General features: G+C 41.3%; 4 protein-coding genes, 1 long non-coding RNA gene and 2 other non-coding genes across 19 annotated transcripts; 1 reads left to right on the top strand and 6 right to left on the bottom strand.

Annotated features, from left to right (window-relative positions):
- Positions 1–7558: 7558 nt before the first annotated feature.
- Positions 7559–35524, bottom strand: NAP1L4 (nucleosome assembly protein 1 like 4). Of its 7 annotated transcripts, none has more exons than XM_053981163.1 (16): positions 35362–35524; positions 33602–33641; positions 31478–31509; positions 30411–30472; positions 28833–28932; positions 27772–27913; positions 27543–27629; positions 25912–26031; positions 25260–25331; positions 21456–21595; positions 19383–19528; positions 17554–17576; positions 16817–16936; positions 16516–16545; positions 15221–15277; positions 7559–8834 (listed from the first exon to the last, which is right to left on the bottom strand). In XM_053981163.1, exons 3-16 carry the CDS (start codon positions 31489–31491, stop codon positions 8796–8798), a joined length of 1152 nt encoding a protein of 383 aa, XP_053837138.1. In that variant the 5' UTR covers positions 31492–31509; positions 33602–33641; positions 35362–35524; the 3' UTR covers positions 7559–8795. The 7 variants fall into 7 exon arrangements, 6 of the variants coding, with proteins under 6 accessions (XP_053837138.1, XP_053837142.1, XP_053837140.1 ...); XM_053981167.1 differs by lacking the exon at positions 33602–33641 and adding an exon at positions 14049–14086; XM_053981165.1 differs by lacking the exons at positions 33602–33641; positions 35362–35524 and adding exons at positions 34380–34513; positions 34611–34867.
- LOC128809613 (small nucleolar RNA SNORA54) lies at positions 23923–24043 on the bottom strand. Its single transcript, XR_008437793.1, has one exon. It is a non-coding gene; the product is annotated as a small nucleolar RNA SNORA54 (small nucleolar RNA).
- On the bottom strand, positions 27221–27348 carry LOC128809614 (small nucleolar RNA SNORA54). Its single transcript, XR_008437794.1, has one exon. It is a non-coding gene; the product is annotated as a small nucleolar RNA SNORA54 (small nucleolar RNA).
- Positions 35525–39713: 4189 nt separating the features above from the next.
- Positions 39714–73693, bottom strand: CARS1 (cysteinyl-tRNA synthetase 1). Of its 2 annotated transcripts, XM_053981160.1 has the most exons (23): positions 72944–73693; positions 67912–68157; positions 64973–65064; positions 64059–64147; positions 63664–63760; positions 63111–63209; positions 62017–62166; positions 60661–60801; positions 59855–59943; positions 59145–59266; positions 57873–57985; positions 57233–57361; positions 56897–57026; positions 56497–56600; positions 55422–55519; positions 53760–53949; positions 53154–53222; positions 49463–49544; positions 45525–45605; positions 44991–45058; positions 43620–43679; positions 42300–42383; positions 39714–41191 (listed from the first exon to the last, which is right to left on the bottom strand). In XM_053981160.1, the coding sequence occupies exons 1-23, from the start codon at positions 72969–72971 to the stop codon at positions 41057–41059; spliced, it is 2496 nt and encodes an 831-aa protein (XP_053837135.1). In that variant the 5' UTR covers positions 72972–73693; the 3' UTR covers positions 39714–41056. The 2 variants fall into 2 exon arrangements, with proteins under 2 accessions (XP_053837135.1, XP_053837136.1); XM_053981161.1 differs by lacking the exon at positions 67912–68157.
- Positions 73694–73964: 271 nt separating this feature from the next.
- Positions 73965–82826, bottom strand: LOC128809303 (tumor necrosis factor receptor superfamily member 26-like). The gene is made up of 10 exons (XM_053981169.1): positions 82792–82826; positions 81465–81555; positions 80605–80736; positions 80348–80459; positions 79684–79751; positions 78962–79063; positions 77961–77995; positions 77716–77865; positions 74768–74813; positions 73965–73993 (listed from the first exon to the last, which is right to left on the bottom strand). The coding sequence occupies exons 1-8, from the start codon at positions 82822–82824 to the stop codon at positions 77833–77835; spliced, it is 606 nt and encodes a 201-aa protein (XP_053837144.1). The 5' UTR covers positions 82825–82826; the 3' UTR covers positions 73965–73993; positions 74768–74813; positions 77716–77832.
- Positions 82827–84472: 1646 nt separating this feature from the next.
- OSBPL5 (oxysterol binding protein like 5) lies at positions 84473–218242 on the bottom strand. Of its 6 annotated transcripts, none has more exons than XM_053980821.1 (23): positions 218174–218242; positions 145435–145591; positions 140091–140164; positions 138973–139035; positions 130021–130101; positions 129265–129366; positions 127458–127661; positions 121626–121710; positions 112864–113035; positions 107421–107640; positions 103641–103825; positions 102157–102238; positions 101429–101527; positions 100452–100548; positions 98865–98963; positions 97582–97679; positions 95480–95569; positions 93181–93317; positions 89454–89639; positions 88786–88924; positions 87506–87623; positions 86808–86910; positions 84473–85805 (listed from the first exon to the last, which is right to left on the bottom strand). In XM_053980821.1, exons 2-23 carry the CDS (start codon positions 145568–145570, stop codon positions 85670–85672), a joined length of 2706 nt encoding a protein of 901 aa, XP_053836796.1. In that variant the 5' UTR covers positions 145571–145591; positions 218174–218242; the 3' UTR covers positions 84473–85669. The 6 variants fall into 6 exon arrangements, with proteins under 6 accessions (XP_053836796.1, XP_053836799.1, XP_053836797.1 ...); XM_053980824.1 differs by lacking the exon at positions 218174–218242 and adding an exon at positions 217543–217679; XM_053980822.1 differs by lacking the exon at positions 218174–218242 and adding an exon at positions 214925–214941.
- Positions 218243–225463: 7221 nt separating this feature from the next.
- LOC128808891 (uncharacterized) lies at positions 225464–231277 on the top strand. The gene is made up of 6 exons (XR_008437558.1): positions 225464–225576; positions 227418–227453; positions 228281–228325; positions 228774–229091; positions 229275–229356; positions 230474–231277. It is a non-coding gene; the product is annotated as an uncharacterized LOC128808891 (long non-coding RNA).
- The last annotated feature ends 14868 nt before the right edge of the window (positions 231278–246145 follow it).

The following is a 246145-nucleotide window of genomic DNA, read 5'->3' as shown; positions in this document are numbered from 1 at the left end:
CCATGGCTGATAACAAGCTTGACCTTTATCTTTGGTGACTCATGGCTGCTCCTGTTTCACTTGCATGTCAAGGGCTGGATGTCTCCTCCATGGGAAAACTCTTTGAGTGTTGACCAGGGGCAGGAGAAGCACAACCACACCTGCAGCCAGAAACCCCCTTTAGCCACAGCCATTCCACCACTTATTGTCCTTTGGTGCTTCTGGTGTCAAGCCAGGTTCTAACAGTGATGGCTGCTCACAGATGGATGAGGATAAGGATGAGGATGAGGATGAGGATGAGGATGAGGATGAGGATGAGGATGAGGATGAGGATGAGGATGAGGCTGCTCCAAGGGAAGGACACCCTCTTCCCCAGCCTGAACTGCAGGAAGGTGGTTTTCATTCTCTTCAAGCAGTTGCTTGCATGTCATCTTGGGTCAAGTGATTTCTCATCCAGCAATAATGAGAGAAGAAAGGGGGGAAAGGCTTTCATCTCATGAGAAAGCTGGGTACTGGGATGGAGAAGCAGCTGTCTCTGTGGGAGCAGACTGCACTTCTCTGAGAGATAGCAGGCTGTGGGTCACTGTAAAGCAGTCCCCTCCAAAAGCATGCTGTCATTGATGATTGCTGTGGGTAGCGAGGGCAGATGAGCTTTTGTTGAGCATCTGGGACCCCAGGGCAAAGGAAGTGGGAAGGAAGGGAGGAGGTTTGTGCTTGCAGGGGGCTGGCATGTAGCCTGCAGTGGAATCTCAACCCCGACCTTCAAAGGGAGGAGGCTGCTGGCTCAGTGCTGACTGTCCCAGCTCCCACCCGGGTGTTTAAAAAGGCAGGTTTCACTTCTCCCTGGTTAAAGACGACCTTGTTCTCCCATCTGGCGCGGGGTTGGGGCGGCTGGCCGGAAGCAGTGGTGACTCAGCCTGCCCACGCAGCAGCCGCAAGCCAGCTCCAGCTATATTTGACAAGCAGATGAACTGATCGTTGCTCACAAGGACCTTGCACCTTGCCTTCTTTCCCTTTTCTTCTCTTTTCTTTCACCCTTGCCCTCCCTGGGGCTGTGCTCTGCAAAGTGGCACTGGCCACAGTGCAGGCCTGGCCACCTTCCTGCCTGTGGCTGCTGTTCTGTGGGCACTGGTGGTCTTGGGCATCCTAGCCATGCCTGGCCAGCAGCTCGGTGGTCCCAGGGCCACCTGGCCCTGCAAGCCAAGGGCAAGCCCGGCAGCGGCGGCTGGGGCGGAGGGAACGCCAAGGGCGCAGTGCAGCCGTAGAACCGCCTGCTTTTCTTCTTAATGATTTTTTATCTCTGTTGAGAGGAAGTCGTAAAGCGATTACGTTTTATTGAAACACGATGAGGAAGGACATCCCAGCACAGGGAACCAAGTCAAGGCCAAAGCTCCGGCTTCCTGGCTGCCAGAGAGAGCAATAAAACAGAGAGACTCAGCCAGCAGCTCGGACCCTGCAATTATCACTGCTTCCCAAGGGACATTTCTACCACATGCCTCCATTTTTCCCTCTCCAGTCATGCTTTAGCACAGACAGACAAGGTGGTGTCTACAGGAAAAATGAACACGTGAGCTGGGTGGGTCAGTTCCACCTTGGTGCTTACTGTGTGGGGTAATAGGGAAGGTGTTTCTATCACAGGGCAGCTGCCTGCTGCTTGGCATAAGATAAGATAAGATAAGATATAAAATCAGCTCCCAGCTGTGGCTCTTCTTTAGCTTTCAGACACACATCCCTCCCCAGCAGCTCCTCCTGCCAACATGCACCCAATACTTTATCCAGGAGGCATTTCTGGCTGGTGCAGTGTGTGGGGAGGGATTGGTTTGGCTTCGGAGGGCTTTTTGGGGTTGGGTTTTTGTGGGTTTTTTTGTGGGTTTTTTTTGTTTGTTTGGTTTGTTTTGTTTTGTTTTAAGTTATTTGCTGCCCCTTTGATCTGCTGGCTCTGAAAAAAAAAAAAAAAAAAAAGCTGATTGCTTGGGGGTGCTGGGGCAAGATCTACAATTGCCAGCGGCGTGGCTGGGAGGCATCTGGCTTCCATCTGCTCCTGCCAGTCAGCCCAGAGTCCCCATTAAGCCCTCCCAACCCAGGGGAATGAGGGATGAGCCCCCCGAATGTGCCACTGACAAGCTCGAAGGGGGTCGGTCCCCCCTCCCCTGCACCAACACCGCCTTTAATTAAATATTGAAATCATGTAATTGCCTGTTCATTAAAGCAAATTAAAGCCCGGCTGACAAGGGAGGAGGCGGCACATTTTGCAACTTGCTGCGGAGATGAGAAAGCGCACACCGCAATTACGGTGTCTGTTTGCTCTGCCTTCCCCCAACGTCTTCATCAGGGCTGCCTTTGAAATCGGACCCTCAGTGAGATGGTGCTGCCGGGCTCCTCGCACCCGGCAAACCCCGCGTATTGGTCGGGCTGGGTGCTGGGAGAGGCTGCCGCACACCGCGGTGGGGAAGGAAGGCCGGGCTGCCTCCTCTCCTTCCTCTGCCTCCTCCTGCCCTGCACCCGCAGATGAGGCCAGGTGTGGAGGAAGGATGCCCAGGGGGATGAGGGGCAGAGAACAAGACTGGGGGGCAGCATTCCCTGTGCCAGGGGCTTGCTGGAGCTGGATGACTACTGCAGCTCTGCATTTTGGTCTCCATCTCCTAAGGATGCTGCAAAGTCATGGATGGCTCTTTTCCAGGGCCAGGAGCACCCACAGGGGTGATCCCCACCCCTGCTTGGATTGGGGAACAGTGCTGACCTCACGCTGTGAGGTGGGGTGAATGTTCAGAGCGCTGCTCGTTTGCTGTCCCCAGCCATAACAGCAATCAATTCCCAGGGGTTCAGTCCCAGGGTGTTTATTTGCAGCCTCTTTGGCCTCATGGAGGGAAAGGGACTGAAACACCTGCTCCCAGAAGGCAGAAGATGAAGCTGGGGGTGGAGGGAAAGAGGGATCCATCCCCTCTTTTCCTTGGCCAGGAGATCCCAAAAACAGCCAGGCCATCTCTGTGACCTCAGGAGTTTCCAGCTGAAGCAGCTGCAGCGAATCTGAGTCTGCACTCTGAGTGCAGAGCGGCGCACACGTGGGATGCTGCACCGCTGCTGCTCCATATGCCGGCTCTGTGATTTTCCCTTGTGCTGCCCGGCTTTGAAACGCCTGAGCAAGCAGCCCTTGCAGACACGTTATTGCACACACGCACTTGCCTACGTTTCGCGTTTTGACCTGAACTGTGCTTATTAACCTTTTTTTTTTTTTTTTTTTTTTTTTGTGTAATAACACTCCAGTGTTCTTTGTAGGCAATCTGTCTTCAAAGATCTCCTTTTTAATCTTTTCATATGCTAAGCAACAATTCAGGCTATATAAATTTCACATTGAAAGTACATAATTTGTTTTTCACTGATTTTTTGAAGCGGTAGGAGATGAAACGGCTCAGGGGAATGTCAGCAGCAGTTATATCTTAATTGTTTTTTCTGTGCATCAAAACGCCTTGAACTATTTACTCCTGTGCAGGAGCTTTGCATGACCTCTGCAGCAAGTGTTGTAACTCCCCTAACAAGTTTATCCCATCGCCGACTTCAGCAGTTGGCTTTAGTAGGAGCTCCAATACTCATCTCTCACCCAGCTTTCTCATGCTCTTTCTGTTTAGGTAAACCAAAGAGTTTGGAATGTGCCTTAAGTCAGGAGCATGAAAAGGAAGAAGGAAGACCAGATAATTAGGTTAAGTAAAAGAACAATTAAAAAAAAAAAATAAAAAAATTCCCAACCTCCTTCTAAGTGTGATGTTAACAGAGTTTATCAAATAGACATTACATAACTAAGCAAGTTCTCATTTATCCCTAAAAGGTGGACTCAACCAGAGTGAATTTGCTTTGTAAAAAAAAAAGAAACAAATTTAACAGCTCACAAGGAATATTTGCACAGTGCAAAAACATGCATTAGTGATAGATCAGACCATCCTATGCTGTTTGGTTTCTGCCCCAAACAGGGGCAAATTATTATTTTTTGTTCCACCCTTTAGGTTGTGATGAATGATGAGTAAATTCCTTTCCCTAGTGTTTCCCTTCTCTTCAGCCCTTTTTTTTAAGCTGGGATGAATCTAGTATGGGTTATGTCCACCTTGCAGGTGCTGGGGGCAAGCAGGGAGGCGGGGGCGAGCCAGGAAGAGGCCACAGCATCACTGGTGATGCTTTCTGCAGAAAGGAAACTTTGCTGGGAGGGATCTTTTTTGCAGTGGAGGACTGTTTCCAGGGAGACTCACAGAAGCCATGAGGCTTCTCTGTGGAGCAGAGCTGGCAGCTGCAGCACAGGCTCACTGGGTTGTATTAACCTGCTCTGGCATCCCCACAACAGTGTCCAAATTCCCACGGTAAAATCTGGAGGGTAAGGCAGCTTGTGCAAGAGGTGAGCACTGCTGGGTGGAGCGAGTGTTTTCACTTGTGTAATGGCAAGGTGAACCAGCAGAGAGGAAAGCCAGTCTGGAAACAAAAGCTGGCACTTGACAAACTGCTCAGTCTTCATTCACATGATGCCTCATTAACAGCACACAGGCTTGGATTAAAAAAAAAAAAAAAAATTCCCATTTCTTTTTCTTGGATGCTTGTCAAACCAGAGTGACTTAGGGCATCTATTGTTTAGGATTCATGGCCCGGGCCTGTGAGAGGCTGGTGATATTTAGGACATCAATATGAGCAAATGGAAAAAAAAAAAAATTCTGCTATTACTGTGATAACTATAAACCATTTGGGAAAGGGAGGGTGTAAGTTTTTCCATGCACAGGTCACAACTACTGCAACAAAGTTGTTTGCACAACAATTTTTAGTGAAAAATGTGGACAGCAAAGGTAAAAACTGTGAGGACTTCAGCCTCAGGGGAGGAGTCCTGAATGGATATTGACATAAAATCAATTCCCTGTGGATTTTAGTTGGGGAATGATACAGGTACTTATCCTTGGGGAAAAGCAAGAGGATAAAGAAGCATAAATGCAGAACTCTTTATTTTTTACATATTTATTTATACATTGCCATTTGTCATAGACTCAGAATTGTTTGGGTGGGAAGGAACCTTAAAGAGTATCTTGTTCCAACACCCCTGCTATGAGGAGGGGCACCTTTCACTAGACCAGATTATTCAGAGCCCCATCCAACCTGGTCCTGAACACTGCCAGGGATGGGACATCCACAATTTCTCTGGGCAACCTATGCCAGTGCCACACCACCCTCATAATAAAAGAATTTCTTCCAAATATCTAATCTAAACCTGCTGTTACTCAGTTTGAAGCCTCCTTGTCCTGTGAGTATATTTCCTCTAAATAGTCCCTCTGCATCTTTCCTGTCAACTCAACTGGGAAGGATGCTTCCTGAGCTAGAGTTGTTTCCAACAGGGCTGGAGCAAAGATGCTTCAGAACAAGGTGCACATTTCAAGCACAAGTTCATAAGGTGGTGCTACCTCAATGCAACATCAGGCAGCGGGGCCATGTCTCACATCTTGAACTCACCTGTGCATTGCTGAGCTCGTAGGGATTATCTCGTGCTGAACTAGTCTGACCTCTTCTTACATGTCCCTCTGCAGTGTGGGGCTCCTCCGGCCTGGGCTGTGCTGAGCTAGCTTCCCAGCCAGACCTCATTTGCTTGAGGAACTGCCAGCAAGGCAGCATTTAACTGAGCGTGAATCTATTACGAGTCTCCTTTATTCCAAAACAGGAAAAGCTCATTTAATGATACTAGTGGAAACACACAGACCATCTTAATTTTTCAAGGTACCACAGATCCTAACCAAATAGCAAACCCCAAATAACTGAACATACTGGAACTGAACCGAAAGGTCTGTTTATCCCAAATACCAAATTTCCTGGAAGGTACCCTGATACTGTGCTGGAGTCCTGAGAAACCACAGGCTGTCCCCAAGTTTCAGCTGGCAGCAGAGCATTTGCCATTTGTTCCTGTATCAGATAGGGCAGCACGGCAGTGCCTCCAAGGCTCTCTTCCTAGACAATCCAGGCACTGAGAGGCTGTTAATCACGCTGTGTCCTGAGCAGGTGACATGCCAGATGAATTCCTCTTGGAGTGCTTTCAGCTGCTTCAACTTTCAGGCCCAGAACTGGAATTTTTTCCTCCCTCAAATGAGAAGCCACCAACATGAAGGCTGCATCACCAAAGCGTGTTCCCACAGACTAAACTTGAGGGTTTTAACAGGGTGCTGAGACGGTAATCAGGCATGGATGCACATAAACTTTTTGCCTTTCACCTCACCATTTTTAAAAATTACCACTAGCTTTACATAGGGCATTCATTTATTTCTCTCAAGGCCCAGTCCTCAAAACACACCAATATTTAAAAAAAAAAAATTAATTCAAACAATAACTTGTGGGTTTTTGCATACCCACACTCCATCAAGCCTGGATTTGCCATTCAGCCTGGATTTATCAAGCTGTGACATTCTGCCTACCACCTCATCAGTTCTTCATACTCTGTTAAGAGAAATGAGCTGTACAGGTACCAGTTCACTTCCTGTAGACAAAGTCTGTAAGTGAAAACAGAGAAGTCTAAGTACTGCTCATCTCTGCCATTATTGGTGAGATCTGCAATGGGAAGATCACGCCTGGGTTTAGACAAGTTTTGTTTTCTATTAGGCTGTGTCAACCAGCATTAACTCTGCTTGAGCGAATCCCAGCTCAGCTTTCCCATCGCTTTCCCTAGGATGAACATCTTGCTAGGCAGCTTCATTACCCACCCATCTCATTTGGTTCCCTAGATGCTGGCACATTTGCTCCGCATGTTCTGGAATTTCCCGTTTTCTGAAAATTAAAGTCAGCCTTTCAGGATTCATGCACATAAATTACTTTGGTGTGCTAATTTGCAGATGTTTATCTCCAGGTAGCAGCACTCTCGTTTAACCATGTAGTGGAAGGTACTGCTTGAGGATGGGGAACTATTATTAAGTTTCTTCCAATATAAAGAGAAACAAACCAGGTCAAATCTCTCAATTTGATGTACCTTGCACTGTGCTGAGCCAGTGTGCACATGGGCAAGCTCCATTTGTTATTCCTGTCCTTGTCAGAAACACCTTTACACTGCTCTCCATGCCTGCCGGAGTGCACTGCAGTCAGACTAGGTTACAAAATCAAATTTTTTAAAATAAAGCCCAGAACCTATCCTTTTTCCTGCCTTCTTTCCTCATTCCTGCCTTAACACTATGGCACCTGAGCATTAGTGTTATATTTTCTGACTGCAAGGTCAGATGTGAGAGTACCTTAACATTCATAAACCAGTTTGGCCCCCAGCACCTCATTCAGTTCGTGACCAAAGTGCACAGATCACGTGGAATCTTATAATGATGCTGCCTCCCTAAAATCCCCCAACTCCTACAAAAGATTCCGGACTGTTTGCTTGCAAATTGAGCAAGTTTGTTCTGATTTACATCAAAGAACTGTACACAGCTGTATTTACAAGGGCTCCTGTTTTGGCTTTTGGCAAAGGTAGATGTTGAGCCAGGAGCTATATGGCCAAACATCTGGAAGGTGCTGTGTTTAACACTCCACCATTCGCAATGGGATGCTCGTTTCTCCTAGGAAGCATCACGGACCAGACAGGCACCACCAATCATGTTTCACAACTTTAATAGAATATTCTATCTATTCTGTACAAATTGAAAACACCGTATTAAGTTACAAATGTGTAAGGTAAGGCTGGAGCACTCTACATGCCTGGTCACAGTGTTGATACAGCTGCTATTCAACTGCTGCCAGAGGTTGGTAATGGATGCTGAAACTAGAAACGTGTACTTTAAGTGCCACACAACAACAAAAGGTAGTTTTGCAGACTTCAGAACTTTAAATAAAACAAATTGTGGAATGGAATAATTTCAGTGTTGCAAGTAAGACACCCAAACTTCAGATTTATTGAAGTGACTCATTTTGATAGATTTCTGTATTCATAGTGAAACACTAAGACACTAAGCAATAAGACTACTGGAAACTGTCTGGCTCTTTGGCTGCAACCCACTTCCACCAACAGCAACAGTTTGGCCTTTGCATTTTGATCTTCATCTAGAAGAGCTGTCATTTTGATGCGAGTTTGTTTCTTCTGTCTAGACTACTACATTGAGACTACTTTGAATTACCTGTTTTACAAGTACCCATATTGTATGCAAAAGAGGAAGAAAAATTTTCAAGTATATTAAAAACTATTAAAAAGCACAAATTCTGTCAAAGTAGTTACAAACATGAATAAATAAATAGTAAGATGAACAACTAAATCTCAAATATGACACCCTCTTCAATGAAGTAAAATTACTTCAACTCAACTGGGTTGTACTGAGATAATAAATATGACATTGAAAGCTGCTCAAGCACTAGTTCAATTTGTAGGTTGCAAGAAACATTAAAAAAGGGGGGAGAGAACTAGCAAAAATGTCATATTGCTCTATCTGTTTCAGCTACCATACATGTAAATCCATTTACTTTAGCTTCTCAACACATTGCTATTCCACAATTTTCAATGTTGAGCAAGAAAATGGATAATCCTCACATGGTAGTCTGGACTATTTCCCTATGCATAGGGCAAAAGGCTCTAAAGGCCTACTGACATACTTAGCTACAGTGTACCAACGGCTGTAGAGTGTGCTTTATTTAAACCTCATATTTCCCAAATGCATTGAAGTTGCCACTGTACATGTTAAGCAATAAAGTTAGTGAAAATCATGCAATTTAAAACAAATTAATTTTAAGCATTGTTAATAAGATTGTGCTGCAGCGATAGAATATCCTGAACTGCAGGCCAGGTATCCAACTATTTATTACAAGTTGTTCAAATATCACTTCCAAGTGGTATTTCCTTATTATTGTTGTTTGCATTCAGCAGGTTGGCTGGACTCTTTCTGCATAAAGGGAAAAAGAGAAAATAAACAGTTAAAAATCAAATAGGCATAAAAGAAAACACTTCAACAAATACAGAGAAATTGGCTATGCAGTTCTGAATTAACTAGGTATCACTAGCATGTACAGAAATGCTACATGAAAACTACATCATAAAGGTCCAACAGAGTCACCATATTTATTGGGTTTCCCCTTCCCCCCAGCTGCTTGGTACCCCGCAATTTTTTATCTGTTTTTGTGCTGTTAACACTGCATCCTGTAGGCCAATGTTCACACAAACAAGAAAGCAAACCACCACCTACTCCCCTCAACAACAGGCTCTATTTGACTTCCAGCCCTATTAAGCTATTTTAACAATAAACTGCCACCTCCTCCAGCTCTGAGGAGGGAGCCAGGCAGGCTGCTTATTCTGCAGCATGTCCAAGTTTTTCCTTAGGAGCCTTGGTCTTTCTGCTAAGGTGATAAAAATGTAATTAATGTGTTGATTTCTTCTAGGTTCTGCATCACCAGCAGGTAACTATTCAACAATTTAACACTGGGCAAGAAGTCCATATGTTAATCTGAATATGTAAAAGAAGAAACACCTTCATTAGGTAGTTAAACAACTTCCCCTTTGGCAAAAGGAAGTGTATTTGGGAATGAGAACAAGTACTCAAACAGCTAAGAACATTAGATTTACACTGCACTTCTTGCTTTTTTTCCATTGTAAAACAGCATTCTTAGAAAGCAGGATAATTTATTCAGTGAATTTCCACTTTGCTTCTCCCCTTACCATTCTTAATATAGTTTATTATACACAAACAGCAGTCGCAGAAACCTGCTGCAGTCTAGTAAAGAAAAATACCGGTATGAAACACGACACCCTGAACCTCACTGATGCAAAGTAAAATGTTTTTTAGTTACTATCCTAAAGAAGAGGTCTCTGTGTTATAAAATATGTACCCATGCCAAGTTCAGTATACATCAGAAAAACCAAGAGTTAAGACAACTGAAGCATTTTGCCTCTAGTAAGGAAGAATAGGTGCAATTTGAACTTCCTTATCAAGAAGTTTTACCCCTGATAACCTGCACTAAACCCAGGCTGTTTCTCTGTTCCTCACCAAAACTGCTTTACAGTCAGAGTGATCACTATCATTCCCACTACAATTCAGCATTAGAGCCAAACGCACTGATGTGTCAGAGACCTTTCAGACTTCTTCCTTGTGGTATTCCTCACTCAGCACATCTGGCTAACTTTAACTTTGTTCTCTCTCATCTGCCTCAATTCCAAGTAACACCAATGTGAAATTACATTGCACTGACTGGGGAATAAATACAGGAAAAGGGGTATGTTTACACAAGCCACAAAACTAGTATTCTTGCTCTTAAATTAAAATTTAACTGCCACTGGAACTACATTGCATGCTACTCCTTTTTACTAAGGGTCAGGCAAAACCCAGCAGCATTTTTATCTAAAGTTTTCTGAAGGTTTCTTCTTTTGACTCCTTGAAATTTGAACCTGGCCAGAGTAATGTGCAGGCAGCATCACTTCCTCTCCTCTCTGCATTCTGGATAAGGGCCATGATAAAATAACAAACCTGCTATTTAAAATGTACTTTAAAAAAATCTTTCCATCTCCTTCCTTCCTAGTCACCTGTTATATTTAGATCAAGACACACCTGGGTTGACCACTGCAACCATTTCTGCCAAATTTTAATGATCAACCACACTTGTTATATTTTCTAATAAACTCCACTATCTTTTCCTTATTTCTGTAAACACTTAAATCATATTTACTGCATATAACTGTTTATCCTGTGAAAACTGAGTCACAGAGATCACAAAGTTATTTTTAAGGACCTTTCAGTGTTGATTACTGCTCTCAAAAAACAGTTTGAGGGGTTCCTGGATCTGAGTCAGTTGCTGGAGGATTTTGAGACAAATACTGCTATTTTTAGGTTACACTTGAGAATGTATCTGTGTTGGCCCTATATACAGAATGTTTAAGCAGGCCCTAAGGATCAAAGCAGTATTTCAGATCCAGACTCTAACACAATCCATGTTCTCCCACCACTTTAACACTCAGCACCGTGTACTGAGGAAGCCAGCATGTGAGCTCGATACTGCCTTCAGCTACCCTCAGCCTCATGCAAAGCATCTCACAGCCTAATCCCAGAGGACACTAGCACAAAGAGACCACAATTCCCTTCCAGTTACAGCTGCTCCAGCAGGCACATGCACACTGAAACTCATCTCTGGGCTTTGCTGGCTCCTGTAAGATCCAGGCCCAGACTCCAAGCTGTGTGACGGAGAGCGGACACCCACACTCCCTCAGGCTAGGCTTTAAAGCCTGAGCCTGGTCTTCCTGCAGAGCCCAGACTTGGTGACACTGGGTCAGCCAACCACTACCACTGATCTGCCTTAGCCCCTGTACTGTTTATCACCCCATCCATGATATCTTAGAAAGGAAGTGAAGTGCATTGGCCAGGCAATAACGACCAGAGACACTTGAACTTGCAAAGATAAGGAGGAATTGCATCTCTTTTAAAAATAAATTTAGCAGTAAACACACATACTCAAGATTGCTACCAGGGCTATAGAAACAAGAATTCTTCTGGTTGTAAACAGATTCTTTACAGTAACCATAGGCAGACTTAAGTTCATCTTAAAATTGGTCAGATTTAAAAATTTTTAATTTATATTTATTTTTTATTTAAAGTATTTCATATTCACTTATTCTGTTGAAGGAGTTAAAACTGCTCCGAGCCTTTAATTTCATTTTGAGATACTGTTGCAATGGATACCAACAAGCTGAGTGATAGTCACACCTATTTTTTCTCTTTTGCTAACAAAGATCAATATATATAGCTTTTTGTTACTGTCATTCACTTATTGCATCATTTTCTCAGAATTAAAAATTGCACCTAAAATTTGCAGGAACATAGAGCTAAAACAAAGAAGAAAGCAGGTCTGAGGTAATACTGCTTTCATGACTTTCCTACAAACCCCACTGTGTCTGCCCATCCAGTCAAACTGGTGTCCTAGAGGATGGGGACATAAGCCCGAAGTTTCCATGCCATTTATTTCAGAAATTTTGTTTTTCAAAAAGACATCCTAAAGGAAACACTGAATTTCTGTCAGTGTTCAGTGTTTAAACACTGATTCAAAGAGCAATCAAGTCTTTATCTCCTCACTTTTCCAATTCACTTTTTGGGAAGCTTTCCATTTGCTAAAGTGGCCATGCAGGAACAGGCCTATCAACAAGATCTCATCTGACTCCCCATGATCTCTGCTGCCAACAACAGTATCAAGGCAGGCAGCAGGCACTAAATCCGATGTCCTTTCCAGTGGAGAAGGTAGAAAGTCTTTCTGAAACATCTTCAATGGAATAGTCCAATTATGGGACCTAAAGCAGAATCTTATCTTTATTTCCTATTCTACGTTACTGAAGATGTAAAAGCAAGAATAACAGAATGTAAACCCAGAGCTAGCTGGAGTTAAGCAAGCAACCCTAACCCAAACTGCCTGCCTCCACAACAGGTTCTGGAAATTAATCTGCTGCTGACAGAAAAATGAATCTGCTGCCACTGTAACCCAGAAGACAAAGGATCTTGAAGCCCATGCAGTCTCTTACCTACAGAGCAGCTCTTTTGCTCATGATTCAAACCAGTACTCTGCATTACCCTGTCAGCTACTTCTCAATTCAAGCACAGCCTCAGCAAGGTGAAATAAAGGCAACTAAAGGAATGGGACATGCAAGCACACAGAAAAATGGACTAGACAAAACCAGCTACATTATCCAGTTTTGTAACATCTTCTGAAGACACTTTCAATCATCTGACTGCTCAGTCTTCCAAAGCCACAACTTATACATGGTACAAGTGCTTTGTGTAAGAGATGATAATGATCTGGTTGTATCTGAACAACTCAAATGTACTTAAAACTCACAGGAAGGAAGGAGGAAAAGTTTACAAAGCAGAAAGTGTTGACATGCAGCAAATATACTACAACAATAAAGGAGGAGGTAATATGGAAACAAATGAAAAGAAGAAACTGGATTTGAAAGGAAAACAGACCAATTATTTTTGTGTACATGGAAAACTATTCTAGATAAGAAAAGCAGAGGGTGGGAACTGGAAGGCAAAGAAAGGCAAGGAACAGGGGAAAAAGAGGACCAGAAAATGGTACAAGCAGGAGAAAGAATGGAAAACAGGACAGGACCGGGATATCAGTGTCAAAAAACGAAATAAAATAATTACAAGTTGACTTGAAAAACTGGAGCTAGTAGCTAACAATTTTAACTGTAGGGAGGGAACACAGCTGTGCCACAGACTGCAGCAGGACAACAGAGAAGCTACTGTGACAAACAGATGTTCTACTACTGCAGGTGAACCACCAGTGCACATATGCTGAGGCACCAAAAACCCACACAGAAGCACAGCTTCATTTTGAGTTTAACAAAGGCAAGGAAGGGCATTATCTATGCACAGGGAGCAAGCTGGAAGGATTATAGCTTCTTCTAAATAATTAAAATAAAAAGAAACAAGCCTAAAATACAGGGGGGGAAGAAGTATGGAGGCTGTCGCAGGCATTGTTCTCTTCGAGGAATGGGATGAAAAGTGAAAGATGACAGGATGCAACAGAAGGAACTTTCTTTCTTCTTTTAAATAAAGAGACCAATGAGCAGAAGAACAATGCCTGTGCAGAATCATGAGAGATCAAGAAAAGGCTTCTAAGAGTGACTGCCTGCCTTTGTCAGGCAGCATAAATAAGATGCTGGAAAAGGCATACTAAGTAAGCTGATGACTTAGAAAAGTTTAGGAAGACCAGAGAAGATATTTAAGAAATAATTTGCAAGTGCATTAGAAACAGTAAAGAGATGCAAAATCAAACCAGAAACAAGGAAAAATAGTCGGACAAGTCTCAGTATCTTTTATCATGTATATATGAAATACAGTTTGATTGCTACAAAGGCAAAGCAGGAAGTGTGCCAGGAAGGCAGAGTCATTCTGAAAAATCCACTTTAATTACATGATTTAAAGGCACTCATCCCTATACCCATTTAGTTCTATTTTTTACTAATAAAGCCTAAACTCTGAAGTCACCATTCCCCCATTTCTTTTCCCCATACAAGGGAAAAAAAACAAAACAAAACAGAAAACCCTAGAAAACAAACCACATTGCATGACTACAAATGGGACTCTTGGAAGTTAGGTATGAATGGAATTCCACCTTACCTAGAAATGTATGAATGAATAACAGACTTATATTACACCTAAATGGGAAAAAATTGAAAGGAACTGTCAGCATGGATGAAAAGTGAAATGTACAAAATAATACAGAAGGCAACAACCATAACCTTCCAAGATAACGTCAGCTTTTTTTCCCTACAGAATACCAAATCCTCTAGAAGGATACTTCACACAAACATACGTTGATGTAGAACTAATATTGTTTCTCAGCTATCCAACTTTTTCCCATTACAGGTACATCACTGCATCCGAATCCTACAGAACAGAGTCAGAATACTGATTTTTGCCAATCTAACCCTGTTTGATTGATCTTTGTACAAGACAGACTTTCTTTAGTATACAGAATTTCTCATTAAAGAAAAACAAACTTGACTTTTGATAGTGACAAAAACCATTTACTAATGATATGATGATGTATAAAACTATACCAGAAGAGTGACATGTCAAGCTGCTGTTAAGACTTTTATCCAAACATCAAGCAGTTTTGCATGCCTTTCACTTTTTAATCTGTCTTTATAAAATTTTTAAAGCTGATGTTTTTTAAGAACTACATGAACACAAGTCTATCATCACTGTCCCAGCCTCACAAAATAGAAGCATTTACCATGACTGAAGAACTGAAAAATACCTATCAGAAGGAACACTAACCCTCAAGGCTGAATTTTAAGCCAGATATCATAAAGTTTAAAATTCAAAGTTGAGGACTGACATTTTTTGATTTCTAACCAAGTACAGGTAGAGTCTAACCTGCAGCCATCAGGAAAATGATAAAGAACAATTCTAAGGAAAATAACATAAACAAACAAGCTAGTTGAGATTTGTCAGACTACTTCTAGCTTGAAGGCCAGCCAAAGAACATCTGAAATGACCTTTCTGAAAGAAAACTGTATCAGCATTACACAGGGACGCCATTAAGAAGCAAAGGCACAGACTGGAAATTATCTTAGTGCATGTTGGAAGCAAAAACCTGCATTTTCTCAACTGATGGAAACATTAACTTCTCTTTGAATAGCAATTTGAGTGCTGAAGATAGTAAAAACATTGCAGTCAGAAGCTAGGGTGGTTTTTTGATTGATCTTTTCACAAACTATCATACCCTTAACTACACTGCTCATGATTATAGCCTGTGTTATGACTAAGCACACAAAAGTCCTTACCTTTGGATCAGTCTCTGCATCTTCCTCCTCTTCTCCCTCCTCTTCCCCCTCCAACTCCTATGACAAAATAGAGATAAACTAACAGAAATTAAAATAGGTTAAAATTGCAACATTTTGTAATGGACAAAAAGCAAACTAGCAAATTAAATTATCACTGTATTGCAGAGTGTTTCAGATGTCAGCATTTGGCTGATTTAAAAGAATTCAGCATCTTACAAGTTTTAAATACAAAATCTTTAAAACATGATATAAAGGTCTCAGTATGGCTTAAGGCAACCTCCCTATGAATGCTGCTGCTGCAGTCTCACAGCAATTTTTAAACTTCTAACTAACAAATTATTTGGAATTTTAGTTCTTGTATTAGGTATATATGTCTGATTTTGTTTTTTAGTTCAGTCTCCCTCCAAAGAGTCTGTTTATTTAGATTACTGTAGACAGGCTATGCATTCCTGTGCAGAATTTTTGCACTGTTTTACACACAGCTACATCCAAGTGGTAACATCTGGCACTGGAAACCAATTTAAAATGCACATACACACTTCTATCAATACCCAGCTTAAAAAATAAAAATATTAAAATGTTTAGTCACTCAACAGCCTAAGCACAGAGGAAAAAAAAAGACTGCATGCTGAAGACTGCCAGCTCACATCAGATCAGCTTGATAACCTCTGATGTACTCTGCTATGCTGAAGCTCATAACAATCAGGGATGTACCTTTGACAAATTAGCAAGAACAGCAGAGTAAAAGCAGTAAAGCAAAAAATGTAAAGGATATTAGTTCATTTAAGTGTGGTAACATTTAGTGGTTTTCTGCAAAGCCTTTCATAGTGTGTTTGTGTTCACACAACATTACTGCACATAGACCAGAGCCAGCCTAAATTATTTATGCTGAGCAGTTGCACACTTCCCCTTTTTCGCACTGCATTTGGTAAGACCCAGTCTTTAAGCTTATGACAACTAAAAGCTGACAGCTGAATTCCACTACCACCTAAGGAACAGATATTTACCATGCAGCACCCTAGAAAAAAAAAGCTTGCCTTTAATTTTTGACTCATGTCAGAAAATAGCTTTCAAAATACTAGATAAAAAAATGGATATATACTCCTGCAGAAAGTACTTTTATGAAAAGGAAAAATCAGGCACAGTTTTGCAAGTCATGAATGCTGAACTCTTGGAAAGAAGTACCATGAACAAGAGCATTTATGAACAACTGTTTTCTGCTCTGTATAGAATTATTCTTGGCACTGGAATTGAATAGGTAATCAGTAATCTATTAAAAATAGTGTGCATCTCACCTCCTCTTCACCTTCTTCATCTTCTTCAAACTGAAAAACAAACCCAAGGTTTAATTAGCTCTGCTAGTATTTGCATAAAAACTTCTGCAGTAATAGATGTAGCATATTCAAACACTGTAACTGAAACTAAGCCCCTTCCAGAAGCTGATTAACAACTCAGAACAAGTTGAATGACCCTTTCCTATTCCCAAGTAGTTTTTGTTATTCTCATGTAATTAATATTTCACTCTAGTCTAATCAGAAAAGGAGAAGAATGTTTCTATGTGCTGGCTAATAAACAAAATGCTAATTGCATACATACATTATCATCATCCTCTATAGCTTCCCCAGTGAAGTACAGCACAGCACGAGGGACTATCCTTTCACGGAAGAAGTGTCCAATTTCAAAATCTGCTGCTAAAGTGAACTCTGAGTCTTCATCCTGTAAGACAAGTCAGTTTGAGTTTTTTACTGCAAATGTGATGTGATACACAGAAGCAGATGAAAATATTTCAAAGTAACAGGTTTGGGAAAACATAACACTGTCATCACCCACCTTCAGGCCACAGGTACTTTCAGTATACTTAACTTTTTAACAATAAAATCTAAATCTAGATCTGCAGAATTGAGATTTTCTGTACAAGCTTCCTACACACAGGTTAGTGTCCTGCCGAGGCACCTTTTATTAAAAAGCTCATAGAGACTTGGCTGGCTCTGGCATCTGATGTTGCAGAACTATTCAGAATGCTCCATGACTGATTTTTCAAGTCAGGTACCAGCCACACAGTACTGCTCAGTGGGCAGGGAAAATAATGACCTTCCCAACAGTGACCACTGGAGATGTCTTGGATCAGCGAGTCGTGTAACAGTGAACTGTCAATGGATTACTTGAAGAAGTTGATAGTATCTTTCACTTTATCAAGGTGAAGCCCAGCTTTGTCAAAAGCAAAAATAACAATAAAAATACACAGTACTTAACAAAAGAACCCTATAGTCACTATACAGTGACTTGGCAAAAAGGATGTGGCAAAGAGCAATACTGCTGTTTTAAAAACTTACCAGCGACTCTCCATCACCAGATACTGCAAAAAGAAAAGACAACAAATTTAAGAAATGCCTGTATATTCTCACCAACCTCAATATTCAAGATGCCAAAACACAGTATAAAGACCTTCTCATAGCAGAAAACATTGAGGTTATAAAGGCTTCACAAGGTAGCTATTAAAACTATGGCAATTCAGATTAGTATTAAAAGTTAAACCTACAGAAATCATAAGAATTTCATGTGTTGTAGTTAAAGCTGCCATAAGGATGTCAAAGATTTTTGCACAGGAAATACTCTTTCTACAAGGATGGGTTCAGAGGACATGCGGATCAACATATTTGGTTTCTCTATTAATGCTGTAATTATAGTAACTTCATTTGGCTGGAGCACTACAAATCACCTCCCTCCCTCAAAACAACTGGAACTAAAAAGATTAACATTTTGACATGAATTTGCAAAGCATTGTTGAGAAGAGGCCCAGTACTGCAACCAGCATGGAACAGGGTGGGTGTTTGTTTAAAGAAAAAAACAACTGACAAAAAAAACCAAAATAACAAATCAATGCAAAAAACCCCAACACAAATCAAAATGTATTTCCCTTCTCTACACTACCATGTAATCTACTGAAAGTGTAATTTGGCTCAGTTCTCAAGTTGAAAATGCAAGTATCCACTGCCAGCAGATGTCAGTGTCTTCTCTTATACAGCTAATCCCAAAGTGTACCCTTTGAGTATTTAAAAGAACAACATAAAACCAACAGGAGACAAATCTCCATCCTTTCCTCAAAGCAGCAACAAAAATTAAAGGACATTTCTGTACCAACCACTCCCAACTTTAGAAATACATACCCCATGTTTCTTATCCCACATACATGGGCATTTGCAGTAGTAATTAGGAGGGACAGGTAGTTCATAATAGCCCACAACAGAATTAAGAACCATTTTGTTCAGTACACCTCTGGAATCACAGAACAGTTTGGGCAGGGAGGGACCTTAAAGATCATTAAGTTTCAACCCCTCCACCCTGGGCAGGGCCACCTTTCACAAGACCAGGTTGTTGAAAATCCCATCCAGTCTGGCCTTGAACACTTCCAAGAATGCCCAGAGAAGTTATGGATGCCTCAAACTGTTCCAGTGTCTCACCACTTTCACAGTCAAGAAATATCTTCCTAATATCTAACCTAAACCCGCCCTTTTTTGGCCTAAAGCCATTCCCCTTGGCCTGTCACTACATGCCCTTCCAAAAAGTCCCTCTCTGCCTTTCTTGTAGGACCCCTTTACTCCACAAAATAAACTACTTCCCTCATCTATGTTCACAGAAGAGGACAATGAAAGATGGACCAAGAAAAAAAATAATGGTTTTGGAATCCATCTAAATTGTTTAAAATGTGAGTACACATCTAACATTAGACTAGGAAAATGAGAAAATTATGTAGAGTATCAGGGATCACTAATTAATCCCAGAAGAAATGACAAAGTTCTGTCACTTGACACAGAGGTTTCAATGAAACCGCTATGAAGTAACTTGACCAACAATGAAACACCGTTCTTTTGCATGTTAGAAACAAACTGATGCATGGAGCCATCCTGTGGTAAAACATGAGAGTCTACAAGAGACTCTTTCCATACTACAAATCCTGTTTACACTGCACACCTATTGGTCAAATTCTACAGAATAACAACAGAACAAAAACATCTGTTTGGATGGGCAAGAGTTTGCAATCTTCCTCTAGTAAGCACTTTACAATGCAACAGCATAAACAGTTTGAATGTTTAAGTCACATAAACGCAAATATATATAAACATATTTTAAGGATCCTAAGTTCTTAAACTTCCAAACTTACCCTTTATTGGGCTGAAGAAGTTAAAAAATGAATCATTAGGTACTTGTTTAGTAATTGTCCGAACTGTGCCTCGGCCCTTGTGTTTCTGTTTCTTCTTGATTGTTTTAACTGTAACATTTTTTCCTTTCTTCCAGTCAATGGTACACCTAGAGACAGCACGTGAGAAATGGCATTTTAACGCAAGGCACCAGGGAAAAGAAGGAACTGGGCAGCAGAGCAGCAACATCAAGGCCAAGATAGCTTATCACTCTCTAGATAAAGCTGCTTGACAAGATATGAAGTGGATCATAGTTCTAGACATGATGTGTATGTTGGTTAGGTCAAATACTTCCCTAAATGAAAATGCTATACACGTTTGTTTTGGCAGGGTAATCACTGCCCTCACTCTACCTGTAATTCAATACCTCTGGCCCAAGAATTGGACTGCTGCAACCAAGGACAGGATTAAGCTATTCCAGAAAAAAATCTCACCAGTCAGACCGTTAGAAAACAATACATTACATCCTTTAACTACAGGTCAAGGCAGTGTCCATTTACCCTAAAAATGCATGTCCAAAGAGTGACCAGGGAGAGGGGTGTTTGAGCTGTCCAAAGAGCAGTGCTCAGATCAACCTGGCAGCCAAGCACATCAAGCTGAAAAGAGACTAATTTTCAGTTCCATTCTGCTGCTGTACAAACTGACACTCAATGAAAAGTCTCCTTCCATTCAAACAAGTTTTACCCAAAGCTGCACATAGCAAAGAGTGAAGGGCAAACACAGCTAATTCTCATATAATGGAAGTAATAGTGTCACAGTAACCCTTAAATGCCTCAAAAATACCTTGTCCTATAGACAGATGGCCAAAGTCACCAGTTTTATACTTAACTTGTATAACAAGCCACAGACATATTTTCCTGCTCTACTTGTACCATATCTAACACCTCCCTCAGGAAACATCAACTGAAATCAAAGTTTTGATAAATCAGTAATCCAAGAAAGCATTCCTTTATAATACTTAAACAGAAAATATTTTGCTGTAATGAACTCAAGTTTTCTTCAAAACTGAGTAGTCTGTTACTTAGGTACAACTTTCACTAAACATCCAAGAAGACATTTTGTCTCACTGCAGGGCTGGATTCAAAAGCCAACATGTAGCACTAAAAGTCAAGAGGTTTTGAGGTTGTCAGCATGCCTTCACAAAACCAAATATTTGGCATGTCTTAAATGTGAGTTAGAAAACCCCAAAAACCAAACTACTAAAACTCATCCTCGAAAGGGTAGGAAAAAACCTAAAAACCAAATAATCACCAACAGAAAAGAATACTTAGATGCTAAGAAAAATAGGGTACACAAGCCATTTTTCATTTGCATCAGATCTGCTCTGGTACTGGAATTTGGTTATAGAGCAGAGATCACGGATAGGAACAGAAAGGGTTAGCTTAGCTAGAACGATTCTTTTACCCCCATGAAACTCTAACGTGGTTCAACTCAACAGACTTTCAGAACAGACATGAGAATTCAACATCCACAGCTGTTTTCTGAACAAGTATTGCAAACACAATAAAAATAAAATTTTAAATTTTGCTGCATTAGCCACAGCTGCCAGGATCAAACTGTACAGCCTTTATGTTCCAGCCTCACAACAGGCTGAAAGAACACATGATAAACATGACCTATTCCTGCCTGATAATAATAATCCAATTCCTGCTGGAATAAAAATTGCTGAGAAGATGACAAGAATCCAAGAGAGTCCAAGGCTACTTATCAGACTGAGGAGGAGGGTAGTCTGTGAGAGGTAATGATAAAAACAATTCACCCAGTTATCTGGAAACAAAAGGTTTGTCACCTCAATTAGAGAACTATTATATTTGAAAGGTGTTCAATTTAAAATGTACACAATGTTAAAATATATCTCCATCTATGTATCTGTTATTTCTGAATGCTGAAACTAACATAATCATCATCCCTACAAACATTCCCATTTTTGAAGTCAGTAATAATTTTATCTTTACTAATCATTATCATGGTAAGCAAAAAAAAAAAAAAAAGGCATTTTTACTTCAGAAGCTTTTTTGAATTTCAGTTTTCCTTACCCCTCACAATCAACTATTTCAGGTCCTTCAAATGAAAAGGGATCTGTCTTGTCTGGCTCCGACTTCATCTTGTATGTTTTTGTCAGGACTGAATTAGAAAAGTAGTCATTGGGCCCAAAGTGGAACTCTAATGAGAAAGACTGGAAGAAATTTTATGTTACCACTAACTTTCATCTATGAAACAGTGTGTCAACATAATTATCATTAAACTCTGAAAATACATGAAAAAAATTACAATTTGATGGCAAACATATTTCAAACTACAGCAGAAGCAGAAAATGATGAATGTCAAAGAATTTCAAATGTGCAAGAAGCTACAACAACCTTGACTTAGATTCAAATTATGAACAGCTAATTAGTACATTTCATTCACCTTCACATATAGAACTGCTGTCTTGAAAGCAACCTTAGAAGTATTTTGAGAAAAGTCTTGATTGCATTTCCTATGGAAGCCTCTCATCATCCTTACAGTAGGGATGAAGTTATTATTCTGAAGTCATTTTAACATTGTAACAACACCATGTGGTTCTATTGCTCCCCCAAGTCTGATCAATATAATGATCTTAAGAGAGTGAAATCACAGTTAAAGCATAATTTAGATTGCAGAAGTCTATTTAAATAGCACGGTCTCCCAGGAATCAGAGGGGCTTTTTCCATTTGATAATAGAAAATCCTGCAAAGGAACACTGATTTCATAAACTGAGTCCTACAACCAACATGTCTCAACAGCTTACAGCCTGAAGCAGGTGTTTTTGGTTATGTTTGAACCTCCTCTGGCACCCAAAAATTGTTTGCAGAGATTCAGTTTCTTACATGGAGAACAAAAGGCTCCAGTTACAGAAAACCACAGCATCCATGATGCATCAAATTTCAGGTCTGTAAAGGTTTCAAAACTGCCTGCACAATACTCACTTTGTACTCAGGATCAACTATGAACGTTTTAAACTACACTAAAACTCAAGCTGATTTGGAAAGTGGAAACAATAAATAATAAAGGTTTTTGGCAGCATAGATTTAGTGACTTGAAGGGGAAAAAAGTCAGCAGGTCAGTTCACACAACAAAAGGACTGAAAGCCAAAGCCTCCAATACCACTGCCAGCCACAGCATGTGTAACAGTTACCTTAAATATCTGATTTACTCTGCCAGTAATATGTATTACAAATTAGCCCTAATCTGCGTACAAAACAATTATGTAACTGCCAAAAGACTGGCCCTGAATATACTTCCCCAGGCATTCTTCAGACTCAGGCCAGAAAACTGTTACCACCAAGTTTGCCTTGTCATCCTTTTTCACAAGGCTATTCACACATGGACAAGATAAATAACTCAGGACAACAGCCTGCTCATCACAGATATTTATCCCTCACTCATCTTCCACAGGCCCCTAATCTTCCTAAGACTTTCACATGACTCATACCTGCTAAGAGAGTGGTCGAGTATTGAAGACCAATGGCAACAGCAGCCTTCCCAACCCCCGTGCTCCCTGTTTAAGGACAGGAAGCCACTGGGACCCAACAGTACACTCGAATATCTGTGTTGATTTCACATTGGCTATTTCAGCTTTACTTCCCTTTAAAGCAATTCAATGGTTTGGAGGCTCTCTTTAGCTAAGGCTAATCTCTCTCTGGCAAACATGCTCAGGGGAAGAGTTACAAACTTAGCTTATCCACCAGCAATGACGAACACTCATACCCAAATAATCCAATAAACCATCACTGGGGCTATAAATAACCAACCAGTGGCACTACTTAGCATGGAGAATCACAAGGCAAGACAAAAATATCTGGACATGCTGCATTTCAGCATCTCAGTGTATACCTGCTAATTAGGAGACAAGAAGCTCCAAGCTCCACATAATATTTGAAGTGTTGTAATAACCTTTCCAATACTCTTTATTTGAACATCTCTGGGTTTTTTTTTTATCAAATAAGTGCTCATGAAATTAAAAAAAAAGAAAATTGTCTTTTTTTAAGCTCTTAAGTTATACCTAGATGCATCATCGAGGTCTGAATATGCTAAGGATCCTGATGTGCAAATAAACATGTAAATAGAAATTATAAAATATAAGTTTATCCATATGGTTATAAATAAGTAAAAGTAAATAGCAATGGAGTCACTTTCGCTTCATGCAGATAGAAGTTTCTATGTGCGGGCCATAACAAACAGGACTTTGAAGCACTTTAATTGCAATCAGGTAAATCCACTTTTGGAGTGCCATAACTACATTTAATTGTTTTGGGTCAACAGTAAATCAGAAAAATCACGTATTTCTTTAGCAGCAAAACCTAATCCCCAGCAGAATTAGTGTATCTATGACACACTGGTTATGTGAAGTTCATACAGTACAAAGCTACCACTGCTGCACCAATCTTCAATAAAGAATTGCAGATTTTGTTGAAAGGCACAAAATTTTGTTGTCACACACAGCTGCAGAACAGGTTTCACTCAAGCAGTTAGGAACACATCCTTTGTCTCCAAATACAGAAGGGACATGGAGTTTGTCAACCTTCCATTACTGGATTTAATGTAGCACTGGAATGGAACCTATTTGCAGAAAAATGCTGTCAAAAGGTTATGAACAGTGCAAGACCAGATATGTCCAGTGTTTAAAAGAGTTCTTCAGCTTAAGGTACTATAAAACAAAGCTGAATGAGAACACAAAAATTATGTACGCAAGAAAAAACCTATTCCCATCTCATCCAAATGCCACTGAATAGATATGCTTCAAGACAAAACAGCCAACTTCTTAGAATATCTTTTTGTGCTCATACAATTATTTTCTTCATAAAAGTCATATCCTCTCCCTAAGCCTTGCAATCTTTAGAAACTTAATTCTCAGTTTTTCTCTGCTATACCACTTTCTTGCCAATTATCAGCCTGAGGTTTTTAGTACTAGTAGAATAAAGACAATAAGGAATAAAAAACAGAACCCAAAAGAACCCCAAAACAACTTGCTATTAACCATTAAATGCTATTCTGAGAAAGTCCTCCCATCTTTCTTATGTGAATCTTCAATGATGGTTGTCTTGCATTTATCAGGATATCAGGCATTATCAAAAGACCATTGCTCCATAAGGCAAAACAAAAAATACCAAATATAAGAAAAAAGCCAGAATGACAAAATTTAAAGAAAGTATGTGTAGACTCAAATTCCATCCTTCTCCCTGCCTCCCCTTCAAAAGGAGTTCAAGGAATAAGTATAGTCTGCATAAATTGAATAAGCAGCAGAGCAACTTCTTTTCAACAAACACAGTATCCATTTCTGTACATCAAAGTTAAACAAGAAAAAATTTCCAAAATTAAAAAAAACATGAAGTAGTACTTTAAAAAATACTCATGAGGTACACTTTAAAAACACTAATATATTTTCTGTTTTTTTCAACAGGCACAGTATCTATAATCATTGTCTTTGATTAGTATTACTAAGTCACATCTCTTTTGATGTAATATTTGATACACAGAATTTTTCCCACAATTAATTTTCAAATTAAAAGCAGCCATGCAATTGTATCACTAAGAGCAGCTACACTTGAATTTGAGAAAGAAAGCATCAACTAGACAGATCTCAGACAGAATTTTAATCTAGAAACTACAGTAATGTCAGAGCTGTGCAGGCTAAGAATGAAAGAGCAAAGAGTCAGGAAAGCTGAAGATAAATCTTTCATAGGCAAAGCATGAAAATAATAGCTTAAAAAGAAACCTCTCCCACAAACAACAATAGCCAAAGAGTGCTGAATTATTTTTTGGAATGCTGCTCACTTCATTACTACAATCTTTGTGAGAAACAAGCAGAGAAAACTCACCATAGGCTGTCCTGGTTCAGAAAACTTAACTTTAATATCCTGCAGATGTTTCAAGATAGGTTCATCATATTCCTAAGCAGAAAAAAGTAAAATTCGATTCAGCAGGCAATATTTAGAAAAACAGTCTCTCGTTAAGAAAGAACCAAACCTTTTAACTAATTCAACAATTTCAGCTAAAGTAAAGATCTGGATCTAAATTTTTTAATCATAGTTGCAAATTTTGTGTGCCAAACTCTCAGTCATTTTAGGCCTCATCTTCAGTAAACAAAGCTGCTAGGATGTATTACTGAAGATACAGTAACTTCATTCAGGGTATTTATTACCAGTGAGATTCAGAAGACTACACACTCCAGGGAATTCTTCTTTAACAGCATTAAAAGCCACTAATACAAGTCCAGGCATAACTACCTAAGCTATTTAACATGAAATCAAACAATCCACAGGTGTTCTTATAACCTTGCAAAAATAATCCTTTATGGATTAAACTAAAAATGCTTGTCCATAATTTCAAGCATCTTCAGGGATTCCAAAGACTCAAAAGGAGTCTCACTCCAAAGGATTGACTCACATTCCACAAGGATTGACTATTAATAGGAAAAGCAGCAACTCATTTAACACAACAGAAGGTGTTCATTTCAGAGTAAAGACTTACTTGTACTAATTCACTTAGCATATCTACATTCCTAAAGATAGTAAACCAGAAATCTGGAATTCCTTTGACATTTGTCTCTTCTGCTTTTTCATCTATTACCACTGCATTTTTCAGGTCTCCCTGGGAAAGAAATACAGAAACAGCTGAGAAATTAAATTGTGACTTCTTAGTATATTTAATAAACAGAGACAGAAGTACAAAACAATTGCAATCTCTGAAGATGTGTTTAAGGAACATTTAAAATTTACTTTTTCTATTCCTCTGCAAATGAAGAGATACAAGGTTTATTTACCCAACTGAACATATACACAATTCAGATTTACCTTCAACTCATTTGAAATTCTTCTATATGAATACTAAATAGACCAAGTGTCTGCTTCAGTGAATTGACAAACAGAAATAGTTAAAACACTTTCTATCTTTGTAGAAAAAGAAAAAATATACATGCATTTCTATTTTTCTATTAATCTCATTTCTGTAGCTCCATAAGCCACCTACAGCGTTTCATGTAAAAATTTAAAATTTAACTTTGCACTCTGAAATGCTGTTTTAGCTTCCCCATTTTGCAGAATACTTGCAAAGCTGTTTTTTACTGGTATTTTTAATGGTTATGCTGTGTCTCATTATTACTATTTTGGGAAACAAGATGCCTTCCACATAACTGATGTCAAATGTTATAAAAAAGAAGGAAGTAATTTCTCAATCCTAAACAACCCTGAAGTTCAGTCTGAATTAGCTGCACCGTTCCTTTTACACCACTAGATAGCAGCAGATATTTAAAATGTTTCCGGCAATTGCTTGGGTTATGACAAAAGCTGCAATTTATTTCCCATCTAGACACGTTTCTGATTTTATTGTGTGGAATATGGCCTATTAATCCTGCATGTACACAGAGCCTAAGGAACGTTTTTTGCTCATGCACATGAAGCACTGTGTCATGCTAAGTCTCAGGAGATCAGTATAAACAAAGAGAACAATTCACTTTGAATACAGAACAGCATCCAAAAAAAAAAAAAAAACTAGAAGAAATCAGGCTAAGGAAAAAATGCAAAGAAAACCTGACAGAATAGCAAACAGAGTTTTCTAAGTAGGTCGCTTTTCTGAGACAAAGCCTGAGCACACATCTCCAAAAATGATGCTGGGAAAGTAATAGGCAACCCACAGACTATATTATGTCTCCTAAATCTAGACAGCTCCTACTCAATAGACAAGTAGGAATCCACCAGCCAAGCAGACATTTTATTAGCTCGATTCTGTTTTATGACTGTGTGACAAGTGTCTCACCTGTATTTATGAAAATGAAAGCTAATCATGTCCCCCAGAATAATGGAGACAGGCAGAGAATCAACCAGTCCTTTATTATCTTAGGGTTTCATGTAGCACTGGAATGGAACCCATTAGCAGGAAGGTACTGTTAACAGGTTACGAACAGTGCCAACAAAGGCAACTCAATTCCCCCAAGTCACAAATTTGAAAAAAAGGCTAAACTAATGGTGTAGAACCTTTCACTGGCCATAACAGTGTATTCATCACATGAACACATGACTGTCACTGTCCTTTCAATGGCAAGAACGAGAATTTATCTCTGACAATCCAATACATCCATAGTAGATGACCCAGCTTATACTCACAGCCAGTTTTTCTTCATCCTCATTTTCACTGTGCCATTCTGACTCTGCATCTGTGGGTTCAGCTTCCCCATTAATAAACTCTCTTCTCTGTGTTAAAAACAACAAAAATGTAACTGAAGATGTAAGATTATATATATGCAACCAGAAATAACATAAGAAATAAAGAAATTAAAATATAAATAAGAATATAAATAAAAGAAATAAAAAATTATATACATAATTTTCCTACCTTATCAAAAAGAGGTTGATAGAGTGTTGCGTATTTTCTCTCCAAGTCATGTACTTCTTCATAGAATTTAGCTTCTATATGGGCACATTTCACCTGGAGCTTTTTCAAGGCATCAATTCTTCTTATCACTGCTTTTGGAAAACTAAAAATCAAAATTATTTAAAGTTAAAAGTTAGTTGCCTCAGCCTTATTTACTGAGAAATAGGTTGCTTATAACTACATGCAATTTTTAAATAAAACGCTTATGTCTAACATACATGTTTCTCCAAAACCTATTTCAAAAAGTTGAAAGAATCCTCTCCTACCCAAGTTGTTCTCAAAGGTGTTATCTTCTGTTCCATTCCCTGGGGCCACTACCCTCCCCGTGTAGTTCAGAGATCTGAAATTAATACCTTTGTTTACACCTAAAATTTGAGACTAGATTTGTGTTGATCCATCTGTGAAAATTAAGAACTGTGCATTCTACAGGAGAAAGCTTTGATTCATGGGTCATACTCGTAAAGCACACACTGCCTGTCTGCACTTTAAATTATTAAACATTTAGAGAGTCATGTAAAAAGATTTCTTTATAGAACTTATGTTTTTTCTAAAAAGAGGTCTACAACCAGCTATTCTCAGTCAATAAATAAAAGCGTAAGTATTCACTAAAGGCAGCATTTAAATCTACTTTACAGTCAATATAAAACTAAGCTTCAAACTAGGGATATACAGGTCCTGAACTTTCCATTACATGCAGGACAGCAATCTTATAGAAATCATCAGTCAATATAGCACACACCCTGTCAGAATAAGGGTCACAGAGGAAATAAAGGAGGGGAGGGGAGTTATTTTTATCCAAAACAAGAAATGGCCACAGTAAATATTGAACGGGACAAAATGTTGTGTGCAAATTTGCATGAGATAACACTTCACTCTTCTTCCTGAAGACATTATGAATCACAGGTTAAGTAAACCATTTTTCTTAGTGAATCATTTATTCTCATTTTCTACCTTAATTGCACAGTAATAATATTCTATTATGCCTTCAGTTTTTCGAGAATTTTATCATGTCCGGTACTTACGTTTCAATGTAACTTGAAGGAGTAAGTGATGTGTTGTCAAGATGTTCCTGAAGAGCTGCCAGGACCTGTGGATTTTGCATCACTTGGTCTGCAAGCTTTTCTATGAAGACAGAAAACTCCTTTTAAAAAAATTTGCATAGATTTATAGGGCTTTTGTCATACTGTGTCTTACAGCAGTCACAGTAAGAATACTGAATATTTTCACACCTCAAATAACAGTGCTGTTATTTGAGGTGTGAAAATAGTGAGTATTTTCATACTAACACAAACAATTACTTCAGGACCAAATTTCAGGAATATAAAGATGGATAATGATAGAGAAAACACTCTTCTCTTTGCAAATCTATCAGTTGCTTTTATAAGCAAGTAGTACATTGACAACATAGGCAAATTTCCTGTTTTCCCTTTATGTAAGAAAGTACAAAACAGAAGTTTCTCTATTCTTCCATATTAACTGTACCTTAAAAGCCGCATACAAATTTTCAGGAGAACCATTCAATTATACTTCCAAGACATCTGTTTTCCTGTGTGACTCCTGAAAAAACCCTTCCAACTCTGTGTACTGTACAATAAACAGTATAGCACTGTGACCTTGACAACTACTAATTTTTTACCTCAAGATGATTTTACAATATGTAAAGATTCCTCAGCCATGACAACACTTCCCAGAAGACTACTTTTACAGGAGATCAGATCTAAAATGCTTCTGGTTAGGTGTTAAAAACCCTTACTAATAACCATGCACAGTGTCACGGTGTGACGACTTTAGCTTTTCACATCTTTCCATTCTTTCTCAGTGCTCTTTTCCCCAGACATTAAAACCCCAATAAATTGCACAGCACACACTAACATGGTGAAGCTATTATATGCTTGTGTTTGTGTGTTGCTTTGTTTTCCTTATTTATTTGGGATTTTGTTGTTGTTTTTTTCTCAAAGCAGCTTGACTTTAAGAACTATTAAATGGTGTCTACCAGTTCTCACGTGATTTCCAATTGCCAGTCAAAAAGGATTACTTAAAAAAAGAAAAATAGTAATGAGGGAGACCTAAAGAACATTCAGTGACCCCATAAATGAAACATATTTTGCTGTAACTTACAAATATGAGTGTTTGGAGAAATAATGGAACTGTAGCTTTTCTGCACACCGAAGCATTAATTTGAAAAACACTACTCAGCAGTTAACTGTAGGCCTTCCTAATGGAGAATAAAAACTTCCAAGACACATTCTGAAGATGCACTTTCTGAGAAACAAGACAGTAAAAAACTAGCATACAAACAGAACTGCTCATTTTTATAATTATGCTGACAAAGAACACGTGTTGTTACAAGCCAGTCTTTACAGGCCTTATTGCAAGGGTCTAGAGGGTCATTTCAGGCAATGGTAAAGCATCACAGTCACAGCACACAAAAATACAGCCTTCACTCTGCTTTTGGCTGCAATAAACATGGAAAACATCAGAAAGTGAACAGTTAGTCTAAAAAAATATTGTTCTGCTTTCAGCTGTGAACACATCTTCAGTTTTGACTGAAAAGGCTTGTTACACTTCTGTAACATCACCTACTACTATGTATTTCATACCTTTTTTATTGCTTGCATTATTAGCAGCCTCCAGAGAATCTGAAGCAGTATCTTCTGTTTTACTAAAAGAATTCCAAGGGTAACATTAAAATAGCATCACATTACACAAATGTCAGCATTTAAGAACTTTGGTTTACTACAGACATGTTTTATAGACAAGTATGCCAATAAAAGACATATTTATGTCTTCAAGCTTGTGAAAACTAAAAAGAAACAGACCAACCTCAAAACAAAACATAACAAACCAAAAACCTTTGATGGATAAATTCATCTCATTAGGTGAATGGCTGTCCATTCACGTGTGTGATTCAGTCTGTGAATCACGTGGCCATTCACTCTGCACAGGAAAATGTTATTACTCACAGATGAAAATATGAAACACTTTTAGTGTAAGTGATGAAGAAAAACATGAGAAAGGATGCAGGTATGAAATGAAGATGAACAAGAGATAAAAGCTCTGTTTTCAACTTCTCTAACAAGCTGTTTTGATAATCAAGAAACATTCACTGCTATTCTAAAAGAGATGTCCCTGGCCTCCTGCTGCAACATCTTCCATCTCACTTCCTGTGCTGGAGGAGAGGGCCCAGCATGAGTCAACTGCCAGCCAGTATTCCCTGTACTCCCTGCCAGTTTAGAGGTCACAAAACGCACACTGGATATTGCTGAAATTAACCCTAACTCACACACAAAACCAGAAGAGATATCACATATGCAAAAGGGTATTATCAGGTACAGGACAGACCACCTTATCCAGCACTGCAAGACTCAGAGGAGCAGCAGCACATGAGGATCTGCAGCAGTTCCGTAGAACTACTGTACGTTCAGAAAATACTACATAAACTAAAGGTGCCTTTTGCATACTTAAATTACACAGATTAGAGGAACACTGAGGCTCTTCAGTTTTTTAGAGCATTTAGAAAAATACTACCATTTTATTCTTATCCAAGTCTGGTAATCCATGCTTCACAGGTTAAAAAAAAACCAATAAAAACCTCTCCAGCAGAAAACCAGATATACACTTGGCTCTAACTACCTTGATTTAATTTCAGGAAAACAGCCCAACATACCTGTTATCTGCCATCTGTGCGCCTGTATCCACCTGCAAGTTGAAAAGTAGTATTTAAAAATACTTGAACAGTAATTTGTTTACCTCAACCCAAGATGAAAATAGAACAGGTCATTGTTTAAAACCTCAATAAAAATTAACAGCTACTGTTTTTTTCTATGAAATTCATCATGCATAATCCTTCCTAGTAAACTAAATAGCTACCACAATACCCAACTCAAAATGAAACTTGCTCAGTTTCTGAAGTCTGTCAGGTGGTTTAACCCTCCTAGAACTTAGTTTTTCTGTTAAATACTACAGATACTAGTGAATTTCTACCCAATCATGGGTCTTCAGTCTGAAGGTAAGTGCCACAGTTTCCTAGATTAGCTCAACATTCTATCAAAAAAAAAAAAAATCCAAAGAGGAAGACATAAATGTATTATTTATTATTTTCTAATTCCTTGACAGCATCATAGTAAATAATGATTTTTTAATCTTTGCATATATAGCATACTTGAGCAAAAAACAATGAAAGTTCAAATGAATTAATTACAATAACTTCCATATCACTTTTTTCTTTTATCACCCAAGCAGAAAAACATATTTCACATGTCTGTCTAATCAGGGTTATTTTTGTGAGTAGCTGCTTCTGCTGCTCTACAATATCCATAAAACTGCTGCTAGATAAAAAGAACACAGAAGAGAAGAAAATTATTTATCAAGAGAAGGGGTTTTGACAGTAGCTAGGAAGACAGAATCCCCTGTATAAAGATTTGCTCCTTATTTATCAGGAGTCAGAAAATGAAGAGGAAAGAGAGAAGTTGAAATCTTGTCATTGACAATGATTGGAACCAAGTTTAGCACAGCTACTCCAGCTACCAGTATCTAAATAAGCTCTCCTAAGAAACCAGAGGGAGCCAAATTGTCTTACTTATTCTGCTGTTCTTTCTTTTCTGGGTTGAAATAGCCAAGCCTGCACATGTATTTCAGTTACAGAGACTGGGAGTTTTTACCCCCATTTTAAAAAGCTTATTACAAATTCCAGTAATCACTACCTGCCATAGAGAAGCACAGGTGGTTTTCCACTACCAAGCTTTCACTAAAACAGACGTTGGTCTGTTAGTCAAATTCAGAACAAAAAGTAGCTTCAATCATCCAGAGCGGACAGGTCTGATTTGTCCAGCTCTGTGAAGGCCAAACAGGCTGATCTCAGGCCCAGCTTCCAACAGAGGGCTACCAAAGAAGAACGTAAGTGCTAATGCCAACTTGAGCGGCAGCCCAGAGATTGTACGCACTCTTCCATCTGGAAAATGCTCAATCCTGCTCTCAGCTGCAAAAGCAACACTTGCACAACCATTTCAAATAGAGTTGAAAAGCTTTGTTAGTTTTCAACAGTACTAACAGTGTACTTCAGATTATTTCACAGGAAGTTGTTCACATCTCCCATATAAGCCTAGAAGCCCACCCTACAGGTTAAGCCCAGGAACAAAATAAAGGAGCTTCTGGCAGAGTAGGTGCTCCTCCAGGTCAGGCAGATTTACTTCCAAATTCTTCCTCTTGCCTTAAACATAACAACAGAAAGTGGCAATGCCAGCAACCACCTGCTAGAGCAAAGCATATTTTTACAATCTCACTGCTGAAGAACTAAAGGAGCATAAACGAATATTTCCTTCCACAGCAACAGAAGTCAGGGGAAAAAAAGATACAATTCAAAAGGTAAAACAGAGCAAATTTACCTAATATCAGAGTTCAGCCAACAAGTTATATGATGCCAGTCACTATTAGAGGAGGCAACAGTAGGCCACTAAAAATGCAGACTGGCAGTACTTAAAAATTACCCTCCAAGAATTGTGGCTTCCAGTCTCGGCCCAGCAGCCAAGCTAATGGAACAGACTCTACTCCACATGAAAATTCTTCTGCTCTGCTGTTTGTGCTGTATTTCCTGCAGGGAACTACTTCTCAAAGGAAGATCCTCATGTGTGTTTGGAAAACATGGAATAATGTTTGAATAGCAGATGAATTCATCTTCACTGGAACAGACATGAACTGGGCATGTTCTGACAAAAGCCACTCACCAAGCAACAAGCAAGAATGAAAAAAGAAAAAAAGGAAAAAGACACCATTCCCTGGTGCAAATACGTACTTCAGGTCTTGTTTCACCCCTAGAGTTGTGCCTTTGGCAACTGGAAAGTAAAAATAAGTATATGAATAAATAATTAGATACAGCTTTCTTAGAAGAGAGCTTGTGATTCCCAGTTTCATTCCCAGCTGCCTTGCACTGACTTCACTGCCATAGAGCCACCAACAAAACTGCTTGGCACAAGCTGGTGAGGGCAATGGAGGGGAGGGAAAGGTAATTTTAGAGATTGAGCTCAGCACACACCAGTTGAAAGAAAGCAGTAGCAAAGTACTGAGCCCTCATGGCCATTGTCTTCACTACTTTCCAAACAACTTTACAGGCAATGAAGACATGAAAAAACAACCAGAACCCAAGGAAATAACACGAGAAGGAGTCATTATTGCTGCCATCACCATTAAGAGGCCAAATTAGCGCCTCATTTCTCCTGGGCAGTTCCCAGTTTCCGAATGACTCAGGCAGATGAAGCTTTGTGGATGGGGGACATCAGATCAAGCCCCTGTCCTACAAGGCAGGCTACAGCTGCAACTTGTCTGGCACAAATGTCACACGCCATCAATCCCTTGAAGCTGCAGGAAACTGTAAACTCAATGCACACCACGACAGGAAGAGTTCCTTCCAAGGACAATATGCTGAAGGACACAAATTCAAGGGAAAAATCTATACACTGGCAAGATGTACTCGTAAATAAAAGTGTACACGGAATAAATCTTATCTGCCTTGCACAAACTTTCCAAGCATAACTGAAGGACAAAACAGGAAACTGAAGGGCTCCTGAACTCACAGGAAGACTCCTGCCCACAGCTGTTAAGTGTTTTCCGTAGCTACAGCAAATCAAAAGAGAAAGTTACAACTTCAGTTTCAGAGGCACTGAGATGTAACCCCGCGGGAAGCCACAAACAAACAGTTGGATACTTTCTGTAAGGATAATAAGAAGGGATCATAAAAAATTATTTGAGGAAGAAACTCATTAACCTGTTCCACAAGCCCCGGATATCAGCAATACTTAGCTCACCTCCGAAGTTTTGTAAAAGGAACACTATTTTCTTTAGAGATGACCTCATAAAAATGTTCCTAGTAATTCCGGTTTCATCTGTTAATTCCCACACTCGTGTCCCTACGTTTATATTTGAAAGCCTCGTGAGCAGATACAACAGGAAGAGAATCTGACAAATCCTACGGGTACCGGTATTGCGTGTAGTAAACAATCGCAGCATTAAAGAAAATTTCAAACAGGCCCTCAGCTGGGAGGCAAGGAACCCGAAATGCAAAACCGAGCCCCCCGAACCGACCGCCGTGCTGCGAGAACACAACACCGTGACTGAGATCAGGCGAAAGCATGGCACCCCAGCCAAGCAGCAAAGGCCACGACTCAACCCAAGTACGGCGGCGCGAGAGCGCCGGGGGCGGCGCTCACCACGAGCAGCTCCCCCCTCTCCCGCTCCCCCGGGAGGGCGGAGACAGGGCGGGCACGCTGCCAGACAGCGCGGCCATACACGCGGCCGGAACCCCTGCGTTCCCAGCCGCCAGGCACGGACCACCGCGCGACCCGTTCCGTGGGCCCGAACTTCTAGAACCGCCCTTGCAATGGAACCGCGGCAGGCCGGGCGCAAAACCCTCCGCGCGCGGCGGGCTGCCGTGCTCCGCCCCTGAGCGGGCGCAGAGAAAATCCCCGGTCCCGCGCCGCGGTGGCGGCGCCCGGCTCGGCCCGTCCGCTGTCTCCGCCGGGTGGCCGGGGCGCAGGGCCCGGGGCCGCCTGCCCTCACCTGCCCGCGCCCCTCACGCCGCAGAGGCCGCAGCGCCGCCGGGCTCCTCGCAGCCTATTCTCGCTCGGGCAGCGCCGCCGCTAACAAACATGCGTCTCATTGGCCGCGGCGCGGGCCCCTCCCTCAGCAAGGGCGCCGCCGATTGGCCCCGGCGGCGCCGCGGCCGCCACGCCGCACGCGGGCCATGTTGACTGTTCGGCGGTGCGGCGCTCAGCCAATCAGAGCGCGCTGGCGGGATGCGCGCGGGGCCGCGGGCGCGCGCGAGGCGAGCGCGTGATGCGGAGTGGGGCGGGGCCGAAGGGGACGGCGCGTACCCGCGCCCTTAAAGTGACAACAGCACCCGTGCCTCCTTGGCTCCTCCAGCAAAGTTCTCGTCAGGAATCTGCAGGAACCTCCTGGGCTGCGTGTGCTGGGCCGTGCTGTCCCTGCAACAAACATCGGGGTGCTTGGAGCCCCGCAGGAGAACCGGGGCCTGCGACCCTGAGGCTGTGGGCCTGTCCCAAACACCCACAACGGCGTCACCGTATCGGCTCTTAATTCTCATCAGAAACCCTCGGCTCATTCTTCTGTCCCTGGGTACAATTAGAGCAACTCCACCACCTCGCCTCTCTGACCTGTCCTTAGAAGTGCACAGCCATGACAACATTCCAGTTGGGTGGCCTGTCCCACCATGTCAGCAATGACCTGAGATCCCTGCACGTCTCATTCCCTGCCATTTGTCATTAAGATCATCCATGCTGGGAGAGGATCCATGCAGTTGCTGAGGCACTGTGCCTGGCCTGAGAAACATGGTGCTGTTGTTCTGGTTATTTAGTAACATGGTGCTGCTGCTTTACAGCTCCTCCGCAGCAAAGGAAGTCGTGGCAGTGCCCATCTGTGGCTCTGACACAATTCCCTGTTCCAGCAAGCCAGGAAAACCCCAGTATCAGCCCACATTCTGTGTACATGGCAGTCTGAATTTTGGTGTGAGGAACCAGGCAATTTCAGCACCTGAAGCCACTTCCAGAGTTTTAGTCATCTTTCACTTAGATGTTTTTGAGAAAAAACCTCTAACCCTTATCTCCTGTCAGGGAGTTCCCTTGTTCTAAGAATTTTTCTCAAGGTCTGCAGCTTGGATTTCTGTAACAACTAGTGTTTGAAAGCAATGAAACCAATATTTTATAAACTAACAACTAGTCAATATATTAATGTTGGGTTAAATAATTTACAGTAGGAATTTAAGTTACAGGAATAGCCAAGGAATCTTTAATTCAATACCAATACTGTAATTAAAAATAAGATAATTTTGAAAGAACTGCAGGAATGTTATAGCCACTTGCACAAGCAAGCAGATTTGGTGGGCCAGAGGACATGTTCAGTGGAATGTTCCCCTTCTTTACTTTGCTTCCAGCTCCCTTTCCCTGTTTCTCCAAACCAATCCTTTTTTTAACATCAGCAGGTTAACAGGCTCCTCATATTTCCATTAATCCTTAATTTTGGGACAACCTTATTCATGGTAGTGGCTTTTTAAGCATGCACCTGTATGCATTCATGGTAGTAACTATGCTTGATTCTCAGTGTTCCAAAGAAGAGCATCATGAACCTAGAGAAGGGCTTATCTGAAGGTATTCCTACTCCACACTTCTGTGCTTGCTGCTGGCTCACAGCCGTCAAGTATTCTTTTAAGATTTTTCTGTCAATCCCCATTTTGTTAAAAGCCACTCAGATGCTGAGTACAAACTTCAAGCTTTGTCTCCTACGAAGATGCAAAGGTGTGAGATCTAGCTGCACCTTTCTGTGCTTGTATATCAAGGTAAACACACATTTCAACTAACTTACACCTCTGGATTTTTAGTGCCCATCTCCAAAGGCATTAAATCTCCCATGGTCAATGAGGGATTTTTGCTGAATGCTGTCTAACCTCTTGTAGCACAGTGCTAGACTCCATGCCTGTGGATAAAGCACCATCTGTGGAGTCATCTTGCTGTCAGGTGCTGCTACCCTGCAGAGAGCTGCAAACAGATATCTGCTGAATCACCCTGGCTTGATTTAAGCACCCAGCCTCACATGCAAGAGCTTGGAGAACCAAGGAGGGAGGGGATTGTGCCAGATATGCCAGACAGATGCACTTGATGCTGGAGAGCAAGCTTAGGCTGAGATGTGTAACTGGCATTAAAACTGTCTGTGACTTCTGCCCTTGGGTGGGTATTAATGGAAACTGCTCTCACTGGGTGAGATGCTAGACATTCACAGCCTCATCTGAGATAGAAGATTTCCTCTGTCAATGACTTTTCCTGCAGGGGAGGAAGAAGTTTGATCATTGCTAAGCAGAGTCTTGGCACTAAATAGCTGGTGTGCTTCTTAATTAATGTGTTCTGTCTCAAGGCATGTTAAGTACTATGCATGTAGTACATATAGAAATTGCCTTGTGAAATCAGAGTGGAGTAAAATTCCTTCCCATATTTGTGTGGTAGAAGTTCTTTGATTAAAGAGGTAGCTAAATTTGGTCCAACAACTACCACCAGCAAGAATGCTTAAACTTATCTTCGACTTCTTTCTATGCACTGTATGTGGCACTGAATTGCTTATTTGCACACTTAAAATGTACTGGTGCCTTTGTGCAAGAGGAGACAGCAAATAAAAATGTTAGGACAAACAGGTCAAAGAGAGTGTCATAAATGTAATCAGCACTCATCAGTTGAAAGTCTTTGAAAAGATTGGTGGCATCAAGTTCACACTGAACAATTCACAGATTTTTCTACCAGTATCTGAGCAAACTGAGTGATGGGAGGAATTTGTTCTCTTGAGTGAAGCAGTATTCACATTTGACACTAATGGAAATTTTCACATCAGAAAGGCTGAAAGGCACACTCTGAGCAAGAGACGAACAAAATTTGCTGCTGCCAAGTTTGGGCTTCAGCCAAGGGTGCAATTTAAAACAGAAACACCACTCTTTTATCTTCCCTTGCCAGCTCTGAATAAATTCTTTGATAGGTGGGAAAAGAAAAGCTCCATATTGTCTGAGCAAGATGAGGTCTCTTCCAGAAAATTAAAATATTTTAAAATTCTAAGATTTTGCTAGGAGGATCTTCATAATTTTTCATAATTTTAATAATGCTTAGAAAATTATGTTTCAGACTGGCTTCCCTGAGATTGTGTATGCATATATGACCATAAAAAAAAAAAAAAAAAAGGACACACAACCCCCCCCCCCCCAAAAAAAAAAAAAAATTAAAATACTGTGTAGTCTATCCTCTTCCTTTTTCTGGCTGAGTGAGACAGATGGCTAAAACACTGCAGACCATTGCTGTTGCATTCCCTTCTCCTGCTTGCCAGGTCTCTCTCACAAAGCAGATGCAGTGGAATTAATTTAAGTGCCACCTTGAGGGATTGCCAGGGAATAGGTGTTGTCTATACAATTCAGTAATCCCACAGATTCAGGTGGCACACCCACACTGAAAAAGTCATCTTAAGCAGTGTGCATCCAAAGCTGGCTGCAGCATTCTTTGTTTGCTACCAAGTTTTCCTTCAGCAGGATTTTATGCATACTGAATTTAAAAAAATATACTGAGGGAGGGAGGAAGCAGTGTGTGCATGTGGGAAGCATACAGAAAGACCAGAAAATAACCTTTGGAAAATGTGAGTCTGAAATGCTCCCAAGATCCCTGCAAGAAGAGTTGTCCCAGAAACAAAATTAAGCATTTAGGAAAGAAAATGACATTTAAAAAAACCCCATTCTTTTACACTGATATAATAATGGAATTGGATTAGGTTCTACTAAAAACATAGCAGGAAGAGGAAAACAAAATGTAGGGCCAAAGCCAGGATTTTATCTTGGATATGTCATAAACTAGAGCCCAGGACAGCCATGGATCAACAGCATTTTCTCCACAGTTAAATACTAACTCACTTTAAGTGCTAACTCAGATGACCAAAAACAATTTCTGTATTCAAATTCCTGGCATTATTTGACATTAATTTGCAACTTCAGAAGCAGCATAGGCATGTCCCATCCTTTCAAAGATGTCCTGAGTACACATGCATTTTCAGGGAGCATGCTGGGAAGAAAATGATGAGCTGATAAAGCCAAAGGGAGTTGGGATCTAAAATGAACCTTTCCTCTTCCCATAGCAAAGGATGGAGAAGTTGCCTGAATGGCCATGGCTGTCTGCTTAAAGTATCATTGTGCATTTTAAACATGCATTTATAGAATTAATTAGAAATTAGCAGAATAAGCAAATATTGAATGCAAAATTAATTAAATCAGTAATAGCAAGCTAAAGGAAAAGCTCTGTAAACCACATTTCAAAAAGATGGTTGTGGAATAAAGATAAGCTCAATATTCTCCCCACTACACAAGGTTCATATACAAGTATTTTACAACAGATTTTATTTTCTGCACACAAGATGCATCTGCTTTACTGACTTTAACATGATATATGTTTTCAAATAAGGCAAATACAGACAAATTAGGAAAAAAACCCTACTAGACCTTTCTGTTACTCCAAATAATGTATTCATTCCTCAGAAGGAGGAATAGAAATATAAAAATATCAAGGAAAAGCAAAGATGTTTTAAGTCTTAATTAAGGAAAGGAACACAGCCTGATCATTGTAGCACAAACCTAGAAGTTGAGAAAACAGAGGTGTCACAGGATGACTTTCTGCAAGTCACCTTGAGAATACTGAATGAATATAGTTCTGCAAATCAGATACTTGGCTGTTCTGTGCAGCTGCGAAGCAGGTGAGATATTGTTTAGGATTTCATGAACTTTAGCTCATTTAGTAGCTTCTGCCAGTGAAATGCATTGTTAGGCCACAAAGAACTCTCCCTGCAGAGAGTTAAATCATCATGTTAAAAACATCAGTCTTGAATACAGGGCAATGTCTAGCTGTATTCCCTAACTGCAAATCAATCCACAAACTGTGTATCAGTAGCAAACCCTCTTAATTCCCCATGGCTCTGAACTGGTAATTAGGTACTGAGTACTTTGGGTAATCAGGTACTTTGGCAGGGCTCCTGTTTCCTTGAAAGGAGAGCTCCAAGAACACACCACCTCTGCCATCAGCCCTTCATGTCTTTTCCACCTGTTTGTTCAATGCAGGTCATTTGCCTTGTACTTACCCACTTGACTGCAATTGCAGGTTGATGATCTCTTCCCTTTTTCAACAAAGGGACTGTTAACTTCTACTATGCAAAGTGTTCTGGGTATACTTATGAGAGTTTTTAATAACAGCAGCTAGAACAAGTATCATAATGGAACTACCCACTTTTTCTACTTATGTAAAGATACTAAAGTCATCTGGAAAATGTTGTTCTTACTGTGGGGCAAATTACTCAGCTCCCATTTAGCAATAAATTTTTCTGACTGTAACATTGGGTGTTAGATAGAGATCAGTATGCAGAACAAATTAACCAAAGCCTGAACAGCTAGAATGAACAAGAATCCTTATGTGGATTTGCTGACTGAGCAGCACCTCCACAAACAGAACTGGCAACCACATTTGCTATAATTGAGAAGAAACTTCTTACATGTTGACTTTTTTTTTAATGATGGATTTTTATTACATTTCCAGATGACATTACTAACCCACATAAACAGGAATTTTACTTTGCACATAATAGAAACTGTAAACAGAAATTTGAACATCAGTATATGCTCACTTCTTCAATGGGAACCCAGCACTAGCCTTCTAAATAAAAAGTCCTGTTGTTTTCAATTTGCACTTCCATTCTGAACCATTTGTAGATACTCTTTGTGTAACTTTTCTTGGGTTTCATGAAGTTTCTTTAGCTTCTTAATTTGTCCTTTGCTAAGTTCTTTGCCTTCTGCGTCATGGGTGGGAAATCCCTGAAACATATTTTTAAAAAAAGAGTATTTAAGATAAGTTCTTGGACTACTTTTGTTCTTCATGGAATCATGTTTTAGTAAGATAGGGAGATAATGTCATAATGACAGGCTGTCAGGAAGGGGTGTATCTTGACTAATTTTAGTCACCTAGAAGTTTGACAGCTAACTTTGACTATTTCTGAATGTTCCCTTCCTAGCAAAACAAGAGGCATAAGAGTGTATTTATCTTCTGTCCTGAACCACATAAGGAAAGCTTAGACCACTAACTTCTAGATGGTTTTAGTTAAGAGAATAACGACTAATTCCTGAACAGATGGTTAAAATAATCTTTTAATCACACTAGGAGATTGAATTCAAGGCTTAAAGCAAAAGCAGTAAGATACTTATATTCTTGATGGAGAAAGTAGGATCAGCATTTTTATGGACATTCTCCTTGGCTTGCAGGGATATTTTCCAGTATTTATCCTCTCCATTCTGACTTGTCCCCAGGACTTGAATTTGTGTAAGTGAAGGGGAGAAGCAGAAGCAGGATCAATGACCCAAACCAAGTAGAAGTGAAGAAACAGTACTTTATGTTTTCCAAGTAACCCTTTTATCCCCAAGGGGAGCAATCAAGAGCAAAGTTATGCATACAGCCCCTTCAGAGAGCCTTTGCCAGGAGAGAGCAAAACAGTGGGCACAAGGGAACAGGAATCACAGGACCTCTCAAAAAACATCAGTTCTGGAAGAGTTGGGGGGTTTGTACTTGCAAATGAATGCCCTGCCTTGCACCAGAGTAATAACTCTGTGCATGAACATCATACACACTCCTACCCACAATATATATTTTGTGTTGCAGTAAGGGGAGCCAAAGGAAATGTACAATGAATGTACAAAGGAACGTAGAAGGAAAATACCCTTGAAATGATGGCTAACAGAGACCTTGCTCCCCAGTGCACAATAAAATTCATATATCACCTTTTTCTTTTCTCCTTCCCTCCTTCCCTCCTCTTGCTACATTAATAGCACTGCCCTGGAGGCTTGGAACAAGATTGCTATAAACATATACAAATAAGTATGTACAACTGGGGGAGGAAAACCCCTCCCTATATGAAGAGAAGTCTCTTACATTTTCATCAAACATGGAATATTTGTCGAGTTCCAATTTAAACATTTCATGTGGTGGAATCTTCATTTTTTCCAGTTTTGCTGCCTGTAATATAAAACATACATTAACATCCCAGTTAATTGCTGACAACCTGTCACATATGTAAAAGGATAAGTAGATTATAATTTCAAAATCAAGGAGTATTCAATTCATAATTGTTAATTTTGTGAAAAGAAACTTGAAATGAGGAACAACTCAGTAGGTCTTAGCTGTGCTTGTCTGGAGGAAAAACTGTTTTAAACCTGTAGAGAACCACTTTATAAAACAGATGCATTGCAGAAACTCAAAATAATTTGCTTATATACTCCAAAAACTACATCTGATTCTTGCTAACTTGGTTCTTTAGGCAACACAAAGTGAATAGCTGCTATCATAAAGACTATTCAGCAATTAACTCACTGGAAAGGGAACCACCTTTTTCAAGATTCTTGCTGGCAAGCAAAGGTTTCTATGCAGGTTACAGAAGAATCAGATGCAGTAATTGCACTGAGAACAAACTGAACTCTCCCTTATCTGTAAACAAGCACATCTCAGAATCTTTTCCATGTAATTTTTGCTCTATGCAAGGGAATCACCTTTTCGAAAAAATGAAGAAAGATACTTGGAGTTTGTGGATAATAAACGCTATTTATCTTGTTTTATCTCTGTATGTGGTGCTCTCTAAAAGTTTTTTTCCTCTTCTAACACAGGAATGTATTTCCTGTACTGTTAAAGTCATCAGCATAGCAAACAATATTTTTTCTTATGAACTCATCTCTTCTGTCTACTCCCCGTCCGAAACCCAAAACCTTTGAGCTATCTGAATTCCAATCACAGAGGTAAAACATTTCTCTGCTCAATCATAAGGAACAGGGGATTTCTTACAGAGAAAAAGAAAAAAAAAAAGGAGAAAAAGAAACTCTCTCACATATACCTATGATATTAGAAAGGGAATCAAATAATAAATTACACAAGCAAAACATTCTCTAACAGTAAGAAGCATGTAAGATACTACTTTGTCAGTTAGGTAATACTGTTTATAGACTGAAAGTAAGTGCTACATGTTCTTCTGTAATAAGTTTTTGGAGGCTTTAGGTGTGTTTTCAAAAATAGCTTCTCTATGAGAATTGCAAGTCCAAGCCTGAACTGCAAGCCAAAGGTGTTCTGAGCAGGAAATTTTAAACAAAAAAAAAAAAAAAAAAAAAAAAAAGGAGACCTGGTTGAGACTGGGCAGAGAGCCTGTGTTCTTTCCTGCACGTGACTACTGCTGCCTACACTTTCCTTCAAAATGAAGTTACTTACTTCCTGCTGTTGTTTTTTCCTGGCTGCTTCTTCTTTCTTCCTTTTTTTCTCTTCTTCTATCTGTGAGAGGCAGTGTTAGTGAGTAAAAACAACTATTCCATTTGGTTGTTTTCTACAAACCTGAGCCAGCTCCCCTGGATATCTAATTACACACAGAACGGGCAGCATGACCTGCAGCAAACCCACCATGCCTTATAATTAGGATTGTCTGATACTTCCCACTGTATGACTTTGATTTAATTTGCTTTTAATCACAGTTATACCAGTTTTAACTGTTCAGAATGCATTTTGCATGCAAAATGGATACCTATAAAAGAATACCTAAAATAAATTATCCTATCATTTTAGTGGGAAAACTGTTTTGCAAATGACTTTTAAAAAAGACTGTATTTCAATGATATTTTAAGCTCTTGCTTCAAACTGTGAAGATATCACAGTTCCTTAAGAAGCAGTTTTATCACTTGATGTTCCTAGGGAAACAACTATCCAAATTTAGCCAACTTGCTAAAAATCCCATGTTGCACTTGCCCAGAAGAGACCTGTCAGTTCTGCAAGGGTTCTGCCAGTACTGAACATGATGCTGTTTCCAGGGAAAAGGGACTCTGGCTGCAGATCCTACCCAGCAGCTATAAACAAACTGCCTCCAAATGTCACTCTGATGAAATCTGGAATTGACTAAAATGACTTCTTACTTCTCCCTTTTCTAAAAAACATCAACATGGAAGGAGAAATGTTGGAAAGCCTCTAAATGATTTCTAGTCATGAAAGAATTTTATTATTTGGTAAAATTGAAGATGGACATAGGAAGTGCCAAAAGCAGGGTATCTATACAGGCCTTGTGCATGTGAAGCATGCCAAATTCATGCATGTCAAATTCACAAGCTTTATACAGTAACATGAATTCTTGCCCGCACATCCTGAATATCTCACCAATCCATACTATATTAATTAAGATTTAGCCAATACATTTTTTCCCACATATCAGATGAATATAGACTAGTTCTATGGAAAATGTTGACTTCATTTGTACAAACAAAAGAAGTCTGAATTAGCTTCTCATTGGAATTGTTCTTCTGCAGAGATAAGACTGAATGCAATACTGATCAACCCCTTAGTTATATGAAGACCTTAAAAGGCAATAAAATAAAAAATCTTTGAGGTATTCACTAGGTCCCTTACAAAGTTTTCAAGAAGCTGTTTTGAAGAATTATTTTTTTTCCAACACACTTAAACTTTTTCTATCAATTCTCTTATATCATCTTCCTTGTTGCTAGTCTGCTATGATTTTTCTTATGAATTATGAAAGAAATGTAAAAATATCCATAGCTTACACATTAAATTTTAAAAATACAGGACGCTTAAAATAATTACCTTTTTCTTTTCTTCTCTTTCTTTCAATAATGTTTCCTTATCCACTAATTTAACCACAGTTGGAAGTCCTAAAGAAGCAAAAAGAGATGGATTAATTTCTTGATTCGTCAAAGATAAATGTATTCACCCTGTGAAAATTGTTTTCTTTTTGCATGCTGAATGCAAATACAACTCAGTGGCTACTCAAAAGTGAATAAGAAATTAGGTGCTATACAAAAAGGTGAAAAATATTGCCATGTATGGTTTTTTATTCTGTACATGTATTCCAATATACAGTTCTATAATATATAGTCATATATATATATACACACACCATTATATATGATACATATGATGTGCCATTATATAGTACATATGAAATACATACACATATATATATTTATATATGGTGCACATATGATATGCTATTGCTCTGCAATACTTGAGTTTACTAAATGATTCTAATTAGTTTTGACAGTTTGTTTTCCTACTTCTTAGGAAAGCAGCAGGATGATAAAAACAGCTCCTACAAAGTTTCAAGAGATAACTGGGTACCTTCATGATCTTCAAATCGAACTCCAAGTTCAGGCAGGATGTCATCCCGAAGAGCATCACTCAACTGCAGCACTTCAGTTACTACAGAGCATGAAAAATACTTTTAGTGAAGTAAAATTTGGCCAAAGTATAGTTTTATCCAGCTACATAGTTACTTATGTGCAATTAAGAGATTGCCACTCTCACACAGAGAGAGAAAGGTCTTTTCTTTTGAAGTGATAACTAAGTCCTGCCTTATTTCAGCCACACAGAGAAGCAGCATGTTTCTTTGCAGGGACTTGAAAATCATTATTTTCTTCCAAGATACCCTCACTGTTCCTGAAGGGGAACAGAAAGAAAATCCAAGGCAATTCAGAAATGATGCAACAATTCTGCCAGTGTATGGTGGAAGAGTATATGACTCAGGAAGATCCTAATGGTTGCTATAGGATGTGCAATAAGAAAGGTTAAAAACCTAAATTTAGAAAATCACAAATTAACATATCCTATGCTAAATCTAACAGTGCTCTTTGAAGGACTATGATTTTGTTAATTTCATAACTACACATACATTTGTCAGAGGAACTGTAATCCAAACATCCTCTTTTTATTTCAAGCAATCTATTTACAGCAGAACAGAGAATTTTGGTTTGGCTTTCTGCATGGTGATCACCATTAGACATCATGGCTAATATTTTTTTTCCCTTGCAAACTTACTAAAGAGCCTTTGATGACAGCAAATAGTTAAGATTTAGCTGAAGTATATGCGATCAGCTTTTAAGGGGAAACAAATCTTCATACAGGATGATTTTTGGATGAGAAATTGTATCAGTAGAGAAGCAGCAGAAGAGTTAAGAGGGACTAAATTAATCAAAGAGAGCCGGTATGTTGCAGTTGTGAATTCCGTGGCATTTTTTATAGGTAGTCTGATATTTGGGAGGAACACTTATCAAGTATAACAAGACAGATACTTGGCTTAGATGTGCTTATAATGAACAAGTGTTCTCCCTTTCAGCAATTCTTGGTTAAACCTAAGGAGTACTTAGGGTCTCAAAGTTATTATTTCAGTGGAAGCTTCCATCCAGATAGTTTGCTAAACACTGCACACTCTGGTGGATACAAGTGCCATCCCTGAGCCTTCATCTCTTCCACAATCCTCAGAGAGCTGCAAGTGAACAGCACTGACTATCCTAAAACCATAAGAAGGAACACCCTGTTTCAGTGCAGGGCTGTGTTCTGTGGCTCTCTTTGCACAGGAAACCACTGCAGTGCACAGAACCTCTTCTGTCTGCCGTAAACAGAGTCATTGTTTCTCCTGATCCACAGCAATTACACACAGTGAACCACAGTCGTGTTTGATGCAACTCTAAATCAGCCATTAAAATAAACCAGGGATAAGATTCCCTCACTGGCTGTTGATACTAAAAGGTGCTGGCTCCATCAAGACTGTATCAGAAACACCTACTGCTTATTCACCAAAACAGCATCTGCACAGTTATAGATGTTCACTTATCTAAAATCATGAATAACTGAAAGCTGAAGAAGAAGAAATCCAGCAAGGAGAAACATAATGACACATACTATTTATGAGAGGACACATCCTCTGATCAATCCTGTCATGCAGAGGAGTCAGCACCACTCTTCTTAAGGCTGAGATGTGCCTGTTCTTTGCATGTGGCACCTCCAGAGCAAATATGTTCAGGATTGGATAGGGGATTGTTTGTGGGCTGTCTCAGGACATAAGGAGGCTCTCACTGAGGACAGTGACCAGGAGATCAGTGAGACAATGCCTTAACACCAGTGCCCATCAACACCCCAACAGATGAACACTCCTTGGGCTTGTGACTATTCCCCAGACCTCTTCACATTTTCTGTGAATTTCAAGCCAAAGAGTATCAGATGTGAAACAGATGTTGAGATGCTGTGAATCAGCACACTGTGATGGGAAGGAAAAAGAGGACCTTGAAAAGCATCTAGAGAATGCTGGATTGTAAATACTGGCATCAAAAGACAAGAGCAGGCAATGCTACAATGAGAGTTTGTCCCAGTTCTGGTCCACTCCTAACATATTTGGAAGAGGGCAGAAGGTGCAGAAGGCACTGTGAGAATTATTAAGTCCACATTTGAATGCTACCCATTCTGGATGATGGTAACATTTTTGTAGAGTACATGTATTCTGATTATTACTAAAAACCATAGCTTTAAAAATGGCTATTCTGTGAAATATTTTGTAGATACATTTTGAAAGGGGATGTGTGTGGATGGAGACATTTGTAATACTCTGCAGGTTTTGCAGAGCCACGTGCTTTTTATTTAACATCTGAGAATACTTAAAGCAATGCTGATTGTTTTAAATAGTATTTAACACAACCCTGCCAGCAAGAGGCTATGACGGGGAAACTCCCTTTGCCTAAAGCCATGCAGAGGCAATATTCCCAGCCACTAATCAGAACAACTTTTTACAGTAATTTAATGCTTCCTGCAAGCAAGAATTTAATGGGTAAAGGGAAAGAAATCTGTAGTATGTCAGTGCAGGTCCTGCCAACCACCACTCAGCTTCCATATATCAAATACTTTAAAAGAAAGGTGCCTCCCTGGTCAAATTGCAGAGTGCTCCATACCCCAACCAAGCAGCCACTAGATCCAGTTTGATTCTCACTGTCCAGTGTATTTCAGGCAAAAAATCACTGCATTCCAAGTAGGAAATTCAAGTGCCAGTAAGCACTTGAGCCAAGTGTGTTCTAAAAATGATCCCTGTGATATTTAAACCTTACCATTGCTAAAAGCAATTATCAATTTAGCTCAACCATCATAAAGCAAGGGGGAAAAAAAGCTTCATATAAACAAGTATGTTAAATACCAAAAGACTAAAGCTCACGTTTTTGGCTGAGGATATACATACAAACCTCTTGAATTAATTCAAGTTACAGAAAATATTTACTATTGGAACTTATTACTAAGCCTATTTCTCAGCATCAATTAGGCCTATAAGATTTTGACAATACTAGCAGAGTAGTCACAGTAGCAAATACAGTTTTGTGCTTTTAATGTAAACTTATCAGCTTTAGAAGAAGTCCAAACAGTAGCAGAATAGGAGTCCAGAGTCTTTTCCAGCTGAATAGGTTACCAGACACCACAAGTAATTTTATGTTTCTGTGTAATATATGGGTTACTTGTATGTTTTATGCATTAAAAAAATGCCCTGTTTTACCTTCAAGTACAAATCCCAAAGTTTTAAGAAAACAAGAATCAAACACATGTTGAAGACATGCAAAATTCCACAGGGAACAGCAGAAAATAGCAAGAGCTCCTACATTAGGAAATATCAGTAAAATCAAAGAAAGCTTAATGGAACAGCTTTTTTAACACTCTGTAGTTCTGCTGCCAACACACACAGCATGATCAAAGCTTTTAAAAGGATTAAAAAATACACCTGAAACTTCTAGCTAACTCCCAGACGAATTCTCCAAAGAGAGCACTCAATTACCATCAGGGGAGCTACAATTCCAACTATGCTAACAAATAATAGTGAACATCTTGGGCTATTTAAATGCAGACACTATTATTGTGTAGCAATCTGCACTTTTAAGAAAATGCAAGCGCCCCAGGGAAGAGATCACGGGTACTTTCATACCTAGAAAGCAGGGAGCACCCTAACGTAGAAAAACAGCAGCTACACCTCATCATTCCAGAACTTTTAGATTCTTTAGGAAATGAAAATTAGTTTAGCAGCTTAAAAAGATTCCCAAAGAGACAGGCAGCAGAGATGGAAAAATTCAAAGCAGCTCTGATTTAAAGATGCCTTACTTTTATTATCTAAACAAGGAGAGACTATCAGCTGCTTCGCACCCACACCTCCATCCTCTCCCCCAGTTTGGTTCCTATGACCCCCAAGACTCATGTGCAGGAAGAAGTACAGGAAAGGACAGAAAAGTCTCATGTACTGAGTGAACTCTCACCTTTCTTCTCTCTGGCGATTTGTCGCACTCCTTCTCTGAACTCAGAAAGAACTTGGAGGTATGGCATCACTGTAGATTCAATCTGCAGGATCATTATTTCCACAGTTAGCTAATCATCATTTAGATATAAAACGTCCCTACCCACTTCATATTTATGTACTGTTGGATGGAATTTGACCCTCAGGGCAGATCTGTATCAATAAAAATTGTCATTGCCCTACTGAAGTCAAAGGATAGATGAAAATTTGCATTAGCTGTCAATTTTCCTTTTGTGCAGATAAAATCAGCTTGTCAAGTTCAGCCTCTCCCCATTCCTTTTTCACCTCCTTTCAGTTAGATCCATCACTTCCACATGGTTATGCCACAATCCATCTAATTATAATGCAGTGCAGGTATAAAAACAGCACTCAGATGAATTTGCTCCTTCATATACTGTGTTGTCTTAGGCCCAGCTGTTTATCAGATAATAAATAATACCACCTCAAACAGATATTAGGACTAATTTTCATTAGAACCCAGATCTGTTCCTGAGATTTTAACTTATGCTAGTTGTACAGACAGTGCAATTCTCTATATTCCTCATAGAATTCCCTCTCCCACAAAAAGTGGGGGAAGATTACTGCTGAATTATTTCAGGTGTAAGTAAATGCTAGGTATGAAATCTCAGAGAAAAGGTCCTGTGAGTCTGGTCTCAATGGCAGTGAATAGCAGCAGCAAGCAGTTAGTGAACAGCAACAAAAACAACTACAGCTCAGCTACAAAAACAACTACAGATCAGTGTCTGCCAACACTTCTCTGGAATCCCAAGAGAAAAAGCCAGGCCCTTGGGGGAAAGCCTAAATTAAAAGTTTAATTACTTTGGAGGGTGGGGGGAGATAAAAAAATGGCAAACTTTTGTCTCCTCTATAATTTCCACACGTCTTTCCTGTCTGTTTAATCTCCATGACAAATTTCTGTGCAATTAAGGGACAAGATAGTCTGCTGTGCTGTAAAAGTGCCCCCAGGAAAAGAACCCAGGAGTTCTGTTAAAACTTTTCATAAATGTGAACACTGCAACCAGCTTCATAATCAGATCCAGCGCTGACAAGTTTGGCCCAAGGAACAGACTGGAAAGTGAGGAACAGTCACATCTCCACTCCCCCACTGCACTGGAAATACCTCTTCATGGAAATAAAATTGTATGGGGAAAGCAGGCACTGTCACTAATTTATCAGACAATTCAAGATGAAAGATTTTTATTTCCACAACAACTAACTTGAGAGAAATGCTGAATTCACCTGGAAAATGATATTATGGAACTGAGGTTTTTTGACTTCAAATCTCTTATATCCACTTTTCAAGTAAATTACTGACCCGTGGTAATTAAGCTAGTTTTTCTTTCAGCGCTTTTGAACTGGATTATGCCCTTTTTGGAGATATTCACTCTATTGGTTCTTTCATCTCTAATTTTAAAAAGGAAACAACTGGCCTGACCCACAGCCTTCTGTAATTAATGAGAAGTTTTTGAACCTTGGAAGTTCACCTCTTTAATTTGTCCTAAGAAAAATAAGTATTTGGATGCAGGATTGAAAGACAGTATAATATTTAATGAACCAGCCAAAACATTTTTGATATTTCACATTTTTATATTATAATGCTTAACACCAGTAATAACCTGGGTGATAAAAACAAAAGCTTCTTGAGTGTAAGAGATGTTAGCACAAGATTCTTCAGACAACGGTGCTAACAGTGTTGCAAAATGTGGAATGTGTAAAACTTTCTTCAGAAAGGATGTTCTTTAATATTTGTTTTTTGTATCCTTTCAAGCCTGATCAACAAGAAAGGACATGTAATCCCTGAAACAGACAGCAGCTAACAAGCAAGCTCTAAGTGATGCCCAGGTGTTAGAAAAACAAACTACTTCTTGGTAGAATTGCCTTGTTAAGGTTTAGGGCTGGACACACTACAATATTCTCAGACCTTAGGGGAGGTTAACAAAACTTGGGCAGAAGGATGGACCACTGATAGTGGACACAAAGAATGCCACAAAGAATTTACAGGCCACAAGGACACTTGGCAGAACTCCCAAGATAAGGAAGAAACTCATAAAGCCAACTCAGCAACTGTGCTGAATCAGCTCCCACTGGGTAAAAGGTAATTTCAAACACCAACTCAGGGACAAACAACCCCAGGAACCCGCTGACTCAAAAGAACAGAAGGACTGAGCATGCAGACTAATTAGCATGGGAAGCAAGAAAATTATTAACCAAGAGAACAAAGAATACAAATTAATATGAGAATTACATAACTTGCAGCCAATGAACACTAGCTGCTTTATTTGCTAAAATGCAAAAATAGTAAAAAGTTTTGATAGTTGGTGTGCTTGATTTGTGGAATATCACCGAGCACCTAGGCTTGCACAATTTTGAAACAAACAATCAACGTTGCTCTTGAGAGTGTAATTACTGGCTTGTTGCACTTGGGTAACAAATCCAATTTTTGTGGACATGTGTTAGCACAGGATTTTTTTTTTCCTGCACAAGATTCTTCTCACTCTACTACCCTTGGCAGTGCTATTTTAAAGGAGTGAAATGACTTAGCTTCAAGCTATCACCAATCCTTCCATAAAGCATATCTATTGGAAACAGTGCCTGAAGTTGTAAATACAAATTTAATTTTCATTTTCCCTAAAAAGGTAAGTGTTAAAGTTCTACCTTTCTTCTGAAATTCAAAAAAATTCTGAGCTAAATTTAAAAATCACTATTGATGGGCTTTGTAGGCAATACAGAATATCTTCCTTATTATATCATTAATAAAAATTTCCACAGCATATGAATGTAAGTATTTACATTGGCAATTATGGGATGAGTGTTCATTCCCATTCTTCCAACCACGAGCAAGCTTGCCAATTCCTTTGATGAATAAGAAGTTAAGCTTTTTTTTTTTTTACACTAGAAATGTTTCATTTACTCCTCCTATGGAGGAACAGAAAGGTGCATGGTCACACCTTTAATGCAGAAAAATATATGAGAAACAGCACTGATATGTCTACAAGAGATTTTTGGCACAAACAAAGTGTTGATAGCTTTCACATAGAGTTATTTCTCCTGCCTGCACCAGAAAATGTTCCAGGTATTCCAGAGCTCATCAGCACTTTCATCAGGTACCTCTCAGGTATTTCCAGAAAAATTCTGCATCACAGCAGAACTGCTGGATGACTAAAGCAAAACAGCCTTTGAAAGCCACATAAAAACTGTGGCTGCAAATGAGATCAGAAGAAAAGATTGAAATGTGGATAAAACTCCAGCTGCCTTCAGGCTGGTTTCTGGTGTACCACAAAGAAGTTTAATCAGTATAATTACATTTTTGAAACTACTTAGCATACAAATACTTGTAATGAGTCTTTAGACTGTAGCATGTGGTGCCTGTAGTTCACATGTGGTTTAGGAAACAGACTCATCATTCAGAAGACAAGATAATTCTTTTTCTGGTTGCTATACAATTTGTCTGTCATTAAATCAAACAAACCTATAAAACCCCCTACTCCTGTCAAAGAAAAATCTTGCTTCCTAAGCCAATTAATTACATCAGATTCAAAAGCTAAAAGCAAAAAGAATGCAGTTCAGCTATATATCAGTCATGTCATCACTTTAACCTAAGCTCTCAAAGGATACAGAGTAATTTTGTTTAGTGTATTTTGTCCTTCACTTACATTTTTGTTTTGACTAGTCCCTCCAACAGGAAAACCAATTGCATCATCACTTTCTATGGCACCAAAAATCTGGTCAAGGAAAAAGAAAGGATTGTATACGTCAATTCACAGGTATGTGAAAACTAAACTAAACTAAATTACATATACTAGGCTTTCAAATAGCTCTCATTTAACCCAGGATTCACAACTCTATTAAGATGATGTTCTGATTTGTAACTGATACATGCAAATTGACATACATACATACAAACACATGCAAACATACATGCACCATACAAAGCACTGGCTTTCAGATTTCACTTTAAAGATGTCAGATTTGTCATTCTGAATTCATATGTTTTCTACTATCGAATTTCTCTTGAACGTATGAGGGGCTCTCCACTATCCAACAAAACATTAGCTGAAAACATAATGCAATATGGAGGACTCAAAATTGTTCCTGCTGCAGCACATTCTGGAATTTGGGTTGTTTTGGATGGGGAATGTGTGGAAGACCTCTAGTTTCCTGTAAGAGTTAAACAAAGACTGTACAGATCCCTCCATACTTGGAAGTACAAGTTATAACTGCACAGTGCAATAGCAGCATTACTCCTTGCTGTTACATACCTTTAGCATTTGAGTGAGATAGGAGCTGATGTTTTCTAAAAGAAGTCTGTTTGGCATCTGTCTGGAAGATTTCTTTGCAGCAATATAGGAGTTACTCTGGCTGACTAACGAGCGCATTTCTTCTAAGACAGAGCGGGTGTCAATATTGTCACACAGTGCTTCATGAATTGCTGCTTTCTTCTCGTAAAAACTGAGAAGAAAAAGATTCTTTTTAACTACTCATGCCAAAACCCCTGCATTGTACTCTGAAGAGTCTCTGTTAGAAGAGTAAGGGGACTAAAAAAGGGGAGTAAAAGTAAGATAACTTTTTGCTGGTCATAGTTTCTATTTGAAGGAAAAACAGATGAGCAGGAAAAAAAGGCAGTATCATGATGCTGCTGTTTTACTGCTATGGACAAAGACAGGCAGGATAATCTAATTGGCAACAACTACCCAAACAAATTACAAACAATTTTTCAGCAACCAGCCTTTTCATGCAAGTTTTTGGTTTTTTTTTTAAGCAGTATAAATTGCTTATTTAGTATCTTCTTGGGCTTACTTTTTATTTTTTTACAGTATTGCTCTTCTATCCCTGTGTACCAGTCAGGTTCTCTGTTTAGTATCTTTCCAGGAAGGAGCACCAATTTGCAAGTTAACTTAACACAAAGTGATGAAGATACTATAAGTAGATAAAAAGAATAAATTCAAGCAAAGCTTTGTCATGTTAATGACACGTTAGTAGGTATAATAAATAATACAACATATTAAGTACCATTTCATCACACAAAAGTTTTATGGTTTCAAACAATGTACTTTTTCCAAGAAAAAAAAGAGTGGTAGAAGAAAGGAGACAAAACCAAATATCCATTAAGCATTATCTTCTATTCCTCCCACTTCTTTTCCTTCCCCTTACTTTTGACCTCTCTATTACTTATTATCTCCCACATTTTTAAAAAAAATGGGTTATCTCCACCAATCTCAAGTTGAAGATAAACTTTTCAGAGCATATCACTACACAGAAACATCTGCACTTAATCCTTCAATAGTAACATTAGTGAACACAACAGTGAACTGAACTAGGAAATAATTTTAGCACTGCCATGTAAGATGCTCCTATTTTAAATTTCAGACAAAACAGAAGTAATTTAGGAAGCTGTTTGCATTACAAATAATAATGGTAGTTTTGTTATAAAAGTCAAAAGACTGCAAAATTGGTATCACTGCCTCAACAACATATTTTCAAACACTGGCACTGATCTTTCGTGGTTTTAGTCAGGTCATTTAACTTCTGTTTGTCTCAGATAGCTTACTATACTTTGAAATATGTAAAATACTGTTCTTCCAGTTGTAGCCACTGTGAATTATTGGTCACTTCTCAGAGAGAAGAAAGATTTCACGTAGTGAAGAAAATGACACCTATCTAACAAGTAAGTTCTTTCCCTTCACAAACATGGCAATGAGGCATGCCAGTGTACTTAACATAAACAAAAGAGAAATTAATAATTTCATTTATACTTCATAAAGCTGTCCCAAGATTAAAATGATTGCTTGTGAAGAATTGGGATGTTAAGTGGGAATGCTACAGACATAAATATCACTGTACACATTGTAAGTGATATTGTAAGGAAAAAAGAATTAAAGATGAAGCGACAATTCAGAGAGAAGTAGGAATGCTCCACTCACTTTTTGTTCAGCTCTACTTCTTGATTTTCCCATTTCTGAAACTGGCCTGTCACATCAGTGGGAGCTCGAAGAATATCCTTCACATTCAAAAAGAACTCCTGTAAAAGAAGAATATAGCTAGAAGTTGGTTTCAATTACACATAACCAATACTTACTATGAAAGTCATTATTTCTTAATGAGACTCCTAAACTTTATGGGTTCAACACTGTCTCACCCAGGATCTAATGATGTTGCTCAAGACAATAAAACCCACAAAAAATAATTTTGCATAACTCTGTCAATCACAGCTGGACTGCAATTCATTTTTATCTCTTGGCCTGTTACTACATGATACCCTACAATATTCTAACACCAAGCTGCTCAGGCAACAGTTCTTATGGCAGATTTTAAAGTGTGTTGCTAGCAATGGAAGCTGAAGAATAAAATGGCTTTGTTGCAAGGATCTGTTTTAAATGGGCATCCAGCTCAGTAAAAAGTCGTTTTAACCCAAACCAAACATTTTACGTAAAAAGCAGAACAGCTTCAGCTGGAGAGACCAAGATAAACAATCTCAAACTGCTGTATGTACAGTGTCCTTGTGGGAAATCTGAGTTTAAAATATAGCTCCAAACTAACCAGGGACAGGAACTGTGCCTAACCTCTCACACACCTGCAAGGCACAGACGCAAAGGCTCAATGTTCGTGGTGAGGAGACAAAGTCGGAACAATATTCCTTCTTCCCCTTTGGCTACATTTGTGTAGAGCCTGACCTGGTAGAAATGTTAGAGAATGTCTGTTGGCCTGAGTTCTATAATCAACTGAGAAATTGATCTTGTATGGAAGTGCTAAGCTGCTCAGACACGTCAGAACTTGGAGAGAGCACCCAGCTGCAGAGAAATGTAGCAGGATGTGGGATTTACAGGACTTGAAAGTTTGATGGTAGGTAAATAAGCACTGTGCCATCCCACCTGATGAATTCAGAAAGCAAATCCATTCTGGGCATATGGCCTACATATCCTTGGAGTTCTGTTCCTTGAAACATACATGGCAACACAAAGATTAGAGAGCTGGAGAAGAAATGGAAAACTTACTTACATTCATAAACTTCTCATATTGAATAGCTGACTCCATGGTATTATTTGAATAATCCAGTGTATCCTTCCAAGAGTGCATGAGGAAAGCCAGCCGTAACTGTCGTGCTAGTAGAAGGTTTAAAATAAACAAAGAAAGTTTTTATAAGCTAAAACATTTTCATGGACTCCCATACTGCAGTGGCTGAGAACATAATCTTTAAATTTCTTATTATCACTACATCTACCAAAAAGCAAAACCACTATTATCCATACTGAAAAAAACCAACAAAAATCAGAAGAACAAGGAAGCTGTTCTAAAGTTAGCAAAGAAGAAAGACACCTGAAGTTACCCTGAATAAAAAAGTTATTGCAGTCACACTCAAAGTACATCAAAAACATTCCCATTCCAAAATAATTTTTACCTGTGTGTTTCTTCAGTGCATCTTTTATGGTAATGAAATTCTTCAAAGATTTGGACATTTTACAGCCAGCAATTGTTAAGTGACCAGTATGCAGAAAATACCGAACCCAGTGATCATTTTCGAAATATGCCTACAGGAGAAGAAAAAAAGCCAAAGACCCAACACTTTTTACATACATATCATGAAGTAGGAAAACTTAAGAGAATAAAATCCTAAGAATCAAAACTCGTGTTTACACAAAACACACATAAAGTTTAAAAAACTGAATTATGGATTTGTGTAAGTTGCAAAGCAAAGCATGTTGTTCTATCACTGCAGGAAGGTCAGTGAGATCACCTCAGACTGGGCCAGTTCATTGTCATGGTGAGGAAATCGGAGATCAAAGCCTCCTCCATGAATGTCCATCGACTCTCCTAGAATGGATCCACCCATGGCAGAACATTCAATGTGCCAACCTGGACGACCCTGTTAACAAAAAGGCATTCCTTGGTTACTAGTAACCGTCTTCCTTTCCTGCCCCTGTCTCACTCCCTCATGCTGTTACTAAGAGTAAAAAAGATTCTCAATCTCAGCTTCACAAAAGGAAACTGATTTAAAGATCCAACCTGGCAATACATCTGTAATGTTCTGATTATTTTGCTTATTATTCTTTTAAAAGCTATACTAATATCTTTGATCACCAGGGAAAAAAAAAGGAAACGGAATTTACTGCAGATAAAGCTTGTCAATTAACAGAGGACAAAAGACAAGTAACAGCCATGCTGAGCCTGCATGGAAACTTCTGCTTAAAATGTATCAAACAGACTGATACACATTCTAGATTATTAAATGAACATTAACCACAGAATCTTATGACTGAATAATCTCCACAATTTATACAGTGTTAAAATGAGGTGAGGCAAAAAAAACCTCGTGTAACTGTGCTATTTAAATAGGTGAAGAAAATCCAAATCCTGATTATTACGTCCTTCCTTACCTTTCCCCATGGAGAGTCCCATGAGGGCTCTCCTGGCTTGGAGGACTTCCATAAAGCAAAATCATTTGGAGAATGCTTCTCGCTTAAGCGATCAGCTGAGATGCTCAGGTCACCTTTCAAAAGAGAAAATGTAAATGTATACATTTTACATTAGCATTACTCATATATTATCTCATATAAAGATAACCTTTAAAAAAAAAAACAAAAAACAAACCCCAAAGCACAAACCCTCAAATCACTGAACCCCCAAAAATCCTCATTATTAACCTTGATAATCCTTTGGGGTTTTGGTTAATGTTTGGCTGACAAGTATCTGACAAATATCAGCTGCACTGGTTTCTAAGTTTTGACATGAAATTAATCTACATTCTCTTACTAGGCACAACTCCAATACTGGAGTTATAGAAAATGAAATACAGAAAGAAAAAACCCATACTCAGAGACAAGTAAGACTGCAGATTTAATTCATTCCAAAATTAGATGGATCTAAATTGAGACTATGATTGTCTTAATCTGCACATACAATGTGATCATAGACTATTTCTTCCCCTAATCTCAGCTGCTGCACAGAACTGTTGGTATTTGTTCAATAGCTACATTTACTCCTCTGTTACCTACTGCTCTATGAGTGTCCTGATTTCAACTGGTATGAGTGTTAAATTAAAACCTTTTAATATTCTTTTTATAGACTTTCTGCATGATTTGCTAAAACTGTACAACTTTAGGAGGAGATAACTAATGAGTCCCATTTAGTGAGCATTTTAGGTTAATCCTCTGCTATAGTTCTATTAAAAAAAATCTGTATTTGGATTTGGTTCAACATACAAAGTTAAAGTAAGAGCTCTCAGTATGAAAGAGGAAGCCAAATATTTGTTATGAAATAACCCCAGCCTGATAAGGCAATCTCGTGCCTGGCATGTGGAAGATCCAAGTTCAAGTCTTTGCTCCTACTCTGAGCCAGATGAATAGGCAAATAACTGGGCTATGGCCAAATGACTGAGTTATTCACAATTCTGACCAAAAAAACCCCGCAAACAAACAAAAAGCAACCCCAAACAAATCATAGGATTAATAACATTTCTTGGTATTTTCCAATTAAAAACTTTCAGGAAAGTATTGTCTCAAGCTACAAAACTTTGGCAAAGAAATTGGTAAAGGGAGTGCAGCAGGTAAATCATTAAGCTCTGACTGTGACTGATCCAAATGTCAGTAAAACCAGTTGAAGAGACCAACATATCATCAGTTCCTTCAGCAACTTGAGCAAATCTTTACCTTCACCCTCTTGAAGAGCTTTCTGATCACCTACAGCTTCAGGCACCAACTTAGCATAGGAGTGTTCTTCACTGGCATCAAACTTCATAGTATCAAAGTATACAGATCCATTGGACACATACCTGAAAAGTTAAAGATCATTATTTAGCTAACTTTCTACCATAACTTAATTGAATTTTAAAATCACTGTCGTAAGTTTTCTAGTAACTCCAATCACTTTATGGTACTTCTCAGTATTGTAAATATAACTTAGGTGAGCCTAAGTTTTAAGGCCTTACCATATGAATATTTTGGACAAATCATTAGAAGTTATAATAAAATTAATTGAAGAGAAAAGCTATTGTTAAACTTTTCAGAGGTATCAGGAAACAGCCACAAGAACTACCATTTTTTTAAATTTATGTTATTTGCAACTGGTTTCTAACTGTCACATGTCAACTTTTGATGATTTTTGAGGAAGACCAGGAATCAAACACAGTTCAAATGAATGGGACTTTGACTTTATTTTAATGAACAAGGATTTCACCCTATAGTACATCATAAGAAGCACATTAGGTAAAAATAACAGTTCTTTTGCAAAGAAACCTGAAATTTCTTTATTTGATGAAAAACTGCTTCTGGCAAAGACTACTGTTGCAGATGAAAACAGAGAAAACAGCTCACAGCTAAATGCTGAAAGGAATCATTTGGGCATCCAGTAGCAAACTTACCCATAACCATTATCCACAATCTTCTTTACAAAATCCACAATTTCTGGCACATATTCACTAACCCGTGTTAAAACATCTGGAGGTAAAACCTAGAGATAAAAAGTAGAATCATATATATATGGAAATATGCACTAAACATGTATGTTATGTATTCGTTACAATTTTGCTCAAAAGCAAGTGATAATAAAATCCAACACTTCCATTTCAAGCTTTCTACTCTGAAACAATGTGAAAGGCCACTTCTCCTCAGCCTTTAAAGGGATTCCAGTTCTTCTAACAGAAGAGGCAGCAAGTCCCTCTGATTTGCAGGTAAATAAATCAACCTAGACTGACCTGAACCACTGTCTGTGACACAGCATTTCATCTGTAACAGACAAATCTCTTCTTGATTTGATCATCTTCTTGATGGTTACCATCACATCATTTCTTAATGGCTGAAGACTCTTAAGTAGTCAGTTTAAATGCTGAGGTTGGCAGGAATATCTTGTGCAGCCAACAGATTCCAGCTCAAACGTTTTTGGACCAGTTTATGATTATTTGCCCATGTTACACCAAGGGGCTGGCAAGGAGAGCACGCATCAAACCTGATCACCAATTAAGTGATGTCCAACAACCACAACAGATTTAAGACTGTTGGCATGGATAAAGAGCAGGTGCTAATTTAACACCTATCTATTAATATTAAAGTAATTATCAATAAAGTTGAAATTAGATTCTTGAAAGCTAATGAGGAGCTAAATTGCCTTCTGGGTACTATAAGGCATGGCACATCCATTTTTAGAAGAGAAAACAGTTCATTTACTTACGTTGAGTGCTTCCATATCTTTATGAAATTCCCCTTCCCAGAATTTGGGGAGCTTTGAGAATATGGAATTGTCAGTCACCTGACTGCCAAATTTTGTGTCCAGCCAGTCAGACAGCAAATCTTTGGCTTCTTCCAACAGCGTCTAGAAAACAATAATCACAAGAGCAACTGATGCAAGACTTGCCCTGTTTAAGTTATGCAGGAAGATCTTATTCTGAACAGAGACAGAGAAATAAGGAATAAGACATTTGCAATGAGACAATTAATTGTGAATATAGAGTAATCCAGGTTTCTACCATATTTTTATCATATTGTTCTTCATTGATATAGATGAAACAACCAGAGCAAGGAAGATAAGCTGTTAACTGGTATCTGTTTTGATACTGATCACTTCAATAAGCATCTGGAGCTCATGCTGTAAACACCGGATGGGACCTGCATTTGTATTATATTTTCTGTTCCTCCACTGCTACTGGATAATCTAACAGAAGCCTTACTGTTCACATTGCTTAAAAGTGTCTGAAAGACTAATTTGGACATCAGCAAGGATGCCTTTTAGTCTTATATTAAAGGATTTCTATTTCTGACACTAGGATATAATTCAGAACATATGATTGCTTAGATTTTAGGGTTTTTAAAAATTCCATTAGGTCAGTATACACTTTTATAAAAGCACTTGATATTAGAATAGCTGGGCTTTTTTTAAAAAACATAATTTAGAGATAGGGTCTTCTCAAGAACAGAGCACATAACCCCACAGTGTACCCCACAGTACTTATCACAAATAATCTGAAAGCAAGAGAAGATGAAAATGGAAATAATTTACAAAAAGACAGTAACTACTAAAAATAGTTATGCTGACTGACTTGATTACTGGACAGAACCAATAAAGTCAACATGAATATCTGTCACTAAATGTAATTGTTTTTAATTAAAATAATCCTGAGCACAACTTTGGGGGAGGTATTTTCCTCTCTGATCAGAGACAGAAACACTTGTGCAGAAAACTGCCACCAGTATTGGAACATCAGAAATGTGTGTTCAGTAACTTATAATGAAATTAATTCATCAAGACAAAAAAGTAAAAGAAAAAATCTAAATACATACAAGAGCAAAATCCTCATTGAAAAGGTTAAAAAATGTTATTGATAAAAACAGCATCCAAAAATTCTGTAGTTGAACTGAAGAATCAAATTTCCTGTATTGAATACAAAGTACTAAAAAGTTCTGTCCCACAATTTCTCTTTTCATGAATTAAAAGGTTCCATACTGTCTCATAGAAATACTATGAGCTACACATTATTTTTAAACCTCCTAACACTTATAAACCAAAACATAAAAAGGAGCTCAAACTTACTTCATGACATCTGTTGATCTCTTCAGCAGGGAGCTTTACTTGGAGAGCTTCTTGAAGAGGGTCAAAGGCAGACATCGCTGCATTTTGAATTCTTTCCAACATTTGCTTCTTATCTGGGTCTGTTGTTTCATTTAGTTTAGCTGAAAACAGCTGCAATTAAAAAATAAAAAAATTAGAAAGTCAGCAGCAGTACAGTAGCACTAAGCTCCATGCACAGAATATTATCTTAGCCGCATAGTACCTTGCTAGTGATTAATAACTCATTATGCCACAGAAAAAGCTTTCACATGAACTACTGAAACATGAAATATGCTCCTCATCAGAAATAAAGGTGCAATCACAAGACTTTAGTTCACATCCAAATTCAGTTTTTCAGAAAGACTTCATAAATCACTACATCATCATCATAATTACTGCTGTTTTCATTTTCTATGCAGTTGATCACCTTAATTGCGCAGTTGATTACCATGAATTTGAAAAGGACAAGCTTTAATGTGAAACAGGGAGAGATTAAATGCAATGTTTAGGCTGTATGTCAGGCAAAGATAGTTGGGCAAAATTTCCAGACCTCCTATTTCCAGGCCTGTATTCAATTCATTAGAATAATAATCTCTTTGTGATCTGTAGTTCTAAAAATTACCAGAGAATCACCTTCAGTCCTGAATACACAATTTATTAAATCCTTAAAGCTTTCCAGCCTTTTCCTTCCAAGGTCATCAATGGTACAAAGAAGTAACCTCCCAAGCTTTAAAAGATTATGGACAGACTACTGTTCAAAAACTCTTTTAAAGGATTATTTTAAATGTTTGAATTCTAACACACAAACATCCAAATGCTGTTTGAGCAATAAATGCACTCACAAATAAGTGCTAAGATCACAGAAATCAAGAATGCCTTTTAAAGAAATTGTCAATTCTAAAACAATGTAAAAATCAAAGTGATGTGCATTTCAAGTAACATTTCTAACATGTTAAGTACCAGAACTAAAAGAAGCAGAAATTTTAAGGAGGCAGCAAAGTCTGAAGCATTTTTTAGATGCTTTCCTACATTACTGAGTGAGAACCTAAAACATAAGCAGAGATTACCACACCCACCTCTGAGGCAGTTCTAATATCTTCAAGTAGCTGATCTGGTGTTGATTTGCTCTCTCTATATCGTTCAAAAAGGTGATTTTGTCTTGCTCTCTTAATGATCTACAAATCAGAAACATGAAAATATTTCTGTGGAGTAACACATACTTATACAAAGTGCAAATAAAATCTATTATGTACAAAAGACACTTCCCTATAAATTTAACAAGCTACAAGAAAAATGTGCAATAATACAAATCAAACACACCATACACAGTTAATGGACTACCTCAATAGAATCAACTAATTACCTCATCAGGCAAATAAAATAAATTACCTCTTTAAAATACATAGTCTTCATAATTTGTGACAGCATTCATTATTATAGAACACTAAAGGGTTTGCTACCACAGGAGTGCTACAAAACTGAGAAAATCAATGCCTTTGTGCACAAAATGTATGTCTCAGTTAATAAGTGTAAAATTTATCTTGGCTTATCAAGTGGCAATTACATGTGACTGACTTCCATTCTAAAAGTTGAGCATTTTAGATTGCAGTTTAAAAAAAAAACCCTTACCTTGTCATCAATATCTGTAATATTCATACAATAGAAAACGTCATATTTAAAATAATCCCTCAAGATTCTTCTCAGGATATCAAATGAGATGTAGGACCTAAAACCAAAAAGATACAGGGGTGTTTTTAGAAAACACCTGTATCTATTCTGTGCACAAACCATTTTAACCTCAATCAATAACTGTGCAGCAGTTTTACTTTGCCCCCATCTATTAGAAAGTTTTTAATCCCACAATGATAAAATATTATAACATGCTTTTAATTTTAAATTGCAAGCATTGAGTCAAAAGAGACCATTTTCTAGTAATACACTCATCTGAATAATACCTTCTTCTAATAATATTTTGCATCCACTAGGCACTGTTATCAGCTATATCAAAGTAAGGAATGCAGTACCTGGCATGTCCCATGTGAGAAGCATCATAAACTGTTGGACCACAGCAATACCACAAGACCTTTTTTCCATTCTGAGGCTGAAATACTTCCTTAATTGAAAGGGAAGGTACAATGGTCAGAAGAAATTTAAGATGTGACCTCAGGCCAGCAACACCCCATTTGGAGATTTGAACATGAAAACATGGATTATAATTACAAAAAACAAATAGTTATTCCATTCCCAACTCTACCATAAGTAAAGATCACCACTAGCTTTATCATGTGAGAGAGATAATGGGGTGTGGCTGCTTATGTTCTATGCATTCTAATAAATCACAGTATCAGGTTACAATAATTTGGGCTAAGCAGGGCATTATTCAAACTGTTTGTAAAAGTTTTCTTTTGCATTGAAAAAGGTTACATCCTATAATCAGTTCACAGATACTTGAATACTACATCCAATGTAAAATTAATATTCTTAGTATTTCCTCTTTCCCAAATGACTTTCAAACAAGACCACAAGAAGTTTTACACTTTTTATATTGCAACTATATAATTGGTGAGACTTTTTTTACACAGACAACATATGAATAAAGAAACTGTGTTTTTATTCTGCTCACACTGCCTACACTTACGTGTATTACAGTTGAATGCCTGGCTACTTTGCATGACAACTTGAAACTGGAAACTGAATATTATGCAATATGCATAGAGACACACACTTGTAGTGTATATATATTAATGTATATAGCATTACACTTGCTCAGCAAATGCAATTGATTGGCACAGATTTCCTGGCCCGTGCTTGTTAACATTCCACAAAATACAACCCAGAGTCCTGACTATTGACAGGGCAAACATTTCAGAAACAAGGATTTGATGACTGTTCTATTTGTGTTTCTAGGGAAATCCCCACTTCCCTTTCATTTACTCACCTTAGTTCGAGTCAGGCTGTTGTAGAGGCAGAGCCTGGAATGTTTTGTCCCCTCAGGGGGAGACCAGGGGGGCTGCACACGTTTGCCTTTACCTAGGAGAAGAGGTAGTTTAAAGAAAGCTGAAAAGACACTTTACACAAACAGATTTGCAAGATAACATTTTCTCCTTATCACATCATTATTTCAGAAGAAAACCCCGCATCTAAATGGAGAAAAGAGCTTCAGTCCTAGTAGTACAGCTACTTCTGTTAGAGCTTCCTACAAAGCCAGCAAAATCAGAGTAAATTATTGCAATCTAGTTTGTTTTCTACTCTCTACATTGCCATTCCGATTAGTTTTTGATCCAAGTAGCAGTAAGGAAGAGGATACAAAAGCAAGAGCATGCAATTCAGGTAAAGTATTACCATGAGTTTTGAAATTCAATTAATCATTAATGAAGTGTTATGGCAGTCCTGGGCTATTTGCAACACCAGTGATTTTACTGGGATGGCACATCACAGATCTCACACAGAATTTGCAAAATATATCCAGAGTCCAGAGGTGGTCTCTAAAGCCAATATTGACAGAGTATGTGCACTCAGGGTGAAAGGGAGAGCTGACACAAAGGCTTAGAAAGAACCCCAGCTTTTTATCATGCATTGTTGCTAAGTACACAAGGCATTTATGAACACGCTCATTTACCACAAATATGCTCCAGTTCAGCAAGAGGCTACATTTTGCCATTAAAGAGAGTAGATAAAACCCAGGGTAATATTAGTGACAGTATTCTTGCATTTTTTCCCTCCTAAATTTGTAAGAAGCAAGACAGCTGTTAAACTCATGGGGTTTTTTCAAAGAGAAGTATAGGCATGTGATTTGTCAAAGAGTTGCAGTTTGCTGTGTACTGGGCCGCCTTCAGCTGTAATGATGTTAAACCAATTATCACATTAACTAGGAATGAAAGCAAACCAAGAAATTCGAAAATACAGCATGTTTGCCAGCTTAATACATACAGCACAGTGTTTAGGAATTCTCATGGTACGCATTTTAACTGCAAGTAAATATTATACAAACTAATTGTTTTGACAACAAAATTGGCTTTCTTATCCTGTGTGTCAGGGTGCTCTTTATTAACTCTGTTTCTCTCAGTATCTTCATATGCATATTTTGGCTGAAAACCTTCAAGTAACGTAAATATTCATGGTATAAAAAATGTAATCTCTTCATCTTGCTTTTTTGAGTAACTGCCCAAATAAGAAAAAAATATGTTAAGTGTAGTACTCTGCCTCACAAAGGGACTTAATTTAATTTCCATGCTATGAATCCATGGAAATATGTGTCCATTCTCAACATTTCATTGCATGAGGCACTCCTGAACAGAACACCTCAAGTACAAGAGCATTGTCTCCAAAATATAGGTCATACACCAAGGATTTGTTTACTCTTTGATTTACAAAGATTACTCTGGCATGCTTAATTGTGGCCAACACTTCCCTCGGGGAAAGAAGCCTGTGGGTTAGCCTAATAAAAGATAAATCTGCAAAGCTTTCTTCAGTTACAACCACATGAACATAAGGAAAAACCCAGATACTGCACCCCATATTCTCAGCTTGTGAGTTAGGTGTCACATTTTACCCACTACACAGATGCCAAGGGCAAAGTAAAAGGCTGGTAAAATATTGGTTAGTCTGGTCAAACACACCTCTGCCAGCCTACAGCCTTTCCCCTGGTGGAACTGAAGTTCATTTGCTCTAATCCACCATGGAGTTTTCTGCTACACCAAAAAAACAACAATGAAGTATTCAAGGTCTAAGAAGCATGGTAGATTTGTGTGTTATTTTCATGGTGAACACTGCAGAACACCATTCCAGGATTTCTGAAACACATAATGAAGATACAACCAGTCAGAAAGAGAGATTTAACAGTAAAGATTTCATGGTCAGGAAAATGGAAACCTTTTCTGTTTCTGCAACACCCTGATCCATGGAAGTCTACAGGCAATCTGCAGTTAGTGGACAGATCTGCTATCAGAACCAGGGGTGCAACTGAGATCCCTTCTCTGCTGGAAGGAAATAATAACCAGCACAAACACTTGCAGGCACACACAACACACAGAGAATTTACTCACAGCAGTCTGATTTTAACTGCTGGTCTGTTAGGAATTGAGAACACAAATGGTGAGTGGTTGTGAGAAGATGGCATTGGAGTAATACTAGTTAACAACCATCAGCAAGAATGACAGACATGCATTCATTTGTAGGCATTGCAAGCACTGTACAACAGCTCTGCATTGTTATTTTTCATTATTTCATGACTCCCTGAGCAAGGATCTCACCATAAAGCAATTAATTAGACTAGGTCATTGGGAAACAACTCAGGAGAGTGATGCAGCTCCCAAAAATGCCTGCCCATGCTTACACAATGACCTAGATTAACCAGTTAATACTTCCTCAAATCGTCAGCATGCCTAAATTACCAGGGTTAGAAAAGAACCCCAGACATTCTTTGTGAAGCTCAGTGTTAATAACAATCAGAAGAGGAAGTATTCAGTTCATTTTATTGTGGATTTGTATATTATACAACTATTTGGTTAACCTTGCAAGGAAAAAAGTAGATTGGGCAAATCTTGGTATTTCCAGCAAAAAGCCCAAACCCACACATTCTTTTACAAACCAGAAGATAGCCAGCTTTTTAAAGAAAATACACATAATCAAATTCCGTACAATGAGGAATTTTAACTTAAAAATCCAAAAATCCTTTTACATCCAAATAGGTCAGGATCTATCAATCACACAGTAACTGTATGCAAGAATACTGTTATGACTTTGAATACAAATTGATACTGTAAATCTTAAGGTGTGCAAGAGAGTATGAAAGGGAACTTCTCAGAATTCTCAGCAATAACAACCAATACAATGTCAGCTAATCTACAACCTGCCCACCAGTTTCATATTACTCACTTGTTTGAAGTTTATAAGGCCCATTTTTTTCACTGCTGCCATCATAGATTGCTTCTATGTGTCTGTACCACCGGACAACATGGATATAATGGTCCACAGGTGGCCCCGAAAACTTTCTGAACACCTCCACATCTGCATGTGAAAATGTGAACCCCTGGATATAACTACGAGTGCTCAGGTACTCGTTCAGAGCCTTCACCCTGGCTTCCTCTTCACTAATGCTCAGAATAAAACTGTAGCTGGAAGCTGTAAAGAGAGGTACAGGACATTTGGTCAGCATTAAAAGAAGGAGATCCCATGACCAAAATATATCCTTATAATACACATCTCCTCCTGTAAATTAGCTCTGGCAACTGGTAAGAAATTTGAGAAAAATTAGATTTAATATAAGCTACCAAATAACTATGTATTTCCTGTTAACAGGATTATGTTCATGCTGCCATAAGTTTTTGAAGACATCTTTTAAAGAGTAATAAGGACAAGAACACAGGACTTTTCCATGAAGAATATAATCTACCAAAATTGGAGAAAATCCTTCACACAGAGCAAACCCAATCAGTCACTCTTTTCCATGCTGCTAAAACACTCATCCTGCCAATATTTAAATATGATTCATTTTATGCACTGTGGAAAGGCTGTGAAATTAAGCTGTCTACTGAACTTAAGCATATAGTTACATCTTTGCAAGGGTGTTGCCTGCACACAGGCTCCCAGCATGATGCTCAGTTCTTCCTACTTGCTCTAGAAACTCAGAATTTCAGCTGCTGCTGTATATTTCCATACTTCTTCCCCCATGCCCCCTCCTCTCTTCCGGCACATGAATAATATTTAAAATTAGTAAAACCTACACAAACAAACATAAAGGATATCAGATCGTGCCCCTCTCTCACAATTCTTTAATTCCATGATTTCTTTGGTATATAGGCAAAGCAGGTTCAGTTATGTCTCCTCTGGACAAATGCAGGGACACAGAGGAAAGCTCTGTGTGTTGGTGGGGATGCTCACTGGAAGAACAAACCCTGTGCAAGCCAGGGGGCACAAAGCACTCTGAAGTTATGCTAGCACTGCCATTAGGCAAACCCAGCATTCACATTTTCCTACAATGATTCAATGTTTGTAGCTCTGTTCGTGTTCAAAGTACTGTACAAATATGAAGGCAGTATCCTGTCTAGGTAGTCAGTCAGCAAGTTAATTTAAGCCAAAGTCATGTGCAGTAAAGTGAGAGAGGCAGCAGGAGAGCACCTGTCCCTGCTCCCAAGCCCCAACAGAGACCACAGCCAGAAGTGTCACTTCTCACACTGGCAGGAATATCTCCTGCATCAGGAGTTCCCAAAGCATGGAGTTGCTCACAGAACACAACTCTTGGAAAGGCAGGAATGAAAGGAGATAGGAAAGTGATGGCTAGGAGAGGATGGGAGGGATGGCACAAAGTTTTTCCAAATATCATCAGTTAAAACTTTATGAACTATTTTCTATATGGAAATCAATTATTAAAACATCCAGCAACTCAGGATGACAGGAATGTGGCACCTAGATATCAAGCATGTTTGTATTCAACTTTTTGGGGTATAAATGAGATATAGTGACACACTGGGAAAACTAATAAAAAAGGTCAATGACTTTAAAAATGTAAAACAATTAAAATTCACAAAAGATATTTAGTATCTATGAACAAAAGAAGACAGATCTTTGTGAAGTATAAATCCTTCTCAAGGCCTATCCATGTGATTGCTCAGCACAAATAAGGAATACCAAGGAAATAATGGTTCATAACTCGACCTTATAGACTTGCCTTACCCAGCTGAATGGGATTCGGCTTTGGCTCACACAGTTCATTTTACTGTAATCTTTTCATGCTCCTAAATATTTACTGATGTATATCAGCACAGAACTTCACATTTATACACATGAAATAGTTTGAAACAGTTCCATTCATTAACAGTGCAAACCTAAGACATAAGTCTTCCTTGAACATGAATTTTGTATACATGAATGATACGAGGGAGAAACCAAAAAAAGGTATTACAAGAATGATCTGGATAGAAATGAAACTATATCTCAAAGGAAAGATCTTTTGCAAGGAAAAGCAACACTCAATTTGCAAAGTATTATTATGGTTATTATGACCATTATTCACACATCAGGCTGCTAATGGGAAGCAAATCAGTGTATCTGAAACAATCTAAGTGCTCTCCAACCACATCTATAAACTAATCTAAAAGGGAACTTGCCCAAACTTGCACACAAATACAACAAATATACAAGCTAATTTTGGCAAGGAGAGGTGGCAAACACTGCCTGTGAATGTCGGTACCAGCTCAGCACTGATAAGCATAACAACCGAAATTTTTTTGATCGACCTTGGCACAGACATTAATACTTCAAATTAAAATGTTTGGCAGGCTCACTGTCCCATTCCCAGTGTCCCACATCAGTTTCACAGGCTGTGCTGAGCAGATGACTATGATAACACTGTCTTGGAATGCAGTGTAGCAGTGGAACACTTTTTTCAAGCAAAATGAATCAGTGACAGCTGTCTACATAAAAGGCTATTCTGGTTTAACTGATACCACGGATAAAAGAAGAATAGTAAATCTACAGAACCTGGTTTTCTGTGATTTCCATTCTCCATCCTCAGCTTCCCCCATCTGGCGATTTCTTCAATTCATTAAACGCTCCCACTGAAATATTTCCAGGTACCTCCTAAGTGTTGCATCCTATTTTCCCATACACTTCAGTATCCCCATCCTCCTGCACAGCTCCAGCCCATCATTGCTAAGTCTGCCAATGGTGTGCAAGAGGCAGCTGTCCACTGACAAATTGATTGATTAATTAATACCCACCAATGGATTCAAAAAGTATTGAAGGAGGAGGGCCAATGGATATATGTACATCTGACCTCTTTTCCTTGCTGCTTTAGGAAAACAGGCTAAGGAATTGCCCTTCTCTCTAACTGCAATTTTTTTCCACCCCCCAAACAGAACAGATGCAGATGTTGATACTCAATTGCATTAGGAAATATCTCCTTGACAGCAGAAACACAAGAGTACTAGAGAGCTGTTGCACAACACTGAATTTTAACTCATGTGAACAGAATGATCCAAAGATATCATATCACACAAGAGGAAACAAGCACTGAGTACAAGTATTGGAGAGGTAGCAAAATAACCTTGAAAAATCAGAAGAATTAATGTTAACAATGTAACAGTAAAAAGTTGTTTCAAAAAAAATCCACTGCAGACATCAATTAATACAGTTCTCACACAATAACCACTGCTGCACAATCTCTTTGGGTGATATAATTGTCACACATTCTTCTTTACATGCATGGAGTGCTTCAGAGACTATTAAAGGACACTGGGAATTTGTCTGAGAGACTGCAGCAACACACAGACTCAAAGGCACAGGACAGCTTCTACATTTTATCTGCACATAGAATAACTTTTGAGGTTTAATCAAGACACATAATCCCTGCAATATCAAATTTCATTGAAAATTTTCACTTTTATTAACTTGAAAATAAAAACCTCTGCTCCTTGAAGGTGTGGATGGCAAAGTAAATCCAGGAAAGCCACAAAGCTACCTGACACAAAAACAGGGAGTTACTTCACTTCAGGGAAAAATTATGTTCCTGGGCTTCCCTGACCCTGCTAACCTTGTCAGTCATAATTAGATGACAATATAAATGTTCTGGGAATTCTGCAGAGGCATTCTCCAAAAAGAAACCTTACCCATTTCTGAACATTTTGAAATGCAACTTCTCATCCAACTTGACTTTCACAAATTTAAGACAACCCACAAAAGACAAACGTAACATCATTCATACAGCTCCAGACTGGCCATTTATCATCCTGGCCAATCACTCTGATACCTTTGAAAAGAATTCCAACCATCTGCTCAGACAAGATGAATTCTCATTTTTCATTAACATTTCACAAGAACCAAACCAATGCAGTGAATCCAGCTAATGCCAGACACAGCATGCACAGAGACAGAAAAACAAAGGACTTATCAAGTCTCATACATAAGGAGCAAGAGGCTTTTAGATGAGCAGGGAATTTTAAGACTGGAGTATCCCACACCAAGGAAGAGTTTGTCAATCCTAGTCCTTTGAGCCCTGAAAGTTTCACTTCCACTTTTCCTGAACTGAAATGAAATATAACAGTTGCAGATTCAGTTTAAAAAAACCCACCCTAACAAATAGTAACTAAAGAGTTTCTCAAAGTGCGCCTGAACTGAGGCTTTCTTGGGTTTTTTCCCCCCAAGATACTGAAAAAGACTTCTGAAAAAGCCAATCCCTTGACGACAAGAAATGCTTGATTTTAGTGAGAATATTACATGCGATGAATAAAGATCAGAGTAACTTTCGGTTACTTTGTTACTTTGTTAAAGAAAAGGGGGCAAAAATATTTGTATTTACAGATCCTCAACAGGAATGACAGAAATTTCCAACCCTTTACATACCATAATGGTATTTCATACTTGCATGACTGGTATTCCAAGTTTCCATTTGCTACAGTAGTGCCAAATATTATAGTACTACCCTAGCCCTCCTTCCATATGGAAGGGAAGAGTACAACCCATCATTAAAACACGACCACAAAAAATGTCCGTAAAAGTCCAAATGTTCAGGCGTGAGTTCAGGGGAGAACATCGATGGCTCGGGAAAGCCAGTACGGGAGGCAGACAGACAGGTGAAAAGCACGGACGACGCGCTGAATAGCGCACGGACCGAGCGCACCCAGCGCCTCCTGGCACGCAGCGAGCCGGGTGACAGCTGCTCTCAGACGAGGGTGACGAGGAGCTCCGAATCTTCTCCATAAACCGCTGAACGCCAGCATTAACCTTACACCCGCGGCAGGGCACAACGCGAGCCGCATCCCGTGGGACGCGCACCCAGCGCAGGGCTCCGCGGCAGCGCGGACCCCCGGGCGCGCCCCTCGACAGCGGAGCCCAGGGGACGTGACCCCGCCACCACCGCCGTGACAGCAGCGGGGCCGCGACCCCAGCCCCTGCCGAGCCGCCCACCTACCGTGCTCGGCGCTGGCGGCTGCTGCCATCCCGGTGCTGCAGCTGCTGCCTCCGCCTGCCCTCGCTCCCAAGCTGATGCAACAGCGCGTCCGGAAGCCTCGCCCCGCCCGCCCTACGCTACTTCCGACGTGCCGCGTCACCCGGGCAACAGGCAGCGCCTCACGGCCCGGCCCGGCCCCCCACGGCAGGGCCTGGCCGGGAAATGACCGCCCAGGGCACCGCGGCCACCCCGTCACCCAACAGCACTCTGCCAATCGAACCCCCAGCTCCGAGTGCCGCCGCCCGCCTTTCCGTAAATAGCTCCAAGGATGGAGGCACCGCCGCCAGAACAAAATCCCAGAGACAGGGACGTCTCTGCCAGGCTTTTATTGCTGTGCTTCAAACATAGCAGTGCTGAGCATTCTGGTACAAAACAAAATCGTTTCGGAAACTAAAGCATCACAGTACTCAAAGACAGCAGCGGACTCTTGGTCCCCGCCCCCAGGCTGGGACAGCACTGCCACAAACTAAGGGATGCCCGAGCTCCTGACTCCGAAGCGGGCATCCAGCACCTGAGTTTAATATTTTACGACTCAGAGGGAGGAAGGTCATGTAAACATGAAAATAACAAAGGTATTACACCCCTTCCGACTCTCTGCATGAGATGAGGAGGCTAACAACTCCATTTCTACTAGCAGTTTCTGACACCCTCGTTTAAAGGAAGTCTGAAGACACTCATATGTATGCAGGAACATTTTTGCAGTTCCTCATAAACATCAATCTTCAGCTTCTACTTTACTTATAATGTTGTTATTTTTTAAAGTGTTTGATACACTGTAATAAGCCTTGGTATCTATGTGCCTCAATGCATCCAGTAAATGAATAATACATTGTTTCTTTCCCAGTCTGTTTTTCCAGATAAAAAGCATCTGATTGGATTGTTCTTCTCTGTTATCAGGAAATTTAGAAATAATTTTATCAATATCATTTTCCTGTAGAAGAGTTCTCATAAGCTGCTTCCACTGTTGAGGCGGTACTTCCTTTGTAAAGACATCAAAGGTCTCTCTCAGTTCTGCAAGAAGAAACACAACACACATCAGCTTGTTTTAAAACACAGGGGCTTTTTTCCTATAGCTCACATACATACTTTCCCCTTAATTTTCAGCCAATACCTGCACAGACCAAACAGCAGCATCAAGGCAGGATTTGGCACCTATGAAGCAGCAGGACAGACAGGTTTTCTACTAAGTGGTCTTGAAAGTAGCTATAGGTATGGGTGTACTTCTCAGAAGTGGTCTTCTGAGGCAGGACACCATCCAGTAAAGGTGGTTTTGAGGAAGGCATCTTTGGCTGGCATGTTCCCTTGCAGGGCTATTGAAGTGGAAGTTTTAACCACTTCACTATGCTGTTGGCATAGGTTTGCCTCACCAAGACCAGCACAACAATTTGCTGGGTACAAGTGGATGTATAGAGGTTTGATGTGCTCTTCCACATGAGGGGACATTTGACAGAGAGATCTCGCTCTGACCTACATCGCACTCAGTAAAGTAGAGTACACTGCTGCAATGCAGACTTGTTTTAAAACATTTTTCAAAAATTTGTACCATTCTTAAATGCATGACTGTGCTATACTCCCATGCAAAAAAGTCATGCTCTGAAGTAGAACAGTTCACCACAGGGATTACAAATGCAGCAATAATCCTGTTTCAGCATATTTTACAATAAACTGGAAGCCTTACAGCCCTAAGCAATATTCATTAGCCTCTTTATACTACTCTGTCAGTAGACTAAAGTCAACAGGAAATAAAACCAAATTCCAAGTCCTGCCAATTTATGGAATACTTACCACTTTGAGCGAGATCTTTGACAATTATCTGACTCTGTTCTCGTACCTGTAATACAAAGTTGGACCATTACTCCAACAAATCAAGGTGCTTCATTCACTATTATTTTCTACCTACTTGACAGCTTGCTTTTACATCACACACAGCAAAAAGGGGAAGGGAGGCAGATTTCAGAGCAGACCTGAAAGTACTGGAGTAAAGAAAATTGCATGGTGAAACAAACATGATACTGGCTTCAAGGCAATGTTTGCTGCTATCGCAAAACTGTAGTGCCTATCAGGGAGATGAAAGAGGCAGAGTAAATTAAATGAGGGATTGAAGGCTTTTTCCCCCCAAGGCTATCACTTCCCATACTTCCTATAACATCTTGAAGGGAAAGTTTCCTCTATTGTTTTGCCTGAAAGCTCTAGGAATAGCTACGAGCTCAACTGAAGGGATACCTGTATTATAGAAAATACAATGATCATTTCACACACACACACTTATCTTACAATTTGCTGGAGTTCCACTTGGAACATTAAATAGGGCAGTCTGCAGAAGAGCAGAATTCTGAACAGGTTTTGCTGTCAATGAAGACTTAGCAATCCTCCTCTACCACACTGTCATATGACACTTCCAGCTCCTGCACGGGACAGTGTCCTGCTCAGAAACCACACTACTTTCCACTAGTTTCTTCTAGGGGAAGAAAAAGAAATACTCGAAGTCACCAGATATCAGAGACATAAAAGGAGAGCTAATAATTTGGCAAAGTAACAGCCTTACAGAATTAGTCTTCAAATGGTTTCAGAGCCTGACTCTCCACCGCCCTGGGTGTTCTGCACCCACCGGACTGCAGGGTAAGGCTTACAAGTTGCCTCCACAACAACCACAGGAACTTTCCTAATGTTCTTACCGATGTGGGTTGCTGCTTGCTCCTCTCTAGGTACAGAAGGTAGATACCCCTCCTAAGACAGGAGGGAATTAAATTGCCTTGCTGCACCTAAGCTGACTTAACAGCAAGCCTATTGCTGCATCAAGGCTGATGCTCAGAACTGTTGCCAAGTAGCCTGTCAGCTCCGTGGCACTGCACTACCTTGGGCTATCTGTGGCTGGAGTAGCTTTCCTGGTGGGCTCACAAACACTATAATCAGTTTAAAGAAGCCAGTGGGCACCTGTATACATTGCATAGTTTTTGTGATGGGACAAAGAGGGAAGGCAGCAAGAAAGGTTCCCTTCATTTTTGGCATTATCAATTCATTAAACAAGCATAGCCAGGGAGTACAGCACCAGCTCAGCATGAACAGTACAAGCATAAAGCAGAGCAGCATATCTAGCATGACAGGTAGTGCTAAAGCTGGCAAACTTTAGGAATATTTTTTTATATGTGGAAAATGAGGATGAAGAATTACTGTTCTACCCCTGAGACTTGTGTTTCTTAAGGTACAAGCCCTTTGTAAGCATAAGCCAGCATGCTTTCTGCTTGCACAGTGACCCACAGGTGACACCATCCCATGACCAATGTGTGTAAGTGGAGACAGGAGGGGGAACCCCCCTACATATGACACAGGTAGGTGTACGTTCTCACTGAAAACACTTTCTGTTTAAGGGTATAAACACATTAAAGAAGTTGGTCTTATTTATACAGGGTAATTCTTAAACAGGAAAAAAGTAACAAAGAGCACAGCATGGCTGACACTTTTGTTTCAAAACCCAGCATCAGCATTTGTTGGGAGCATTAGAGCAGTATGAATTCACTGGTTCTTTGGAAGGAAAGGTGCTGCAGTACTCAGGACTGCAGCAGCATAACTCTCCTTAGTAAATAAGCTCTTACAGCAGCATGAGCACTCCAAGTGCAGACTTTGCATCTGCCTGTGACAGCTCTTACATGAGAGACAAGTGGCACCATGTACCAATTTGTAACTGCATCATTTTGCAACCATTTTATTGAAATGAAAGACATGCTATATTTGCCTATTCCTATGTTACAGCATTTTGACCAGGTTTTTTGTCATGTTTCTTCATCAGCTTCTACAAATAGATGAAGTGCTGCAAATCTGGCCAGGGCGTGTGGGGAGACACAGCCCAACAAAAAACCTGGGGTGTTTCACATATTTGAGCCACTTATGGAGCTTAAAAAAGAAAAAGATCAGAGTTTAGGGTGAGCCTTTGATCATCTCTTTCAATTCTGTTTCTTCAGTCTTCAAGTATTTTTTACATAATTAAAATGCCTAATTAGCAACATTAGACAAGAGCACATACACATTGGTGAGAAACAAGAGAAGCTCCAGGGGAAAAAAAATGCTGTACACACACTAAGAACAGTCTGGATATTTTTCCTAGTTGCTCATCAAGATCAACATTTGTTATGTAAAACTAAGACTGAGCTCATTTTTGCCTTGTGGTGCAGGTTGGGATGTAGTTTCTAACTAGAGAAGCAAAAGCCAGCTTGTATTTACTTCATCCAGCTTTATATTTATCTTGCAAAATGCTGGACTAGTAATAGGTTTTTTAGACTCAAACAGTAAGGTTCTGAAATAGCGTTTGACTACAGGATGCCAGGGTATACCCAGCTTCAAGTCGGAACATATGCCAGCCTCAGCTAGATAAACCCTTTTTAGGGATGTACTTTGAGACTGGCATGCTCTGAGCCCTGAATCCCTCGTCTTTTGGGACCGCTTAGGACCAAGAATTCAGACTGTCAGGTCCGGGTCTGTAGCTTGTGACATGGGCCCAAAGCCAGGAAGACTCAATCACTTTACTGGATCAGAAGTGGTTAAGTCTTATGAACAAATAATTTGTAGTCACAATGCAATAAGAGCTGGAACACCACCATGCTGCAACACCAAACAATAGCTGCCATCAGTTGGGCAATACACATGTGAAGCAGAAAAAAAGAAATTAATTGGATCCAGGTATCACTTGGAGACAGTCTGAAGTGAAAACTTGCAGCTAGTCCAAGTTTTTTCCTCACTTCCAAAGCATCCTGGTCACAGGCTCTGAAGTGTTTTCAAGTATTGACAAGGCCAACTGCAGCAGATACACACAGCTATTGAATCCACCAGGCACTTGCTATTTAATTTCTGATCTTCTATGAATCACAGGAACACATCCTACCAGAGATCTACAGTGAGACAAATATTGAGGGCTGTGTATCAGGTACTATTAGGCTGTGAGCAATTACACTGAGATCAAACACTTGGTCCATCACATACTTACCAGATATCCCTCTACATCTTTATCAGCTGAGGCAGCTGAAAAACAAAGTAAGTGTCTGAGAAACTTATAGGAATTGTAACAACTTAAACATGGCTGAAATCACACAAGACTTATATACAATAGAAACTTTTGTAACACAGCCAAACTTTTAAAAGCCTTTTAGTTTCTCTGACCTGTCATACATTTCACCACAGTATTACCCTTAGCTTCCGCCAACAGCACAAACACTGTGCCTTAATCCTGCTTAGTAAAATGCAGACCACAATATGCTGTTTGACTTTTAAGCCACTCTTGCAACCTCCTCTGCTCCAGCTTTTGTTTCTCAGCATTTTGTAGGCTATTGCCATACAGAAGGCAGAAGTTGTCTTTACTGCAATACAATCAGTAAGACATGATTTCAACAAACTTAGCACTTAAAATTCATAATAGCTTTCGGTATTATTTTAACCACACTAGTGGCAAATATACTTGAAAACACAATAGTAGAAGTTTCCAAGGAAAACAGCTCAGTTTCCACTAAAAAATAAATAAATTCATACAGGACTTATCAACCTAATATTCACATTAAGAGGTTCAAATGACAAAATGGAACCAATTTGTACAACAAAAATTCTCCACAGCCAAACACAGTGAAAGTAATTAGTGATCTAATTAGTTGCTACTTTTTGCCCCATGCATCTGAACCCCCAACACAGGTTTTTCCTCTTTGCCAATACAAGGCAAGTTGATTGGAGAGGTCTTTAAGGACCTTATGATAATCTTGCTTTCAAACAGAGGCATCTGTCAGCAAGATAAGAAAGCTCATAGTTAAGGGTTGTGCATTTTATTTACCAAACAAAACTACTCTTCATTTTAGTAATTTGCTAATTTCAATCACATGCAAAATTAACTAGAGCTTAAAAAGGTCCCCTGTCAGGCAACACAAGAACTAGAGACAGCCCTAGTGCATGATTTGCCTAACTCTGGAAAGCAAAGTTCATGGATAATAATCAAGCAGTTACCTTTATCACACTTCAGCTTTTTAACAACGACAGCAACAACTACTAGCAAACCCAGACCAGACAACAGAAGCACCGGAATAAACCAAACAAGAGCTTCCCTCCCTGCAAAGTAAGAAAAAAAAAATTAGTACTGAAACAGTCCCCCAAAAAGATATTCCTTGCGGTCCTAGAGAAAAACCTAAGCCCAGAATTAATATAACAACCCAGATAGTTTGTCCTGGGACTCTCAGCTGCCCTGAACATGTGAGCGCTTGTTTGGACTGCACATCATGCTCCCAAATGCATCAGGGGATTCTGCAGAGAGCTGCAATACAACTTCTACAAGGTTTTATGGAGAGACATTTAAGGGGAAACAAGTATGCAAAAGATGATAGCAAGCTTCAGGTGCTGTAGCATGGACAGTGTGCATTCCTGGCAGAAGAGGAAGCAATATATTCCAGGCATAGTAAACATCTTTGCACTATCCATAACTTTCAACTGTGTCACCCTTGGAACTTCAAGAACCCTGGCAACACATGCCCTAGCTTTTCACCAAGTGAAACTCAAGGTGGTTTGTCCCATCAACCCCTTTGAGAACTTGTCTTACCAAATAACTCCCAGACTAAAATGCAGCTGCTCTTAAATATGTTACAGTAGTTGACACCACTGTTTTACAGACTACTCTGGTGTTGCTAGCCTGAAGCCACAGACCCAACAAACCAAGCTGAGTGGGATTTGTGTACCTTGATTGGTTAAGCTTGGGTCTGCAGTATCAGTGGAATTCAGCAGGATTTCTTTCCCGTCGGGATGCCTGAAGTGGATGGTAACACAACATTGTATCAACATTTCCAGATCAGTACATAGCTCTGTCCAGGCCTGATTCTTTTTCAGACAGAGCTCAGAACCATGAATGGAACATGCATAAACTTTGATAGAGGTGTACCTTTAAACAATCCAAGATAATACTACAAGATAAAAAAAAACAAAGCAGATAAAATTCATGTATATTAGCTTCTAAGTGGAGGGGGAAAAGAAAAAAAAAATCAAGCCAGAGTATAAGCATTATTCATGCACAGTTAGTTTCCTTCAAGAGGTAGTTATACATCCTAAAATTTTAAGTTGGGTGCTAGAAAGTTCATTCAAGTGTTTCTGTGGAAATACCAACCTGAAGACATGAAAAATGCAAGTTCATAGCTATAAGCAACAAGCACAATCATACCCAAGTCCATGTCTTTCTAGGTCTCAATATCACAGGTTTTTACACCTAAAATTTAAATGCATGAATAATGCCATTTGGCTTTAGGGCAATTATTTACAGCCTGATGATATGTGTTAACTATTGGCACAGACTGGGCCACAGCACTAACATTCCCTAGAAGGAAAATAGCAAGTTATTCTCAAACTTACTTTTGACCAATTCTCTGACACACTTCACAGCTCTCATCATCACAGAAATACCCTTGTTTGCACTGGCACTCAGCATTCTGTGTCAGAGTACAGGGTCTCAGAGTTATCTGATCTAAAAATAAAATATAAGTTAGCAAGTGCAAAGATTATACTCAGGCCATAAAGGCAATTTACTTTTAAATTCAATATGCTCAATGAAGACCAGCTTTTCCACATTAAAAAGGGGGAAATCGTTAAGGTTTCATAAGGTTTGGTACCCTCTCTGCACTGTCTGCAAGGCAAGCATCCCTCCAAGCCGTTTGCATGGGCAGTAAAGTCTTTTCCTTCCTTGCAAGGGTCACATTTTCCTTTCAAATGTGAAGCACTGCAGTGATCAGCAACAAAGGTACCTGTGGGAAGAAAAGAACTGGCAGCAGCAGCAATCTCAGGGGATCTTTTGACAGAAAAAAGGCTAAACCTAGATATTACAACACAAATTTCTGGGAAAAGTTCAACTCTTCCTTACAAATCAATCAAATGTCACACAAACCAAGAGGCACATTTGCAATTTGCCACTCAGGGAGAGGTGCAAAACAAAGTCTCTAGCAAAGCATCTGCTGGAAGGATGGGTCACTGCAGCAGGCAGGGAGCCATGTGGATAGTACCGTTGCTGAAGGAATGGAGCAAGCCCAGGGAGAATTGCTTTCAATAAACTTTTTTTTCCTTTGTCTGAATCCCACCTAAATGCACCAGTAAGCTTCTGATATTAACGAGAGGTTGCTTCTTGGTGCAAAACTTGTTAGCTCTGCATACATTAAGCAAGGAGAGGAGAGCAAAACCATCCTGAAGCTTTGCCTACAGACACAGAAATATCAGAATTCCCCTAGGCCTGTTCTTTGTGTTAACTAAATCGCTTAAACTTCAAAAGCTTTACCCTCAACCACAAGCAAAGACTTCCTGGCTCGATGCCAAAGCACCTCTCCTAGTCATCACCTGTTGCATTAAGGGGCTCTCACTTCAAAATGGAGCCCAGCCTTTACAACACCAAGAAGTCCTCACAGTTCCAACCAGGCTTACACTTCCACGGCATGTCGTGTAAGAAGCAATTGCTATCAGCTGTAACTGCTCAAAGTCTTACCTGCTTCACAAAATACACAGCAGAGACCTTGATGGAAGTACTCTCTCTCCCCACAGTTTGCTCGGGCTCTAGGCATCGTCAGTAGCACAACCTACAGCAGAGACAAACATGCCTCCTGAGTGATTCATCCTCCCTGGACACGATCACTATCTTGGGGAAATTACCTTGTAAAGTCTTGGAAACACATTCAGAAGCTTATGGGAAGCCACAGAGGAAACCCTAACTAATTTCTGCTAAGTGCTGTTCACAGCAGTAACTGCCATCACAAAGCTGGGGTTAAGGCAGCACCATGCAGCAGCTGATGGACTTTAGGCAACTATTACCACACATTCCTGCCTCCACATAAACTTCTGTTTTCTTTCCAGTATCTCACAGCAGTTGAGCTGCAGACACCAAAGTTTTTGCGGTGTGCAAGGGATTAGTTTCTCCCTTCTCCCATCCTTTTAATTCATCGGAATCCATGCTAGTCTCACTCCCGCAAAATTGAGGAAACGCCCCACAACTCATCCAACACGTCCCGCTGGCTCGAATCTTAGGCAGAAGGCAAGTCGAGTCATTAGCAATACTACAGGAGCATTGGGAATGATTTTTTTTTAAGAGGAAGAAACGTGCAGGCCACGCACTCCTCGGCAGGCCTCCCGCGGAGCCTCCCAGCGCCGGTAGGTCAAGAGCTTCCAGGGGAGGCAGGTGCAGGCTCGGTCCCGGGGCAGCTGAGTCACATCCCTCACAAGCCTTACACGAGAGAAATCTCTAGAGCAAAAGCAGGAGGGGAAGGGGCGACCGCCGAGCTCTAATTAGTGCCGCCGGGCACCAGCGGGCAACTTCTAAGCTAAAACCAAGAAGGTCCCGCTCTTTAAACTCCCTCCCCAGCAGACTAAAAATCTTCCTCATAATTGTGGGGAGGTGAGAAAACTTCCAGTTTCACACTTAAATAAGTGAACTTAAGGACTATTAAAGAACTATACGAGGACTATTAAAGAACTCACTCCTGACTTGTAACTTTTTTTTCTCCGAGGAGAGAAGGGAGGGCGGAAGCGAGTGCGCTTAGGAAGGGATGCGGAGGCGCGCGGTATTCCCTGAGGGCGCTGGGCTCACGGCAGCGGTGCTGCCGCAGGTTTCCCGAGACTTCAAACACGAACAAAAAGTTCGGGAAAGTTACCAAAGCCTGTTGAAGAAGAGAAGGACAAAAAAACCCCACAAGGCCCCTTCACGCTAGAGCCGGAGGAAGACTTTTTCCGCCTCAAAAGCCAGGATTTGGCTGCGGACGGCGGGCAGGTGGAGGGCGAGCCCGTATCCTGCCGGCCAAAGAGCCCCACCCGGCACTTACCAACAGCAGCCCCACCGCTCGCCCGGCCCCCATGACAGCACCTATCGCTCTGGGCCCCTTAGCGCTGCCGCCGCTTTTATTCCCGCGGTGGGGGGTGGGAGGCGGGGCACCGCGGCGCTCTCCGGCCCTCCTGCCTCACCTCGGCGGGCACTGAAACCGCAGTGAATCACCACAGGTGCCCAAGGGCTGTCCACCCTGATCACAAAAAGCAGCGGGAAAGGCTGTAAGGAGAAATTTCCCAATATTGCGCAAACGAAGTGCATGTAACTGGGTCTTCTAAAGCCCTAAAAGAGTTATCACGTTTGTCCTCAGCAGTTATTCCTCACAGAGAAATAACGTTTCTGGCTATGATTTTCCTCAAGAATGCTTTTCATTTCCCATGTGCATGTAACTGGCATGTAGAAACATTCACCTCCAGATGTTGAAATTGGATTAAAATTAATGGCACAAGGATTCATAGGCTGTTCCTTTTTGGATTATTTTTGAAACATCTGTGGCAGCAGCCCTAAATGTTGTAAACTCTTCCTCTGCTAATGCTGAATTAACATGTTGATAATTCCTTTCACTGAACTGCTGCTCTTGTGGTAACAGTGTTTGTTTTACTCAACTGAAGTTACAAGTCCTAGTGCAATCCCTGTGGGTGCATAGTTTGGTAAAATGGCAATAATCCAAACAATTTCCAGCACTCACATTTATACCTACTGAAGGCTTCCTGCTCAGCACTGCTTCTCTTTCATTCAGGGGGGCTTGGGTTGTTTGGATTTTTTTTTTCTGTTGATGTTTGGTAACCATTTCCCAAAGCCGAGATACAGTTGTACCCAAGGGATGTAAAGAGCTCTAGGGAGGTGGAGAGGCTCCTATCCATACTCAAAACACATGATCCAAAACCAGCATGAGTGTGATGAGGAAGGCTGTGCTGACAGGCCAGAGATGTGCTGACTTGCTGATGCATTCAAAGGAGATTAGTAGATGTGTTTGCACAGCTTTACATCCAAACTTGGATACATCCAAACAGGAGCAAACACTTTGAAGCTGCATAGGGAACTTTGCATAGCCTGGAAAGCAGAGGCAGCGCTCTCTCACTGAGTTTTACACTACATGTGGCACAGGTCAGACTTCCTCAGAAAGAGTGACTAGAATGACATCCTTCAAAAAGGCACCCAGTCTGGATTAATATTGTTGATATTCTTCAAGGATGTTTCCTCAAGGATGAAGAACGCTTTGGTTTTCTGGAGACTTTTCCTAATGACAAAGCCACTCTCACCCTTTAGCATTTGTGATCAGTTTCCTGAACGTCAGTGTGCAGATGCTGGCTCTTACCCTGCCTGTTCATATCAGAGAGCTGCAGTTCTCTCTGTCGAACAATCTATTCACTATCCTCAAGTCCTTGATATAAATGTTTCCTAAGTCCAAGACAAGTTGGTACATTTGCATGTACAAAAGTGAAAATTAAGGGAACCACTTCTCTTTCTGTGGAAGTTGCTACAATAAGAAGACAATTTCAGACAATTTCTGACAATTTCAGCCAGAGGGGCATCAAACTGCTATTGCTGTTCTAACTTATGGCCCAGGCCTGACATTCTTGGAGACAATTTCCCATAGATTTTCCTCTAGAAAGTGATTTACTTTTAAAATACTATCAAACACAAACCCAAAAATAATTTGTCAGATAGACTGCCACTGAAAGTTGTGTGTAGTTTTATTTCAACATATCAAGCACAAACAGGTTTCCCCTAACTGGGGAATATGACGAGGAATGTACTTAAAAATTTGGAAACATTTACAATGAAAGATAGCCCAGACTGGCACCACCACTAAGTATTTTAAGGCTGTATATATAGCAGTACTTACCACTTGGAACTACTTCAGGCCAGAAAAGAAAGGATTAGTATTGTCTGCAGTCTACAGAAAATATTGCAAATCTTTAAAAACTGGTGTAAAATAGGAAGACTATTAACAGGGTTGAACAATGCAGTGGCAAAACCCTCCCTCTTTCCTGACCTTTGACAATAAATGTGCCTAAGACCGAACATCTACATCGCTCCCATCCTTCTCACCTGTGCTGGGGCAGTGTATTTCTCTCTACAATGCTAGAGTGTGATATAAAACAGCCATATAGCAAATAATAACAATAATAGTAAGTGACCAGGTTTTACAAACAGGCGTGCGTGTCTGACATCACACTCGAAGGGCCAGACACAGGACACCAGTCAGCTCCATAACCAGACGAGGAGCTTTCACTGAATACTTCCCATTTCCTAAAGAAGAATGGCTCTAGGAAACTGTGTATATTTACAGTTTCTGTGGAATGGAAAATAAAACACATCTAGAGGTCCCGTTCTGCATGGGCTGATTAAACAGATCATGACTTAATATCCTGGGGCTGGATTTTTTGGACCAAGTGTTCTCCCTCCTGTAATTAAAGGCAGCTGGACAGGCACCGTGGACATCAGTTCTTTACAGCTCCCCAACTGCTCTTCCTCACTCCTGGAGCTATGACCCAGGCCACCATGACTTTTCCAAAATGTTGAGGTGATTACCATTTTGGGGTTACCAATACTGCTGGGTAATTATTAATTGCATCAGAAAATGACAAAACATAGAAAACAAATTGCACAATTAAAGCTACATTTGGCTTCAGCATTAAGGCCCATACAGGTTAAGAGGTCCTTGAAGATGTACATGTAAAAGGCAAAAATTACATAATCTGCAGGAACAAAGTTTTGCAGGTTCCTAGGTCCCTTTTTAACCTCGTTTTTCCACTTCCTTCCACCTCTGCCATGTTGGTTCTAAAGTGCTTTGGTGCCTCACTGGGCTCCTTGCGCGAGTGGCCCCCCCCTGCAGCCAGTGATCAGTATTGCTGCCAAACGTAGTGATTTTATTTGAAGACATAATTAATGAAGAGTTGACACGTAAGAAAGATGCAGAGGAGAAACCAACAGCGAGAGTCCAGGAGGAAGCTTTCAGAAGAGGCCTTCCTGTGGAAGGACTTTTTGTTCAGAGCGCTGAGGTTTCTGCAAAAAAAGGCATTATGATTATTTGTGTGCATTATTATTATTTGGAGAGACGTGTGCCTTCACACGTGTGCATACCCAGAACTTCCACACCAGGAGGGAACCCTGTACTTTGGTTGCACCTTCAGGGGTAGAACAGTGTGCTCCCCCAAACTTTGTCTCCCTCTTTTTAACAAGAAGATTAGTGCTTCAGCTGGCTGCAGCTGATTGGCATAGGAAGGGCATCAACCCCAAGAAATCTCTTCATCCAGCACTCACTCATAGCCCTGTGAGTTTAACCTGTGCCCTAACCTTCCCAAACCTGCCCTGGACACTCCCAGGAGCTGCAGTGAAGCTAAAACCATATCACCAATGACTCTGGCATCCAGAAAGGGTAGGCCTCATGTGTGATCCCACCTCACTGAGCCTTGGCAGGGCTGGATAATACTCCTCACACAGAGGGGAATCAGCAGGGCTCCCTGGAGCGAAATAGCAGTTAATACCTCCCACAGGAGTCTGCAGGGCAAAGCCCTCTGTCAGCAGCAGATGTGGTTACTGCTTCCCTCAGATGGCAACCAGCAATTTGTACAAAAACTGGAGTTTAGTGCTTTTCTCCATGAAGCCCAGTTTTTCAGAGCATGCCCTTGCATCTCTATAGCAAACTGAGGAAATTCCTAACATGCTGGACTGGAAGGGAGACCTCACACTCTCTGCCTGGCTGAGATTTATTTTTAGCTAGGGCCTGGCCCAGTCCTTCTCAGTCAGGAGTACCTCGAGTTGAGTAATCTTTTTGCCCAGAAAGAGAGTGTTAAGAGGAAGAGATTTCCTCCTCATTGTTTCAAGCAGAGTTTGTCTTTCTGGTGTGTTAAGTGGTTGCTTTACCTGCAACAACTTAAACTGCACTCCTGTAGCTCACTCCAAAGACTCACTGCAGAGACACTCCAAAGACCACAGTAAGGAGTTAAATGCCACAAGTTATATCTAGCCCAATAAAATCATTGATTCATGACAGAAAATGGTTACCTGTGTATGTCCTGTTGGGCTTTCTGTAGGGATAAGACAGCGGAGTGAATTTCCTTCAGGTGATTAATTTCTTTCCCACAATGTGTGCACAGGCTTTCAAACCCTGTGGCAAAGTAGAAGGACAATTAAGTTTTGCATCACCATTCTGGTGGTAGTGAAACACAACACAGGAAGTGGGTGGCTGTGATCTAATTGTCACTGCTAGGGGGGAGACTTTCAGGAGGAAACATGGGGAGAAGGAGACAGGGAACAGAATCTTCCACCCAGAAGATCCAGGCCACTGTAACAGGTTCTGTGACTCTGGCTCAGGGTGCTTCTCAGTCAGCTCTAAGGAAACAATGCTCCTCAGCTGAGGGGAGGAGAAAGGAATGCTCACATCTGCCCACTCTCTCAAACATTCAAGGTCACCTCTATCAAAGGCAGAGAAAAGAGAGAGAAACACAACCTTTCCCTATGTGTTGTTTGGAATGTCACTGTATTTTTCTAATTTTGCTAGGAGTTGGGAAGTCCTCGTTGTAAGGCAGAAAGAGAAACAGCACATACAGAGAAAAGAAAAGCAGAACATTCTCTGTGCTGCCTGTGGCCTGTTGGCCCACGGTATCAACTGGGCCGGGAAATGTCCCAGGGCTGTCTCAAGAATTAAAGTACCAAGGCAAGAACATTAAAGCCTATAAACCCAGCGACACCCAAATACTCACCATCATCATCTGAGAGCTCCTGCACTGACTCTGGCGTTGAACAGCTGCTCTCTGTGTTCTGGCTGTGGTTGGATGGCTGATCACTGGTTTTGCGGCGCCTGCAGTCTTTGGCAGACTTCTGGATAAAACAGGGATTAGAAGTGACTCAGTCTCTATCACACTGAAGATGTGTGTGATTGCTTTAAACAAAACAATTTGGGGTGCTGGCAAATATATGTGAGATTGTGAAGTTTGACTGCTTTCTCAGCAACTCCTAGTAATGGAATCTGGCAGCTACTTAAAGATATTATACACATGACTCATACAGAAGCATTTCCCCAAATGACAACATTCTTAAGACACCTATCCAAATTATTCTTCTTGTAGCTTTAACTGACACATACTATGGATGAACCTTGTAGTTCCTTTGCTGAGTTGTGTACCTAACTCAGCCAGGTACATAAGAGAAAGCTGGAAAAGAAGAAAAAATTATAATCAAATTCCCCAGCAAAGATTTTTCAGAAGGTGCACTAAACATGCATCTAAACATGACGGAATTTTTATGCCTAGTTTCTTGATGCACTTTGGAAAGCTTCTCCCTCTCTCTCAGATGAGTAAACCAAACACATTGATTCAAACTTCTCACTACAGGGTCTGAAAAGCAGTTATGAACCTCAACTTCCCCACCGAATCAGAGACATTCAGATGTAGGGTATTACAAAAGAAAAGTCTATGTACATAATAAGATACAAGTTTTTCAGTGTAATATGGATTATAATTAGCTAGTTTAGCAGCTCTACATTTGTAAAGTGTGTTATGAATAACATGTATTGTTCCAAAGATGGAAGCACTGAAATAGGGGAGTATTATCTCTGTTTAAGGGAAAGGATGGAAAGACATGTCTTGTCTGAGAGAGAGTGAGTGATAAAGGCTCATGGCAAAGACTGAAACTGAAATCACAGGGTCTCAGCTGTGTACTCCAAAACCTACAGGAAGTTTTCTACTTTGGAAACACTGAACAGTGAAGTTCAGCTCAGCTGTGTGCAAAATTCAGTGTAAGAGTCACTGTCACTAGCATTGGGTGGAAGAAAAATGCCAAAACTGATAGAATGAGTCAATCAGTAATTACAATTCTTTGGAGCTAATGATGGTATAATACTGCAGGTCTATAGTCACAAGCTATATTTACCCAAAACAAAACTTTCAGCTTATGCTGTGCTTACTTGAAAATGCTGTAGAAAAAGGGCTGTGTATCTAAACAATCATGAAGAATATTATAATCTCCAAAACAGGCCTTTTACCTTGTGCTGTGTAATTTGATTGTTTATGCATGTTGCTTTGTGGTTTGACATCCTTGTGGATAAGTGTCTTTCCATTGTCTGAAGTATTCCATCCTTCTCAAATTGGGCAATGTCGTTCAAAGGATCCCAAGGTCTTAGACTTTTGAGACCAAATGAAAAAAAATCATCAGAAAAGCAAGAATCCCACATTAGCCCAATACACTAATTCCACATGCATCAGGGCAGGCAATCATCCCTGACAGTAGCCAGACTTTCCAGATGCAGTGACAGGACTAACAGAAAGTTCCTTGCACATTCACAGCTCCTTGCAATAAGTGAGGAGGTTCAGTCTCTAGAGGCTTTGCCCTTCTTGCCTAGGGGAGGAGAGCACAGTTGTTAACTCTGCTCTGAACAGCGCAGAAAGTGCTAAATGACTCTGCACCTGATCGCAGGTATAGGAATTTGCATCAATGACACAGTGGATTTTCTATTGCCATGCCCTCATTTCCAGCTATTCCCAATTAGTATCATGAATATGTATTCTAGTGATGACATGGAGCTCAGAAAGGGCAAGCTCTGAACATAGTTTTGGGGAATGGCTGGGCTGCAATGACAGGTCTGTAGCCCTGCTTGAACCCCTGGGAACTCAGGCAGCAAGATGTGTTGGGAATCCCGAGCTCAGCACTCACTCCTCGTATTTGTAGCGCCACTCTTTGGTCCTGGCATCGTGCCAGAACAGCAGTGGTTTCCATTCCATGCCACTTTCCCTCCGCTCCCGGGCAGCGTTCCTCTGCTCCTCTTCCAGCACAAACTTTTCCTGTGTCGCCTTGTGCTGATCACCTTTGTTTATTGCACTGGTAACATGCTGCCAAAGCCTAGGAATAATCAGGAAGGAAGTTAAACCACCTTAGAACCAGCAATGTATTTTGCCAGATGGAACTTTAGAGCAGGAACTTGTCAGGCCTATTGATACACCAGAGGAACTGTACCAGGATTGCTCAGCCTCTGTTTTAACTTGTAAGTTAAAGAAACTGAGAAAGGCAACATTGAATGCTATATGAATGACCTGCTGAAGGAAGTTTCTCTTAGATAACATCACCTACAATTATTGAATTCTTCAGTGCTGTCTGTGAGTCATAAGGAAGTTGTGTTCAATTCACTGGGATCCGTGGCCTCTTTAGAGGTGATTGACGGATAATCTGTTCTGTTCCTCATCCTTTCAGGCATTTCTATTTAGAAGCCTTTGTGTCAATGTCTATACCCAAAACAAGTCTTTAAAGTTTAGAAGCACTGGAAAATGAATTTATGTGCACATCTTGTAGCTGCACATGCACCTCCTATACAGGATTTACAACCAGATCTGTAGGAAGCTGATTCAATCCACAAGCAGCAAGCATGTCCTTGTGCTCACAAGCTGCAAGCATGAACACAGGTTTTCACTCACACTTGTTTGCAGCTGCCAAAGGATAAGTGATCTGTCATATGAGCTGTTCTCATTGAGCATCTGCCCTGGCGAGAGGATTTGCCTTCTACCAGAGAAAAATCAATACCTTTTATTTTACTACAGTCAAGCTGTGATCAGCCTCTCCACAGTTCCTCTAATCAGATCACTTTAATCTTCATTTCAGATTGGAAATACTTCTGAGACTAGCAGTTAGCCCTCCAAAAATATTACTGTATGCTTTAGTGTTTAGAATGTGCACAGGAGATCCAAGCTGTTCCATTATGCCAGCTCCACAAAACACCCATCCACCATTTAGAAGATGAATGCATTACTGCATTTAATTTGGAGCTTGCTGTGAAGCTCTTAATTTAACAGTGATCCTGAAGCTTTCATCATATTTCTATCACTCCACATTAACACAGCACTTCCAAAAACGCAGCCTCTTAGATAAGTAACTGGATGCAGAGCAATGCCTTCCTTTCATTTTTAACAAGTCACTGCCCTATTTCTGTGTATGAATAATTTCTCCCAGAAACAAACGAAGGAAACTCAGTGATGGGGATGGGGCAGGAAGGAGTGAAATAACAGCCTGAGAATATACTGTGGTGGTGTAAAGCCTGTCCTAAGGAATGAAGTGGTGTAAAGAGTGAGTCCCCTAATTCTACAAACCTTAGAGGGACAGCACAAAATTGTTTGACAAGGGCAAATTACTCCATGAAGAGCTGCATGTGTCAGACAATGAGACCCCCCACGGTGAGCTGCATGACAGTATGAGCTTCAGAGATTCCCCAACAATTGTGAAAATAAGTGATTTTCAGCACTGCAGGGAAGACTAAGCAATTTAGGCAAAATATAACCTGGATTAGATAGCAATTTATTCATGCAACTGTCAGCATAATAAGGAGTTTGGTGGAATGTCTATTAGGGATCTCTGTAACTTTTTCCTCCTTCCCTTGGATGCATGTAACATTATTAATCTCTCATGTAGCAAAGGGAGCCAGCTCTGGCCATAAACTCTGGTAAACAGAGAACTGGAGATTCTTTGTCCACAAGACCAAGATTCTCCTTTAAAAGAATCTTCTGAAGATTAAGAGAAAAATATGCTGCAGTCTGCCCTGCTCTGCAGAGTTAACAAATCTGCTCTGTAAGTTACAAATACACTTTATTGCTCATAATGACCACTGCTGTCCAAACAAAATCTTCACGTGTTTTTATTTTCATGCAATTCCTTTCTTTACCTATAAAAAGGGGAATCTTTTTAGGGTGATGTGATGCAACACCAAAATCAGATGTTCACAGAAAAGTGGACAATGTAATGCAGAGCCAGGCAGCAACTGCATGTGCTGGCTTGGGATTTTGGCTGGTGCTGGCTGACTGTAGCAGAGAGGAAGCACAACCAATTTGCTTAAAGCCAGCTCCACTGGCTGGCTTTGCTCAACTTTGCTCAACTCTTGCTCAACAACTGTACAGTGTGCATTATTCACTTCTTCCATTTCCTAAGTGTATTGAGTTTGCATGGCCTGGTTTTTGGCAACAGGGGTGCTAGAGTGGTGGCTTCTGTGAAAAGCTCAAGAAGCTTCTTCAACATCTGGCAGAGTCCCGATGGCTTCAAATATGGACGTGCTGCTGGCCAACACTGTGATGGTGGTAATGCCTCTGTGATGACATACTGAGGAAGAAATCAAAAGGAAGTTTGTGGCACAGTTTTAATTGTGACTAGAGAAGAGTGGGGTGAGAGCATGTGAGAGGAACAGCCCAGCAGACACCAAGGTCAGTGGAGAAGGAGGGGGAGGAGGTGCTCCAGGTGCCAGAGCCCAGATTCCTCTGCAGCCTGTGGAGCAGACTGTCCATGAAGGACCCTGTGGAAGAGTAATCTACTCTGCAGCAGTTTGGGCAGGACTGTAACCCATGGGATAGACTCACACTGCAGCAGTTTGTAGGGGGCTGCTGCTCCTGAGATGGAGCCATGTTGGAGAAGTTCATGGAGAACTGTATTCTGTGGAGGGACTCCACAGTGCAGCAGTGAAAGACTCCTCTCCCTGAGCAGCAGGAGAAGCCATGGGTGATGAACTGACTGAAACCCCCATCCTCCTGTCTCCTTGTGCCACTGGGGGAGGAGGTAGAGCTATGAAGGAGAGAGGCGTGTGGGGAAGGTGGTTTTAGGGGCTTATTTTACATCTCATTATCCTGGTCTGATTTTTTTAGCAATAAATTTATTTTATTGTTGAGCCTGTTTTGCCCTCAGTGGTAACTGACAAGTATTTTCTCACAGTCCTTAACTCATGAATTCTTCATTAAATTTTCTCTCAGTCCAGCTGCAGAGAAGAGTGAGTGAGTGACTTTCTTGGGCACCTGGCATCCAGCCATGGTCAAACTTGACACTAAGTTATGTGCCAGAACTACATTTTTAGGTAACCCAGATCACTCTACAAAGCCTGGTGCAGACTGCATTGGAGATCTCAGCTGAGATTACGAGGCAGGGTTAAACATCTATTTAATTACATTCATTCATAAAATCCTGTTATGTGGTTCAAAGTACTGCTCTGTGGATGCCAGGACTTCCCACAATTCCTACATCTACTTTAAGAGCTTGTGGTTGAAATAACCCTTCTTAACAAGGTATCCAACCTCAGAATGACATCCTGCCCTTCTATAAAATGCTCCAGCATTTTAGTTAGAGCATACAGCATTTAGTTAGAGAGATATCTGTAGTCCAGGTGGAATTGTTATTTTAAGCAGATAAAATGTAGCCTCCACTATTTCTCAGCCCAGGTCGATTTCAGAGCTGTACTTCATGGAAACACTCCAGAGTTAATAGTCTAGAAAGCAACAGGTAAATGGCTGGGTAATATGTTCTGGCAAAGCTGGTCACTGCCTTTCCAGGACTGTGCTGAGGAATTGGAGGAGCCCTGCGGATCAGAAGCCAGCTCCCAGGAGAGAAGCAGCAGTGAGATGTTCCCCGAGCTCCCTACCTCTCTGACTCAAAGTCCGTCTGCTCCTCAAACAGGACAATGTGGCGCTTCAGCCTCTGCCTTCGCACTTCGCTAGTTGGGTTCCAGAACATTTCTGTGTTCCCATTTTTCACCTCATTTATATGCACTTCTCCATCCTGAGAAGGAAAATTAAATTAATTCATGACAATCAGAAAACTGAGGCAGAAATTAATCCTGACAAATCGAAGCTGCTCTTGGATGATGATAAGGGATACCTGTTGGTTAGGAGGGTTCTTTCCTCCTCTATCCCATAAAATCTCACTGAACACTTCCTGAAAGTTTCTGAAATGAATGAGGCAAGGCATTGCCAGAAACAGTGGCTGCATTTATCATTAATCAGAGTAGAAAGGGACCTGGTTCCCACTCTTATGTCTTGTCCCTAGACCTGAGTGCCCACAAAAACCCTAAGATATTATTCTTTCACCACTGCTCTTCCCACGTCCCACCCAGCACATATAAAAAGATCCCCAGCTCCTTTTTCCAAAGTCTCCCTCAGGACTTCCTCTCCCATGTTCCAATATGCTAGTTCCAGGACTGATCCCAGGTCCCCAAGAGACCCCCAGTGTGGAAAGGATAAGGTAGGCAGGCATTACCAAGCACCACTACGTGCATCTCTAACAAGCATATACACAAGCCCTCAGCTGCTGCTGTGACCCTAGGATTGAGAAGCATTGGGATTTACTTCCCTTCTTTATTCAGGTTGGTTTTCAGGTCCCGAGGCACAGAATGTACCATTCAGATGCAAGGATTTCCATCAGGAAACTGGGTGGTGTCAGAGAAAAGCTAGGAGAGTAGGCCAGTACTCCCAGTGGGGAAGGAGGAAAACCAGCACGGTCCCTACCCCACTGCATGCAACTCTTCTGTTCACAGCACACAGCTGCAAGCAGCAGCTTACAAAGCCACCATTCCAAAGCCATTTAACTTCCTTTATACACCACTGCAATTTGTTCACCACAAACAACCAGGACAAAGATCAAGGAAGGAGGGTGTAAGCAGAAGGCTGACAGTTGAGCAGCATTCAGCCTTGTGGCTCAGGAGAACCCCAGGATGATGGGCTCTCGTGGGTGGAGTTGAAAGGACCCACCACAGACAAGGTAATCCACAGCCCAGCCCAACTCACCACTGACAGGGCTCATCCTGCACAACAGGGAACTCAGAATGGAGCAAATCCCTTGAACATTCTTAGAAAGGGAAAATCTCCCAATTTCAAAATGGTCATTAGCTTTTTATGTAAAAAGACAGATTGCCTGACAGGACAAGTCCAGTACCAAAAGCTACACTGTGGTTAGGACCTCATTGTAGTAAGGGCTTTATGCAGTCACATTTCATCTGGCCTACTTTAAATACCTCCTTCACATGAGACAAATCTTGTCTCAGAAGTGGCAATTTCTATAGGCTGGCAAGGGAGCACAGACCAACTGTAATGATCATGTAGATGCCCAATGTTGCTCAGAGAAATACCCAGATGTCCAGCCCAAAGCCAAGGGTCACTGCTTTTGTTTCAGGTACCAGGATTTCCAATCCAAATTAGACAATATCTTTATTCTTGCTGGATTTTGGCTTGAGGCTGGCTCTGAGTGAATCACTTGTGCATACTGAGTGTACTATATCATTTACTATGCAACTTTATTGTTGTTGGCTTGAGGCTGGCTTTGAGTGAATCACTTGTATATACTGGGTGCACAAAGGTGCCAGGTGCTCTGCTGACTGTTATGAGCTGGCCATAGAGATAACACCCTCACCAAATCGATGTCTCTGTCCCTCAGCTGATGAACAGGCTAGTAACTGTCTTCTACCATAAAAGTTTGCTATGAAAATAATGAATTCAAAACCCTCTTAGTTCTTCCTTGATGCTAGTCTAACTGGGGAAGTACACACCAGACAAAAGACAGCCTCAAGATCTTCAAAATCACACCTAATACATACTATCTCCTGCCATCAATGCTTGCCCTAAGCCTCAGACCCTAAAGACAGACCCATTGCCTTCGATGGAGAACCCCCCTACTGTTCCCAGCTTCCTCTGGTTCTGGGAGTGCAGCGTTCCTCACACTGCAGATGGATGGGACTACTGAAGTGTAAATGACCTCCAGAGGTACCTTGAGAGGTGTGGCCCAGGCTGTGATTGCCTGCATGCCCTGGGGCTGGTGGGAAGAGGAAGGACAGGGCCCTCCCAGCGCCCACTCCAGTGCAGGGAGCCTGCCAAGGGTTGGCAGCCCTCCCTCGAACCCTGCAGCCATGGGCTCATGACCTGGCAGCAACTTCGATTATCAAATGTTACCCAGTGTCCAGTGAGACTCGCTAGCACTTCTTCTCCATATTTAATCTTCCCCGAGATTTGATTAATGCTCCTGCTGCCACCGAAGAAGGGCTGCCAGGGGAGAAGAGAAACAGCAATCGTGGTCAGTCTAGTGAGGTCTGGAAGGGAGCCAAACACAGCGATGCAACAGGAGGGAAGGAAAGTGGAACTGCTTGACTTCCAGTATTTCTGGGGAAAGGCAGAATAAATTCTAACATGGATTCTGACTGCCTCACATTGAGCCCCCTTCCTTTTTTTTGTAATACCACAAACACTGTAGCTGCAGGTAGGGAGATAAGCCTTGAGCTGCATTAACACTCAGGAGTGCAAGGTCTCATCTTTATTGGAAATACACTTATTTATTGTCAGCCAGACACCAGGATAAGTGTACGTGGACAACTCCTTCCCACTGTCCAGAATCACAGCCTTTGCACCCTTGTCCAAAGAAAAGGAGCAGCACTAGTGCTCTTCCTGCTTATGAAACAGCAACCGAGTGTGGCACTGCTGGTGACATCATGTGTGTCAAGTCTCCAGTGTGAAGAAGCTCTGGTCAGCAGCAAAAAAAACCCCACAAACCAAAGAAAAAGGGTATTTCCACAGTCAAGAAAAAAACCCTAGAACAATGGAAATTTCCACCCATCTCCTGGCTGCCAAACACAGGAAATGCCAGTGAGAGTGAGCAGCTAATCTATTCACAGAACACACCTCTTCAGACATTTTAGCAGGTACTTTCTGAAAATATTAGTGCAGACAAACTTTAGTGTGTGTCTGTGTGTGTGTGTCAAATAACAATATAAACCCTAATTTCACACAACACCCATGGATAAAATAATCACATGTATCTTAAACATCAGTCCCTGCAATCCAGCAGAGAACTGGTACATATCCAAATTAAAAACAAAGTTAAGGTGTTTACCTGCAACTTCCCACAGTTCTACTAAAATAGACAGCTAGGAAATGCTCCAAGCAGAGCATATAATTACATCATGGGGACCTTTCTGAAACATGTTTAGATCACTCATACTGTTTTCAAGCCAGAAAAGAAGCACTTTAGGCTCTAAAGTGTTTGTAGGTTTGAGATGACACCCAAGTCAGGGAAATATCCCACTGGCCTCAACACAGTATACCAGGCCTATGGGAAAAATAGGCTTTAAAGACAAGTATGTGCAAATGTCAGGGAAGTACAGGAGGAAAGAGTTCCCTTTGTAGGGGAAATAAAGACAGGAAAATATTATTGCCCTCAAGCAACTCACAGTTAACAAAAGATTCCCCCTAACTCCAGTGATCTCTCACATTTATATTGGCTAAGGCTGCAACTCTGAAGTCCTGCAGTCTCTCAGTTCTCCTTTCATTTTATGCTCAGGCAAGAAATTGTTTGTTGGAGCAGAGGAGAAATGGATGCTCCTTAAAAATCAAGTTAACTGCCCAAAGAAAGTTTCAGGTTATCACTTTCCCTCCTAAATTTTAACCCATGTAATAACAGCAATGCTCAAAGATGTCTCCATTTTGTCTGCATACCATGAATTTGCATCACCAGGCTTTCCAGGGGAGGGACTAGATACATAAAAATGTCAGTGCAGGACTTGCCAGTGTGCCAGCCACTCAGAATTACCTGCCTGACAACGGGCTCTCACCTTGCCATCAGGGCAAAGTCCTGTAGCCCTGAGAAAAACAAGGTGCAGCTCACCACACACCTGCAAGGTATGAGCACAGATGTGATGGCTGGTGGAGAGCTACCCCAAAGATCCACATCCTAACTTGCCTCCGAGTTCTTTGTACACTCACTATGTTTTACAAACAAAACTAATTATCCCTGCTTAAATAGAAGCCACACTGTCATTGCCAATCTTTCAGAACAAAATTTGGTCAGTAGCCAGCTGCAGTGAAAAGTCATGTAAAACTAAGGCTTCCTGGGGTCAGTTTGAGTTGCACAAGGCAAAACTGATGGCAGGGTGACACCTTCTTTCCAGGTAGGCCCCACTCTGGTGCTCACATATATTGCTGGTACAGAAATGATCAAACCCTGCCTGGGGCACAGAGGCAAGCATAAGACACATTCAAAATGGGGCCACAGTGTATCTTACCTTTAGCTTGAATTCCAGTTCTGCCCTGTGGTTAGTTTTCTCACAGTCAATGGTAACTTTCCCTCCAAGCTCCATTGTCATGGTACCATATAAAAGTCCTGAAAGGAAAAAAACAGAGGCTTAAGAGAGGCTCCAGGGAAAGCAACCTGCTTTCTCAAGTCAACCTGGCTCTTACTGACACAGTGTGAAATTCATCACTTGGCTTAAAGTTTTGAAAAGACAGAACTGGAGTTTCTAGGAAAAGGCTGTTTACTGTAAGCATGAAGAATCTCCCCCTGAATCTGTATTCCCCATTTCTAACACCAGCCAGGAAATAGCTTGACTCACAGGTGCACCTGTGGCAAGCTGAAAGTGGGACAGGAAAAATAAAGAAAGTTGTGCCCAGCAACCTCACTCATACTTGTGCTTAAACAGAAACAGTCAGTTCTCTTAGGGTGATTGAAGAAGAGAGAAGCTGTAACAGGATTCACCAGAATCTGGGAGACTAGAGGTCATGTAGGGAATTTTTTACACATGTTTGCCATATGCTGAATGTCTTTTGCAGAAAAAGAAAAATTGGTAAGAAGAAGATTTATGCACAGGAATACTTCACAGAGAGCATAATATTATGAGGTTACTGTTTTCAGGTACCAGGCCCTCCTAAATATAAACTTAGAAGTCAGTGAGCCAAATTAAAAAAATACTCAACCCCCAAAATTGGATTTGACTGCTGATTTTAACTCTACAGTGAAAATGATGCAGACAGAGCTTCCTGAGGAGCAGTGAATCAGCAGCCATGCCCCAGTCTCAGCACACACTGGCTCCACAGAGCAAAGCCTCACCAGCAGCAGATGCCAGCCTCACTGAGGCAGCTCATCCTCTGAGAAGTACAATGATTAGAATAACAAAGAAATAGCAAGAGAAGCCAGGAATTTCCTTTATCCTCAAAAAACCAGAAAATATATCAAGCAATTTCAGTGTTAACATAAAAACTTTTTATCCTAAGGAGCTCAGAAATGTAGTCTTGTTCTTTTCATCTTATCTGCAGTGCATATATGCAGTATTTTTCTGTTTCTGCATAGTGTGAAAACTAACATTGATGGGCCTAATTCTCTCCTGGGCTACACAGGTAAATCAGAAAGACTTCAGTGAGGATTAGTGAAGGTCTCCTGCTGAGTGCTGTGATTCCAGAGTTACCAGGCCTTGTGGTGTCCACTACTTGAGAGAGGAGAGCCAGTGCAAAGTTAGTCAGTGAGACACCATCTTGTTACTGTTTGCTTCATATTTCAAGAGTCATACCTTACCTTTACAGTGGGCATATGGCATAGTGATTATATAGTCTTCCCGTCTGCTTAGAAACATAAGTTTTGCTTTCCCATCCAACAATGCAGAAAGTGAGTTGCCTAGAATTTAAAAAAAACCATACACGTTACAAAACTCATGTAATACTTTGACCCTCCTCCTACTTTAGAAAAAGTACTTCCATTTAAATGTAGGTCACTAATGAAACAAGAGATGAAATGCTCAAAATTTAGGACCCTGCAAATCATGCACAGCTGCAAGCAGGCAGCTCTAACAAACTCAGCTGCTCTAATCTGCTCTGGCATTTAGCCCCTCTTGCAGAAAGAGTAGTAGATTTAACAGGTCATTAGTGGGAGCTTAGAAGTTTCTCAGGTCCTCCAGTTCTCACAACTTTTCTGATTGTGGATTGTAGCTGCAGAAGAAGGGATTACAAGTAACCTTGACCCTGATAAATTATACTAATGTTGTACAAATTACCAAAGAAAAACAAATGTTGTACTAATTACCAAAGAACAGCCTTGCCCTCAATGGGTCGCAGCTGTGACTAATAAGATAAGCGTGATAAAAGGATTGAGTTGGCCTATCAGGGGGATCCGTGAGGAAAAAGGCCTAGAGGAAGAAGACCTTGAGGAGATAGAGGAGCCCTGAGGAAAAAGAACAAAACAAGGAAAAGAGTTGCTGCTGCAAGGTCGGTCTGGGTCTGATAAGAGTTGGAGCCTGCAGTCACAGTCGAACTAGGTAAAAGCCTGCAGTCAGAGGCAGCAAGGAAATACTTGCAGTCATATTCCAGCAGGAATAGCCATCAGAGTCTGTCAGAGAAGCCAACAGTAGGAACTTGCTATGGTCAGAGTCGGGATGGCTAAGTTATAAAGAAGAATAAACCAGGACCCTTTTCACTTTGTTAAATTAGAGTCTGTGTCTTGGCTCATTTCTTCCCCTAATGAGAGGCCTGCTGCAACAGGGGATGATCCCAAGTAACAAATGAAATTGCCAGAAGGACAGCAAGGACTATACTGAAGTGTTTTGGCAAACACACTCGGCAGAGGACAGTAATTAAGAAATGTTTGTCTAAACAAAAAACTGATTTCAAAGAGCAACAGTGTTTCAGAGTCTGGAGTTGTGCTGTTTCCATTGATATTAAATGACTGGTGGACACTTTGAAAGTCTGGGGTTCAACCCCACAGGAGTCTGGGAACCAGATAAAGGTTCAAATCTATTCAGAGACTTTTGTCTTTGTTGTTTGAGTCAGAGAGCTGAAATGTAAGTCATCCATGAGCACATACCAAGTGCACACAAGCAATCCCATACATTATCGTGAGCCTTTGCCTTCTGAAAAACAGATTTTTAAAGCTCTCAATCTTTCTCTCTGATTTTTTTAAATTTCTTTTAACATCAGAGGGGTGTCACACTGAAATGGTGGAAATGGGGAAGACCCAGGACAGCCAAGGCAAGAACTTAGACTATCCTGGTGATAGAATTGTCAACCATTTCTTTGTTCTTAACTCTCAACACGCCCAGGAATGATTGAAAAACAAACCAAAACTGATGCCACAACATTACCTGTGAGAGGCCTAGACTTAATGCCTTACCATAAAACTTGGACCTAGCTAGAATGCTGCCAGAAATGCAGAATCCATCCTTCCTATTGCTGACGTGAAAAGCTGACACTGGTGGGTGATGGGACACCTAGGATAAAAACAGGCAGGGGTCATTTAGAGCAGTTTGCACAGGCCAAGCAGAGGGGGGTTGCAGAATAAAGGGGGAACACAATACATGACACCATTATGTATGAGAGCATTATACATCTAATCTTACCCTCCCCACCCTGTATTTTCTTGAGCTTGTGCACATGAGATCAGTTTCAGGCCAACAGGTAGAGTGTAAAGTTTCCAAGACAATAAATTAACAGTGCAGAACTTTAGTGCAGCATTTGAATAACCTCCATGAAATGCATGCAGTGGTTGAAATAAAAAATTTAACAAACCTAAAATTATCTAATCAAAGAGGGGGAAAATGTTTATGAAACTGGGAGTCCCTTTACCAAAGACCACACAGTTCTCAGATCCCTCATTATCACTATAAATCTCAAACTACACTTTGTCAGGCCAGTTAACTTATGAACTCTGTCCTTCATTTAATCACGAAGACATAGAGATAAACCCTTGATTTACTCTTATTAAAATCATCATAGAAAGTTCAGAAATAAAAAGATGGAAGGATTTGGTTGTGCGTTTTATGACCCTTTTAACAGAGGGTTTAACTCCCATTTTATTAACAATAAGAAAGCAGTAGGGCAGAATCCCATGGAAAAGGTCTTTATTGAGGAAACTGATGTCATGTATGGGAGGTTTGCTCTTATAGTCTTGAGTGCCCACCAAGCCCCACATAATTTCTGTAAATCTACAAAGAAAAAATATCAGCAGCCAGTTTACCCCAGGTTCTGCTCTGCCTGTTTACACAGAGCTCCAGGTTCCTCTCCTAGGGTGAGACGAGTAGTGTGTCTCTGTGCATGGAAGTGCAAGCAGGGTGGTGTTTGCAACAGCTGAGCATCCAAACAGCAACTTACCTGTTCTGCTATGTAAAATGTGTGACTGTTCGTCTGGGGGTGAAACCAACAGCAGCGAAATGTCTCTCCCAGAATAGGGTTGTATGGCTTTTTTATTCCCTGAAAAACCAAGTAATCAAAACCTGCTATAAATGAAGATTTGCAATCCAATGCTACAGATGGCCACAAAACAATATGGTAATTTTTTTTCTTGGATGTTTTACACAAAGTCAATCACAAGAATAAAAACTCAAGAACTAGTTACGTATCCATCTAATCTAATCTTTCCATCCAAGCCATGGATTAATCTGCTATTCTCACCATTTTAATATTTAATACTGCCCAATCAAAGCCTTACAAGATGATCAAACTTTATTCTTGCTGCTAATATACACAGCAGGGGCACGCTGATGTGGGGACATAGCACAGTGGTACTAACTGGCCTGAAAAGAGAAAGGAGTCCTGCTTTCAGCAAAGGAAAATACTTTGCATCCCAGGGCATGTTACTTGTTGATGACCTGCTTTACTTTCTAACTGTCAAGTGCAAAGGCTCTGAGGTTGATTGCCACTATTTTGCATTCACTGTCTACTCTGAAACCAAATGTAACCCCAGTTTTAACAGTAATGGTCAAAGTCTTCTGAGAATAAAAGAGGTAAAGTCTCAAAGGAGAAGCAATAGAGAAATTAAACAAAACCACAGCAGAAGATTTCAATGCCCATTACAACACCAATTTCATGCCTCATTTTACCTTTGGCTTCTTATAGAAGCCGGACAGATACCACCTCAACACTTGCTTCATTCGGGTGTATGGATCATCTTCAAGGATGGCTCTGCAGAACAGAACAGAAAACGTTCTTTATACTGGTCACACATCACATTAGCTTCTTAGCAGTATAATAACATCAATTTCAATCTATTTCCCCACAACTAAAGGGAAGTAACTTCTGTGCTGCTGCCAGTGAAAAAGGTGTCTCCCAGCAGAAATATATATATTTTTAGTAACGTATGTCACACAACACGAATTGTTAAAAAGTGGCACTCCTTGCCCTGCATTTCTGCAAAAAGACCAATAAAATTCCTGGAGTGTATCAGGTTTGATTGGACATTGGAGTAGGTTAATGTGGAACTGCCTCTCACACTAACATTGAGTCACAGCTAGTAGAACAGTGTGAATCATAAAAATAAACCTACACCATCAAGATCAAAGACTTTTTTTGTCTCTTTCTCTTTGTTTTCCTCTTTCATAAAAGATCTTTAAAGCTGATGTGCTCCATGAATTCTATCAGTGCTTTGAGATTTCATGCAATACTTCAGGTTGGAAGGGACTTCAAGAAGTCATCTCAGCCAGCACCTCCAAACAATGCTCAAAGATGAAGCAGAAAGTAAACCAAACCAAGGGAATTCCTGGTATTTCCAACCATTCAGTCAGATTTAAAAATCAATTTGGGTAGATTATTGCAAAATTCATTTAGAAGGATCACCTGAACCACAAATCAAACATTTTTTTATAGAAACCTCCAAACCTCTTGAAGTCTTCTTACATATCAGCACTGAGCAGAACTATTTCTTTAACTTCAGATGATACAAATACCACAACCAAGGCTTGAAAATACCATGATTCTGTAATTACCCAGAGAAAGTCGAATAAAAATGAGTAACCAGTGCTGCTATTAGAATATTGTACATCCTGGTTTTACAATCCACTAGGCATATCTCATTCAGAAGGCAGGTCCTATCTGGAAGCAGAACATTTCCTATTTTCTACTCTGTTGCTCCCAACAGGCCTCTCTCATCGAAGTTTTTAAAAGATGTTTCTTATTTGTTTATCAACCATCATAATTATATTGCTTTGAGGAACGGAAGTGCTTGACAGTTTTGGTTGCTCTCTTGTCCTATTCCCCTATTTGTGTATGTACACGAGCACACCAGGAGGTGGCACAGCTCTGTTGTGCAAAACTCCAAGGCATCGGCTGAATTCCCATCAGCTCCAGCCAACAGTGGCAAACACGTCCATATGTAAAGGTGGGTTTGTCTGGAGTTTAACTTTTCCTTCCTTGCCCCTCATTGGCAGCAGTCTATCTGTAAAAAGTCACTGCAGCTGGTGCTTGGTTGGATCTATGTTGAAACCAGTGACATCAGTATTATTTGGGAGCCTTTCTGGCACACACACAGAGATATTTTCACTAATAAAGGAAAAGTGCCCAGGTCAGGCCCACCCTGTGTGCTGCTTACTGGGAGAGCAGGTCGGCATGGTAGTAGTAGTCGGAGAGTTTGTTAAGGAATGAGCGTGGCTCCAGGATGAAGGTGGGCAGCACCACCCGTGACAGGTCCATGCCAGGCCGCAGCTGCTTCAGCAGGATCCACATCAGGCTCTTGTTCTCCTCAGAGACGGTTTCTGTCTGAGATGACTCCCCTGTCTACAGAGGCAAAGGGAACTTCAGGGCAGGAACAGGAAAAACCATTCCTTGTGGGTGCATTTCTCTGAGGTCCAAGCTCACCCATGAACGCCAGGCCCTGGCACAAGGGTGAATGCTCACCCTACACCACTGCAGAGAGACATCAGCCATGTCTCAGTAGAAATGAATCCCCAAAGCAATCAAGTGAGTGGTGCAGAAAGCCCTGGGAGTCTGGGAAGGCTGGCACGAGGCAGGGAGCACAGCTCTGTTGTGCTCCTTCCTGAGGCACTGCCTCCACACACAGGGCTGTCAGGGGCCAGCATGGACCAACATTAGCCAAGGGGACTGTGCACTGCAGGCACTCAGGAGGGGTGGACATGCCCAGAGCTGTTATAGCATCCTTGTGGCCTGGGGGATGCACAGAAGCAGCTCCTCTCAGTTCCCATTCTCCATTAACAACAGACTGTAAGATTCACTGGGATAGATGTAGAAAAATGTAGGAGGTAAACAAGTAACCAACAGAGAAAATAAGCAGTCCTGGAACTTCTAGACAAGACAAACTGGTGTGTCAATATGGCAAGGGCCCCACTGCCAGGTGAGAGACACAAAAATTCCAGCACCTGCCAGTGCTGCTCAGAGCCCTTTGCAGCAGAAATGTAGGTAAAAAAAGCCAGGAGTTCTGCTGTGCTTTCAGCCCTGTGTAGGCTCTATGCATTCAATGGGTCTACGAGATGTGCAACATGCCTTTCACACCACTAAAGAAGGTAAATTAAATTTTCAAGCAAAATTAAATTTTAATGGATCCTAGGCATCAAAATTTAACAGTGAAAGAGAAATTTTAGGTTTCCTACTGATTTTAGGCAAGAGATTTCTATGAGAAAAAGGGCACAGATTCACTTTTGGAAAGGACTTTGGTTTGGGAGAGGGCATAGCACAGCACAACAGGATTTTCAGGTGGTATAAATCACTAAACATTCTTTTTCACCACCTGAGCATTGCCTCGATGTTGCCTCCCAATCGTTACTACGATGCCTCCCTACATTCACAGCAAGTTTACCAGTCCTGCAGTGCTTGCAGGCTGAGGGAATTTCAAATTGAGGAACAACAAAGCTCTGTTACTCTGTTGCTTTTCAATTTTTGTACCATTCTTCTTTTGACAGTCTGATGCAATAAACACCTTGAAACCTCCAAGGAGAAATGGAATACCACAGCATCACCTAGGGCTCACAATGCAGAGGTCTGTCAGAACTCTCATTATTTATCCAGGTTCTCAAGAATGCTGGTACTGTCAATATAAATTAATGCCATGTTGAAATTGCTGGATAAAGTGTTACTCAGAATGAATCACTGTACACAGGATGGACATAAATACAAAGAGAAAAAGATGCAGGAAGATATGAACAACCTCAAATAATAACTCTTTTTATAACTTCTTTAGACTACAAGCTTGGGAAAAAATGTGTTTTTTTTCTGTTATCAATCTACCTACTGAAGTGTCTATTTTGTGTTCTAGACTGAGTTTTGCAGTCTCAAAGTTCTTCTGACACCTGTCTCTGCCTTCACATTTCAACTGCAAACAAAGCAAAACTGGAATGCCAAATGCACAAAGGCCTTCCAAGAGCACATCATCACACCTACCCATGTGCACACGTTTAAAATGAGCCCTCAAAGCCAAGCTGAAGATGTAACTGCCAGTCTGTGACCTTTGTCCTGCCACACCTGAATTGCACACACAGGCTGTGCACAGTTTCAGTTTAAGATGACAACTGACATTACTTCTGGCATGTGTTTACCTTGAAACATCTCCACCCAGGGGAGTTACATCATTGCACAAAACTTATTTTTCTCTATGTTCCTTTCGTCAGTGAGTTCAGACTCAACAACCAATCCTACCTGTGTGGCCCAGGTGATGACAGCCCCACCTGCTGAAGGAATCTTACAAAACACCCACTGGCCAAGGCCACATGGCAATTCTTTTTGGAAGCCCACTGGATGCTACCTATTCCTGAGCAGACACACTATGGAGAGACTTATTTAATGCCACACAAAGTGTCACTCTCCAACAGAAATGCAGTCTTTTTCACTTGGTTTGTAGTGCATTTTTTTCTTATTTTAATGTAAAACTGCAGAGATCTCTCTCTCACACACACCCACGTACACACATCAGCGTAGCCCGTAAGGTTTGTTCGAACACCAAAATATCAGCCTGCCCTACCACCACTTCTAGGACAAGTTTGTCATGTGAAGAAAGGTCATTTTAGAATAAGCAGCTGACAGAAATTAAGCTTGCTTTCATTTTGCTGCTGCGTAGTTACTCATCTGTTTGAACCCAGTTACCATTTGCCTGTCTGCAAGGGGATTTGAGGGAAAAAATGCATTAAAGAGAAGCTAGGTGTAATTAGGATATATTTGACTATATTTTTTTTGTCAATATTAGTAGTACACTTTCAGGAAAACATTGAAAGAAAAGGATAAGAGTCCGGTGAAGAGTCTGGAGCACGAGTCCTGTCAGGAGTAGCTAAGGGAACTTGGGTTTAGCCTGAAGAAAACAAGGACGAGGGAAGACCTTATCACACTCTAGAACTACCTGAAAGGAGGTCTTCTCCAGGTAACAAGTGATAGGAGAGGAGGAAGTGGCCTCAAGCAATGTCAGGGGAAGTTTAGATTGGATATTAGCATAATTTTTTCACTAAAAGGATTGTCTGGCATTGGAACCGGCCTGGAACAGATGGTGATTGGAGTCACCATCTCTGGAGGTACTTAAAAGCCATGTAGATGTGGTGCTGAGGGACATGGTTTAGTAGTAGACTTGGCAGTGCTGAGTTAATAACTGGACTTGATCTTGAGGGTCTTTTCCAATGTAAATCGTTCTACAATTCTGTGACTCTAAGAAAAAAAAAATAGCTCTCCAGCAGTGTGTTTCTTTGAAGCACCAACAAGAAAGACATCAGCTTCCTTGTTCAAAGCAGCAGGCAAGCAAGTGCTCAGAGCAGAGCTCTTCTGCTGCCGGCTCAGACTGATTCTCACACAGCACACTTGGCTGCCCCAGCTCTCTAGCACTGCCTTCCTCAGAGGTGTCACAGTGACATCAGCTAGCAAGGCTCTTATGTGGAACAGAAATGCAGCCTCCTGCTGTTAAATGTCATGAGAAATGGCTTTCAGATCAGCAACTGGCATTTAGCAATCAAATGGCTCAAATGCTCCATTCAGACACAAAAAAAAAAGCATAATAAAAAAAAGGAAGTGTCATATTTTGTATCACACAAGGACTGAGTGCCTTAATTGGCCAGGACACATGCCCAGGATAATAATCCCCCCTCCTGCTGGCTCCATGAATGTGCCAATGCTGTGCAGATCTTTAATGCAATAACTGGTTAAAGCAATCACTCATGCTAGAAATGCACGAAAGCACAGTTGCAGAGCTACTGTTCATAATGCAGAATTATTAAAGCATATGATAACACCACATAATTCAGCAGCAAACTGTGCTTTGCTTTGTCTGTAAAACACTGGAACTCATAAAGTTGGCTGTTACCTGCCATACAGCTAAAAGGCTGAATGACAAATACTACATTTTAACAGGAACAGGCAGCAATCAAGATTTTTGCTTTCTTACCTCTCCAAATTCTTCATAGACTTGTTCAATATAAGCGGTCCCCTTCCTTCCTGGAGAGACCTCTCCCTGTATTTCTGACTGATCACTCTCACTTTCATTTGTCTTCCTGCTGTTCTCATGTGCTTCATTCTCTGACTCCTCTATGTTGTCTCTCTCTGACTTGTCTGAAAAAGCATCATTTTCCAAGTGGTGGTTGTTCTCAAGGGTTGATTCATTCAACCTGCAACACACAGTTCATTACTTGCTTCATTTTGATTTACAAAGGCACATTGCTTAAGGCTTTTAAAACACAGTAAAAATACCCCCAGGACTCAGAATAGGGTGTGCAGACCATGACAATCTCAACACTGATTTCCTGAATAACAAGGGTTTTATCACAGAAAGAGTGAATTATTTTCCATCAAAATTTTCCCCTCCAAACTGCACTTTTCAAAATGTGCCAACTCCATTTACCCACCATTACATAGCCCTGCTGCTGGCTCTGGATGGGAGCCTACAGACCAGAGGGATACAAAGCAAGAGTGCTCCAACAACTCTACACTGCTGATAAGAGAACTGAAGTATCCATCAGGAGAGATTTTTCCCTTTACAGAAATCAGTGGATTGCAGCACGTATTAAAAATATGACATTAGAGGATACATTTTCTTTTCAGTGCTATTGCTATTTTATTTCAACAGAGGGTGGTCCTAAGTCAGTCCTACACTAGAAAAGAAAAATTTAAAAACTAATAGAAGCAAGTATTTTCTCACACACATACCCCTCCCTCATCCATTCCTTCCTCTGGGGGAACGTGCTTCCCCCAGATGATGCTGTGTGGAAGAACAGAGTTGAAAGCATGGAGTGGACAACTGCATGTGGTAAGAATTCCTAAATTATAACAGTATCTAAGGGAAAGCATGGAAGGTGTAACAAGCTTCACGCTCAGTGATCCAGACTTTAGAGAATGCAAAAAATTCTCTCTCAAGTAACCTATAGCATCTCCACTTGAAAAAGCAGATGTAGTTCATATGACAGATGGCAAACATGATTGCACAGGCCAGAGATCAGGTGCTGAAAAGTACTCACTAAATGCACTTTTTTCAAGTGGTATCTACCACAGGAAACAGTTTTCTTTATTCATACATGTCTGCACACACATTACCTCTTCCATAGCCTGGCCTAGCTCCCATTTGCTGAACTTCTCAGCTTGTCCTTCCTCTGAAAATTTTGTAACTGAGACCTCATGAAAAATTGCTCTTGCATAGAGCAATAAAAAAAGATTCCTAGCTATACAAAGCGTTTCAGAGGATCTAAACAGGCCGTGGATCTTGAAGAGTTTTGTAACTTCCTGTAGTCTATCTTCCTTTCCCAAGATTTCTCAGTACATGGGAATGTTCTGTCAAGTTTCTCTATGATGGGCATTTTCTTAGGCCATTCTGGCCATATTCCAATTTTTACTAAGGATGAATGCTGAAAGTTCCCATCCTTGGTCTTTTCCCCGCTCTTGTTATTTTCTATTTTGAAAAGATAATTAAGCATTGCTAGGTAGAGCCAGATTACACTAAACTAAAAAAAAAAACAAAAAAACAAACCAAAACAAAAAAAAAAAAAACCAAAAAAACCCCAAAAAACAAAACAAAACAAAACAAAACAAAACAAAAAAAAAACAGAAAAAAAAAAAAAAACAGAAGAATCAAAATGCAGAACTGGCATCAGCTTTTCAGAAGATCTCAACTTCCAACTATGCACTGAAATAAGCTCATGATTTTTAACTTGCCAAGCAAGCTACATTGTGACAGCCACAGCTCAGTTTCTGGCAGAGCCCAGTTTCTAGAGCTCTTTTGGAAGTGTCATTTTACAGCTTTCTGTGCCTTTAGAAAATCTTTCTTTTAACTGCATTTGTAAATATATGCATGTCTGCATATATATACACATATATATATATACACACACATATATATATATGTTTATATATACAAACCACAAGGTTTTTTAATTGACAGTTGTACTGTACAGTAAAATTAAATAAGAGTCATAAATCAAGAGTAAATGACCAGCACTAATAATTTGCTATCAGACGTTATGTGTCTTCATTGTTCTAGTGCCAGTATGTTAGTTCTCTTTTTTAGTCAGCAAGCAGCAAATGTAGTGACTGATAACCAAATACACTGGAGGCACAGACTACACACACGTGAAATTAAAATCATAAAGCAGAAAAAAGATGAGGAGAGAGCTGTCTGGAGACATTATCCCACAGTTCCTTACCATAGTTGTTCCCTGGATCGTATGTCCAGGAAAATATTAGGTTTGGATCATTTAAATACCTAATTTATTCCTTAACTTTTCAATGGTCAGGTAAACATGTGAGTGTTGTCTGTGGTTGCTTTGCTCCCTAGACCTACTGAAAGTCTTCTCCATCGGGAAAAAAATACTTGAAAGAACAGTTCATTATAAGGCTTTTAGTTCATGGCTGAGAAGTAGGACTTGTTTCTATTTCACATTTGTAAAAAGAGCAAGTTTTCCAGTGTCACCTGCCTCACATTTGGGAAATATATGAATTTTAATTGAATAAATTACCCTTTTCTTAGTTTTCTCTCACCACTACCCCTCCCCTTAGTATTTTTTTAGGATTTCAGATTTAGTCCAAGAGGGAAATCAGATTCATATGAAATTCCACTCAACTGTGCACTGATTACCCACCACCACAAGACTTAATACATCCCGAGCCACAGAGCCACTCTGGAGAACCAAAGAGAAAACAGATGCTTCTCATTCTGAGGATCAAATACGGGATGCTGAAGTGCACCCAGATTCTTCCTCCAAAGAGAATCATCATTGAATATGTGTGATATACTAAAAACAAACGTCATGCAATGAGCTTGGCCAACCAATCAATGTAAAGACTTCACAGGGGCTTCCAATGAGATTTGGACCAGACTCCAAAAGCTGAGGGGGGAAATGTCTATGCTAAAAGTCAGCACTGGATTTCCACCATGAACATGGGCAACCTGGTACTTTTCATGGATAATTTACTGTTTCAGCATATTAGAGTTCTCTTACAGCAGTGCTTTATTCTCTAAGTGGCATTCCTCGAAACATCAGTTGTTGACCAGGACTTCTTTGTGTTTGATACTGCTATTCTACACGAAGCAAATAAAAAACTTTGGCTTTTGCAAATGAGTAACCAGCCAGATTCCTGGGGCTGCTGGAGATAAGACATGGAATCCACAAGAAATACAACTTCATATTAAAAAGAAGAGTGCCTGGTGCCCTAAAAGTTTCTTGTCTAAAGTCAGTGATGTGCACAGTACTTAAGCCTTTGATTCACTCACACAGTTCTCTCTCTCATTTTTATATGCTTCAAAAGACATGGATTTTGAAATCACTGTATAATCTTGATTTGTTTCCCAGCAGGAAAGGAGCAAAGCAGCCAGCAGACAAATGCAACTTTGGCTCAACAGAAAATCTGCTTTTGCCAGCTCCCAAGGGGTTTTTGTTCTCCCTATAATATCCATCATCTTCCCTTTCTTTTTCTGTTCTTAACAGAGTAGTTTGGCTAATTTGAAGATAGAGTTAAATGTAATTAACTGGCCCCCTAACAACTTCATGCCAATTTAATTGGTAAGATTCCCTGTAGGGAAAGCATTTAATTAGAATGATTGAATCCCTGTGAAGAAGCCACTGTTCACTGGCAAACCAAAACCACTTTGCTCAGCACTTGTACAGTTTGGGTTTTGCATTCTCCCTTATTTAAATGTTCTTCATTCCTTCAGGGATGACAGCAAGTCATCCTCCTGTCCTGTAACCCTCAAACTCCCCTGGGCTTTATGCACTGGGGAGTTTGGGTACACATTCCCAACAGAGGTAGGACTCAGAAAGGAGAGTGTACTGTCCAGACGACCACATGCTGACCGCCCAGCTTGAACCAGACTCGGCTAAAATTTGAGCCTGTAAGAAATATCTGATTGCAATTGTGGGTACTCTGTCCTGCTGAAAACTCTGCCATGTGTGTTGCTACTACTGAGTCCCATATTTCAAGAGGGCTTTTAATGTTGGACAACTAAGAGGTGAAATAGAGGTATCACTTAAGCATCATTCACACATCATATTCTGAAGAAATACTTTACTACAGTTTTAACCCTATCTTCTGCATCAGCTTACAGGAGCCATGGGTTTGCCTGAATGTTCTCAGTGCCACAGGCTCCATTTTAATATTATGTATATTTCTGTACACACATCCATCAGCCAAAAAAACAAGTCCACTGCATTCCTGAATTCATTACCCCAGTGAGCACTGAGACTCCCAGACGTAAGGAAAGTATTACGAAAGAAGGCCACAAGCAGAAGTACTAGGGTACATTATGAGGTAAGAGATTAGATTTCCTTTTCTTCTCCCACTGCTTCCCAATAAAGCTCTCTTCAAACTCTAGATAAAAACCTGAAGAGCAGGACTGGAGAACACATGCTGGGATTACCAGAATGTATCAGGGCAAAGGACAGACTGAAATGCTGCCATCCCTTTGGTCCCATGGGGCCAGAGATACCTTCACACTCTGAAGAGGACTCAGACCCCTGCTGTTGTTATAACAGAGACCAAGAAAACCTCTTAAGGGTGAGGTCCTGCTCCGCAAGGCGTCATCATTGCAGACTGCAAGAATTGCTACCCTAGAAACTGCATAACTGATGGTGCTCTGAGCTCGAAAAGTCAAATTCCAATCAGCAGAACTAGAAATAGACACTACCTCTCCCAGTTCTCACTCCAAAGGCCAAATGTCTATACCAGGAGGATTTTTGAAGTTGCTTATTCAGTTATAAGCAACAGAAAGGCCTGGGGCTTTTTAATGTGTACAGAGCTTTGATGCTCCAAAATGCTACAGTAATACCAGAAATATGAATAGAAAGGAGGCTGTGGGGACTTTTTCCCCTTATGTAAAAATTTATCTGATTCATCAAGGAAGAAGTTGGACACCCCTCAAAACCCCTGCAGAGAAAGAAAGTAATTATAAAACTAAGGATGCGGTGTGTGCACTCTGCTGACTATAACACAGTACTACTAGGGAAGAGTACACATTATTAAAAAATAGATCAGTCTCAGAGCCATATGTGCTAGCAACACACAGACATTGTTAGTGACTGTGTCTGTGTAACTACAGCAGCTAGATTCTGCAATCTTTACTCAGGCAAGCCATTTTTCATGCTGGCATCCCCAGACACCATTTTGGCCCAAGCAGGGGACAGAAGAAAGTTGTTTATGTACAAACAAACACAGCTGAGATTTCCCACAGCCCATGCGTTCAAGCATTAGATGGCAACACCCAGCCCATGTATTGATGAGGGATGCAGCAGCAGAACACACAGGCTGGTTTTTAAACAGAATTCCTCAGTTGACTCTGGCTTAATTATGCTCAAGTTTGAGCCATATGCCACCTCTCTGTACGTTAAGGAGTAACAGCCCCATCTTACTGGAAGAACTCCTGGTCTGACATAGCACTGGTGTGCAAGAGGTGGTTGAGCCCCGCATGTGCAGAATCACCCGAGCTGTTCATGTCTCCACCCTTTCCCTGCTTGGAGGCACTGAGCCTGAAGAGGCTGGAGCAACGCAGAGCAAGCTCCAGAGCATCCAGCCAGCATCGGCCTGTGAAAACAAAAGGAATTATTGAAGCACAGCAGAGTAAATAACACAATTCATGCACTGCTTCTAGAAAAGCTTCTTGCCTGGAAGTAAAGCTCATTATCATTATAATTTAGGAAGTCACTGGGTAGAATATATTTTTCATACGTATAATCCCTAGGTTATCTTGCCAGGAATGGTGAGATTTAGTGGCTGCATGAGTAATATATCTGCATGGGTGATACAGTGGGAAGCTCACCCCAACTTCCTCTTCCCTAAGAACATTCTGATCTCCCACAACTTGTTCACATCTCATTGCCCTTTCTGATTTAGTCTGAGATGCAGGGAATCTGTGCAGGCACGGTGCTTCCACACCACCCAGCATCTCACATCTGCAAGTAATACACTCCCTAAAACACATTCACCACTTGGCATCCCCACCTTAGGCACTTCCCAATGGCAGGGAGATGCCAGGGCACTGAGCTGTGTGGGAGAGATCCCTGCTTACTCTGGGATCACTGAACCACAGCCTGCTCAGGGGTCCCATGCTGGCTGCAGTAACCACCATTCCAACCAAAATCCAAGATAGTCAATATGTGACAGAGTGATTGAGACTGGAGAAAGTTGCCAGGTTGTTCTTTTTCCCTCCTTCTCTGCATTTTACTTTTTTTTTTTTTCTATTTCTTCTCTCTGCCTGGTCCATCAGATAATCTCTGTGGGTTATCACTTTTTCTTATCTTGACGCAAAAAAATCTTTACCTGAAGGGTCCATTTTGGAGAAATTATAAGCATGGCACAGAGCCAAGACAATCTGCAGCTCCTATGCACAGCCACACTGGATTTCCTTATGGCCTGCAGAGGTGCCACAGACAGACAGCAAATTAAAAGCACAGGAAACCAAGCTGACCCTTGGCTCCTTTTGCAATGATCCATACAAGGCCAGAAAGCTGTGTGCTAAAGCCCAACCACCACAGTGCTGGAGCTGCTGTACTCCTGGAAGCATCTGAAAACAGCCTGCTTCTGTAGTGCAGTCATTAATAAGGCCAGGGCACCTGCAAATTAGCTGAACATTTGAGAATTGAAGTATCAAGGGAGTTATCCTCTAATTTCAAGCTTGTAAAACAGAGCTCTTCATTACACTTCTCAGAATACATTTCATAATAATTAGAAGTGTGATTGAGAGGCAGTGAAGGAAACAAAGGATTTTGCTCTAGCAATGGCAAGTGCTGCAAACAGGGTTTCCCTGGACTGCATTAATTCCTGGTCCCATTTGGCAAAAATTTCATTAAATTCTTTTCTATCACACAGTATCAAGCACTTGCATAAATCTCACTGGGATCCTGCTGCTCTCCTGGGCAGAATTCCCATCAACTTCAACATTACCAAAATTTGGCCCTACAAGACCAATGACAGCTTAAAAAAAATCTAGAACATGCATATAAAGAAATATTTACAAATTTGAGTTGCTTTTAGTGCTTGCTTTGATACAAAGCTGCAACCAGTAAAATAAAAACATCTCAAATCTTTGAAGACCTGCACTTGAACATTTTGCCACAAACACTGCAGAGCCCCAGTCATTTATTCTAATTTTATCCAATAAATTCCTTCAACTTATGATTTAATAATAATATTACAAATAATAGTTAATAAAAGACTAGACAGGTTGAATACTGTTGGAATTGATTTCACACTATTTTGTATTTAACAAATATTCTTGCATTAAGGCTCTACAGGCAGAGATTTATGCCATTCTCACTATGTGGAGGATTTGCATGGATAACCCATTAGAGTTAATGGCTGCACTGAGCACAAATCCACCTCCTCCCACATATTCCTTGTCCCCCAAACCCACCATTATGCGCATCTGTTTCAGGCTGTGCCTCACAAGGGAGCACACTCCTGCTCAGGCTCCCCGCCTTGACTCTCCTCTGCTTTTAAAACTGCTTTTATTTTCCAGTTCCGCAGAGTGAGAACTCTGTGATATGATATTTGGAAATGCTGCATATGTCAAGATATTTTTGTATTAAATAGGCTGTTAAAATCAGGTGCTTTGACAGGTAGGTTTATTTGTAGCAGCACGAGCCCTTTGAGGGCAGCACCGAGGTAATCTCCTCAGTGCTCTGCATCTCTCAGGTACATTCATTTTCCTATGATGGCTGAGGCAAGGGTGGCCCAAAGTCTCCCTCAGACATCCCCCTCCCTGGGGATGTAGACAGAGCAGCCCATGCTGGCCATGACCCATGGGCAGCTCTTTTACTCCCACCCCACTGCCACAGGGGTTCACTGGTGCTGACATGACCTTACAGGCTTGGTCAAAAATTTGGGGTTCACTGCGTCACCAGAGGAAATTTCTACACAATATACTTAGGTTTACAACTCTTCAGATAACTTCCTGGGAGGCGTTATGAGAAACCTGAATCTTTTCTGAAGCCTCATTCAAGGAGCTTAAATTTAAAAAAAAACCCAAAACATTAAATATTCATTTTAATAGTCCCAGGCAGATACACAAAGCTTTAGAGGAACTTGTTGTGCATAAGCAGTCAGCATTCCTCGTGCCCTGCAGCAAACAGAAATGGCATCAGTGTACACCCTTGTTTTCATTTCTAACAGAAACTGAACCCAAGGGATGCAGAGCATCCCCAAGCCCAGAAATGGGCCTTCAGCCATCAGGTGGTGCTGTGAATCTAAACAAACATGTCATTAACCCAAATGGAAAATACAGGCTTACTTCTGCAAATAAAAAGGTTACATTCTCTGCAAGTCAATGGTGTGTTAATTGCAGCATAAAACCATAAAATTACACTCTCTCAATTACAGGGATTGCACACAAGATAAACCTGTTTCCTTGCTAAAGGCCTATATGAAATGTTTTTACATCTGAGTAACCTTTCTGTTGAGCTGTATTCTTCTGGATTGTGAAGATGATACAAAAATGCTAGCATTTGGATTACTTAATTGCTTACCTGACAAGTCTACTCACTCCCTCAGGAACTGCAGTAGGGGAGAAATGAATGTGGTCACATAATTAAAGGCTGTCACCTACAGTCATGGTACTGCATGAAGGCTTCATGGCTACCTCAATTCTCACATCTTCTAATTTTGAGTGGGTGACTCAAATAGGTTTTTTTCTATACAGGGTAATTAGATCAGAAAATAATGTAAGATGTGGGTTCCTTCAGAGAGGAATGGCAGCCCAAAAGGGTGCATATGAAGGAAGCAAAAAAAAAGTTACAATAATATTCTTTTGGGAGGTTTGAAGCTACAATGTAAAAAGTGCAATAAATTATCAGTTATAATTTTTCACAAACTGTGGCTTAAACTCAGCATATGTTTAAATTCTGAAGAAGAACCCAGAAGTATATTGTCACCTTGTGGCAGAATCTCCCCACAAGCTTTTAAGCTGTTCTCAAATCAAATTATGTAGAAACAGAAAGTACATTGGAAAATACCTCTAAGATTATCAAGTCCAACTGTTAACCCAGGACTGCCAAGTCCACCATTAAACCATGTCCCAAAGTGCCCCATCTGCATGTCTTCTGCAGGGATGGTGACTCAGCCACTTTCCTGGGCAGCCTGTTCCAGGGCTCATCCACTAAGCAGGTCACCTTGCCATAGAAGGAGATCATTTTGGTCAAGCAGGACCTGCCTTTCCCAAACCCAGGCTGGCTGGTCCTAATCCCTTGGTTGTCCTGTACATGCTTTGAGGTGCAAACAGGAATCACTATGGCTCCTTGCAGGACACCTCCTGGGTCAGCAGGGCACTGCTGGTATCATGAAGAAACCTGGAGGCTGCAAGGCTGAATAGCAGCAAGCAGGCATGTGCTTGCACCAGCTCTTTTTTTCACAGACAAAAGGAACTACTAAATGCAAGAGACAAAAATAATTTCTTCTCCCTCTTGGGGAAACAAAATCAGAACAACAGAAGGTGCTTATGCTGCTAACCTAGGTTCAGTTCAAAGAAAAATGTGACTCTGTCCTAGTCTTTGAAGAGATCTAAAATTACAAAAATATCTCACAGGACAAAAACAGGCAGCATTTAAAACACAAAGCTATTCAGTTTTGAAATTCTTTGCACTCACCTAGAACAACTCATAATCTGATGTGCCAAGTCTATGTGCCACATTTTGCAGCAGCTGGTCATGGAGGATGCAGCCAATGTTCTCTCACCACTCACGAGAAAGAAAAATCTGCTCTAGATGGAATCACACCCTAACACACAGAAATATCAGTCTGGGACTATACTTCTTTTCCACTGCATTCCTGTAGCTACAGAACACCTGGGATTAATCTCTTGCCAATTAAGACTTCAAAAGGCTCACACTGAGCAACCACACATTCCTCCAGAGAGGCCTCACTAAGGGAATATTATTCTTCTTGAATTATTAAAGTCCTCCAGCTTTGGCCTCATGTCTCACACTTACAAGATAGATGCTTTTAAAATTCAATCTGAAGTAGACTGTCACCTGGAAATGATGAATTCTTGTTCAAGTGCACACAAATCATGAATGGTGAGAAAGAGGCTGATTTGGTTCAGCCAGTGAACATTAAGATCATCGTGTTCAGCTGACTGCTTATTTTGCTGTACCACTTGGGTGCCTGTGTGCATGATTTCTCCCACTTTGCCTGTCAAGATGCAAGAATGTGAGCTCTCAATTAGCTGCAGGTGCAATTTATACAGTGAACTTAATGAAATCTTGTTGCAAAAGCCAGGATTTTAAACCACTGTGAAAGGTCTAAGGAATATGAAAAACAGACATAAAGCGAAAAAGATACTCTATTTTCTCCAGAGCTGCAAAGACCCAGAGATGTATTTCATTGTTAAATTGGTTTCAAATTGCAATCTTCCCTGTGGTTTTTTGCTTTTGTGCATGACCCTTATTTCAATAACCTAATTTCTTTCCCAGATGAGAGCATCAGTCTGGGGGAAGGGCCAGATGCCTAGAAAAGAAACAACAACACTGTAAGCCAGACCATCAGGATTTCCACACACTGTATCCACATTGGGCAATGGAGGCTACCCAAAGCATACAAGGAGAGGGCAGACAGAAGGAATAAAATATAAATGTGGTTTACAATTTCACGTTAAGATTTCAACCCTTGGTAATCTGCCACTTTGAATTCCATTAGTAGGAATATGCCCTGTGGCAGCAGTGCCCATGGCAGAGTGGAGATCCTCACTCTGAGACCTAAGCAGGTGACTTAAAATGCTTAGGACACACCAGTTAGATCTCAGGAGCAGCTCCAGAATGGTCTGGACAGGAAGCTTGGGACAGATTTAAACTACTAATTCTAAGTCACTCCTCAGCACAAATCTGAAATGTAGACACAATCACTGGTTCAGAAAAAGCAGTCTTCTTTTTTGAAACTGCTAAGAAAGAAAGACCTTGCACTTGTACAGGTTGAGCCTGTAGGCTGACATGACCTTTCCAGAGGCTGATGTTTAAAACACATCAAAAGGCAGACTGCTGCTCTGGTCTGTGAATGTGAAACCTCCTGTAGCCAGGCAGTGGTTCTGCAGATCGTCCAGAAGTCATGGTCTTAAGTGCTACCAACAGTCTGTCACAGATGGTACAGCAGAGGGGAAAATGGGGATTCTGAAATGCTGAGAGAAAAAGTAGGCCATTTAGCTGCTGATCATGATAAAGTTGCCTGGATGGCTGAACTGTACATCTAACATATGCAACAACTCAGTATTTCCCAGCAAGTCAGAGGCCTCCACAAGTTACTTATATTTGCCAAATGCTTTGTTCATTTTCCACTACTAACATGGGAGACTGTGGTTAAGAAGAACACGACAAGGACACCTCTTCAGAGATGCTGTAGATTCATTCAGGGTTGCACTATGGGGGAGATGTGAACACACTTCAAATATACACAAGGGCCCAGATCCTGCCTGCCCCATTTGTCTCAGCTGGCTTAGCTCATTTTACCTCAATCTCCTGTCTCTCTTGCATCCTCTTGGTTTGTCCAGAGTGTTAAAGAAATTAAACTCATGGACACCCTTTTGGAGATGCCTCTTTACAACAGGTGAAGCAATGTACCAGTCTAAAACCATTTCAGTCTTGTCTTCCGAGCTTAAAATCAAACTGTACAAACTGCAAAATACAAGCCTTACTTTCCTGCAGTTTATACAGAATTCTTTACATGTAGCAGTTTCTGCTCCTTATGTCTTTGTCTGCATATGTTTTACATGACCTACTGACATTAATACTGTCTCCAAGTCACTCGTCTCCATGTATGACACTCATGTTTGGCCCTTTGTCAGGACATGTGTTTGGGAGGAAGCTGTTCTTCCCTCTTATCTGGAGATTCACATCCTGCCCTTCCTACACAAAATATGCCCACTTTCCACAGCTCACTGACCTCAGCTGTGAAATCAAATACTCTCATTCAGCTGAAAATAACACCACTTTTCATGCTAATATTTCTGGTGCAATTCAGAATCAATTTTTTTGTGAAGTCCACTGCTAAATGGACAGATTCCAAAGCTTTCGCTTTCATGATCATCTCATCAGACTCAGAATCTACCAGGCATAATGTGGGTGCTCCTGGAGCAGGTGGCTCTTAGGGCACTGCTGGTGCTGTCCAAGAGCTTGTATTTTGTCTTGAACCAAAGGCCCTAGTTACTTTATACATACACATTTAGGATATTTGATTGAGAAGCACCTAAGTTCCTCCTCCTCCTTCCCTTGATCACTTAGCTTTCCATCTAACATTAGGATCCTACTTGAGAGAAGCAGCAAAGTAAAGTCACACTAAGCTGAAAGTAACTCTATTTTCAAAATGTGTTCCAGCAACTCACTATTTTAAGCTCTTTTAACACTGGAGACACATAATAATTCACTGGGCAGAAAACTTCCCACAAGCATTTCAACACTGAAAATTCTCATGTGCCAGGTATGGTCCCTTTTGTGCTTTTCCACCCCTTGTTGTACAACCCAGACAGAGAGATCACAGCTAGAAAAGTCTCACCTCTGATGATCTCTTGGGAGCTATTGCTACCTTAGGAGCAATTACTAACTTAAGGTTAGTTAAAACAAATTTAAAACTCTTCTACTCCATGTAACTGGCCTGTGGCAGACATCATAAAAAGAGAGAGTAGAAGCTCAGCCACAGGTCTCTTTGCCAGGCTGCCTCTGTGGTTTAATCATTAATAATTAAAATCGTGGAAAGACAAGCACATGGGTCTCTAAGGAAATAATATTTTATAAAATCTGGATTGACAGACAGTTGTTGAAGCTATTTGGTTGCCTAAGAAATCTGTGTGACTCTTCTGTATATATGTTCTGTGGGCTGTTTGTATAACCAGGATTTGAAATGCCTCTAATTTAGCAGCTCTTCCCTACAGCACTATTTTCCCCCACAAGAGATTATTGCATCAATCTATCTCTTTCTACGCACATGATATTTGGAACCAGAATCCTGAATACAGAATTCTGTATTCCTTTACACAAATAAGTTCCAAAAGCATACTATTTTAGGAAACAGATGTGTTTCTATGTGTCTATATACGTTCTGTTTATTTTCATATAATTTCACTACACTGACATCTGCGAGCAGTTTTCAGTGTCAAGATGGTGTCACTCACTATGAACTGTCCTCCTTTCACTGCAGGAGGAAAATAGCACAAAAGTCTGTAATGAAGGAAGATTTCCTATTCTAAAGTGTCACGTCAAAGGTGCATTTGCATTGTCTGATTTACATCCCTTAGGAAAATGTAAAACCTAATCACTGGACCAGAAGGACACTACTTTGAAAGCCCATTTCACTCCATAAGAAGTCCTGTTGTCCCTAAAGTTACTCTAGATGAAACCCAAAGGAGCATACGGGATAGATGAACCCCCTTGGTGGGGTAGGTGAAAAATATCTGTAAAACAAACAGCCTGGGTTAATTTGCTATGAAAAAAAAAATATATAGAGTAGTCTGAAGGTCAAATGGAATGAAAACATGGTTTTAATCTTCTTATCTACTTATAAATCACTGATATTTTATGTCCTCTGAAGTAATTTATAGAGATTTTCACATAGCAAGCTGGCATGTCTGTTATATACTGACCTAAATTTACCTTCCATAATTTTGCAAATTCCCAGAATGGTATTTTACATGTGGAGTCACCAGCATCTGCGCCTACTACACTGCAAACCACAGCACAAATAGTTTACAGCAAAATTCAGGTGGCTGAAAGGCATCTACTGACAGCTCTTCAATATTACCATGCCATTTTCCTCCAACAGATCCTTCCCCAGAATAATACATAGGCAGATAAGTCAATGAAGTCTCTGCTGAACTGAGGACACAGAGTCCTTTTCATATCAGTTTTGGGACTGACTCCTTCCACCCTTTAGTTTACACTGACTTAGTGGATTTTCCCAATTAGAAGCCTAAGTCCTTCTTCCATACACAAGGCCAGAGAGGTGGCTGCTCAGTGAGGGCAATGAAATGTGCCAGAAGTCTGCTTGACTTATTCTCACCATTGCTAAGAGCAGATTTCAAGCTGAGTGAACCACCGTTTTTTCCTTTATACACTTTTTTTTGTTTGTTTTTAATCAATCTATTTTCTTAACTAGCAAGAAGTATTCTATCTGGAGAAAGCAAAGAAACACCCAGACTTACCATCTGATTCAGAGGCTGCTCTGAAAATCAAGTAGCTGCTGGGAAGAGGCTGAGTGATCGAACCGACATTTTCTCCCTTTGGTCCCTGGAAATGCACACAGACAGAAAGATGTAAGGCACAGAAGCTGCAATGAACTGTTCAATGTCTTTCCACCCTTCCCAGGCAGAGTGTGCATGTTGGTGATACAAAAGAAGGCAGGAGCAGGTGGAATAATTTGGAGAGACTCATTAGTAATCATGATATTGCTGCTGCAGCTCCAAGGCAGTAATGAGCTCCTATGAAAATGGGGCTTGGTCTAACCTATGCTCATATTCTCATATTCATATGCTCATATTCTGATATGCAGGAGTGGAAAGATCTTACTGTTGCCACTTGGGACAAAATCAGTCAAACCATTGTGCAACACCAGAAGGAACTGCTCCATGAGGTGCACATGGAGTCTGCTTGCAGCCAGACACTCACCATGAAACACCCTGCACTCGCCACCACAAAAGCAGCAGAGGCACACCTTGTGCTGTGAGTGCCTCCAGCAGAGAGGCAACAGCAGCTCTGCTGGAAGCAAACAATGGGGAAACTCCATCCTGAGTCTGTGGGAAAGGTGAAGATGGGAAAACCACAGAATGAGGACCAAAGGCTCCCCAGCATGGGCACATTCTACTGGGTTGCAATCCTTCACCTTTAAATCTAGAGAACCCTTACCCTGTGGTGCCTGCGGTGACAGCCACTTCAGGCTTTGCTTATTTTATGCTGCCTTTAGTTTAGAAGCTGTGGCAAAAAATACAGAAAGTGTCTTGTAAACATCCTGCCATTGTGCTTTCAGCATGACCCCCTGGAAATGATGCCCAGGGGAGCAAAGTTCATCCTGGATGAGACACTTCTTTGAGCAGAACCACAGGCTCCCTCCTTGATCTCCTTCCTGCTTCCTTCTCTTCTGAACTCCAGAGGATGCTAAGAAAAAGCAGTTCCTGTATGAAGGGAACACAGCGTCATACTCTTCATGGTATGGACTTCGTGCCATAACCAGACAGAAATAAATAGAAATCTCTCCTCCTCCATTGCACTTTCAAAGTGACCCAGCCTCCTCCAGCTCATTCTGTTCCTCACTTTGTAACAAATAACACAAAAGCAGATCTTTTTTTCAAATATGCAGACATTATGTCAGAAATAAAAGCAGGGCAGAAAACATCACCAATATTGGTGACCACAATGTCACCTGCAGAGGAGAGCAAGAGGATGCTCCAGGATGCTCCAATACAGATTTCCTTGACTTTCTAAAGAATACCACACAATGCTGAAAAACTGTAGGCAGATTTTTGCAGTTTGAGTATTACTTTCCTCCCTTAGATAGGCCTTGATAGTATCCAACCATATTCCTTTAAAGAAGGATTCCTTCCTCCTAGTTGATAAGCATGGAACTGTGACTGCTACTGAAAACTGCTCCTGTATACAGGTGCTTCACAGTTAAATAGTAATTTTATCTGGATTTTTGTTTTTAAATTATACTCAGAAAACCAAAATTTGGACAGAATTTAAAGTAGGAAAAACATCAAAATCTATCTGAGTGTATGAACTTGAAGTGTTAAGAAGACAACAGTCTCCAGTCAAGCTTCTTGCCTTCACACCTGCAGGGTTCCTCTGCTGCAAAGAGAAACTGGATTCCTCGTTACTTTCTTTTTCCCCTCCCCTCTCCCACAGGAGGTTCACAAAATTAAGACTGTTTAAAGGCTTAATAGTCAGGACTGGCAAAGTTGAGATTTGATTTGTAAACCAGAGCAGAGCAGCTTAAGACATTACTAGTGACATTAATGCAATCAGGCATCATTCCCCATGGCATTTTTCCCTTCAGCTGCTTGCAGCTGAGCAGGGCATTGGAGAACTATTGATAATACCATTACTTGTGTTTTTAGTGCAGAGGTGGATATTTGCTCTGTTTGAGGAAAAACCCCACAACCTAACAGTACAGATACAGGGAAACAATATTAAAAAAAAAAAGAGGAAATGGGAAGGAAGTGATAACACAAGATTCTAACAGGCATTTAGGCACTATTTATGCATTTATGGATTAACTCAAAAAGCAGCCAGGTCACTCTGTCAAGGAATCATATTCAACAGTAAGGCATGTTCATGCATGGAGGGGGCCATTTCCAACAGAAAAAGAAAAGAGAGGAGGCCACGAAAATAAAACCAACATCTGCACAGATTAAATGATGTTCTGTATCTGCACAGCAGAGATAATGATGCTTTCTACCTCCCAGCCTTCGAGCACCATGCCAATGACCATCCCTCACTCAAAGTATTATCCCAGCTGCACCAGCACCCAGAGCCTGGCTGCAGCCCCTCAGCAGTACAACTTAGAAAGGATCAGTTTCAGATCATTCCTATCTTTACATCTGATTTGAGACTCAAAAGGCATTATGAAACAGGAGGTGATTGGGCTTTGAAAAATGAAGAGGACTGACAGTTTTGGATAGTATGACAAGACATCTCAGACAGTCATAAAACAAAGCTTAAAAAAGGGGGAAAAAAAATCTCCTTATTGCGGATAACCACAAGGATGAAGATGAAACCGTTGTATTATGGAGTAGAATAACAACTAGAAAAGTGGCAGTGCAAGACCATTACTAGAACTTTTTATTTAAAGGAATGACTCAAATTCTTACAAATGAACAAAATTCAAATTACACATTTTCCCAGATTCAGTAGGTCTGATCCCAGCTTACTTATTGTTCTAAATAAATGTCAGAACAGGCTGCAGATAATGAAAGCCTTCCCACACCACACTGCTCAGCAAGCTTGAAGGGAAATACAACCTATTCCAGGACATCTTGCAGGCAAACCCTGCCAGCTGATAGATCTACACTCCCTCTGTGCAGCAGGAGGACAGACACCCACAACCTCACACAAATTACTAGGTTGGCATTCCCCAGTCTCCTGCAGCAACCTCGGCAAAATGTCTCTTCCCATGGGTAGTGTGGGATCACACTGCCCTCACACACTGGACAAAGTGCCCCTGCAGCAGCATCTGGAGCGTGTGGGGGAAGCTTTTCTTACTGCTGCTTTCACTGCTGGCTGATTTTGGGACCTTGATGGTTTTGGCCTTACATTTACTAAGGCCTGGATGGAACAAATAGATAAGAGGTATAACCCATGTGCACTGCAAAGGAGTTTCAGGCTGAAACTCTCAAAAAGCCAGGGAAGCAGTATAGAATAAAGAACTCTTTCCCTCAGCAATATGCTTCTAAGAGAGCTCTAGACCCCAGAGAGCTTTATTAGAAAAACAGTACCCTGGTGGATGTATTTAGCTTTCAACTGTAAGCCATGGCCTTTACATCTTATCTTGAAAGGTGCCCCAAAATCTTGTCCTGCTCTAACTAAAGTTAAATGCCTGTACATCAAGTTTATTTGGCCAGTACTACCATAAAGGCCTATGGCAGTGCCTGAACCAAACATTTGTTCCAGGGCTGAACCCCAGAGTTAGCTCCAAACATCTGCTGGGCAGCCAGGCCAATATGTACAAAGATATTCAGTAATAAACTGAGTAAACTGCAAATCCACTGATGAGAGTGAAAGCTGGACCATCAGCTCTAATCTGGATAACCTCTGAAAATTTCACAAGCCATTTTGGCCAAGAATGAAAGGTGTTCATCCACCTCTTATTTCTATTGTGATGGACAGTAACTTGGGCTTTTTGCTTAAGCTCAAGTGAATCTGTATTTAATGAGAAACAGACTTTCTTTGCATAGTTATACACAAATAATGTAGATCAGTCAATTCTGCTCCAGTTGCTTTAAAAAGAGGCTGTGAAACAACATAAAATAAAATAGTATTTTTAGCAGTTTCAGCCTTAAACTGTTGACAAAGTGCAGACAGCCTCTTTGACATCAAGCAGCTCACTGGTGGATTTCTTCCTGATGTGTATTTTGGAGTTTACCTCGTGGCTGAAAGCATCTATCACACGCAACAGTCCAGGCTGAACTCAGGTTTCAGGGAGTATCCTACTATGCAGCTCAAATGTGGCTTTCTAAATATGTCTCAAGAGACACAGAATATTACTTTGACTTTAAAATTTAAACCTCTTTGGACTTCCTCTAGTCCACAAACATTTTTGGATATACACTTCCTTCACATTTAATATACTAATTCTTATTTCTAACTTATTTTTTTCTCAAGAGACACAAGAATTAGATATACATACTGAAATGCACACACACATTGATAAAACCTCCTTTTTCTTTGGGATGCTTCATATCAAAGGAAGGGCATCCTAGTGCAACACTTCAGATCTGTCAGCAACTCCGCCTTTCAGCATCTGACTGCACTTTTGATTCTATTTTTCACTACCTCCTCTGACTGTGCTTCTCAGAAGAATTCAGTTGACCTGTCAAGTCGCAAGGAAGGTTTTTGTTGACAGACAGTAAATAATCAACAACCTTCTTGGGTGCATGTTCTGAATTTAAAAAGCATCAAAACTCTAGAAACTGAATAAGAAGCAAGGTAGCAACGAAACGTTTGGAACTTTAAGGAAAAGCAATGCATTTAGGCACAAAGCAGAGCTGAGCTGCTGGCAGAAATCAGCAGCTCTCACCCCTGGTTGCTGAGGTTAATTTTAATTCTCTCCTCCTACCATATTAAAAATGGAAAGGCTTTTTATAGATTGTATAGCTGTATTTAAAACTGTTCAATTAACTGCACAGATGAGCAGGAGTGTGTCTGCTTGATCTGTTCCCACAGGGGTTCTCCCATTTGTTAGAACTCCTGATGCCATGACAAGTGCTTTCACTGCACTCTTGTGAGTCTCTCCATTTCCATTCCCTCTGCTGACTACCTTGCAGCAAGGCATCAGCTCATAATGCCTTATTTACACTTGTGGTGTCTCCTAGAGAATTTATATCTGCAGTAACTCTGGTTTTGTCACTGTTTTTGACAGGAAACAAATACAAGAACATTTAAGTTTTGTCTTCAGGGTATCCAAAACATGTGGCTCTCAATGCCTTTCAGGAGGTGCTAGGATCTTCCTCTTTGCTCATACCCATTTCATAATTTTTTTTTTCTTTTTTTTTGCCTATTCTTAAAAGAAAGAAGAAAAAGGAATACAGCTCTTTAAGATGTGCAGGGAGTTATTTCAAGAAGTGTAAAAAAAAATAATAATTTTTGTTACAGGGAGATCCAGAGATCACTACAGGAGCCCTGTGTGTAGAGGAAGGGATTGTCTCAGCCTGAAGAATAACTCAAAATGAAGAAAATCCTGCTATTTCCATTTCAAAGAAGAGACAGTAAGGGCTATCTGAAGTCACACTTTTGTGCAACAGTCAAGGCTTGAGCTGAACACCAAGTTCCAAGTTCACTGCAAACAAATCCAAACCTCAGGGGCATTAGAAAAAAAGAAGTCAAATTATAAATCTGGGTTTTTTTTAATCACTTTGCCAACCATCTCCCTGTATTGTATGAAGCACTTGGTGCTTTCTGTGTCCTTGTTTTAGGGACTTTAGTTAACTGTGTCTATGCCCAACTCCTTTTTAAGAGGTATGTCATGGCTTGATATAGCTTCTATGTATTGAACTTCTTTTCCTGCAGAAAACACACTTCCTTTTTCCTCAGTGTATGCAGGCATCTGTACACTGAGAATGATACATCTGTGGAACTAATCACAAGGACTATGTCTCTTTGATGTCATTCAATGATCGAGCTTTTGTATCCTTAATCTTTTTATGTGGTCAATTCACCACTGCTAACAGCAACTGAATAACTAAATAATATCAGTGCTAGGCAACATCAGTGCTCAGAAACTTTGGTGACCAAGAAGAGGTTGTTTGACTCAGCAGGATTGTTACCTTTACAGCCCAGATGGATTGATCCAAAGGATGGAAGAGTTTAAAGCAGAAGCCATCCTTTTTGGAGGGTCTCTCGATCAACTCACAAGAATGGAGCAGAATTGTCCCAACCCACTGTCCGATCTTTGGCGTCTTATAAATGAGTAGCACTCCTGGTTTCAGGACACACCATAGTTTGGTCCAGCTCTTCAGAGTCCCACGAATCTGGAGGAAAAAGAAAGTTGCATCTACATTGTTCCTTAGAAGAAACCCAGCATTTATTCAGTATTCATACAGTATTTCCAGTATGTTTATTCCAAGACTGCACCATGATACACTTCCTAAGGAAAATACATGGTGTTCCCTGAACAGTCCTAGGGACCTCACAGCAAAATCCCAGAACTTGGAAATCTGGCTATCAGAATCTTGTCTTCATATTTTTATTACTGACTGAGTATTCTTCCTATTTTTATTACTAGCTCAGTGTTAGCAGCTTGATTAATTTTTTAGGCAATCAGCACTGCTGGCCCATGTAGAGTGATCTGTTAATAATCACAGAGGAATGCCAATTAGAACATTGCATATGAAAATGCTATAGCTAGTCTAACTTGATTTATAAGTCATTTTAATAGTGTTCTGTAGAACACTGCTATTAATGCGTTTTATCAAATACCCAATTTTTAAAAGCACTCTCTCCAGCTGGTTTACTTCTCTGTTGAGCTCAATGCAGCTCTCTCTTGCATAGAAAACATTAAATCTGATAAGAATATATTAAAGATAACAGCTTTAAGAATGGAGAAGTTTCTCAGTAAGGTTAGATTTTGCCTAAGATCTTCCTGCCTTCAGTATGCATAGCCAAACCTCAAGTCTTTTCTGTGGTCTGTTTTTGTGGCCCAGCATTATTTGCAGCTCACCAGAAATTTCCAGCCACAGCAAACATGTAACAGGTATTCAGTGGTTTAAAAAGTCTAACTATTTATTTTTCATTAACAGTAAAGACTACAGGAAGACTGTGCTGCCAATCTTAACTTCTCAAATAAACCATAAGCATATCACTTTTCTGACCTCTAATAATAATTGCAGAACAATGTTGGAGGTTTTTACCACTAACCAAATGCAACTGTATTGTTTTATGAGATCCTTAAGTTAGTTTGTTTTTCTTAAGAGCTATGTGTTTGGCAATGCTTGGAAGTTAGGTTTTGGTAATACAAAAGGTTCAACCAATTCACTATTATTTGAGAAAACTAAATGGCCCCAAAGGAGGAGAAAACCAGTGTTCATCTCTCAATGTCAATCCAGATTTACTTTGCCACACAGAAGTTTCAGGACTTCAATGAGAAACTGTCACTATCCAAGTCTGTGTACAAAGAGAAATTGCAGTTGTCATCAGGTACAATGTTTCACACTGTGCTGTGACAGCAGAAAATCCAGTTGTCGATAGAACAAGCTGTATCTGCCCATTTTCAGGCTGTTACTCAGTCTATTCCCTCTTCAGTACAAAACCACATTTATGGGAAGAGGCCAATAGAGTCTTTCAGAGAGGAACAAAGAGAGAAACCTCACTTCCCTTTGAACTATGCCCTTTTTGAGTCCTTGTTGCTCCTTGAGGACATAGAATAGACCAATTGAGTTAAGGTGGAAAGTAAATACCCACAGTTCCACTTTTATAGCAGTTATTTAAATAAAGCTTGAGATGAAGCTTTGTTGAAACTATTTGGTCTTCTTTAATTTAAAAAAGTCCTTGTGCATACATCTCAGACACATCAACTACTTCACATCTCACTTATTTTTTCCCACAGCCTCAGAAGAAATGGTCTGTATCAAATACCTTCAGCCAGTCTGCTGTGATCACCACACTGGGATCCTTCAGAGCACTGAAGAGTTGTTTGGTAGCTCTTTTCTTCTCCTGTCTGTAATTCTTTTTTTGTACCTGGTTGAGAACAGAGAAAATATAGTAGCTGTAATCATGGCCTTTTTTGGGGACGAAAGAGCATAATGCATTAAGGACAGTTATGTATAGCACAACAAGAACTTGACCTAGCACAGGTTCCCCAGAAATGAGCACAAGGAGGAATAAAAACATAATGAGAGAACATGCATTTTCTTTGCTCCTGAAGTTTCATTAAACACAACCTAGTTTGTCTTTTCTTTGGGGGAAACGGAAAGAGGCTGGATGCCCAGCCTTCCTCACCCCTCAAATTCAAGAAACTGTATCTAATTTCATTAATTTATACTTTTGGTTTGGTAGACAAGCAAGTGTTCGAGCTACAATTTGCTCAGATTGCCTAGGCAAGTCTGTCCTAACAAGAGCAGTGAAGGATTACAATCTTCTTGAGGTGCCTAATGGCTCCAGAACATACAAACACAGTGAAATAATTACGCTGATCTGTTCTGCTTGCAGTATATAATCTAATCCTGTATATAAAACCTGTAAATGTCCTTGGCCTCTAATGACTTGAAGATTCAGAGGCTCCTCTGGGTCTTGGGAAATGACTCTGACTTGCTTCCAATGGTTTGATTGGAAGGTACCATTTGTTTTTTACAAGAAAGTCAGCTGATCATGACCTGGCTGCTTTGAACATACCTTCAGTGTTTCCTTCTTCACGAATTTGGCTGTGGGAGACACACACTCTTTGTCAGACCCATTGCAAAGCTTATATTCGATCTAAAAAAAATAAGGAGTGAAGAAAAAATAATGTGTTAACATGAAGATGTTCAATTATGCTCTGATTAAGTGTTGCTTATAACTGTCAGGAATCCATGAAAGAGCTGATTTCAGACTTCAGCAGTGGAACACTAAGCAGGCGCACAAAATGCATATCTACAGTGCAGTTCAAACTTCCTTTTTATACCCATGGCTGGTTGAAAAATTGCCCACCAAATTTTCTTTTTGTTTCCCCCATGCAGATATTAATCTTGGTTAAAAAAACAAACCAAAAAACCCAACAAAAAGTAAAACCAAACAGAAAGCCAAAAAATTATTTCTAATTTTGAAGACTGTCCAACTCTGACCAGATCTGAAAGCATTTCAATTACTAGAACTTATGGGGAATTCGTTATAGATTTTTCAGAAGGAGACCTGATACTGGCAATGGCTGTTGCACTGACTGAGAGGTCCAAAAACATGGGTGGGCAAGAAATGACCTAATCATGTTACAGGTAATACAGGAAATCACCTTCATCTTGGCCTTGCAAAGTGAAGCACAAAATATAAACAGTCACTTCAAATAGTGTTTGATAGTGTCAGTGCTATTTAAATTCACTTCCAGAAACTACAGACTGATCTCATGATTGTGCTGATGGGCTGCAGAAATGCTTTACTTTCATTAGGCATGGTGACAGCATTACTGTTACCAAAATAAAGTACACTGAGGAAGTGCAGCTCTCCAGAGCCCAGCTCACAACAAGGACCCCCCGTGTGGAAAGGTTCTGTCAGCAAATTGTACCAAACCTGGGCAGGGTTAGTGGTGAAAGAATTATGGTACAGTCTGGACTCTGCTGCTTTTAATGTGACCTTGGGGAAGTTACTTTCTCTCTCTGTACCTCTCTTCCTTCCAACCTTTCATGTGTCTGATGCATTCAGACTGTGATCTTTTGGGGTCAGGCACTGTCTCTCCTACTCACACATGACAGTTTTCCATGAAAAGCTCAGCCCTCAGCCACCTTGATTTAATGAGTGTGACACAAAAATGAGGTGTACTAAGGAAAAAATGTATCAAATATATTTCCCATTTATAAATTCACTGCTATGATGAGAAACAAACCCATGGGGCTCTCAGAATTTCTCTCCTTTATGTCACAGATTGATGTAATAATTTTACAGCACCTTCCTTTTTCCCTCCCAGTGACACAGAAAGCTCTTGGGCTACTACAGCTGTACATTAGTGTGAGCAGGAAAATTTTTAATGACAGCCAGATCAGTCCTTTTCACAGGACTCAGAGAAAAACACAGAAGTGCATGACCAGATCACACCAAACAAGCCATCAGCTATGCCTTGGAGACTGAGGCAGGAGCAAAAATGGAAGATAAAGGTGCCTGCTCAACCAAGCAAAACTCCTTGTAGATGATGCAGAATTAGAAATCAGGGGCTGAAGGTGCAATTAGCAACAGAACCGCAGTCACTGTAGAGCCTATTACTTGTTCTCACATCCTCTTGTAGTACTCTTTCACTAAAACCAAAACTACACATGATACTTTAAAAACAGAGAAATGAAAACTCTGTGATGACACACAAAGGCTAGTGAGAGTCCTGATCTGACTGTTTAGCTCACAAGTTAACTTGGATCCACTCAAAGGAAAGGTCATCTCCTGGACTCCTGAAAACTATTCAGTGTTTGCTGGTTTTGTCTTCACAGAAAGCTAAGCTTGCCTCCTCTGCCTGCAATGCAGCCTCTGATTCATATTTTGTGCTTTGGACTTTACTGTAAAACCACAAGATTTAGGATGGGGACCACTGCACAGATGTGATGAAGCAGAGAGCTGTGCCCACAGGGTCTTTGTCACATTTCAAAGAGATCAACTATAAGCCTTTCTCATAAAGAAACCTTTCCAAGTGCCTAAATATCTCTGAGCAAGAATCCTTCAGAATTATTAGGAGATTATGCTTTCATGATTTGAGACATGTGTCCTCTGAAATCGGTCAAAAGAATTCTCCCCCTTTCTCCCAATTAGTAGGAAGAATGTCCTGTTCTTGAGACATAACTATGAGCCAATTGTTTATTAGTAATTTCACTCCCTCTGGCCTGAGAGATCAGGCCACAGAGAGAAACACTGTGTACTAGTCCTCATTAGCCAGTGTGAGAGGCAGCAAAAGCACAGATGTCCCCAAGATTCTAGGAAATACTGCTCAGGTGCCTGCAAAGCATCAGGATACGAAGAATGCTTTTTGATTAGCTAATTAAAACAAGTCACAGTTGCTTGTTATATAGAAAATTACACCTTAGCACTTAAATAAAGAATGAAATTTTGGCCCCTAAGCTCATTTGGCTTGGGGAGATTTGCTTGCGGCTGAATTCAGAAAGGCTTCCAACAACCACAGCAAACCTGAGCCTAAACCTGCTGCCTGTGGTGAACCAGCCCTGACAGAGACAGAGGCACTTCCACTGCTCCACCAGCCCTACCCTGCCTCCACCTTGGAGTCTCTCTGGGTCACGCTAAAAATAGAGTTGAACAAGCACAAGACTTTAAACCTGGGATGTTCACACAGACAGACACTGATCCTGACTCTTTGGGAGAGCTGACTCCATGACCAAGGACACTGGTGCCCAATTCCAGCCAATACTGCTGTGTACACCATCAAACCACAGCACACACTAAGCGATGAAGGGATAATCTCCCCTGACACCACAGCCTCCAGGAGCTGAAGAAATACAGCAGAACTTGTCTGGAACCATTTCATACTGGTGCTTCACTTAGTTAAAGCAACTGGATGAAGAGCTTTGGAGGATGCTCTGGTGGCTCCTGAACCATTGTGCTGCTTCCTTCAGGCACTCCCTCCCCCAGGTTTGGGCTACACCTGGACATGACGAATCTGTGAACCTGGCCTGTAAGGGGAAACAGGGATACAGGGGATGGTGGTCACCAAGACAGGCTTGAGAGTGGATGAGAAAGAAGCAGTAACATAGGTGCTCACTGCCCATATAAAAATTTCTAGGCATGGGAAAATAAGTTCCTGTGCTTCTATGTCCCAAAAACTGTGATGTACCTATCAGCTGTGTGACCAATACCAGAGCTCCCTGAGATGGTTGCAAAACGCTTTATGAAGAGAGAAAAAATGTTACTACAACTAAGCCATGGTTTTAACTAGGAGCCATGGACAAGCTTTCAGATGTGCCTGACCTGGGACTTTTGACAGTTCTCCAGTTTTTGTCGAGGCAGACTGATTGCTTCTCCCTCTGACTTTGCCCCTTGTTATGCATATGAGGAAGCATCATCACTAATCCTAAACAGCAGCTTGCTGGCAAGGACACTGGTGATCTCCAGCTCTACAGAGTGAAAAGCATTGTGTTTCTGGGTTTAAAGCTCCTGCTTTCTCACAGGACAGGCGAGATCTAAGTCCCCAGGACAGCATACCATAGGTTTCCATGCTGCTGATAGTAATTATAGTTCCCCTAGGATTAAATAATATGATTTCATATTTTTACATTAATCTGTCCTAATGGTTTTGATTGTGCCTTGTGGCATACATAAGATTCAGTAAATTTGGGCCATCAGCTCTAAAGATTCCCAAGACACAGCAGCATCTCACATTGCTAAGACACATCAAGAGTATTTAATGATGTCTTTCTACTGCCCTGCCTTTCTCAGCCTGGCAGAAAACTAAGAGAAGCCATTTGTCATCACAGCAAGTCTTCCAAGGACACTGGGATAACGCTTGTGCAGGGTATCAGAATCTGGCCCCCGCTCTTTGCAGCAACATGTGAATAATATTGGCCACAGATGAGACTTTGTACAATGGGAGAGCAAGGAATTTGTATCCTTTTTAAAGAAAAAAAAATCCACATTGGAGTATTCTAATAAGAAAGCAGTAAGTAGGCTTTCCACATACTGGTTCCTATAAAGAGAGAAGGTTTTAATCTGCCAAAAACTTTCACCAGAGCATGCTGCAGCACTCACAGGGAGAAAAACTTGTTGTCCCTTTTCAGTTCTCTAATAAAACCTGTCCTTTTCAGGACTGAGTGATGACAATGGGCTGTACTGTACTCAAAAATATACTTTTTATCCCAGTTAAGTTTCTGTTCCCTTTCATCTCAGTCTTGGAGCTCTGGAGATTCACTGCTGATTATCAGCAGTCATCACAATACCCTAACACTTCTGACAGGCTTTGTGAGAGAGCATGCAGAGTCCTCACAATAATGCTATTCTGATCCATGTCTTTTTGGTGACTTCATTTCCAAGAGGAATCGATTCATTTCACAGAAAAGCAGCCTGTGATCAACTCCAGTGTGGGGGATGCTAGCCCATCAGTATGCCAGCTGTGCCTAGGACAACAGCAAGAGAAACATCCTGTTACTTAGCTCAAGCAATCCTTGCTGCACAACAGCCAGAATTATTCTGAATCAGAAACATTTAATAAAGTAATTCTCAAGCTGTGCTCTGCATGGTAAGAGCAGTGACAGCTTACAAGCTGCCCTTTCGTCTTCTTTGCATCCAAGAGAAAGAAAGACAAGATCAGATGGGAATTTGAAGGCAGAAAAAAAGGAGCTGGGGTCATAAGTTATGCTTCACAAATCAGTGACATGTCCTTGGTCAGACGTAATTTCTCCAGTATCTTTGTCACGTATAATTGCTACAAATCACGATCACACAGAAATAAAAGAAATAAAATAAACGAAAGAAAAGTTGTTTAGTAGTATAAAAACTATGGAAAAGCTGGGTTTGACATTACAACTGAGAAACTCCTTGTTACTTGTGAATATTCACAGATATTTCAACCAAATGTAAGCAATTTTGGTTTCCTTATATTATAAGCAGTTCTTTTCGAAAAATTTTACTTTTGTTGTGAATTAACAGCTCATCCAGAGCACAGCAGAGTCAGTGAAACGATTCTTACTGACAAACAACCTTTGCAGTAGGAAAGATTACCCTTCAACTGATATGCTGCTTTACAGTGAGCTGAATAATCTTCAACTGAAAATTTCCAGTTGGGAAAAAACCCAACATAATGATCCCTCTTATTCCAACAATGTTACAAAGATACAGCAACTGTGTTTACTACTCTGAAATAGCACAATGATTAGCACAAACTGAAAAGCCTCTACAAATTAACAGTTGACATGACAGCAGCATCTGGGGAAAATAACTGGTGAAATTCAGCCATTCAAGCAACTTCAATTATCTAGTTATACCAGTGTTTAGTGGAATCCTTGGCTCCATTGCATCATATTATGGTAAATAGAGAAAAACTCACAGACCTCACAGGATTTCTATTTGATCATTTAAGCATGTCTTGCATGGGAAGTTTGTTCTGCAAGGTCAGAATATCTAAAGAACATTTGAGGCCAGAAGGGAAGTTGGACACTGAGAAGATGCTGTTTCACATGACTGTCCTAGACTTAGTGACAGCAGAAAGCTGAAGCAGTTTTGATTTCCCCTCCAGCTATAGGCACAGCTTTTGTCCTTAGGCTGGGTTTAAACAAACAAAGTGAGCAATGAAAAAGAATTGGACCTGCAGTTTTGCTAAATTTTTAAATAAATAATTTCAATTCCAGCACCTTAATTTGCCCTTACCTTCCTTGTCAGAAACACTAGACTAAGGAATTACAATCACTAGTGACTTATGCTGACATGATTGCACTGCTGTGGCTTCCCTAAAGTTACTACTGTCCACATTCAGCTCTGTGAGCCACTTGGGTATTTTCAGCGCTTGTCTGTACCTACAGAAGTTAGGGCTGCTCCATGTTTTCCACTTCACATGCAAAATCCTACCCCTCTTCAACCTCATTTCCCCAGGATACTCCAGGCTATGTCTTTGCTCAGTTGAAATCAGCTGCAAAGCCCTCTGTAGACAACTGTGACTATCCTAAAGTGCTGCACTTGGAATTGAGGAAACAAAGTGTGCTGAGCCAGGGCACAGGAACTGAGTGTAAGTGTTCATAGAGACAACTGGCTCCAAAATAATGCCATCCACAACATGGAGGGCATGAAGTATGGTAAAAAAAAGACAGGAAAGGTTCACTTGAGCATAGCCACCACCTGGAAGGGCTAGAATCTCCCATTAAGTTGAGCTTAACACACACAGGGGATGTTTCCTGAGTCTCTCCAAGGTGATTCTTGCAATATCTGGGTCTGTCTGCCAAACAATTCCTTGGTTTGCTGGCTAAAGGAGAACAGAGGAAAAGGTACTCTTGTAAACTTCCACATTTGAGAATGATCTTCTATGTTAGTCCTGAGTGTAACCATGACTAGAATTACCTCAGAGGTCAGAAGCATGATTCATAGATCAAGCAGCGTGAGCGGGAGAGTATGGGAACTGAAGCTTAAATCTCAAGTGATGAGTATGTGCAGTTTCAAACCACTGTGCAGCTAAAATAAATTCCTAGCAGTCAGTTATATTTGTAATTCAGATTACAAATCACACAACAAAGACCTGAACAATTTGAGCATGTGGAAAAACTCATTTACAATGCTTTGCCTTCCAATACATCACATAACTGTGCATGCAACAGCCCCACTCCTACAATTTCATAGACTTCATTGCAGCATTAGCAAGGGACTGGAAACAGTGAAGTACCACTGAGCTCCAGCTTCAGGATTTTCCTGACTATCCCTTAAAATATACCTCAATTCTTTGTGGCCCTGCCTGCATAGAGACTCCATCTGCCCTTTAGCCAGTAGAATTAGTAGGTAAGCACAGGAAAGAAAGAAAGAGAACATGCAGCACTGCATACTGCAATAAAAGGTGCCTCAGAGGACTCTAACAGCATCTAATGAGGCACAAAGCAAAATAAAGGCACCTACTGTCACTATCAGGTGTGTGCTAACTGTACTACCTCGTTGCAGAGACAAGCTTAAGGCTTTGAGACAGTTTGGTGACACTTTCACACCTGACCTATGAGCTCTCATCCCAGAAAACAAGGATAAAGGACTCTAAAATAGAGAGAAACTAATAAGAGAAACAATCTGAAATAAGTATGCTAATATTCTTTTTCCTTTTGAAATAGGAGATGAAAGAGACTCCACTTAAAAAATTAAATAGGAGAAAATGTGCTGCAGAAAGTTACCAATGTAACATGTAGCTCAACTGTGCCTTAAATATGTTCCAATAAAATGTGGGTCAAGAAGCCACAGCTGAAATTACAAATATATATATATAGTGCCAAGAACCACACAAACACATTGAAAGCAAATGTTCCAGTATCAAATATTTGACTGTCTGTACAGACAGGACAACTGGGATGTGTTCACACCTCAGAGAGAGCAGCCCACCCATGAGCACAGGGCAGTGTGGCTGCAGATAACTCTTCACAGCTCACAAGTTCACAGACATTTATAGGGTTTTTATGCCACATTCTCTCTGCTAACTTGGGCAACCTGCAGCCTTTTCCATCATGCAGTGTGGTTATGGCCTGGGTGAACGAAATGCAGAACTATTTCCTCCTCACTAATGAAGATGTGAAACAGAAACACAATGTGCCTTGGCAATGAAGGGAATCCAAGGCAGAGTTGAGGTTCCCCAAGCCCCAGTCCAGGGACAGAATCACTTGACTGGCTTTCCTTTCCTTCTTATTACTGAGTGAAAGTAGTTAATGTGCTGTGGTACCTCAAAATAGTGCTGCTGAAAGGACAATGATTTCCAACAAGGTTTTTCATATCTGCTATACCAAAAGAAGGGCAAATATCCATGGCATGGATCTGTAACCTATAACATTTGCTTTTTAATCCATTAATTAAACTAGCACACCCTACAGTCCAGTCTCTAGCAATTACCCACCCACCCCCTGCTATCAGGAATCTAAACATGACCCAATTAGTGCACATTCTCCCTTTGGTTCAAGTAGGTGGAATCACTATTTATTTTTAAACTGAAATAGTATGACAGATCCCTACTTACAGTTGTGAAAGCTGACAGTAAGGCTTAATTTTATGGCATTAAAAGCTGAGTGGATGTGAAAAATTACATATTAAACAAACTGACCAACCGTTTGCCTGAATTTTTAATTTAACAAGACACTTCACAATAAGGACTCCCTACTCTCATTGCAAAGCATGACAGAAGGCAAGTTACATGGCTGGAGGAGAGCAAGGTACTGCACAACACAGCAGGGTGAAGAAGAGTGAAGTGAGAATGACAGGTGCTACAGCACAGGTCCAGTGAGGTGGAAAGTCACAGAATCAAGCATCATGTGTCTAAGCAGAATATTCAGGTAGGAAAGAAACACCCAGCTCTGGCCCATTCAGCAGCCAAAGCAATTGCCTGCAACACTGCAAAGGAGTAGGCAAGTTGAGGTTTGGTGGTTTGGAATCATGTCTCTTTTTAGTCCACTGGTGTTTTAGAGCAATTTTGACTATTGTAAAACCAAAAGCTTGGGTTAGTGAAAGCAAAGCTCGTGTCCAGGTTCAGAGTCCCATTTCTTTCAATTCACAGATCTGATGCAGCTGTTTTGTGCTGTGCATGTCCTCTTAACTCTTCTTAACGATTGTTCTTGGCACTCTCTAGGGGAGACCCACCAAAGGCTCCAAGGTGCACACAAAGCATGGTAGAAATCAAGGTGGGCACCCAAATCTTCCATGAGTGCTTCTCCTTTCAAAAACATACCTGTAGGAGACTGAATGGCAAGGAAGGCCCAGAGGGTGGGAAAACACAGGTGAGCCATGCTCTCACCCAGCAATCTCTCATAAATACAGTCCTATTCCTATGTTCATTCTGCATCTCAGAAATCAAACTCCCTTTTGAGTAGCATTTCAGTGCTCTAAGCTGTCCTGTCCAGACAAAGTCCTTCTTCTTTACATTCCTAAGTCATTGGAAATTCAACAGCACTCCATGTAAGGCGTGCAAAACATCTAGCTTTAAAACACAGCCCTGGATGCAGTTACCTGGTCCTTGGGTTTCTCCACTGCCAGGATAAGCGGGAGGCTGATTTTCCTTGAGGAACCTGCCTGAAAAAGCAAAACTAAGATTGGTTTGCAGCTTGCCAGGTTCCAGCAATAGCAGAGGACATGTACACAAGTCCTTGTTGCATACTCCCAAGTCTCCTCTCATCATCATCCCCCTGTGCTGACCTCTGCCAGGGCATCCCAGCAGAACAATCTGCATGCTCCAGGCAAGCACAGAGAAATGTACTGGAAGATGCAGAGATTATTTTCATGTCTCACAAGAAATCACTTGTCTGCAGCTGTTTCTTTCGTGCTATATTTTCATTTCAGCTGGTGCCACTTGCATTTTATAGCTTCATAGTTTAAAATAAATTTAGTTAAAAATTTATTAACTGGTCTCGCTTCTATGTCTAGTTACCCTCCAAAAACATGTTAGGGAGCTGCAGCCAAAAAAGCTGTATAAAAATCTGTATGAATCTCAAAGCCAGATCTCATTTATAAGGTTGATTCCATCTCTAGAGGAAATCAAATCCTGGCACTCTGTAACTCCTGATCTAGAGGCAGGTTTTGAGCAGTGAGATCCAGGGACTTTAGATTCAGTTTTACCTCTCCCTAACAGGCTGGATGGAAAAATTATGTTGAGGAAATGTTGATTAGTTTGTCTTCCTCTTCTGTTTCATCAATTCCCAGAGCCCTCTCCCAGGCTCTCCACTCACTGTTTCAGATGCTGTGCACAACACTAAATATTACAGTTTTCTTTTGTAAAACGATTAAGATTTATGATTGCCTTGCTGATCAGGAACAGCAGGAGACACCTCTGCTGACAAAATCAACCTTCCAACCATAATTATCTAATTACAGTGCCAAATGAGGCACAAATAAGCCAGGTTCTTCTGTGGGAGGTGAAATCAAGCCAGAGGAAAGTGCAGGCCTCCTTGTCATCCCAACCATGCAAAAACACTCATTTTTTTTCCCTCAAAATATGCACACACAGTTCCTGCAGAAACAGAGGAAGAGGCTTTCTCAATGATTTTTAAAAAAGAAAGGTAAGAGTGATTAATAACATCCTGAGAAAAAAATGAAAGCAAGACTGGGAATGGTTCCCTATCCCGAAGTACCTTGCTAATGGAGTTTGGAGTCTGTGGTGTCTCATCCTTCAGTGACGATGGGCTGCTTCCTTCCACATCTTTCCCTGCAACAAAAAAATGTGATTCAAAACCAGAGAAATTCTGTGCAAAACCATGGCTCATCATGGCCTGAGAAGGGCTACTGCTATTGGCACACAAGGGAAGTTATCATGAGCAAAAGCAGGCACACCATGCTCCCAGAGAGGGATCGTGTAGAATTTGAAATAGCCTTGATCCTCATGCTTGGGTAACAAGACTGCTCAAAAGTAAGGTCTCAAAACACCATGGACAACCAGCATGAGGGTTGCAAAGTCCAGCATTTGAAAGCTGGAAAAAGCCAGAAATAAGGTTGCTTATGCATCCTTAATCAGCTCCCTTCTGTGTCCGCATTATGATGCAGTCTTTAATTACATTACCACAGTCTGTTCTTTCCTTACATATTTGTTCAGCGCAAATAATAAATGCAATTCAGTTAATAAGCAGCTATTCAATCCTCCTTGGTCAGTATCTGGCAACTACACACTGATGCACTTGATAGCATGCTTTGTTGGACAAATAATAACCATGATCACAAAATGTTACAGAAGACAGAAGAGTATCTAGGCATAATTAAGAAAACAAAATTAAAAAAAACCAACACACTTGCAGAAGATCAGTGTCTTCTGAACAAGTTATTTGTTAAAATAAGAAATATTTTAAATTTATGAGCAGTAAATGAGTACTACAACATTTTCCAATCATTGTAGAAATACATAGTCACTACTCAAATATCCTAAAGTTGCATACATTATATACTGGCATGAGTGTGTGCAGTCCTAGTCCAAGCAATAAAATGTAATGATTCTTTTCGCCACATGTAATCATGGCTTGGAGTAAAAGAAAGCATAGGGCTTCTATTAAAAAAAAAAAAATCTGATGAGACTAGATTTTTAGTGCCAAGACAGTCATTGTTCACCAATTACAATGTCATTTTCTTCTCAGAATCACTGGCAATTGAAACTTCAGAAAACAGGATGCAGTAAAGAACCACCAAGACAGTGAAACACAGTCCATTTGTAGCACACTGCAAACATGAGAACTGTTGAAAATGTTTCTAACACTGTGTGGGCCAGCCTTGGAAACACCACCAGATCTAAAACTGGCAAGGGAAAACCCAGATTCTCCCGAAGTCAGCAGAAACTGTCATAGATATGTCAGAACCATAATTTCTCCTGGAATTATCAGAGCAGCCTTTGAAGAAGCCAAGCACTGTTAGGGAAGTCAGCCACAGAAGCCCATGCTGACACAGGAGGCCTGGGAGAAGTGGGACAGCAGCCTTGTAGCTGCTGTACTTTTTTCCCCATGAGGAGTTTTTTCTGCACATGTATGGGAAAGTAACATATGGTCTAAAAGTTCAAGTAAAGTTAATGGGAATCAGCTGCTGCCTGCTCCAAGGGAATGGTGTCTATTAGCACAACAGAATTTACACCCATTCCTTATTATGTCTCATTTCTTAAAAGAATGCTTAACTCCAAGCTTGTAGCTGTACAAAAAGCCTGGACGTGAGACATTTCTGTCTTCTCTCAGTAATGCATTTAAAAGGATTGGCACCTGAACAATGAGATTTTCTCTGTTCTTGAGGTTCTGGACAATCCTGCTGAGAGAGCATCATGGGGAAAAAAAGGAACATGCAACTGTCCGTTCTTACTGTATCATTTACAAGGCATCATTAGGTATGTTCATGAAGTAACACCTACTAGTTTCTTATGCCAAATGCATTAAGTCTACTGGAAATTGTGAGGAAAAGGTTGTTTCTCAGAGGAGAGAATCCCTCTGAATCCCTCATCTTTCCTGTCTGTCTCAAGGAACCCTGCTGCAGCCATGCAGAAGGAGAGGGCGAGCCCTTGTTTGGAAAGCAAACTTCATAGGAACAATGTGGAAGTTTCTCAAAAACCCAGGCACACAGTTGAGTGCACAGAAAGCTCAAAAGTGAGAGTCTCACCCAGAGCACAACAGACACAGCCACCTCGAGAAAATAAATAGGAAACCACAGGAAAACATACGAGGGTTAAACAAGAACTGACTATAGAAGGTGAAACATTTATGTCCCTGATTAAGAAAACAGAATGCTCACAATAGAAAGAGAGATGAACCTTGCAATTTAAAGTGCTGGCTGCCACCAGGGCACACAAAGAAGGATCCTCCACAAAGGAGCCCAAAAATTCTGCACCAAATAACAAAAAGCATTTTGGGAAGAGAATCAGTTTTCTTCCCATTGTGAAGAAAACTGCCAACACTCCAGTCTTGTAGCTAGAGAGTAGAATTACTGATACTTTCTTTTTATCCATTATTGTCATGCAATAACATGGGGAACTAAATATTTAGTTCCTTTTCAGAACAGTAAGCATTCCTTTTCTTTGGTTTTCTGCTGGGCATCAATCCTACAGGTGCATTTGCCTTTCCCCTGTATAAAGAATGATACAGCAAGCATAACTGATAAATTCCAAAAAGAAATACAAGCTCTGATGTGAGACAAAGCTACTGCAAATAAAATCAATTTCTGCTGTAAGTATCAGCCATGTGACCCAGTGTGAACACCAGAAATGTAGTTCTGTGTATCTTTCACAGGAAAATTCCCATATTCATGAAAGTACATCTCTTAGGATGCAGATAAACCAATCTAAATTTTTATTTAAAGATTTTGTGTGATCTTGCAGCCTAATCAAAAAGAGAGATCCTGTAAAAATTCTTATAACAATAAATTTCCTATCCTCTGAAATAGAAAACAGAGAAAGGTTCTCTCTCCTCATGGCTAAGTGAAAGACAGCCATGAACAAGGAACAAGAATTCATGTCCCTCTAATGTGTGAGCTCCCTATAAAAAGAAAGTATCTTACTCAATTTTCTCTCAGTTACAAGAATCATTAGCACTTTTGTATGCAAGCAAAAAGCAAGAAGTCCAAAGTGTTATTTCAGATAGTGCCCTCTGCATTTCTCATATGTTTCCTTTAATAAAAATTAATTCTCTTGCTGAACTGCATCTCCACAGTGTAGCTCTCCTGAGGTGTAAAGTCTGTCACTCCCTTCTCTCTGAAATATTTATTTGCACATCTTCATTGTTGGAGGGTGAATCCTAGGTGATGGTGCAATGAGAGCTGCAGCTCCAGCACATCACAACCCACTGAATTCCAGACAGGAAATCACTGGGCTTTGTTGACCACTGCACCCACTTAACACAACCAGCCCAGTGCTCACGTAAGGGAAACTTGCTGGGCTCAGGCAGCAAAACACAGACCACTGGAAAAGCCTCAAGAACTGAAAGCTCATGTAAAACAACAGAGAAAAATAGAGAACAGAGAAATATGGGATGCAGCTTATGGACACAGAGCTGTGGCTTATTGATGGTGATAGCAGCATTGTTCAGAGGAACAGGAGAAGGTAGGGAAAAGCACACAAGGCTCAGAGGAAAACAAGGCAGAAGCAGCAGCAAAGGAGTGAAAGCAGAGCCTGCAATAGGAAATGGCAACTGAACATGAAGAATAACAGGCCCTTCTTGCAGGAAATATGAGAAAAACAAAGAGACAAGGCAGCTCCATGGGGACTGGAAAAGAAATTAAAGAGAAGTAGGGAGGAAGAAATAAAAGAGAAGTAAGGATAGACAAAACCCCAGACTCCCTGCAAGAAATCCCCCAACTGAAGCAGTAAATGATGTTGTTTAAAAGGGATATTCTCTCCTTTACAGATCCTTTAGTCTATGCTCTTCCTTTGCAATACTGAGGGCTACAGCCCTCACTGGCACCAGTGCTGGAGGTTTCCTGGGAGAACTGTGCTGCAGAACAGAAGATCCATCGTGGCTCAAGGCACTTGTTCTGCTGAGCCCAGCAAAGGCTGCCAGCAGGGATCAAGGAGCAACAAGGTGATGGGGGAAGCTGAGGAAGAGAAAAATTCTTCCAGCCACCTCCTCCACACTGAAACCCTCAACTTTCCCTGGTTTCTAAAATATTATAGAACTGAAATACAACTGTGAGTGAGTCAGTAACTTTTTTAGCATTGAAAATGCTGGCAAAGACTGAAGAAAGAACTGGGCAAATTCTAAGATATGGCTATCCATCACCTCAAACAAGGAGAAGCAAATACAAGCTAGAAAATAAGCCCTTCAGCTCCCAAGGATAGCAGAAGTGAGCTATTTATTTGCCACATGTTTGTACAGACTGTACTTATGGGCAGTCAGCTGTTCAGAAGTTCTACCAGGTTTGAAATGTATGAGATTTTAGGTGTCCCATTTTAAATTGTTTTCAATTTGATTACTGAAAGGCTGTAGAAGCTTCCAGCTGCCTCAGCGACAGCCAGGATTAGTCAGCACTGCTGAAAATAGGCTCCCCCACTGCCTTACAGCAGGCACTCACAAACAAAATACCTGCAAAATCAGAGGCCCTTGAAACCTTTGCACTTAAAGACAATTAGCTCAGGAAGCACAGACCTGGTTCTGGGCTACATCTGCAAAACCCAGAGAGTCTGTTGGGTGCTACATCTATATGAGCACTGAAACCTTTTGACGGATGCTGTGTTCTTTCTCCAGATATCAGTGTTTTGAGACCTCACAGGTGCTGTGAGATCTGACTATTTACAACTGACATGGCAGTTGCAGATGACAGCTCTACAAACTTGTGACTGCCCCCTGAAGCACTTGCTTACAGACTGGAACAGAAGAATTGTCTGCAGACTGCAGTCAAGGGAAGACTTCAATGTTTACTGTGAGCAACAAATTCTGAAACAATAAAATGAGCTCTTTTTCCTTCAAGAAAGGTGCTAGGAAATTCAAAGCTAAAAAAAAAAAAAGTAAAGAGAATGCTTAACACTAGTCTGCCATTCATTGCAACCTGTCAAGATTCCTAGTACTTGTAGTGCTTGTAGATATTTACAGAACATTAACCACAGAAGTTTTGCTCTTGTGATATTTATTCTGCGCTCTAAATCTGAACAGGAAAACCTGCCATTAAACATCTGCAAATGGGGACAGTAAATTTTAAGCAAGTCCAACACTTAGGGTGAAACACATCAAGTGACTTGAAATGGATGTGCCTGAAAACATTATAGTAATTTTTTAAATGTAAGGCCATGCAGCATTCAAACAGTTACAAACACCAATTCTCATGTCCTCCATTCCCACTTAATGCCATAGCAATGGAAAATAGCAGCATCATGAAAGCAGCACTGTCTGGGATCCAGTACTGCTGCGTTGCAGCAGCTTCTCTCACTTTCTCTTTCACATTCTTGTTTCTCTGTTTCCTGGCAGCATGCTTGCAGTCAAGCACCTGAGGCACGCTTCTTTCTGCACTGTCACAGCAGAAACCAACCTGGGCTGAGCGGGTAGATGTCGTTGTCAGCCCCGAAGAACAGATTGCGCGTCAGCTTGCGAGGATCGACCTTCTGAGGGGTGGATGAGGCTGGACAGAGGGAGAACCTGCGACGAATTAAGTTCTCCTCCTTCATGGCATGAGCTGTGGGGGTTTTCTGAAAAAGAAAGATTGATTACAGTTAATTTCAAGACACAGGAAATCAAAGTTTTCACACCTAGATGGCTCTGCTGCTTCAAAGCCACCTAATCCTATGCAATGTGCCAGATCTTTTTATAGAGTGACAGAAGGCAATGCAGGGAAAAAAAAAAAAAATATTAGTTTGAAGCTACAATTACTGATTTGCTGACTCTCAGTATTTGTAAACTGTAGGGAAGCAGGACACTGCTCCTTAGTGAATCCAGGCAATATAACATCTTCCTGCCTACAAGGACCCATCAGGATAATAGCTACTCACTAGGTCCATTCAGTGCCTAACATTCAGTACATAGAGCCTGAAACTCTTCTTTTTTTTTTTTTTTTTTTTTTTTTTTAAGGCTTTTGATTCTCATAAATGCAACTCCATTGGTGTCCGCAGAGTTACACCATCTCCGCACAAATCAACATTAATCTGAGCTGAGGAAGACCAGCTGCATTAGCTGCAGGGAACAGCAAGAGATCACACCAGTCACTCCCACCCTTATTTCCTATTACAGCACATATAAATGACTTTGGTTTTTAAAAATGGCATTAAGATGAGCCTTGCAGTTTGATCAGTAAGATAACCACTGATGCTCTGTGGGGGTAAAGACCAGCATTTGTGTCCCCAGAGAGGCAGAGAAGAGGCAGAGAAGCCTCTCTGCATCCCTGTACTGGTGGTACTTTGCTCTTTACCACTGCTTGGCTAACGCATTAGACCACCCTGGCTGGAATTAAAGGGTTTTTTTATACCCATCCAACAAGCAGTTCTTTCTTACCCTTTACAAACAGATACTATGACTGTCTCCTACCCAAGTTACAGGCTTTATTCTCTCCCCACGTGCAGCCAGAGGCAGGGCTCTGGATAGCAGTAAGAAGTGTTAACCCAGCCTTTGGGTGGGCATCCCCCACCACAAGGTCTGCTGCTTCTCTGGTGGACAGTTACTGAGGTAAGGAAAATCCTTTAAGGATAGTACACATTTCCTGAAAAGCACCTCCACATTTTCCTATCTCTTTCAGGTTACTGGGAAAACAAAGAAGAAAAGGTTGCCCAGAGTCACAGTGCAGGTTGGAAGGGCAGGACCTACATGCTCCTAAGGTGACCCTAATGGCACAGGTGGGAAATGGGCTGATAACAGGCTAGAAGACCCTGCCCTATCCTTCCTGCTCCCAGGACAACCCCTATGCTTGCGCTGCCCAAATGCCCCAATTTCATGGAGAACCTTCAACAGCCTTTTGGAGCTCAGCCTTCACAGCCAAGACACCACATGAGAGAGGATGCCATGAATGTGTCCCAGTGTAAGGAACTCCCCCTCCTATGTTTTATCTGGGCTCTCTACCTCCACGTCTCCTGCCAATCCTGGTAGATGACAGGCCCAATGTTTCAGGCTTTGCAATTTTTAAAAATTCATTTGCCAAGCAGGCTGCATCAGCTTTATAAACTAGCTGCTGTGTAGAAGGCAAGAGAGAATCTGCTCCTTCTTTCCTGCAAGAGAAGGCCTCAGCACCCGAGAGCTTAATTTGATCTACACCAGGCTGGACTCCAGCAATGCACATGGGTTACCAAAACCACTTTGAGCAGCAGGTCTTTCTGAACCCAGCTCACCATGGGATGTGTGAAACATCAGGGTCTGTAACATCCAACAACAGGCTGATGGGGCTAGCCCAAAAATGGGACTCCCCGGACTACACAGCTGCCATTTGAAGGGGATGTGTGTCCCCTGTTGGGCCTGCATCACCCACGGAGGATGGGACAAGGTCTTTCCAGTGATTGCCGAGAACTCTGAAAGCCCTGTGTGTCAGCATGGCCCTCACCATGAAGTGGTGTAAGACAGCTCACACTCAGCAGCAGAACTTCACCACAACCCCTTCACACAACTCTTGATGAAAGGCTTTCAGCTTGAGCTCCAGGACAGACACTGCACGGGGCTGCCACAGGCCAAGCCTTGCCTGGCACCCCATGCAGGGCCGTGCTTCAGGCCAGTGATATGTGATGGCAGCCATGTGAAATGAGGTGGCTGCAGCTTTCCATTTGCTGCTGCCCTGCCTCCTGCCAATTCAATGGGCCAGGAAACTGCCCTGCAAACATATTCAGGCTCAAAACGTCCTCAGGTTGCCACTGTGGCCAACAGCATCTCTGAGGCAGCAGGTAACATAGCTAACTTAGCAATGTAAATAAACCTCTGTTTGCTTAGAAAATCTTGGTTGCATACAGCTGGGTGAGGAAAAGGTGCAAAACCTGACTGCTAACTTTAAAAAAAGAAAGGAGAGGGGGGAGGAAAACACAGCCAGCTATGTGTCTGAAAGCAAAGTATTTAAAAATAATCCAGGTCTAAATAGCTGGCTTTGGAATGCTAACAGTGAGCTATTTTTTGTCCTTGTTCCCAGAAAGGCAGTCTCAACTCTCTACCTCTAAAACTGCTTGTAAGTGGCTCAAAACAAAAGCGGATGAGCGGGATATTTTCCCCAAAAAGCAGGGACCTGGTGAGGCTGTGCCAATCATGCAGGAAGGTGTTCAGAAATCCCAGACCCACCCAGTGGAAGCAGGCTGGAGAATAGGTTACAAACATAAAACATCCATCCATCAGCTCTTACACCATGACAGGGCAACAGAAAGGCTGTGTCCATCATCATTTTGCCTCAGCAACACCACAAGCTTTGTCAGTGAAGAACTGCCAGCCAGCTCACACTGATGTCAGCAGCAAAACCCCAAAACACATTTTTTTTCCAACTGTTGCTCTATTTACTATGCAGAGAGACCAATACACTGATGTTTTGCTCACTTACTATTTCACACTATTTAACCACAGGATAATTGTCAGAATTACTGTGCTGATGCTCTCTCATTCCCACAGTTATTTAAGCCACCAGCCTGATGGCAGAAAAAAATCTTGATGCCTTGTTCAACTGGGAACAGCCAGTAACAAAGGAAAAAGACTTTTCTCAGTTCTGGCTCTTCTTTTACATATCTTCCTACAAACTTATGGCAGCAGCTCATCTCTTTTTGACCACACAAATAAATTTGAGTAAGTTTCTCTTAACTGGTGCTTTTTGGCAGAAGACCCCAGTGACTGAAGCTTCCTGAGAAGCAGCAGCAGAGACATGTCTGTCTGTCAGTCACACACACAACCATGCAACTCACCATGCTACCAGTATGGTGTTTTCTGGCTTGTTCTTCAAAGATATCTACATAAGAGATATATGACCCTCATCCAGACAGTACGTAGCATAAAATCACAAAACCAGACTTTTTTTCTGTTGTATTTTGGGTTTTCTCAATACATCAGACACTTTTTTCCTTGTCTGAAGAAAATGTAGTTTGCATTATTAGGATTTTACAATAAACCTAAAATATTTGGTTTGGTTTCCAAAAGACATCACTATGTGTGTCTGCATCTGTATCTACCCTGTTTCATTCTCCCTCCCAACCCCTTTAGTACCATCTGAAAATGACACGGAACTCCAGCAGACATTAGAAAACTTGAAAGTATTAGTTTCTAAAAAGTTGTATCTTCTTAAAAGATCAATGGCTAAAGAAAGGAGGGAAACTGTAAAGCTGTCCTCTCAACCCAGCTATTACCAAATATCAGTGAACCCAACATAAGCCACAAATCCATAAGAAATTGAGGCCTCATTGGCTCACTTAGAGAACTACTTCTTATATCTGTCCATAAAAGTCTGACTGCTTAAGCTGGCTTCAAATAACATAAAGCTCATGAGAGCTGTAGGGGAAGATGAACAATAGATGCAGGGACAATTTTCCAAAGGGATGTAACAGGAAAGTGGGAACTCTGTTCATTGTTTTTCACAAGAGGGCTCTTTAGACACCTAAATAATGCAGAAAACATACAAAAATTTAGTGCTGATGAAGTATCTGGTAAGAAACAAGCAACAATAAAAGATGGGCTTCTAGACATGAGTGATTTAGAGCCTCAGATCTTTCATGGTTGATTTGAAGAAAACACTGCTGATCTGAAACCCAAATCTTCTTCTAAATCAGTATTTTGGAAACTGCTTCAGGATATGGCAGATGCTTCAGGGAAACCAGTTGTGTGGGGGCTCATGAAATAGAAAAGGTAAAGATCAAAATTAGGCCAGAATTGCTGAAGGCCAAAAATTGCCATTCTGTCACCAAACCACTTATGTAACACAAGGCAAGAAATGTCACCCACTGCTACAGCATTCTCTCCCAATCCATCAGATGAGATGAAGAATTGTCCTAGAAAGACAACATGTCTTAATCTGAAGATGCCAACTAGTGCAGAATCCATACACTCACTTAGGAAAATAACCACATTATGAAAAGCCTTCATTCTAGCTCCTGCATGAATTTACCTGGTTGTTAGTCTTGGTAGATTAAAGTACCCTGAACTTTGCAGCTCAGGTAATTTCTGTCCTTCCATTCTGTGCTCTTGATCATAAAAATGAAGGAAAGGTAGTACAGAGAGTATTGAGAGAGCCACTAAACACAGCCCTTTTCAGGACTGCTCCTTTTATGTTGACAGCTCTCTAAGCAGTAATGGGCTATTAAATATGAGCTGTTCACCAGAGCTTAAAAAGGAATAAATAATTCAGCAGGAAGAAATAAATTTCTTACTAACGCTGTCTTTGAGACCTCTTTATCTTTTAAAAATGGAAAATACAGCAGAAGTCTGTGGCAAACTCCCATGAAGCACAGGACAAATGAAAGTAGTGAACTCAATGGGCTGTAACAGCACAATGGGACTTTCCTTCCCAGGTGGCTTCAGGAACAGCCTATGAAGAGCAATGGGGCAAGACTAAAAGTTACTTTATCAGCAGTCCTTGTGGCTGCTATTAAAGCAAATGGGAACTGCCAGAGCTCTCCTCTTCTGGGACTGGACCCATTTTGGATGAAGGCAGTGACTACAATACCTAAAGATGATCACTGGTGCAGAGATGCCTTTCACACACACCTGTTCTGCATCCTGGCCCTTTTGTGCTTACTGGGAAGATAGTAGAAGCTTTCAGCATCAGGCTTGACGCTTCTGGGAAAGGAATTTTTCTGACTCCTTCTTTAAATTTTCAAAGTTTCTGATATATAATTACCACACAGCTAAACGCTGTGCAGATATTACATTGTCCGTACCCTCTGCAAACTTGTGGGTAAGCTGGTTTGCTTACTCTCATTTCCAGCATTTTAAAACAGATTGGAAATATGTACTTCTCTATAAATAGTTAATTAGGGGTTTTATATAGTCAGGAAGGCTCTGCTAGTTAGAGGGGGCTCTTAATTATGCAAAGCTTGTTTCCAACAACCTTCTCTTTTTCTGGTCACTAAGTATTTCCCAGAAATGAAATTAAATTGTATTTTGTATTCCAAGCAGTCATTCACTCCAAAACCTGCATCAATAGGGAAACTTAGATCTAAAGATACTGACATTTCCTGATCCAATTAACCCTGAGGAGGTAAAAATTTAGTGAATTAAATGAGAAGGAAAATTGTTTGCAGATACATATCTAGTGATTACAGTTCTAAGTATTAATAAGGAAAAACAGCAACACAGATCCTTAATAAGGGTAAATTAGTTCAGTGGTGTGCTGGTGATTTACAACAGCTGAAGAACCACAATCAATTCAGGAAGTCTGTGAAATCTGTTTTTGAAAGCTATTCCCAAAAATGCCTATTAATAAGATAGATAATTGGACAACCAACCCCCTAGGTAACAGTTAAATAAAACCTGATACAGTGAAAAGTGACTGTGTAGGCAACGTTTGTTGATTAGAGAAATGGCAAAACACACATTGTGCAGCTGACACTGAACGTTTTGGGCTCTTGTGCTGTTAGTTGGAACCTGAAGCAATGGAGCTTCAGAGCATGTGTCAGCTATTCTCTATTCCCTTAATTATTTAGGGTCAGCTATTTCTCTATGGTGCAGGCAAGAGCACCTTTTCTCGCCAGTGGTACTGCAGGGGTGCTCTGATTTTATTCATTGCCATATCCTCTGCTGCATGCCACACTACTCAGCTTGACAATCAGCCCAGGCTGGAAAATCAAGTAACGTGGGTTGCTGAAGACACCCATCTGCAACCAAGGGATGTGCTTTGTTAAGATTATATGCAACAGATTTCTCTCAGCTGCTTTGGCAAGCTCAGGAGCATGGCTGGTTTGTCCCTACAATCTAACTCAAAGCCCACATGTCCTGCAGAGTCCTTAGAGCTGCCTCCTTCATGCTGTTTTTGTGGAAGTTGCCTGCCACAGCCACCCCAGCAATCTGCCCCTGCTTTCTCTGAGAACAGAAGAACAACCTCTTTCTATCACTCCCTGCCTTTTCCTGCACTGGGCAGTGAAATTCACATAGTAATCAGACGACAGAACTATTTCCTCCCTTAATTCTCTGTAAGACGTCTTGATTAATGTTTTCTTTGTATACACCAGAACATTTCCAGCTTCAGGCACACCAGCAGCACTCAGATGCATAATCTTCTTACAATTAATCTCTCTCTACAGTTAGCATTATGTATAAAGACTACAAACAGGACAATTGCAGGCAAAACCAGGCCCTGAATGCCTACACTGAGAAAAAAGCATTCCAGGTCATTCCTCTGGGGATCCTTATCTAACACAGGACTTAGAAATTTCAAGGTAGGGTCACACAGGGCAGAACATTTTTATTTGACATGTAGGAAAACTTCATCTTCAGAATCATCTCTGGTTTGGATAAACATCTGTGAGCAAACACTAGCCCATCACTAAAGCCATGTTGTGTTGGGGAAAGGGATCACTGCAACATTATGGCTCAGAAAAGGGCACTGCAATAAGCACTACCTACACAATCCTTGTGTGGTTTGCTTTTTTCCTTAAAACAGCAGCAACTGACTCAGTAAATATTGCACTGGCGAGTTTTTCTAGGAATATCGAGTGGGTTGCTGAAATGAATGCTTAATGATTTTACATCCACCTCCTCTGCCCTTTAAACTGTAAATTGATTGTTATGCAAAGGCTATTAATTTAACAAAGCATATTAAATTTCCCACTAGCACTGAGGAGCTTCTCCTGACTTAGCATTTCACTGGTCTTTCCCCTTGTTAACTGCATAGATCATACCTAACTTGCTGTAATTACAACTAGTACATCAACGTTAATTATTTCCTTGGTAATGGCAGGTGCATGCAGAATTGAAGGTCTAACCCACACTACCAGAAGGATGAGAAAGTCTCCAGCACTCAGTGAAAAACAGGAGTGAGAACCTTTCCTGCAGATCTTTTTATCTTAGTCCCTCACTTTATTTTCAGTAAATCATATTTTGAATAATCTCCTTTAGCCCCCAGTTCCTGAATGCATCTCAATTCAATATAGCTCATGCAAAGGCATTTTCTTGAAGCACTAATCTATGAAGGAAGGTGAGGTGCTTGCTTGGAATCCTCTTCAGCCCTTTCATCCCATGTTCTAATATTTTCCACTCAAGAGATAAATCACACATGTTAAGTATATACCGAGCATCTTATCCATCTTACTGACCTTTTATTTAAAGCTTGCCATTATTTGTTACTGATATATCTCATCAGCATTCTTCTAAGCAGGAAAAGAAAGTCAAAACTCAGATTAGCAAAGACTCCTCACCAAAATATAATGTACAGCCAAGCATGTGTGGAGCATGTGTGCAGCATGTGTGCAATCCCAGATCACAATTCATCTCCTGATGCAGTTTTCACAACAAACTAGCAAAGAAATTGCAGTAAGGATCCACTTTGAGATAAACTCAGGAAACCAAATCTCTGTCTCTAAATTTCAGTTCATCTAGAAATACTTCCATACATCTTTAATTGAAAGTTTCACAGAGGTGTCACAAGCATTCCCAGCTACTTCTCAGCAGTGAACTCAGGAGGCTCTTTGAGACACAGTTAACACAAAATCAAGGTATAAGCACAACTTGGGCACATACACACAAACTACCCTTGAGCTAGATAGCTGGAGTAGGGCTAACAGCATGGACTACAAGGAAGGCATGCAAGGCAGGCTAGAAATGGTATTTGAGAAATCAAACAACCACCACATGGCCAATTCATTCTGAAATCTATGCTGGTGCCTGCTACTTGTTCAAGTTTGTTCAGGTAAGCAGATATAAGGCACTACCACACCTCACTTGCAGTACAGATGACTCTTGAATCCCTGCTGCTTGTGCTGGAAGTATGGGCACAACTCCTGGGCAGCACTGGTTTGGCAGTGCATGTCCAGGTCAAAAGGCAAGATTCCCTTTGACTTCCATGGGCATGAGGCTCAGGCATGGAGACGTGGCATAAGGTTAGGGACTAAAAAACAGTGTTGAAAGCTTTGTATTAGTTAAGGAAACAAGCACTCACCAATTTAAATATAAATAATATTAGGCCTAAAGATGAAAATACTGGACATATAACTAAAAACTCCCTACCTCAAAAGCAGATTTGAAGTGCTCTGCATCCTTTTTGTTGTTTATTGATATTGACAGCTCATCTACCAGTGACAGTTTTCATTTGAGGCCTGCTGTGAACACATCTCCAAGCTAGGGCATTTCAAGGAGCAAGTCTCTGAGTCCCATGAACAGTATTAATGAATACATAATGGTCAACTACATCCACCTGTGACACATTGAGCTTTCAAGTAATTATCCATAACTCACACAGTACATGTTGCTTGATGTATGGCTATCCCACATCCTCACATACCCTGAAGTTTTCATGTGTGCTGTTAGCAATACCCTCCAATGACCCCCACACACAATCTTTTTAAACTGTAGCTGTTCTAAGAGAACAGCTTTCTAATAACCCATTTTTCTAGAGCTACCTCAGGGGTGAGAGACCTCAGGCTGTGGTAAGGGCCACCCTGATGGATTCACCACAACAGCCTTTGGGTAGAGGGAGCTCAGTCCCACACAGGACCTGCCATCCCCACTCGTGCAGGGGCTGACAGGATTTTGGATAAACTCAGGGCAGTGAGATACAGTATCAGGTACACAGAAACACAAATAAGACAGTAACTTAGCTATTGGAAATTTAAAGCCATGACAAAACCACTTTGGTTTGGACAGGAGCACAGTTACATCATTTGCAAGCAGGCCACATCTTCAAGGTCAGTTCTCGCCTTGATACTTTTCTTTGAAAATAACATATTAAAGAGCATCATTACTGCCTCATCCTGCTAAATCCCATAATGAGAACATATTCCCTTTTAATGGAAGGATCCTCCTTTTAATGGCATTTTTAAAAACCCAGATGACTGCAAGTCTCACTGATGGCTTTCTGTGATATCCACCTCAGCCTTTATACAATTAAGTCTAGAAAAGATTGTGCCTTGGGGCTACATTCCCACCACACAACTGCTAGGAAATGCCAAGTTAATTTGAAGACCTGCTTTCATGCTTGAGAGGGTCCTTCTGACATTATTCCCTTGTTTGTGACATATTGCCCCCATTTAACAAAGTAAACCAGAATCAATATCTACCTCAAGCCTTTTGAGCCATTCCCAGACCTGGGCTCCAAGGGGAACTTTGTCACAGCATTAAGGCAAAGGTATTGGCAGGAAAGGATGTTTATAGACCATCTTACAAGACAGAAAACAAATGCTGTTCAATACCACAAAGATTCAGTTCCAGATTATGCCATGAGTATCCATGAGTATCTTGCTGGACATAAGCAAGACTGAAACTGAGTTATCAGCCATAAGCTAAAGCCCTGGAGAATCAGGACTCCCAGGTTTGTGGGCAGCAAACCTAATAATACAACTCTTGACACAAGACAACAAATTTGAAAGCTGTGGAATTCAGGAATAGGACTCTTCTCATCACTTTAAAGCTAACCTATACTGACACCAGCTTTTTTTTTTGTCATTGAATGGAAAGATTCAGGCAAAAAAATCCAAACTGAAGCAATATGATAGCTCAGCTACAAACCCTCCTGGCTATGAGCACTGGCATGCAGCAGTCAGAGGCCCTGAAAGGCCTCCATGGTGGTCACTAGCCTAAGATAAGAAATGTAGAGTCATGATGAGTGGACCAGAGCTGCCCCTCTTCCGCACTCAGATCTCTGTTATCTCTCTGTAAGGCTATAGGTCGTATTCCCCTCAACCCCAGCCATTGGACAATTTCCAATCTCCCAATACCCTACTTAAACCCACACCTTTGCCCTGTTCAGCAGAAGAGCTGTCACTGGAGCCCTTTGCAGAAGCTGCCAATAAAGACATCTCCGCAGAACTCCACACAGCCTTCACCTCTCTCCATCCCTGCGTCTGCCGAGGCACTTTGCGAGCACAGAGCTGAAATCACTAAGAGCTGAAATCACTAGAGCTGAAATCACTCCACAAGTGCTCGCTAAAGTAGCCTGTGGCTCGGAGCTAGCCGGGGGGCCCAGACAGGCTGTGCCTCATCAGCACAGCACTATCCAGGACACCTACGGCGGCTGCTGCCCCGGGGGCCAGACGGACCCCCGGGACTCCAAGTCGTGATACTGGCAATTGGAAATACAAGGGAGGTAAAAATCAGCCCTGCCTGGAGAGCTGGGAGCTCCCAGCTGGGGAGGGTAAGGGAAGACCTCACCATGTAGCACAACACCAACACAAGGATGTGCATGCCACCTTGGGGAGGGAGGAGAGCTCAAAGGAGGATATGGAGAACAAGGGGCACCTGCACACCCCACTTCTACAGATTTATAGATCACATGACCATCAACAGCTCCATGCCAAAAGCAAAAATGTGGCTTTAAGCAAACATAAATCCCTGCCACCCACACAAATGTGAGCTGAGGTCTGACCCAAAAGGAAGATCAGATCCTCAGTGTCCAGACTGGCCTTGTCTGAAAGGAAGCCAAACACAATGCAGCCAGTTCACAGCATTTACTTTATCGCAGCGCTAAGAGCAGCTATAAAATGCTTTCCAATAAAGGACACAGCAATTTATCACAGAGACAGGAGTTAGCAGGAAACACTTCCATTATCTCTGCTATGGAAAGGAAGTGACAAAGAGAATGGCTAAAAGGTGACAGACAGTTTTTATGAGGCCAGACTTCAGTCCCTCTCAGGGTTGACCAGCTCTTCTTTTCCACACCAGGAAAAAAGGGATAGGCTTCAGCTATGTGGGTCTCATACAACAGGAGGGAGCTGCCACACTGACTTCTCAAGATAAATCAAAACAAATGAAAATATCTGTGCTCTGTCAGATCCTCGGGCTATGCAAATCAGGGAAGTTTTGTAGCTTCCTTAGCATGGAGATGCTGACTGACAGCGGGTAGTGCATGGCTGAGCATCCAACTGGTAGAACAGAGGCAATGTCAGAGACCTGCAGTGCTGTAAAGAGAGGACAGAGGAGAGCAAGAGCCCATGATGCTTCCTGGCAACTATTTGGTTTGTATTAGAAAAGCAGGCTTCGAAGTGGTTGCTGCCTACAAGCTCCAAACACAGAAGAATTTATAAACAAAAGAGTCCTGATGGGAAAGATTTGAAAAATTTGGGAGGGCAACAGGGGAAAGAAAACAAATATCTCTTAAATGAAGTAAGGAAGCACTTAAAATGGCAGAAGGCAAATGGTCTGTGCAGACTTTGTGGTGCCTCTAAAAGGTACAAAATCTTTAACATCCCATGGCTGTGCACATGTACCAAATTCCCCTACAGAGCACAAACACAGGCTGCTATTACTGCCAGTAACAAACACTATTGCTCAGCCATTAGCAATCAGGAGGCACAGCAACCCACAGTTTTAGGAGCTGTACAAACACATAACAAATAATTGCCTCTGCCTCTAAAAGCATATTGGGTTTCTATCATCTCAAGCAGCACTTGGACCCAAATGTATTTGCTAAATAGCAACAGACCACAGTATCTAATGTCTGAGTGAAGCAGAGAAAACTAAAGAGTGTAACACTTTAATGTCTTCCCCTTGATCAGGTCAGCTCATTCAGTGCCTTTCACAGCAAAACTAATCTTCCACTGCATTCATCTCTTCATCTTTAGAGAAATGTATAAACACAGATATTAACAGCTTCACTCCTCAGACACCAGTAATGAGACTGCTGTAAGGACAACTGGGCCTTTTATAATGAACAATTTCCTATCTGGTTAAAAGTGGATGTGAGCAGACTAATAAAAGAAGTTTTCCAAAACTGCTCAGGAGTGTATTCTGCAGAATTTTGTCGGAGTGGGGCCAAGCTGAGACTGCCTCTGTCTGTCAATCTCACATAAACTGTCCTGACTGCAAACCATGCTGCCAAGAGATGCAGGCAAGGACCTGTCTGATGTCTCTGCCTCTCCTTGCGGGACTGCCAATGTTGCTGGACTCTTTAAGGTGAAAGTTCAGCTGTTGACAGCTTGCAGTTCCCACCCGATGCAAACAGAACAGACAAAACCTATGAGTCAGCTCAGGGAAAGAAGTAATGTAACCCAGCAAAAGGACTCCCACAGATCACTTTCCTCCTAGAAAGAGGCAGCAAAGACCAGGGCAAGTTGGACACTTGGCTGGGTTACAACCCAGCTGCAGATTTGCTCAAGGTCAGCTGCTTGCTCTTGATGACCATACAGCAGTTTTACCACCTACTGCCTGCCTGTGCCACCCCAGCAGCCTCAGCCTGCTCATGGCAGTCCCCTCTGCCACCATCAATGCAGTTGTGGGGAGTAAGTGAGCTCAGGGAAGAAACAGCAAAGAAGATTTGTACCTTGCTCTGCAAAACAAGCCCCTTGCAGTTTGGAAAGCTGCTCCCGAAGCAGTGCTCAGTCTGGAGGTAATGAAGTTGAGAAATGCATCATGGAAATGGCACTCACAACAAGCAAAGGTGGGAATTAAATTAGACAGAGGTGACACTAACTCATAGGAAGAAACTATTAGGTTCTGTGAAAATTTACTTCCCTCAACAACCTTGCAAGGTAACTGTGCCAACAAGCAGTACAACAAAGGACATTCCTTCTAACAAAGTTTTGCAGTCCCTTAATGGCACCAGCTTCTCCCACCTCCATCAATTCCTTCACATCACTATCACCTTTAAATAACTTAGAATACCTCAAAATAACCTCTTACCTTGTAGAAGAAAAGGAGCCTATCCCACTTATTTTCTCTGGTAGAAGAGAACCTAAAAGCTTTAGTTAGGCGCCATGTTTCCAGACACCTGTCATCAGCCATGTACAATTAAGACAGTTCTTTCCCCAAAAAAACCACTTCTGCTGGTGGCACTGCCTTCCCAAAAAGCTCTGAATATAAATTGATTTCTATACCAAATGTTTTTCTCCTTTGCCTGCAAACATCAAGAGTCTTCCCTACACATTCCTTGTTACAAAACACATACTGATCATCTAGATTAACCCTACTGATAAACCATGATGTTTAGGATTATAGTGTCTGATTGGAATTTTTCAGTTTCGCTGTGTACTGCTGGTCTCTGGACTGCCCTGCCCTACTGATGACTGAGGTAGATGACCACAGGAAAGTGTTTCACACCCACCAGGCACTCACATTTCCCTGGTACAAGTGGATTTTCAGGAACCATTTTTGTGACATGGCTAAAATATCTCTTTATTTCCCTGAAAGCTCAAAGGCACTTCCAAGTAAGCATTACTGGAATTTGCATCTCTGCCACTACATTGCCATTTGGCTGTACATAAAAGCAATGGTCAGTAATCAGTCTGAAAGTGAATAAAATCTTAGGTACTTTATTTATAAATAAACAACAACCACGACTCACATGACTCACAGTCGTGACTTTATAGCCAACACATTGGCCAGTTCTTGGTTTCTTAACTGTGAATACATAATAGCAGTAACAACACCAAGTCTTTCCACTGTACTTCTGGTCACAAAGACAAGATTATAAATACACAGCATATTCAACACTTGCTTGTCAAAGAGTTATTGAGGCAGTCTGCAGACCAAGACTTGTTCTATACATGATTTTGTACCAGTTCACCCTTGGTGCTTTATACCAGAAGAGCTGGTTCTTCTTTCCCACAGCGAAACAAGCCACACTGGTATAAGTATGTTCATACTGGCATAGCTGAATTCGCACTAGGGGAAGGTTGTATCAATATTACAGAACAGCAGTTAAAAAGTAGTGCAAGTTGTTTACATAGGCAAGACCTAATTTTTAGAGGATTTGCTCCTGATCCTGAAAACACTGCTAAAACTCCTAATTCTACAAGCAATCTAGACATAGAGAAGGATTGGGCTGATCGTGGATTTAGCTGAATAAAATATACCACAAATCAATACAGACCACTGGTATTATTACAGTAATAATAACAAAAACATATGGAGGGGGCACACTTTCATGTGGGCTCTCACTAATAAAGCCAATTATATCTACCCTTTATGCAGGTGAGAAGGTACCTGAGTTGTTTAGCAGCAGAGGGCAGTAAGATGGCCAGCCCTGTTATATCAGTCCAAATTCCTTGAAATGTCAACTGATGAAGCAAATCACAGGATGCCACTGCCACACCTGCTGCTATCAGAATTCAAGCCTCAAGGGAGCTGACTGTGGTTTTGAGCAGACAGGCAAAAATGCAAATAGGGTGTTCAGATTCTTTTAAATCCATCAGCTACAATTCCTGCTAGTCAAAGGTTCCCAAAGCATAAGACTATAAATGTTCAAAGAACCCACTGCAATTGCTTAAGACTGTCCAGCCTCTGAGGCATGGGATGGAAACAAAGAAGAAGAGACTGAAAGGAGGGGAAGAGATGAGGGGAGAAGAGAAGGTCAGGTAAAAGAAAAGGAGAGACTGAAAGGCATAAAGAAAGAGCCTCCAGAAAGGGAAGATTTTAGAGAGTGTTAAGAAAGTAGGAAGGTTGGGATCAGTCTTGGGAAAGGAGAAAAGGACACTCACCGCAGTGCCTGCAGCCTCAGACGGCAATCACTCTTCTCTCCCACACAACACCTGCATTCAGAGCCACCATCCCTTCCTCAGTTCCTCACTGCCTGCTACATGCACAGAGAGCTTTCTGATCCCCTCCTGGGGATGCTACACATCTCCAGGCTGCAGATCAGCACAGGACCCAGAGAAGACACCTGCATGCACAGCCTGTGCTCCAGGGGCACGTGGCTCTCAAACACACCTCCCACACGCTGCCAGCACCCTGCCTGCGAACCCAGCTCTCGCTCAGAAAACCAGGGCGACTCTCTAACCACAGTGACTGTGGAAGAAAATCATGAGAAGAAGCACAACATGATTCAGCCTAGCGATATTTCCAAAGAAAGCCTTAAACAATAGCCCTGACTGGGTGTGATCTGCCACTGTTTGGCAGTGGAAGTTCAAGCTGCAATGCCCGTCGACAATAATTCATTGTCAGCACTGTTAACAGTTTCACTGCTGATCAAAGCAGCTGGGCAGCACCGGGAGAATTACAGCCAGTTGCTGTCACTTATCAAAGCACGGCGGCAATAAACAATCTGCAACTTTGCGACAAACTCTATTCCTGTCCTGCATAATCTCTCACTCTCATTCTGTTCCTTTTTAGTGGCTTCTTAGCCCATAGAATCCCTGCGCAATCAAAAGCAAAAAAACCCAAACCGAAACTAAAAACCCTCCCCAATTCACTCTTTTCTATAATGAAACTGAAAGGAATAAAGTAAATCCTTGCAACTGTGGAATCACTCAGTGCACTCTGCACAGGACTCAGACACAAATGAGTTTGACAAAGATTTCTCAGTTGATGCAGCTGAGCAGTAAAAGCATCATTTCTTAAGCTGTACAGAACCTAAACCTGCCATGCAGAGGCAGGTTTGCCAAGCACTAGTGCAGACTTCAGGTACACTAGCACAATGTTACTGCTTTAGATTTAAAAACAATCCAATGGATGTTGCTAGTTACAGTATCCCATGGCAATTGTACAAATATTTCAGTAGGCGAGCATTTGTAATTATAGCCCTGAATCACTCTGTATCTGGAAAATATCCACATTTTTTCCTTTGTGGGTTTTCCCGATACTGCTAAATTAAGAGACAAACACAGAACACACACCTCAGCCAAAGCTCACTCCCAAGGCTATTTGTGTTGCTGTTGTTCTCTCCAAGACGTGCTCTTCCCTGGCCCTCATCATGAAGAAAGAATTTTGCAAAAATATCTTTATCTGCTGGTCTCACCCACTGCAGTGTATCAGTCAGCATCTTTTGCACACAGTTTTACACTCACTTCATAGAATCAGAATCATGTAATGGCTTGGTTGGAAGGCACATTAAAGATAATCTTCTTCTGAACCCACTGATACACCTTCCATTAGATCAGGCTGCCTAGAGCCCCATCCAGCCCGGCCATGAACACTTCCAGGGATGGGGTATCCACAGCTTCTCTGGGCAACCTGTTCCAGTGCTTTATCATCCTCACAGTGAAGAATTTCTTTCTAACGTCTAATCTAAATCTGCCCTCTTACAGTTTAAAACCATTCTCCCTTGTCCCATCACTATCAGCCCATGTAAAAAGTTGCTCTCCCTCTTTTTTATAACTCCATTTAAGTACTGAAAGGCCACAATGAAGTCTCCCTGGAGCCTTCTCCAGGCTAAACAATTCCAGCTCTTTCAGCCTGTCCTCATAGGAGAGGTGCTCCATGCCTCTGACCATGTTCATGACTCTCCTTTGGACTCATTCCAACAGATACACCTCTTTTTTGTGTTGAGGGCCCCAGAGCTGGATATAGCACTCCAGGTGGGGTCTCATGAGAGAAGAGGGGCAGGATCCCCTACCTTGACACCAGCTCTCCCTTCTCCTTTATGGGAGGGGGTGGGGGGTAGATTCTCTTTGGCCTTTCTTTTCTGACCACTGTACTTGCATAATCCCTCCTAGTTATTCTTCACGTGCCTTGCCATGTCCCATTTTATCTGTGCCTTACCTTTCCTGATCCCATCCCAACCCATCCAAATGGTATCCCTGTACATTCCCCAGTCATCTGACCCTGGTTCCACTAGCTGTGCATTTTGTTCTTGCGCATCAGCTTGAGAGGAAAGTCCCTGCTCAGCCATGCTGGTTTCTGGCCTGCCTTACTTGATTTCTTACACATTGGGAGGGAGAGGTCATGTGCTCTAAGAAAAGTGGCCTTAAAGAGTTGGCAGCTCTGGTCAGCTAAGGACAGGATTTAGGATAAACTCAGAGCAGTGAGTTTCCCAGGGAGTCTCATCCACTAATTCTTTAAACAGCTGGAAGTTTACTGTTTTAAAGTTCAGGGTCCTGACTTTGCTCTTTGCCACACCCATGTTTCTTGAGATCACAAACCCAGCCAGGGCATGCTCACTACAGCCCAGGCCGCCTCCAATCTTAACCCCTGTAGTGACTCCATTTGCATTGGTGAGTACCAGGTCCACTAATGCATCTTCCCTCATTGGTTTGTGTAACACTTGGATCTGAAATCTACCCCTGATGCACTCTAGGAGTCTCCTGGATTGCTTACAGCCAGCTGCATTGCTTTTCCAGCAGATATCTGTATGGTTAAAATCCCCCATCAGGATTAGAGCTTGTGAGCATGATGCTTCCTGTAGCTGAGTCAAGAGGCCCCTGCAACAGGTTGCCCCTGGTCAGACACCTGTAGAAGATCCCACCCACAAGGTGTCCTTTGTTGGTGTGGTCCTTGACTTTTACCCACAAGCTCAACCTGTTTGTAGCTGCTTCTCAGAGACAGCCCTTCACAATCCACCCATTCCTTAACAGGGAGTGCAACATTCCTGCTCCTTCCCAGTCTATTCTGAAAACTTTGTAGCCCTCCACTGCAGTGTTCCAGTTGTGTAACTTATTCTAACATGCTTCCATGATAACAATTTTAACTGAAACACAGTTTCCAACTCCTCTTGCTGCACTGGGGTCTTGGGGGACACTTGTGTCAGACTAGGTACCTCCAAGACATCTGGAATGCTGTGACTAAAGAATTTCAGAAGTCCCATTTGTTGCACTAATTTCTCATGAAAAAGTGAAGATGCAGTGGTAATAGTAACAATGAGAAGCCAGCATTTTAGAGATATTTTACACCTTAAAAGTACTGAGTAAACAAGGATTAAAATGTATGCATAAACACCACCTTCTACACTTGACAGACCTTTGCTGAAGCTGCAACACCTGCTGAGACATGATCTTTTATTGGATCAGATACTTCAACTATCAGAGACACTGCAGCAGGAAGAAACTATTGAAATCCTTGTGGGAGGCAATGCTCATGTGTCAGCCAGCACAAACACTGCCAGGATTCTAAAGCTGTCACTTTGGAGGAAGTGATAAATCCCAGTGGGGTGTCCGGCAAGGAGTGATGCCAAGGCCAGGGTCCACAGACCCTCTCTTACGAGGGGCTGGGAGAACCATGGCACCACAGAAACTGAGGTTACCAGCAGGGGAGGAACCATGCACAGTGCACAGTACCCCAAAAATATCCAGCCTTAAGAAGGCAGAGGACCTCTGCAGTAAATTCTGGAAGTAATTAACAGAAAGAGTGGAAAGTAAATTTTTTTTTACTGCATGTCCCAGAGTCTCAGGGACTCTTCAGGCAAAAGTGTTTCTCTTGCTTTCAGATAGTTTTTAAAGGAGCCCTCTGTGGCTGAGTATTACGAGCCAAAAATAAAAACTAAGATGAATTTAAAGAGAAGAGTTCACAAGCAATTAGCACTGCAAAGGGCCCAAGATGCCCACTGAGATGAGGAGATAGATACAGGGCTTCTGTCCTTCTGACAAGTACACCCTACTAATAGAGGGGATTTTTCAGGGCACATGAGACAAGGAGGTGCCAGAAACAGTTTTGTCCAGGAAAAAGATTTGATGGTTTCTGTATCACCTATGGCTCAGAATTTCACCATTTTCATTGCCTCTTAAAGAGTGGAAAATTTTTGAATGGGTACATGTAGAGGCAACAATCCCTCCTCTGTAATGAATTATGAAATATCACAGCAACCTGGTGGCTCCTCACAAAGTTTTAGACTGTGGTCTGCCCTTGGCAGCCTTGAGACTCACTGGCTCCAAGCAAGGCATGACAATCCAGAGCAGGGAACCGTCACAGCATCATTTGTGAACAATGGCACATCTACCTCTGCCATCCATCTCAGCCACAGAAAAACAATGGCAAATAATCAAATTTCTTTCCAGAAGGAAGCTATTATAACTGCTTCCAAGCTGTCCTACCTCTTCCTTACACTAGTTCAGGATGAATGCTGTAACAAAACTAATTTGTGTGTATGACTTGTATGTCTTTGCCCTCTTGCCAGCTCATACCCTCAGCTGGGCTTGGGTCAGTGGTGACCTGCCTGGGGTCACTGTGGACAGGATCTGTCTTAACACTTCTTGATCTTAAAGAGACTTGCTTGAAAGTATTTTTCTATGTGCCTGGTAATCACATTCTCACTGTTTCTTTCTTTGTTTATGCTCCATTTCTGCCAAGGAACAGTGTCCTTCCTGCAAATGGAAAAGCATGTCTGGGTCCCCAGGCTTATATCACCAGGTGGTTTTCTCTGTAACTTTGGCTGAATTGGTTGCTTTCTTAAAAAGCAGGCAAACCACTTTGATCTTCAAAAAAGAGGACAATATTCAGAAAGTCCACTATTAAATGCTGTTAGAGAAAGGCCAAGCAGCACATGCAGCTTTGTATTACTAAATTAACAATGCAAAACCAGACTTTAGAACAGACTTAAAATACTTCCAAATTCTGATGTTTGCAACAAATCAACGACCTGATCAATTCACAACTAGAAAACAACTGAGCTGGCATGTGGATTATGCAAGTAGGTTTAACTCCCACACAGGAACTCATGGTCCAGTAGCAAAGCTGCTTCCAGAGACACTATGACTTTGGAAAAGTTTGTTAACCTCTCTAGGGAAATCTCACCATGCTCCTGCCTCAGAGTCTACACTGGCCCTTTTCCTCTGGGCATTTCTTACTCAGTCAAAGACAATGCCCAGGTAACACAAAACACAGCTTCTTCCTACAGCTAAAGTAGCAAAGGCATCTCCCTTTGTGTCTTGTGATTTCCTGCAAGAAAAGGCATACTTTCTTCCTTGGAATCTCTCTGAATCATGGAGCAGGCAGTCAGCCCTTAATTCCCTTCTGGCCAGGCAGCAGGACACAGGCATTGCTGAGGAAGACTCCCTACCACCCTGCTCAGCCCTCCAGCCCCAGGAGCCTTTGGCCATCCCAGTGTGGAGATGAGGACTCCAGTGGTTCTGGCAAGGAGGGCTTAACACAGCTGAGGTTCCCAGGCCTTTCCCTGATCGTACATCTTCACAGTGTATTTCTAGCTTTAAAAGAAAACAAAGCAAATAAATAAGAAACAACTTGTTTTTCTTTCTCCTTTTAGACCTGGAATCCTCTTGAAATATCATTGACATGAAAGAGATTTGTGCTTTGCATTTTTTGTGATTGCAAAGCGACAGAAAATAAACATACCAGGCTGTATAGTGCTGCTTTTCCATCAAGCAAAATGAGGACGAGATGGAGGAAGAATTGCTTTCTGATGTATTCCTGGCCATGATTTCTCACCACATCCAGACTCCCCATTAACTACTCATTTCCACAACTGCACATTTTGTAACAACACAGGCGAGCCCTTCATTTCTAGTAAGCAGCAGATTAAACCATTTTATATCCAGAATTTTGATAAAGAAAAACCTTTTGGTTCTAAATTGCTGTAAGACTGTTCTCAAACAGTCCTACAACATCCTTCTTGCTACGCCTTCTCATGCTATTTACAAACTAAACTTTTTTTTAAGCAACTAGAATTAATTCATCTATTTTCTTAAAGCTTCCAAGATGCTCTGTGAACAGGGCTAACCCTTTACCAGCTCCCTACATTGCCATATTTAAAAAAAGGAAAAAGATAAAGGTGTAGAAACTAACATTTCAATTTTTCAGAAAAGACGTGCTTTATTTCCATGGTTTAACCAATTCTGTAAGTTGTGCCAGTGGCTTTACCAATACAGCAGCCAAACCAATTTCCTGCCTTTTCCTTAATTCCACTCATCTCAAGCCTCTGCTATATTTAAAATGACTGCTACAGTTTTTATTTGACATTCATATATATCAAGGCAACATTTAAGTATAAAACAGAGGCCACTGGAAACAAATAAAGTTCTGCGAGTCCTACGTGATAAAAGGCATCTTTTGCCTACATCAGTCTTTTCCGTCTGCAAACTAACAGGGCCACAGGAGGAGGGTTACTGATCATACCGAGGCATTCTTGCTTCTTTATGCAAAGTACAGCTTTGACAAGATGCTGCTTTTCCCCAGCAGTGCTGCCACTGACAGCAACCCAGCTCATTGCTCATGTTAAAGAAAGTAACTTTTCTAAATCACAACACTTTAATTCCAGAAGAATAATAGATTCAGCACTGATCCCATAGCCGAGTCTGCAAGCCTTTCTGTGCTGGCAGTCCCCTGAAAGAACACAAATTCAGAACTTGGCCAATTTATAGCATTAACATCTATTAACCAACACAGATCTTCCCTGCTACGACCACCATCAATGAATGTAATGCTGTGTCACTACAGAGCTGCTTTTCAGAAGAGCTGTATCTTCCTGCCTTCACAGGGGCTCCAGTGTACCTGACCAGTAAAATACTGTAGTAACAAGGTAGAAGAATGAAAAAAATGCAAGGCATTACAGGATCAGATTAAAGCGGTACCATTTTGGACATTTGCACAGAGACACTTGAATGAATTACAGCCAGTTTGCCTTGCATTCAAAGAACCCAAAATCCCAGGTATCAAAGAGATGTGTAAGAAAAGCATCAGAAAATTAAAGCTGTTAGAAACTAATAAAGAAGCCTCAAATGGCAGGAAGGGGGAGCCACCAACTGCAGCAAGAGTATGTTCAGCATCCATTCCTCTGGGCAGATTACTCAGGATGTTTCTGGCTAGCAGGCTAATCTTGGGAATACTTTTGTTACATTCCCTGTGCCTGTTTCTGGGAACAGAGCTATGAGAAATAAATATGGGTAGGTCTGGGCTTTGAGCCCTAGTTAAGAGAAAATGAAAACCTTTCTACAAATCTATGATTAGGTTCTGTGATTAAGGCAGAAGCAAGAAGATAGCTAATATATGTTTATAAATCTTGCCACATCTGCTTCCAAACTTTCTATTTCTAACAACTTGGTGAGTATCCAGTAACAGGAGGTTTTCCAGGGCCAGGACACTGAGGAAATACTGCTGTGTGAACGTGCACTATTGTAATGATATTCCCAAATGACATAGTAAGGTGGTGACAGGATTTGTGCTTGCCTGAATCACTGCCATGCTGCCAATAAATGTCAGGGCTTTGGGTTTGGGGCGTTGTTCTTTTTCTCAATTTAATAAACAAAAGCTGCAAAGAGAAGGCCTTTTCTTGAAGGCAGACTGCAAATGTGCAGAGAAGAACAGGAGAGAGTTTGTCTTGCTGTTGCCAGAAGGTCAGAGACAAGGAGAACTGGCAGCCTCAAGATCTGCCCAGTCAAGCTGGAGGAAAAAGGCCATGGCTGAGTGAGTTCAGCAAGCCACAGGCAAACAGGTCAGTGCACTAGGCAAACTGGGTGCTCTGTTTGTTGAAAATCAGGACAAAGGCTGCTGGGACCAGTCTTGGAGCCCACTTGTCCCAGTACAGAGTGAAGGCAGGGCAAGGGTTCTCCTCACTCACCCAAGTGTCCTCTGCTTCCAGCAGCAACAGAGCACAAGAGACTGAAAAATTCCATATGGAAAAACATGTGCTGGCTGCTACACAGCAAAGAAAACTTTCTAAACAGACTGAGCCATCATGATTATGTGCAATCTTGAATTGTTTGTTGTGACTTTAGTTACTAAAACTGGTAGGAAAAAAATCACCCCTTGGTTTCATACATACAGTGAGAAAAAGCCAGCATAAGGGATGATGAGGAAGCTGTTCTTCCTCGTGGCCCAACATGCAGGAGATGAACTCTGACTCACTTCTGCAATTAAAAAGGGAAAATTAAAAAGTGATGTTTGTTAAATCATTAACTTGACTTCTCAGCAGTGGCAGCCTGCTTCTTCGAGACAGAATGTCTCCCCACCTTTGGAATGATTATTTTCCAAATCAAATCACTCATCTGCAAAAATTGCAACTGCATCCACAGCTCTGGTCCATTTTCAGAGTCACACATTTTCATAACCCCACTTAGTGCTTGGTCCCAACATGTTTTGTCCTAAGTACTTCTTTACATTAACACATGGCAGACAACCTCTGATAAGAAATACAACCACTGAGGATGAAGTAGCACAAAAAAGGCTTTTCTTGGTAGGAATTATTCAGATTTTAAAAATTCCAGAAAAAGGCAAATTTATCTAAACCTTCAGAAACCCAGATTTCAAAATGTTCAAAAGCTTGTGCTTTTGTGTCAGAGAATTAGGCAATCCGAAGAAATTTTGATGCCTCCTAACATGATTTTGATACTACTTTATATAGTAAGACCCACGTACTTCAGACTATGCCAGTAACTTGTTCAGTGGTCATTTTTTTCTGCAGTCTGTGCTGGTAAATTGAATGTATGGTGCACTTACATTAAACTGCTCATTAGGCTTAATTTACATTAACTGCAGGAAGGAAGGAACACCCATAAAAAGTAAATTACCTTATTTCTTCCAACACTCTTGCTTTCATTATGGCCTTTTACAGAGAAAAACATTGTGTACTCTAGCTTAAAATTAAGGTAGAACCATGGGACTGGATATGAGGTGACTGGTGTGTCAGCTTCCTTTGAATCCAGTTAGGAGCAACCAGAGTCAGAATCAGCCTGTTCTGCACTCTCTTCATGAACCCTTTGGCTTTAATGCTTTCAGCCGTACAAGATTCTGCTTGTACAACAGCTCCCAAAAAGAAAAAGATGTTATGGGAATGGTAAGAAAGCCAGTAATGGAGCCAGATGCAGTAAAAAACATCAAAGAGTCAAAAACCTCAGTAAAAGTCTCTTTAAATACCATTATCACTGCTGCTAAAGAACACACCAGACACGTGGAGCCAGATCCACAGCTGGTGACCTGACTTTGGCGCAAGTGAGGCTACTTACATGATGTCCTTTTATGTTTAGCAGAGAGCAGGGTCCGTTTGAGAGGACAACCACAAGGCTCCGGGCTGCCTTTCAAGTGGTAACACCATTTCATGCCACAGATAGCTGGGTATCATGTGTTGCATTGGCTTCTGGTTTAAACTGTCCTGCAAAGCAGCTGCACTGCAAGGAGGGAACGACTCACAATCAAGCAGAACAGCCAGTGCCTGCACTCCACTCAGGAGGTGCTGTATGTGCTGAGGCACAGGAGGACATGCAGCAGCTAACTCTGATAAAGACAGTCAGACTTGAGTCCTGTGATCTAGAAAATAGCCTTTGCCTTGAAGGGGTGGACACCCAAAGGAAGGACTTCTGGCCCCAAGTCTGCTTTCCCCATCAAAGAGTGTGTCCAAAGCAAGCAAGAAGGGTTGGAAGCAGCGTTTCTGACAGAACATGCCATTTTGAAAATGGCAACATAAAGTAAGTGCCAAAGGATTTTTTTTTCTCTGAAACCACACATGTTTTAGTCTCTTCTGCCAAGAAAATCCATTTCTGCAGCTGCGTCATCAGTGAGTCAGAGATTCCCTGATGCTGAGTCTCCAGTCTTGTCCCACTGGTGGTTCAGTGGCAGCATGGGCAAGAAGAGATCAGCACAAGGGAACCAAGACTAACATGTCAGAAGCAGGTTTGCTTCTGGAATAGTTTTGCTTGTATTAAACAGTGAATACACCAGTAACAGAAAAACAGATAAAAACAGACTTTCGGCTGTGATCCCATACCTGGAACATGGCAGTAGAGGAATGGCCACACAAATGTCCTTTCTCTGCAGCTCCCTGCACTGAACAGCAGGTGACCACAACAAGCAGAGTACTAGACCTCAAGCCTGCTACTTCTGCTCTGGCATTTTACAGCTTTTCCAGCAAGACTGAGGTGACAGACTGCCATTATTCAGTTTAGGAGAGAGAACAAAAGTTCTTCCCTGTGGGGACAGGCAAGAAGGTGGGTAACTGAGGACCTGCCTAAAGGGTGGGTAACTGAGGACCTAAATCCAACAAGCCAAGTGGACATTTAATCCCTTGAAATCTGGCTTCAAATATTGAGTTCAAAGCTGGTCAACTCCAGGATTTCCAGGGATGTTAGATGGGCCTGGGATAGCTAAACATGACCGAGGAGGGTCACATCTCCCACCTAAGCACTGTGGGTAACAGCTGACACTGACAGCACAGAGTGTTACAGTGTGGGCGAAGTTGGAGAAAGGAGAAGGCAGAGACTGTTTTTTGCTTGGATCTCTACACAGTACCATCCATCACATCTGAATGGTTCAGGGACAGAAGGATCCAACAGCATTAAATATCTATAGCTGCACACACAGTACACACATGTACATACACACACACATGTATGGGTTCAATATAACACTCACCCTTACAGAAAGGCAGCAAAATCTATCTGCAGTATAACACTGCAGTGATGATATCTTGACTGATTGCTATTTCAAGACACTGTCACTGGAAGAGATTTATATCTCTAGCACTGTGCCCGCCCATGCAATTAGTCTATCTTTGTGCCAAATTATATTAATGGACAATGAGTGGAAAAATTTCTATTTCAAAAAACATTCACAGGAAAAATAAATATCTATTTAGATACATTACCTTTAACAAAAGAGAAAGTTCAAGACTGAGAAAGCTTAGTGCTACAGTTCCCTGCTGAAAAAGCACTGGAAAATTACAATTACTGCCTCTCAACTATTACATATCTTTTTTTTTTTTTTGCTTAGAAACAAAACAAATCACTGCAATTTAATCAACAAGATAATAGTGCAGATGAGCTTATAGTGTGTGGAGAGACATAATTAAGCTTGTGAACCCTAACTCTAAATCTAACCCTGACTAAGCCTAACCCAACCCTTAATCCTAACCCCTAGCCCTAACTATTAACCCTAAACTACACTTAAACCTTGGCAATGAACAATGCCACCCAGAGCAACCAGGACTGAGGAAACAACACCCACATGGGGGGAAAAAAGTCCCCCAGCTGCTTATTTTTTTAAATTGTAAATTGAAAAAAGATAATTAACAATTCTACATCAAAGGCAACCTGCAAGATTAAATGCACATGTACATGGTTAGACACATTCAGTCCCTAACATTCATTCAACATCCACTCAATTCCACTCCTCACTTGGAACACTCAGCTGAAGAATACCACTCCCTTCATCTGTCCTGGTCTTAAATTCTTTCCAAGGATTTCCATTATGAGAAAAGGGCTCCCCTCTTCTTCCTTGAACTCATCTCACAGTCCTTACATGACATTCACACAAAACAGAGCTTAGGCTTCAGAAAAACACGTCTCTTTGGCATCTCACCAACTCTGTGTACCAAATTGACTTTTACCAAAGTAGAAGAAAATTTGACAGCAATTTCCCTTGATCAGACCATTCAGCTCAAACACTGCAGGACTTGACAAGCCCAGGCACCTCCATCAAAGCAAATAAAACAGTAATTATAAATGGCGCTTTTTCCAAAGAGAGACAGATTGGCAGGTAGCATTTATCTCTTTACCAAATGCAAGGTTTCAACAGAAGCAGAAAAACATCTCACAATGAATATATCAATGTCTTCACAAAACAACAGGGTTTAGATCCTGCCTTGGTGAAAGCTGGAATCACACTGCACTGTCAAATCTACCCAGTTTCATTTCCCAGGCCACCCAGAGTCCATGCACATGAGTTTAGAGTAGAACTGTTCCTAAATTGCCACAACTGCTCCACTGAAATCACAATTCATTTCAGCAGGGAATAATTTCTAGAAATTTTCTCTGAGTAAATGAGGTGATCCAATTGGAAACATTCCAATGCAAGAATTAAATGAGGTGATCCCATTGGAAACATTCTAGTGCATGAGAAAACTGGTTGTTCTTTTAATATAGACCACCTTCTGATAATCTCCCACACAGAGAAGAACACTTTACTGCACAAATAGCTTGACTGATCCCCATGGGTGGTTGTCATGAGTAAGGCACTACTCATAGTGACAAAAGGTGATAAAAACATCTGTTCCTTCCTGGTTACCACAAAGAAGTGGCCTTCTACTATGGCATATAAGAGACTAATGGTATGTAGGGAACTGACTCATGTATTAGGTGTGTCCTATCTTTAGAAATAATGTTACACCAAAGAAAATGAAAAACTGGATTTCTACCTTGTGTACAACATGGATTCAGGGTCTTCAGGTAAGCAAGGAATAGAATTCCTGTGTCCTCTCCTTTACACAATTTAAATGACACAAATACACACAAGCAGGTTGAACAATGTCAGACTGTTGTGTTTGTGGTGAACATACCAAGTCAGTTTCAAACATCTGAGATGGGCACCAGGCATGGTAATAACCCATCCTGGAGCTGATACTTCTGCTGTCCTCACATCAAATAACAGCCTGGGTCCTGCCCTAAGCAGCCTCTTTACCCGTTCCCCAACACAGTTCCCTAAAATGTCTGAGAGGGGAGAACAAGCCCACAAAAGCTTTTGGAGGACACTGAGGTGTGGAACACCACCACTTTGCAGAAAAAGCAACATTTTTGCACATATTGTCCTAAATATATCTACTACAAACCACTTACTATGCAATAGATAAGTAAGGATTTGCATTAAATGAACTCCTGCAACACTCCCCATATTTCTCACCAGCATGATAGTACTGATGTTTCCAGAAACTGCATGAAGTAGAAAAATTAAACCAAACATTTTGCTTTAACTTTCTAATACAAGGAAAAAAATATCCCCCACTTTTGCTTCTCTCACATGTCCATTCTGAGCACTTCATCTTTATTTGCTCCAGAACAGTTTAAAGTGTAAAGACACTTGGGATGGATCAGCTTTCCACCTGTCACCACCAATGCTGAATATTCCCATGACCATAAAGCACCTTGTCACAAAGATCTGGTGATCTTGTGGATATAATATGGGATTGGAAGTTACAAATAAAACCCCAAACCATCTGCATTTCTGTTTTCTAGTCCATGTTTAACTGTACAAACACATAGGGTACGGACTTTCACTCTTCCTCTTGGGCAATGCATGAACACATTGGGTGTCTGATCTCACCCAGGAAAGAGAAAAACCTTTAAACTGGAAAAAGAGTGGAAATTATTTGCAGGTGGAATAGAGAGACTCAGGATGCACCTTATACCTGGAGGTATAAGGCATTACAACTGATGGAAAACAAGGAGCAGCACAAATGCTGCCCCACTTTTCTTCTCTGGCTCTTTGCTCTGCAAATCCCTGACATTCAGCTCCAGCAGCAGGGGAGCTGGGGAGTAAAAAAGACTATTGTTCTGGCCTGCAGAGACACCACAATATCAACAAAAATTAAACCCAGGCTTTCCAAGCAGACATCTGCTAGAAGGACCTTGGAAAGATAAGCAGTACTAATAAACAGAGACTAATAGCAACAGTTATACAAAATATAGATAATAAGTTATACACCAGAACACAGCAGTCTATTTTTGATAATAGGTAACAGCAAATTCAACCCCAGAGCAACTACAGCAGCTTTCTACTTGCCACAAGTCATGCCCCACCTACAGCAGACTCCAGGGAACTGTACATCCAGCAGGTAGGTATTCCAGCAGTGCTCTCCTCTTTCATGAGGATCTTTGCTGCTGATATTTACATTGCCCAATTTCTCATAACAAATTGTGTCTCCTAAATCAGGAAATTAGTCTCTGTTTTCAGTTCAAGGGGAGAGGCTCCTGCCAAGAGTGACTCAAAGCAGCAGCCTCTCTCAGCAGGAGCCTGTATTCCTATGCTCTTAGGGCAGATATTGAAGTCAGATAGCTCCAAGTAGCAAGTCAAAATACCCATTGAAGCTCCTTTCCATTCCTCATATATCCTTGATATCACAAGGATATGTGATAACTCTGACCCTAATCCTAACCCTAACCCAAGTAACCTATGTAGCTCACATATAGGTTATGTATATGTCCCTAAACAACTATTCAAATTACCCTTGTAACTTTTTTCTACCACTGAATACCTTATAGGGATACACCTGGGCCAAGGCTGCATTACTCTCCTCCCCCAGGTACAGCTGCACATGGAAGCCTCAAGTGCAAAAAATAATATTGGAAGGAAAGGGGAGAATTCCAAGTTTGAGGTTTTCAAGTTTTAGAGTTCATTATCTGGAGCTGATTTTGGAGCAGCAGGCAACACTGTAACACTTATGAAATGGCACTGCATCCACTCTTGATACATTGCTTGCAGCACAATTAACTACAGCTACGGTGTCTTTTTGATAAGGGGCAAAAGAGAGCAAATTAACACTTAAGGCCACATTCCGCATGGAGAAGGGAGAGATGCATACCAAAATGATGTGAAATGGTTAACTCATGAATGTGTTATCCTTCCAAAACAGTCCTGTACTGTATTTCTTCCCCCTGCTTCTGCCTGCAGCAAGTCTGAGTGCATTCAGGTCATGCACTAGCAGGTATTTCTCTGCTATGCTCTCAATAACTTCCAGTGAAGAAAACTCCACAGCTTTTCCTCTGCAACCTCTTCCAACAATCCATCATCTTTACAGTACATGGGTTTTCCTAATGCTTGATCTGATCTAATTTATTTACACCAAGAATGAGAGTACTATAGGCACTGGTAGACACACTTATTATCATCACTGCAGTGGCTTGTAATTAAACTTACTCAACACTTCCCAGTAGAGGACTTATACTCAACTGAATTTAGGCTATTTGTGTTGAAATTCAGCATCTCAGTCAGCTGCCTCAGGGCTGGTTTGAAGAACATTTCAACCAGAGATAATCAGTGATTTCTATAAATGAATGGAGATACAATGTAAATTGCAAGCTAGCCAGACACCTTCCCTTGGAAAAACTCAGTATTGAAACCTTCCCCTGAGACTACACCCTCCCCCCCATACACCCTTGAAACTTGCAAATACATCCTAGCACAACTTCTATGGAAAAGTACTGAAATTTGGCCAAGCTGTGTGATTTCATTCTAGCCTTTCATACCACCACTGCTGCTGCAGCCACTTCACACATGAAGGAAGGCAAAATCCAGGGCAGCTAAACCCAGCTCCCATGGCAGCAGATCCTCAGAAGGCACAAACAGCTCAGAAACACACACAGGTTGGAACAGGGACATATGGTCCAACACTGAGCCTTTCCAGCTGCCATCCTGGTCTTGGAACACTGAGAAGTGACAATGGAGTGAGATGCAGGGGAAGATGCAACCAGAACAAAGTCTCCAAGATCACAGTCTAGGACCCGATACTTTTCACTCTGAGCAAATGCCCTAGTATTTCAGTGGAACACAGCTGGTTCCTAGTACCTGACTCACGATCTGCCCTTCCACCTCTCCTGTGATGGCTCCAGTTCAAGGACAAGTTACAGTGGCAAGGCAAGGCAGTGAAAAACCCTATGTCCCTGCTATGAGTATGGGAATCTACCTGCAAATAAATGGGGGACTGAGTCCAGAGTGCTGTCTCTTCATGGGTATAAAGTTTTTTTAAATTAATAGATAATCAACCGGAAGGCACAGCACTCCAATCTGAAGTTATAAACTCAGTCTCACAGATGCCTGATATACCACCTTAAACTCGAATTACCTTTTCCCATTGCTTTCCATCACAATGTATAGAATGGACTCTCACTGGTACGGTGCCTATAGGGTCATTGGTGCCTATAGGGTCATCCCACAAGCAGCAGCAAGCTTTTCACAGCTGGAGCATGGGTAGGGCAAGAATCACATCAGCATTTTTCAAAGGGACCACTTAGGAAGAAGTTCTCAATTTGCAGTCACCCACTGAAAGGGAAATAAAACCTTAAATGGGCTAGCAGCAGCCTTGGGGACAGATAAAAAGATTTAGGAAAAAATCCACCTTTGATTTCTTGTGATGTAATTAACCATAATATAACAACATACAAGTAAAGAGATGGAGATAAGCAAGGGCAAAACCCCTACAGAAACCCAGTATCTGGAGATACCATGATCTGGCCTTGCCTATATGTAATTATGTATCACAGTTAGCACCTCAGGGGGGGTTCTAGCAAGGATACAGCATTTCAAGAGAGCACAAAGCAATTATTTGTTTAAATTTGGATTAATCTCCAAATATTTTCTTCATTCCTGGTTTTACACTGCTGAGTAATTTCATTTTTATGATCATACCTCTTAGTTCCATCTACACCTATCTCTGAATCTAACACATTATTTATATATACAGGTCTCTGCATGTATTAAACTGTCCTTTTTCACTTCACTCTTGCCAGAATAGTATTAAATAACACCAAAAGATCTTATTCAGACTGTATCCAAGATAAAGGAGGGACTCATCTCAGTCTGTCTTTCAAACCCCAAGTCAAAAAAATAAAAAACCTCTAGTGCTTTCCTGCCTAGCAGGCCTCTTTACACCAGTGAAATTATTCAGTTGCGCAAATGTTTGCAAAAGAGGGGCCTATGACTATAAGCTTCCCACATGCATCTGATTCCACAGTATGAGCCAATGAGTTTATCTAACAGCTCTCACATACACACACAGCATATCCAGGGGCATTTGAGTGTGTGAAGGCTGAAATAAGCACAGCTGTTTTTGGACTTTGGCATTTTCCTGGAGAAACTGGCTGCTCATGGCTTGGACAGGTGAACTCTTCACTGTGTAAAAAAACTGGCTGGGTGTCTGGGCCCAAAGAGTGTTGGTGAATAGAGTGAAATCCTGCTGGCAGCCAGTCCACAGTGAGGTTGTGCAGGGCTCAGTACTGGGGCCAGTCCTGTTTAGTACCTTTATGGACAATCTGGACAAGAGGATTGAGGGCTCCCTCAGTCAGGCAAGCGTAGGAGATTCAACAAGGCTCAGTGCTGGGTCCTGCCCTTGGGTCACAACAACCCCAGACAGTGCTACAGGCTGGGGCAGAGGGGCTGGGACCCTGCTGACCTGGGGGTGCTGCTGACAGCAGCTGAACATGAGCCAGCAGTGTCCAGGTGGCCAAGAAGGCCAAGGGCATCCTGGCCTGGATCAGCAATAGTGTGGCCAGCAGGACCAGGGCAGGGATTGTCCCTCTGTACTTGGCCCTGGTGAGGCCCCACTTTGAGCCCTATGTCCAGTTCTGGGTCCCTCAGGACAAGCAGGACTTTGAGATGCTGGAGCGTGTCCAGAGAAGGACAGCAGAGATGAGGAAGAGTCTGGGGCACAAGTCCTGTGAGGGGCAGCTGGCAGAGCTGGAGTTGTTTGGCCTGGAGAAAAGGAGGCTCAGGGGGTCCTTAGCACTCTCTACAAATACCTGAAAGGAGGCTGTAGCCAGGTGGGGGTTGGTCTCCTCTCTCAAGTAACAAGGGATAGAACCAGGAGGCAACTACCTCAAGTTGTACCAGGGGAGGTTTAGATTGGATATTAGGAAAAAAATTATTCTCCAAAAGGGTTGTTAAGCACTGGAACAGGCTGTCCAGGGTAGTGGTTGAATCACCACCCCTGGTGTTATTTAAATGCCATGTAGATGTCGCACTTTGGGACATGGTTGAGCGGTGGACTTGGCAGTGCTGGGTTAATGGTTGCATTTGATGATGTTACAAGTCTTTTCCAACCTGAAGGATTCAATAAATCTGCTATGTTCATGTTCCTGTTCATACCATGCAGGATTCAAACCTCTGCCACTTGCAACAGTCTTGTCAATTTGCAGAGAGCAAGAATGTGCTGCACTCCTGAGGATGTAGCTCTCTTTTAAAACTCATACTACTCGAACATCTTTCTACCGAACAGTTCCAGGAACCTTGCTAAAGACCATGTAAATTTTTACAGACAGGTGTTCTGTATTACTCTTTTACTTAATTATTCTAAACACAAGTAGGGGAAAAGCACCATTTGGTCACTTCAAAAATCCCCAAACGGTCAGCCACTTTACTTATTTCATAATGTCTTCTTCAATACCAAAATTATTTGTGTGAGCAAGCATGTGAAAAACTGGAAGAGAAGCTTTTTGGTTCTAATCACTGCTATGTCACTTTAATGGTGGGGAACAACCTTTATTGAAATCTGTCGTATCTTTGTAAGGAAATGGACTTAATCATGTAAAAGTTCTTACATTTTTCAACTCTTTTACCATATGGTCCCTATTATAGTGCTGGCATTTTAAGAACAGCCAGATACTACTCAAGCTCCCAGTTTCACAAACAAGCATCTTGTCAGCTTGGAACTACACAGACAGGAAGCTGCAAAACCAAAACCACACTATGTACTATGCTATTTTAAGGCTCAAAATTCAGAAACCAAGATTTCTTCATGAGAGGAATTTCTCCATGTTCAGAAGACACCAGGACTGACCACAGAAACACCTCTTACAGTGAAGCACAGAGCTATTTTCTACAATTTTACATACTTAGGCAAACATAAATTGCACCTTTCATGTAGATAGTGAAAGCTGGTCTTTAATAAGTAAGACAAAAAATATACAAAAATTATGCAAAGTAGCATTTTTTTTGTAAACAGCTGTTAGGTAGGTAGTTATGCAAAAATAATCCAAGCTAGGAGGCATCCCTCAGATACATCAGCAGCTCTGAACGTACACCAAAGAGAGAGCTCTTGGCTAAAAAGGCTGGCATTTCAAAAACAAGCTGACATTCCCTCAGCTTTGCCTCCCATAGAATGACTAAGCTAAACAAACAGTACCTGTGTGCTGTCAATGCGAAAAATCACTACTGGCTTATGCACCATGCTCACCCAGAATGGTAACATGAAATCAAAAGCCTAAACTTTTCCAATATACTGCCTCAGACAGAAGTTCCTGGCAGTGATGGAAGACATGGAGAAGAAAAGAGCAGCTGAAACAAAAGTTAATCTACTTCATATTGTGCTTGTTGGGGTTTTTTTCCCAGTGACTGCTGTGTAGCAGAAATAGCCCTAAAAATCAAATGGTGATATATATCTGAGAGCTGTAACTTACACACAACAATGCCAGTTTGGGCAGGACCAGCCAAGCAAAACTTCCTTGGACTCCTCTGGCTTTCAAACCACTCTTCTCAGGAAGCAGCACAAAGAACAAACAACCAAGAAGCTCAATGCAGAACAGAAGGTGGCTGATCACATGAACCAATTTCATAAATAGGTACTACATAGGTAAGATACACATGACCCTGTGTCTTGTACCTTTAGGTACCTTGAGTCAGGCCCAAGGAGGTTGTTACCAAGCAGAGGAAAATACTAGATTTCCTTTGTGTTGCAAATGACCAAAAAAACCTCTGCTGGGACTGGTGCAAGCAATGTCATTTGCTAACAAAAACCCACTACCAACTGACCTGCAGCCTAGGAGCGGTTTTGCTGCCACACAGCTGGGAAAATTAGTCCGTGAGCTGACAAATGAGAAATGTGAACACCAGCCATCTACAGCAGTATGTGGTACATATTACACTCTAAAATAATCATAGGATGTTCAAAACTTCCAATATACTTCAAATGTAAGTTCCAGTCCAAGATTTCTACATTTCCATCATAGACACTGTTATGAGAACAGTCTTTGGGTATGAAGCTCTCCAGGTGACTAACTGATTTTATGAACCAGTTATCTTCAGCTGTCTGACATGGCTCTTTAGATATATCTGGCTGCAAGATGTGATTGTTCCCTCCCTACTGTCACCCCCAAGTCTCCAGATTGTATTTGCTGCTTTCTGTCCTTTTAACCTTCTGCTGCCTATGTTATATTAAGTCCAGACTGTGACATAAAACTCCCTGTGGCAAGAGCTCTCACTACATCTCTCAGGCACAGACTGCAATTTCTCTGCAGGACAGTCACCAGTAAAAGTTATGACACCAATTACTGGGCAGCAGTACTCATACAGCATTAAAAACCCCTTAAGTCTTAAAAGTGCCTGTTACAGCAAATTACTTGCTTTATGTATTTTTCCATTAGCAACACATGAAATGATTAAACAGACCCTTTTTGGTGCCCTGCTTGCTTTGTGGCTGCAAGCATTTTCTTTCCAGTGGATGATGTGGCTTTTCGATTTGGTTTGGATGAAGTGCCAAAGGAAGGCATCATTCATTCAGCATAACAGAATATTTGTTTCACATGTCTCATGCCAAATGGAAAGCAACTTCATTTTGGTCCTGCATCAGGACCTACTTTTCACTTGCCAACAGCGATGAACTGACAGTACTCTGGGATTGCTTTTCTCTACATGTTCATCTTCTGCAAGAAAAAAAGTCTAAAAGTAGTAAGAGCACTCACCAGCAATCTCATGGAGTCTGCTGTCAAGGCATACAATGAGAAGACAGTCAAACCCAGTGATCTTCCCAGAAGTATTAAAATTAGGTCTGACAATTTTCAACAGCCTGAAATTGTTTGCATCTAATAAGCAACTGTGCATCCCCCTAGCTCCAGGTGCTACCAGTTCTAACCTGTCTTCCTGTTCCTTCTAACATGCAACTCTTTCAAAAACATTCAAATATGAGCTATCCTAATTGACATATAGTGCATCCCTTCCTTTTTTTCATACATAAACACATAGATACCTGTCCACATATGTATCTGGCTACACACCCACTCAAATAGAAGAAGACATGAAGATAGGTACCAGCACTTACTCAAGTTCAGGAGGGTGCATTGTCCCACAACAGCTTTGTTTCCAAGGTAGCTATGAGTACGTGCCTTCAGGACTTGTGACTACCAGCTTTAGTGAGCCAGACCTCCAGCTTACATCATTTGGCGTGGCTCACAATGCCTGGCTCCTGCAGAACTGCCCTCCATCAACAGCAGCTGAGCAATTTTAAGCACCTTACAGAAGCTTACAGAAATAAATGTCAAATATTTTTTCAACTGCGGTTTGGTCTGTGTCTTATGTCTCCCACTCAATTTCTCATTCCACACAAATTAAGCTGAATTCAAGTATCCATGGAGCTGAGCTATCTACAGACATTCTAAGAGGTGGCTTACATTCCAGACGAGCAGAACGCACAAAGGAAAACCTGATTGGCTGAGTACTTGCACTTATTTTATAGCAGGTTTTGTCCATTAAAACCAGGAACAGTGAGCAAAGTAAATGTATTCTAAGAGCTGCTTTTGCAACAGCTCCATCAATTAAACTGATGTAAATTATTTATGTCCTCATCCTGCAAAGACTGATGGATAGTCTCAATGCAGGACACCTGCTCCTCAAAAGGAGCACAAATATACACATGCACTGCTGAACAAATGCAAAGGTGCTCAAAGTAGCAGGACTCTCAAATTTGCAACAAAATGTCAAGCACATCATCTTCACCCACCCTCAGAAGCCAAAGCAATGCTGCAAGCACCAAGAGACAGCTGTCTATTAGGCTGCAACCAGAAATACCTTCTGCTAAAGCTCAAAATGTACTGTTTGTATTTATCTTTGTCTGAAATTCATCTTCTCTCCCATAGCTCACACTGTATTTCAATGTACACAGAAGATGTTTGTCTCAGCTAAGATCACATCCACATAAATTTTGAGACAAGCAATTTACATAAAAAGAAGGCCTTTTAGTATTCTCCTGGTTACAACTATTTGGAAAGATCAAAAAGACTTTGGTAGTTAACATTAAACTCATATTCCCTAAAAGTGGTTCAATGTCAGAGAGCTGTACATCTTTGGAGGTCTCCTCCTCTTTGTGAATGTGATTAAAAATTTAATATCCCTGCTTCTGCCAGTTGTAGTTCATCTAATGCAGACCACTGGGACTGGTCTAAACATACTTGAGTTTGTTCTTTTTAATTAATGTGTTATTTATAAAACTGTACTTAGCATTGCATCAGCATTTCAATGCTAAGGGCTCATTTTCTGGACTCTAGAATGTGTTTTTACCTGGTGCAAATAATATTCTTCCCTACCTGAAACTTAGCAAATAAATTTCCAGTAAGAAAAATACAGTTTGTGTCCTGCTTGCTTTTGCTCAGAAGAGAAACTAATTTTTTGCTTCCGATTTGCTCAGTTCATTTTCACATATTTAGTTTTGTTACCACAATAAGGACATGTTTTGACAGGAGAACTTTGTCTTCTGTTTTCCTTGTGTACCACAGTAGGGACCATATTCACTAAACTATTTACATTCCTTATTTACCATTGGTTTCATTAGAATAAGTCTGTGTTTTATTTGCTTTCCCATTTATTCCACCAAGAATTAAGAACCAAAATAGTCTCTTGTATCTGGCCTGAAGTATCTGCTCCATTACCCCTTCTTAAATCAAAGCCAGAAAATTCTTCTCCCAGCTCTCTCTTGTTCTCCTCTCCTATTCCCAGTTAGCAAATTTAACTCTGAACTCAACATGGTTGTCTCTGTGAAGAGAAGAAGAGATCCATCTACATTAACCATGTTTTACAAGCACATTTGGAGATTCTTCTCCTGGGATCTGCCAGTGTAAAACAAAGAGTTAATTTGAAACACATTATCTCATTATTCATGGCAGAGGAATGGGAGCTACTGGCTAGATGCCAAGTCATTACCTATTTTGTGTCTGGATTGACAAACAGGCAGCTGTTTTAAACCTTAAGCTGGTCTTCCCATGGAGGCTTTTAGGTTTGTTTCTTTAAAAACACAGGTATTCTGAGAGTGAAACTCCTTGGCTGGTATGTGAAAGGGCCTTCCAGCAAGCAAAATAAAACAAAAAATGCATAAAAATGTGACTGGCAGATTATCAGCATAATAGAGGGCTAGCATAGATGTCAGACAAAAGCCATGTCCGTGACATGAAGAATGCTGCTGATAGAAGCAATAAGGGAATAATTTAGCTACAATTACTGTCCTCGAGGTCATGATTTGTGCTGCTGTCATGGTCTGCACAGGCCACAGAGAGTCCAGCTCATCTGCCAACACTGCCCTGAAAAGGCAGCAGTGAGACAATTTGTCCTGATTTAAAAGGAGAGATGATGCCTGGCTTATTACACTACAAATTCTTAGCATGGAGCCCTGAAACCACTCTTCACCACCAGAACCTATAGGCAGCAAATGATAAAAGCAAATTATAGGTGTTGCTACTGACCTTCCCCTCAGAGAGACACTGTCTCAGTAAGACCCACCGAAGAGAGAAAGTTTGTCAAGATCAAGCCCAGGAAGGGAGCCCCCCAACCTGAGGTACAGGACATGAGGGAAGTCTGCAGGAGAGCTGCTCTGTGTCAGAAAACTCCAGATCACTTCACAGCAAGCCCAGGTTTGACAATTCTTAGTTGAGATCCTTGGCCACAACTCTGCTTTCTGAAGTAACAAGAACTTGCGGGATCAAGCTAAGCATCCTATTCCAGATGAGCAAAATTGTTCAGAGCTCTGTGCTAAAAACACAGCTCCTGTTTCCTCTACAAGTTCTTCCTCAAGAGGAGTTTTTTCCTACCTTGAAGTACCACCAGCATGCCGAGGACAAAGGACACGTGTCAGCAGTGCTTTTGAAACAGATACCACGGTACCACAGCACTAAGCAAGAGCAATGTAGCTGGTTGGCCAACATAGTTAACATAGTTTTCTGTGTTCCTACTGGAGAAGTCTTAAGACAAAAGGAGGAGTATCCCAGAAGCTTAGAAACTATGCTGTGTCAGACACTAAGGCATTTTTCTTGTTCAGAGGGACTAGAATAACTATGAGGCTGTATTTGTCCTTCATCATGACTCCCCATGATTGCCAAGACTCCTGCATGTTCACAGAGCTGCTGCATACTCAGGAGTCAAACCCTGAAACTCATGAGGGCAACTTGAAAAAAATGACCAAACAAAAACCTACAAAACACCACACCATGGCATTTTAAAATATAATTCTTCTGTTCTTTTATTTCCTTCCTGGTTCTCAAATAGGAGATGGAAGATGTTTCAGCATTTTCAGGTCACATTTCTGGGGAATCCCCCAGTTGCCAGAACTGGCCAGGGGCCAAAAAGAAAGTATCATCTACCCCAGGGCTAATATGACAGAGAAAGTAAAGCAACAACTCAGCAAGACAACCACACAAGACAAGAGTATGAGGTTGGTTCGGGGTCTGTTTAAATCAGCTGGAATTGTACTGCGGATTGCAAGAGAAGCCTCCAGGTCCTGTGCTCCCAAAAACCCTAGGGAGGGAAAGCCTGAGCAGATACCACTTTGGCTTTTCTCCAATCCTTGTCAAAACAGAAAAAAAGCATCTTAAGAAAAATCCATCAGCTTTACAGTGGTATATCTGAGAATGTCACACTAACAGAGGAACCGTGCCCCTGTCTTAAACAGTAGCCCTGACTGTGCCCTGGCGTTGAAGAATTTCCTTGGAGCAGCTTAAGAAGTATTTTTAGGCTGAGATACTGGATTTTTTACTGCAGCTACAAATGCATGTTATTCTCTGCTGTTTCTGTTATGGGTCCACTACCCCCAGGAAAATACATGGCAGGGAGTAGCAACTTTTACAACTGCAGCAGCAAGATTGTCCAGAGCTCATCCATCAATGCCCAGAATATACAGCTCAGTAAAACACTCAGGAAGATGACTGGACTGTGTAAGAGAAGACACCAATCACTATTTTAAACACCCCAGGGGAATTCAAAGGGTCAAAGGTGTTTCATTCTTGCACACATCCTTCTTTAACAGTATTTTCAAGTGCTCATTTCAGAACCACCTACACTGCAATTCCAAACTATATGCAGAATGATTTCCAGCAATGACTGAACTTACATGAAGAGAAGCTGGGTGGATTTTTTACCTCTAAATATAGAATGCAAAACAGCTAGGATGGTCTGAAAGGCTTGTGGTTCAGCCAGCAATATTTAGGAGTATACTTCTGAAAATTGGCTTTATACATTCTTTATATGGGAATATACTCACATTGCTCCCTTCTTTCTGAATCAACAATCACTTCCTGCAGACACCTGGTTCTCAAATAGGAGATGGAAGATGTTTCAGCACTTTCTGGTCACATTTCTGGGGAAGCTCAGGAGCAAATGCCAGTCACGGATCTGAACTACCTTCCACCCAACTGACTGCAGAGATTGTTAAAGGGCACCTGATGCACCCTCCCCAGCTTTCAGCCATCCATGGAGCCCCTATCCAAAGCACCCCAAGGCGGGAATGCAAGCCCGGGACACAGACTTTGGCACTGGGATGCAGGAATCCTCACTCAAAGCAAAACTTCAACAGTTAGCTGCTCCCAAGAGGGGAAATGTTTGCTTATCCCCGGGGAGGAACACAGCTCTGACCTCTTGTGTCATCATCGACAGGGACAGTGTGCTGATCCAGGAAGTTTAACCTTCCCAAAATAAATAGATGGTTTTGTAGGACCTGTTTTAATGTGAATGGGCACCAGTTCAGAAAAGTTCAACAGAGGGACAACTGGGCTTCACATCATTTGAGTGTGGTATGAACCTACACCCCAGGTATTGATGTTATTTGGCATCTCTCCACAATATATAGCATGGATGGATATACAATAGACAGTTTTTTTTCTTTGCCTACGAGTAACAGCTCTGCTACACATCCACCAGTGCAATGCACCAATGATTCCTTCTTTAGATATGGGTAAGACAGATCCCACAGGCAGCTGAGCTTACAGACATACAGAAGTGCTTAGGGGTTTCAATAATTAGTCTTAAATAAACCAAAAATTTGAAAGAGAAACAGACCTCAAACTACTCAGAATATAGCTAACAGCTTTTCCTAGTATTTAAGAGCCAGTTACGCTCCTCAGTTTGAGGAAAAAAAGAAGGGGTCATTTTTGTTGGAAAAGTGATGAAAAACACCTAGCAACTTGGATGTCCCAGTGAAAAGAATGCAAGAGATTCCACTTTCAAAGAGCCCAGCAGCTACATTTTGCAAGCCAGGATCTTCTCCATCACTTTCAAGTGGCATATCAAAGATATAACCTGAAATCAGGACTGACATTTGAAAAGCTCTGACCACTCCACATCTGTGAAATCTTTTCAGCTCATGCCCTGAAATCAATTTACTTGTTGGATTTCCTAGGAGAATATACTCAGTGAAAGAAAGCCATATATCTGGAGGTGGATTACAAGGCAGTATTCCTGATATAGCTGTAATCAAGCTGAAACCAAGAAGAGGGAACATTGAAGGCTTGGGACTGATCATTGCAGTCAACGACCTTGACTGCATTTAAGCCCGATGAAATGGGGAAAATAAATCTTGAGACCAGTTGTTCAAAACAAAATGTCCTCAGCTGAAAATAAAGATGTCATTGTCAGAAATGTCTAAGGATAGTTTTGTTTCATTTAACAGAAGAATGCAGTATCCAAAAATGTCTGTGAATTAAAAGCTAAAATAATTAAGGATATATGTTAATACTATATATTCAATTAATATTTTTGAATATTCAATATATGATGAATATTCTTATATTACGAATGTAAGAATAACAAGCATCTTCCTTGGAAGCATTCATTGCAGTGTTTTAGAATTACATGGACTCAGTTTATACTGTCTTTCTAGGACAGCAGTTCAGTGATGCCAATCCAGCCTACAGAGACTAAACTGTACACCAGGGGTTTGTGGAGCAGGGCTGCTTGCTTGAATCAGGATGTAAAACTGACAGCAGCCATAGCCTTTGGCATGTGAAGAGTTCTGGGATATCATTATTGCTACACACATAGTTTGGGGCTCTTGTATTCAGTGTATTCTGTCATGAGGTATAAAACTCTGCATCAACCAGGAAACTTGGAGAATTTAACTTAGCTTTGATTTTCTTTCTGTTCATATGCCCAAGTCAGAACACCTACCTTTCTTCCTAGTACCTCCTGCCAAATTTTAAAAACACAAGCATGTAACAAAAAAAGCACTTTAGTAACCCTTGCTGCACTAATCAACATCAAAGCTAATAACTCTCAGCTAATACCACACTTATGTTGGTGTTGGCCTGATTACTATAATGTGATGATATTTAAAAGCAAAGGGGATTTCAGGAAAGTTATCAGGAATTGCCTTTTCATATAATTTCCCCCAGGTGATAAGGGAGAATCATACAAGTATCTGGCACAGCTCAATCATGCAATATGGAAAAATAAAAGGAAGTTTTGTCAGTGGCTTCAGCAGCTGTGAGACCAAGCTGAAGGTGAACTCAAATAATGTGGAAAGGCAGACTGGGCAGTAAAGATGACACTGCACCTAAACCCAGAATGTGATGGTCAGATAGCCATTTCCAACTCCACAGCTGAAACCTGAACAAAACCAGCCTGGCTTTCCAGAGTCTGAGCAGCCACAGGTTTCATCAGCTCCAACAGCAATTGCAACAGTCCTCACTTCTGAAAGCAAACAGCTTTCACACACATGTCTAAAGGACATCTCAGCTCAGGCACTGAGCATCCTGAATTTCCTTTTTTCTACTGAAAAGTTCAGAGACTGGAGTTATATAATAATAAATACATTCATAAAATAATAAGGTGTCTCTATTGTACTATTTACTTTGTTGTGAAAACTTGCCTTTTCATTTTCCATTTCAAGGGTTTCAGTGTATTTTCCCATGTGAAACATGAACACAAGTCATATCAGCTTTTATTTAAGAAAATATAGGCTTCTAGTTCTCATAATAAGAAAAACATGAGAAATGAACATTTATCAAAATGCCCAACAACAAACTAGGAGAGCTGATTGACAAAGCAGCTCAGGTGCTGAGGAAACCTCAAGCATGCTTTTTCCACTAGTGCTGGCAATTCAATACGTATACTGTTGGAACCTGTAAAAAATACCAACCAAAATGTTGCAACTAGAAATAAGAACAGAGGCAAAAAAATTGCCCTGTGTGCTGAAATGCCATTTACCTGCCTGCTAACTGCCCAATTTGGGTACCATTTCAAAGACCCCACGTTACAACAGTGGAGATGAAAAGATATTTAGTTCCTTACAGCATTCATTGGTTTCAGATACTTCTAGAAATTGAGAAAACTAGGTTAGCATTTGCATTTATGCATACCTCCAAGGGATGAAAACAAGCTGATAAATGGTAACAGCACAGAGAAATCGATGTGAAAAGCCATAAACTGTCCTCACAGTGCCAATGTGAGCTCTGCACAAAGTTCAAGCCCATCATGACCAAAAGATAGATGGTCTTATCAGATGGAACTGGGTAAACACAGGAAAGAAATAAGTCATACCTAGAGGAGCTGACTTGAATGAGAAAACTGCAGCACTGAATTTTTCTTTAAATGTGACCACTCAGATTTAGAGTAATGAAGAGATTTTTATGAAAATTTTAAGTTCTACATAAAGTATTTTTGTCTTGCTAGAAGAAAACTATGGGGTGTAATTCTTGTTTACAGCAGCAACTGCTTTCCATTGATCTGTGTAAAGAGACAGAAATGTAATTTTCCAAATATGAATATCCTTTTGCCTTGCCAGAACAACAAAAAACATTACAAGTGTGATATGTTTGTCTGAGTGTTTTTTCTCCTTTTAAAGAGAATTGATGTTAAAATAAAATGTGCAAATAGGGGAAAGACTAGCTAGTCTCTTGATATTTTTATAGCAGGAATTAATCTGAAAGCTGTTTCAAGTAACTAACAAAACCCATACCCATTGAAACATACATAGATCTCATTGCAAGAGAAACACAAACAGAAACTGGGGAGGTTCTCATAGCAGAGCCTTTTCAGAATCTATCTGAAATTTCAATGATCACAGGAGGACTTCTGGTACAAATAGGAAAAAAGACCAATAACAAATCAGGATTAGATGATGTTCATTTCCAAATTTTAAGGGCACAGAGTTGAGATAGCCTGGTCACTGAAAAATTAAAAACATGCAGACTTTAGAAATATTTTGCAAGGATATGGGGAGCCACAGGTCTCTATGACTAATGCTTGTTTCTGGCAACTTTGTGAAGCCTTTAATAAAGGTCAACAGATATCCAGATAAATACAAGCTCCTTGCAGAGTCAGTACAGCTGCTGTAAGGGGAGCCCTGCCTTTCCAGCCTCTTGGGAGTTCACACAAAATGTCTGCAGCCAGGTGAATAAAAGGGAATTATCTCACACAATCTGGATTTCAAGAAGAGTTGTGATAAAGATCTTCATCTTAAGTTCTTGAAAGCTAAAAGCTTCAGGATAAGAAGGGGTGTTTCTGAATGGAAAAAGAATCATTTAAAAGTTAGGAAACATAGGATAGAACTAAGGACTCAGCTCCCAGTGAAAGGTTATCATCAGTGAAGTTCATTATGCACCCACACCGGAGTAGGGAAGACAGCATTATAAATCCACAGCTAATTCACACATTGAATTCTACATGAAGCCCTGGCCCTCTCAGACCTCAGACAAGATAAATTAGAGCTGGAATACGCCCATGGAAAGGCAGCAAGAATGATTAAAAGTCAGTCTAAGGAATGACTGAATAGTCTGGGGCCCATTAGTCTAGAAAACACCTGACTTAAGGAGAAAAGGTCTGTAAAAGGATGACTGGCATCAGTGTGGATAGTGACTGATTGCTTGGTGTCTTCTCCAAAGCAAGACCTTGAATCTACTAAATGAGCTAACAGCACTTCTGGTCTTCACTCAGGGAGGGTCCCTGTGAAAGTACACTGTGAGTTCAAGGAGTTTACATAGGCTCAGGAGGAGACTGAATCAAAAAACAGAGTTTTCTTGTTAAGCAGAACACAGGATACAAAAACTGGTCTCTGAGTTTCAGTCAAAGGCTTTAAATTTTATCATCATGCAGCTGGGCAGGTGAAGATGTTCAGGGCTTACTGCAATATACAGACATGCCAACAATGTCTTGTGCAGCGAAGTAAAAAGACCCTACACTGAAGCTTCTGCATTCATTTTCACCTTCAATTTAGATCTCTTCCTTGCATCTGTGAATACAGAATCAGAATGTACACAGAATCCAATTGGAACTCTTTCTACAACATTACATTAGGGAACCACCTGATGTTCATCTTGCAGTCGCTACCCGTAAGATGAGCAAACAGCTCAACCTAACAGCAGATCTTGCAGAATTATTGCTCATCTCCTGGTTTATCACATTTCCACTATGAGGAAATCACAGCTTTGCCCAGTGTCATTTGAAAGCTGAAGTAGGTGCTTGCCATAAATGCTGGTCACATTTCTCCAGCTTCATTAAAGGCTCCTTGTTGGGCTGGAAGCAGAAAGCTCATTAAACATGACTTGTAGATCTAATAGATAGCTTACAGACCAATGAGAGAAGTCTACATTAGCTCGGTCCAGAAGGTGGCTACACTTAATTGTTCTTTCTAAGACCCATTCCTTTGTGAAGAATGGTGGAGAATTGCTGATCATTATTACCAATTTGCTGGGACACTTAAAACATCAATCTCCTTACACAGAAAGCATTTGCTGAAATTATCACCATTTACACTGCCTGATGAGCTTTTGCTCCTCCTTGCAATTTGGAAGTAGGCCACCCCATTAATAGATTCTCAGACAGGTTTAAGCAGGAAGGCATTAGTATTTCCCTGCTAGTAATAACAGTGTCATGGCAGAAGTACCAGTGAGCCTGCTGAAAGGCAATCACAGAAGTATCTATAATCTTTGTGCAAAATTAAATTGCAGCCATGGAAATTAAAATTAGCACTGGTTTGTTGGTTAATGAATGGCTGAGGTCTTACAGAGTAGTTCTAATTTTAATGAATTGAGAATAGCAAATGCCAGTCAAGTATTTAACCCTAAAATAGAAAAAATATGGTTCCTCTGGTTGCTGCTGAATTAGGCTGGGGACAGAGTTAATGGCATAAAGATGACATATTTTGGTCCAAATCTATGCAATTTTATCCCAGGTTCCTCTGCAAAGAACTACCCTTAAGGGATGCTTGGAGACCAACAACAGCCCCCTCCCTACCCTTCACACTTCACTAAAAGGCCTGAGGTTTAGGGGAAGAGCTCTGGCCCTCTGTTCCTTTACCTGACCTACTCCAAATCCCCCTTTATCACAGCAGTTGCTGATAACAAACCAGCCACACTCCCAGCTCCTCCTCACAGCTGCATCCTCAACAGCAATCATTGCAGCACAGAGTCACTGGTATCAAACAAAAGGGGGAGATTCTTCATGAAGGGCAGTTCAGGAGTCGCTTCTGCCATTTATCACTGCACTGAAATGCCTCAGAGTCCCAAAGGCAATCTTAGCTCCTTCCCATGTCCCAGTTACTGATGTTAAGGTTGTAAGCCGGAATGTCATGATACAGAAAAAAGGACATAATGGTTTGGGTGGCTAGTCTCCCAAATCCTGACTAAGCATTCTTTGGCACCTTGAAATCATTAGTACCTTCTTCCCATGGCAGCAGCTCATTTTAGAGCAGTTTAATTCCACCCAAGACTAACACGCAATGTTGGAAATTATTCAGGTACCTACTACCAACTTCCTCCCACAGATCCACAGCACGTGAGGCAAGATTCAAAGCTTATTTCACTGGTATTTTTAGCTAAACTTTTGTGTTCAAAAGCAACATAAAACCCCATCACAAGACCTGTACGAGGTAAAAATGAAGACAATTCCATTAAAATGAAGACTATTTTGGAAGGAAAGGAAGGTGCAGTATGCAGTTGGAAGCTGTGGCACAGGGTGCTGCTCACCAGGCAGAACTCTTGCACAACACAGCAGATTGTGAGGGCTCAAAACCTTTTAATGAGAGAGTGAAGGAGGCTTGAGTAATCAATAAAACAACTAATGATAACGCAATACCTTTGATCTGCTTTTGCTTATTCGAATACCAGCTCCTTAAAAATCTAGGAATAAAGAAATACAGTAAGCAGACACACCTACAAGTAGACTCCTGGAGTTATACATTTACTACTGCTCTACTACTGAACAACATAGGGCAAATTAAGTTACAGCTAAGTTGCAGGCACCTTTTAAAATGTGCTTCTAGCCAGCTGTAGAGAGCTGTGAATTCTCTTACAGTTTAGATGTTAAACCTGAAGACATAAAGGACTTCAAATACTAAGTAGTTAACTGCCAGCCAATTTTAAAGCAAAATAATTAATACACATACAAGACAATATTTGTTTTGCAATTAGTTATATGCCACATTGTTTCTCACCAGCCTGTTCGTTTCCAACCCCCTCTTACCCAAACAACCCAGAAACAGCTCTCTGATTCCTAAAATGTCCCAGCTCCAACCATTCAGTAACTCAAAGCTAACTCTAGTCTAAGAGCTAAGACAGCCCTGCCAGCTACAGTCCTTACAAAAGTATACACTAATCTAGCTTGCATCAGAGAAATTATCTCTGCTCCACTCTTTTTTGCCATCTTCTGCTCAGGAAATATGTCTCCCTGCCAGGCAGCACCAGCGTCTCACTAGAAATAAGAAGAAGAGACAAAATGAATCAGAGAACCAGCAAGTTAAGCAAGGAAACAGGCTTGGGAGGGGATGAAGTGACACAGGCCTGAGAAGTAAAATTAAGTCTGGTCCCACATCAAGCCTGGCTGGAGGCTTGTGTTCCCAACTTTTCCCTGGGACTGCTGTCACCTAGGGCCATCACCATGGCAAGTAATGAAGGCATAAAAGAAGAAAAGTCAAGTGCCCAGCACAGCCAGGTCCAAGGATGCTGTGCAGTCTCATGCAGAGCCAACAAGCCAATTAGCTATTCTGAACAGTCACACTAAAAAATTACTTCTGTAGACCCTCTGTTCTGTTTGAAGGCAGAGAGACCTAAATTTGGATCTGCATGCTAAGCCTGGCACATCTGTGAAACAGTCTCACCAGAAGCAGCAGCAACAGAAAGCCAAGCGTAGGAGCCAGCAAAAAAAAACAGAAGTGCAAGCTGTACAGTTCCAAGGTAGAAGAGACATCTTGCTGGCAGGAGAAATACACTGTTGTTCCACAAAAAGGGGGAAAAAGGGGAAAAAATATATCCCAAAGCAAGACAACAAACAAAACAAACCCGACCTTGCAAGCTTTAGGCACCCTCCTGTAGCAGTCAGAGGCCCTGCAAGGCCTCCATGGCAGTCACTAGCCTAAGATAAGAAATGCAATGACCAGAGCTGCCCCTCTTCCGCACATCAGACCCCTGTTATCTCTCTGTAACGCTATAGGTCGTATTCTCCTCAACCCTAGCCATTGGACAATTTCCAGTCCCCTCGTAGCCTACTTAAACCCTCACCTCTGCCCAGTTCAGCAGAAGAGCTGTCACTGGAACCCTTTGCAGAAGCTGCCAATAAAGACACCTCTGCAGAACTCCACACAGCCTCTCCTCTCTCCATCCCTGTGTCTGCTGAGGCACTTTGCGAGCACAGAGCTGAAATCACTGAGAGCTGAACTCACTAGAGCTGAACTCACTCCACAATTGCTCGCTAAAGTTGCCTGCAGCTGGGAGCTAGCCAGAGGGCCCAGACAGGCTGCGCCTCATCAGCACCGCGCTATCCAACCACCGACCACGGCAGCTGCCCCAGGGCCAGATGGACTCCCCGGACCCCAGGCTGAAATACCCTCCTATTGAGACTGATTATGCAAAAGCTGTTTTTCTTCCAAGGACACCACCAGGCGTAGGTGGACAAATCCAACTGGTACAGGCAGGGTTGCTGAGAAGGCATTTAAGATCAAGAAGATAACATTTAAACCCTCCATTCCCACAGGAGCGAAAATTCCCATATTTTGTACTTGCTGGGACACATTCAGCTTTCCCTCTGCTGTACTTTGAAAGTGTCTCAAACTCACTGCTAGCAGCGTTTTCGTCACACACTGAATGTGCTCAGCACATTTGGGCCCTACCAGCTACTCCACAACCTCCCTGAAGTGACTGGGCATTAAAGGGTAGAAGAAAATATCAATCTGCTGTCAAAGCTCCTCAAAGTGCATTCCTGCAGACAGTTTGCTGTGCTCACAATGTCAGCTCACCTTTAACATTTTGTCCACAGTAACTCTGTGGTCCTTCCCAGTAGGCCTGCACAAAAACCAGCCAGTCCCCCGGCTGGCTAATGCTATCATCCAGTTCAGCCTACAACAAATACTCAGATTTACCCCAAAATGGTACCCATTTAATTTCTTTCAGGTCAGTAATGCTGCCTCATGTAACACAGTTGTAGCTGACTTAAGGCAAGTGGAGTAACACAAGCTGCCCCAACTGCTGAAGACATGCTGGAAGATGCAGAAGCTTGCAGGGTCTAAACCAAGCCAAGGACTTACAAGAGACTCAGGCCAGGTCTTAATTCAAAGGAGTGTACATTTGACTAATATTTGTCATGCAAACTTCTTACCCAGGATTTCCCAATTTCTATTTAAAGAAACCTCTTGTGCCCAGTGATTGGTGAAATTGGCTGTAGTCCTGCAAACAACCCATTCTATGCTGTGAAAGTACTGCAAATACTATGCAGAGGCAACAAAAATGAAAACACTTTGATAATTTTTGTTTTACTGGGGTAAACATTTTCTAGCCATTACAATTTTCCCCCCCACAGGCTAAAACCTTTGCCATTTCAAAACAAGCTGATGTGATTGTCACTTGATATATTGCATGTGAATGCTTCCCTGCTACCTTGTTCTGTCCCTTCTTGCTATCATAAAGTAAGCCCATAAATTCCTAAGACAACAACTACCCATCTTTAATAAACTAATGGTCTGTGTAACATCCATCACAATGAAGCTTTGATGCTAGATTAGAAGCTCTAGGTATTACCATACAAGTAAATAACAATTGTTTAGCCAGGATAATAACAAGAAGCCTAGATAAGCAAGTCCTAGCAAATAGCTGCAGTGGGCAATTGCTTGGCAGAAAAAGAAACAGACAAAAATGAAAAATAAACCCGAAAGAACTAGACTGAAATAGAGAACTTCCTCTTGAATATTCTATTAGAATTGACAAAAGACTCAAAACTCTGAACAGAGTCTCTTTCCAAATTGCATTTCCTAATATCATCTTCTAATAGCTGATTAAGCCCTCCAGCCCAGCAAGCCAAGGCAGCCCTGCTATCTGATCTCTGTTCTCACAGATATTCAGACTGTTCTCTCGGGTACGTAGGCTGCCTTGCCAGATAAACCAGAGCATAAATCACAGAAAAGAACTGAGCACCACATTCCCTGTCACTTGGCTTTTCACTTATATTTGTATAAATCCACACAGGACAGCAAAATATTTTCATAAGTAGGAGGCATTTATCCATCGTAGAACAAGTGAAGTCAAAAGCCAGAAAACCACCACCCAGCCATCCTTGCTGCAGAGTGCTTGTTGGGGCAAAATCATCTGACCCTGTCTCCTTCATCTGTAGTAGGAGTTCTGCCACTGATTTTCAAGGGAGGCATCTCAGTGTCTCATTTAACATACCCAAAAGTTCACACTAAATAGTAAAATCTACAGCAGATTACCTGAAATCAGGATTGCTACAGGTGGGTTTTGCTGAGGTAGCAGGAGTCCATGAGCAGAAACGGTCACAGAATCACAGAATAAACTAGGTTGGAAGAAATCTTTGAGATCATCCATGACCAAACACCACCTTTTCAACCAGACCATGGCACTAAGTGTCATACTCAGTCTTTTCTTAACCACCTCCAGGGACAGTGACTCCACCACCAGCCCATTCCAATGCCCAACCACTCTTTCTGTGAAGAACTTCTTCCTAATGTCCAACTTAAACTTCCCTTGGAGCAGCTTAAGACTGTGTCCTCTCATCTTGTCGCTGGTTGCCTGGGAGAAGAGACTGACCCTCACCTGGTTACAACTTCCTTTCAGGCAGTAATTCTGCCACCTGCCCCTCCAATGAGAAAAGGAAATACCAAACTTGAACAGATTTTTTGGAGCAGCACAGTAAAACACGGTAGTCTGTGAACTAGCAGGCTAAGTGTTCAACAAAATGTAGAGTATCAAGAGAGGGGTATTTTTGTCTGGAAGCATATGGACTGCTTGGAATTAATGCGCTGGCTGGCACTCACCAACTATGATCAAAGGTGTATCTTAAAGCTCACCATAGCAACCCCATGATCCAACCACTCACTGCCTATTTCTGAGAAGAACAAAGGAGGAAAAGAAATAAAGAAGTGACATCATTACTAAATGCATGTTTACATTCCTGCTCCTATTTTAACAGAGCTGGTGCAGATATGAGAGAAGGATGCAAGGAAGAACATTGTTCACTCAGAAATTTCCCAACTAGCATTTGTATTTTGGATCCATCTTGAGATTGGATTGAGCTGCAAAGGAGCAGGGAGATGACAGAGGAGAGGTTCAAACAGCAATGCTATCTCACACTTTCTTCTAGCTTGCATTTGTGGAGATATCAGAGCTTTCAGCTCATACACCTGCCAGACTCAGTGGTGCAGCTCTAGATTTCTAAGGTCCCCATTAATCATTTCCCCTTGAGCTCCATGGTAGACAGCTTCATATCGTGTGACCGTAAGGGAGAGGGAATTCAGTATTTATCATGTATCTTCCTGGGGGACTTTTCCCACTGACACACCAGTAGGTGCCTTGGCAGCTGACCACAAACCCTGTCACTGCAACAGATCTGTCTCAGCCTGAAGAAGCAGCCTCTCTCAGCTGAGAGATGCACCTTTGGGCTCCTGGGGGAGTGTCCACACTCAGGACATCAGTGTGACTGGGGAAAAGGCTGATAGCTTCACTTTATTATGTTTAAACCCATACATCTGCTAAAATAGCACTTTGTTTCCCAAACTCTTCCATCTCCGAGGCTTAGGAGAGGCAGTCTTTATTGCCAGAGCCTGGCCCTATCACCTGGTTAGGGTTGCCCACACCTATCTTGGAGCTGTTTTCTAGGTAGATTTCCTGGCAAAATTCAGACTCTGATTTTCTACATTGTAATTCTGGAAAGTCAACCAAGATCTCCAAGAATCCTGCTGCCAATAGGGAGAAACCTGAATAATATGTAAAAGCATTTATTATCAACCAAGTCTGCCTGGGACAATAGGGCACGTTCATATTCCAAATCTGGCACTGACGATGGGAAAAATCAATACCATTTTCAACATTTAGCTACAAAAATATTGCTTTCTAGCACCTACTTGTACTTAACGTGAAATTGACTTTGGGATCCATGTTTAAAATGGATTCTTAACAGTGTCTGACTGAGTAGCAACAACCAGACTGTAGAAAACAGCTTTGTTTCTTAATTCAATTTGTGCCTCACAGAGGATGGGGCATTTAGCCAGATGGAGCAAAGCTTGCAGTACATTTTCCTGGGAGTTGTGAAAGGATAAGGCAACAAGCAACAACTTAGACTACAGCAGCCTGCTCTAGCCCAACAGCAACAAGTTTCTACTTGCTGGCTGCCAAAATTAAAAAAAAATAGAACTATTTAAAAGAAACAAAACCAGATGAGCATATTAAAGAAAAAAGGATCAGAAAGTGTCCTCACAGCACCCTATTACTTGCAGTATCATTTGCAGAATACATAGAATGCTGAAGAGGAGGTCCATCTTTACCCCTCAGGAGTTCAGTGACAAGACTTGCTGTGTAAATTTGCTCATGTAGATTCAGTTACAGGATGTTCTCAGGTTATCAGTCAGTGTCCCTGGTTGCCCCAGTGAAATTTAAAACAGCTTCACTCAACATTATGAAAACAAAGAAACTCAAGCTGCTGGTAAAACATAACCTTTTCACATGACAGCTGTGAGCTGCCTCTGGTCCATACGACATTTTACAATAAGGACTCTATCAGCAGACAGCTGCAGCACAAAAAGATTTTGGAATTGAGGTCAGCTAGAGCTGTTCCACTAACACCTACACAACTCTCTGCCACAAAAAAAAAAACAAACCCTTATCCCACAGGTCCCATGAAATGTGGGACGGTAACACCCTTCCCCCATGTGCTGGGGGTGTGACTGTGCAGTTTCTGTGTAACCAGAAAGGGCAATAGCCTAAGAGAAGAGGGAGAGAAGCACTTGCAGAGAATGTCTCTGCAAAGGAGGGATGGAATAGTGAGCCACTGAGCTCTTGCCCTCCTTCAGAGCCCATTGAAGGTTTCAGGAGTTGTTCAGAGAGAAACACAATGGTGTTTTTTTAATATTTAAAATGTCCCGGTATTAGAAAGGTAAAAACAAATGGTTCACATGGCAAACAATTCCCCATCCAAGACCAAGCAGAAAACACAAGATAAATGCTGATGGTACTGACAGTCAAGCAGTAATTGTACACTTGCTGCTGGTCCTCTTCCCCCGAAACAGAAGTCAAACATTCTGATTACAATCTTTTCTTTTGGCTGGTAGGACAATTTTGCTCACAACTTCGAACATTGTGACTTCATCCTAGAAACTAATTAATGGGAACAGACTTTCCAACCTTGATTTACACAGAGCTCTGAAATGTCACCAGTGATGTGATAGTGCTGGGGCAGGGGGGGAAATATCATGACTGGGCCCCCAGATGTGAATTATTAGGGATATTGCTCTAGGTTTTTGTATGTCTCAGAAAATGAAGCCCTAATTTCTCTGGCATACCCTCTGACACAATGTTAGGATGCATAAGCACATAGTATGGGATGATTAAGCTGGTCAAATTCAACTCTGATCATCCTAACAAGACTCTTACTAGACTTTTCAAGCTTTACACATGATAGAGCCAATCAATTACAACCTACATTAATGGGGCTGGGGGACAACATTCTCTTTTCTTCCACTAAAGTTGTACTTGATGTGGAGATTTTATTTAATACATTCCCAGAAATACACTATTTCCTTCACATGTCTCAGGTTGGAAATGAGAGCTTCCTCAATTTACTTGAAAGGGATGGTGGCATATGAAAAAGGGATTTACATAACAGTGCTAAGAAAGGTACCGCAAACTTGCTCAGGAAAAGCTACTCTTGTGTGGTCTTCAGTGCAGGATAGGGACACATCCACTCCCCACATCCACATCCTGCTATGAGTAGGGACACATCCACTTTCCTCTGCTACTCACTCAGAGTTACACAGTGTTCATGTCCTGCCTCCTGGTAAAAGTGGAAAAAGCATTTATGTTCATACCTTAAAAAAAAACAATGAAGTGGAGCATGGGGGTGATTGGGTTTGTACACCTCCTTCCACAGAATCAACTTGTGCATGTGAAGCTAACCTAGGAAGAATGGAAGAGTGGTGAGGTAAGAACAAAACCAAAAAACTAAACCTGTGTCAACTCACCTTTTCTTACCTGAACATAAATTATATAGGAAAGATACCAAATCTAAAAGGGGAAAAGCATATTTAGAAATTAAATTTAAAAATTGAAGTGTGCTCTTCATGTACTTAGCTGCCAAGATAATTCTCAGAATGCTGGGCTTCCTCTGCGATATTTTTAAGTAATAATTACAGTGAAAGAGCTCAAGAGTACCATCTTCTAGAAGATTAAGTGTAGCTACAAGAAAAAGCACTAATAGTGAACTTCAGTTTTGAGAAGGCCAAAAGCCCCCAGTTTGCCCTGAAGCATAGAAGACCCATGAGAATGAAACTGAGCTCTTACAGCTGTTGGTCAAATCTCAACAGCATCAGAAGCCACATGAAAAAATATGTTCCACTCTGCTGGGGCTAACCTTAGGAGCAATGTGATAACCCACAATATTTCAGCCCTTTTAATCTTCCACCACACTTATGAAAGGTCCTCAGACAACATGTCTCCTCCAGGCTCCCAAACAGCACATGGGTCTGATTTCTCCAAGGCTGCTGATAGGCTCATGCCTTTCCCAAACACAAAGATCCAAACTAATGAACTGTAATTACCAACAGTGCAGATGCATCCAGATTAAGGAATCAAGTCACAGGACAGGTTTCACTTTGGATTATCTCTTGTGGTTATCATAAATACAATTTGATTTCATCTGAAGGCAATGCAGTTTGCATACTCCAAAACTGCTCCACAACATGAAATAGAACATAGGAAGTGGAAGTTACTCCACAAGTGGAGAATGTATCTGCAAAGCACAATCCTTATCTCGAAACAAAAATGCTACTGGGAACACTCTGAATCCCCTCCACTGCTCACAGCACAGCACAGTCCTCAACCTCCAAACCAGATGAGAGTTTAAGCATGTACTACACTTCAGCAGGTGCTATAATCCTGGTGATACAAGCATGAGTGTAAAAATAGAAACTTGCTTTTTCTTTCCCTTCCGAGACTTGAACTCACATATGGACCACACTTCATTTAATTAAGACACAGAAAATCACCACAGCTGAGGAACTGAGGGGGATCACAGCTCCCTCTTGCTAACACCACATATTGTGTTGTCACAGAGGATCCACACATGCCTGATTCATGGAGGTAAGCAGAAGGGAGAGAGACCACTCTCATAATCCTATCATTGAAAGTGCCAATCTGACAGGCTGGACCATGACTGCCACTCCAGCCACTGAAAAGGTGAAGTCTGGTTTGGGGCTCTCCTAGACCCTACAGACACAGCACTGCAGGGAAGAGCATCACAACACTCTACCAGGAGTCCCAAGAGTTGCCTCTTGTTTTCCTGCCTTGACCACAGCTCAACTGTGCCTGCATCTCTTTGGTCAACAAGGAATCAGGAAAGAGCCTTCCTAGCTGAGCTTCTCAGTGTGAACTGTACAGGCTCTCTTCCAACTACACTGTGTAAGACACAGAGCAAAAGAGAAAAAATTCCTTGTATCACGCATGGAAAAAGAAGACAGAAGACTATTTTGGGTGACAAAGGCCTGACATTTCAAAGTGATGGATCTGTGGTCTGTGTAAGGAGTCAGCCTCACAATTTGCAGCCCACAGTACAGCGCTCCAAAGCTATTCACGCAGATTTGCCAATGACGGTATTGTGTCTACATGCCTGGCACTCCTGGACTATTCCAGAATTTCCCCCAGTGCTGACTAGACACATTCTTCACCATGCTAAGTAGAATGTAACCCGTTGCTTCAGGCTGAGGGGAAATGCAGATAATTGCTTTTGAGAAGCAAAACCTCAATATTTCTCCATCTTCTAGGCTCATGGAGGATCAGCTCAACTCTGCTCTCCCCACCCATCAGACCAGAACAGCGATGCCAAGTCAGTGCAGCTGTGCACTGCCTGGTATTTATAAGGAATTTGACATTTTTGTTCTGATTTAGAAAAGCATAGAGCTCAATCTGTTCAAGAACTGGTTTTATGTGATTTGAATTGCCCTTTTGCCCAGTTGGCTTTGGTGTATGCTACACAGCACTGGTGCTTGTCTTGGTGTGAGTGACTCTGTTCAGCAGCAGCAATGGGAGCCCGAGGATCCATTCCCAAATCTGCCTCTGCTTATCCCCTCTCAGGAATATGCACAGGGACTTCTCAGAGCAATGGCAACTTTTCTGTTCACAAGCAGCTCAGAAAACTACCAAACCTGAAAACATTAACAGCAATCCTGCTTTCCAAAATATAACTTCAATAGACTTTGTCCCCCTCAGATTCATTCTGATTTATGCAATTACAGGGTGTGTCTGTACTCGCAGCTCTCCAGTGTGCAAGTGAGACGCTCTGGAAAAGCCTGGCTTCAATTATATGTGAGCAGTGGGGTATTCCCTCTGAAAAAACCCTACTGTCTGACAATGATATTTTACTCCTGACCAAATACAGCCCTCCAGGTTTTCCAGTGCCTTTGGGACATACTAATTAAGCTTACAGTGCCTCAGAGACAGAAGGGAGTATCACCACAAACATGTAAGGAAAAACAACTCAAGACTGAGAGAAAATGGTAAATTACTTCTGGGTAAGTTAGAAAAGAGTCAAATGGTAACAACTTTCCCCAGATGGATCAGCAATAAGGAAAGAAGTTACTGGGAGCCATTTCCAAAGGAATTTAGGTCCTCAGTGTTTATTTTCACAATGCGCTAGAAGTACTGATGGTGCAAAGACCAACACCCATCCAACTTGGTTCTTTCAATGAACAAGCCCTTAATGCTCACAGGTACTGTTAAGGCCCAACAATTGCCTTCCATACACACACTTCCCAGGAGAGGCACATGTAAATTACATTATGCCATTTTATTTACTAGGGACTTGTTTGCTCAAGCACAGCTATAAAAATGGATAATGAAGTCAATGAAATTCCAAATCCAAGGCCTTACATTGTTTGTACAGGCAAATAGCAATCTCTGCATGAAAACAGTGCCATTTATACAAAATTACCACATTAAAGAAAAAAGCTATATACAGAAAGTACTGTATTTATATTCTGCTATGGATACATGGCACTAGTACATACTACAATGGGTGTGATTACATATCAGCAAGGTCAACGTGATGAGACAAAGGGGCATCTCCTTGCTTGGCATCACAGATCACACGTCCTACAAACCGCAGTCTATCATGGAACCAATAGCATCATTTCTCAGAGACTAAAATGAAATGTCAATCTCTGGATAGCCTACAGAACATATCCACTAACAATGAGGGGGTGGAGAGGTGGGTAGGGGGACATGGACAAACACATATAACCCACATATGCAGTGAACCAAAAATGATGTCACAGATACTGAACAAAATGTTTACAAGATAGTGTCTGGTTAAATAAACAGAAAGCAGACAGAAAGGAAAATGACCTTGTTCTGCACAATAGAGAGATTCATATGAGTGAACCAGATACCCCAAATTACCAGCTACTAGAACTGTATTCCAAATGTAGTTCAACTTCCAACATTTTAAGTCCTGACTCAATCCTGTTTGCAACATGAGAAAACACAAAATCATGTCAGTCACCTTTCTGAATCTGACAATTTTCCACCTGCTAAAAATGTAGCAGCATACTGAACAGAAGCTCCAGGTGGTATAAATCAGTTCAGCTCTGTTGACACCATGGATGGCAAAGGATAATGTATCTTTGCAGTAGTTGCTCTCCTGCAAAATCAAGTGTACACAGTGGTTGATCTCCCCTGTAAGCCTGCATGCAAAGGCATGAATATGGACATACTCTGAGGTAAGTTTCACAAACCCACTGTGTTATATCCCCAAGTTGTAGAACAACTCATAAGAGGGTCTTTACTCTGCCATTGTCCTTTTCTGGTCATCAAAAAGAGAAGACTACATGGATGACACAGTGGGAAAAGCTCTGCTTCATTTTTTTCAAGAGATGTTTTCTTCTAAGGAGCTCTAATCCGCAAGACTGTAACTTTCACTCTTCAAATGGAGCTCAAATTCCTGACCTTGGCACTCCATCAAAGAGGACTTGTTTTCACTCACATGGATTAACTGTCACTGAACAACTCATCCAGGCTAATTGGCACAACCACTCCTCTTCCTCAAAGATATCACTTCCTCACCTATTTTCCCTTCCTCCTCCAAAGAGTACACAACACACAATATTATAACATAACAGTGACTTTAATTACCACCACACCAACAGGCGAGAGTGTTATGCTGAATAAAGCCTGCCAATTACAGCCAGCAGAGGAAGGCACAGCACAGAGCTGTATAAAAAGCACCTTCAAGTGTCCTGCTCCAAGCACCACGTGCAGTTTATGCATATGGCTACAAACTATGCCTGCCCCTGGGAACAGAATAACATGGGAGGAGCACCTGGCACACTCAGCTACCTTGCCTCCACATTACAAATAAGCATGCCAGTCCTGACCTCTTCCTATGGACAAACCTATATCCAGTTCTCTTATCTGAACATATCCACACAGTTCACATGCCAGTGGGGAGGCCTATGACCCATCCATGGCATTGAGTTAAGTCCAATATAATTTGTCCTGTGCTCAAACAAAGGCCTTCCTCTGGCAGTAATTGGGAGTGCAAAAGAAGATACTTAAGAGATATTGGCTCTATTGTGTGTTTCAACTAGGGCTGCCATGGTTTGACATTCTGTAATCAATTTCACTGTATTTTTTTTTGTCTTAAACTTCAGGGGACTGCTTTGAAAAAGTGTTTGTTTGTCAGTAAAACCTGAAAAAAGAGTCCAAACTTTTCCTTGGAGAAAGCAAAGCTTGGATGTGTGTGTGGAATATGAGCTAGAACTTTAAATATTTAGCAGTAAAGAAGGCTTCTTAACTCCCCTCCTTAAAATTCCCATTTTTAAACTGAGCTTCACAATTTTTAACATCCTCAAGATCTCCAAGACTGATGAAATTTTCTTAAATCTGTAATATTATCACTAACAAATGGATGAGCAAGGTACTTTTTGAGAAGCATCGTCACAGCTATTTTGACTATACCCATACACTAGAGCTTTAATTTTGAACATCTAGTCAATATGCAACCTGTCTCTCCAGCCTTGAACTGGTCTCTGTCTCATTTAAATTTGGAAAAAGAAAGCTAGAAGAACAGCTAGCAGCCCCAAAACAGGGCACTATTTTGCCCACTCTCCCATCAGCAATTTTTAAAGGGCTGCTCTTCAATGCCCCACCAAACAGCACAGCCCAAATGTATATGAAGACAATGCCTTTATACATTCAAGCCCTGAGTACAACCCACAGGCTTGATTTTCTACCTGTTCTCATAATCCACCTTTGCCCGTTCTCCAATGTCCCACTTCCAACACAACTTCAGTGGGATTTAGATCAGGACTTACCTGGATATACAAAATCAAAAAGAAAAAAATCCATTTCAAGCCAAGGAGAGATTGGAAACAATCAATCAGTGTCTTTGAATGTATTTAGATCACTTCTCCTGGGAAGGACTGCAGCAAACAAAGTGAAGCAAGGTGTCTACCTGAGTGGGGTGCCTGAAGCTGCAGGAAGATAGCTGTGGAAATAAAGCAAAGGCTCTGGGCTGCTGCAAGACTACTTAGACCCTGATTTAATTGAGGTTGCAATTTTTAATATGGATTTTGGAGAATTGCTGAAGCATTTCTTAACATAATTTTATTCAGCAGCCTCTGAAATGTATTCAGTGTCAACTGGTATCTTTCTCCTGGGACAAACATCTACACTGGCAGTTTCTACCCCTGACACAACACATCAACTCACATAAAGGAAAATAAATCACCATTAGCTAAAAATCTCTGATTGAAAACAGAACAGTGTTTCAAATGCTATTTTATTACACTGCCTTTCTTTCCTTGGCTCCCTCTTTGTTTTCAGTGGCCATTGACATAGCCTCTGATAGCTGCAAAAACCTGCCTGATTTCATATTAGGTTTTAAATAGCAGTAGGAGACATTTCCTTGAATTACATTTATAAAAAAACACAACCTGATAAATTTCTTGTGTAAACAACCCTTCCAAAGTCTATTAAGAACTATGGAATATACCAAGAAAAGGTCTAGTAAATGAGCTGTGAAAGGAAGCAGCGGCAGGCATGACATACTTTCCCCCCCTCACTTTCCAGAAGCTGCTTATTAAGTCCAGTTTTAGAGTGGGGTGGAGACAAGCCACAGAAATTCCCAGGATAACACTGGTGTGTGATTAATGAGAAATGTCACATCAATCCAACAGACTTGTAAGGAAGATGTGACTGTTGCATGCACACAGGCACCGACATTTCACTGTTTGCCCCAGAGCATCCTGCCCACCTGCTCCCTTCCTGTTCAACTCAAACCTTCCTAAAATTAGGACCATTTCTCCAATCTCATTCCAAGTTTCCACCTTTATCTCTCAGCCTGCCAGTGCTGGTTAAACAAAGAATTTAGGAGTGGAAATGACTGTATTCTGTGAGAAGCATACTCCAGAGAGCAGGAGGATGAGCACACAAACCCAAACAGAGCAGCGGCGGATGCTTTCACAAGGGAAACCTTCTGCATCCTTTCTTACAGTAGAGAAGAGCATAGAGAGGAAAGAATGACCTCCAGATGTGAGTCATCCTAAGAAAGTTACTTTAAAGGCAAATCTCAAGATTTTGTACTTTTTGTGCTAAACACAAACCCTTAGGGGCTATCTCTGAAGTCTGCTTAGGTACCCTGCACACATCTGCTGGGTGAAAAGGAGCAGCACGTCTGTTTGATACAAAGCAAGTACAGAAACACACTACATTATCCTGCAGAACCTTTTAAAACATTTAAATATGAGAGACAAGAAGAGGACGCATGAAGGCGATTCCCCATATTCCTTTATTCCTTGGGATGGCAGGAAGCTGGGAATGCCCCTTTAGTCCCCTCACAGACAGCAGGTTACTCCAGCTCCAGACATTTCAGCATTTTACAAGGCATCAGCTATGGCCAGGATCAACATATATAATGCTCTGTAAAAAAGTAAAACCAAGTTGCCCAGGAGTGCTTTGGCTTAAGTAATTCAAAACACAAAACACCAATTAATAGCAATATTGAATTCCTGGGTAGATAAATATGCAGCTTCTGCCTATTGGAATTTCATGTAATGACACTGTAAAAACCTAAAAAAACACATTCTGTCTGCCAGAGACTGCAAAAGCTGTATCCCCCCAAATACAGACCTTTCTAAACTCCCTTTTTTGAAAGGATTTACATTCACATTAATTTTGAATTTGGCAGTAAGAACTGCAGTACACAATTCCTCTGTACACCATGGCCATGTAATTGTTATAATTCAGCTTCTTTAGGCATGCATTCTTAGGTATCTACAGAGATGCTTTGGGAAACGGTAGCTGCAAGAGAAACAAGCCAGCACTCCCGTGCAAGACACTTTTGTTCATTTTCTGTAACAAAAATACACCAACTTTCCTGCTTCTTGTGCAAAGTAACAAACTACCCTAATTGACAGCACTAACACTCATCAGCCTGTCCCCACAAACAGTAACCTTTTCCCTCTGAGCTCCCTCACATCTACCCAAGCTCCCCATCATGGAGGGTGCCCAAGAGTCTCCAACTTGACTGCTGATGTTTATCCACTGCCCAGCCACTACTGTTACATTTAAGCCAGATGCCTCACACAGAGTGACCTCCGTATCAGAAAGCACCACTTAGGGTAACAAGAAAAACAGCACTGCAGTTGCAAGCTCAGGCATCTCAGAGACAATAATCAATAGGGAAGTTTGTAGGAAAATGAGAACAAAAAAAAAAGAGAATACAATGTTTTGTTTAACTGCATTACTGTGCTTTGGACATAACAGAGCATTCTTTATAGGTGACATGGAAAGCCATTCCTAAAAATTAGGAAAATGTAACATTTTGTGAACCCTAGACCATAGATATTATTTTGGCCCTTTAAATCAACTTAATGTCTCATTTTTCAAGTATCAACTTTGCATAATTTCTTTCTGCTACTGTATTTAACATCCAAGGGACACTTCTTTCTTGCATCTTCCCCACACCCTGCTTCAGGAAAGGACAAATCACTGGAATAGAGACAGCAACATCAAAAGAAAGCTGCTTTTTCATTTTTATGCATTTGTTCCAGCTGGTAATTTATCGTTTACAAAGCTGGGGATGGCTGAAATTTTGTCCCAAGGAAACCATGCTCTGTTTAATAATGAGAACAATCAAATGCCATGATTTGTAGGAAGCAACTTTTTTCCTTGACCTTTTTATTAGTGGCAAAATGTCAGCAGATAATTGAAGTGCAGAGAGCACAATCTATGATAAATAACTTTGTGTTGCCACATACCAGACCAAAATGTGCCCTCCTCCCTGTCCAGTCGCAAACCTTAGCTTTCCAAAACAGCTCTGATGTATAAAGAATTATAGATAACTAACACTTAGTCTGAATGCTAAGTGCAATATCGTGGGTGAACCGGGCTTGCTCAATTCCTGGAAGCATAAACAAGGGGGGAAAGAACAAAAAGAGCAAGAGCCAGAATGCAGCCTTACTTCTCTCATTGACAGCTGCAAGATCACTGCTGACATAACACATGCAATCTTCATCCTTACCTGAAATTCAGCAGCATGAAAAATTGGAAAGGACCCAGCAAAAAACCATCTCCAAGTCTTAAATCAACTGCAATGAGAGTTAAGATGTTCAACCTACTCAACTAATCAAAGACATTTAAGGGATCACCTGATCATAGCCTGCAATCACTTAGAGGGAAAAGATATGAGAAAGCTCAAAGAAATAAGGTAGAAAAATGCCAGATTAGAGAGAAAGCACATATCTTTTACTGTAAAGAAAACCACACATTTCTGAAGAGCATAAAAAAATCACCACCAAAAATTAAAACCTGCCTAAGGAAAATGCTGTAATTCAAGCAGAAATTACTAGATGTAAAAATACCAGGCTAAAATCCTTGGAGATGCAAAGCCAAATGAGACCAACAGGACTGATACAGCTGGCTTCAACATCCAAGATGCAAAGAAAAGCTACGTTGTCCAGAAAGCAAACTCCAGCCTTCCTACCTGAGGTCACTTTCTCACCAGATAAGCACCTTAGGAGATCACCATGCCAAGTGTTGCAGAGCCTTTCTCCAGCTGCCCGAGCCCTGCACCTCGCTGTGCTGTAATCAAGCCTTAGAGCAGCCAGCAATGGGCAGCTCATGCTGCTTGTTAAACACTTCTAGCCCCAAAACACTGCATTTCTTCTCCACTTAACTTTTCTAAAGTCCACTTCCAAATCAGTCTGAAGAAAATATTGTTTTACTGACTTCAGTAAAATAAAGCTTTTTATTATTTCCCACGCCGTTTCATTTCCTGGTACTCAAAGCTAAATGGCACAGATATTTACAATACTGGGAGTCTCATCTGTAGCTCATCTAAGACAGCCTCACTGAGCCAACAGCTCACAGTGCAGTAGGACTGCCCATTAAAAACACTACGGGATAATTCCAGACTTCCTACCGGCACCATCTATGTGTACAGCTCAACTCATTTTCTACACATTATTAAAAGCTACACTACTTAACTCACCATTTAATTTTGATGTTAAATAAAAGCAAAAAGCATGACAAAAGAATGGTAGTGAATAAAAATGAAAGAAAAAATATGTATTTTAAGACTTCCTAGTAGCTTTATCCAGAGAGCAAACAAGCATACTCTCGCTGGAACTAGTCCAGCAGACAATGCCAAATAACCCCAAGAAGAGATCAGACCCTCTCCCTGCCCTCATAACAGAGCCCTGTAGGCCAACACAGGAAAATAAATAAAACCCAACCCCAAAACTTACTTTGTTATTTTTCCGGTGAAGACAGAGGCACAGAGGTGCAAGCAATCTCCCCACAGCTACAGGAGGCCTGTGATGGAAGCAGGAACTAACACTGATCTCCTGATTTCAAAGCCAAATGCCCTAACCACAAAATTATCCTACTTGCATTGCCTCAGCCTGTCTCATCCAGAAGAACCAAATTACTGGAGAAGAGAGGGAGAGAGAGAAGGGAAGAAAACAGAAGGTTTATCAGGAATATTTTTGGTCCATCTGGGAGCAAACACTGCTTACATTGGTGCCCCGTAATTTCACTCCAATCAATTTAGAACAATGGTATGAAGTTTAGTGCTCAAAATACTCAACTTTCTGAGAGTTCAAGCAAGGCTGACACAGACCTTCTCTTAAGGCAAGAAAAAGCCCCATATTGCTTAATGCTTTTTATACAGGGGCCTGGAATGCTCAAGAGATTAAATAATTCACAGATTGCCTTTCCCCAGGGGTTCACATCTAGCCCAAATCACAAATGTCAAGTACAATCACATGCAGTCTTGATAGACTTTGAGAGGTAAGAGCACAGCACGAGTTCAACTCCCAGGAGATAAACACTTGTATGGAACAAGTCCCTGTAGATCAACTTGGCAGCAGTCCTAGCAGGACGGCAAGGGAAACCAGTGCAGGAAACACTGCACAGAAGTGGTGTCTTGGACCCCAGGGTACAGAGGTGAATAAACTAGGGAACATGATTTGGTTTTCCCCTTAACAGCTTCAACTTCCAAGGACACAATGAAATCCTGCCCTAGATAAAACACTTTTATGCATATGGAGAGGCAGGGTATGCTTACAGCAGTTCCATGATAAAAGTGGCATAAACAGTGAGCTGGTGTGTTTTTACATGGGGTACACAACTCTGCACACCTTGTGATTTGCTCAGGCTCTCAGACAAGGGCAATGGAGGGAAGCAACAGCACAAAGTGCCACAGCTCCGGCGGTAAGAACAGCAGAGGCAGGTGCTGGTGGAGGGCACAGAGAGCTGGGTGCACCCACTCAACCTGCCCAGGGACATGAGATGTTGCAACTTGCTCCAAGCAGAAAAGAGCAGCAAACCACGGCTTTCTCTGAAGTGTGGACAAAGAACAGAGGGAGCAGAGCCTCGGGGGAGTCATGCTACACTGCAGTGCCTTCAGAGCTACAATGGAATTTGCTATGTGTACCCCTGCCTGTGTAGCTCCAGGCTTGGCTGGAGGGTGCAATCTGGTTCTTCGCTCTATTTCTACAGCCATTTTTACTTGGAGTGCCTGCTGATTCCTTTCATAAACTGCTGCATCCCTGAGCTACAAGAGCAGAAAACTCTTCTAGCAAAACCTGGGAGTCAGTGATAGAGAGGGGAAAATAAATTATTAAGGACTACATTGGGGCAGGTTTTCTTTCTTTCTGTCTCAAGCAGAACTTAAATCAGTTTTTCCTTCCCCCATTGTGGCTATGGTAATAACACACAACTATTCATTATCCTCATCTTAACTAGAAAAGCCTCTTTCAATTTATCACTTAATATAATTACAGTAAAATTAATTAAACAGTGTCTAGAAAAATCTTACCTTTTCAGAGCTATTACCTTACCTCTATGAAACTCTATCAGTTAAAAGTGAAGATAGCTATTAAACAATAAGGATTTATAGCTATTCAGTGAGCAGAAAAGTGAGATGTTCAGTGTAAAATTGTTCAAAATCTATTTCTAAATTCAATACCACATCTCCAAGGGAAAATGGGAGAAGCTCATTAATGGTATTGTAATGTCCCTCTTGCATTGCAGAGATAGTACTTGAACACCAACTCTCTGTTCACTTTCCTTCACCTTAACAGTTTCCTTTTTTTAATATGAGGGAAAAAAAGTCTGCCTTTTATAAAATCACAAGGTAAATTATTGCCTTTGTGTGCTTTCAGGAAAAGCTGTCTCTGGCTAGTGATACATCATTAATGTGATTTCTCCAAGACACATACAGGATAAAAAGCACATGAAGTCAATGGGAAAGCACATAGACTTTGAGAGGGTCATGATTAAAAAAAAAAAAAAAAAGACAAATTTCCACACTGGTATTCTAAAAAAAACCAAAAAAACAAACAAACAAAAAAAACACCATAAAATTACAAAGCATCTACAACAGGTACTCAAGAGAGGCATTTGGTAAATGGCCATTCTGTGTTCTCCTAAATAAATTAAACGCTAGCTTGGTAATACTTGGAGTGATATTAGAAGCATTATTTTTAATACAAAATAAGCTTACCAGCCATCAAGAAAAAAATATTAAGCAGGAAATATCTTTAATATATTGTTTTTCAACAATTGGGAGAACATTAGTAATAATTAGCAGCCAGCACTGGAAGTGCTTTCTGTTAACTGTGCATCTTGTGGATAAGAGCAAGTCTTGTGTTAACACAATGATGTCAGCTGACAACAGCTTTATGGCAGAGAACAGCATATTGTGCATTTCTCAGAAAAAGAACCTTTAGTGCCGTCAGGATTATTATGGTTAAACTGCTTCTGAGTCACAGTCTGTTATTGCTCAATGTTTCTCACTTGGTCCCTACCTACCTTTTATTTCCTCACAGGGATGCACCTGTTCAAAGAGAATAAAACTGGCACTGTTGTACACACTGTCTTAGCCCTTTTAGACAAGTTATTCAGTATCTTGCTTACCTAATGAGATTGTTTTTATTTATATTACAGAATAGCCCAGCAGAATCCAAGACAATACTGCTCTAAATATTGTGTGAATTTCCAATAAGAGACCTTGACACCAAAGAACACAATCCAGGCAGAGAGAGGATGAAAAAAGCATGGAAAGCTGATATTGACACATCCTGGCCATGTACCTTCTCAGGGAACTGAGAAATGAGAGACCCTGCACTACACTTCTCAGATATACTCATGGCTAGGATAACCTCCCAGCTTCTTAGCACACCTCACCCCCTTGGAAAAGAAAGCTTTCAGCACCTACGCCAAGGGATTCCACAAGCCAGAACTTAAACACCAGCTTGGGAAAAACTAGTTTAGAAGCCTGACAGTCTAGGCTTGGTTTAAGCAGCCTCCAGCCTTGTCCACAAGTGGAGCTCCCCAAGTCTACTACAATGCATAGGTGTAGGAATAAATGAGTGCAGGTATTAATAAATTACTGCAGGTGTGCCAAGGTGCCTCCCAGGACCTGGAGTCCAGAGAGAAATTCAGGCAGTAACAGCAGTTGGATTACAGGCAACAAAGCCTGGGTGGTTCATCAGTCCAAAAAAAAAAAAAAAAAAAAAAAAATCCAAACTAACCAACCAAAAAAAAAAAAGAAAACAAAAAACCCAAAAACTCACAATACCAAAAAACACACTCAAGAGCCAAGAAATGGGACCTTGTTTGCATCCACTGAACCTGAATTAAAACAAAATTAAAAAATCTTACACATGGTTATACACATTCTATCTCCTCTTCAATGAGAAGGGTTACAAAGGCAGAGCAAGACAAGGAGGCTGGGGCAAATGACAGATGTCAAAATGGAAAGAAGAAAATCCACTATAAACGAAACTGAAAAATACCAACACTTTGTATTTCATATCTAACACACCTGTGTCCTGCTCTAGATTACAACAACAGAGTGCCATGGAAGGCGGTTTAAATTACTGCCTTGCCCACTAATGCTATAATTTGTACAGTGCATTCAGTGCCCACTGAAAGCCTTCCTAGTCCAAGTAAGGATTTACAAATGCACAAAAAAAACAAAACAAAACAAAACAAAAAAAAAAAAAAACCAAACCAAACCAAAACAAAAAAACCCCACAACTGCTTAGACCTGAATTGTCTGACCCACATGTGAAAGAAAATGAAATTATCTGCAATTCCAGATTACTTTCCTTAGTAAGGTAAGGGGAAAAAATAACTCACTGCATCAGCAACTGTCAGGATTGCAGCAGCGCAAAAGCTTCTTTTTCATGGCAAGACAGAAAGAAAAGACAAAGATTCATCTTATAAAATGGAAATCTCATTTATTTGCATCCATGCCAGGATCTTGCCAGAATAACCACTCTGACAGAGCATTAATTCCAGTGGCAATTTCACATTCACATTTCAGGGATTTTACAGATGAGCCAGCAACAGCTCCCCAGATGAACTGTGCAATGTTTGATAAAGTGTATAAAAGCCTTGGTCACCTCCTACTTCTACAAAAAAGTGATTCTCTCCTGATGCTGAAGTCATACCAAAAAAGAGAAAGTGCAAAAACATCAAAACAATAACACAAAAGAAATTTAAATTGCTCTTTTCATTCTGCAAAGATTATTCACAATGATCAACAGTTACCCATACCGTGCAACGGAACAGAATTCCCCTCCTCTCCTCATTGGCACATGGCAATATATTGCTGTGAGGAGAGAATTCCCTGTAATTTTAACCTGAGAAAAGAGCAAATCAGTTCAAAAATGCAGTACTAGCATAGGCTTTGCACTCTTAACTAGCATCAAACAACACAAAAGCCGAGCTGCCTCTGCAGCATTGAAGGTGGGAGGGAACAATGACTCTACAACAGCTGTCTGCAACAAAATGCATTGGCATGAAAATTAAAGTGCCTTTCCGAGCAATCTCATTATTTTGCTGAGAGAAAACTGAAGGAGGGCTATCAGAACACTGCTTTTGTGCCTGAAGTGCTGGGATTCAGAAGGACCAAGCTCACATTTAAGCTTTGCACTCAACACAGAATGAGACATTTCATCCCTCCATGCCTCTCTGCCACATCTGATAGATTAGCAGCAAGTCTGCTTTTATCTTGGTTTCTGCTGATCAATTTAGACAGCACACCCTTCAGGACTCTACTACAGTAGCATTCCAGTTTGGGAATACACGCAAAATAGCTATTACATTATTCCTTGGGGGTACAATTTCGCATTGATTGATTCACTAACAGATTAGATAGGATGAAGCAGGCAAGCCCCATGTTGAGTTTCCTCCCTCCCCCCCCACAAGGAGAGCTGCACACATCCCAGTTTATTAAGGATTTCTCTTTTGCCTTTAGCTAGTTAATTTTTCACTGATGCAATTTTTACTCATGCAAATGGTAACCGGGTTGCCAAAACACTCAAACTCATACAGCCCTGCAGTCGATTCCCAGTAAGTTGAAGCTTGGCATGGAGTTTAACAAAACACATAGGAAAAACTACTATCAGGAAAACTGCCAGCACAGTAAAGTTATTGATATCGGGACAGAGCACAGACCTCAGTGGCACACTGCAAAAGGAAAGCCCAGGTATACAGCTGGCTGTTTATTAAACAAAGATGAGAATTGAGCCTTTTCAATTTTCAGACTTTAATTTATACACCTATAAATCCTTCAATGTCAAAGAAGCGTAAAGGAAAAAATGGCACAATTTCAACTGTAGCTCTACAAACACTACAGAAGACTGAGACTAAAGAACAAGGGATATGCCCATGGTTTTTATGCAGCTTAAAAGAAATTTAAAAACACCACCACACAAGCAGCTGGACTATTCTAACCTTCTAACCCTAATCCCCCGTTCATATCACTCTCCTTCTGTGACGGGCAGAAACCATTTACAGGTAACTCTTACTAGCCTGCTGTTAGCTGCTTCCAATTTTGCAGAATATTCCCCTTTAGTCCCTTGACCTTTTTGTATTACACAGATGCATATACAGTACCTAGAGCCTGATGCAAGCACAACACTCCCATGCGTTGAGCAGAGAAAGAGTATTCCAATAATTAAGAAATGTGGAAGCCTGGGCAGATTGTACACTGCTCCTTAGTCCTCCACAGAGGCTCAGTGGCTACTTATCAAAAGGGTGTTTTTCAGGATGATTGTCTCCTTCCTCCTTTATTGCATGACCAGAAGAAGCCACAGTAGTGGGGAGGAGCTGGGATGGAGGCAGAACCTGTGATTTAGACATGGTCCTGTACAATTAACTACACCACAACCACACAGCTCCAAAATGAGGGCTGAGCAGCACCTGGGAGGAGTTTGCTCAGTCTCAACATGCTTGACACTCTAAAGCACAGCATAAACACCAGCAGTGACAGTCAGGAGCTTGCATGAGGAGTGAGCAAGCCCAGTCCCACACTGAGACATGCTGGCAGAGCAGGTCACTGTCATTCCTGCCCAAACCCGTGTGTATCTGGCATGTGGATTGTTCCCATTCCCTGAGCTGTTTCTTGTGTTTCCTTTACCTTAGTAACCACAGCAGGCATGCACAAACACCTACAACGTGCTGCCAGAGACATTTCATGTTGAGGAATGGAGCGTGACGAGCAGCATTTCTGGCTGAGAAAACACTGTGCTATTAATGCTTCAAAGGCAGGGAGGTCAGGAGATAAAACACTAAATGAAGCTTTTCCCCCAAATAAAACAGGAGCTCAAACAGCACAAATCTGTGTAGTTGCAGAGGGAGGTGTGTGCTCCACAGCTCAGAAGCAGCAGGGCACAGCTGACACTGTGATCCAGCACTAAAAGACATTCAGCAGGGGCAACACTGACAATCTCACAATTGCCTCCAGCAGATAACAGCTCCCTTGGACATGAAGTGAGTCTAACCCAATTCAGATTAGCTTAACAGAAATTTTTGATCTATGAACATAATAAGAATTAGTCGAGTCTCAGTTTTGCTCTGAGCATGGCACAGTGATTTCAAACACTGCACATTACAGATTATAGGAATGGCCTTTCTCTAGAGATATCCTGGATTCCAAACCACAGTCACAGAGCCATTTTTCTCCTGCTGTAGCCAAGAAAGCACCTTGAGAAATATCTAAGCCAGTAATGGAAACTGAACCACCTGTACTCTACAAGCCTCCCTCCCACTCACCTGATGAATCAATGTTGCAATAAAGCACATGAAAATTAAATTAAGCACCAGGAAAAGATGAGAGCAGTAAATCTGCCTTTCAGTTACTTTTATGCATCACCATGACAAAATCATTCCTTAGGTTCACATTGTCCTCTTCAAACCAAAATAGGCAGTGGGCAGGACTATGGCCTACATTTTCTCCCTTGAATCAGAGAACTGCTGTCTGTACCTCCATCAATAGTGCTGCAAAATAACCCCTGTAACCCCTGGAACTGAATCTGACTCCCTTGCTGTCCCCAGGTCCTTTTGGCCTAGCTCTGTCCCCCTTCTTGCCCAGTCAGGGTGGGGATACTCCCAGGGTCACTACCATCCTACTGGGAACTACCCAACTGAGAACCACCCATCTCCGATTTGGGGAAGAGAACTTGCCAGACACAGAGCCTGGCTTGAGGCTTCTGTCTCTCCCTCCCCACTCACACCTTTTTGGGAACTTGCTGCCAAGGAGGAAAGGTGGTAGCTGGGGACACATCCAGTGCAATGGCTGTTCTCTGGTACAGACATTGCTGAATACTGTTGCTATCTCCTATATCAGTGAAAGAGGGGGAAGAAATATTTTGACAACAAAGATACTGCTACAGCTGGATGAAGTGAGGAGGTTGCTACACCGTTTAAAGAATTTTCTCCCTCACTTACGTTAAACAATTGTTTCACGCTACAATGTTTTAGGTTTGCACAGCACTTGAAAAATATGGTTTCTGATTCAACTGATCCAGTCACATGTGCTTATGTGTTTATTTCTCTAGGAATGCTGCCTTGCTTCACTTAGTGCAAGTTAAAGCATTTCCAAACTCAGGATTCCAGAATCTGGCTTTTAGACAGCGATGCCTATGATCTCCACTATGGTATCTGTACAAGCACCTATAGGAAAGGTAATTACTATTGTCAATTAAATGTAGCCAGTTAGTAACAATGCAGTCTCCTCACTAGTTCCTCACCATGCTGGAAGAAGTACATTAAAAATTAATTCCACCTACCAGATATGCCCACATGTCTAAAGAAATCAGGTCTCCCAGCCCTGCCATGCCGAGAAGTCGGGGGGCAAGGGGATCCACCCCACAGCTCCCGTCGCCAAAGCCCAAAAGGCAAACGTAGAAACGGCGACGCACAGCCTGGGCACAAAGCACAGGCACAGGCGGCAGGTTACCCTCCCAGAGCTGCCAGCACTCGCTGAAATCACGCTGCCCGCAAGCCGAATCTGAGGTACCACGTTATACTTAAAAATAGGCAGTCTGGCAGCGCGGGCGACAGGAAGAACAGCTACCATGGGAGGCGGGGGGAACGGATTTATTGGAATAATTTAGGGCGGGAAGGGGGGGGCCGGTATTTGCTTTTACAGGGTATTTTGGGGAGGATAGCTTCGGGGATTCGGGGGAGGATGTGGCTTTTAGGCGAAGGTGGGGATGTCCGGTGTGTCTTACCTGGCCGGGGCGGCCGAGCCCCCGCGCGGTGCCGCGCTCAGCACGCCGCGCCCAGCCGCCGCATCGCCGGGACACGCGTGGGACGGGAGCGGGGACACGCGTGGGCCCCACCGAGCCGCTCCCCCGGCGGCACGGAAAGCGCGCAGCGTCGGGCCGCGGCCGGACAGCTGCCCGGGGGAGGCGGCGGCAGGAAATACCAAAAGACTGATCCAACCACGCTAGGGAGAGAGGGAGGGAAGAGAGGGGGGGAATGGAGAAGAAAAATAGAGGGAGAAAAAATAAAAACGGAGGAGAGGGGAGGAAAAAAAAAAGGGGGGGGGGGGAAGGAAACGTGCAAAATCCGGGCGGGATCGGCGCGGAGCGGGCGCGCTGCTCGGCTCCCCGCGGGAGCGCCCCGGCCTCTCCCGGCCGGAGCTCGGCTCCCTTTGGTTTGTTATTCCCCCCCACACTCCTCGTAGTTTGTGTCTTTCTTCTCCTCGACACAGGGAGAGCCTGAAGCCAAGGCAGAGTAAATAAAGCAAAACCACCAACCCCTTAAACAAGAATCAGGCGGGCACCCCCCGGCCAGCAAGCAGCAAGCTATCCCTGGGGTTCACTGACGCCACGCGCAAGATAATGGAGAAAAGCCAACCTGGAGCAATCAACACGCTGAAGCCCTGCAGCTGCAGGAGTAGTTTGTCTCAGCATCTAGCCACACGCCTCCGCCGACGCCGTGGCTCAAAGGCGCCTATGCAATATGCAGCCCTGACACGCAGCTGGGCACGCTCCCAGCTTCGCCTGTGCATCCAGAGCGAAAAATCAATCCCATGGCAAGCACGGACCCCTAAGCTCCTCCAGGCGAGGAGGACAGTCCAATCATCGCATCCCTGGCCTCAGCCTGCCTGCCCTTCGCGGGAGGCATGACTTTACAGGCAGCAGAGTATTTGGTAAAGCATCACGGCAAGAGAATGACCCAGCCACGCGCATTTAACTGATGCTTCCTCTCTCCTCCTCTCTGCAGGTCCCACGGTTCAGCGCTGGACCAAGAACAGGAAGCCAAACAGGACTTCACACCTCCTTCATTTCCATGGGAAGAGGGGTAGCAAAGTTAAAAGGCACCCAAACTTTCTGAAACTAAAAATCACATGAGGGGATAATGTGACCAACATGAGTCTGACTTGCATCACTAAAGTCTGAATCACCCCTGTACAGCTGAAGCTTTGGTGCAAAATACAGCATGAAGCTCAGACTCATGTTTCTGAAACCAGAAGCATTAAATCATGTGCCTGAAATGCTTTACTACCCCACCCTTCACAGAAAAATCCAGATCCTTTTTCTCTTTAGTGTGTGCAGGGGATGAACCAAAACAAAGATCACTAGCTCTGATATTCCTCATACTACACAGGAAGCCAGCTTCCAGCACTAAAAATCAGCAACTCATTACTTGAAAAGGTCTCGCAGATATTAATGAAAAATCCTGAATTCGTCTCAAGATGCAAGCTCAGCTTGGACCAGGGCACAATTTCTCTCACTTACTGCCTCCAGCCCACTCCAGGCCATGCATGAACTGCAAGGCTTCACCCTGCATCACTGATATCCATGTACCTAATGTCAGCAGAGGTAGCTGAATTTTTCCTAGTGAGCTCAATGGGACATAGAGAGAATGTACTACACCTAACTAGGAGTAGAGGATGGTGCTGGAAGGAGAAGTCGCCATCCATTTTTGCTCTTTCCTGGAAAGAAGCGCTATAAACACAGCATAAGCGATGAACAGCTCGCACAGCCTAAGCTGTCCCATTAAATAAGCTCTACCCATTAAATAAGCCCCTGAATCACTTGCATAGGGCAGGTGATTCTAAGTTCACCTGTATTTGTTGTGATTTCTTCCATCATCTGCAAGGTGTGGACAGTTGTCGTGATTCCAGCTGCCTTCAAGTTGGTCAGGATTTTCCATTAATCCTCACCAAAATTTTACCCTGAGGGCAAGCCTGTACTGTGCAATGGGGCAGGGCACTGCATGGAGATGCCAAGGCCTCTCATCACCCTGGCTCAGGGCACTGCCAGGTTAAGCCATCCTCTTAGAGCATGAAGCAGCTCACCCTGCCTCATGCTGCCTTCTCACTCTCCCTGCTGCCTCCTGTCCTTTCTGTGTCCTCTGCTCCCTTCACCCTTCTGCTTTTAGAGCTGGAACACTCAAATGCAGCCAGGTAGTTTGCCAGCACCTTGTGTGGTGCAAATTGCTTTTTAACTAAAGCACAGACAGGACATTGGTCCAGCTGTCTGTATCCAGACTGGTTTTGTCCCACCATGGCTTCTCAGCTACTTTGGTACAGAGATCTACAGTTTTTAGCACCCTACATGAATCACAGTGGGACTTAGAGTCCACTTCCCAGGGATTTCCATTTTGAACATTTTAAAAAACCCTTCTAAAAGTGTTTTGGCTAAAGATTTCTACTAAATTATTTTCTTATCAGGCAAACATTCCATGATTACTAGGGTTTCATCTGTTCACTGCCACATTGCTACACAACATTCATTTGATAAAAACCTGAGCATCTAAAATTATTTCTGTCAAAACAGTTAGAGACCCTGATAAAAAATAATACATTAGGTTTTCCTATGTGCTCTAGGACAGTGCATGAGGCATTAGTGATACACAGAACAGAATATTTGTCTGTTAAATTGTCAAAATCTTGTCTGTAAACTGGAGAAAATGAGAGAAATTTTATCTCAGACTGATGCTTTGCATCATGCAGCCATGGCATTTCTTATGGTCCAGGGAGACCTGAACTTGAATTTGCTGTCTCTTCAGACCTTGCACCAGATGGATCCTCTGACTCTGGGTTACAGCAATCCATCACTTCCCTGTCTGTCAAAGCTGGGACCTAGATCTGTTCTCCCCCTTACAAGTCCCCCACAGGAATGTGGGGAGTAAGCAAAGCAAACACTAATATTTTTGAAGACCATTTTCCACAGCCCTCTAGTGTCTATTCTGGTAACAGCCATTCAGAAAACACATCTGCTGGTTATGTGCTGTCTGCAGTCCATGCAAATACACCTGAGGTGTGCATAAAACCCTGAGTGGGTAGATGTGAAGTACAGAGCTCATAACCCAGCCGTGCATTTGGGGTGAGCTTTGCCATGTCCTAATGCCACCTGAGCTCCCTAGCTTAAAGCTAATTCATCAGTGTCCCCCCGATATCACATATCCCTTTGACAGAAGCTCTTTGATGGAGGTACCTTGCAGTTAGGGCTGAGGGCCCTTCTGGTTTCAGCTCTCCTTTGCAAGAAATCAGCATTCCTTTCAGGGGGTCTGCAGCTGTGGTATTTCCTTTGGGCATTTGCCAGTGTTTGCAACACTAAACTTTCCTACCACAGAAACAAAATTCTATCCTAAAAGGGCTTGTACACTGGTGTGAACTCTATCATAAACAGGGTAACAAAAGCAGCAAAGCACAATAAGCTTTAATTCTAGTGCTGGGAGAGTCTAGTCAGGCTGTTTCAGCTGTTGTTACTCCAGTCCTTACAATCTAGTAATGCAATTTGAAGACCTTAATAGTCAGAACTGAAAAGCAGTATCTCACGTCTTTTTATGGCAACCCTTGGAGATGTGCAACAACACAGTATCAGTATTGTCCAGAAATTGTGGTGAATGCAGACATGCAGGTGAGCAGCAGCAACAGACAGGGCATTGAGTTCTCTCAGGTCAGCAGCCTGCCTAGGAAGCTTTTGCAGTACTTTCCCCTGCATCTTCCTTTTCAAGTCCTCCACCTTTCACAACTGCTATACGAGCTCCTCTTCCCCCAGCAGAGATCAGACCCCACCTATGTGAACTGTAAATGCATACTCATTTTGCAGAGTCCAGCAGACTTGCATTTTATGCTTTCCTACATCTTACAACATAGTTACAATAGTTCTAGAAACTCCTGTTCATGACTAGATAGTTAAATGCCATAAAAGCCATAAGATATATTTATTGGCCTCTATTAAAATGAAAATGGAGAGGGTCATATTTCTATCATTATAATTACTACAATGGCTCTAGAGCCATAACCACATTAATCAGACATCATATGAATGGTTGTTAGCATTGTAAGATACTTGCCCTTAAGCTCATGGCACATAGTGAGACAAGAAGCAGGAAGCTTAAAACAAATGAGTGAAAAAATGTTATTAAACATGGGTCTTTATCATATAAGCTTCAACACAGCTGTATACAATTAATGATAAGAAAAAGATCACTTTTACCCACAAGTGTTTTCCAGTGCAATGTTCCTTATCAAAAATATGCAATGCCATAGCTGGAAAGAGAAGGAGTTTCTTGTTAACAAATAGTAGTCTGTCTGTTTAGAGCTCTGAAAAAAACATGTTTGTTCATTTTACATTTTGAAAAACAGAGCTGCTGCTAAACCAGGATCCTAATTGCTAGTTTGCTGGAACAGGTCTCTGGAGAAATTAGTTAGAAAAACCACAACCATCTCCCCAGGAGCCACTGGAGTCCTCTTGTGGCAAAAGGTAGAAGAAAATTTCCAGTGACTGATTACTGTTGAGAGCTGGGACCCAGTAAGAGGTACAGGGATATCTACTTTGTAAAGAGCTTCATGTCACATTGCAGAGCATAAAAGCACCAGTGTGAAGACTTCGCAGCTGGCAGTGGGCAAGCATCAAAAGGAGCAGGATGCCACAGTGTTTTGATACTGCAGACAGTGCTTCTCTTTGATGTGGTAGCTCCTTTCTGTTAGTGTGTTCCCTGCTGAGATGATGTTTCTGACTGGGGGGTTTTTGTTTGTTTGTTTTTTTCTGTCTCTGTTAGCAGAGGTAATTTTTCCTGAGTGGTTTGCTAGCAGAACTTTTCTCCTGGCTAATATTTCACTGTACAGTATCAGAGGTCAGCTCCCATCCTTCTTGTCAGTCTGGCTGAGCTGGCAGATAACACAATTCTAAGACCTTGTTTAGATCTTGCTGCTCGGTATTCCATCTCCTTTTCTGCTGTGTTGTTTCCTATCTGCAGTAGACCCTATAAACTGCCTTGGGCTAATCTTAGGAGACATTTCTATGAATGATGGATGTTGGCCATGTTGGCCCTGCCTGGAACAGCACTGTAGAAGATGGAGTAAGTAAATAACCTGAAAGTCTTTCTTTACTCACACACTGTGGTCAGAAAGCTTTCACATGTCCACACTTGGCCTTGGATTACAGCAAAGAGGTTATCTGGCTAGCAATTTCACCCCATGGGCCCAGCCTCCAAAGGGCTCATAAGCCTCTCACAGCTTTGGTGATCCTGCAAACAAGATTTTGAGCTTTCAGGAAAAAGTCTCCAGCAAGAGCTTGTAGCACAGGCTTCATAGGCAGCTTTAAAGACCTGCCACTAACAAGATAAAAGATCCCAGATGCTTCTACCTGGTTTATTTTCTCTATCCATCAGATGATTGGATAGTGCCCTGCTTTCTATAACCTTAACTTCTAGGGTGTTTTTCAGGAATCTAAATACAATGCCATTGCAACTACTTCACCCCAATCCTCATTCTAGAGAAATTGTTTGTGATCTTATGTATCTTATATTAAACAAGACTTCTAGGGCAGACCTTACTTTCCCTACCCTGCACCTTCACCAATGTAAACTTCTGTTTCAAGGGGACTTGTTCAGGAATCCCAAACTAAGGTCTGTGTTGGGAAGTTAAAACTGTTCCATATACATGGGTCTTGCTACAGCTGGAGTTAAATGATGTTTACTTGTGACTACCCAAGTTCCTAATTTCTTACTGTTCAGCTGAAGCCGGTTCACATCAAGCACCCTGGACCTATTTTATTTTCCTCCATATGTCTAAGCCAGCAAATTAAGCTGAATGCTGCCATTATGGCTTTGGTGTGAAAAATAGATCAAAGAGTTTGGCTGCCACTGATTTGCTCCCAGAGGCCTGGCCAGTAACTAACTGCAAGTATCATCTCAGAGAACAGCCCAACATGTTGAGCTGATCTGGTGAGCAAAGTTCCTTCTGCAGCAGTCTGGAAAGCAGCCGAGATATCCAGGATCTGACAAATTGTCCAGTGAAATCTGGGCTAGATTTCAAAACCCTTGATAAGACATGACACAAAACCAATTTGGTATTCAAAAACATTCCAGTAGCCCTTGTTGTTGGTCAGGTTTCAAGCTAATTACAGAGCAAGCTAGCTGTTACAAAGTCTCAAAGGACAAAACAAAAGCATTCATGTATATGTAAACATATCCATAAGTAGAATCATAGCATAGTTTGGGTTGGGAGGGATCTTTAAAGGTCAGCCAGTCCAACCTCCCTGCAATGAACATCTTCAGCTACGTCAGGTTGATCAGAGTCCCATCCAATCTGACCATATAAATATGTGTGTAAATGAAGTTCTAGCATAGCTGCAATGTGAGTCCATCCCCTGGGCAATAGTCCTCTCTAAACTGCTGCAGCATGTGTCACTCTTCCATGGGGCTTCTTCACTATGGAGAGGCTGCTCCAGTGTGGGCTCCTCTCTCTGTGAGCCTCCCACAGGATCACAGCCTCCTCTCAGACATCCACCTGCTCTAGTGTGCAGTGGGATCTCTGCATCGCTGTGGATCTCCATGGCCTGCAGGGACACAGCTGCCTCACCATGGGCTGCACCACGGACTGCAGGGGAATCTCAGCTCCAGCACTGGAACACCTCCTCCCCCTCCTTCTGCACTGACCTTGGTGCATGCAGGGCTGTTCCTCTCCCATGTTTTCATTCCACTCTTCTCTGAGTACAATTACAACTGTGCAATCACTTTTTTTCTAAAAAAGTGATTTTTTTCAGAAATATTCTATCACAGAGGCATTACCATCACTTCTAGTTGGCCAGCCTTGGCCAGCGACACTTCCATCTGTGGATTGCCAGGGACTGCCTCTGCTGGACAGGGAGGAAGCTGCCAGCAGCTTCTCCCAGAAGCCACCTCTGTATCTCGCATGTACCAAAAGCTTGGCCATGCAAACCCAATACAACACATTTGTTTCTGTAAAAGATTTTCCTATCAGACTCATAAACATAGACATACAGATCTTCCTATGGGCCAGTAGCAATCTCTCCCCATATACTTAATTATGTATTGACTGATCAATACTCTGTCCATATATAGATCTGGATCTAGACAGACAGAAGTCACAGCTTAATTCCTATTTGTTTACTACTTCATTCTCTCCGGAGAGGGGCATTTTGAATTACAGATCATTGAATCTAGCTCCTGATACTTGATGTATACTATTGATCTGGAGGTCAGGCCACAGAGTCACAAATCAGCTCTATTAGTAGCTTTGTAATAACATTGTATCATATTCCCGAACTTGCAGCTGCTTCCCAGGATGTGTTTGTTCTCATTCTTGACCCTTTTTATTTTGCCTGACTCTTGACTCTCGTAGCCAGCTCATCTCTAATAAATTATGAAACTTCTCACATCTTCTTTCCTGCTCTTCTCTCCAAAATTCATCTTCTGGGCTCCATTTGTGATCAAGCAAAAAAGTCTCCTTGGCTGTTACAATTCATTTTAAGGATTCTTTGTTATTGCTGATGCCTCCGGTGAACTCCCACAGAGGCTTGAAGGAGATCAGGAAGAAAAAGTACAATAATATTTTTTGCTGCTTCTGAAGGGCATCTGGCTTGTCTGCACAGAGGGATGCCAGTATTTTTGTCATCATTTTGGTTCAAACAGGGAGACCCGTCCAGTGTTACAGTCACAAGTTACAATTATAGAAATAAAACACAAAATACTGGAGCCTGGATGAAAAATGTTTCCTGAGCACAGATCTAACACTATCAGAGACCATGCTCTGACTTACAGCCCAAAAGGATGGCACATAAAGGTTTGTTCCAGAGCAAATTATCTGTCCCTTTTATGTCACAAAGGACCTGGTTTCATCACAGAGTTACTTAGATCTGTGCTGTTGCAGTCCAAACACAAAGGCACTCTTACAGAGATGGCTTGATTTAGCTGCTGCTGGAGTCCTGAAATAGTGGGATAATACCTTGGGAACTATGACGTCTACATGGGTGACCTGATGGTGGCCACAGAGAACTGTAAGTAGTTGCTCCATCATTTTGCAAATTAAATTATTTGTGTCCTAGCTGTTTTCAGCCCTGATGAACTTTATTGTTCCCCTGTCAATGACTATGTCTCCTGATCCCTTCACACAGTGACACGAGGCTTGCTGTGGTGTGTGACTTTCTCATGCTGTCGCTACATTAGCAAGCAGGAGCACATCTGTAAGGCAAAGAAATTGGTAGTGAGGATGCATTTCACTTTTTGCATTTCAGAGAACTGGCTTTGGAGTAGCTTTAGTCTGGTTATATCAAGTCAGCATCCATCAACAACTGCAGCAAATTAAGCATGCTCCTAGAGTGCATCTTCCCATGCTGATTCACTGAAAGGGATTCCAGGTGCATGTACTCTGAGGCTGCTCTGGCAATGAATCAAAGAGCAGTAAATAAAAATGATCTGGATATTTGCCTCAAAACCACATTGCTGATCTGTCTGAAAGAGAGTGACATCTGAGAAACAAAGAGGCTGTTGACTGAAAAAAACAAAGGAGATACTGATAGCAAAAAAATACCCTGAATGCAAAGACACAGATTTTAGGATAACATGTCATCTTATCTACTGACTGGTAATAGCTCCTTAGGTTTGTACAAGCCTTGGAGCATGTTGCTCAGCCCTTCTGTGTTATGCTCCCTCAATTATACTTGGCTGTGAAGGTCAGGATATTTGTCCCTGTTCACACCCAGGGGAAAACAGCTGTGTGGAGCAGCTAACCCATGTGGGACAGTGCTGGAAGCAGATCCCACAGCTGAAACACCGTAGCCTCACATTCCACTAGGCCTTCACTGGGTACGAGACTTGCCATGAGGCCAAAGGCTGCTTTTTTCAATCACATATTGTCACATGGTGGTTTTGTGCCACTGGTTTGAAGATGAACTATGTTAAATGTTGCAGCCTTTCACTTTGAACTCTAATGGTAAAGATACAGGCATTAAAAGTAAGACCAACTTGTAAGAACAGATGTCCTTTAAAAGGCAATCAGTGAAAAGCATACCATAGGTTTAAACAATAAATGCTACCTGTGGTTACATTGACCAAGAAATTGCAAAAAAAAAAAAAAACCCACAAATGTATGAAATGTGTTAGTTGGAAGTGTTATTATTTATATTTGTACAATTAAAGGAGTAATGTTCGTCAAGTATATAGGAATGAAACTAGAGTTAAGACCATCAATGATCTCTTGCTACCCAGAACAGGAGACTCTCTGACATGCAATTAATCCTTGTCCTGCTTCCCAATGGCTAGAAAGGAGAGAAAAGAATAATGGGTAGAATAAAATATTCTCTTTAGCTGATCTCAGAATGAAACAAATAATTACATTTGAATACGGTGAGCTAATTTGATAGTGCTTTTCAAAAGTACCTCAATTAACCCTTGGGAGAAGAGGTTTTTTAAGCAGAACAAAATCCAAATGAACCATCACGGCTGTCGAGTCATATTAAAACCTTCAAATGTATCCTATTTTCATCAGAGCTGTGCTAAGCATCTCAACTAGCTTGTGCTTCTGCAGAAAAACTCCATGTTCCTCACAGCTCTGTCAAGCTGTCCAGTGAAAGCAGATGAAACTCGCAGAGTTCTGGATGCAGTCAGAAAGCTCACAGGATGCCTGTATCGGCAGTGACAGTGATGCAAGGCTCTGCTGGTTTAAAGCCAGAGGGAAGTCCAGCATATAGATTGGTTTTGAAAAATTCCACTTGCCACTGACAGGAAATTCTTTTTATCAGGCAGCAAAACCATAATGGAGTAGATCTGTAAAGGAGCAATATCATTTGGTGTCAGCTGGGGGTCTGGACATCATCATATATTCTTTTTCTTTCCCCAGGAAGATTGCTCTGGGTCACTGGATTATGTTGAATAGGTAGGTAATTTTTAGGGATATTTGAGCAAAATTGTTCCCTCTTCTCTGAAATACATGTCTTGGAAAGCTGCTTATACATGTACATACAGTTTCTCCCTGAACAGATGTTACTTTTCACAAAATTACAAGGCTGTCATCTGTGGTGAATACTAAGTAGTTTCAAGAATTCTGTTCTCTGAGCTGGTATAGAAAAAGAACACAAAGGAAGGAAAGGAGGATCTGGTGAGGAAAATAACATCTTCTCCAGATCAGGTCCTGGTTCTGCCTCAGATACTGAATTTCTCTTTGCAAACCTTTTATGCCTTCAGTTCCTCATGTGCAGAATGAAATATTTCTCACAGACTTTGGTTATATACATTTTATACTCTTGATGTCTTACCCACCATGTCTAGAACTGAAGTTACTCCTATTCTGATATAAATAACAATATTTTATTTCAGTTCAGTATTGCACTTCAGCACTTGTACTGAAAAAGTCACTGACTCCTTCTCTATTGCTTTCCTGTGAGTTCGTTAGATTTTCTCTTTAAAAGTCACAAGAAGTTTCTAAAAGCACCAGTTTTCAGAATGGAAGAAATTTTCAAATCTACAAAGACCTGCAAAGAAGAAAAGTTATTTTTATAGAAGAAACAAATCAGTCAGAGATGGTATTCTGTGTTTAGGCTTTTGCCTGTGCAGAAGTAAAACCAAGTAAGAAATGTTGTTATTATCTTTTTTATAAGGGCAGTAAGATTTACTTTAAATAATATAACCCAAAGAGCATAAGGCAAATAATTTCTGTTTCCCTCTCCTCTCTACCTTTTTTTTTTTTTTTTTTTTTTTTTTCAGCAGAAAGAATAGCTTGCTTGGTAGAGGGAAGCTGGGGATGGAAAGGTAGGAAAGGACTACCTGGGGAAGTGGCAGACTCTCAATTCTTACTCAAAGCACAGGTAAATGTCATCAGCTCCAGAAAACACAAAGGATTCAATGTCTGGCAGTTGCTTGGCATACTCTCACATCACTTGTGAAAGAAAATTCTTATCTGTTAGAATGGGAAGGGATCTTCCTAAACACAAAGTGAATATTAATATATACCTGTGAGCTTGTCTGTGCAGTTGTTTTTTCCTGGTTATACTGGTCTAATGAGATGATTCATGTTAGACCAGGGTGGACACTGATTTTAGATGAAGACTGGATCTTGTCAGAATAGCTTAAAGCATATGCAGCAATATACAGTAAAAAAAGACAGGCCTTGATTTTTAGACACAAAGTGTCCTCCTGGGAACTACTGCTGGTTTAATTAAAGAGGTTCAAAATATCTCTCTTTCCCTTTCTATTGTAGGTATCCCATGTTGATCAGCCGAGTTTGAGGAGAGACTGAACTGATCTCTGCTGCATGACATTCCCTTCACTCGAAAAGATGCCAACTCAGCTGACAAGTATTGTGACTGTAATGAGTAAACATTAACTATTTCACATCTTAATAAAGCACACAAGGAAATCAAAGGACCAGAGGGCCTGCAGAAACACTTCCCAGAATACAGAGCGAGCTTGGCTGCTGCTGTGCATAAAATGAATGTATTTAAGCCTACCTACAGTTAAACTGCAAGGAAGTCAGAGGAAGGGCACCAAATGAAGTAATTTTTATGAAAAGATTAAGGTTGGGCTCAGCTTTGAAATGCTAGAGAAATAATACTCTCATTAACAGGTTTTTCTCTTGTCCCCAGAGAGATATCCTTCTTAGGATCTGGAAACAGAATGCTTCCAGAGCTATAGCATTGACCTGATGGATGGGCAAGGGCTTGTTGGGATGTTTTTAATGAGCTATAATGGCTTTCTTCAGGGACTTTGAGAGATCAAGATGCTGAGAACAGTTTGTTTCAAAGTATGACAAGGGAAAAGAATGCTAAGGGATACAGAGACAGGTAATCTGCTGAATTCATTGCACTGCACAGAAATTATGCCTTGATAAACTCAGTCTCTGTTGATGAAAAAGAGGTTTTAAAATGACAGAAGTACGTAGTATTGACTGCTGTGGATGAACTATAATCTGTGGTTTTGGAGGAATTCTGGGAGAAGCCTTCTCTGAGAGGTTCAGAAGATAATTACTGCCTGCTTTTTGAGCGTACAGTGATGTAAGAAGCCAAGCTGGAAAAAACCTCTGCAAAAGGGGATACATATTAAACATGTGTCCTCAGCTAGGTCTGAATATAGCCATCTTCCATCTCCAGCTTTCCAGAGCCACTACTCAACATGATCTCAAATTCAGAGAGGGTACCTGGCACACATAAATCATCAAAAAATTGAGTAAATCCAGCCCATTGTGCTGTAAACATTTCCCATGCAACTGTCAGGGAAGTACACACACTCAGCAACAACCCAAACTGACTCTGGTCACAGTATCTCATGCTTAATTGCTCCCATCAAGGTGGGGCTGATCATTGTTCTTAGAGTTAAAATGTAAGAGTCTAGCTCCCATGACACGTGCCAGACCAGTAGAAAATCAACACATTTCCTTACAGCATCTGTGAAAATCTAGAAATTAAGCATGGAAAAGGCCTATTGAGTCAGCTTAGTGTGTCTTGGTCCCAGATTGTTCTTAGTCCTTGTTATACATTCCTCAGCATCCCCAGAAAGCATGCCCACAGCTACCCATTTGCAGCATGAGGCTGCAACAGCTCAGGGCTCCAGGTATGAGCTGGGACACAGAAAACATGGAAAGAGAAGCTTTATTGATGACCACAACCAAATTAAGCTGAACAGATGCACTGTTTTGGGATTAGTTGTTTTAAACATTTCTTTTAAATTAGAGAGGTCAAGGTTTGTGCCTTTAAAATAAACTGAAATGAGCAGAATTTCTATCAGATAATGACAGCTTTTCATATAAGATGCACTGGCAAACCCAGTTATAGTGCAGTGAAGTTCTTCCTCTGGTCAGGTCCTGAAAGACATTTTCTCCAAGATCATTCAGAAATCAAATGTGCATTTAACTTTTCTTTCCATTTCACACTCCATTTCTAGTGATTAATGCTTGTGTTCTAGATGGATGAAAGCTGAAACAGATGTTATCCACTCACAATGCCATCCTGATAACCCTGAGCTAAAGGCTGAAATCCTTAGCAGATTAGCAGCTGAAATAAAAAATGGATCAGTAAAGTGGGGAGTACAGCTGAACAAATTCTTATAGGTTTTATTTCTGCGGATAACAATGCACAGAGGCTATATAATCTCCGTGCTGATCTGCCAGAGGAAAGATTAAATGGCAAAATTCCAGCACTGAAACCTGCAAGTCTCCTCTGCTCTACTCCCTCAGTGTGATAGCAGATTTTTAGCAGAATGTCACTGTGTACACTCTATTACATTGTTAAAACTGTGGGGTTTTCAGCTCATTTTCCTCTTATTGAAACAAAATAAGATTTTATTATACATTCCTCTGAGCTTATGGTATTTCTGTCATTGAAAGTATTTGCAGCCACTTTGTGGTTCATCTGGTACTGAGCAGGTTAGGAAAAATGCTTGAATTTTCACTGAAGTGAAACTCTGAGTGGCTTTTATCAAACAAGAAGAAACACTTTTTAGTGACTTTGGAACATTTTTTTCATATTTCTTGATTCAAACCTTGGAAGTATGTTGGAGCAATTAACCTGGCATAGCTTTGTCAGGGAAAAATATATTCTCCCTCCTTTGTTCTTTTACCTCAGAGAGCTACAATATGTCAAAGAGCTGTGCTGTATTAATCTATAGACAAGACAAACTAATTCAGCTGAGAACATGCTATTGGAAACTAGGGGAAAGGAGGAGATCTGCAATATCAGTACTCTGAACAGCAGAGAACTGGCTAGAAATCTACCAGCTATAGAGCTCAACATGACCTAACCCACCCTTTTTTTTTTTTTTTTTCTTTTTTTTTCTTTTTTTAAGACCCTCCAATTACTTTTTTAAGCCCAGGAATGGGAACATGGATGCAATAATCCAGTCCATTACCCTGGGCTGGATAATGGACTTACTTCAGACAGTAGCAGATGTTTCTTAATCTTACCCCCCAGATCAGATCACAGCCTAGTCTTCAGTAGTTAAGAGACTGGCTAAAAGCAGAGCATTCAATATCCTTCTGAGAGGGTTTTCTACTCTGGCCGCATCAATGATGAATTTCTTTCCAATACCCGTCTTGGAGGCGAGTAGCCTTCATTAATCTGCTTTATCTATCAGATCAAGTCTTAAAATGCTTAACACTGGAGAAAAGACTTAGAATAACTCAAACTACCTTTTCCAAATGCTGTGTGTAACTTGTTCTTTGTGGAATTCACAGTACAAGCTGCTTGAGGCCTCTTACATCATTGCCAAATCTGTGATACTTCCATGTCTATCGATAATGCATAATAAATCATAGCAAAGCAATTGGAAATCCCAGCTCTTCCTCCTGTTCTTAAGAAAAGGCCTAAAGACCTAAACAATAAAATTATCTTAAATTATATTATTTTAAATTGTAGTATTTATAATGTAATGTTGACACAACAGATATAGAGCAAAGAGCAAGAAGATGAACACAATCCTTTAAAGGAATATTATAAAAAACCACCTCCAAACTCCCACCACCGCTCCCAAGAATAGTTTAGTTTTGTTAAAGAATGTGGGATGACTTAGCTGAGAAATAACACAGCACTGCAAGTTTCACGGTATCTATTCTGTGATGCAAAATTCTCCAGATCTTCAGTCCACAGGAAGCACAGGAATGTAGGACTCCAAATTGCTTCCAACCTCCAGGCTCCACCTCCTGAGGCTGCAGTCAAGATCCCAGTTAAAACTGTTACTAAACCTTTACCTTTCCTGGCTCTTCAGTGACACCTTCTGGGACAAAAATAGACCAAACCAACCTTAGTTGTTCTGCAGCTCTTTTTACCTGTAAGTAGGAGTCAAGTGAGACTTTTGGAAGCTAGTTGTTGAGAAATGATGAGCCCACAAAAAACTCTATTCAAATATAGCTGCCTGGTCCTGAAAAGCACATCTCTTTGGAGACTGGGCAGGAGATGAGTCCCAGATGGCCAGAAATCTGTAAGCTTTCACTTCCCCCAACGTGTATTTTGATTTCCTGAAATTGCTAACTGAGGAGAAAAAAAAAAATCACACTTGAACAGCTGGATGCTCCCTGTAAGAGCAGTAAGGATGAAGTTGGAAGTTTATATTAAAATATCTTACTTTTAGTGACAGTGATGTTATCTTTGCTTGAGGGCAGGTTTTAGATGCATCTGTCATGGGGCTCCAAGGCACAACTCTTGTATTCACTCTGGAAGCACTATAAAGGGCTGGACTGTAATTCCCACTCCCATGCAACCCCAGTCATAAAGGACAGGGGCACATATGGAGGTTCCCTCAGCAGCAGGGGGAAAGTCACCTTTTTATCCACTCTCAGGGGAACATGCTGGGAAGACAGAGAAATATTCCTGGTGCCCTGGAAATATTTCTCTGAAGAGAAGTAGGCTTTGCTAGGTAGGGTATTAGCTCGATGAGTAGGCTGAAGATTAGCTGAGAAAATGAGCACATTTAGCAAAGAGGTCTGATCTTGAGCACTCACACATGTACAACACCAGAATTCAGTGTTACTGTGCAAATTTACTGCCACTTAGACAAGTAGAAACATCTTATTTTCCTCTGTGCATAGTCTGTTGCAAATAAATGTATCTTTGATCACACTGTGCTCCACTAATAATCCATCCGGTACTTTTTGGTATTTCCTGTCTGCTCCAGCCTATTTATTAATCTTTAGCTTTTTACTACCCAATCAGACATCTTGGACAACAGTTCTTAATGTTTTTTGCCGCTACTGTTTCACAAAGAGAACACACAGTGAGTGAAAAAAATATTTAAAATCTGACATGGTCTTCAGGTTCGACACAAAACATCCTTTTGTCTGACCTGAACTAAAAGGAAGCCAGAAGATCATCCTCTCCACCCAGGGCAGCTGGCAGTACTGCAGGAGTGGCATGGATGCTGTGCTCTGTGCCCAAAGGCAGAGGGTCAGCAATTACATTAGTGTGACTTGCTCCAGTGTGTAAGTTAAGCTGCTCTGTGTAACTCTTCCCAGACACTGACTGCTTTCATCAGTGCATAGTTTCCTGAAGTGGAAGGGTTTCTTTGTACAGGAGGTGGTTTCCTTGTACAGGAGGTGAATCTAACATGACACATTGGTGCACAGAAAATTTACTTGTAAATGGGGTGTGCTGAGAGCCACAGGTAAAGTTGGCTGTGTAAGGTAGACAATGCAGTTTGTAACAAAAGCAGAAAGAAGTCACATATCCTATGGACTTCTGCATTAATGATCCGTGGCCTTCTGCTGAAGGGATTCTAATGTAACCCATGAATCATGTATAGCTCAAAAAGAAAAGAGGACTAAAGAATTGCTGTGCTATTGGATCCCTTCATTTCTTCTCTGCAGGAGCCAAAGGCTGACCTCTTTTTCTCAGGGTTAAGTGCTCCTATGTACACTGCCACAAAGCTGAAAATAAAGGAGAGAATTCTCTCCCTTTCTGTGCTCGTCCTGTGGCTCAGGAGGAGTCCACATCTCCATGTGCTTCTTTCCTGGCCTGGAGATCCAAGTGTCTAATTCCAAAGGGTAGAGTTGTGTATCTGTTTTCACCACTGGATAAGTAAATTGCTACAATCAGCATCAATTAATGCTTGCTCCTAAGCAGATGACGTCTTGCTAAATTGATGGGACCGGTTCTGGGAATTGTCCTCTTGCTGTGGCTCTTGGTTTAGACAGTGGAGAAAACATTTCCTTCAAAACTCCCCTACTTCCCTTTCAAACTAGACTATTATCCCCCTCTTATAAATTCCCAAATAGTTATTATAGCATAAGTCTGGATTTTTTTTTCTTAGGCAAATCTATATATTGGAGCCCACAGAGAGCTTTTTCTGTATATTAGAGCTTATCTGCACATCTGAACACAATTTGCTGTTACCCCTTTTTTCAGGGTTGAAAGACAAATACCACATAAATTGTAAACCTCTGTGATAACAAGAAGGCTCGGCAAGATGATTTTCTGGCTTTTCTACTTTAAAGAGACAGGATCTTATGATTACTGTTCACTCATAATATTGAGGTAGCCTGACCCAAAATGAGGCCCCAACACACTGCGTTGTTTCTCTAAATACGCAAATGAAAGCAGCTTGTGAGACCACAATGTTTCCAAGGCTAACATTATGATTTATATTTGACCTCTTTTAAAAATTGCTCTCAGCTGGCCTCAAGAACTCTGCACGTTTTCTTTTTACAGCTCTTTTATTTGCAATTTTTGCTTCCTGCTTCATACTTCTGGAAGCACTGATTCACTGGGAGCTATGGGTCAGTGCTCCAGAGAGATGTCTGTGGAGCACCTTCCCAGCCCACCACATTCCAGCTTCAAAGCTTTCTTGTCTTGCACTTTGGTATCTCCACCCTCAAAACCAGGGTATGCCTTCTTTTTGCATATGGCTCAGAAGTGATCCCCTGTTTGCTGCCTTGCCAGGCGTGCAGGAAGGAAACACTTCAGTCCCTAGGTGTAACTGTACTAGAGGGGAGCATCTTCTCCTGTGTACCCTGCACAGGCTGCTCAGGATGCCATGTGCCTCTCTGCCCCACTTGCAGGAGTGTGTCAGTCCTGGGAAGGCAAAATGTTGGCCCAGGCAAAGCCAAGCTGAGCTACCTATGCTCACTCAGGCCTCAGTGAAGCACATGCCACTGGTGCCCATAATTTGGCTATCAACACGTGTTCTGGTCTGCTCACATTTTAGGCATGTCCATGTTTTAGGCACTCTTTGCACAAATATTAATGAGTAGCTCAAGGGCATGGCAGCAAAGCACCAAGGTAGAATTATGACCACACTTGGCATGATGTATAGAGCAGTGTGCCAGAGGGCCTATTATGGATGTGGGGTTAATATTTGTCATTGACTATCACTGCTCATCAGGAAAAGCAGCATGTTTTTAATAAACTTTGAAATAAGGAATGGATTAATTGTCCTGACTGCAGCAACCTGGTCACTAAACGTCTCCTTGGGCACAGGTTATCTTTGTTTTCTCAAAGGGATTGTGAGGAACTCTAAGTTAACCTGCCACATGGAAAGTCTTCCCACCTTATACAACAACACCAAGGTTTTATTTCCTAGCTTGGAGTAACCACAAAGTCAGATAAACCCTCAGCAAAGCACCGTGCCTGGAAATGAAGAGAAAAGTTGTTCCCTGGGCTTTGTTCAGGTGCTCTACTGCAAGTGCCAGCAAGAGGGCCTCTTCCCTCCAACAGCAACGGTGACTGCAGGTCTGGGATCCCGGGAACAAGAGTGTTAGGCAGGAACAGGCTGGAAGCATCATCTAATGGTAGATGGTACCAGTTAGCCATGCCTAAACAGATGCCCCCTGGGGGACTAAACAGTCTGCCCACACTGGGCTTTGGAAAACACTGGACCAGTAGAAAGGGGTAAAGTGCTCCAATATCAGAGTGTGCTGCGAAAGCCCAGAAGCTTTGGCCTTCCCTTGTTACTCCACAGCTTTGAAGCAGAGAACTAGGCTGCACTCCTAAAGGGTTGAGCAGATTTCCCTGAGTTCTGGCAGGGAGCTCTGGTACATCCTGCACAGGCTCTGCAACAGCAGTGTCCCATCATCGCTATGTTGAAGGAAACTAAAGATTTAAAACTTAATAGTCTCTGTTGACATCAATCTTTCCAGAAGATAGAACAACAATGAAAAGCTAAATAGAAGTTCTAAAATTTCTAGAACTTCTGTTCTTTAACAGTATTTGTTAAAGCAGCAAAACAGCTTTAACAGATACTGTAGACCTAGTGAGACTGCTAAGGAAAGATAGAAAGCATATGGAGATTTGACTTACTGGCATAAATTTGGGGACATCAGCATAGCTGAAGAAAACACCATTATTGAGTCTTTAAAAAAAAAAAAGATAATTTTTTAATACAGAGATATGGAAAAAAGAGGAGAAAGGATATGGTATCTCAAAAGAAATAGATACCTGCCTTATTTCATATGTATTTTTGGACTCAATTTTTTCCCTTGCATAAATCAGTAGGAAAGTCACCTTCAGCAGCATATAAGTACATAATTAGCTTTAAGTAGATGCTTCATCCTGATTTAATCACACTGCTGCATTTGTGCCTAAATCAAAATGCTCTTAAGAATCTTAAAACTACAATGGTATAAAAGATGTGTAAGAAGTCAAAATCAGATACTCCAGGGTAGAAGGTAAATTGCTACTGCCAATGAGCTGTTAGAACAAATGGTGTTATCTTTTACCAAGAAATTACACTGTGCTATACTATGACAAAGAGAATTTGTCTTTTCACTCATTTCCTACTCTGTTTCCCATCAGCTAAAAATGACTCTGCAAGAGTCAGAGCCCAAAATACAGTCAAAATTCTTAGGAAAAAAGCTAAAATGCAGCACACTTCTTGTGTTACATTTAAAGATACTTAATGAATTACACAAATTGCTTCCACAAATAAATGAAGCAGCTAGTAATTGCCAGGCTGACCTGGTATTCTCAGATTGTTACTACTGTAACAGAGTGGATGTTGCATGCCTAAATAATAAATACTGCAGTTCAGCAAAGTAGTTGTTTCACTTTCATTTAAGTGAAGCTGAGATAAGACAACAACCCATTATGGGGTGGGTTATGCTTTTATATTGCTCATTTCAGTAACACACCAAATTCTTTTACATTCTTTTTCAAGTTACAAGAACTGGAGTGACATCTAAGAAATCTCCATTAAAAATAAAAGAGGAATACAATCTCACTAGTTTTATCTACTGCACAAAATAGCACACTAATTCATTCCAACATAATGGATATCAGAATTGATAATCAAGCAGTGTTTAAATTGCCCTATAAAACAAGATTATAAAAAGATGCACAGCTTGTTTCAGAGCTAGTTTCTAATGGGATACTTACAGAATCAGCAAGCCAGAAAGTTTCTTGGCAGCCCAGTGCTACATATCTTCACCTTGTTTTCCCAGTGCCATTCTTCAGTCAATTTGTGATTTTCCAACACAGAAATCCTCTTGAAATTTTCTACAGGGGAAAAAAAACCCTCAAACCCCAAAACCATTCCTGTATTCAGGATCTACCTCTTTTTGAAAAGCTAAATAATACTCTCCTTAGCCTTGACATCATTCAGGGAAGAAGGAAAGAAGGCTAATGTGAGCACCTCAGGCTTTATTTTAAAAGCAATGCCAGCTTCCCACATCTGGCTGATGCCACACTGGCTGAAGACCCACATTGACCATAGTCTCTTCAAATCCCCTTGCATGCATTTTCTCATCTCCTGAGTCAAACTGGGTTCTGGGGAGTGCCTCCTTTTTATTCTCTCTCTGTTCTAGACTGAGCACCACGGAGCTGCTTGGTGTTAATTGGCCCAGCACAAACACACCTCCCAGAGAAGCAAGCAACTCTTCCAGAGCAGCAAGCCCCTATTTCCCACTACTGCCTGCACCTTCCACAGGCACCCGCAGCAGGGCATAGAACCAAAGTGCAAGATTAGGAGTGTGAAAGAAAAACAGCCCTGGGAGATGAAAATAAGTGAGGAGATGCTGTGGGTGGGGGGACCCACCTTGGGTGGGCAGGGAGGATGCACACACCTTTGTGAGTTTGGGTGGTGTGCATGAGTGCGTAATACTGGAAACATAGTTGTTAACAAATTACAGAAACAACATGGTGATTAGTCCATGGCATTTGTCATTAAACCTTGATGAAACTCAGTGTGTGCATCCATTTGGTTAATGGGCTACCATTAATAATGCATGACTAAACCACTCCAAAACACCACTGAAATAGGAATATTTCCCTTAGTTTTGTCCCATCCCTCATTTTAGGGAAGAAAAATTATGATAGGTATGGCATTGCACTGGGATTTTAGGAGTACAGATGGAAAGCCTTCCTCTTCTCAGGAGCTGTAAGCCTTCACGTAGTAAAATCTTTGAAATAATCTCTGAGTACTTAGATATTCAGAGCCTTGGACAGGCTTGTTCTGCCCTGCTACATGAAGTCTGCTTTAGCAATACTTGATCTCCAGCTAGCTGGAAAAAATCTACCTCAGGAGCATCAGTGCTTTGCACTGATTTATTCCACCTCACTTTCTTTCATGGGGCACAGGCCTATGGCTCGAGCTAATATGTCACAGTGCCAGTTGAAATAAATGGGGCACATGAGCAAACACTCAGGCACCTCACTTATCCACCTGCAAAAAATTAGTTTGGCACTTATTGTTCAGCATTGGCACATGTGGAGCTGTTGAAGCTGAAAGTTTTCAATGAATGTTTGGGAAAACTGCCTGCTGCTGGCTTGTTTCCTCATCCCAAAAGAGGGGTTAATAGAAGCAAAACCTTTTCTGGATCCTGTCTAGTCCAGTACAAAGAGAAACAAAATTAAAATAGAGAAATTAAATAAAAAATAGGACACAAGCTATCAGAGACACTCCAGAAATGCCTAGCACAAAGCCTGGGCAAGACATTGCTCTCTGAAGCCTGCAGTGCACCAGAGGATGGATATAAAAGAGAACATGCTTTGTGTTTAAGATGCCGCCTTCTAACTGCAAACTGTGTGCCTTTCTCATCTTTGCTACACATTTCTTTTGGGCATCAGCTCAGCATGGTCACCATCACAGCTTATGTTAAGGCACCTTCTTTACAGAGATTTTGGCTGCCTCCTGTTTGGAGATTCCCCACCTGACTTCCAGAAGATTTTGAGGGTGAGATTAAAAACCACAAGCAAACAAACGGGGAAGGTGCTACTTTTGTACATTAATTCTTCTGGCTTTTCTTCTAGGCACATCTTCTAGAGATTCCTTGTGCAGTGAAACACAGTCCTGCATGAGGAACCCACACCTGGAAGCATTCAGAGTCAGGACCCTGCTGGGAAATCTTAAAGGGAGGATTTAGGAGATTTGTAAGATTCGTGCCAGCCTTAGAACTGAGATAAATGTCTCTCAAGAGTACAGAGCTCTCTCATTTTTCCTATAGCCCTTTTTGCCCTGAAAGAGCCTGTTAGAGAGGGAACATTTCTCCAGCTTGAATAAGATTGGCTGGTACAAATAGAAACTAATGTAACTAAACCTCGGAATTGCAAAAATAAAAGATAAATGAGACCCCAGTGCTACCAACGATACAATTAGATGGTTTTCACATGGGACTGTTAACAATAGATGCTTTTCCAGAATAAATCCTTATGCTTTCAAAACATATGTCTTTTCAATCACCAGCTCTTTTAAAAGGTTCACAATAAATGAGTGCAAAGAAAATTAATGGAGAACATAACGTCATTACTTAACATTCCTGATTTTGATTCCATTTCATTAACTGGTAAGCACTTTATACTCTCACTGAGAGATTTTTGTCCCTCCTCAGGCATCTAATTACAAGAATAAAAATAAATTTAAAGATTCTTCCCCTTGGAGCCTGCCTCTAGATATATTTCCAGAACTATACCTTTTTTTTCAGTCAGGATGATGTAGAAATTATGGTAGTGAGAAGGGGATGTGACTTTTTCTGCACACTTATAGCATTTGATTTGCCTGTAAGAAACACCATCCATAAAACCTGCAATCCTCATCCTCCAGAAAGAGTGGCAGTGAAAGCCAACAGATGAGTCAGGGTGATATTTACTGTGCCCAAATTAGCAGTGGATGTGTGCACATCAGTGTGGTTCTTTGATGGTTGGCTTCCTGTTTGTGGAAGCCATTCCAGGACAAAGCTTGAGGGTTTCTGAGTCATGTTGGCCATTTCAGCAGGGTTACACCAGTACTGAGCTGTGTTTTAGCCAGAAGATGGTTGTCTTGCAGTACAACATATACCATCAAGACAGCTTTTCTGCCAGCCCAGCTGGAAAGCAGGACACACAGGAATCATTCTCCATGGCTCTATGACTTCTCTGGCACTCTGCAGAACAATCTTGCTAACTCTACATAGCCTTAGATTTCAGCAAAGCAGAAGGGGTTTCCCATGCAGAGTAGATGAATAAAAAAGGAAGACTAAAAAACATGTCCCTGGCTAGATAAAGTTACTCAGGTCTACAGGTAACTTAATAATGTCTGATAAGAAAGGATATACTGGTCAAGAGGGTTTGAGGTATACTGTGATAAGACCTTTTTTCCCCCTCTTCCCTGAATCATTTGCAAAATCAACACAATTTTTCAAAGTGTTTTGCTGATTTTCAATTGGCTTTTTTTTTTTTGCTGAACGAATTTCATTCACTTATGGCCCTGACAAAATAACTACAGGAAATTGCTTATTTCTGATGCTCTCCACAGCAAGTGTTTATATGCACAGAAATTAGCACATTTTTCAGAAAGGGAAATCATCCAAGAAAATAAGGAAGTACAATATGTCTTAAAAGACTAAATCTGCTCCAGTATTTTCAAAACAATATGTAAGACCTGAGGTGTGTGACTCCTACTAGCACTAGGGAGATCACAACATTGCAGTAAAGGTCTTTGAGATGAACATGTCTGAGACCTGATTTCACTAAGCTTTAAACCAGCACTGCCCTGCAAGAGCTTACAGCTTCCTAGGAGTACTGAGGAGAAAGCAAACAAACAAAGCCAGTGAAAAGAAAAACTTGTGAATAGCAAAGGCAATGTTTAAGGAAAAGTTAAGCAGAAATGACAGTATTATTTGCATTCATTGCCTAGAAAATGGGCAGTGATCAAGATGAGGGCTTTTAAAGAATGGCTAATCTGAGTTGTTTTAAATTAATTTCTCATCTGGTATGAGCTGCAACTTTATCTACACACATTTTGACAGAGACAGACTAAGTTGAACCCTTTTTATTAGCACCTAAGCATACGTGGTAAAGAATAAACACTTGGAGTGAATTGCAGGTATCTATAGTCATATAGTCAGTAGTGTAAAAACCCCAGTTAATGCACAGCAACCCAAACCTTCACAGAGTAGTTAATCTTGTTTTTAAAAGGGCATTACTGGTAGCTACAATGACTTGCCCTCTGGAAATGCTCACTCTCAGTGACTATTAGAAGATTCCCACCAACCAGAAGTCAAACTAAAGTTAGATAAAACAGTCTCTCAGATAGTCTGACAAGGTAAAATAACTTCTGTAGAGTTAAAAATTTGCCTGGAAGACTTTTCTCACGTGGCATTTTAGAATTATTTTCATTAAAATGAAGATAATTTTGTGATTGACTTCAATGGGAGTACATTACCATTAATGCCAAACATTTTGAGAATGTTGTGGTTTTTATATTCAAGTGTAAAATCACTGATCCTTAAGGGAGTGCTATCAGAAAGAGAGTTGAACTTCCTCCAGTGATTTAATTTGGTCTGCAACAAATCTTACTAAAAGAGACAGTTATATCCTGGATATTAAGGCTTTCATGCAGAGGTTCACCAGATTTCACATCTCTACAAGAAGACCTTGTATAACTGATTTAAAGCAAGTCCTCAAAAAGGGAGCATGCAGAAACTGGTTTGAGTGCCTTTTTTTATCAGCAAGACACTAGACAACACTGCCTGCCATGTTGCTGCACAGCCGGCTGAGAAAAAGCTGGGTATATGACCTGACTTTGTATTTAATTGGAAAATCATCCTTCTTATGACAAAGGCTTCTTCAACATCCTAAAAACAATCACATCAAGGAGATAAAGCTGGCTTTTCCTGTAACACACTGAAAAAAAGATAAAGAAATTAATTCTTGCCCCACTGTTGACTTACAGATGCAACAAAATTCAGTCTCTAAACAGTAATCTCAGAAGACAAGAGGACTTCCCAAAGGGGGTCATGGTATAGTTTTTCCCTCTTCCCCATCCTTCCTGTTCCAGAGCCAGCCCTTCAATCCCGGGAAAGTACTGAGAACAAACAGTGATAAAACCTCCTTGGCAGGATCCTCTCTTCTGTGAGTGGCCAATATCTCAGTTGCAGTTTCAGAATTGCTGTGAATTGGGGCCAGCTATCCTTGCTTCCCACCACAGGCTCTGCACAGGGCCATGGAGCACACACTGTCACACCAGGGTTGAGATTACATTCTACCACAATAAGTTTTTACTTTGTCAAGTGAACTATAACACTGACAAATATTATCTAAAAAGAACAAAGAAAGCCAAAGAAGAGGGTAGCATGTTTAAATGTAATGGCTAAGGGTATATTGTTCTTCAAAGCAGAGGGAATATGAAGTGAAAAGAAGCTAAAAATCAAGCTGCAAAAATATTAGTACTTCTAGGTATGTCCAGAAACAACTAAAGAAAGGATTGTGTTTTGTTTGATAGAAAAGAAGGGCTAAGCTGCCCCAATTAAAAATAACTGAACTCCATTTCTCTGAATTTACTTCACTACATTACTTGCTTTATCTATGCCTGGCTTAAATACTGATGTACTTGGAAATCATTTCAATAGAATAATTCATGTTTCTAGCACTTGAGAGTTCAGTTTGGTGAGTTTATAAGAGTTTTTGCAAAAAGTTTACAGTAGGCCTAAATTTATGTATTTGGACCTTTACTGGGACCAGTGTCTGAGCACAGAGCGGTGTGTTCCCTCTGTGAACACCCCAGGAAACCACAAGGCATAAAGTGAGTGTGTGAGAACTGATGTTTGACATTCCTAGGCCAGAGGCCAACCTGGCAAGCACAGCACTTGCAAGGCCCAAGCAGAAAAGGTTTAAATTCTACCTTAACAGCTGCAAGGGCTTTTGAAATCTTATCCTCCAGAAATCATAGCCTATTTCTTCTTGGCTTCTGGCAGAGCACACACTCCTCTTGTTAATAAAGCAAAGCATCTCCAAGGAATTCACAGCCACTGGAAAAAAAGTTTAAGGTAAAGTAGCAATTTAATTTACAGAGCTCCTGATAAATGCCTTTGACTTTGGGATATGACATAAGGCTGTCACTAACAAGACAACACACTTAACCATGAATAAGGTGTTTATAAAGTTCCTTGACTACAAATACAGCAGAGCCAAGGCCATGAATAATTGTGCTCCTGACTGGGCATCTTGGCCAGTCCCAAAATTTGATACCTTTGGCCCTCCTGCTCCTTTTGTAGGGTGTACTGGCACTGCAGGCAGCCTTCCTTGCTGTGTCAGTCTCCTCCAAAGTGGAGCCTGGTTCCAATCCCACATTTGCTGAGGCATGTGGAAAGCAGCAGCTGCACACACCAAAAGGCCAAAAAACCCAGATCCTACTAGTCTGGGCAATCCTAATCAGCTGCCTCCTGGAAATCACTAGTAACCTACACAAAGACACATCCTAGCAAAATACAGCCTATCATCTTTAAAAACAGCTCTTTCCACTGGCTGCCACACCTGGGAGCAATGAGCAGGTGTATGGAAAGAAGCAAGAGACCCAAATGGGCCTGAAACATGGTGAAATGCTTCCTCAGGAAAGTACTCCAGACTGTTCTGTGGATTTTGGGTTCATATTCAAAGTCTGCTAATTTACATAAATCCTGATCTTTCTGCAATTCATGTTTGGTCATGCTCAACTCTGCTAATATTAAGGATAGCATTTTTTTCACATTGGTCCTCAATTCTTTAGCAGTTCTGGACTCCAAGACTTCCCTTCAGCTTTCCATTCTTAATTTTGTAAGATTGTTGAACACTTTGAAAAATACTAGTTGTTTTATGCCAGAATAAATGAAGGTCACTAGCTATGAGGAATCAACTTGTTATTAAATCTATTTGTGTATCAAAAGAAGGATCCAGACATAAGAGTACACATATTTCAAGAGAAAATTAATAGTGTACTTCAAATATTCATTAGAACTCTATAAATTACATATAGCGTTGTTTCTGTGAGGCTAGAAATCATCATTGGTCACAGTCTGGCTTTTTGTTTGGAACAAGGCAGAAAATGTCACTAAAGTCACTTATACATATGTATTTTATATTTACAAAAAACCCATACATCATCTTTATTCAGCTATTGTAAGAGGTGAAGGGTCCCCCACAAGCACTGATAAGTTGTTTCAGTGATTGATTAGCCTCTTTCATGTAAAGATTATGTTTATCTGCTTATCCTCCACCCCCAGTGCTGACTCTCAGGCAGCAGAGCCTCTGATGTGCTGTTGTCTCTGATAAGAGAACCCTCAGCAGGATGCAGAGCTGGGTGAGGTAAATCAAGCACTACCAGCAGCACAGCCTCCAGACACTGTTCCCCTCCTGGCCATGTTGTTCGTGTAAGGCAAGCTAACTGGCCCACATTTGGGGATGGTTTAAGGCAGTTATACTGCTCCTGGTACCCAGAAATAGCCAAGGCATGCAATTTGGGTGTTCCTACACAGCATCATCTCATGGCAACATACACTGCCAATATCCACAGGCTGCAGTCAAGTGGCATGGGAAAGGAACTCCTCCCAGTAAATTGGCAGGAGGCAAGACAGACAGCTCCCAGACTGCAGTCTTTGGTGAGAATACTCCAGAAACAAGCTGCACCTGACTTCTTTCCCCATGGTACAGCTCAGCTGGTTCAAATGCCTGAGAAGAACTCCCTCCTCTTCTTACATCATAGCACAGAGAAGTGGCCATGTAGAAACACCTAATTTTCTTCCTGCACCCACCTCCAACTGAGCCAGACAGCCCTGGCTCAGCAAGCACCTTCTGCTCCGTGCTGCCTCTGACCCACATGTCATCTGCTGCCAGTGCTCATGCTGCTTCCTTCCAGGTCACCGCCCTGCCTCTAAAAGCACATTCCCTCCACCTTCAAAACCTTGATAGAGTTTTAGTTAAAACAGATGCTGTCAGCATTCACTACTGGCAGCCTGACCCTCAGCTGACAGCAAAGCAGGCAGTGCTAAATCTTTCCTTTCTCCTCCCAGTTCCTGCTCTATGTATGTATTTGCAGTAATCATAAAAGCTCAGACACCTTCCCCATCACCATTCAAGACATTACAGCAGCCACAGGAAAAAGCCTTTTCCTCTCTGAGGAGACCACTCACTGAACATTTGCTCCCTGCTCATCCTCACTGCTGCCCAAATAGACTTCTGGAACAAAAGCCAATCAACCTCAGGTGGCTCCTAGAGGAGTCAAAGAAGACATGATTTGGTTAGGTCACAGTCTGATTGCAGCTCTCAATCTGTCTAGATCCATCAGAACTCCTGGTGAAATCTTGTTTGCATCTGTTTAGTAGATTATAATAGCAAATGTGTTTCCAGCCAAGCATTTTTAGAGGAATATTTCTCTGCAGACCCTTTCAAGGAAGAACCTTCTGACATCTCTTTGCTGAGGAGGGTCTGAAAATACACTGCACGCTTTTGTGTTGCACCTGACTGATCCCTGTGCATGCAAAACCAGACATCCTCTCTTCAGAGGGGTGCCATTTTCTTCTCTTTCCCAGAGATTCTGGGGATGTGATCCAGCTGATACACATAGTCAATATATGGGACTCTTCCTGGAAATACAAAAACATATTTCCAGTCGTTTCAGCTCTGGCAGCTCAGATAAATCTTACTCTGCATCCAGTCATGGCCAGGACAGAAATGCCTGTTTCAGAGGAAGCTGATGAGCTTGGCAAACCACATCCTCCTGCATCACGATTGACAGGGGATGAACAAATCCCATGCTGGCAGAACAAGGAGCATCAAAGTAGAAAGCTGCACATATACTGCCAGTGATTTTTTGATGGGTGAGCTCAGGGCCAAGCTGGACAGGTTTGCCTCAGCCTTGGACTGCAGTCTGGGCAGCCTGTCACACCTCCAGACTTATGATATATTCTCAGCACTGGCCCTTGATCAA

The sequence above is a fragment of the Vidua macroura genome, chromosome 6 (genome assembly GCF_024509145.1).
Source record: "Vidua macroura isolate BioBank_ID:100142 chromosome 6, ASM2450914v1, whole genome shotgun sequence".
In the NCBI taxonomy this organism is placed as follows: domain Eukaryota; kingdom Metazoa; phylum Chordata; class Aves; order Passeriformes; family Viduidae; genus Vidua; species Vidua macroura.
The sequence above is the reverse complement of the archived record's forward strand: the minus strand, read 5'-3'. Positions and strand labels throughout refer to the sequence as shown.

Bases quoted from the DNA above. Each gene is read 5' to 3' on its own strand.
- CARS1 (XM_053981160.1), bottom strand. From the start codon at position 72,971: ATGGCAGCAGCCGCCAGCGCCGAGCACG. The intron at 49,545-53,153 runs GTAAGTGAAGGA...ATGATCCTGCAG, and splicing joins GGACTAGTCAAAACAAAAAT to ATTGAATCTACAGTGATGCC. The intron at 43,680-44,990 runs GTAATTATTTTA...TGCCTCTCACAG, and splicing joins AAAGAGAAGAAAAGAAAAAG to ATAGAAGAAGAGAAAAAAAG.
- LOC128809303 (XM_053981169.1), bottom strand. From the start codon at position 82,824: ATGGGGGCCGGGCGAGCGGTGGGGCTGCTGTTG. The intron at 81,556-82,791 runs GTAAGTGCCGGG...TCTCTGCTGTAG, and splicing joins GAGCGGTGGGGCTGCTGTTG to GTTGTGCTACTGACGATGCC. The intron at 80,460-80,604 runs GTACCAAACCTT...TTTTATTTTTAG, and splicing joins TTGCAGACAGTGCAGAGAGG to ATCAGATAACTCTGAGACCC.
- NAP1L4 (XM_053981163.1), bottom strand. The intron at 26,032-27,542 runs GTGAGTATAAGC...TTTCTTTCCCAG, and splicing joins AGGATGAAGAAAAACTGGCT to GGAGACCTGAAAAATGCAGT. The intron at 8,835-15,220 runs GTAAGGACTTTT...CCCTTTATGCAG, and splicing joins ATGCAGAGACTGATCCAAAG to AAAGAGTCCAGCCAACCTGC.
- OSBPL5 (XM_053980819.1), bottom strand. The intron at 98,964-100,451 runs GTAAGGCATTAA...TTTAAATTCTAG, and splicing joins AGCTAGGTCCAAGTTTTATG to GCAACTCACTTTCTGCATTG. The intron at 86,911-87,505 runs GTGAGTATTTGG...ACTTTGCCACAG, and splicing joins GGAGCTCTCAGATGATGATG to GGTTTGAAAGCCTGTGCACA.